General features: G+C 39.2%; 2 protein-coding genes, 1 long non-coding RNA gene and 1 other non-coding gene across 5 annotated transcripts; 2 read left to right on the top strand and 2 right to left on the bottom strand.

Annotated features, from left to right (window-relative positions):
• Nucleotides 1-1,154: 1,154 nt before the first annotated feature.
• On the top strand, nt 1,155-12,312 carry SYT4 (synaptotagmin 4). Of its 2 annotated transcripts, none has more exons than XM_062613393.1 (4): nt 1,155-1,646; nt 4,385-5,193; nt 6,746-6,866; nt 8,909-12,312. In XM_062613393.1, the coding sequence occupies exons 1-4, from the start codon at nt 1,613-1,615 to the stop codon at nt 9,214-9,216; spliced, it is 1,272 nt and encodes a 423-aa protein (XP_062469377.1). In that variant the 5' UTR covers nt 1,155-1,612; the 3' UTR covers nt 9,217-12,312. The 2 variants fall into 2 exon arrangements, with proteins under 2 accessions (XP_062469377.1, XP_062469375.1); XM_062613391.1 differs by having other exon boundaries at nt 1,156-1,646; nt 4,385-5,199.
• A 62,245-nt stretch (nt 12,313-74,557) lies between these two features.
• RIT2 (Ras like without CAAX 2) lies at nt 74,558-220,375 on the top strand. Its single transcript, XM_062613411.1, has 5 exons — nt 74,558-74,930; nt 121,256-121,312; nt 123,014-123,063; nt 130,115-130,306; nt 218,868-220,375. Exons 1-5 carry the CDS (start codon nt 74,828-74,830, stop codon nt 219,087-219,089), a joined length of 624 nt encoding a protein of 207 aa, XP_062469395.1. The 5' UTR covers nt 74,558-74,827; the 3' UTR covers nt 219,090-220,375.
• On the bottom strand, nt 163,298-163,379 carry LOC134160941 (U4 spliceosomal RNA). Its single transcript, XR_009963749.1, has one exon. It is a non-coding gene; the product is annotated as a U4 spliceosomal RNA (small nuclear RNA).
• Nucleotides 220,376-227,795: 7,420 nt separating the features above from the next.
• On the bottom strand, nt 227,796-269,415 carry LOC134160932 (uncharacterized). The gene is made up of 3 exons (XR_009963746.1): nt 269,269-269,415; nt 254,173-254,322; nt 227,796-227,994 (listed from the first exon to the last, which is right to left on the bottom strand). It is a non-coding gene; the product is annotated as an uncharacterized LOC134160932 (long non-coding RNA).
• Between the last annotated feature and the right edge of the window lie 18,943 nt (nt 269,416-288,358).

Genomic DNA, 288,358 nt, shown 5'->3' with positions numbered 1-288,358 from the left:
TTGTTCAGGTGCACAAGCTGTTGAAGTTGTAATAGGAACAGATAAGCAGAAACAATATTAACCAATAGGTTTTCAATCTCGGGATAAGCCAGGCACTTCATTCAGCTGTGTTTTGACACTAGCCTGCTGTGACTCTATTGCTTTGCTATTTTAATTTTTCTAAAAGCAAGGAGCTTCACTGACTTAACTGTGAAGCACAAACATTCTTTAAATGGGCCAAGACACACTAGTTTCCTAGTGGCTAATTGTGGAGCAGGGTCATGCCAGCCTATGCCTGCATCTGGATTTTGTTATTTAGAAAAGCAAGAACACCTGTTTCCCATTTATGCAGCAGAATTAACAATTGGGCTTCAAACTTGGCTGCTATGATTCCTTCTGAATCCAGGAGAAGTCAGATGCCAGATGCTGGCTTTTGCAGTTCTGCTGCACCAGGAGTTAGCTCGGGTTACTATACACTCTAGCAGTTCTAGTTACATGCAGCCCTGCATTCTTGCCCTGCTTTCCTTATTCCTGCTGCAGCCAGGCTCCCCCTGCCTCTCCACCGTGTTCTCGGTCCAGACTGGGAGACAGACATCTAAACCTGGCAAAATCTAGAAGTATTTAGATAGATTCAGTTACTTCCCTTGGCATACAGGAAGGTCAAGGGGATTTCCAAAGTGGGGTCTGAATCTTTATGTGGGGGTGGATGGTGGGAAGAAGCAGCGAAGAGGGACAGGGAGAGGGCACATTAGAGTTTTTATGACTCAAATCTAGTAAGTGGATAACATCAGTCATAGGAAAAATGTGTGCCTTGCAGTTGGAGCCAAGGTGTCTGGACATCTGAGTTGGCATCTTCTTCACACTGTTGTGGCTGTCCAGCTGATAGATAAATAAGCAAATAAATAATCTTACCCCAGCAAAACAGACACACCCGTGTATTACACAAGGTGCACTGAATCACAGACATTAGCATTTCACTGCCTGTGTCCGATGGAGGGTGGGAGCTCATATCCTGCAGCAGGGCAGTTAAAATAATCGATGAGTGTACGTTCAGTCCCCAGAAAGGGGAAGGAGGGGGGAATGCGGGTGCGGGGTGGGCGGGAGGGAGAAAGGAGGAAGGAAGGGAGGGAGGGAGGAAGGGAGGGAGGGTGTGGTGGTTGGGGAGGGGGGATGGGAGGTGGGAAAGGTGCTGATTTCAGCCCTGTAGCGTCAGGATTGCGTCAATTTGGGTTTCAACCACGTCTTCAGTCTCCGAGCTGAGCTACTCAGAAGAGCCAAAACAGGAAGGGGGCTGCAAATCAGTGAGCAAAGGGGAGGACCGGAGCTTCCCCTCCCCCGTCTCCTCTAGTCCCCTCGCAACCTCCTCTTTCACCTTCCCCACTAGCTCTTGTCTCCGGGTCTTGTTTGTTGTTGTTGTTGTTGTTTTCTTTTTCTTTTTTTTTTTTTTTTTTTAAATAAAAGCCCTACAAAAACACGCTGGAAGAGGCGATTGCCCGGGTGCTGTGAGAGCGCAGAGCAGGGGAGCAGCAGGGCAGCGCATTCAGCGCTCCGGGTAGGTCGCCTGTCACTCTGGGAGGAGGCTCCCGCGCTCCGGACGGAGGCTTCAGCACCGCGGACAGCGCACGCCGCCAACATGGCTCCGATCGCGGCCAGCCGCCAGCAGTTCGGTAAGCGCGTCCCGGCCCCAACTCTCGCCCTCGGCGCTGGGGACTGCTCCCCTTCCAGGGAGAACTGCATGCAAGCAGCCTCTGCTGAGCCACCCAGAGCCTCCCAGCACGCATCTTGCTGGGAGGAACCCGTTTTCCCTCAGTTCTCCTTGGTCTCAGAAGTTGTGTGAATTTTCTTTCTGTCTCCCTTTCTTCCTATCCGTTCCCCAGCCAGTAGGGATGGTTTGTGGAAGTGCGTTTTCAGATGAGAGAGGTTTGGGGTTGTTTTCTCTGTCTTGGTTAAAGTAGCATGGCTTTAGAGTTAAACGATGTAAATGCATCCTGTGCCAAAACCTTTGCTCAAGACGTTCTTGGAATAACTGACATTCCTGTTTTCTTGTAGAGAAGGACTTGTCAAATGTTAAAGTGAAAGGTACTTTTGTAAAGGAGATTGCTAGGAAGATGAAAATATGGTATTCCTGTTTTTTTTTAGCTGAACAGCTGCATTTTAGTCCAGCTGAGTTCATTGAGGACTTTTCAGTTTAGTCATTTCTGGATGTAGGGTGATTAACTGATACCAGAAGTTTCAGAGACAGCCATATGTATGCACTGATAAAAGAGATACATTTTTACTCAGAAAAGTAGCAAGTAGAAATGTTTCTGAACTCTGTTTTACAAATATTGACTGTCATCTAGATTATATTTGCTTTAGCAGTGGTTTAATTCAAGGATCATTCCACTGACTTAAGTGAAGTGACTCCAGATTTTTATCATGTAAGTGAAATAAAAACTTCTCCCAGAATCAATAGGTAATGTTTTCTATTAATACACTATTTTCAGTGTTAACCCATTGATTTACATTATGGAAACTACAAGAAATGCAGGTTTCAACATACTTTGTTATAAATATAAACCCATTTCAGTTACGGAGTTACGGTTTCGTCGTTTCCTACCCCACCCATTTGATATTTCTAGCTACACTTATGACATCATGCTTATCTAATTACTTATTTAAGAAGGGAAATTAATATTTTAGCCATCAAATTGATTCTACCACTGCTTTCAGTAGCTGTAGGATTAAAGTATAGCATAATATCCATTACTGTAAAAAGTCCATCATCTCATGAAAAAGTATACAAACGTGCAAATCATTCTTAAAATCTACTAAAGTATTCTGATTACTTTTCAATTACTTCTTGCTTTCGACCTTTCTACCATGTATATTTAAATTTTTGCAGCTCAGGGAATTCTTGAAACTCAGAGCCACGTGCTTAACTTATAAAAAAATTCTTTTTGGATATGTATATAATGTTCAGGCATTTCATTAAGTTCTTGCAATTAAGCATGCAGACTGATAGAGCTTGTAGGCAAGGGGAAAGTTACATTAATATTATCAGATTAAATTAATAGACAGGCCTTATCCTTTCTGTGCTGTAACACTATGTCCTACTTTGCTCTGATAATACTGTTGTAGATTTTTTAAAATCATCCCACTAAAAAAAAAGGTATAGTGGGGGCACAACTATCTGCTCAGCTTTTACCTGGACAAAGCTGTTTTAGTAATACATAAAGGGGGATAGATTTGCTTTTCTCATCCAGAAGGTCTGATACTCATTTGCAAGAGAAGCAGAACTGTTACATAATTGCCTTTATGAACAATGTCATTCCATTAATATTCTACTGGCCTTCCTCTGTTGCAGGGAATAAAGGTTAAGCTCTGATTGTTATGTTGTGGGAGGTTTAAACTCACTTAAATAATGTTACTTATTGGTAAAACCGGATTTCCAATTAGGTGTGCTCACTTATCCTCTGATGCATGCTTTGAAGGGCTAATGATACTCTATACGTGACTAATGTATCCGTATGATAACTGAGGTTGCAACACTTGCTCAGTTTTCTCGTTATTCACTTTAAGTACAGGATTCATGCTGAGGTAGAAAAGAATTATGTTTTCATATTTTTCTTACACACCCCTAAAAAGTAGTGACCCTTCCTGTAAACACCCCATAGCCTTGATTCATGACATCTTAAATGCAAAACTTAGCGGTTATCAATTATACACTTCATAGTTTTTTCAGCTTTGAACTCACATATGACTGCCCAGTGTCACATTGGGAAAAGACACTTGGTATATAATTATTCTAAATTTTCCTGATAGACTTCCTCCTGCAAAGTACTGAAAATCCCATTGATATTGTTAAGTGTTATAACCTCCAATTAAACTCAGTTCTTTCAAGAGGTACCTCCAGGCAATTATAGGATTAGACCATAAAAAATGAGTTAATTGAGTGTACAAAGTATTCTTTGAAACAGTGTGAAAAGCAGATGATGTATCTCTAAGTAATGTGTATTTGGGAATCTGTTTTATCTAGCCAACAAAGCTCCCTAAACTCAAAGCTGAAATCTTCTGAAAATTGCTATTATTCCCAGACATGTAAACTCAGAAACTACACACAGAGAGAGGAGATAGTCAAGCAGTTACTAATGTTTATTACTATTAGGATGGGAATAGTATTTTCCTCCCAAACACCGTGTATGGAAAAGTACTAACGCAGCAAGCACGCCCTAGTACAGGACTACTACACATTTATGCCAGCAGGTGGCGAGCAATATGTACAGTGAAAAGCAGTCTGTCGATCCTGGGATTACCATCTCACGTCAGGTTTTGTTTTTCTTACTAAATTACTACCTTACTAAATATCACACAGAGTCCAAGGTATTATTGCTTATGTGCTTGTTGCTATTTATTTGATTTGCAGATGAAATTCCTACAGTGGTTGGGATCTTTAGTGCATTTGGCCTTGTCTTCTCTGTCTCCCTTTTTGCTTGGATCTGCTGCCAGCGTAAATCTTCCAAATCCAATAAGACACCTCCGTATAAGTTTGTCCATGTTCTGAAGGGGGTTGATATTTACCCTGAGAATCTCAACAGTAAGAAGAAGTTTGGAGCAGATGATAAAAGTGAATCAAAGAACAAGTCATCTATGCCAAAGAATTCTCTCCATCTTGACCTGGAGAAGAGAGATCTAAATGGCAACTTCCCCAAAGCAACCCCTAAAATCCAGAGCTCTTCAGATCTTGAAAATTTGTCTCCTGAGCACTTTGCAGAAAGGAAGAAAGATTCGGTATCCCCTGACAGTTTAAAATCAATCACTTCCCTGTCTTCTGAAGATAAACAAGACAAGCTAGGAACCCTGTTTTTCTCCTTAGAGTACAACTTCGAGAAAAAGGCATTTGTAGTGAACATCAAAGAAGCACGTGGGCTGCCAGCAATGGATGAGCAGTCAATGACTTCTGATCCCTACATTAAAATGACCATCCTGCCTGAGAAAAAGCACAAAGTAAAAACCAGAGTGCTGAGAAAAACTTTAGATCCAGCTTTTGATGAAACTTTCACATTTTATGGGATCCCCTATAGCCAAATTCAAGACTTAACACTTCACTTTATGATCTTGAGCTTTGACAGGTTTTCCAGAGATGATGTCATTGGAGAAGTCTTCATTCCCCTTGCAGGAATTGAACTGTCAGAAGGAAGACTGCTAATGGACAGAGAGATCATCAAAAGAAATGTTAGGGTAACATATTTCTTATTTAAACATTAAAAGCTTTGTGCTAGTGTTAGCTATGATTCCTATGTAATGCTGCTGCCATTTTGGAAAGAAAAGGGACCAAAGCAATCATGCAAGTCACTGAGACGCTTTCATAATGACAATATGAGGAAGCAATTACACAAATCTAATGAAAGAACATTACAATGAGCATGTTGCAAGAAATTGCTAAGATCCTAAACTCTACATGCTTATTCAGCTGGTTCCAGCAGGTTTGAGTGGACACATTTACATTAGGTCAAAAGGCCTCAATCCACATTAATTTGCTTTAAGAGAAAAGAATGCAAACATATATGCATTATTCCACTTCTCCTCCCTCTCCTTTTCTGTTTGAAACCATTCTTTCTTACAAGTTATTGAAGTCAGTGTAAATCTTTCATTTCAGGGTTTTATAGCAGATTCTTAGTGAATGAAGTCTTCATTTAAGGAATTGGAACCTGTTAGAGACCAGTGTTGATGCAGTAGTATGTTCTTGCACTTCAGTGCTATTATTACCTTCTCTCTTAGGAACAGTGACACAAGCTGCAAGTCTGTTAAGGATAGTAAGACACAAACGAGAAGCCAAAGACTTACTGAAGGCAATGGCAAAACATACTGACTTCACTGGGATAAAAAAGTTTTGTATTATATAGTATTAGTTCAGAATGTAAAGATCATTTACAACCACCACAGCTGAATCACAGAAATCCACATGCATCACACCCTTGTCTCCTAATCTCTGCTAAGGAAGTGGAATGTGTATTGACTTTCAATTTGGTTGTTTTCAGAGAGCAAGCGTACTGCCAAATCAAATAAATGTCTACCAGACAACATACCTATAACTAATGCTGTTATTTTGCAATACTGTCACAACACTAGAACTATAACTATGTCAGTGATATTTTGTTGATAACTTATTAGGTTTTCTGGTATATAAGGTATTATTTTTGTTTGTTTCCTTTGCTTTCCTTTATTTTGTGAAGTAAAATACTCCTACAAATTAAAATATAATAATCATAGAGGAAGTCTTCAATCTCATCTTTATTTCTTGTATACGAGGCTACTTCAGAAAGTGTCAAGGATAAAAATTCACTAACCATTTGAAACCTTCCTGTTTACAAAACTTCAGTGAAGATTATTTTACCTTTGCTAGATTTTTTTTTCAATATATCCTTATGGAATTTTGATTTGCTTAGTATCTTTTACATTCACTAAGACTTTCTTATGATATAGTGTTTCATTTCTCATCTTTGAAGACAATGATGTCATGTCAACCTATATTTTCATTTATTTGCTAATTTATTTTTGTTCAGTCTAATAACCAATCATAAGAAGAGTTATATAAGTACAGTTGAGGGAAATTATATTTGCTATGTAAAGCAGCATACCTCCACAGATTTTATCCTTTTACACCATTTTCAAGAATACAGTGATGTGACATTTCATAAATCTTCTTAATTCTGTTTTAAAGCTTGGTGAATATAAATTGCTTATAGATAGTTTTTTTTCTTTTTTTTTTTTTTAATTTCTTCAGAAATCATCTGGGCGTGGAGAATTACTGATCTCTCTCTGTTATCAGTCTACAACAAACACGCTTACTGTGGTTGTTTTAAAAGCCAGGCATCTACCTAAATCTGATGTGTCAGGATTATCAGGTAATGGTTTTACTCATGAATATGCCCCAAGAACATAAACCAAACAGACAGAAGTGAGCTGAAATGTGGCATTTCAAAGACAAAAAATGTCCCATGAATTCAGAAATATTCTCTATTATTTGCAGTCTATTAATTTTGTTATATCTGGGTCAATGCTTTATTTTTCAGGGTATGTATTTTACAAATTTGTTCTTCAATCACATTAAAAAAACATGACATCTGTTCACAGTGGAAACGGATGAGTTTTGTGATTGTCTTAAACGAAACCCATCTGCCAGAACTATGGGATGGTGCTTTCAGATACAAGAGGCTTTTATTTATGAAAAAGAAAAAAGAAAAAAAAAAGTTTATTTGTAGAAGATCAGTGTTGAGTGAGATCATCATATGGGTTATTTCAGTTTAGCACCAAGAAAAGCAACCAGTTAGATCTGTGCTGAATCTGGCCCACAGAGCACTAACACTTATTTGCATCACAAAAAGGTGAACTATGCCAGTACTGGCAGTAGGTTGTAACTTAACATCGGTGCTTTATCTTGAGCTGTACTTGGGGTTCACTAATGAGCAGTTTCTGCATTGCCTTCTCCTGGTCCTGTGCCATTCCATGGAACCTCCTTTGAGGTTAATGCTAGAATTGTACTTAGATGCACATTAATTCCAGATAACATAATAACAGAATAAAATTTAATGTAAAATATACTAAAGGAAAAGAAAACCACACAAAACAAGCAGTACATCACAAAAGACTATACAAGTAGTAGAACATTGCCTGTTAATTTTGTATGGGACCAATTTCACTGCAGAGTGGTTTTTTTTTGAAAGAAGCTGAATAGGAAGTAATTTTGGGAACCACTGAATCATAATTACTACAGTACAGTACTTCTCATACCAAGAAATCCTGCCATTTACTTAGAATGTTAACACATCCTGGTTCCAATACAACAAATCTATAGACAACTCCCTTTTTTACATGGGAAAGTCCTCCTGATGTGATTTCATTCACATACTGTAAAGTAAAAGGATATAAATGGAGCCCAACAGTTCAGTCCACTATAAGATAGTATACATACTTTCAATAACCAACCCCAAAACAGCAGATAGTGGAGGTTTTATGAACACAGCATGACAGCAAGCTGGCCTCAACGGAGTCTGGCTGAGGTTCACCCAGGTGGGAAAATAACCTGACAAGAAAAGCCCTTCTAGTCTCAGCAGCCCCTGGATCCTACAGCACATGCAAATTTTTGTTTACTGTATCTCTTCTTAGAAAAGCTATAAATTTTGTTTGCTTTTTCTTCTTCCCTCAATGCAACCTTGCTAACTCTAATAGGAATATAATACTTCTAAGAGATACAGGCAGACACGCTACACCTAGACAGTGTATATAGTTAATTCAGACAGTTCTTCACAATTTGCTGTTCATCAGCAAGGGTAGGTTCAATAGATATTTGGGTGTCAGTAATATTCTGCACTCATGAAAGTCCTTACTTCCTCTGTGACTTTCCCCTCAGCCCAACAAAAATCATGCACAGGGAAGAATGCGAAGCAGTATTTCTATGGAGTAAGCTAACAATTTACCTCACAGAACAACTGCATAACTCAGTCTCCTTAGGAAGATGGGAACTTTTTACTCAGAAGCTGACAACCTCCTTGGTTCCTTGATCACTGGTTTTGAGGTCTCCTAATGAACCTAATCAAATGAATCACCAATGTGTCTGATCAAACATCATAGGTGTCTCCTTCATGAGATAAATCCTGCCCTGTAGTACATTAACCATAATAACATCTCTACTACATGCAAAGGTAATCAAACGAATCATGCCCTAAACTTGACTATCATGATTACTTCTTTGGTGACCATAAAGGGAGCTAAAATTCAGATGTAAACACAGCTATTAGATGAGATGAATCATCTTTAATAACTTGAAACATCTCCTCACTGTTATGTAATTATGTTGGCATGTTATGAAATTTACCACTAACTAGATCAAGGAATTTCTAAGCAACACTGTTCAATAGCTGATCTGTGCTGTTTCTTTTCATTGCAGACCCTTATGTCAAAGTGAACCTGTACCATGCTAAGAAGAGGATTTCTAAAAAGAAAACCCACGTGAAGAAATGCACCCCTAATGCAGTGTTCAATGAATTGTTTGTGTTTGACATTCCTTGTGAGGGCCTTGATGATATCAGCATTGAATTTTTGGTCTTAGATTCAGATAGGGGGTCAAGGAATGAGGTTATTGGCCGGTTAACCTTGGGATGCTCAGCTGAAGGAACAGGTGGAGAGCACTGGAAAGAAATTTGTGAATATCCTAGGAGACAAATTGCCAAATGGCATATGTTGTGTGATGGTTAGCAGTTTAGAGAGGGGTTGGAACTTGAAGAACTACATATATCCATAGGCAAGGAACAGTTTTATTTCTTTATTATGTATAATTACAAGACTTTTTTTAGGGAGGAGTGGGGGAGTAAAAACTGGATTGAATTTTCAGAGCAGAAGGTAACTAAATTTTCACAGCAAATAAAGGAATTTCTATTTCTTTGTTTTTTAATGTAATTGGATCAGATTTGTATTATTCTAGAGTTTAAATAGCCTGAAACTTTTGAAGCACTACAAACTCATTAAAATCAGACTATGTTTTATGAAAAAGTCACTGAAAACCTTATTAATACTGCTATACAGAAGATAACCTCATTGAAACATTAGATCTTAAAACACCACCTGTGGCTTACTGGGGAAGTGGCTGAGTCTGCAAAAGCCATGGGGAATAAGGGTGAGCAGGAGGGGAATTCCTTCTGCCTCTCCATCAAAAACCTTCTTTTATGAAAATTCAATCATTATTAGTAAGGTTTTGTTACTTATACTTTGATCATCCCAAAGACTTAAGAGATTTTCAGCAATTTGCTTTACATATCACATTATGTGCAACTAGTTGTTTTACATGTAGAAATACTCTATAATTACTGGATTTTTTAACACACATATATATAACTTGTTTTATTACAGTGAATGGAATAGGCACATTCTACAAATCACTGAGTAAGTTAACACACATTGTTTTGCTAAAAGGGCTCCTTTACGGGTGACTGTACATGTTACAGTATAGCTAGAATTTGAGTTTATATATGGCTTGCTTTTTTTTCCTCTAGCAAGGATTACACTTTAAGCATTTCAAGCCATGGGAAAGCATTTCAGTTTAGATGAGGTAACATACAGGTTATTACAGTCAATGACTTTTCATCAATCATATTTTAAGAAATTCAGTAGTACTTAAAAGAGAAGTTGTTTCTTCTTTTGCTTCATTAAAGAACAAACAAAACAGTAAGACAGAGAATGAAACCTGACTCTGCTGTTTAACTTCCTGAACTGTGACTAATACTATTACAGTGAGTAAGACTACTCCCAACATACAAAGTTTAATATATTTTTAAAGTTTTTCAGGGTAGAAAACCAAGCCCACATCATAATTTATCCAATATTATGTTAGACAAAAGACTTGAAAAGTGTGTTTCACTTAGATTTTATGCATTAATGTCCATTTCCAATTGTACTGAAAACTGATGGTGGTAAGGGAAAACAACATGCTGATTTCATGTTAGTGTGACATAATATATATATTTAAACTTAAACTGCATCAGGCTGGGGGAGTATCAAGTCTAACATAAGTATATAAATAAAGTGTTTAGACCTGTGAAATTTATTCTTGGCCCCATCAGATAGATTTTTAGGCTATCAGAACTACAGCACAAGTATAAGCAGATTATTTCCTAAAGTTTGTACACTGATTTCTGATACAGAATTGTTTGCAGATATTACTCTTACATAATTTCAGTTACAATATACATAAGGAAGAATATAATGATGCTAATTGTTGACATCAGAAGGATTTAAAAAGTGGGAAACCAATTTTTGCATACATCATTTTATCGTATGAATGGGTTAACCCACTGAAGTGAATGGGACTATCTGGAAATTAAGGTACTGCTCAATGACAGTAAAAGTAACAGAACGGACATGCCAGGTAAAAAAACATACATCGGATGTCCAATTACTTCCATTAAACAGCAGATACATGTCCTATTCAGAACTATTGGGGATTTGTTGTCGACTTTACCTGTTCACATATGGCTAAATTATGTTTGCAGGAAAGGACACTGAAATATGAAATATGCAAGTAGACAAATAGTACTGGAAGAATTCCATTGAGGATCTTCCAGGTTTTGTGTCGGTATTTTCTCCAGTTTTTGAGAATGTGTTTGATATAACAGTGTTTATAAATTTCTGTAAAAATACATTTTCAAAATAACATAAACATGCTTTTTACAATAATGCTCAATGTAAAAAAACCCTGCGTATTGTATGTATAAAAGAGAGGAATCTTTTTTGATTATTTCTTTAGAAAGCTGACTAACTGCTTAAGGGCTAGAGTTTACAGCCACGTTCAAGCAGAGCTAATCCAAAGCCACCAAATCAAAGGAAAGATGCCCACAGGCTTCAGTAGGGTTTGAAGTGCAATCACAGAGCAAAACTCTTCTTGTTAGTCAACCCACCAATGTCAATAAGGGAATTGACACTATTTGATCTAATGGAGACTGGGAAAGCTTAAGTCAGTAACACACAACTAGAGTAGTTACAATTTCTAGTAAGGAAAGAACTTTCTACTGAAAGTGATTTCATGAAAGAGTGGGTGAGCTTGTAATTAAAAACCTGAGGTTTTGTATGTTAGCCCGTATGTAGTATGTTATCCTAAAAAACGGATGAAAGGAGTCATATGCCTCCAATGGACATTCTAACATTAGGAGAAAAAAAACCTCCACCTTTTTGAATTAATGATGGGCTGTGACCACCTTTCATTTTGCATCCAAAAATTTGTCACCAATTTTTCTTTCCAAGTTTCTATAGCAGTTTAAGGGTCAATATTTCTACCAGCTAAACGGCAGTTGTTGTTGGGGATAGGGGATAGGAACTGAGAAGAGAAGAAAATACAATTTTAATTAAATCTAAAAGAACCCTGTAAATAGAGCTTCATTTAAAGCAATGCTTAGCTTGGAAAGTTGACTAAAGACGACTTGAAACACATCTGTAAAGCAGAAAAGGCAGGAGTGAATGTGGACCTGTACTGAGATGAGGAATTCTGATGTTTTATAAAGTACTCAATTCTCATTGTGAATATCTTGAATTCTGTTAAGGATACTGTACTGTATTAAACATGTAAAAAATGATGTTTGTCTAAGTAGCTTACAAAAATAATAACTCCTTGAATGGGAGACTATCCATGTCTGGAGATCTGTCGTAACTAAATACCTGATTTGTTATGGTGTTGTAACTTAATAGAAGCTATTCAAGAGGAAGCATGGTGTATGAGATTTTGTAAGTAAGTTATTTGTGCTGGTTCTGTATGTTGTGCCATGTGTGTAAGACAAGAATAAACTGCTGCTTTTGTTCATCCCATCCCAAAACAATTATCCCATCAATGTATCTTTTCAGAAGATTCCTGCTGGTGCTTATATTCATGACTTACTCTCTCTTGTTTCTGCCCAAAAACATTTGACTTGCAAACACTTTGTCTTCTCACAGAGGTGGATTAGACTTGCACTGCCAAATACTACCCAGGCATATCAGAAGTTCCTTATTCCTAGTTTCTTGATGCATACTTACCTTTCTCTTGAAAGCTACTGTATGCTCAGGCTAAAACCTGAGACATGGCCCATGACAAAATCTGAGCGCTATAGAGGCCCTGTGGGGACTGATAGATAGATGTAAACAAGAAGCAGTTCTAGCATATTGCATGGAAGAAGTAAAATGTAAGTCATACTGCAACCAGAATCCTGGTGACATTCCATTTGTTATCCAGAAGTAAAAAATATCTCTTGGACTATCACACTGTACCACACTTACTTCCTTTGATGTAAGGAAGTCACGTTAGGCACTGGCTTGTCAGGTGAGTCTGGAAGATAAGGTAGAGAAATCATGCTTTTAATGCTATACACCAGTATAAACTTTGCTGCTGTGGTCTCTGACTTTATCAGAGTATTTTACCAGCACAGAACCAAAAGATGGGGAAAGAAGAAGGTAGTTGTAACCGGGGTACAGATTGCCATTTACTGACTGCCATTGCGAGACTACAAACAATTATGTGGAAGGGATCCCTGACCCTTGTCACAAAAATAAGTGAAAGGATCCACTAGCCAAAGGCATGAAATGGATCATCTTTTAGGGTATAAGCTGGTATATTCTGTCTGGTGAATGTCCTGTCCCAAACAGGCAGGTATCAAGTGTGAGACTGCTCTTTTCCATCCTATGCAGTCACTTCTTTTTTCTTCCTTGCATTTTATGGTTCTCCTCCAACAATACTGACTCATATGGGTTATACATCAGACCCTCTTCTTCAGGGCAGCGACCAAGAATATCTTTAGATTCTTCAACCATGCAGCTGAGCCCCAGGGGAAGTCTCAAGGCTCCTGTCATGATTGCTTTTTGTACTTCAAATTGCTGCAACAGATAATTCCTCCTCAAGAGAGTCTTTGCAGATGTCCTTCTCTTTGCAGGAGATGTGATTCCTGAGGTGTAACACTATTCAGTAAGCCCCTTGTATTTATACAGCATCACGGATAGCAACACGCTGCACACACAGTAATAATACATAACCACAGATGACCATGAAGGACACTTCTTTTCCTCAAACAAGATCCAAATATGTTCTATATAAGCTGCTACCTTCTTATCTGTGCTCTCTTACTCATGAGGTCTCATGAAGCTGCTCATGGTAGTCATACAGCTGCTGTGACTGGCACTGGCACTCATTTGCATTGCTCTGCTGATGACTCCTGAATGATTACCTTCATTCAAAAAGTTCTACCCCGTTCTCATGGGTTTTTCCATAATATCTTTAACCTTCCATCACTAAAGAGCTGTTGTAGTATGACTTTGGGTCTGAAGGCAGCTTTGGAGCACTGATTGGAGTTGCAGCATAGCACCAATTTCCATTTCAGAATAAAGAATCAAAGTTGGTAAGAAGAGAAAAGGGAGAAGTTAAAGTCTTTACTGTGTTGCTGTTATGTCAGCACTGGTATGCCAGTTTTGCTATTGTGCATTTGAAGTACTTTGTACTTGACTAGAGTGTCCTGCAGTGACAGATGTGAATGCTGTAATTATACCACCAGCAACACAATCAGGTGTTGTCCTGACAGATGAATTGGCTGCTGCTCAACCCCTAAAACCTCAGTAACAGGTCCCAGGAGACACCAGTTAGGCTTCTATGCCTTACCCCTGCCCCAGAGCTCTTCAGTTAACCTTGAAATGTTCTGGATTACCTATAGCAGTACTGTTGGCACCCAGGTAGAAGAGGTGTAATTGTCTGACAGCTAGACAAGCTCTGGCAAGATCCTAGATCCTAACGTTATGACAAGCACCAGCAGATTAGGCCTCCAATCCCAGGGGGAGCGTATCTCCAGTAAATACCATGCTCCTTTTCTCCTCTGTGAAGGAACAAAGTTGGGGCTCAGCTGACTCTGATAATAAATCCCTGATTGTTATTCTCAGGACAAGGTACTTGTGCCAAAAGCTGACATGGATGGTGGGGTCACTTGCTCTTGCGGCTGCTGCCAGAAGTTACAGGCTTCTAACTTTCCCCTCTCCAAAAGCCACTCTCCAACAAAGGCCAGACTCCTCCCCAGCTCTGTTTGGATCTAGACAGAGACAATGAGCACCATGCTTATAAGCCATTAAAGAAGGGGTTGGGCCTAACTGGGAAATGCACAGCTTCCTCTGGTTCTGACAAAGGAGGTTTCATTCATTATTGAGTCTTATTCTTCCTCTTTGGGCAGTCTCTTACAGGGGAATTTTTTAGAGGTGACTGATCTGTAAGAAGACGTGATTTTGCATTTTTCTAAGTTGGTGATGCAGCATAGAGTTTGAGTTTAAGAGAAATACGAAGGAATTTAAAGTCCCACTGGGTGTGAGTAATGCTGGGTTATTGCAAGCAGCTTTACTAGGGCTGTAGTAGGATATAAGGATGATGTAGTAGTAGTAATGTGTAGCACTTCTGAGTCATACCATTCTGGATAATGAGTTAATCGGCAAATATAGATTAGAACAGAGTGTTTGCAATATAAGTTAATGTTGCAAAAACATCCCTGTCATTCCACTACATCAGAAATAATGCATTATGAAAGGCTCCAGTTCTAACAAAAAAAAAAAATTGAATACCGGAAGAAAGCATAGAATCCAAGGTGGAGAAGGTTAAAATGCACAAAGAATCATGTTAAAGCTATTTTCTTTTGAAATCACTAGAGAAGAAACATAATTTTAAAATAATACTATTGTTTTTACAGTTCTTTTTTCTAACCAGACAATGGTGCTATATCGTGACTGAAAGATATAATTTAGTCTTGAAGACAGTAACACTTGCTGTAAATATTTTACATGGCTCTGAAAACAGAACTGGGTTACTGAAACAACTAAGAAGCATTTCACAGTATCACTAGTGATATTGATTATATTTCAGTAATACCCACCAAATGAGATTGCCTTCAGGACTGTGAATGAAAGTTTGTAGTTGGACACTAACAGATTCACAGGGAAACCTCTGTATGTTTGCATCTGAGGTGCCTATGTGCATTGATTTGTAGGGCAAATAAACAGTATTCTAGCCTCTCTTTAAGTACCATGGGATAAAGCTTAACAACATCAATAGTAGCTACTCACTTTTGTTATGAATTATTATTTTCATTATTCTCCAGGGTTCAAAAGCTGCTCTGGGGACTGCATTCTCCTGAAATAAATTCCTCAGAGCTGTATTTTGCAATGGATATACATAGAGAACAAAACAGCTCTGAATCACAAATAGGCATATAACAATAGAGAATTATCCCAGGTTAAAATCAGAAGTTATATTAGGCAGCAGTATGGCAGCAATATTACTTGGATAAGTAAATCAGTATGAAGAAAGTGCAGGACTAAAATGTCAACAGAGGAAAGCAGGTAGAAGTCTGATGCTTCTTTATAACATGCAAAAACCAGGTGTATTTGACCTCTGACACACATAGTTGTTTTCCCCTTTATTCGCTCAATGAAAGCAATACATCCTTATTTTAGCCTGCTTTGATTCACATCAGTTAATGGACACTTGTTCTAAATAAGTTCACTGTGTGTGTTTGGTGTTGAATTTGCTTTAAACAAAGGCTGCAAGGGTTGAGTGTTGCATTTCTTTGCTTATACAAAAATTGCCTATAGAGCTGCCAAGGCTTTACTTTTAGGAAGGGCTTGGGACAAGGCTAATACTGTTGAGTTGGGACTGATATGGTGATACCAGGAATCTCTGTTTGTCCCAGGAATTTCTCTGCTATCAGGGAAAGCACTTTACTTTCATTCCTGGTCAGGAGAACAAAAGAGAGGAGTTCTGACCCTGGGTATGGTCAGAACAAGAATTGGTTTATTGGTCTGTTCCAGGCTTTGTGGATTTGTACTTGCATTAGTTACTTTTTTATTTTTTTTCTTGTCAACCCTTGTTTTTGCTGTCCTGGTATGTCCTTTGACTAAGTCTTCACCCAAACAGACAACCTGCCTCTGCTACTCCCTCCATCCCCATTTCCAGTAGTCCCAGCTGTGCTGCATCCACAGCAAAATTTGGAATTTCCGACACAGTTACCCAGGTAACATCATCCTTACATGCTTTTATTTATACCTTTTCTTGGACACAGCTGACACTACACAACTTGACTCCCACAAAGTTATCCAGTGCTTCCCTCCAATGCTTAGTGAAATGTAGCTATTTCTGACTCTAACTTCTCCTTAATCACTTCTGATTTCCAGCCCTCCCTTATAATGCTATCTGCAGCTTTTCTCAGCTTCTTACATTACTGTTGGTTGCGTTCAGCAATTTATTAAGTTATGTTCTGTAGTTTTCCTGTGGAGTTGACCAAACCTCAGGGCAAGAACTAGTTCCTGGCTAACTATTTGACTGTAGTCCTACCATTAATTGCTATGTTCCTCCTGTGTTCATAAGTTTTTGTAGGATAGAAACGAAGGTTCAAGAGTTAGACCAGGATTCTTGGTGTCCAAGATATTGGTATTAAAAGACTAGCTAGTTTGTCTTGCCTTTTGGAAAAAAGGAGAAAGTTAGGCACCATCAGATGACATTTTAGCTCTGATCCAAATTAGTAAGATCACCCCAGAGTCTTCTCCAGGAGGAAGAATAATGCTTATTATGTTATTCTTAATTTAGATCAATGTTGTTACCTCACAGTTAACACATAAATTCTGAAAAAAAATACATTACTTACTGTAACTTATTCAACAGGAAGCTTCTGTTTTCTCCCTGTCTCCCTAAAGCTAACATTACAAAGTCAGAGAAGGAGATAAAAATGACCTTTCAATACTCAGTGGAAAATCCTGGTACACAAGGCTGGAGAAGCTCTGAGATTTCACAAATGAAAGTTCATCTATTTCTGATTAAAACTATAAAAATGCAATTAAGGTGAAAGCAAACTTGTGCCTAATCTCACAGTAAGGTATCTTGGAGTAATCATATGACTGTCTCTTGAATAATGATATAGGAATATTTGTAGCTGAGAGGCATTATCTTGCCCACCAGTTTTGTTGTAAGCAGAATGCTTTAATTGATAGATTTAATATTCACATTCAGGCAGGATAAAAAATCTTGCTGCATAGCATCATATTGCTGGACATGTCTCTGTCTCAAGGGGTTGTGCTCCTTGCCCAAGGCAAGCTTCACACAGCATTCTCTGGAGCCAATCTTCTGAGTGAAAGAGGATAGTTACCAAAATTATATAAAGCTCTAAAATATATTCTAGGGATGGAAATTTTACACTGCATAAGCAATAATATGGCCTTGGAGTTTCTACTATATAAAATTGAATACCCAATCTTCTAAAGCTAGCAGTGGCATAAAGAAGTTATACATGTCTAAGTGTAAATTAACAGGTTTTCTGTCTCCAGACTCAAGAACAGTATTGACCCCATGTATCCTAGTATTTTATTCTTGGCTACATTTGGTTGTGTACAGAATTCTCAGGGAAAAGAATTCAAAGAAATGATGGGGACTCATCCCAAGCATTCATACATGCACAGTATGGCTGTATCTGGTGATGTTTGTTTTATTCTGACAGTATAGACAAGTGTTTTCATAAAGAAGTATTGGTCAATCTGCTCTCAGTGAAGAGAATGTGTCAATGCTATATAGTTCTCAGTGTGATTGTGAAGCTCAATGAAAGAACACTTTCAAAACGTATGTAGGTGGGGATTGCGAAGAATTGCTATGAAAGTGGTCAGGTTAGAACTTTTGCTTGCTTCACATTTTTTGCCATCTCAATGATAATTTGCAATGTAGAAATGTGAGGGAGTTATGATACCCAGAATTAAAAAGCACCTGCAAAAAAAAAAAAAAAAAAAAGATTATAATTTCAGGCAGCATCAAAAATTGTGGTTAAAAACTGATGCAAAAATAACGCTTGTCCTGGAATCCCCTTGTTGATATCTCTGCTATAGATACATGGCACTGAAAAATTGCATTCATCCACAGGCACTTAACTGTACTTTCCCCTTTGCCTAAATCTGCAATATATAGTACCCATATGAAGCAGACAGTGCTTGATATGAATCCTCTCTGAAATATGGTCCATAAAATTGATATGCAACATGAACAAAGTCAATGCAAATAAAAAATTTACAGTAAGTCATTTATGCTGATAACATTAATTTCCTAATATTTTTTTTTCCTGGTACTGTTGTGTTTAATACCAAAACTGTCCTATAATACTGAGTGAATGAGAGAATTATGATATGGTAAATAGCATTCATGTCACTTTTATTCTGTGCAATAAATTTAAATGAAATACATGTTATCTGAATTTGTATCTGCTCTCTGAGCTGAAAACAGACGTTCTCCTACAATATTCATGTCATATTACCCCATTTGTGCTTCATACTTGTAGTTTTTTCCACCCTTGTGATTAAAAGCACCTAAAAATGGTATCTTGCACAGCCACTAACGGAACCACATTGATCAGCCTGAATTTCTGATTCCTGATTTCATCAGGGTACAGGAATTACTCTAAACCCGAGAGAACTTGGTGGGAGACAATTGTCTCTCAATCAGCCATGTAAATATCAGACTGTGAAAAGGACATTTTTCTTGTGCCCATTGCAACCTGCCCACTACAGTGCCTGATCTGATATCTTTGCCTGGCTGGGCAGATATGCTGCTATGCTGCTACTCAGGTTCACTTGCTGAACATGCATAGAAGCAGTCATGCTCAGTAAACTACACAATCAGCTAGTTTAAGAGATGGCAGAAGGTGAAGGGCATGGGGCACAAGTCTTCTGAGAAGCAGCTGAGGGAAGTGGGGTTGTTTGGAGAAAAGGAGGGCAAGAGAGACCTCCTCCTTCTCTACAGCTACCTGAAAGGATGTTGTACCAATTTGAGGGTCTGTCTTTTCTCCCAGATATCAAGCAATAGGACCAGAAGAAATGAGCATCAAGTTGCTCCAGGGGAGGTTTACATTGGATATCAGGAAAATATCTTCACTGAGAGGATTGTCAAGCATTGGCACAGGTTGCCTAGGGAATCAGTGGAGAAATCACCCCTGGAGGTATTTAAAAGATGTGTGGACATGGAATGAAGGAACATGTTTTAGTGATGAACTTGGCCGTGAAAGGTTGGACTTGTTCATAAAGGTCTTTTCCAACCTAAATGATTCTGTGATTCTAAGGAAATGGGTGTTCAGGAAAAAAACAGATCTGGGTTTTGAGAGCAGACTCTTTCAGTGGTATAAATATACAGGTATTATTGATGAGGTAGATGTACTTCATGCTATCTGAAAATTTTCTTTAAGAAAATTTGTAACACATGGTTCTCACATATGTATCAGAAAAGTACATGAATCCACCATTTAGAACTGGAAAGCCAGGGTGTTGTTGTGATGATAAGGATTACGTATATCCTCTGATTAATGCAACAATACAGTAATACAAGTAACAGGGAACATGGCCAGCACACATGCCAGAGCAGGTCCTGTGGTGTGGTGTATGGTCCATACATTCTACAGTCGTTTGGAGGTGATCTCTATTCAGAGATTTGCTGAGCAGCTCTGAATAACAGAAGGGAAGAGATCTCTACTTAGCATTGCGCTGCGTGAGACAGTAAGAGGGAATTAGGAACCTCCTAAAAGGGCTTTGCTTGGAAGGCTGAGTTACGTTAGAATCCATATAAAGAGCAAGGCAAAATAGATAGTGATAAATTCTGTCTAAAAAAGAATAATGAAAAAGAATAGGTTTTGAGAAACATAATTCATGCCACTGACATTTCAGAAGTGGTGTGGGTTTTTTTTTTATTTTGTTTTTAAAATAATGTTGAAACTATTTGATTTGCCAAGATGTAAATCATTTGTTTGAGGAAGTATTGGTGTTTGACTCCAACTTCATTCTTTTGATTCATTTAGTAAGGTTTTAAAGTATTTTTAATATTGTATTTGTATATATAGTAAGTAGGAAATATACTTTGTCATTTTGACAACATATAAATATTGCTTCAGTGTTTCTGAAAAAAAAAATTACTTACTTGTCTTTATGATGCACATAAGAAGCTTTGAAAATTTAGATTGTTATATCGAATGAAAAGTTTTTGAATACTTTTTCTGTTCTTGCATAACAGAAGTTACACTTTCTGCACATCTTAGTTGCTAGGAATTTGATTTTGCAAATTTAACCTGATTAAAGCAAGAGAGAATAATCCCAGTCTATAGATGTGAATGAACCTGAAGGAACTTCTTAGTTTTCAGGGATTTTTGAAACTAATTTGCTCTTCAAATTAGTTTACTACAGTCCAGAAGGGAAGAGAACAGTGTTCACAGCCTTCTTACTTATTGCCCTGTACGTAGTAAAAACAGCAATAGAAGAATTCTGGGTAAGCTCAATCTTTTTAGGTGATTATAGCCCTGTCTTTTATAGACCACTCTTCTGATGGGTGTGTCTCCTAGGGACAACACAGAGATCTCTTGCAGATTTCTGGGCTGGAACACTGCAATTATTTATTACTTTGAACTCAAGCTTGATTTGCTGTTGTTAAGAAACCTAACTGTTCCCTTATCTTCTTCTTAGGGCAACGGGACTAAAGAGTTAAATATTTTGCAAAATCTTCAGGGATTCCTGAACATGGCTCCTGACTACTTGAAGCCCAGTGGCTTAACAAGATGTTATGCTATCATTGTGTTCAGCTCTGCAACACTGCGACAAAATAGAACTCAGAGCCTCAGGGGATGCAAGACAGGAGTTAATATGAAATTGTTACGTGTGACTTTCCTCCACATAATAGACAAGTAATGCACATATATTTCTAGAAGTGTATCATGAAGTAGATTAATAGAAGCCAGCAGAGCTATACCAGATGGGTATCTGAAAATATTTCAGGTAGTGCTTTTCAATTGTCAGTAATTTTCTACATTTTAAGAGTTCAAAATGTAGGAATACAGTTTGTTTTCACAGGCATTACATTTTAGCAATTTGTGTATGCTATCAACATATTGCCAGAAAGAAACACTGCTACATAGGGTTATACTGTTAATTCTGATAAAACACTGGACTCCCAAATTGCTGCATCAATGTGTTTATTTTGATACTATATAGAAAACTTTATACAGGGAGAAAAGTGCAGACATTCTTCATAGCCACATTTACAGATTTGATAACATGAGCTGAATAGAAGAAAGGAAGTGTGCTTCGAATTGTGCTGCAGAACAAACAAAGCAACAAAATGTTTTTTCTTGGTCTTTCTGTCTGACAATTTAAAATTTATCAGCCCTCATTTATTAAAAGGCAGCATCTCTGAAATTTACCACAAATATATGCACACTGCTCTCCTTTAATATCAGAACAGATCCTTAAAAGAATAATGCATTAGGCAAATGTGAGCCTGACAGTTATTGCACATCAGACGCAAAGAGTGTAGGAAACCTTCAATTTTTAAGAAGCATTCGTAATCCTAACACACTTACTCACTTTCTGTAGCTTGTTATCACTTAAACACAAGTACAGTATTAAAACGAAATTACAACTTGTCAACTTCCTCTGCTGGCTTTCTGCCTGAATTTATAGGAGTCAGTACATTTGAAGTGCTCCCAGGAATCACAGGGGACTAAGCCAATGCCAGTTGGAAAATGAAGGTCTCTTACAAGCTCATTCATTCTTCATCCCCTGCCTAGAGAAGGAATTTGACTATACCCCAGTCACCGACTTCAGACAGAATAGTTACGATAGTTGTCTACATAATGTATCAGGAAAGTAACACAAAATCTTTTCGCTTTTGCATCTCGGACAAAACTTCTTTTTCATTTGCTAGACAGAGAGAGGATACACTGGGTGCCATTCAGTATGAGAAATTACACTTATTTTAATCAAATAGAAACCCATATTTTTGTGGCTTTACAAAATAGCCATTGATAATATTTAACATAAACACTACCTTTATTTTCCAAAATTATGTATTTTGAAGGGAATTAGGGACCAGATTAAAAAAGACACATAAAACCAATAAAGGTATTATATGGCAAGTTATCACTGTTTTCAAGAAGAGTTCCATATTTTTTTTTTCACCCACAAATTAATGATCTAGAAAAATAGCTCTCTTTAGAGTGAAATTTTGACTGAAGAGATAGCTAAAAAGATGAAAATGTTATTTGAGATTATTGTCATCATGGCTACATGAATTTTTCACAAAAACAACCAAACCACAAAATTGTTACTTTACTGGAAACAGGCACCATAGCAGCTATTTTTGTAAAAAAGTGTAAGTACAATATAGAATATTATAGAATAGTATAGACTGAGAATTTATATCTTAAAATGAATACACTAATTATATTTAAACAGTTAAATATTTCATTGCAACAGCCGTATATGGAATATATTTTGATCCAATCTGTAGCAGAATAATGTGACCTTATTTAGTGTTTTTCAATGGTCTTTAATAAGTATGTGATCTGCATCCTCTTAAAGGATTTTCTTTATGTAGATTACATTTTTATAGAAGAGTTATGTGAGATTTGTGAACTCATGCTTAACCAGGGGAGGTGACATTACAGCAGTGTATGAAATAGAGACTTCAGTTTCTCTGGGTATTTCTTTCGGTGGGATTGTGGAGTGAATGAATATCTAATACTGAAAGACAAAAATACCAAGGATAATCTAATGAAGAAATCTTGGTGGTTTTTGGTTTTGTATTTTTTTTTAATGTTATTAAGTAATCTTTTAGTGAGAGAGGCATGTATTTCCCTGGTTTTATGACTTCCTGTGGAGTAGTTAAGATGCTACTTTTTCAGGTCAGATGTGTTTAAAATTCATGCAATTGCTTGGATGAACTTGAGAAGCAATGTTAAAAAGTACCTCATTTTGCACTCTAGTTGTCTCCACAAGGAAAAAGGATACTGCAGCAAGTACAGTTGAGAGGTATGAAGCAGCCTTCCTTTTATTAAAAAATAAGTTGCTATAGAACAGTCTGCACTATCCTAAAGATGAATAGATCCTCTTTCTGTAACTGGGGTAACAAAAGACTTCTTTCTTGTAGTTCAAACTTTCCCCTCATAGAAGTGTCTGTTATGTTTTCCAACTGGATGGGACTAGATAGGTTTCTACCTCTAGGCTGCTGTTGCAACCCTCCAACACTGCACAAGCTAGATGAAATAACAGTGAAGAATTCAGCAGAGGTTGAAGATTTACAGGTTTATAAGGAAAGGTATTTAGAAACGCCTCAAGAAGAAAAGTTTTCAAAATGTTCTCCCAGAGATTGACATGTAAATGCTAATATAAAATTATATTAGGCTGTTCTGCTATGAACAGTCATTGAACTTCCAATGTGCACTATTTAGTTGGGATAAACAAAATAAAAGGCAACCAGCTGAAGAAGCAGGAGAAACCATATCCATACATATATCCCGTTCCATTACGGGATGCCTTTGATGAGAAGTGACATTCAATGACTCAAGAAGGGCCTTCCAGCCCTTAGATCCAAAGAAGATCAAAGGAGATGTAATTAAAGTATAATTTGACTGGAGAAATTATTCTCAAAAATTACACTGAAACATTATTAGTGCTTGAAATTTCTGTTGATTTTCCCAATATATTGGCTCTGAAAAGACATGTCAGTAATAAAATAATGAAATTTCAATTTGCTGAGCTTATACAGATTCATTAAAAGCAGGCTGGAGTTGGCTTTGAGCAACCTGATGTAGTGGAGGGTGTCCCTGCCTGTGGCAGGGGGCTGGAACTAGGTGAACTTTAAGGTACCTTCCAACTCAAACCATTCTGTGATTCTGCAATAACAGGTTCATAGTGGCTTCACTGTAGCAGAAACATGATATGCAGGAAGCTTATTACAGAAGGTGATCGCCAAGATGGATTTCTATAACTAAGTGAGGATTCTAATTCCTGACTTTACTTACTTACCACCATCTCCCCTCCAAAACCCCATCCCTTTACTTGTAATTATCAGACTACAACAGAAGACTTGAGGGTAATCTGAAAGAAAGCTCAGAAGTCTCTGGACAGAAACAAAACTGGTGCTAGTATGACCTTTAACAGGAAATCTGGAAGGCTGTATAACCCAATTGTCAGATTTTACTGCAGTATCAGAGGCTCATATTTATATGCTCAGGCAGGTATTCATGTAATGATCTGATTTATTCATCCATGCCAATACTGAGAATAATTTGTAAAAATAAAAAGCTGGAAATGTGCAAAAGGAAAATACAGAACACTGCATTGTTCAAAACCCCATTCTAACATGCAGAGAGAAAACATTACAATAACTTTATGGATCAGTCCTAATATTTTAGCGATTTTAAACTGGGTACTATTATTTTATGTTCCAAGGTTAAAAAGCCACACCAATAACAAAAAGTTCATTCTGGCTTGCTATCTGAAACAAACATAACAACTTTGCGTCTTAAGGGCTGAGGTGAGTATCAAAATTGTAAAGAGAAATATTTTATCTTTTAATTAATTATGTAAAGACTTTTTTTTTTTTGTTTTGAGGCTCATGGAGCTATAATGCTCCTCTGCACTACAGCCAAGCATACCATTTGACTGGCAAAGAGCAGCTATGTTTGTGTTGCATTCAGATGGAACCAAACTAAAATGGCTTAAATTATGCCTGGCATTAAACTAACACATTAAGGATTATGTGTTTGGCCTAATGCCATTCTCTGTACTTGAATAAATGAACAAACACAAAAGGAGTTTCAGCAGAGGATGTTTTTGAACGGTTTTAATGTCTGTAAATAAAGAACTCTGGAAGCTACAGTCCTACATAACTGATTGGAGGAAAGGATACACGAACGTGTCTCTAGCTAGGTAGACACTGTGCTGTTGCCGTATGGATTCTCAAAAATTCCACTGTAACTTTCTGAATAAGTAAACAGCCACAAAAACAGTGTTGTGTCTGAGACATTCCTTCTTTGTTGCTCTTCTCACCTAGACTGCTTGCTGAATCAACAAAGACCTCAGAAAAGTCTACAGAGGTTCTCTGTGCTCTGGTTCAGATATTGGCTAAGAAAAGTAACATAGTATACACTTTGCAATTTCTGAGATTTTTTTCCATAGCATATATACACCTATCCATCATTGTTAAAATGGGTTATCCAACGTGATTACCACTTTGAAGAGGTATATTGACACTTTCTTACAGAACTGGAAAAGAATAATTTCACAGAAGCATTTTTTCCCACCTACGTGAGGATTCATAAGGTGTATACGTCTACTGAACCAGAAATTCTTTACTGTAAGAGTAACAGCTTACAGTAGTAACAACAGGTAATCTGCTGACACACCTTATAACCTGTTAATACATATATTAGTGTATTCATGTACAGTGGTTAGAAATAACTTTTACATTTTAATAGTAAGTTATTATTAGTGATTATTTTTATACCAGAATGTTTACAAGACTAGTCAAGTACAGGAAGGATAGTCCAAGCCAAGAAATTTTAAGTACAGAATGCAAGACCTACTAAATGTTGTCCAATCAAATGAACTAAATGGCATAATACTGGTCTTTCATTGAAATAAAGACTTGATAGCTATACATCTCTCTTTCCAAGGGGCTAATCCCATCAGGAAATATGGAATACAATGTCCCTACAATGTTAGGACATATAATCTTTGTCTATTCACCTAAATACTGTTAGAAATTAAACAAAATTCTAATTTGTTAAGCTGAGCTCACACTTTCTTTCTGCAGAAAATTAGCTGAACAGCCTAACAGTCACCAGGATGCCATGAAAGTCAGAAATGGATCTCTGAGTCTTCTGTAATGATAGAGCTTAAGTATGTGGAATACCTAGTGGCAGCTGCTGTAGGAAAATAATCAGGCTTCAATCAGTGGGAATGATCTCACAGCAGGTTTGTATTGTTTAATAGCAAATGTTTAGAACACAGTTTTTATTGGTGCTGAAAGGAAAGAGAGTTAGGCAATAAATAGCTTGTCAGAAGCCCCATAGCAAGTTTGATTAGGGTTACACTGTTACAAAAACACTTGAGAGACAGAATAATATTTGGGATTTTTTCATCCAAGACCTGACCACACTGCCATCCTTCCCTGTTGATTTCATTTTTCTTCCTTTTTTCATAAATGCTCAATAACAGGACATGAATGTTTTATGAAAATAGAGACTTTTAAGTGCTGACCTGCAACTTCAGTGTAATATTACAAATCAGTGATTTTACTACCCATAACTAACAAGCTCTTGTGTTTTCCTTGAAAGTCACGGACTTTTTCTACTGAGAGCTGTTGACGCGTCTGTATCAACCCTTAGCTTCTGCAACAGGTTCAGCAAAGGCCATAATAATAAGCACAACAAAACAACTGACAATATAGATGTGGACACTTACAACACATGCTTTTGAAATAGGAATATAGGATAGTCTTGCTAAACTAAAATAATTCTAATAACGCATTTTAAATGCCTGAAAAAAGCAGACAATAAGTTAGATTCTCTGGTACTGCTCTATGAGCTTGAAGCTTCTTCTTAGATGAATAACCTTTTTACAATTAGAAGGATAAAATGAGCCCTGATTGAAAGAACATAACAAAATTATTATCTTGTATGAGATATAGAGTATTTTTTATTGCTCAGTTGTCCAAGTAACTAGAGTGATAAAAGCGAGTGTGTAGGGATAAACCCATTGCATCCCTTACTACTATTTGACAATGTCATTGGGTTAAAAACAGTGGCAAATAATGACTCAATTAATTATGTTTTTTTTTCCCATCTTCAGTTTTCTTTTAGCAACCCTTTCATGTTAATTTAGACAAACCTTCCTAATTATTGTGATCTCAGAACATATGGAGGCCTCCTTTCTGTGCACTGAAGAGATTTACCACTCATAAAGACTAAGATACCTCTTGTAGAAACAAGTCATTGATTGAAATATCCTGTCTGGGGAACATCACTGAACTCTTTGGTAGAAATAAGACTAGGTGTGACTGAACAGATTTTTCTAGAACATATACTATATTCTTATGACAGAAGTATTTTCAGATATTACTGGACTAAAGAAACAGTGGCCTTGTTGTTTTGGTTTGGGTAGATTTGTTTTTTTATTCAGAAAGAAAGTGAATTCTTCACAAAGAAACATTTTTTACGGTACATGCTATTTAAATTTACTCTTTGTTTTATTAAATTTGTCTTATGTCAGCCAAAAAACTGTGTGTTGTGAAAAACTGCATGGGAAGGTTTTGTCAGGTTACTGTCTGATCACTTGACTCTAGGCAAGAACAACTGTAGTTATGCTCAAACCCAGGGAATGCTTTTGAAGTGAGGCGGTGTTTACTGAACAGTTGTCGTTGCTATGAAATTAAACAAAGAGAACTATAGAATCATAGAATGGTTTGGGTTGTAAAGGAACCTTAAGACTATCCAATTCCAAGCCTCTGCCATGGGCAGGGACACTTTCCACTAGACCAGGTTTCTCCAAGCTCCATCCAACCTGCCAGGGTTGGGGCACTGCCAGATATGGGGCAGCCACAGCTTCTCTGGGCAGCCTGCGCCAGTACCTCAGCACTTGCAGAATAGAGTGGAAAAAGACAGCTGGCTCCCTCACAATTTCTATAAATTCCCTTTCATAAAAAATACCCAAACCTAGCTTTGTTTCAGGTGAGATTACAATTGCTCTTACTGTAACTGCATTACTGTTCAAACTGCTTAACCATTTTTTTTTATTTAACTCTATTTTTTCTGTAGCTATTGTGTTCTAAGTCCAAAATACATCACTGTATAAGCTACTGAGAAAAAATCAACTGTATGCTAGCAAAACCAGGATATGATGGTGTTTGGATACCACTCAGGAAAGACATATCCCAGAGCATTTGGTTACAAAACACATTAGTACATTGTTCTGTTCCTAATTTCAGATGATGAGTTGCCTGAAGGAGGATAAATGGCTCATAAAGTTCTCAATGGTGGAAAAGCAGGACCATCTGTTTAAGTCATCAGTGACTTTGTGGTTGAGCTTAGCATCTGGGAAGTCTTCAATTCATCAGGTCTTCTCTAAGCAGGTAGGCAGCTCTGAAGTTAGTGGGAATTATAGCAATAGATTCCCAAAATGCTTAGACCATCCTAAGAGTTTCCCTCCTTTGACATGATATTCATGTTTCAACTTCTATACACAGATTTCTAGTTATTCAGGTACCTGGCACTCTCATGGTAAAACTGCTCCTCACCTGTCCTTTTTGCTCAGAGAGATTTTTCAGAATACTAGAAAGTGATAAAGATCCACTGGGCCCTTCGTTCTAATACTGCTGGTAAATCTGAATACTCATGAGTCACATATTTTCTTTTAATGAATTATTCCTTGTGAATTTCATCATCCTTGGAAAGGCAAAGAAGGGGGCTAAGGTCTCTCTTAAAGAAAAGAAGAATGTGGTTTCATGGCTCCTGAACATCAAAAAGTTGTTTTCCATTTCTACTTGAGCCATAGAAATGTTTTCATATACAGATTAATAATTTAAAAAATTAATTTAGAGACCTGAAGTCCTATTTAAACTCTTCAGGCACTACACAGGGAAAGTTCTGTGAATCAGAGTGAAATGCAAAATAATGGATGCTGAGTGTAGGCTGTTTTAGCTATTTACTAAGGAAACAATACGAATAGGAGTGTGCCTTAAATCTGCCTTCTGTGGGAAGTGGATTGTTTTGAATTATTACGTTGCATATTCTCAATGAAACTCTTCTCAAAAAGTAGGAAACTGTTCCATTACCTTTGAAACTTATTTCAGGAAAGTGGGGGGAAAAGGGAGGCTGATCATTCCTGCAGAAGGTCTCAGCTGCTCTTTTCCCCAGCTTCACAGAGTAAATTACTCATTTTTAAAGTTACTTAAAAATAGTAGCAAAATACAAAATTCCCTTCTTTTTTGACAGGATATAAACATAGAATTCTTATATTTTAAACCTGTGTGTTGGATAAAAGTGTAAATGACAACAGCTGTTGAATAATACATTTTGTCTCTTCATATATGTGTCACAATTGTTTATTATATGGCAAATCAGTTAGAGTTTGTAGTTCACCTCTGTGTCTTCTTTGCCTGGCAGCTACACTATACAAATCCTCATCAAAGTATTAGCACCGAAGTTTCAAAGAAGTTCTTAAGAGATAAAATTATAACACCTCATGTGCTGATAACATAATTCTGTTCACCTAAGTGAAAGATTCTGACATAAATTTGTTTGAATGCTAATTGCTACTAAAACTGAAAATTAGTTCGATTTTCATAACATTCAAAGTCAAAATGTATTAATGGCAAATGTCAAATCTGATGTGTAGGAAGAGGGGATCCTGCAAAAAAAAAAAAAATATATTAGAAAAATTAGATCACAGTTGTCTTCCAAGGCCCACCTCAAAGCCTACCAAACTCAGAAAGCAGAAATCCATTAGCTGTGAAGAATTTCAATTGAAGGCTTGTGGTTCGTTTTGCTGGTTTGTTGTTTTTTTTAATAGTTTGCTTGTTCAGACTTTGGTTTGGTTTGTCTGGGTTTTATTGTTTGCTCTCTCTTTTTCTCATTTCTCTGATTATGCACCAGTTCAGTAAAGAAAAAGTAAAAAAATCATGAGAAATAAGCACATCTGTCTTGTGTTTTAACACATGCATTTCTAATGCATTAATCTTAGGGAATGATAAAAAAATATACAACAGTTTTGCACTACCTGCTATTTTCTTCCTGAAGTTCCACAGGTTGAGGATGAAAGGTTTCTCATGGAACACAAGAACATTCTTTTTTGTGTTATTTGAGGAAAAATTTTAACCTCTCATTTTACAGAGAAGAACTTGAGATACTGCAAATGATCTCTCCCATGATTAACACTTGATAGGGAAAATTTAATTTTAATTTATCTCAAGATTTTAAGTAGGTTGGAATTACAGCTTCTGCATTCTTCGTCAATACTAGATAAATATCTTAAAGACCACAACAGGTTAGTAACTGTCTTCTGGACTAGGAGGAAGACTTGGTATTTGAGTCTCTTGTTGTGCTTTGTATATTAAAATGTGTTATCCCATTAAGAAGATTTGTGTAATTTTTCTTTGAAGGAATACAGATAACCTTTTTTACCTTCTCCATGAAACTAACTAAATGTAACTAATGTCTGCTGGTGAGCAAATGTATGTGATCTGTTCAGCAGCAGCTGCATGCTACGGACCTGTCTTGTGTGATTTCTTGGTTTGAAATAGCTGTCCTTCACAGAGTGAGACAAAAAAGTCACAAAGCAACTTATAGATAGTTAACAGATCTCACGGCCCAACTGGTAGGAACAACCTGGGAAATAAAATGAGTTATAGAGAATCTGAAAGATCAGTTTTGTTTTATGGAGTTTTTTCCCCCTTTTTAATATGTATTTCTTTCCTGCTGAGAAACTTACAAACTACGGGTCAGCTTCTTTTCAGTTGCTGGTTTTGTGATTGTTTGCTGGAAACAAGCCTTGAGACAAAAAGCCCTTGAAGAATTAGAAACTCATTCCCTTGCAATCAGCCATTACCACACATAAACCTCATTGGGAGAGTTAACTGCTGCGTGCTGCATCTATCAGGGGTAAGTGTAGCACACAAACGGGTGAGTCACTGACAGTTTCAGCTTTCTTTTCTCACTCCACAAGAGCCTGGAATACTGAAGCACTAATTCACAATACTCTATATCTCCCGTGTGGAAGTATTTTCCTTCCATGTGGAGCAGCTTGTATTCAAGATTAGATAAGAATTTCTTTTAGCCGTATGATGCATAATGCAGGGCACCTGGGGGAAGATTCTGGTTCCCTAATTGTCCAGGCAATCTCCTGTTAAGTATATCACACACTGTGGTTTGTGAAGAAGAAAAATGATGGAGACAGGGGAAAAAGGACTGGGAGAGTCAGTTCACAGGGATTCAGAGGCACACACCCAGTCCTTGCAATAGGGAAAGCATTCCACACTGTATTGTTGAAGAGGCCATATGAAAGTCACAGCCTATTGCACCTTCGAAGGGTACAAGTTCCTGCCTGTCACTGAGTTTTGAGCAGCATAAGGACGAGATATCCCTTTGTCACAGTTTAAGTGTAGTCAGTAACTCAGACCCACGCAGCCCGCTCTCTCACTCCCCTCCCTTCCCCCCCTCATCCTGCTCCCGGAGGATGGGGAGGAGAATTGAAAGAATGTAACTCCCACGGGTTGAGATAAGAATAGCCCAGTAACTAAGGTATAAGACAAATCACTGCTGCTACCACCAAGAAATAACAAGGGAAGAGAATGCAACTGCTCACCACCCACTGATACCCAGCCCAACCAAGCAGTGAACTAGCCCTTCTGGGTAACTCTCAGTTTACATCCTGGGCATGACATGCTGTGGGTACCTCTTCGGCTATTTTGGGTCAGGTGTCGTGTCTCTGCTTCCTCCCAGCTTCCCCTGCTCCCTGACAGAGCATGAGACTGAGAAAGTCCTTGGTCAGACTAAACATTTGAGCAGTAACTAAAACCATCAGTGTTATCAGCACTGTTTCCAGGCCGAAAGTCAGGAACACAGCGCTGCACCAGCTACTAAGAAGGAGAAAAAATGATTGCTGCTGCTGAACCCAGGACACCCTCAGAGATAAGTCAACCTACTTAAACCTATACAGCAACAGCAAAGCAGCTGAACAGAAGTGACTTGTTTGTCTGACATACATCATTGGCTCCCCAGCTCTGTTGTAGGACTCCTGTATTATAACTCTAGCAAAAGAATGGTGAGGATTAGTCAAAAGAATCCTGTTTAATACCCTCCTCTCTCCTTAAAGTTTTCTTGACATCAATATTCCTCTGCTTCTTATTTAGCACTTTCCACACTATCTGGCAGACCTCCAAATCACCCCTTCTGTTTTATTATACAGTATGACTTCCTCCCTAAGACGTATTTCCTCTTCTGACTGCAGTAACTAAGCTTTCTCCTTTGCACTTTCAAACCTTAAATGATACCCATGAATCACTCCATATAGTTTGCCAATCAAGTGGAGAGTCAAAATGTCAGGCTTTCCTGTTACTCAGTGCTGTATGGTCCTATTCCCTGCTGAATGACTGTGCAACTACTAGTCCTGGTAGCTGTAACCCTTGGCTGCTAAATGTTTGACCAAGTTGTAGGAGCAGGGGTACATTTGAGAGCTGCACAGTCTGGCATGGCGGATGTGTTACTTGGTAGAAGTTAAGACTGCATTATTAAACTGGCCTGTTAATGTCATTCTCCATATAGATGGCTTTGAATCATTGAAGTGATCTCACTGGATTGCCTGTAAGACAGCTAGCACATCAGGGACCAGCAGATTATGATGACCTTGGTAAAGAAAACTGTGATCCTGGCTTATACTTAAAAAAAAACAAAAAGCAAAAAACAATTCAGAAGCATTTTCGATGACCTTGCAATTGAAAGATAGTTTCTGCAGAGAAAATATTGCAAATCTGAGGCAATCAATGTGCCTGAGGCAAAGCCTTGCAGGGGAACTCTAGATTGAGCAAGCACTTTCCAGAAACTTAACTTTCTGTTACTAAGTCCATGCATAAACACTGTGTGAGTGCTTCTGGAGAAACAAAAGAAATATCCTATGGAGCTTTTTGAAGTCACATCTCTGTGTGAAGGAATTTTATTTCACATGAAATAAAAAGTGATTACCAGGCAGTTGTACCAGGGCAGTTACAAGTGCCTGGGTGAGAGCTGGGACATGAAGCTTTTCAGTAGTTTTCCTAAAAGCAGAAGTAAAGAAGAAAAAAGTAACACTCCTAGTAGTACAGTTTAGAGGAAAAGGTAGAAGGATGCTTTAAATTAGATGTGTTGGGGGAGGGGGGCATCATTCCATCCCAACACACACGCTCAGTTGTCAGCACCTATAATAAATGCTTGGAGCAATGTAGAGACATTCCAGCTGCTCCAGCCTTCATTTGGAGCTTGGTTCAGTTGCCTCTACACAAACACCCGTAGCATGGGGAACAAAGAAGAGGAATTAGAGATGTGTGCACATCTACGGGTGTATGATATAATAGGCATCACAGAAACATAGGGGGATGGCTCCTATGACTGGAGTGTCGGAATGGAAGGTTACAGGCTCTTCAGAAAGGACAGGCGTGGCAGGCGGGGAGGGAGAGTTGCTATTTACGTTAGGGATAGGCTGGAGAGTATGGAACTCTGTCTGGGGACAGGTGAGCAGTCTCCAAAGAGTTTGTGGGTCAGGCTTATAGGGAGAACAGCTATGGGGGACATTACTGCGGGGATCTGTTCCAGACCGCCTGATCAAGAGGACTCTGTGGATGAACCAATCTACAGAGAGATAGGAACAGCCTCACACTTGCAGGCCCTTGTTCTCATGGGGGACTTCAACCACCCTGATACCTGTTACAGAGACCGTACTGCCTGGCACAAGCAATCCAGGAGGTTCCTCGATTGCATGGAAGACAACTTCCTTCTGCAAGTAACAGAGGTGCTGACAAAGAGAGGTGCCGTGCTTGACCTCGTGCTCACCAACAGGGAAGGGCTCATCGGAAATGTGACACTCCAGGGCAGCCTTGGTTGCAGCAAGCATGAGATGCTGGAGAGGGACTCTTCACTAGGGACTGTAGTGCTAGGACAAGGGGTAATGAGTTAAACTTAAACAGGGGAGGTTTAGATTGTATATAAGAAAGAAGTTATTTACTATAAGGGTGGTGAGGCACTGGAATGATTTGCCCAGGGAAGTTGTGAATGCTTAATCCCTGGCGGTGTTCAAGGCGAAGTTGGACAGAGCCTTGGGTGGCATGGTTTATTGGGAGGTGTCCCTGCCCATGGCAGGAGGGTTGGAACTAGATTATCTTAAGGTCTTTTCCGACCCTAACTATTATATTATTCTATGATTCTAAGCTATACAGATTGAATAACACAGATAATTGTTGAAGGATCTATTTTTTTTGTCTATCTTTTTTTTTTTATCTCAAGTTGTTCCAGAACTGCTTGATTTTTAGGTAAATAAGCTGAATTTTTTCATACGATTTTGGTTTTTTTTGAAATGATTATATTCTGTAGCTCGTTCAGAAGAGTGATATTGTATGTTGCTATATTTTTGAAGAGCCAGCTTCCCATTAAAAAAAAAAAAAAAGGAAAAAAAAAATCAATACTATTACATGGATTGGAAAAGACATTGTTTTTTCTTTATTGCAGAAGTGGACGTCAGTGTAATTTCATAAAGCGAGATGATATCTTGAGTTACCAAGCTGCGTGCTTGCTTACTTGTTTATGATACCATTTTTCTTCCCTCTTCCTAGCCACCAAGGAACACATTAATATCACACTAAGTGAAGTAGTCTCTACTCAATAAGAATTAATCACCCTCCACAATACACAATACAAATTTTCTGAAATATTTGTCCCTCTTAGGTCCAGTTATACCTACATAGCCCCCTATAAGGCTCAGGGCACAAAAAAAAGCATGGACAAGGCTGTTTTAAGTATTCCACTTTAAAATCAAGCTCTTGGGTATGATTATTATTGGGTATGATACCATAACGCTTGAGTAAGTCAAAAATAAAGTTGGTGAAAAATGGGAACACATTCTCATTACTTTTTAGAATCCTGTGTTTTTCCCCCCCCAAGCAGTACACCTTTCTTTCTCCCTGATATTTTATTATTTTTCCTGCTTTCTTAAATTCAGCATCATTTTCTTTTGAAGTAAGAAATTACTTCAGAAATTACTAGCTTGCTGTGTTAAACTCCAGGAGGCTGTGACAGCAAATGCTGTTTCTGAATTTGCTTTCCTAATACCCATATAAAATACCACTGAACATAATAATAACACAGTCATGTTCTCAGATAATGCGCTAGGATGGAGTTTTCTTAGCTGTATTCTTAAACTAGGGATTTATCTTTCCTAGATAAATTGAATCTTACCTATTATTCTGAAGATATGATTTACAATGGAAATCATGTTCACTCTGCATTAATATCAAAGGGCATATTTGCTCTTACATCTTCACATACATGGTATCACACCAGGAATTGTTTGTTGTTTTGAGTAACTTTTATATGTGTTATTGTTTCCAAGTAAGTATTAATCATTTTGCAAAGTAAAGGACAGACTCATGGTGTCTCTTCAGGTGAGGTAAATTGTCACATTATACGTTGTATTCCTATCAATCTGAAAAAAAAACCCCAAATAAAAATCAGGCCACATATTACTGTGTAGGTGATTCCCACTGTCGACTTTTGATGAGTCTTATTACCAAGATATGTGGACAAGACTTTACTTATCTATGCTGATTGGATTGTGGGGCTCAGTTGCCCTTCAAAAGACTTCCAGCAGATGATCAGCCATTGCTCAGCAGATATACTAAAATTTGTTTTCTTTCTGCCTCTGTCACTGCAAGAAGTATCACCAGGAGAAGATCTAATTTCAGCCATGCAAGAGCAGAAGACTGAAAATATAACTTTTAGTCCCTTCTATTCAGTGCAGAAAAATAAGACTACAAATGTTCCCAGCTTTCACCTGTATTTAAAGATCCTTAAAATCTGAAGATGGAAGAACTGTTCATACTGAGATTGTCCAAAAGCTAAAAAGTACTTCAGCCATATAAAATAAGGAAGAAAACAAGCCCCACTGTCTGTCTCTCTCACAAAATTTTCTACCCTATTGCCACTGATACACTGAATATATTCGTCCTACATTGCTCAATTATCAGTAATCTGAGATACATATGGGGAACTGTATTTCACTTAAAAAGGGAATGTCAAGTAGGAATACATCCAGAAAAATAGTTTTTAAAATCAAAAGGAAGAAGGTGTGTTTCTAAGATCAGAAAGCACCTACAAGTCTTATTTTACAGATGATATATTACTTTGGACATGTCACTTCATATTGTGTTAAACATGCTTCTCCATGTGAGAAGTGATGATGTGACTAATGCCAAAAGATGTGTAATATCATAACATGATGTGTCAGAAGAAACATTTCCAAAATACATCCCCCAAAACCTTTAACCCATTCCTTGCCTTGCAACAATTCAAGGTACATCTTTTCAGAAATTTTTCTGTTTTGAGTCAGTTGTTATGGGTAAATTCCAAGGAATTATTTGTATATTACCACAGGCTGATAAGCTCCTTCTGCCAAGAATATATGGCATAGTTTTCTGCTTTGACACCAGGCTTCTAGTGCAGCAATGCCACTGACAGGATTCATATTTGTGTCTTCTGCCCATGAGTAGCAGCTTCAAGGCTGGAAAGACTAGAGTAAGACATACAAAGCAAAGCATTCAGAGTGTCAAGAGCGAAGAAATTGAGTTTTTGCTTATCTTACCAATAGGGTTCGAATTTCAAAATTGCTTCTTTTGACATAACACAGAGTGAACCAAGCTGAAAAGATTTGAAAGGCTGAGAGAGTTGGGGTTGTTCAGCCTGGAGAAGAGAAGACTCTGGTAAAACCTTATTTCACCCTTTTATGCTTAAAGGAGGCTTAAAAAAATATATGGGGACACACTTTTTAGGAGGGCTTGTTGTAAAAGGACAAGAGGTAATGGTTTCAAACTAAAAAGGGGGAGATTTAGACCAGATATAAGGAAGAAACCTTTCACAATGAGGGTGGTGAGGCACTGGAACAGGTTGTCCATGGAGGTACTAGATGCCACATCCCTGGAAACAAGGTTAGGCTGGACAGGGCTCTTAGCAATTTGATCTAGTCTCCTCATTGGAAGGGCTTGGACTAGGTCACTTTTGATGGTCTTTTCCAACCCTTCTCCAACTATGCTAGGCTTCTATGATACCAAGACCATCTTTTTTAATAGGCTTAGAAACCTAGAGACAATATTTTTAAACTATGTTTACTGGGGGATGAAGACAAAATTACACAGAAAAGTAGAACAAAAGATAAGGCAGAACTGTGTGCAGGACAAGCAACAGGAACCTTATACATTTCCATTGACAAGCAGGGTGACAGATGCCTATCTTATGTGCCTGTCACAAATAAATACAGTTGGCAAAACACAAATCAAAAGAAGTAAACAAAAATGTATGTAAAGAAAAGGTTTTGTGTAGTTACTGAGCTGTGGAAATACAGATATGTTGTGGGATAGCTTACGCTATGGAACTGCTACTGAAGTGATGGATATAGGCTCTGTTAGAAAAGACAGGTAGGGAACATGAGCCAAGAGGGATGTACTCTGACCGCCAAGAAACACCTCTGAGACCATTAGGCTGTATTGTGGAAGGGATGATAGGTACATTACAGAGATAATGAGTTAGGATCTGACATGAGGTCAACCAAGGGGCAATGGACTCTGCTCAAGAAGCTCCTTGAAGGTTTCTTCCTACAGGTGGCAGAAGTTTCCTGTTTGCAGTTCCTGATTCTCATGAGTGAATTCAACTACCACAGCCTCTGCTGGAAGGGTCACATGATGGGGACACTAGATGATGCAGAGATTTATGAATAGTCGGGACATTGACAGTAATGCAGAACCTGGAATGGATGACAAGAGAATGTGCTCTGCTGGATTTTCTATTCATAAATAAGGACCAAGTGACAAAGGGTCAATTGTGAGCTGAGTAGCTCGAGAGAGGACGCCTTCAGCACCGGAGCTGGGGGGGAGATCAGCGTCTAGGAGCCCCAACTCAGAGCGGCGAGAGCCACCGAGGGAGCCTCAAGTCCTCGACAGGACCTGCCCAGGAGCCGGCAGCTCAGCTGAGGCGAGCAGGGACTCACAGGGGGCGGAGCCAGGAGGAGCGGCACCAGCCCTGAGGGGGTAAAAACCTGCCCCAGGGAGTGCGAGTGTTCAGGAGCCCGGCAAACAGAACGGGTCGAGGCTGTTGGCGCGGGCTGGCGAGCGGGCTGGTGAGCACTGTCGTATGAGCAGGGCCCGGTCTGGGAGCTCTGCGCTGGCTGCCCCGGCGGTGGCAGCGTAGGCACCCAGACAGAGCCGATGAGAGGGGAGGCTGCAGTGCAGAGCTCGGGGTGTAGAGAGTGCCTGCACTGGTCTGGTGAGGGGAGGGTGCACAATGGGCAGGGCTGCACTCGGTGCTCCCTGGTGGAGGTGCTCCTGCAGCAGGGGCTGAGCTGCGGGACGCTGTCAATAGGCTGCAGGATGTCAGGGAAGCTGAGAGGAAGCAGGAATGCTTGCTCCAGGCCCAAACTGAGTAGGGGCCTCGAGCTTCACCTCTACCTCATGAAGGAAAGAAGGAGGCCGTTAACCTGGGAAGCTGGGAATTAGTGACAAAAAAAAAAAAAACAACGAAAAAAAGAAGGAAAAGGACAACCAAAAGCGAGGGGCTTCCGCCTAAATCCCGTCTCCACGCAGAACAGTTTTGCTGTCCTGCAGGGGGCTAATGAGGAAACGCACTCGAGCCAGAAACAGCCGACTGATGCACTGCTAAAGAAGATCTCTACTGGTGCCGCTAGGAAAAAGCGGCGGGTCGTAGTAGTAGGGGACTCTACACTGAAAGGGACAGAAGCACTTGTCTGCCGGCCAGACCCCGTCTCAAGGGAGGTGTGTTGCCTACCGGGGGCACGGATCAGGGATGTTGCAGAGAGGCTGCCTGCTCTAGTAAGTCCCACGGACTATTACCCACTCCTGGTGATACATGTGGGTGCTAGGGACATAGATAGTAGTAGCCTGGGGGACATAAAGAAGGACAACAGAGCCCTGGGGGAGGTGGTTAGGGGCTCTGGAGCTCAGACAGTCTTTTCATCAATTCTCCAGGGTACAGGGGAGGACCTAAAAAAAGCTAGGGGGATTAGCCAGGTTAATAACTGGTTTAAAGGGTGGTGTCATAGTCAGGGGTTTGGGTGTCTTGAACGTGGGACCCAAGCTTGTAGGCCAGGTCTACTGGGGGCTGGTGGAGCTGCTTTGGTAGGAGGCTTGCAAGGCTGGTCAAGGAGGCTTTAAACTAGATATGTTAGGGAAGGGGAGCATCATTCCATCCCAAAACACCCAGTCAGTTGCCAGAACCTATAATAAATGCTTGGAGCAATGTAGAGATATCCCAGCTGCTCCAACCAATGAGCCGGCTTCAGTTGGAGCTCGGCTCAGATGCCTCTATACAAACGCCTGTAGCATGGGGAACAAAGAAGAGGAATTAGAGATGTGTGCACGTCTATGGGGGTATGATATAATAGGCATCACAGAAACATGGTGGGATGGCTCCCATGACTGGAGTGTTGGAATGGAAGGTTACAGGCTCTTTAGGAAAGACAGGCCTGGCAGGCGGGGAGGGCGAGTTGCCCTTCATGTTAGGGATAGGCTGGAGAGTATGGAACTCTGTCTGGGAACAGGTGAGCAGTCTAAAGAGAGTTTGTGGGTCAGGGTTAAAGGGAATATAGCTATGGGAGACATTACTGTGGGCATCTGTTACAGATCCCCTGATCAAGGAGCACCTGCGGATGAAGCACTCTATAGACAGATAGGAAAAGCCACACACTTGCAGGCCCTAGTCCTCATGGGTGACTTCAACCACCCGGACATCTGTTGTTGGAAGGACGGTATAGCCTGGCACAAGCAATCCAGGAGGTTCCTCGATTGTGTAGAAGACAACTTCCTTCTGCAAGTAACAGAGGAGCCGACAAGGGGAGGTGCCATGCTTGACCTCGTGCTCACCAACAGGGAAGGGCTCGTTGGAAATATAACGCTCCAGGGCAGCCTTGGATGCAGCGACCATGAGATGCTAGAATTTGAGATCCTCAGGACAATGAGAAGAGCGTGCAGCAAGCTCACTGCCCTGGATTTCAAAAGAGCAGACTTTGGCCTCTTCAGGAACCTGCTTCAGAAGGTTCCATGGGATACAGCCCTAGAGGGCAGAGGGGCCCAAGACTGTTGGTTGATATTCAAGGGTTACCTGCTGCAAGCTCAGGAGTGTTGCATCCCAACCAGAAGGAAGTGCAGCAGGAGGGCCAGGAGACCTCCTTGGATGGATAAGGAGCTCCTGAGGAAAATTCAATTGAAAAAAGAGGCTTACAATAAGTGAAAGCAAGGACAGGTGGCATGGGAAGAGTACAGGGATGTTGTCCGAGAAGCTAGGGACCAGGTTAGGAAACCTAAGGCTCAGTTAGAATTAAACTTAGCTAGAGGTATTAAAGATAACAGGAAGGGATTCTACAGGTACATAGCAAATAAAAAACAGACTAGGGAGAATGTAGGCCCCCTCAGGAAGCTCTTGGGAGAACTGGCTACACAGGATTTGGAGAAGGCTGAGGTTCTAAATGACTTCTTTGCCTCAGTCTTCACTGCCAAAGGCTCTGACTGCACCACCCAAGTCTTGGAAGGCAGATGCACGGACTGTGAGAATGAAGACCTTGCGCCCACTGTAGGAGAGGAACTGGTTCAAGACCATCTTAAAAATCTGAATGTGCACAAGTCCATGGGTCCTGATGAGATCCATCCGTGGGTCCTGAAGGAGCTGGCAAATGAAGTTGCGAAGCCGCTAGCCATCATATTTGAGAAATCGTGGCAGTCAGGTGAAGTTCACAATGACTGGAAAAGGGGAAATATAACCCCCATTTTCAAGAAAGGGAAAATGGATGACCCGGGGAATTACAGACCAGTCAGTCTCACCTCTGTGCCTGGCAAAATCTTGGAGCAGATTCTCCTCGAAGGCATGCTAAGGCACATGAAAAACAGGAAGGTGGTTGGTGACAGCCAGCATGGCTTCACTAAGGGGAAATCCTGCCTGACCAATTTGGTGGCCTTCTATGATGGGGCTACAGAACTGATGGACGGGGTAGAGCAATTGATGTCATCTACCTGGACTTGTGCAAACCGTTCAACAGTGTCCCACACGACATCCTTGTCTCTAAATTGGAGCAACATCAATTTGATGGATGGACCACTCGGTGGATAAAGAACTGGCTGGATGGCCGCACGCAAAGAGTTGTGGTCAATGGCTCAATGTCCAGCTGGAGACCAGTAACGAGTGGTGTTCCTCAGGGATTGGTGTTGGGACCGGTCTTGTTCAACATCTTCATCGCTGGCATGGACAGTGGGATTGATTGTGCCCTCAGCAAGTTTGCAGATGACACCAAGCTGTGTGGTTCCGTTGATACGCTGGAGGGAAGGAATGCCATCCAGAGGGACCTTGACACACTTGTGAGGTGGGCTGATGCCAACCTCATGAGGTTTAACCATGCCAAGTGCAAGGTCCTACAACTGGGTCAGGGCAATCCCAGGCACAGCTACAGGTTGGGCAGAGAAGAGATTCAGAGCAGCCCTGCAGAGAAGACTTGGGGGTGCTGGTCGATGAGAAAATGAACATGAGCAGGCAGTGTGCGCTTGCAGCCCAGAAAGCCAACTGTATCCTGGACTGCAATAAAAGGAGCGTGACCAGCAGGTCAAAGGAGGTGATCCTGCGCCTCTACTCTGCTCTTGTGAGACCTCACCTGGAGTATTGTGTACAGTTCTGGTGTCCTCAACATAAAAAGGACATGGAACTGTTGGACCAAGTCCAGAGACGGGCCACGAGGATGATCAGGGGACTGGAGCACCTCCCGTATGAAGACAGGCTGAGAAAGTTGGAGCTGTTCAGCCTGGAGAAGAGAAGGCTGCGTGGAGACCTCATAGCAGCCTTCCAGTATCTGAAGGGGGCCTATACGGATGCTGGAGAGGGACTCTTCATTAGAGACTGTAGTGATAGGACAAGGGGTAACAGGTTCAAACTTAAACAGGGGAAGTTTAGTTTGGATATAAGAAGGAAATTCTTTCCTGTTAGGATGGTGAGGCACTGGAATAGGTTGCCCAGGGAGGTTGTGAATGCTCCATCCCTGGCAGTGTTCAAGGCCAGGTTGGACAAGGCCTTGGGTGATATGATTTAGCATTAGGTATCCCTGCCCATGGCAGAGGGGTTGGAGCTAGATGATCTTAAGGTCCTTTCCAACCCTAACAATTCTATGATTCTAAGAATTTCAGAACAAGTAAGACAAGTAGTTGACTAAAGACCTGGCAACCGAGAGAAGTAAACTTTGTCTTGCTAAGTGAACGGGTAGACAGATTCCTTAGGATTCCTTAGGATTCCTAGGACAGCAGAATCCTTCAGAGCATCTTAAGTAGAGTCCAGAAGACTCCTGATTGTCAGGGACAACTATTTCCAAGCCCAAGATTTTTATCTTTATTTGCTGGCAAAGAGGCATGACACGAAACCAGCTTGTTCAAACAAGGTATTCCAGGTTGCTATCAAGCACAAAAAAAAAGTGAGCATAATGAAGTGGAAATGGGGAAACACAACCAAAGGGAAATACAGAATTGTGACTTGACATGTTGGGGTAGAATTACGGAATATCAAAGCTATGTGGGAGTTGACATGGGAGAAGGGTATGGAGGAAAAAAATTAGAGGACTTCTACGTGTAAAATACATGGTTGAGGCAGTCAGTGACTTCTTTGCCTCTTTATTAGACCAGGCCTGCTTCTGGGGCTACCTTTACTTTAATTGCAAATCTTGAGGGAAAGACATACTACCCACAGTAGAGGAGAATCAAGTAAGCAATGACTTAGTTAACCTGGATATACAGAAGTCCTTGAAATCAGACAGAATGGGTTGAAGGAGCTGCATTGTGAGGCTTTCTGTCATTTGAAGAGTTAAGGTAACCCTGGTGATAGAAAGTCACCAGATCTTTTTCTCAGCAACATCTCAAAAAGGCAAAGAATGATTCAGGGAACTAGAGGCTGGGCAGTTTCATCTCTGTCCCTGAGAACAAATTTCCAGGCACATGAAGGACAGGAAAGTGACTGAGCACAGCCAGGATAGATTTACCAATATTAGATTATGCTAGACCGAGATGATTGCCTTTTTATTTTGAAGTTACTAGCTTTGTGGACAAGAGGAAAGCAGAGAAAGTGGCTTACCTTGACACTAGCAAGGCTTCTGACAGCCTGACATAGTAACTTTCCAAATCAAAGTGACGAGATATAGACTGCGCTGGCGAATTAGGAAGCGGGTGAAAAACTGGCAGGACTGTAGAGCTTAAAGTACAGGTGTCACTGATTGAAAGTCTAACTGGCTGCCAAATGTGAGTAACATTCCTCAGGGTTGCTGGTCAGAGAGAGTTCAACAGACTGGAGGAGTGGGCTGATAGCGAACAGGAGTTTCAGCAGTCAGATATGAAGTCCTGTGCTGGGGACAGAAATAGCTCCATGTCTTAAGACATGCTAGGGACAGACTTGGTCCTTATATCTTGATGCAGGTTTTGACAAGATGTTCTTGTTAAGAGAGGTGAGGAGGAGAGAAGAAACAATCTGTCTGTAATATTAAAATTAAAGAAAACAGAAAAAAAAGCAAAGCAGAGAAACAATATTTCTCTGAAAAAAACAGGGTGATTTTTCTTTTGTTCACTGATGTTTGTAAGGCTGCAGAGTATTGGGTGGCAGGGTACTCCAAAATCCCCAGCTCTCAGCTACTGCTATACTAAGGAAAAATAAAATTAATTTCCAAGTCATTTGTCATCCACAAGCGTATAGGTGACAAAGTGACTCCTGTAAAATCTGCAGGTCTAGAGAGTTCGACAAATTTGAGGTTATTTGCTGCTCTAGTGGTTGATGTCAGAAGTGCTTTAGTACAACAGTCAGAATGTTGTGATCCTTAGCAGTGTTGTTACTCATGCGAGGGATGAATAGTCCATTCATGGGCTTTAAAGCCTAGAAAAGGATTGTCTCTAGGGTTTAAATTACTGGCAAGAACCTTTGGCTGTTAGAACTCTAATTGTGCTATCAATGTGAAGCATATTTTACTTCAGAATATAAATAAAACAGAAAGTCATTCTAATCCATTGCAAGAAAGCATTACAAGACTCCATGGAAGTGAAACACTGGTCTGTCAAATGTGCTGTTGTATTAACAGTTACAGTAAGAATGTTGCCTCTATCACTAAAGCAGTAAAGTTATATAAATATTTTAACAGGTATTCCTGTTTCAGTGCTTGGAGAAATTACTTGTTGAAATGCTTAAAATGTGGGGAGTCCATCAAACTGTATGCAATGCATAGCAGTTTGAATCGCAAGAACAAGAAACAGTTTGGTGGAGCTTTTCTGAGAGGTGGTAATACCGCTTTAAACAGCTTTTCACTCTGTTTTGCTGCAGATCTACTCAGCAAAGAAATTCTTACCAGAATTTTATGCATAGGACTATAATGGGAAGGCACTAGAAGGCTCTAAGGGTCTTATGGGAACTGTATGGAACTTAGAGTGTCATGTAACTAAGTGCACCCTAATAGTATATTTGGATATGGGGAATTACTTCCATGCAGAGTGTTTTTGACAAATTTTCTTTTTTTTTTTTTGAGCATGTTTTTAATCTTATTTTTACTTAACAACTGGAAATTAGCAGATTCTCTCCCTCCTTGTTGCATTTTCTTATGGTTTAGAACATAAGATTTTAGGTGGTTTTGTTTTGTTTTGTTTTGTTTTTCTGGTTGCCAGGAAGAAAACAAAAAAAAAATCAACTGACATCTTTTGGCTTGGTAAGCATAAAGAAAATCAGAAAGTGTTAATGCTTATAATTCTTTAAGCTCTGTAGTTTTCAACCATGTCCTCTCAAATCAAATTCTCGATTGTACAATTAATAGAATACGTAACTTAACATTAGATAGAACAGGTAATCATTATCACATGGTTTTCTATTATTCCACTTTTTTCCCTGTTATTTTCAAATATTCTTCAAATCTCTGGTGCATTTCTGGTTCTTTTGTTCACATTAACTATACTGTAGGAATATAATTCTACATAAATGCTTTTAAGGTACTCAGTTTGACTATTCAATAGCATTAATGATTTCAAAGAGCATGATTATAGTATCATGTCCAATAGAGCATGATTACACTATCATCTCAAAATATAGTTGTGATACTGGGACTTAAAGCCTCAGGTAGTCGTGTAACAAATGCCAAATGGTTCTGGGCTTGATTAAAGTCAAATCAACATTTGAAAAAGGCCATACTTTTAGTTTTGCAATGTGATTTATCATAGTGCTACACTTAACTGTTAGAGAAAACAAGCAGGGATATTAAGAAGCTATGCAAGAATTTTGTGACAGAATCACAGACTCTTCCTGTCAGATCAGTGCTTTAAACATTCTTAAGTAAGTACCATAAATACAGTTCAATTGTGCTGTTATTGAAGGTTACCATGTCTCTCAGTCTTAATTGGACATTTCAGATTTTAAATACAAGGACTGCAAGAGTGCAAAACATTTCATCTCCTTTTAATATAATTTAATTGTGTTTTCTGCTTAAGTTATCAATAGTATTGCTATGATAATTGTCCTTAAGGCATGATATAAAATAGAAGAGTTAAACTGTAAAAAAAGACAAAATTATCATGCATGATAGAACTTTGTATGGAAAAGATGATCTTTCTTAGAAATGCCTAAAGCAGGTGGTCAGAAAAGAAAAAAATAGTGGAAAAGCAATGACACAATTACTCTATTCATCTATATTGTCACAGAAACTCTACTTCACCTTTGAAACTAAAAGGAAAATAGGGAAAATCCTTCAGGATGCTGACTAACAAACTGGGAAGCCAGTATGGAAAACTGATTTATGTCATTTTTTTTTAAAATTCCTCCTTTTACTTTCCTGTTTTTCTTTTTGCTATGGATTTGTCACCTCAGAGTTAGGACTGTTCAGTTTTTGAAATAGCTTCTTTAAATATTCAAGTCTATTTGGGAGAGAGATATCTTTCCCCCTTAAAAACAAAACAAATCAAAACAGCACAAAATAAAACAAAACACTTGTTTAAAAGCCAACTTTCATTTGAAAAAGAAAAAAACAAAACTAATAAAAAAAAAAAACCCAAACCAAAGCAAAAACTTTGTATGTTTTGAAGGAAGGTTAAACCTCAATTTGCTTTTCTTACTCAGGATGTAACTTGCAATGAACGTCAATGTTTGCTAAGGCAAATCCTTCCTCAGGTATGAAAATATGCACCTTCCCAAATGATTGTATTGCTTAGGCTCAAATAATTTTTAAGTTACAAACAGATCAGTGTTGCAGTAGATACATGAAACTTGTTAAATATATAGGGAACATTCTCTGAATTAGGCTTGCAGTAAGGAAGGAACCATGTAAAAAAACATTGCTGGGTGTCAGTAGACGACAAAAAGCATTAGAACATGAGTTTACTTTCATCTTGCACCTTGGCAAGTGTAGTTCATTAGTGTTTCCACAGTGTTATGTTGCATGCATACAACATAGTCTGGTCAGTACAAGTAGAGGGCTAATAAGGTACATATAAACATAAGACTAAAATAAGCCAAATAAAATTTGGCTAGTTTAAATTTAATTTTTAGAAAAGTTATATGAGAATGAAACAATGTGGAAGTATCTCACGGCTCCAGGCTTAATTGCCAGTAGAAAATCTATGAATCCCCTGCAGAAATTCAAACTCCAAATGGACAGTATTGTACAGAACCTAAGATGAACTGATAAATGGCAGTTTGAAAGCTTCAGTTACATTCTGGGACTTAAATGTAAAGTATAAGCTTTTTTATGGTTATGTTTAAAACTTGTGTTCAGGGTCTGATTGACATGTGACATAGAAGATGTAGGTTGAAGAGTTAAATGAAGAGAAGGTATTTTGAAAAGGTGACTACATGAATTTTTTTCTGAAAATGTAATTGCCACTGCTGTAATTGCCAAAATCCAGTAAGAGCCCTGCTTTCCTAACTTAATGTATTTAAAATAAATAGCAGAACAATCCACCAACATTCAATTTGGGATAACTTTTTTAGTGCAAAATACAGTAGAATAAAATTCAGAGGTAGTTATTAGAGTCCAGCAAAGTTAGACTGAGTTTATGACCACAGGAAGGAAAGGATTAATCTGTGTTTTAGAGAAAAAACTGACAAGTAAAGGGAGTAGCATTTTCAGTATAAAGAAAGGCAGACATTCCATGATTTGCTACAAACTACTGAACAACAGATTAATCTATGTCCATATAGCAGGAAGACTGACAGTGCTCTGCTGCTCATTAATACCCGGTCCTTTTTCATCCAGAGAGTTGTCTTTGTGATGTGCATTTTATGGCTCTACAACTTTCCAAGGTTACTGTATTTATGATAGATAATAATTTGCCAATTCTGCTTATGTTACTTGAAGTAACAGTCATTCTACCCTAAAATTGCAAATTAATAGTTATCAGTATCTCCTAGGGATACTTCTAACTCATAGAAATAGACTGGGAACAGGGGATTCTTCCAAAGGTAAACCTAATTCGCTAATTTGGTAACAGTGGACTAATCCAGCTGGCAAATACAAATGTGAAAAAACGCTTGAGAAACAATTTCTAAATTATTGCAAAGGTTAAACAGAAAAATGAAAGCAAAAATACCCCCAAACAACAAATAACAAGCCTTGCTTCCTCCTGTCATTTTATTCAGTCTGTTGTAACAATATGGTATTTTTGTTATTGGCCAGCTGTATCGTATGTTCTAGCTAATGATGGTTATGACAGCAGCATGATCACGAACCACTTAAGTCTGTAAAAAATTGTTCATTAACCTCATCGGTTTTCCCAGGTATCACTGATCACTGAATAAAATGTCTTGATAGCAATGTTGGTCAAAGTTTATAGTTGTTTCTTCGTTTCTATGGCTCAATTTTACATAATCCATAGACGATCAGGTGCTTTGAAGAGTGGAAGTTTTCATGAGTTGTCAAAAACTTTTTCCTCTACAGAGACTAGTTAGACTTGTTTTCCCCAAGATTCTTTATAGAATCATTTAGGTTGGCAAAGACCTTTAAGATCATCAAGTCCATCCACTAACCCAGCACTGCCAACTCCACCAGTAGATTATGTCCCTAAGTGCTCATCTACACATAGATCTAAATACTGCCAGTATTTATCAATAGTGATAGTCACCCAACAGGCAGCGAGCCAAAGCACAGAGGCCTTTCCAAAAGGCACAGTACCTTTCCAAACAGTGTAGAGGGCATCTCATGTTGCGTGTCAGCACCCCGCCTGTGATGGTCAGGAGACTTTTTTTTATGCGTGTGTCTAAACCCCCAAACTCGAAGGAAAAGAAGGAGGCTGAGTGCCTGCTGGTGACGAGCAGCTTGGTTTTGGTAGGGGGGCACAAGGAGGAGGGGTGGGGGTGGAATGCGCTTCCTGTGCTGTCTGCCTTGAGGCCGTGAACATCAATTGCCCCGGCAACAAATTGCTCAGAGACATCGCTGCAGACACTGCGGCGCCCGTCAGAGCACGAGGTGACTGGGTGTGAGGATTTGCCTGATAGCCCTGCGGATGCTTGTCACCCGTGAGAAGACTCGAAGATACCCTGACCCTATAAAGGCAACCGGCCTGTGTCTAGACTCTCTCTGACTCGCCGGCTCCAAGGACTGCAAACAGAAGGGCTACAATTGAAGGGATTTAAACTCTCTGACAGAGAAGACGTCGCTGGATCCACGGGGTGGCAAGCCTATCTGTATGTTTTCTGTCTTTCTCCTTTTCCCCTCTCTACTTAGGATCTTTGTGAGAATAAGAAGTTGCAAAGCCTTTTGTTCCACCTTTATAATTTGATTTGTTTCCAGTGATGCTTTGCCAGAAACCATCGCGCAGTTTTCCAGTTGCAGTGTAAAATGCTGTAAAGGAATTCTGTAAACTTTTAATTTATTTATTTTTACTTTTAGCCGAATGACAATAATTGTACTTCGAGTTCAAGTAGTGCCAGTGGCTTTTTTGCATTTTACTACCAATCTCAATGTCCTTTGAGTCTAGGACAAACTGATTCTAATGTTAGAGCTCTTATTTACAAAACTTAGATCCAGTGACTGCTTTCGCCAACTTAAACACAGTAGTTATTTAGGGAAAAAAAAATCTTACTAATTTCTTGTAGGATATTAAGAAAATATGTTCTGTAAATATTCCATTTGCCGGAATAATATATTTTTATATGAACAGATTGCAAGTACTATCTGGCTTTTGAACCATAATTTATTTATTTTTTTTTTAAGGAGAGGATTTTGATTATCTGTGTTAAATCAATAGAACATATTATCCAGTTCTGAAATATTTCACAAAAAAGTGCTAGGTGCTTGAATTAATGTTACAAAAAAAGCTTTTTATCACTGATCTTGTAAAATAGGGCCCTTTTTTACCAATTTGTAGCAGCAGTATCATTAAGGTTTTGTTGCTCAGTTCAGTTTGAATTGATGATTTAAGTCCTTTTTTAAAAAAATCATTTGAAACTTAAAAAAAAACCGCTGAAGTTTGGAATAAACATATACTTGTTAGAATTTGCTGTTTTTTTTTTGTTTTGTTTTTTTTTTTTTTTTTTTTTTTTTTAGGTGGCTTGATGCAAAATAGATCAAGACAGGTAAAAAAACCCAGAAGGCTAAAATAACTGCTTTTGGCTAATAATCTTCCTTTTTCAGGGAATTTTTGTATACTTTTTAAGAAGTTGAAAACATTTCACAACCTGTGATATGTCCACTCCCTTATGCTTAGAATATCTTTATACATAGACCATGTTTATCAATGTTAGCAGTGATTCACTTCACCATTATGTAAGGATTTTGCTTCCATCTTCAGTAAATACTAAGAACAGGCCATACTTCAGCTTCGCAAAATGTGTATTTTAAAGCAAAGCCAAATGAGGGCCCCTATAAAAAAAATTCCAAAGACCAGCTAAATAAAATAAATAAATAAATAAATAATATCAGATGCGCTGATTATAAAATGAAATCGTATAAGGTTATGAAGGTGTTAAGCTGAATACATGGCTTTGAGACATATTTTGCTTCTGGTCGGCTAATAATGTTCATGGCTATGTCATTTATTGAAAAATTAGTTTCAGCCAGTCTAAATATATTTACGGTTTAAAAAAAAAAAAAAAATCAACTATTCTCACACTAGTATTTGGATTTTTTTAACTGCTACCTTTTGCATGATTTGTAGATTTGGCCTCCGAACTAAAAAAAAAATCAATTATGTAGATCTGTGTTATGGCATTGCTGAGATGTAGGTATGTTAGCACATAAGGAAGCACTAGAATCCTGTATAGTCCCTGCCAAATTTGTTTTTTGGTTGTGAGTATCATTGTATTTAATATAAATTTTCTGTGATTGAGCACAACTTCCCTTTGGTGTCACAATTTTTAGTGTTATAATATTTGGGATGGATGGACTACATTTCCTTTGCAGCAGTCTCTGCAAAGCTGAATAAGCAGTCTCTTGCAGCTAGAGTGAGATGCTTTGTTACTCAAGTCCAGGATTACTTGTCAGTTGACATTATTAGCATCTCTGTGTATAACACATCTGTGCAATAAGGATCCTTCCCCAGAATACCAGACTCAAATCTGTAAATCATTCAAAACCTCCCAGATTTCAGAGTTTTTAATGAACTGAACATAGATAAGATTGGGACTTTTTTGTCACACCACAGATCATTTAGAGAAACAGTTAAAAACCCCCAAACCAAATGCAAAACCTATTGCTCATTTCAAAATATAATAATTCTTACATAGCTGGGAGGAAACAGAACAGTTTCTTTCTGTTGTCCAGAACAAACTGAAAACACTTGGGGTTTCCCAAGTGCAGTTTACAGATTATCCTGGGCTGAGGTTCAGCAAATATAGATGATTTGTCTGTGCAAAGGTTATCTTATCTTGCTTAAGATCTTCCCTTCAGAGCAAAAGTGGTTGTCAGCATAGCAAGCTAAAGTCTGTGAGGGAATCGTAGCTTTAATTTAAAACAGCTGGGTAGCCTAAAAAGTCTATTTGATTTAACAAAGGACAGAAAAATATGCTAATACTAAAGCATCATAAGGCTTGACATGGAGTGTTGAAACCCTACAGCAGTTTATAAACCAAGCCTGCAAAAAAACAAAATTGATGACCTAGTCCTAATTTTTCAAATCAGTATATATGGGTCTTATTCATATGAATCCTAACAGTCAATCAGATTGCTATATATCTACAAACCATGCTTTAAAAATACACTTCTTATCTAGAGCTGTCTGAAGCTGACGGAAAAAAATTCCTCTTGATTTCACTGTGAAGTGAGTAGGCCACTTATGACGAGCATATGTTTTCCAGGCAGCATCCCCCAAAAATCCGTTATAGGAAAGCCTCACAGAGATTTCAGTAAGGAAGAGAAGAATAGAGAGTTTAAAAGCAGAAGTGACAAGTGCTTTTCCTTGACATATGAGGAAGGATTTTGTTATTGAAAGGGTGTTTTGAGAACAGGTACAGTACATATGAAAACTAAATCATAATTTCTAGGTTATAAGAAACTTTTCCATTAGACAGCAACAAAGTGATGATACTTGATACGCGGATTGACTCCACAACTCGTTAAAGTTGTAAAATAGGTATGCATTTTATTCAGCGCTGAGACGCATGGGGATAAGCCCTCAAAGTCATGTGTACTTCAGTGTTGTTTCCCTCTACATTCCCTCTAAAGTTATATATATTCATAAGGTTGCACAATACGGCTATACATATTCATGTCCTATCCCAGAGCTAGAAGGTCCTTTGCGCCTGCGCAGTGCCCCGTATGGTCATGGGCAGGGGTCTCAAGATGAAGTAAATGAGTCTTCCTCTTCTTGAATTTTTCACCTTTTAGTCTTCACGTATGGCCTTAGGGTTTGGTCCCAGCCATAAACCATTTGCTTCTCTTGCTTCAGGTGCCTGCTTTTCCTTATCAATAGGTGCTTATCAGTAGAATCAGGCATCTGCTTTTCCTTATCAATAGTTAGTGCCTTTGTTCTGCTTAGTAGGCATGATAGGTACAGACAATACTTTTGTTTAAGCAAGGGATTCCTCTAACCCCCTTGTACAAACCTCTTTTACATTGGTTAACCCTGTATCAATACCCACTTATGAAGATGCAGAATTCCTTTATGAAAGTGGGAAATTCTGTTAATCTGTTCTCCAATCTGTTCTGCCAATTTTTTTTTTTTATTATTGCTGTTATTGTAGGGAAAAAAAATTAAAATCTTACATGGAAAGGTTCTGTTCTTGCAGATGTTTAGTGGGTTTTGATTCTATATTGTGCCAGTTCTTCCAGAGTTCATGGGAGGATTCCATGGGAGAGTTAATATGAAAGTAATGGGAAGTATGTCTCTGTAAGCATTGTTCAGAGAAGCTCACATGGCAAAAGACTTCTCATGCTTCTGTGCTTGTCCTGTATGTCATGGATGCATCTAACCCCAATTCTGTAGCTCCATAATTTGTAAATCAGAGTTAAAAAAAAAAAAATTAGCTATGCCACAAGTAAACACCTGAACATGTAATTTAGCACATCTGGCTGATACATTTTTCATTGATTAGTTATTGCCTTGCTAAATGTCACCAGATTTGTTTGACAAATTGAATGTAGCATCACCGCTATATGGTTTATAACAGTTTTTTCTCCAGCATTTATAGCCTTTTCAGATTTATTCCTTCTGACTAAAAGAGCTACAGGCTGAAATATAATAACAGACTCACAGCATCAGGCTGGAAGGGACTTCTAGAGGTCATCCAGTCCAACCCCGCTACCAAGGCAGGGCCATTCAGAGCAGGTTAATAAGAATGTATCCCGGCAGGTTTTGAATGTCTCCAGGGAAGGAGACTCCATAATCCCTGTGAGCAGCCTGTTCCAGTGCTCTGCCACCAAATAAAATAGTAAAAGCAAGTTGAGGGTTAGGGTCATTCCCAGTGAGTGCCTGCAGTTAACATTGAATGGATTCTCAGGTAAGATTAAGAACAAACCACTACAGATGTATTTGGCCCCATCTGAAAAAGTTGCATTCAGAGTCACTGGGAAAACAAGATCGACTGAGAATCTTAAAATAAGGCATATGGGCATGTTTTATTAATTGCAAATATCTGCAGAAGTTAGTCTCCTGATCTCCTTTTGTAACCTAAAACTAAGTAAGAGGAATCCTGCCTTATGTTCCTGTTTCTAAAATGGTGCTTCAGAACACCACCATCCATGTGACAACCAACCATGTCACAACTGAAAACACAAGATGCCACCTTAAAACCAGCTCTGGGACTGGAAGAGAGCACAGCCCTCTTTCCGTTGATGTGTCTTAACTGCAGATAAATAACTCCTTTCTCTTTCCACCAGATAAATAACTCCTTTCTCTTTCCACCCATAGTGTATATTGCAAAATTGCCCACGTGTGTGGCAGAGGGTGCTCCTTCTTCCCAGCTCTTCTGTACTAGCCTGTATATTGGGGGATCATATTCCAACTGCAGCTTTCTGATTCCTACAGCAGTTTTAGACTGCTGTTGTAGAACAGAATACCAGAATATAAGTAGCTGCAGTGTCTGGTACTTCTCACCCTCGCTTCATCTGCTTCATCTCTCAGGGAGAAAAGGCTATGAAACTGTCTCACCTCCAAATGAAATTAGGCCTCTAAATCTGTGCAGTTATTGTTTATAATGGAAGCTGCTATAAAGAAAATAAGCGTGTTTGTCAGGGACTAAAAGATCTTTCTACAATGGTTTACATGATCAAAGTCAAGTTTCTGCTAGGCTTTTAGTTTGTGTTAATTAGGGATACAGATTTACAGGAGAAAGAAAATATCATTTCCACTAACATTTAGTAATTTAGTAACATTTAGTAAGGTGACTGGTAAGTCACCTCTCTTGGGCAACAACAGTCATTACTTGATTTACGTACATGTTGTTATGCGTTATACTAATGTTTTCCTTCATCTGTACATTTTAAATCTAATTCTTTCTGATTCTCATAGCAAGCTCTCAGCTTTCCACCTATACAAGGAACAGTATTTTATTCGTTTCTTTTACACAGCTGTATTCTGTATACATTCCACATTTCCTGTAGGTGTATGTCCAAGAAAATTAGTCAAGTGTGTGTTGTGAGTAACAGTGAGTACCCTCTTACAGATCCTGTAAAACATTTTGACTTCCATTTCTGTTGTTTGATTTTTGGGTGGGTAATCTCAAGATACAGGAGTACTGTGTATGGCATTGAACTGAGTATTTTGTAGTTATCGTTTCGCTGCGTGCAGGGAAACATTATGTGGACACCCAGATAGGAATCTTCTAAAAGGAAATACTTACTAGCAGTGTGCATATGCATCTGAGTAGGAGATGGGAGAACACCACTTCATAGTGTTGATTCTGTTATTTGCTCAGAGCTGTAGTAAGAATTTACTGCCTAAGTATCTGCTGAACTGCATGTTATCTTGTTGTCCTGTTGTTGTTTCATGCTATTAAAAATTATATACAGGGAGAACTGGAAGTCACAAGGATGAATGCTGACCCAGACTTCTGTGGCTACTGATAATTTGGGATGTCATGATTTTCAATAGTTTTAGACTGTGCCTGAGACCTGGCTTCTGAAAATCTTTCTGTACCAAACCCATAAACTATTAGATGAGGAATAGTTAGGCCCTGCATATTCACTTCATATTTGTCATTATGCTTAATGAAAGGAAGGAAGGAAGGAATGCAGCTTTCTGGGAACTCGTTTTTTTTTTTATATGACTGCAGACTCAAGAGTCATTTGATGTCTGTTTCTTTTGTGATGGGGGGAATGCTTGCTTTCAGCTGGTTAAGTGAAATCCCTTGAATGCCAGTCACTGAAGGATTTTTGCTGCAAGTGTACATCACATTTTGCACCTTCTATCATCGTGATATTTAATGCACATACTCTACATGAGGAAATGATGCTGAACGTGATGTCCAGCTTATCAAATCAGTACCATTCATATCCATGTCACCAGTGATAATGAAAATCTAGACTTTCTGACAGCTCTATGCTATCTCAGGAAAATGGGGAATGAGAAAGGGGAGCCTAGAACACAGAATGTTTAAGAAGTGCAGTATCATTATGATTATCTAAAATGGTTATAGCGAGTGTAAATGTGCTTTTCAGTGCAATGCAGGTGGAAAGGCATGAGTAGCTATGTAAACCCAGTAAAATACTGTGTCAGGAGTGGTGATTACTTCTACAGAAGTTAAGGAAATATGCTGTGTAAATGGAGTATAATTGCTGGGTGAAGTTTTGGAGGTTGCTGAGTTGATGAAATGCGCATTTACATGCTGGCAGGGTTAGGTGGCAGCTGCCTGAAGTATTCACCCATTCTGAAAGCAGGCACTTTCTGGCTCTGACAGGTCTCAGTAAGATGCTGCTGCTTCTGATATTGCTAACATTAATTCTTCAAAAACCATCAGCTGGAATCCAGGGCTTATCCTTAGCTGAGTGACCCAATGAGTAGGTCAGAGCTGTGTTCTTACAGCACTTCCCAATCAATCCTATTTGTCTGCATGGTAGAAAAGTTGCAGATAGGAATGCAAATGGAATCTGTCCTAACAGCCAATATTTGCTGGTTTAGTATGTTCCCCTCCAATGTCTGAGTTATGTGATTGAGTTCCTAAATTCTTTAAATAGAGCTGTGAACCTGGAATGACAGTTCTGGTTCTTTTTCTCTTGCATTTTGATGGTGTTGAGTGTTGGCACCATAAGTGAAAATGACCTCTGTCTCTTTTCCCTGAATTGCTTATGGACTGAAAGTAAAGGGCTTCTTCTCTGGTATAGGAAATATGATTTCAAAAAGGTGCAGCACTGTAATGGAATAAAGGCTCTTTGAACAAAATGAGTTGTAGCCATAATGAAATTTTTAAAAGAAATAACTTCTTTCGGTGTGTTAGGTACCTGCATTAAGCATGCTGATTGGATGAAGAAACTGAACAGAAAGAGCTGGAGTGAAACAAAACTGTGGAATTTTCAGATTACCCTGTTGTGCAGGTCACAGTGTTTCCGGGCATGATAAGCACCATGGGAAATTGTTGAACAGGCCACAGAAGCAATTACTTTTATGTTGCCCTGGGCATAGGTAGTGTTTGGTACAGATTTTCTGGCATATGTGTAACTGTGGCATCTAGACAATCTGAATTTTTAGCTATAAAGGATTCAAATCAACCCTCTCTTCTTCCTTATCCATCTTTTTCTGGTTTTCTGTCTTCCTTTCTTTATCTTTTTATTCCTTTCTACTTTGCTCCCTTTTTCTCCCTCTCTTACTATCTTATTTTCCTGGGTTCAGCAGTAGCAGTCATTTTTCTCCTTCTTAATAGCTGGTGCAGTGCTGTGGTTTTGACTTTCAGCCTGGGAACAGGGCTGATAACAGTGATGGTTTTAGTTGTTGCTAAGAAATGTTTAGTCTGACCAACAACTTTCTGGGTTTCATGCTTTGCCAGAGAGGAGAGGAAGCTGGGAGGAAGCAGAGACAGGACACCTGACCCAAACTAGCCAAAGAGGTATTCCATACCACAGCACGTCACTCTCACTACATAAACTGGGAGCAGTTACCCGGAAGGGTGAGATCTCTGCTGGGGTCGGGCGGGGTACCGGTCGGTGAGTGGTGAGCGGTTGTATTCTCTTCCCTTATTATTTCCCTTATCATTATTATTATTGGTGGTAGCAGTAGTGGTTTGTGTTATACCTTAGTTACTGGACTGTTCTTATCTCAACCCATGGGAGTCACATTCTTTTGATTCTCCTCCTCCTCCTCCCTCTGGGAGCGGGGGTGGGGGGAAGAAAAGGGATGGGAGTGATAGAGTGGGCTGCGTGCCTGAGTTGCAGACTGGGCTTAAACCACGAGACTTGTCTCCACCCATGTATTTTCTTTAGTAAGCCAAACTGCTTTTTCCTTCAGGTAAAGCTGGGTTATTTGGAGGGTTTGTTGCCATTCACACTGCAGCAAGCTGAGAAACACAGTGCTAACTCTACTATTACTTTACCATAATGCTTGTTCTGAAGTTGTTCCCAAATTCCTTTGCAAATTCTAGTTATTATCGCCCCTACTGTTGCGTTGATTAATAGATATAAACATAGACTTGTATGACCAAGAAGAGTGGCATTGAAACATTATAGGAGTGTTGCTATAGGGCACACTTTTCAGCCCTCGAGGGATGTTATTTAAAATCAGGGCTTGTCATACATTATGTTAGGCCATATGCTCTGACTGCTCTGTGGGTACTTTACAGCACCAGTGCATAGCCTCTAGTGTCAGACATAAAATGAGACGCCACTTTGAAATCTATACCTGTCATGTTCTCATGTTTTTGGGTCCCTGAGCACTTCAGGTTAATTCCAGAGACACCTGTTTGCTAGAAATCCTTAAAACCAGTTTCAGACTTTGAAAGTGCTGTACAGGTTTATGATTTATGGATGTGTCTGACTCTCATCTTTATCAGGAGTTTTTAGGTACTTGAAGTAAACATGCTGTAAATTCGGAGCTAATTGTTTATGGGTACTGAGATATTTTCTTATGAAGGACATGACTCTGAATTCTTAGTAGTTTCCTCTTGTAATAAGCAGTGGCTTGTACTGTTCTGGCTGGTAAAGGAAACAAGATTAAAGGAAAATGAGGGTAAAAGGAGTTTCATGCTAGGTTAAGAGTCATACAGATTTCGAAAAGCTTTTCTGACTGGCTTCCTGAAGTAGATGTCTCCAGTTTGGGGGTTTTACTAAAACAAAATACTTCTTAAATACAACTGACACAATGTCAAGCAGCTATGGGGAGAGTTAAGAAAAAACTATTTGATTTTTCTTTTTCTAGAGACCAAAATACAGTAGATATTACTACAGGACTCACTGCTAGCTTATTTGTATTGGTAAAAGATTTTCCATGGCAGGGTGGTTGGAACTAGATGATCTAGAGGTCCTTTCCAACCCTAACTATTCTGTGGTTCTATGATTCTATGATTTACTGGTGTATAGGCAGATTTGGATGAGCTATCCAGACCTAAAATCTGAATGACAGGTAGCACATCACAAATGCAGCTGTCGATCCCATGCGATATTTAAGTGGAAAGGGTCTCTCCCTTTGCCGTCAACAAGTAATATGGGAAACCTGGTACAAAAGCTTCAGCTGGATACAAGTTGTACACAAAAATATTTTTTATTGGGTTGAGGATTTGAACCTCTTACTGATCTCTTCATTCCAGTAAGAGTGCCAAAGGGGAACGAGAGGGAAATCCAGGGCAGTGTGATGCTTGTATTAAGGTCTCATTAAAACCTGACTGCTGTAAATTCAGACTTCAGTTTGAATAAAAATAAACATTCTGCAAAATTATTATTGTCAGATATATGATGCCCTCTCAGAAAACCTTTGTATAGCTTACGGAAATAACTTGAGGACCTGCTATTATCTTTTTCCATACCAGGGATAAGTGCATATATGCACATGCACAAGCACACACACATCTCATAATTCTGTTGAAGAGCACATTGGGAAAACATCAGTGCAAAAGTCTCCAGTGATTGTGAATGTTTCTGAGGAAGAAATGTGATGCCAGTGATTGTTCTGGAGGGTATTAATTAATCAGACAGATCTCTGTGACTCTTCATCAATTTGAAGAGAAGTACATAGACAGGAGAAGCTCAGACTTCCAGTTTTCCCAGTTTATTATTATTCTTGCCTCCGAACCAAACCCAAAGTATGGGGAAAAAAGAAAACCTGGATTTTTTGTTACAAAAATTTAAGTGACTGAGTAATTCTGCCCAAAGACTGGGCAAGTAACAAGCAACAGGCAAATTAGATAATCCTTCTACTGCATGCTTCAGTGAATCCTGTGCAAACAAATAGCAGAGCAGTAGATGAAATGAAGATGTAAATTCAGTCATAAACTGGATAAAGTTCTGTGGATAGAACATTAGGCATGTTTGTGTAATAAATTTTAAAATTATTACATATGATATCTACATAAAATATACTAAGAAAAAGAAAATATGAATAGATGAAGCTTTGCATATGAGTGAAAAAGAATAGCAAGTCATAAGGAACTACTTAACATTGCCAGTGGTTTAGGAAAGAAAATGAAAGCCCATCTGAAAGATAAAACGTGGTAAGAAAACATCTGTTTGACATTATTTTCTTCAGTACAAGATGTGGGGCAATCACGGTCTTGTAAAATGCATTCGTAAACAAATTGTGATTAATTGGACAGTCTTTGACAGTATCAGTCTTAATTGTCTGTCTTTAATTTGAGGTTTCCAAAGATTCAGGACTCTAGAAAATCAAATTTCCTTAAATTCCAGTGGGCTGTCAATTAAATTTGACTGATTACATTCACCGTTACCCTATAAAGATAATCCACAATTAATTGCTATACTGTGCAAATTGTAGCAGGACAAGAATAGTTTACAGGCTTGCAAAATGTATGGTAATGTGCACCCATGCTCTCCAGACACCTGAATCTCAATTTTAATATTCCCAATGTCCTCCCAATGTCAGATTTGGTGATTTTTATGGGACTCATTAAACTACATTTCTGCTGCAATTGGAAGATTCTTTAGTGTGCTTCATGGCCCATACCTGCCAGATGAATCACTACTGCATATACATGAGAAGATAAAGAAATGCAGGCTGGCATATTCTGTATTCGACATTTGCTTTGGGAATGTTTTCTTTGGGATTCTGAGGGTGCAGGGAAGGAACTTTCTCCAGAGGGCTTTCTTGATTGTCTGCATGAGTTTGGCCATTAAAACTTCTGTTAGTTATAATAAAGTTGTGTAGCACCTGTTTATATGAATAGGAGTTATAAGAATATTTAAATGAGACAATCCTGTCACTCCATCATACAAATGAATGTTGACATTGAGCATAAATGGAAGAAAATGGCTGGAAAGGCAAACATAGCAGTGATAATTCTGTTTTGCAAAATAAAAAGTTTGAGAAAATTTTAGTGATGCTTATGCATTACTGTGAGTGGAGACAAATATAAGAGTTGTAATTAAATTTATTTTGACTCATTTATGTAATAGGTGTATTGTTAGCTATGCTTTCTATATGATCAAATAAATTTATGTTACATATAGCCAAATGTCAAAGATAATTAAGGAATTACTAAACTAATTCATGTAGCTAAGTTGTGTAGCATTTACTATAACTGCAAATGAACAATATCTTTCTTACTTACCTGTAAGTGTAGTTACAATATCTCAAATCCACCTTCACAGTCAGTGAATCCTTATCATGGTATTTTGCTCTTCCTTGTTTATTTCCTAACTCGTAACATTTTTCCAAGTCAGTATTTCACAGAGAAATAACACTTAATTCATGAAAGAATTTAACTTTATTTAATGAGGTGCTTAATAAATCTAGATACTATTCACTTCAGGCAAACTTGGAACTAGACCACCTTCTAAAACAGCCGAACATCTATTCCTATATAAAAAAAGTAAGACACAGCAATGGTCTTTATCTTAGAAGCTGATTTAATAAAAATGTAAGAATGTGCTCTTCAGAGTAGAAGATAATCTGATTTCAGGATAATCAGAGTGGTGTGTCATGAAAGAGGTTGCCTTTTCCAGTTCTCTGAGAAAAAAGTAAACCATCCATTTTAAATTTACATACAGATTCTCCCATTAAAGCCCATGTGTCTCATAATCTTCTGAAGCATGAGTGGCTTAAAATGCTGTAAAGAATATTGATAGATGACAGACAATAGTTACATCAAAGCCATAGTCTGCTTCTCATCCGGTGGTGAAGATGCTGAAAGAGATTTTCTAACAATACCTATCTGAGAGTAGTCCTTTAGACAATAACATGAGTTGCTGTACTGTTATTGAGATGTGTATGGTTTATTAAAAAATTGAATAGTGTGATTAAAAAATAATTGTTGCCTTAGGAAAAAGAAAGTATGAGTATGTCATTGAGGAACTTAATGAAAAATGGAAGGCAAGAAAGAAGCGTTTTCCAGGTGTGGTAGGAGAAACAAGGCAGTACATCCTAGTACCACTGGAATGTGCAAGTCATTTAAGTATGAATGGAAATGCAAGTGTGAGCTGAAAGAAAAAAAAAAGTGTTTGGGTTGATTTGAAATATACTTGAAATTCTCCTTAAGACTGCATGGAAGTAAAGGATGCCTTGAAAAACAGCCTATATAAAAATTAGGGTTTGATTTTCCAATTAAGTTTTGTAAACTTCCTGTCCCAAAGATTGAAGGATATGCATAAATAATAGAAATGCAACATTGAGCAGCCTACTCAATGTGTGTAAAATGAGGATGTTACAAGGGATAACCTGAGATGCTACTCAGGTAATACAGGATTCCTGAAATCCACTCAGGGGTCTGGAAGAGCTGTGTTTTTCACCTGACATGTATCAGGGCCTAGGGTGGTTGTCAGTGTTCAAGAATCATTTATGGTCTGTAGTTAATAGGAAGAACATAAGTTCCTTCAAGCAATTTGTTAGCCTCTGTCTAACATGGTATTTGTGTACTCCTTCCCATTAAAGACCCATTATTGTCTCACCCTTTTCCTTTTGTTATATTAGCAAGATCCCTTTACTGCAGCTACAGCAAAACTAATAGATTTTGCAGTCTAGCCCTTTTCATGAATAACCATAACTATACTAATGTGTCTTCCAGGCACATTAGTATCCACAGACAGCAAGAAATGCTGAAAACTGTCTCATGGGTACATATAAAATTCTGTTTGTCTCCAAAATTGAATCTAACACAGGTGTTCTGATCCTCAGGGCTTTTGTGTCAGAACTCTAAACCTGATCTTATGAAAGGAAAAAGTACTTGAAACTTAAGAGCTGACCAGATGTGGCTCCCATTCAGGTTTTTCTCATGAGAAATTTGGGTAAGACATTTGTATTAGCTACTGTGTTCTTGCAGGCAGAAAGTTAAAGGGCTTCTCTGTATCATACTCATCTCTTGGAGCATGGAACAACATGGCCAGCAAGAAAATGGTAAAATTCCACATCAGTTGAATGCATGCTTGGAAATAATGTTGTTGAGTAGTGTTTTAGGTCTTGTTTTAAAATACCCTCTTTAAGTTATACTGTACATATATGTGTTATTATGAGTTTGTACATATATATATACACACACACATATTTGATTCCAAATAAAGAAAAAACAGAAGGAAAATGCATTAGTAGAATTTTTTGGACATAATAGGATAGAATATGGGAGGTGGATGTATTTGTTAGCATTTTAATTTTAGTTGCCATCAAGATTAATGCATAAAATAGATTTATTTTGGATGGAGACATATGGTTCTTCATCTCAAAACTCTGAGCTCAGTTGCTTAAAAGAATTTGGTTATGGAGCAAGCCATGGGATGCTTCTCCATCCCTAATTACAGATTAATCATAGATTCACAGAATCATAGAATAGTTAGGGTTAGAAAGGACCTTAAGATCATCTAGTTCCAATCCTTCTGCCATGGGTAGGGGCACCTCCCAATAAACCATGCCACCCAAGGCTCTGTCCAACCTGGCCTTGAACACCACCAGGGATGGAGCATTCACAGCTTCCCTGGGCAACCCATTCCAGTACCTCACCATCCTTAAAGTAAAGAACTTTGTCCTTATATCCAACCTAAACTTCCTCTGTTTCAATTTTAACCCATTACCCCTTGTCCTACCACTACAGTCCCTAATAAAGAGTCCCTCTCCAGCACCCCTAGAGGCACCCTTCAGATACTGGAAAGATGCTATGAGGTCTCCACACAGCTTCTGTTCTCCAGGCTGGACAGCCCCAACTCTCTCAGCCTGTCTTCATATGGGAGGTGCTCCAGTCCCCTGATCATCCTTGTGGCCTCCTCTGGACTTGTTCCAATACTTCCATGTCCCTTTTATGTTGAGGAAACCAGAACTGCACACAATACTCCAAGTGAGGTCTCACAAGAGCAGAGGGGCAGGATCACCTCCTTTGACCTGCTGGTCACACTCCTTTTGATGCAGCCCAGGATATGGTTGGCTTTCTGGGCTGTGAGCACACACTGAAGCTGGCTTATGTTCATTTTGTCATCAACCAACACCCCCAAGTCCTTCTCCACAGGCCTGCTCTGAATCTCTTCTCTGCCCAACCTGTAGCCATGTCTGGGATTGCTCTGACCCAGGTGTAGGACCTTGCACTTGACTTCGTTAAACTTCATAAGTTTGGCATTGTCCGAGCTCACATGTGTGTCAGGGTCCCTCTGGGTGACATTCCTTCCCCTGTGATTCAGCCAAATCACTATCAAGCACTACCTACCACCAAGTCTTTTTTTGATTTGTTCAAGTGATTGCATTTCAGGATGGCTTTAGCTGAAAGTACCAATAGCTTCTGTGAAGTTCCAGACTGTTTAAAGTCAAACTGATCTCTTTTGGAGGAGAAACACCGATTAACTCGGTAAGCTGAGAAACAGTGGGACTTTATTTGTATGTAAAATCAGCTTCTGTCTGCAGTGTGCCCAGTTGGAGAAGTTCTGCTTGTATGGTTTCAGAACGCAATTTAGTTAACTTCTTAATTTCACAGGACTTCGCCCATTTATGAGTTTTCTCAGTTGAGTGAAACAAATATAAGGGGATTTAGTTTTCGTTACATACATCGCCACACCCCTCCGCTCCGACAAGTCCCATTTACTGGCTTTATTGACTCTGGCCTTTTGAGGTGATCTCCAATACAGAATCTGAAAAAATACAGTGTCCTGGGTTCAGCAGTAGCAGTCATTTTTCTCCTCCTTGGTAGCTGGTGCAGTGCAGTGTTTTGTCTTTAGGCTTGGGAACAGAGCTGATAACAAGGATGTGTTGGTTTGGCCAAGGACTTTGTGAGCCTCATGCTCTGCCAGGGAGGAGGGGAAGCCAGGAGGAAGCAGAGACAGGACACCTGACCCAAACTGACCAAAGAGGTATTCCATACCACAGCACGTCATGCCCGGGATGTAACTGGGAGTGAGCCGGAAGGGCTGGGAGACTGCAGGGTTGGAGGAGTTATGGGTTGGTGCTTGTTCGGGCTGGGGGGAGCGAGTTATCGGTTGCCTGGTGGTGAGGTGATGTATTCTCTTCCCTTGTTATTTCCTTTATCATTGTTATTATTGGTGGTAGCAGTAGTGATTTGTGTTACACCTTAGTTACTAAACTGTTCTTATCTCAACCCATGGGAGTTGCATTCTTTTCGATTCTCCTCTCTGTCCCTCCGGGAGTAGGGGGGGGTGAGTGAACGAATTGCCTGACTGGGTTTAAACCACGACAGTTCTTTTTGGCGCCCAACGTGGGGCAGGAAGGGTTGAGATAACAGCAGATCTGACTAGATTAATAGTCACTTGTCACAATGCTGATTTATTGGCTCTCAGAGTTGTTCTTGTTGATCTCACAGCTTCAGAATGTTGTAACTTACTTAGAGCCGGTATTTGCTGTGTTAGTGTTTATCAAGTGTGGGGCTTGGGCTAAGGTTGTTGTCTCACTGTGCTTTATGGCAATGGCTTGTAATACGGGTGGGCTCCAGCAGCAGGGCGGGACGGACGTGGCCGTGGACTTGCACCTGGCCGTCCGGCTGCTCTTCACCGTCCTGGCCCTCACCCTACTCTCCATCTTCGTGAGGCTGTGGGGAGCCGAGGGGGAGCGGCCCGGGGAGCAGAGGGGGAGCGGCCCCGGAGCCGGCGGCAGCCGAACCGGCCCGGGAAAGCGGCCCCGGGGAGCAACCGGCGGCGGGAGCGGGGCCGGAGGCCGTGAGGGGACGGCTGCCGGTGGAGGAGGTCGGGGCGGTCGAGGAGCCGAAGGAGGCGGCTGCTGAGCAGCGGGAGAAGGCGGCGGAGGAGCCGAGCCCCGCGGCCGAGCCGAGCCCCGCGACGGCCGAGAGCATTCCCCGGAAGCCGCCCGCCGAGCCCCAGGAGGATGCAGGAGACCACGCAGCATTTCCCAGCAAGGCAGAGGGGGAAGAGCTGGACTCAGGAAAAGAGAAGCTGGTGGTGGGAGAGCCGGCAAGCACAGCAGCTACACCAGCCCCAGTGACAAGCACAGCAGCTACACCAGCCCCAGTGACAAGTACAGCAGCATCAACTGAGAGTTCTAAGGGTTTTGAATGGCCTTTGGGTATCCTTGGGACCTGCCTGATGATTGTGATGGGGATCAGCATGCTGGCACACATACAGTGTTCTACCCACCACCATTTTGTCTTATCTCAAAAGTTAAGCAGAGTCAGGTTTGGGTCTTGTCTGGGGTTAGATGACAATATAGGGGGACCAAGAGGTTTTCTCCAAGGCTGGACAGTCATGGGTGGCAGGGCATGTGGGACAGAATGGGCAAGTATCTAGTCCACTGGGCCGCTCCAGTGCTTTGGAAGCATCGGAGATGGAAGGCAGCTGTATGGAGTCCCCAGCAACAAGCTGCAGAAACTGCTGAAGGGGACAGTGAATTATTTTAAGCCTGGTGGGCCCATGGCACTTCAGGCCATCAGAGCAGAGATGCAACATAGAGATGGACTCATGATCAAGGGGTAGACTTAGCAATGGACACTATTGCCCAGGTTATTCACAAGTGTGAACACTGCACACAGTCTCTCCTGCTCTGGAAGACTGGTACAAGAGATGGAGCCTGACATCATTTACCAGATGGATGCAGCAGCTTTATAGGGACTGGTCCATGCACTAAAATAAGAGTGATGGTATATTGAAAATGTGGGATCTGAGCATGACACGAATGGCATGGAATAAGGGGTGTATAATGTCCTGGGTTCAGCAGTAGCAGTCATGTTTCTCCTCCTTGGTAGCTGGTGCAGTGCAGTGTTTTGACTTTCAGCTCGGGAACAGAGCTGATAACAAGGATGTTTTGGTTTGGCCAAGGACTTTGTGAGCCTCATGCTCTGCCAGGGAGGAAGGGAAGCCAGGAGGAAGCAGAGACAGGACACCTGACCCAAACTGACCAAAGAGGTATTCCATACCACAGCACGTCATGCCCGGGATGCAACTGGGAGTTAGCCGGAAGGGCTGGGAGACTGCGGGGTTGGAGGAGGTATGGGTCGGTGCTTGGTTGGGCTGGGGGGGGGCGAGTTTTCGGTTGGCTGGCGGTGAGGTGATGTATTCTCTTCCCTTGTTATTTCCTTTATCATTGTTATTACTGGTGGTAGCAGTAGTGATTTGTGTTATACCTTAGTTACTAAACTGTTCTTATCTCAACCCGTGGGAGCTGCATTCTTTTCGATTCTCCTCTCTGTCCCTCCAGGAGTAGGTGGAGGGAAAGAAGGGGGGGGGGTGTGTGAGTGAATGAGTTACCTGACTGGGTTTAAACCACGACATACAGGTACCTTGTCAAGAGAAATCTGTAATCATAAGGTAATAAAATATTTGATTATGCAATCATTGTTGAAAGCACTTCACAGAAATACAAGAAATTTTAACTACTCTTTATTTTTTTTTTTAAACTTTGAATAACGTAGCCAGAATATCTGAGCTTCTCTTTGTCATTTCTCAAGAGTTCTTGTGATGATATATCACTGAAGAATGGCTCATTTGTTTTTTTTTTTTTCATCCCTTCAGGCGGTATTTTTACTAATCTCATAGGAATACCAGTGAAGACTTAATTGAAATATGCTTTGCTGACCAGACAGAAGGTTCTCCATTTGTGGGTATCTAAAGAGACTGCTTTTGGTGATCTTGGCATGCTGCTGCTAGCTGCAAGAAAGTCATCACTTGGTGAATTTAACCCCTCAGTCAGTTCAGTATTTTAGTTTCCAGAGCTGTCCACGTCTTCATCCTTCTTCCTCCTAAAAAGAAGTTTTCTCCATAGAACAAAGAAAAAACCTTTCAAACACTGGATGGAACAGGCTGCCCAGGAAAGTGGTGGAGTTACCATCCCCGGAGGTGTTTGAAAGACATGTAGAAGTGCTCAGGGACATGGTTTCATAGTGCTGGATTAAGAGTTGGACTCAGTGATCTCCACGGTCTTTTCCAACCTAAATTCTATCAGTCTGTGGTATGAAAACAGACATTAAATCATGGAAGATCAGCCTAATACACAATATTGTCTTTGATGATTCTTTAACAAATTTGACTTTAACAAATTAGCAAAGAACTGGGGTTTTGATTTTTCACCAGTTTTCTGATTTTGTTTGTTTGTTTGCTAAAGCTGAGCTTTATAGATTTAAACAGTGATACAATGAAGCCTACAGTGATGTATCTTTTCACTTATGATTCATTAACATTATAAAATTACTACACTGTTTTGCTTTTTGTGTTATGCAGAGGTTAGATTAGCTCGTTTCCTAGCATGTAATCCTATTGATCTTACAATATTTTGTAAGAATAGCATCTTTAAACTGATTAACAGACTTAACTAGTGAGAGACTGCAGGGTCTAGTGTCTTTAGGAGAAGCAGATCTTGAATTGATTGCAGTGGAAATCACAAGGGGGGTATTTTTAATCTTCTACAAACACAACTCTGTAGGAACTTCCCAAATAAATGCATTTACATACTTACCTGGCTCATAATCCTCTTGACAAGAGCTTAAATGAAAGAGTTTATGTCAGATTTGCAAAATGTAGTGGAATCTTTCATGCAGGATTACTAATGATTTCAGTGCTATTTTTTCATACAAAACTGGTCTCTTTAAACAGAATGCAAGTTATCAAAACAAGTAGATTCATCAGAATTCAAGCACAGGTATATATAAAGAGACATCAGAAATCTTTAGTTAAGAAGAGATTGAACTCCTACTGCTGAAGAAAAAACCCTACCACAGTATGTATATAGAATCATAGAATAGTTAGGGTTGGAAAGGACCTTAAGATCATCTAGTTCCAAGCCCCCTGCCATGGGCAGGGACACCTCCTTTTTGTATCATTTCTTGTAATCCATTGTTCACCCCATGAGATAGCTGAATCCAAGCTTTTGTTACTCTAAACTTGATAAATATTCCTCTGTTCAATATAGGAAACAATATGTCCAGTGGGAGATTTAGCTAACTAAAAGTCTGAATTTTCTGGAAGAAAAAGGAATTGACTTTGTTTTTCTTGTTAATGTTACAGTCATTCATCTTAATTATGCACTTAGAAAATTATTGCTAATTGCAACAGATAAAAACTGCAGAAGTCCTCACTTCTGTTCAACTAACAGAATACCAATAAACAAATGGATTTCTAGCATAAAATTATCTCAACATGAAAAATAATCTCTGATAGTAGGAAAGTCCAGGGTAATATGAAATCTGAAAAGGTAAATCTGAAAAATTCAGATTTATCATGTTTGGTGTTTCCATGATGAAGCTGAAGCTAGTCTGTAGGTTTACCTGATATGGACAGCAAACTGAAAAGTGAATGACTGATACCAGATCAAATTCGAGAGTCTGTCTACTGCTTTTTTTTTTTTTCCCTAGTGATCCACCATTTGACATGGTTCAGTGTTAAAATTCACATGCTTGAAGTGAAGTTTAGAAAGCTGTTTTCAAGTGCAAGGGCTTCTGGGATGTGGGCATTATCATCATCTATAAATGCTTTCAGGGTAACAGTCAAAATGAGAGAATCTTCTTTTTTGTAGCAATCAAAACTGAAATAATCTTCTTTTTTTTTTTTTTCCAGAAATAAATATGATTAAGATGACTTGAAAAACAAGAGAGTAACAAAAAGCTGAAAGTCAGAAACTGATACAATCCCAGTAGATTACGATTTGTCACTGATACCATTCAAACACAGGCTAATAAATAAATAAGCAAACTTCACAACTTTTATTATTGATTTCCTGTGTTTGTTGTAACTGTGCTAAGCTGAATATGCACCGGCAGTAGTTGTAAATCCATATTGTATGAAGTCTTGAAACAATAGTGTGGCCAGATTTGGGAAGCACACTTCAAAACAGGCAGTGGAGAGTCTTTGGGAAAAAAGCAGCATAAAAGGCTAATAAATGACCTGTGAAGGAGAATTGATAGTTATTTTTTTCTGGTGAAAAAGAGAAAGCATGAAAGAAAAAGAAAGGCTGAGAACAGTGTTCTCTATATTTACCGTGTTAATTTGATTCACTAACTATTTAAGTATTTGTTCAGTATATTCACTATGACTTTTCACAATATCTGTAGCAGGTAGGATGAAAAGTGATATATCTTACTGTGTAATGAAAGACATTTGGGTTTCAAATACATTTCTAACAGGATAGTGAGGAAATTTATTTCAGCATTTGGAAAACTGGATTAATTTCTGTCTTGGAAGACTTTAAGGTAAAGTTAAGAAAATATTGTTCAATTTACTGAAATGGATTTATGGAGTGAGACAGGATGAAAAAGATGACTTCTTCAGAGCTCTTCTAAAGCTATTTTTATAGTATTTCATAATATATTTGTGCTTATAATTTTCTTTCCTAGCAAAAGCACTGAAAGATGAATGATTTAGAATAAACATATATTCATGATCACAGAGAACATGTTTATGTGCAGTTAAGGCTTTGAGGTCTTTTAAGTTTTTCACATTTTGAATATCAGTGTTGCATTTGAATGTATAAAAGTGTTATCTAGGAATGTAATTAAGGTTCAACAAAAATCCATAAACGACCTGTGATCATTAGTGCTTCTTGACAGTAAGATCATAAATCATTTGTGAAACCTTATTGGAAACCCAGAGAAAATAGCTTTTCCCTTTGACAAAGTGCTTCTGTTCTATAAGAAGTTTGAGTAGATGCTTGTAAAAAAAATTAAAGTTAATACTATTTGGGTGTTCTCAAAAATGTGGTAAACTGCCCCTGTATCTCAAACCTCTACACAGCAGGTACATTAGTTGCGTTGTTTGACTGGGGATAATCAAAAGGTAGATGCTGTTCATGGTAAACCTCCCTTCTTTGACTAGAGCGAAACCACAATGTTTGTTTGCTCTGTGGACTCCGAAGTTGTTTCACATTTTCTGTTAATAGTTGTTGTGGTTTAAGCCTAGCTGTAACTCAGAGCCACACAGTCTCTCTTTCACTCTCTGCCTTCCTCTCCCCGCTCCCGGAGGGATGGGGAGGAGAATCAAAAGAATGTAACTTCCATGGGTTGAGATAATAACAGTCCAGTAACTAAGGTATAACACAAACCACTACTGCTACCACCAATAGTAATAATGATAAGGGAAATAACAAGGGAAGAGAATACAACCGCTCACCACCTGCAGACTGATACCCAGCCCGACCCCGGCAGTGATCTCACCCTTCTGGGTAACTGCCCCCAGTTTATGTACTGAGCATGACGTGCTGTGGTATGGAATAACTCTTTGGCTAGTTTGGGTCACGTGTTCTGTCTCTACTTCCTTCCATCTTCCCCTCCTTCTTGGCAGAGCATGAGACTCAGAAAGTCCTGGTCAGAGTAAACATTACTAAGCAGCAACTAAAACCATCGTTGTTATCAGTGCTGTTCCCAGGCTGAAAGTCAAAAACACAGCAATGCACCAGCTACTAAGAAGGAGAATGACTGCTGCTGCTGAACCCAGGACAATAGTCAGTCTTGCATCTTTTCTCCTTTCTTTCTTTTTTTTTTTTTTTTTTTTTTTTTGCCACTTGACATACTAATAAGGCTTAGATTAAAATTCATTGCAGCAGAGGCCGGGGACAGTATGTCGACTGACACTAGGGACAGAAATACGAACTTCAGAACAAAAGGCATATGCCTCAACAGTTCAAGCTGAAGTGCCAGCTTCAAGGTGGTAGGTTGTCAAGTTACCCATCAAGTATACCGTATGTGACACAGTGAGACATCATACAGGTGAGTAATTTGAAGAATAAAAAAAGGATGGGGATTACCTAAGGAAGCCAAGGTGCTGGTGGCAAATGGGTGATTGAACTACTGGGTATTTGTAGTAGGAATCTAAATTCCACAAATGCTCAGCTGCTTCTGTGGTGTGCTGGAGGTCCCTTAACAATATAATTCAGAGGTATTCAGCATATTTAAGAGTGAATATGTTAGATCTTTTAATGTAAAATTTAAATTTTTTTTACAAGTCCCCTAGCAATTACTTTATTATGCTGCTCAGAAATGATCAAGTTAAGATAGTGTGCCAAATGCATTTTTTTATCAGGTGCAATGATTTCTGTATTAACACTCTTGCCATAGCAGCACTTCAGCAATTCAACAAGGTGGGTTTATATCCCTTTTTATAAAGAATGCTTTTCAAATTTCCTTTCTGTGTTGTGCCTAATACGTAAACATGAGGGGCAAAAGAGTGGTCAGTGTTTCCATAATGGCATAGACCCTAGTAGGCTCATGCATATTTGCTTATTATTAAATGGTTCACATGCCTTTAACCCATCACTTAATGGAGCACAGATACGTCAAGATTTGCATTTTGCTTGCTCTTCTAGTTTTTAAACTCATAAGCTCCCTGCCTAATGACAAGAATATTTACCCAGGTTAATTGATAAAATCTCCTCAACATAAAGTGCCCTAGGAAACAATTCAGAACATTTACATATTGTATTAATGTCTCATTATTTTATTCAACACCCCCAGAGCAAATGGGGATGTAGGATGAATGGAATGTGTTTTCTAATGGCATTTTCTCTAGAAAAAACCTCATCTACTCCTAATATACCTATCTGTATGTTGTCTTTTGCTTAAGACCTTAACTATCTGAGCACACAGCTATTTCAATATTAAATGACAAAATACGACTTCAAAGTTTCAATTATTTAAATGAAAAAGCACAGGGAAGCAGATAAAATAGATTGGAATTTGTTGTGGAATAGTAACTCTATGAAAATGTTAGTATCTCAGGTTCAGTTGTTGCATCTTTTACTCTTTCTTCCTCTTGTCCATAATGCATTTATATGGGTGATTTTTCGCCCTGTATTATGTGTTTCAAGGAGAGTCATTTCAAATCATCTCAGTATTAATTTTCTTGGCAGCAGACTGAAAGCAAAATCTTGTACTTTTCTGCTCAGGTGGGAGCAGGAAGACTAATTGATGTTGTTGTACATAGGAATGAAGAGAAATACTTGTTCTCAGCTACTGAACTGAATGAAATTTGGGCAGAGTAGGCTGTTTGTCAATAGGGAGTTACAATGAAAAGCAATTAGAACAAGTCCTGCATTATAAATGGGAATGAAGTATTACCTCATAAGGCTATGGACACATCTGTGTGAAAATTAGGAGGATATGTTTGTCCAAGTATTTATATAATGTCATGATACTTACTAAACTGTTTAATAAACATGTACCTGTCTTTAAAGAGATTTTAAATGGTTAATCCTCATTCAACTGATAAAATATGTTTTAATTCCACTCTTTCCACCATAAAAATACTGTCCTTGTTTTTCTAGATGAGGAAGTGCCTTTCCATTTAGTTCTGTCTTACTTTGCACTTTGCTTCCTGTTCTAACATAATTCCTGTCTGTAGCCTCTTCCATTTCTTGTATCCCTTCCCCATGTTCCAGCTCTAAACCAAAGGAAAAAAAATGTCTTGCCACTTTTCTCTACTAAACACCAACAGCTGGAAAAAAACCAAAAAAAATCTGACTATTTCTTATCTGTTCTCTATACATTATAATAGCTTTTTTTTTTTTTTTTTAATTGTTTTGCTTTGGAATATTTTGCACAGCCACTCACTTTCCTGATGTTTTAATTTTAGCCAAATGCACCTGTTATGAGGTCACACTCGCCTAAGAAGCAGGTTGCTGTGTTGATGGGAGATTACCAGGAAAACCCAGTTACTCTTAAGCAGTCATTTTGGTGTCATTATTAGTTTTATCTAATATATCAATACTGAGCACTTGAAAATGATTTTAATGAAAATGGAATTTCAGTCACAACAGGGATTTACTGATCTACAACAGGGATTTACTGACCTACCTGTCTCTTTCTGCTGAAATTCAATATTTAGACATCACTTTATTATATTCAGAAGTTCCTGCTTAAGTCCTGTTTTATGCTTTGATGACCAAGTCATTCTGAATTATGAAGTCTGCATCCAGGCATCTGTACAGCCATACAAGCCACCCAGTCCTGACAGGACAAAGCTGCTCACAGCATGGTTATTACAGAAACCATGTAGGACAACAGTAGCGCATCCTGATTCTGGAGGTTCTCAGAATACTCCCCCTCTGCTCTCTTTTGCTCTCAATCTGAAAACAGACTATTTTACTGATTCTTCAGTATTTTCCCAGCATCTGTTGGTGTAAATTGAGTACTTCTTAAGCAAGAGATGGTGATTTTAATAGCCCCTAGTGGATTTTGTATTTCCTTGCATTTAAATTCTTTTTCATTAAAAGTTCATTTTTACTGCCCAAAACATTAAGTGGCAAGTTCCTTAAGTTAGGGATGACTCTTCACAAGTTTTGATCCCAGGTACTTTGCGTTTCGTTGGTGTTTCCTAATTTTTTCTTATGAGGGAAAATGAGTATTCATGTTCTGTTTACTTTCTCCATTCTAAACAGAATTCTCTCTCTTCTGTTTACTCATTCTTTTTTTTTAGTCCATTAAGCTCTCTTTCATACGTATGCCTTTCTATATCTTTTCCTCTTCCTAATTTTTCTTTAACATCCTTCATCATGCTATGATTTTTTTGGCTTTTTTTTCTTTGCCTTTCAACTTTTAATTTTGTATTCCTATGTAATGGCACACATTTACTCTCTGTGAAGTAACTGGAGAAGTAGACAGATGAAGGCTTCCAAGATACTTTACTAGTTGCTTCTCCTGCTTCCTATCTTAATAGTTCCACCTGTCATGAAAGCCCCACATTACTCAGAGGGAGCACAAGTTTTTGCTTCCTACCCCTTTTTCAATAGATGCTTTTTAGCCCTCAAAAACACTGCATAATGCTTAAAGCTGGGCAAGTATTTTGTTAGTCTTTAAATGTATCAGATCTAGTAAGGACATTAGAAATCAATGAAGCGCTGCAGTCTTCTGTGGTTAAGTTTTCGCTGAATATTTCTACTGGGGGTTTTTCACACTGGATGTCATTCACAAACTTTTAGTTTTATTCTATTCTTACTTGTTAGTGCTGACCAAGTTAGTTAGCTAAATTGCTTGATATTAGTATTAAATACTTAGAACAATTTGGTTTTCAGTTTTCTTCTTTGCCTACATGGATGTTTTCTGGATAAATCTATTTATCTTTTCCCCTCCCTGAAATCTCAATCTCCTGAAGTCCTGTGTGGGGAAAATGAAAAAGAATAAACAAGCCTTGTTTAAAAAATACCTGGCTTATTTCTGCAAGTAATGGTTGCAAACTGAACTAAAACAGAATTGATGTGGGGGCAAAACTAACCTTAAAAAACTTCTGTGCTTTAAAGTAAGCTTCATGAGGAACAAAGACTCTTGAAAGCTACTGCTTATTTCATATCTAATGTAAATCTAGCAAACTTGATGAATATAGCATGAATATTAAACTCCAAGGTGACAAGAAGGTTGCCTGCTCTGTTTTGTTATTAAGATTTGAACAAGTGCTACATGGAATAACAAGCATCATAATTAAGTAATTTGATCCAGTTTCTTTTCCTGGAGGGTCTGCTCAATTTGATTCCAATGACACAGCAACACCCCGAGGTACCAGGGCTCTTGAGCCTCACAAAACTGCTTCTGTCCAGGAAGAGAAACAGAGAGAATGATACGGAGCTGGGAGGGGGCAGAGAGAGATTTTTATTGGAAGCTGTTAAAGTGGTTGCTATGAGACCTTCTCCAGCTACACAGGCACAGCAGCGAGTGCGAGACTGATAAATCGTACCTCTTGCATTATACCTTTCCTTTCTGCTGCCTTTTTTTTTTCCTCTAACGCAGCTTTTATAGTTGTTTAAGATCAGAGAAAGCACCTGCCAGTTGCTTTTTCTTCCCTTTTGCTCCCTTCTTCTGCCTCGTGCAAGATGGAGCTAGAAAACGAAATGATCAGCTCCTCCAGCAATTCTTCATCAGGCTCCAGAGAGTACAAGGTGGTGATGCTAGGAGCGGGGGGAGTTGGCAAAAGCGGTAAGTTTCACCAACAGCATATTTGGGGAGGAGGGGTAAATTGGGAGTCTAAAGTTCACAGAAAAAGAAAATTGTTTAATGAGGGGTTTCATTCCTCTTTCTCTTGTACCTGGCTTGGATAAAAGACTTGTTTTATAACAGTTCATGACTGGGACAGTGAGTCAGCTTAATCTGCTGCAGACTGAAATGTTATAAGCCTTTTTAATCGGATGGTTGTGTAAAACTAACCTTGGCTCCACTGAGGAGCTTGCTGCTGTTAGTTTAGCAGCAAGCAGTAATATCCCTCTGACACTTGGTGAGGGGTGATGGTGTGATGAACACTGTGGATGTAACTTGTTGGCCTGCCTGTCCTTGTGCTCAGGCAGGAATGGAACTAACTGCGAAGTAAGTCAGCTGTATAGTGCAGAGTTGGGGGATGCACCCAGTGACTCTCTTCCCTTCCCCGTATCTCCTTTTGAGTTTTTTGCTGAGTGTCATTGTGGCTTAGCTGGTGTTAGTCTCCTCTCCTTCCCAGACAGTTACAGAATGCCTGTCAGAGTCTCACTCCAGGTGATAAGGTAGATTTGCAGCATATTTTAATAACACCGTACAGCGCTGGTAAGATATGCTAGTGTCTGACAATGGTATCTCTTCAGAGGAGTCATTATTTTCTCCAGACAATGTTTTCTTTTTCCCAGATATTATCACCTTTGATTTATTCTCACTGACAGTAGCATTCTCTGTTCTTGAAAAGACTTTGCTGAACGCGCAGTGTTTGTCTTAAAAGCCAGTGTATTGAGCTGTCCACGCAAGAAGCATTTGATTACATCTTGTGTAAATTCAAAAGAAAAAGGGAAGAAGAAAACAGACAACAGAAAAAGGATAATACAGTATATCGAGGCTAGATTTAAAAGAAATTGCAGGATAAGTAAGCTGTGAAACTAAACTGTAATAATTATGTAGCTCAAACAAGTTTATTTCCCATTCAAACAGCAAGACAAGGTATATATACAGAAAAAAACTAATTACTTGGAGTGGATATAATTTCCTTTCTGTATCTGTTTTCTTGTTATGTTTGGCTTCAACTTCAGTGGCACATCTATCAATAAAGGCTATTTCCCATTAGTATTGCTTAACCAAGCAAACAAATCTTGGCCAGATGTTATGCTATGATGACTGTATAAAATGGGAAAGAAGAAAACACTGGTTTTCTCTGAGTAACTTTCTTCAATTTTCAATGGTAAAGCAGGTATCCAGGATGTATCAGCTGGAATTTTCAGTAAAATGTCTCCTTTTTTTTCTAATTTTCCTTCCCCTGAGTGCTTCCAAAAGATGACAGCAATTTTTCCTAAGGATATCATTGTGAGAACGGTGTAATTTTGAATACTCACTGACCAAAACAAAGGATACTACAAACTATACCATAATCATAGTAAAACTTAATCATAAAAGCCAAATTCTACATATACACTGAGAAATGTTTAGAGTTCCCATTTATTGTTAGAGTTTTAAAGCACAAATGATGCTTATTCAAATCTTACCATTCAGAAAACATTAGCTGTTGATTTCATGAGAATAAAGCCTTCAAATCTGTAATACAAGGTAGTGATACACCTCCAAGCCTGAGGACCACATGAGTATTCAAGAACTGGGGGTCTGTGTGGTCTAGAGAAATGAAAACAGGACAAAGTGGGTAGTTAGGACATTTAATGGGAGTGTGAAAACCTGTTCTTTTCACAAAAGTGAAGTTTCTGGGGGAAAAAATGGCAACTGGGAATTAAAAATACAGAAGAAGGGAGATGAGCCATTCATAATTTACTGGATATGAACTTCCAGCATGGAAAGGACACAGAATATTTCAGTAGAATCATGAGAGATGGTCCAACTGATAGAATTCTGTTAGAGATAAGGAAAAAGTGATGTCAGTCCATAAATCATGCATACTGTTGTGTAGGCAGGATTAATTTACACTGGATTAAAAGCAGAAAAAGGCCTGAGTGACTACTTTCATTCTCCAAGATGAGCTCTGCTTTCCCCTAATGACCTAGATTCACTCTGTTGAGTAAGTCATGATTTTAACCATCAAAGAAGTTTCAGAATTGAAAGTATTCTGTAGAATAAAGATCAGAGATTAAAAAATCCCAGAAGTTCAATTACCAGTTTATACTTCGGCAGATAAGTGATATATGGAATGATATATTGATAATATCTTGGCTTCTTTCCCCTTCTTTTCTCACTTTCTTTGCTTTTTGTCATGATAAAAGCTTTAGCATCTGTGGTGAGTTGCTGAGTGGGAAACCTCTCTCTGATGAAAGCCTCATTTTGTTCAATACTAAATAATTCAGATTTGGAGTTTTTCTTAGGAAACAGGCTGCAGAAATGTTAAAATATTTCTTTTGCCCTGGACATAGTTCACTTTTAGAGATCACGTGGGCAATTTGATCCTTTGTTTCCCACCCTCTTGTGCTTTTCTCACTGTTCAACTTCAGACTCTACGTATGGAGGTCTTTGCACTCAAAATTATGTGCTCATTACAAGGGGCTAAGTGTTGTGACCATATGTGTGAGGAGGAACGAGGAAGAGGACAGCAAAGGTGGATGTTCTTTTGATGTTGCTGCTTATAGAATATTTGCTCTCTTTTGTCTCTTGAGTTCTATTCTCTGAGATGGCAAGAGGACAGCCAACCTCCTGTTATTTGGACTATTTGGTGTAGTAGAAATTTCGTAAGAATTGGTAATAGAAGATAGTCACCATATCCAAGCGTGATACCCACCACATTCAGAGTAATGATGTTTAAACTGCAAATAGTTTAGGGGACTTTAGGGTCCCCACATTTCATAATCAGTGGCAAAAAAATAAATCTCGGCCATTATTTGATAAGGGGAAAAAGCACCACCCCAAAAACAGAGTTCAGTTTAACTGAATGTGCAAAGCTGTATGCGTTTCTAGCAGTTGATTTCTGTATTGTAATCACAGAATCATAGAATAGTTAGAGTTGGAAAGGACCTTAAGATCATCAAGTTCCAACATTCCTGCCATGGGCAGGGACACCTCATGCTAAACCATCTCACCCAAGGCTCTGTACAACCTGGCCTTGAACACCTCCAGGGATGAAGCATTCACAGCTTCCTTGGGCAACCCATTCCAGTGCCTCACAACCCTCACAGTAAAGAATTTCTTCCTTATATCCAATTTAAACTTCCCCTGTTTAAGTTTTAACCCATTATCCCTGGTCCTGTCACTACAGTCCCTAATGAATAGTCCATCTCCAGCATCCCTATATCCCCCCTTCAGATACTGGAAGGCTGCTATGAGGTCTCCACACAGCCTTCTCTTCTCCAGGCTGAACAGCCCCAACTTAGATTCCTTAAAATGAGTTATCCCTTCTAAGGCTTCTGAAAATAAACTATTTTTGCTTGCAGAGCAATATGCTAATTTATTACTTTGTGTAGATTGTGTCAGACATCAAGAAGAGCTATACACTCTCCTGCAAGTACAGGCCAAAACTAGGCTAGAACCAGGAATTAAACTGACATGACTTAAAAGGAAATTTTTACTGACTCTCATTTGAATATAATCCTAACTGGAATTACACATTTCTAAGATTTTGACATTCAGTCTTTGGTTCAATCAGAGGTTTCAGGTAGGCTCAGAAGTTCCAGGAACTCAGTACTGTTCACACCTACTTCAGGTTGCCTTATGTAGGTTTTAAGCCCTAAGAGTCTTACTGGTTTTGAAAGACTTTTTGCATATATACCTTATAAATACCTTCAGAGATCTGCATCAGGACAGTTAACCAAGCACTTTCATGGTCTCAAATATGTTGCAGCTCAGACCTCTGGGTTTAGCTTTATTTTTCAGTGTTACAAAAATACATGCAAAAGACCCTCTAAACCCTGAGAGCATGCGATGCTGGCATATATTTAGCAAACTAATTACACTAATAACAATAATTAACTGCTGCATATTCTTGAAACATTAGCAATAATTAGCTGAGGGGTTGTGCAGTAGCTACCAAAAAGAAAAAATTGATGTATCTGTACAGGTGAATAAAAACAGACACTATCTGTTTAATAAAAAATTGTTACTACCTAGACATCCTTCAAATGCTGAACAGATTGCACTGTAATCTAACTTTTCTTAGCCAAATGAAAATGCTGTTCTTGTTTTGTTGTTTGTTTTTTTTTTCCCCTAATGCTAGTTCAATTAGATTTGTTTATGGGCAAAGATATCTACTCTTCTTGGTAAATGGAATTACATGGTTAACTGTAGAATGAGTATATCATAGATGCAAAGTAAATTTAATGCCACCTGTTGCATTTCAGATAAGAAGAGGGATTACTAAAATGTAAAAAATTAATAAGTATTTGTTGCTAGTAAGTTTGGTTTTGTCTTAGAGGAAATGTGCATTTTTCAAGATTTATTTCTCAGACTGATTTGATTGCCAGTTTATTTGTTGCAACCCTAAAAATATTGAAGGGATTGTCAAATCAAGAACAGATTCTCTTAGGGTTGTTAGAGGAGGAGTATTGTAGAGAAGTGAACTGTATTTCTCAGTCTGGTTTGGTCATTGATTGACTTTTTTTTTTATTTTTTCCTTTTTTTTGATCAATGTTGAATAAAAGCCATATTTCTACAGAAGTGCATCTTTGGACATGGGCAGCTTCTGTCTTTTCCCATAAATCAGATTAAGCACCAAAGACTTTATAAGTGCAGAGTTCTGATGTTTAGGTTGGAAGGGACCTTCACAGGTAATTTAGTCCAATCCCTTTGCAATGATCAGGGACACCTTCAGCTACATCAGGTTACTCAGAACCACATCAGCTTGTCCTTGAATGTCTCCAGGGATGGGGCATCCACCATGTCTCTGGGCAACCTCTGCAGTGTTCTGCCACCCTCATTCTAAAGAACTTTTTCCTCACATCCAGCCTGAATCTCCCGTTTTTTAGTTTGAAGCCATCACCTCTTGTCCTGTTGCAACAGGCCCTGATAAAAAGTCTTTTCCCATCTTTCTTAAAGGCCCCTTTTAGGAACTGGAAGGCCACAATAAGGTCTCCCTGAAGCCTTCTGTTCTCCAGGCTGAACAATGTATTTTTAATATATTTGTGATCTTTGATAATAAAACTGTTGTTACTTTTCAGTTATCTTCACAGCTAGGTTACTGAATTTGTTTCAAGCTCGACTGTGTGTAGTTACAACTTCTAGCAATTTTATCTTATCTCTTCTTTATTAACAACTTCGAAAAGCTCTATTCTCTTAGTTTCCCATAAGTTAATACCTATAGACAGTCTTTAGTTCACACCTTGACCTTATTTCTGTTCAATACATTGAGCATCTGAAACCTCACTTGTAGAAGTTTATCTTCTTGCTGAGAATATTTTGCATCCTTAATTTGAATGCCCTGGTATTTCCATATCATTTTCTGAATATGATTTTCAAAAATTTGCATGCTATTCTATCAGTGGTCTTACTAAAAGCAATACTGCTTACTGATTTCCTCTTGACAGTCTTTTTTTGCTCCTCTGAGAATAATGAATTCTTTTGTTCAGGTATAGTTCACAGAGGTCACAAAGAGAGAAATATCCACACTAACCCTTAAGGTACTTGCACATTCCCTTAGCACTGTCACCCGTGCTATCGTATATCTAGTGATGACCTGAATTCTGCATTTCCATAGGTGTTATCCTATTTTGGAAGTATTTTGCTGGGTTGTGACCACTGAAGCTGATGATTCAAATAATTCTGGACCTGTATTCAATATTTCTCATTTATCTTCAAGTGTGTTTGCTATCCACTTGAAAGGATTAAACACATTGCTTATTCATTAATTTTCTTGACTATGGGCAGACTGTGGGGCCAGAATTATTTGCCTTGGGCAAATGAGTTAAAGATGTTTTCATTATTTTGCTAGATCACATAATTCAATGGCTGGAGGGGCGGGGGATTCAATTAGAGCTCCTGCATTTAATAGGATGGTTTCTCTATGTGAGATACCAGTTGGCCACTGAGAAAGCTGCCTGCAGTTCTGGTTTCTTCAACACCAGAAGCCATCTAATAAATAGGAGAGAGTTCAGAAAAGATCAACAGAGATGATAAAAGGGCTGACTCAATATGATTTATGATGGCAAATAACCACAGCTATATTCAAATAGCTCTGTCACCCAGTAGTAGTCTGTGATTCTTTATTGTGAAACTTAGTGATTTAATGTAAAAGGGTTTGGATGCAGCTGTAATGTGAATAGGTTGATCTGTCCAGCTTCTTTCATCATAACACCCAGATGATGATCACCCACTTGGAAAAGGCTAGTAAGTGGGATGTTGACAGTCTGTGCCACTTCAGCAAATTCACCATATTTGAAGGTAATGAATATCAGGAAAAGAAAGCATGTTTTCCGAAATTTGAGGAGAAAAGGGGTCAGAATTCTTAACGGAGAGTAATCAGTGAATTAAAGTGTATGAGATCTTCAGACCTTTGGTCAATAAGAGCAGTACATATCCTTAACCATTTGTCCAGAAGAAAGAGAAGATTGTAGAATAGTCTTTGAAAGGAACAGGTTGGTGAAAGTTTTATTAATCTAATTGGCTTCAAGATAGAAAACTACATTATAGAGATGGAGCATTAATGAGCAAATATTCCTGAACAGAAAAAGCAGTTACAGTCTTCCAGCTCGCTAATAGTAAAGTAATATTGTCATCTTCAAAACTGAGAAATGTGCTAAAAGTCACCAGGACTTGTGGCTGATATGCCATTAATAATGTGTGTAGCCAATATCTTTCTTTTTGTTCAGACTACTTAAAAGAGATCCTAAGGCATGTCTCAAGAATGCACTTATCTGTTGTGTACCAGAAAGTCTTTTATGTCATTTAAAAAAGTCAATTTAGCCCCATGCTAAACTGCATCCTTAAGAGAGTAAAGGCTCCTGTATAACTGGAAACATGCTGAGGTGGCACCCTAGCAGTAATGGACACCTAATGTATGTGTTGGGTAGTGGTGCAGATGGAAGGTCAGTAGATCTATTGGCTCACCACTTGCAAAAAAACTGTTCTCTGTTCTGCTGATGGAAACGGGAGTCACTGGTTTGGGACCTCCCTCGAAACGTCTTCTGAATGAACAATGATGTGTAGAGATCAGAACTCATGGAAGATTATATCAGTGAACATGATTTTCATGGTGTGACTTACTGCAGGGGGGCTTCACTTACACAGTGTAGTTTTCACTGATGTATACGGCTCAACTTTTCCCATTCATACTGCTTGCTATTAAGAGTCAAGACACTGTCTAGGCTGTTCCTTAATGACAGGAATTCAACTATCAAGGACCCTCCTATTTTCAACCACACACAAATCTGTCATTTGAAATGCCCAGATTGAAGTCTCAAATAAGGGAACAAGCACTGTTTCATGACAATGACTGGACACTCTCGGTATCTTTGCTGTAAACAATCTGTTGAGGCAGCCGTAGGAACTGTTTGCTTTCCAAGCCATCCCTGCTGCTAAGCTAAGACATCTGCAGCATTTGCGGCACATGCTATCTACTAGAATTTGGATGAGATTAAATCCATTAGGGTCATTCTTGAAAGCACAATTAGGAAAGACTTCCCCCCCCCCCTCTGCTGTTGCTTTCATCTCCTTCCATACTTTCCATTTTGCTTCCTTCCATTTCTTTTCCACTTGATTTGTTCATTGGCTTTAGCTATTCTCCCTTTATGCTTGTAAGCCTTTCTAATTTGCTTTCCTAGAGGCTAGAAGACTCATGATGCTCACACAGCTCCACTGACAGGTACCGAGTGTTACCAAAGCATTGGACAGGGTCACTGTTTCAGAGGTCTTGCTTTCTTCAAAAGACACTGTGCTGCAAGTTACAGTGATTTGCTAATGCATTACCTGCCACTGACTGAATCCCAGTGGAGACACAGGCTAGAACCAGCTTTGTTTCAAGTTGTGTGGAAAACATCCAGAAGAAACGGTGTCTGGGTCTCTGTGTGTACACAAAAAGACTATGTCAGGGGTTGCCAAGTTGGGCAATTGTTGTTATTCTGGCCTCCGAAAGACATATGTTCTCAAGTCATTTACCTGTTGTAAAGCAGTGGTTTAGCTTTTCATTCAGATAAAAAACAAGAACTAAACTAGTTATTTCAGAGTCTCAAGGATGGACCCACAAATTGTTGCAAGTTTTAAAAGTTAATTTCATAAGATCTTACAAAGTAAAAGCTGTAATATGCTGAGAGACGGATGCATGTATTTCTTTAGCTCACACTGACTACAGTCATGAGAAGAGCTGTTGTTCAATTTCTTTCCTTGCAGTCTCACTGAAGTGTTATGCATTTTCTAATTTTGAAGTTCTTGTGCATTTTCACATGCACAAAATTAAGGAGCCCTCGCTGAAATTCATATGCCAGACCCTGTGATTTCTTTACTGACTTTGCTAGCCTGCGACCTGCATGACAGTTTTTTGTGTTAAACTGAACTGTTGCTTTCTGAACAGGATCTGCAGTGTCTTTACAGAAATGTCTCTTTAGCAGCTTGCAAAATACATACCATTGTTTCAGATTTTCACTCAGATTGTTCAAAACCAAACCCAAGTGTTGTAAAATTCTCGATTGTTTCAAATCAGCAGACCTCTGCCTTCCTAAATATGCCAGAATGCCATGCAGGCTGTAAAGTTTGCCTTTCTCTAAAATCTTGTCTGGAACTTTCTTAAATAGAAATCATGTTCCTTTCTCAATTTAAATACAAAGTAACCATTACACATTTTCTACACAGTGAATAATTTTACTTGGTGACAGGGTCATTTGTTCACTCATAGCACGCACTATACCAGAGGTCTGCTACATATGCTATATGCCACTGCATACAGCCAGAGAATGCATTTCTGGGCCTCAGGAGGTCTCCTTATGTTTGTAGATATGCTCTAGAAACACTTTGTTTCTCTACTGGGAATAGAGGAGAAGAAAGAGCAATGTATTATAGTCATCAAGGAGCCCTGTCATGAGCTACAGAAACCTGGTTTCCTATGCTTTTCTTTCACTTACAGCAGTTTCAATGGATTTTCCAGTGTCTTAATAATAGCTGTGAATTTTCATCGTAGTCTCTTGTCTCAGTGTTTATCTGTTAACTGATCTGTTTTTACAGTGGAAGCTGAAAGACCCATTTAAAAAAATCTTCCCTCCATGAAAATTGACGAAGATATTTGAAATGTCTGACACAACAGGAAGAAGCAAATCATAGGCTTCCACTTTTTTTCAGGTTAAATGCTCAAAATAACAATTGCGATATTTGAGGGTGGACAAGTGTTTCAGGAAAAAACAAGCCAGAAGATACAGAAGGAACAAACAGAGCAGTGAGAGGGGGAAATCTAACAGAGGTGGACAACTAGGAACAGCGAACAAGAAATCAGAAGAAAAAAGAGGCATAGGAAAAAGACTGAGAAAACATAAAACCTTGGCAAAGATGGGTAAAAGCAATGGAAAAGGATTGAGAGGATGCGTAGCAGTTCCTGTGCTCAAAGAACATTGGTTTCAGACTGCCTTTTTATTATGCTTATCCTACTAGATGCTCCTGGGCCATGGTTATACCCCAAAATCTTTTGCAGGTGCTGGTGGCCAAAAAGTACGCAGAAGTCGTGCGACTGCATCTTTCTGCTGCCTCCGTGACTTACTGTCCCATGATTCTCTCTCACTGGCTTTCTAGAAAAGGAAGCTGGAGAGGCAGCAGCACAAATCTTCTTGGCTCTTTTTCCCCAGCACTTCATGTGCTGTAAAAGCTTGTTCAGCCATATAGACAAGGCTGTGTAAATCTAACATTAATATAAATTTATGGGGTGCTAGCAAAGCGGTGCTTCTCCTTTGTGAAGTTCTGACAGTCTTCCAGGACTCAGAGGAGTTTGTGGGCCCCTGCTATAGCAATATCTAGCACCTACTGAAATCAGTGGGAGGCCCAGCTTTTGTCAAAATGTAAAGAATTAGATCCATCCACACACCAAAATCTCAAACAAAATAATGAATTGCAGTGGTACTAGAGATATATTTCACTCAGTAGCAGGAGGGGAAAAAAAAAAAAGTTCTGTTTTTGCTCCATCTGGGAAAAATGTCAAGATGCAAAACAAAAATTTATTTGTTTCTATGTGTTTTCTCTTATTCTTTGTGATTCAGCTGTTACCTTCACTCTCATTCCCTAACTTCTACTGCTCATCACACTTGCCTGTAAACAGCTACCTTCCTATAATCAAATGCGGACAAATGGCAGTAGGAGGAAAAACCAAAACAAAATGTCAGTGACTATAAACAGATTTAAATACACATGTCATTGAAACATGGTCATGTAAGACTTATTTAAATGTAAAGTATCACACACTTAACAGAAAATAGTTGCTAGTGCCAACATATTATTCAAAGAATTATAGAAAGCGCTGCAAAACCCAGTTGAGATAACCACTTCTACTGATTGACAGTGACAGTGCCTTTAAAGAACAGAAGTATTTGGTGATTGAAAGCCAAAGAGCTATGGATCAAACTGATTTGCAAAGCTGCATCATATATTTCTAAAGCATCACTGTACCTACTGGATGAGTATTAGTATGTTAAGTTCCAGATATTGGTTAGGTCAGTTTTGTGTGTTGGGATAATTTAGAGTGGTGTAATTCAAAGACATGAATAAGCTTGTGAATTAAGTATATTTCTGCTTGTCTGTAAGCAGGAAAAATGTAGAAGTTGAAATTTTTGTTCCAAGACATTTTTAACAGTTCCCTTCCTGACTCTGAGTATCTCAAATGAAGTTGTTAAAAATTGCAGGCAGTGAATACTTCACAGGGTTGGAACTCATGGGAATATCTTTGGCACTGTTGATGTTAATTTAGTCACAACAAATAGCAGGACGTGGATTGGGAACAGATTAGATAGGCTGTAGTAGACATGATTGCTCAGGAAATGACCTAGGTAGACAGAATACCAGCTTGCACCCTGATGAAATTCCTGAGGGAACCAAAGGTTTCCCTGGCTCACAGTTCAAGTTCAATGCAGGAGATAAATACAATGAATAGTTCTTTTCAGGTTTAGTGGATCACAGGTTGCTAAAAAGTCATTAGCAGTTTGGTGATAGAGTTACTTGCTTCTGAGTTGTATCTCCTTCCTCCTACTTTTTTTCTCTTTTTTTCTTGCAGGCTCTCTCTTCAAGCATATGGTAGAATTTGTGAGGGATGTGTGCAATGTAAAATACCAGCTGTTTATGTTAGTACTGTGTGTGGAGCCCGTGCTATCTTTCAGAATTCTTTTTATCTTTCTCATACTCACTTTAAGTGTATTTCCCACTAATGAAATATTTTACCAGGAATATGGCAGTGCTGAAGGGCTTAAATTAATAATCTATTGTGAAATAGTTTTTTCTGTTTCCATTTGATTTTTTTTTAATATATTTTTTCTCATTTATTTCTTGATTTACATTAATTTCAGGATGTTTAACGTGATGAGTTTCCCACAGTGGCACAGTGTTAAAAACTCACCTATTTTCAGAACCATATCTAGCTAAACTGGTAACTAAATATATCTATGGTTCGATGATTCTATGTTTGTTTACTTTAGCACTGGAAAACCAAGATAGGATGGGCCTTATTTGTTCCCTCAGTGCCTTCTGTGTCGTATCTGTTCAGCTCAGTGATTACTGTCAGCATTGTGGTGTTTAAAAGAAGAGCTGAAGAGATAATAGAAATGCAATTTGTGTTCTGTGCTGCCTCATATCACAAAGAGAACTGGCAGCTTAACGCAGACTCTTTGCTTGACCTTAGCAGTAGAGCAGAAGGAACACAGCACTTTTTTTCTTGTACTGAGAGTTCCATCCAATGAATGATTCTTAATGGAGAAGCCACTCACACTGGAATATGTGGAGAGGGGAAAAACGGGGAAAAATTATGCAGCTGAGAAAATAAATATGCATTTCTTCCTCACTATCTCATTGAAATGACCATAGAACGCCTTGATTCTTCTTTTCTGCTCTACCCTCTCGAATATCTGCATTAAAATGGTTAAAGTGTGTGTGTCGTGGTTTAAACCCAGTCAGGTAGCTTGTTCACTCACTCCCAGTGAGTGGTGCCGAGCTGACAACAATCGAGGTCCGTGTCCGTCTCCCCCCCTGCCTCCCCGCACCGGGGCTCTCCCCTTCCCCGCTCCCGGAGGAACGGGGAGGAGGATCGAGAGAGTGCAACTCCTACGGGTTGAGACAAAAACAGTCCAGCAACAAATCACCACCGCTACTATCAGCTACAACAATGATAAGGGAAAATAACAAGGGAAGAGAATACGATACCACCGGCCAAGAGAAACGAGCTCCACCCCTCCACCCGGAAACCCCTGTCCTTCCGGGTAACTCCCAGTTACCCCTCACCCCGGGCATGACGTGCTGTGGTATGGAATACCTCCCCGGCTAGCCCGGGTCAGGCGCCCCGTCTCTGCTTCCTCACAGCCTCCCCTCCTCCCTGGCAGAGCATGAGCCTCACAGAGTCCTTGGTCAGGGTAAACATCACTTAGCAACAACCGAGAACATCGGCTTCACCAACACTGTTCTCAAACTGGAAGTCAAAACACAGCACTGTACCAGTTAACACAAAGGAAAAACATGACTGCTACTGCGGAACCCAGGACAGTGTGATTAAATGGGATGGAACACAGAGGAAGAAATACATAGGAATTACTTGGGTAATTTATGTAGGTTTCATAATATCAAATAGTCATGTGTCCAGGAAATACTATAGCAATTTATAATTCAAAGGGCAAAGAACGTCTGGCGTGTTTCAGGTTTGATATTTTATGGAGGAGAATAGCTAACAGGATCAATGTTGCTGGGTTGCACAAAAGTTTCTGAAGTTTAAGACATAAGTCTTTGTGTAAGCAATTATGGTGGACTGACTCCAGCCAACAGCTAAACACCCAGCCAGCCACTTGCTGACTCCCTTCTCCTAAGGGAAAAAGTAGCACTTACTCTGATCAAGGACTGTCCAGTCTCTCACGCTCTTCCAGTGAGGAGGGGCACAAGAAGCCAGAAGGAAGCAGAGACAGGACACCTGACCCAGACTAGCCAAAGGGGTATTCAGTACCACAGCACATCATACCCAGGACAGAAACTGGCAGGAGTTATCCAGAAGGGCTAGATCACTGCTTGAGTCAGTCTGGGTATCGGTTGGCGGGTGGTGAGCAATTGCACTGTGCATCACTTCTGTTTATGTATACCCCCCCGGGGGGGTGGGGGTTGGGGTGGGCAACATTTCTGCTTTTCTCTCTATTTCCTTTTATCGTTGTTGTTGTTGTCCTTCCCTGTGAGGGTGCTGAGGCGCTGGCACAGGGTGCCCAGGGAAGCTGTGGCTGCCCCATCCCTGGCAGTGTTCAAGGCCAGGCTGGACAGGGCTTGGAACAACTTGGTCTAGTCGAAGGTGTCTGCCCATTGCAGGGATTGGAACTGGGTGAGATTTAAGGTCCCTTCCAACCCAAACCAGTCTCGGATTCTATGAATACATTATTATTGTTACTGTTAGATTTAATTGTAATTTCCTTTATTAAACTGGTCTTATATCACACCATGGAAATCTACATTTTTCCTGATCCTCCCTACCATACACCTGGGGAGTGGAGTGAGAGTGAATAATCCACCAGCATTGTACTTAAAACTGCCAGCTACGTTTAAAACAAGACATCCGCATGGTACGGTATTTGAAAGTCAGTCTGGGGAGCCAAGCTGCTTTTAAAGTCTAAGACCATTTCATTCAGCTAATCTATTGCAGCTCAGTGACTCTGAGCCAGTAGCACCCACAGGCAGAACGCAGACACACTGCAGCACAATTGAGGTGGTGGAATGGGTCAGCATTGGTCTCCCAGGCAATTTTGGTCCATGCAGGACAGACGTTAGAGCAGGACAGCAGTTCTGCCTTCATACTGCAGCTCTGGTCATCTCATAGAATCATAGAATCATAGAATAGTTAGGGGTGGAAAGGAACTTAAGATCATCTGGTTCCAAACCCCTGCCATGGGCACGGACACCTCGCACTGAAGCATGCCACCTAAGGTTGTGTCCAACGTGGCCTTGAACATCGCCAGGGGTGGAGCATTCACACCCTGCTTTGTAATAACAAAGGATAACTTAAATGACCCTATGCTTATGATACACTTGTTTAGGGGAGGGAATCTGAGAGATCTTCATATAGAATCACAGAATCATAGAATCATAGAATGGTTAGGGTTGCAAAGGACCTTAAGATCATGTAGTTCCAACCCCCTGCCATGGGCAGGGACACCTCACGCTAAACCATCTCACCCAAGGCTCTGTACAACCTGGCCTTGAACACTGCCAGTCATGGAGCATGCACAGCTTCCCTGGGCAACCCATTCCAGTGCCTCACCACCCTCACAGTAAAGAATTTCCTCCTTATATCCAATCTAAACTTACCCTGGTTAAGTTTTAACCTGTTACCCCTTGTCCTATCACTACAGTCCCTAATGAATAGTCCATCTCCAGCATACTTACAGGCCCTCTTCAGATATTGGAATGCTGCTCTGAAGGTCTCCACTCCCTCCAGGCTGAACAGCCCCAACTGTCTTAGCCTGTCTTCATAGGGGAGGTGCTCCAGTCCCCTGATCATCCTTGTGGCCTTCCTTTGGACTTGTTACAATACTTCTGTGTCCTTTTTAGGACCATAACTGTACACAATACTCCAAGTGAGGTCACTTGAGAGCAAAGGGGCAGGATCACCTCCTTCGACCTGCTGGTCACGCTCTTTTTGATGAAGCCCAGGATATGGTTGGCTTTCTGGGCTGCAAGCGCACGCTGAAGCCGGCTCATGTTCATTTTCTCCTCAACCAACACCCCCGAGTCCTTCTCCGCAGGGCTGCTCTGAATCTCTTCTCTGGCCAGCCTGTAGCTGTGCCTGGGATTGCCCTGACCCAGTTGTAGGACCTTGCACTTGGCATGGTTAAACTTTATGAGGTTGGTGTCAGCCCACCTCACAAGCGTGCCAAGGTCCCTCTGGATGGCATTCCTTCCCTCCAGCGTATCAACTGAACCACACAGCTTGGTGTCATCGGCAAACTTGCTGAGGGCGCACTCAATCCCAGTGTCTATGCCAGCGACGAAGATGTTGAACAAGACCGGTCCCAACACCAATCCCTGAGGGACACCACTCGTTACTGGTCTCCAGCTGGACATTGAGCCATTGACAACAACATTTTGTGTTAGGCGATCCAGCCAGTTCTTTATCCACTGAGTGGTCCATCCATCAAATTCATGCTTTTCCAATTTAGAGACAAGGATGCCATGTGGTAAAATGTTGACCGCTTTGTACAAGTCCAGGTAGATGATGTCAGCTGCTCCACCCCGCTCCATCAGTTCTGTAGCCCCATCATAGAAGGCCACCAAATTGGTCAGGCAGGATTTCCCCTTAGTGAAGCCATACTGGCTGTCACCAAACACCTTGTTGATTTTCATGTGCCTTAGCATGCCATTCAGGAGAATCTGCTCCAAGATTTTGCCAGGCACAGAGGTGAGACTGACTTGTCTGTAATTCCCTGGGTCATCCATTTTCCCCTTCTTGAAAATGGGGGTTATATTTCCCCTTTTCCAGTCATTGGGAACTTCACCTGACTGCCATGATTTTTCAAATATGATGGACAGTGGCTTAGCAATTTCATTTGCCAGCTCCTTCAGGACTCAGGGATGTATTTCGTCAGGTGCAATGGAGCTGTGTACGTTCAGGTTCTTAAGATGGTCTCAGACCAGATCCTCTCCTACAGTGGGCACAAGGTCTTCATTCTCACTCTCCCTGTGTCTGCCTTCCAGGACTTTGGTGTTGTGGTCAGAGCATTTGCCAGTGAAGATTGGGGCAAGGAAGTCATTTAGAACCTTAGCCTTCTCCAAATCCTGTGTAGCCAGTTATCCTGATAGCTTCTGGAGAGGGCTGTCTTTTATTTGCAGTGTGCCAATAGAATCCTTTCCTGTTATCCTTAACATCCCTAGGGAAGTTTACTTCTAAGTGGGCCTTAGCTTTCCTAACCTGGTCCCTAGCTTCTCAGATAACATCCCTGTATTCTTCCCAGGCCTCCTGTCCTTGTTTCCACCTTTTATAAGCCTCTTTTTTCAATTGAATTTTCCTCAGGAGCTCCTTATCCATCCAAGGAGGTCTCCTGGCCCTCCTGCTGCACTTCCTTCTAGGTGGGATGCAACACTCCTGAGCTTGTAGCAGGTGATCCTTAAATATCAACCAACAGCCTTGGGCCCCCCTGCCCTCTAGGGCTATATCCCATGGAACCTTACTAAGCAGGTTCCTGAAGAGGCCAATGTCTGCTCTTTTGAAGTCCAGAGCAGTGAGCTTGCTGCACACTCTTCTCATTGTCCTGCGGATCTCGAATTTGACTATCTCATGACTGCTGCAACCAAAGCTGCCCTGGAGCGTCACATTTCCAATAAGCCCTTCCCTGTTGGTGAGCATGAAGTCAAGCATGGCCCCTCTCCTTTTTTGCTCAATTCTGTAAAGATGTTACAACTAGACATAATGATTCAACAAAAGAGAATCTGTAATACATGTTGGTAAACTAAGCAATCAGTAAAATTAATGTCTATCTCATCAAACGGAAGGGAAACTGTGAATGCTTACCTCATCACAATCTACATCACTGTAGGGAACATTTTTAATCACAAGGTAGCTAAGTTTTCCAGAAATGTAGGATTGTAGCTAGGTGATAGTGGGACTTTGCTTGCATTCAGGTAGAGGATTCTTACCAGACAGGTACTTGATATTCATAGGTTCACTGGAGCAAGTTAACAGTTTCAAAATGGTATCGCCATGTTAGAGAGTTTGGTGAAAGATGAGTCAGTGCTTCATGGAGCAGACAGATCTTCTGACATCGATATTACTTCGTCTGCTGTGCTTCTCACTTCCACTGGCACTTATTAGTGATTGATCTCTTGTTCCCTGCACTAGATTCATCATGGTCAGTGATACAAGGGCATGAAAAATTCATACCAAGACAACAAATACTTTGTAGTTTATGATACTTCTTTTCTTCTGGAGTCAAGAAAATTAATTCCTCCAGAGAGCAGAAAACTTACCGTTTATTGCTATTCTGGCATTTCTGTGGTGAGAACAAGTACAATTGTGTGTGTCCATTCTCCCATGCAAGAATAAATATAATGCGTTACAATGCTGAATTATCTAAATAATGGCAAAAAGTAATTCATCTAAGGAAATGATTTGTGCAAAGGAACTTATTTCTGCCCTGACAATAAATACTACTTAGTATTATGAACTAAATTTCCAGAAAGATATAGGCCTGTATCAACACCAGTATTGTTTTTAAGAACATTCCCATCTTAAACTACTTATCTTACCTAGGTAAGTAAATTCCAGCCTGTTGTGGTGTCGCTGCACCTTTATTATGATACCTACTCATCTACATTAAAATTTGATCTTCCACAAGCTAAATGGGTATGTAATGTGTATGTCTCTTTAATCTTGCAGTTGAGATTCTTTTGCTTTTCATCAGTTTTCAACTAAAAGAACTGAGGTAGCATTACGGCCTTAGATACTTCGGAGAACCTGAAATGCAAACTATAAAATCAGCCATTATTAAGGTCCAAGAAATGAATGTCGAGCTCCCAAGTCACAGGGCAGTCTTGTCTCCAAGATTACTTTTCCTCTCTCAGAATGGGAGTCCAATTTGTACATCATCAGACCTAAAAATTGTGGTGTTTGATAAATGCTGTCTGATGTCTTTTATGTTCTCTTCTGTAAGACGAATTGGCATCTGAAACAATCAGAGACAAATGAAGTGAGAACTTTGCATAAGAGACAGATGATACATAATTTAAACTATCTAGTGGCTGACTACAGTAATTGAGTTGAACAAATTACTTTCATGAAAACAAGTGGTGGAGTCATCTGGTGCAATATCAGTAAACAGCTAGTGCACGTGTCAGAGCTGAACATGTTGTGCATAACTGAGGTGGAGGAGCCCAAATCACACACCTGCTTGTTCACAGACTCTCATTACTTCACCTCTTTGTCGATGCTTTTCTCTGTCTCAGTATATTCAGGTTAAACAGATAAATCTTGTCAGGATTTTCTTTTTTTTCCTTATGCAAAGAAGAGGCATTTTTTCTTTACATCTCAAAAGCTGTGTCATATTACACTGCCTATGTCACTGAAGTATAGGACAGGTCTTGTCATGTTATTTTGCCTACTACTTTTTGCCTCATACTGTATCTCTAATGCTTTGTATATTTCTATATTCCTGTATAAAGCCATATTTAGTCAGATGTAAATGGGAACTTCACCAGGTGACTAGATTTTCAAAAGCAGAATGGTATAATGACAATGCCTGTTACTTTGTTTCCTATGAAAGCCTCCAAAAAGGAATATCCTTAGCCATACCAGTAAAATGAGTCATACAGATTCAGGTTTCTATATGAAGACCTGTATCTGAAGGTCTACCCTGTATCTGAAGATAGATACATTTTCTCTGTTTAAATTCTCAAAGACAGGTCAGTACTGTAAATGAATTTCTTGACTGTGTTGGACCCATCACAGGATGCAGTTTGTCCTCTTTGCTTGAATTGAGCTTATTGTCAACCAGCACCTCAGATTCCTTTCTGCAGAGCTGCTCTCCAGCCATTCCTCTCCCATACTTGTGTCCAGGATTACTTTGCCCCAGGTGCAGAACCTGGTATTTGTGGTTAACATTCACGCCACTGATGATTGCCCAATACTCCAGTCTATCCATTCTGCAGGGCTTCTCATCGCATGAGAGAGTCAGCCAAAAGGGATCATCTTATAGTGTCAAGAATTCAATCTGTATTCCTCCACTACATCCCATCTTATAAATAATAAAAAAGAATTTAAGTAGCAATTTGCTGAATTTCTTGCTCTACAGCAACTATTGGACCAATCATAGGGAATTCCCTGGTTTGTTTTCTGTATCTATTCCTGGCCAACCATATTAGACCCTGACATTCAGTGCATAGCCGGAGCTCATGAAAAAACATGGAAAAACTGAAGCCCTCTAAAATGGGAGTAGTATTAAGAAAGTACCAAAATTTCTTGTTGACCCTTGTCACCAGCTAAAGTTACCTAGGAAAAAATAGCCTAAATGAGATCAGATGTGTGTACTGTTGAACAAAGTGACTACGTGGTTTTCCAGAAGGCTCCAGAGAAGAGAAATGCAAACCAACTAGCCTTGAAAGCATCCAGTCTCACAGCTGCTGTAAATCCCATTTAATAGCATGTTGATACAGCTAAAAAACTTATGAACGACATTATGGTCAAGAAGATTCCATTGTGAGGTAGAGATTACTACTGTCCAGTGTCTTGAAATGTATAAAAATAAACTATATCAGGATCTCTGATAAATACTCTACATTTCAAAACTGGTGCACAGTTGCTCCCAAACCAGCTCTTTACAAAAATCAATTCAGTAATGGCAAAATGCATAAAAATACACCGTGCACATGTATTACCATTACCCACTTGGGAATATCAGACTTTCAAAGGAAGGCAAAAAGAAACAAACTCTTAGAGTAATTCTTCTAAAGGAATAATCTAAAGGATCAATAATATGACACTCCATGTTAACTAAATAGAAAAGATGTCTGTCTTCTCCTGAGTATTATGTGAGTGGCTGGATGAGTCTGACTGAATGTCTAAGAAGCTATTTGATTAGTTTTCCTTTCCACTACCTGAACCTGTGGCTAACCTGTCAGTCTTCCAAAGCCAGCTGAAGATAGTGACAAGATTTATGTTGACTTCCCTGGGCTGTGAACAAAGATGTAACACTTACCTTCTCTCTATTTAAATGCACTGTAAGTTTTACTAATCTCTTTATATGTGTAATTACTCTTAATCTTTCCTCAGTTCTCAAGAGTTTTTCTCATGCAGTGATAAATACACAGCAGAAAAGTACAGGATTTTGTTACTGTCCTTTGCACAGCGACAACAGATAGGAAATTAGTTTCAGGTTTATGTGAAATTTGGTGATATTCAAAAAGACTCATTTATCTTTTCTTTCTTTACGGGTGGTGCAAAAATGTTGAAGAATCCCAGCTTGGTATAAGTTTTTGGAACTAAAAGTAGTAAAATTTTCCAGTGTGAGAATACAACAGTGCAGCAAAATGACAACTCAGTCACTGAGAATTCATTTTGAAACAACATGATGAAGTCCACTTAATACTTTCAAAAGGTTTTAGGTTCAGATTAAGAAGTCTTTCCCTGATAGAAAAGGACTGATCTCTATTCAGGTATATTTTATGCTGGCTAGAGTCCATTTAAATTAAGGACTTAAGGGACCTCTATGCAGGTGCTGCCCTGGGTGGAAGAGATGACCCATGTCCAATACCTAAATCAATGGTTATCCTTGTATCTGAATAAAAACCTGGACAGGCATCTCTGTTCTTAACATAAGAAAGAAAAAACAGCAATTACATGGTGAAGAAAAAAAGGAGGAAAAAAAAATAATATTATTTGCAGTGGACAAATTGAATTTCTAATATTTGCTCTTTTTTAATCTTTCTAAAGACTAACTAGTCTAATGTGTCTGTAACAGCATTTAAACATTTCAGCTACAAATAGCTTGATGAACTACTCTTCCCTGAAAAGGTTATTTAATATTTAGTATTTTTTCTCTTTTGTCTTTATACACAGATTTGTTTACCAAAGTGCTGGGAAAATGTTTCACCTTATTGGCATATAAATATAGCAATCATCCATGTTAATTCTGATTTTGGCATCCTGCTAATTCTCATACAATAAGAAAAATGTAAATCAGGATGAGTATTAGAAGGAAAAAGCTGAATAAAAAGCATAAGTTACTTAAAAGAAACGAGCTAGGCCATTTTTCTGAAAGATCTGGTCTTTTATATGAACAGACTTTTCTAACAACTTGCATTTAAAAAAAGAGGGCCAGAGAGAAGAAAGACAAATGAAAAATGGCAGTGATAAGGAAGAGCTAATAGAGGATTCACTCCCTTTTCTATTTAAGGTACATTTAAATTTATTTTTTCATAACACTTAATTATTGATATTTATACAGTTCGTATGTAGGTAAACCCAGTAGGGAGTGAGGAAGAAAGGAATTAATTTACCTAAGGTTTTTGCTGAAAAGAAGTAATTAACATCTATCTCCTAAGTCTAAGTGTAGTCCTCTCTGTGTGGGACCATTCTTCATGAGGCAGTTTAAAATGTCTAGGTTCTAACATATAAAAGACATGAAGCTACAGTGATAATACTTGAAGAGTCTGCTCTGTGACATACCAAAGTTATCAGGAGTATCAGGACTGTCCTACCTGAAAATAATCAAGCTAACTAGATTTTGTGCTTTTCAGTCCCTCCCTGAACATTGCTTGAGTGTACACAGTGTAAACTGTGCCTCTCTCCCATTTGGAAGTATTGGAGATGCACCCTGATGAAGAATCTCAAGAGACATTTTTCTGAGGCAGAAACAGTGCCTCTCTTGACTCTTCCACCCAAGAGATCTGATTCAAATAATTTGAAATCAGCTGAAAGATTGTTTCGATTTCAGGGAGGTTCACAACTAAGTAGTTAAAAGAGCCCTGCTCTTTTATGTCTTTATTTATGTTAAGAGTTGGTAAAGTATGAGTTCTGAAATCCTCCCAAGCATGTCCTTTGCTAAGGTAGTCCTGAATTTATCAGTCACCAAAGGACTAAGATGAGAACAAGTATCAGATCCAGTCACGTCTGAGAAACAGCTGTGTTTGAACAGCTACATTAAAAGGGAAATTGAATGAAAAAGAAAATCGGGTACTGTGAATGGGTTTCTCAGGGCAGCTGAGACAGGGTTTGGAAAACTGGAATTTTGGGCACAACCACTTAAAGTGGCTTTAAGGCCTAAATTCTCTGCAAGTCAAGGTGATGATTCCTACTTAAGTTTGTTCTCAGTGAGTGCTTTATGGGAATAACATATGCACTTTTAAACATATGCTGTATGCTCTGTGTATGAATGTTCATGCACAGCTGTTCATGCACACCTTGTGCTCTACCAAGAACTAATCATCAGATCAAGAACTCAAGAAGTCCAACAACTAAAATAAGAAATTATTTATAGTACTTTTGATCTGCTGCTCAGTGAAAAAAAATCTATAGACTTTAATGAATATGGAGGAGATCCTAAATTAGGGAAGAGCTTTGGACAGGGAACCCATTAGTTAAAATAATGGGACAGCTGAAACCTTCTCTGTTAAATCAGCTCAGGATCTAAACTGAGAAAAAATGCAACTCTGCATTTAAAGAAAGTGATAGTTGCCCATGTACATATGACAGAAAACAGAAAGGTACCTACTGTAAGGTACTCAACACAATAAATGGAAATAAAGTAATGCAAAATAAACTTCAGGTTTCCTAGGTGATTTTCTCTGTTTTTTTTACAGTATTATACAAAGGAGTAGTTGGCTGGTGATTTTGGAAGGCATGCTTTGTCTTAATGTGGCAAGATAAGGGACACATTAGCTAATCACTGATATATTTAATAAGTAATGATTAACAAAAATGGACTCATCTTTCTATAAATAAGATAGTCAGTGATAGCTATTACTGTACTCTCAGGACCAGCTCATCCTTCTTAAATATAAATCTGCTCTGTGTGAGCCAGGAGCAGTCATTATTTTCAGCTGATTTCAAGCGCCCCTTGGAGAGAAAGCCTCTTTAACACTCTATAGAGAGTTAGAGAAGGATTTGATTAACAAGCAAACCCACAGCTAGACTGATACTACATTAATTGACAGTGACCAACCCTTGAAACCAAGAAAAAACAATAATTTCCTTTCTTATGGCTTACTCACGCTTTTGTTCCTAGCCAGATATGTCATGGTCACATTCTCTTTTTTTGATTCAGGTTTATCAGAGATGAAAATGACTCCTGTAAAAATCAAGGATTTGCTAATTGCTTTTCCACAAAGCCTTTGTCTTTTTTGATAAACTTTTTAATAGTGTGGCAGAAGCTCTAGACCATCTCTTGATCAGACCCACTTTAAAACTTAATTTTTTTATTATGGAAGTGAAAACATTTTTTTTTTTTTTTTTTTTTTTACGAGGGAAAGGGTGATGTTGTGTTTTCCACTTGTTTTATCTTCTCATTGATAATTTAGCTTGCTGACGGGAACGTATTAGTTTCTGGCATGGATAAACACACAGGGCTCATTAATGTTGTGACTAATATCTGGGACTTTTTTGCCCATAGCATACCTGTGGACAGCTGTAAGGTCCTGGTGTTTAAAAGCAGACTTACAGACTGTTGCTTGGTGCTTGAATACTTCAGTGATCTGCCTTCAGTACACAGATCTATTGAAACAGTGACTGAGCTGCTTGTGTTGTCCTCAAATGCCTACATTATTTATATGTATTTTTAATTACACTTTTCTTCTGAAATGTCCTGACTTTGTATATTGGGGTGAAAAGTATACAGTAGTGTCTGTCTTTAACTGTCAACATTTAAGTGATGTTTCTACTTCTCCAGAGTCGTCATTTCTGAAACTTTGTTTTCGATCAAACTCTGTGTAACTAGAAATTAGTTATAGCAGGAATTATCACAATAATTGTTAAAGGGACACACCTATAATACTCAAGAACAGTGCTTGGGAAATAGACTGCATTATTTATAATTAATTGTCTATAAAATCTATACAATTATACAATGCTACTCTTTAAGCAGAATGGTTGAACTGGAATTCTTCCTGAGACATCTCTAAACTGAATGATTATAGAGGTTTATAATTCTAAATATATCCTATGTAAGGAAAACGGAGCCATGTGTCTAATATACTATATTCAAAGACTATCAAGAAACTTAGGAATCTAGTTTGTCCTACCCGATATGTTTTGTTGCTAGATGGTTTTCTCTTTGGATGTACCTCTTACAGTGAAGATGCATCATGTACGCTGTCGTGGTTTAAACCCAGTCAGGTAACTCGTTAACTCCCCCCCCGCCCTTCTTTCCCTCCCCCTACTCCCGGAGGGATGGAGAGGAGAATCGAAAAGAATGCAACTCCCACGGGTTGAGATAAGAACAGTTTAGTAACTAAGGTATAACACAAATCACTACTGCTACCACCAATGATAATAATGATAAAGGAAATAACAAGGGAAGAGAATACAACACCTCACCACCAGCTGACCGATAACTCGCCCTCCAAGCCCGACCAAGCTCCGACCGATACCTCCTCCAACCCTGCAGTCTCTCAGCCCTTCCGGCTAACTCCCAGTTACATCCTGGGCATGACGTGCTGTGGTATGGAATACCTCTTTGGTCAGTTTGGGTCAGGTGTCCTGTTTCTGCTTCCTCCCGGCTTCCCCTCCTCCCTGGCAGAGCATGAGGCTCACAAAGTCCTTAGCCAAACCAAAACATCGCTATCAGTTCTGTTCCCGAGCTGAAAGTCAAAACACTGCACTGCACCAGCTACCAAGAAGGAGAAAAATGACTGCTACTGCTGAACCCAGGACATACGCTAAAATACTCCGTTATCTCATGGGAAAGAAAATAAAATGAAGGTGTGATCTTCCAGCTGTCAAGAGAAGTGTGCTGTGTATGTTCATAGTAGATTGTTAAGAAGAAACTAGTAAGGCTTTATTAATTTAATTTATTAATTTTAGGAAGTCTTAATTTTTTAAATAAAATGGGACTTTTATAAATATGGTTGACTCATTTGTGGAAGGTATGTACATGGTTATAATTTCCTGATATTGCAAATGAATCAAAATGTCTCCCTTTTCTGACACTTTCATAATTGGCAATTTCTTTGTGTTTCAGCAACTGATCTTTCTTAGGTATCTTATGATGTCTTTAGCTATCTTATGATATAAATCCTAAAGTTGAGGTATCTATCTCACATTTTCAAGTCTTGGCCATCTACAACTCCAATTATCCTCATCTTGTTTAGCTCAGTGGGCCTGAAGCTTTTAAGTCTTTGATGTTGCATAGCTTGCCTTCTAATGAAAATGGGCACGTAATTTTTAATAACAAGATCAAAACCTAGATGGATCAGACAGGAATAGTTTTGTAAAATTGTTGTTGTTCTATAGGCTCATGAATTTTTCACACCATTTTGTTCTTTCTGAGATATTCTGAAGAGGCATCACTAACCCAGATTAATAATGTGCTAAGATAGGGACAAACTATAATTACACAGTGAGGCATACCTGAGCAGAAAATGTAAAGTAGACCAGTGTACAGAGACCTGAGTTCCTCTCCAAGCATGGAAGGAATGTGCTAGTTTCGTTCACTCAGAAAGGGGAAATTCATCGATTCTTGCAGGAGAGGGAAGGAAGGTATCCCAGTTATGTACAGCACGCAGATTATTTCAGCAATTCCTAGTAACCTTTCCCAAACAGATAGCTGATTGTTAGGAAGAGTCCAGGAACAGTAACTATTATATATGCTGGTGTGCGTTTAGACTGTAACTCTTATTTCTTAATTTACTTCTTGCACTTCGCTGCTTATACTGCTGGAACTCCAGAATGACATATTTTTAGTTTGGGCACTTACCTAAGACACGTGCCATCTACCTTTGCATATGCTGAACTGCTAATACACAGGGAAAATATTTTCTTATTTTGTCTTTTCATTGCTTTGTTTTTCAATTTTGTCTTCTCATAGTATAGCACACTATGCTCACTGTAATTCAGATAACCCTGGAATTCAATCACATCAATAGCATACACAATAAAACTGACAGGCAGGCAAATGCTGATCCACCAGGCATAACATGGTCAACAATTCTGTGTATGCCAATCAATTGGATCAATTGGATCATCCGTAAAATGGTCTTACGTATTTTTTTTTTCCCTTGTCTGATGTGCTACATCATGACAGAGTAATGACAGAGGATAAAGTGAATCAGCATTGGCATATGTCATCTTGTATTGCTACTTTAAATATTGAGGATATTCATCAAAAGACTTGCCATGTTTTCATATATTTTGGCATTTATTTATCACTTTGTTCTTAAAGACAAAGTTGAAATTGGAACATAATTTTCACTATCAGGTTTATGGCCACAAGATCTTGCATATATAAAACTGAGACATACCTGGTTCCTGGTGTATGATGAAATATTGTTGGCATTAACACCCTGTTATTTCCTCATTGCTTCCACCTGAAATTCAACTTACTGTGCACTCTGTGCTATCCTGTTATTGGGTAGTAGGCTCCTTGAAGGAGAAAGCAGGATTTTTGCTCTTTGTTTTGTAAACTCTAGTCAAAGTAGTCATCTTACAGATTAAGAGTCATCTCATTTCTTTCCTGGGCAGAAAAAGCTATTAATGAAGAAAGGCTACATCAAAAACACACACATATTCACATATACACAGTTGTGAAACTAACAGGCAGAGAGAAATACTTGTCTCACTATACTGCTCATGGAGCTTACTGCAAAGCTATCACTGGTACCTGTATGAACACAGTCATATGACCTGCATATGACCTGAATCATCTGCCTCGCAGCATTAGAAGATCCTCAGATGGATATTGAATTGTCAGCAAACATGAGTCCAGCCATTCCATTGAAATACTGAGCTACTAGATTGTATGGAATGGCTAAATTGTCAGATTTGCAGAGATCCATGTACTCTGGAAGCTATTTCCTACTAATATTAGGCTAACCATCCAAATTTACTATCTGATCACGTGACCACAAACCAAGAACATGCCTGGTTTTTCTTTACTGTGAGTTTATGCGTCATCATCTCTAACATTTCTGGAGATATTTTAGTATGAAAATTGCTATATGCATGTGAAATATCAGTTTTATAACACCCATGATATGATTATGTTAGAAGTAAAAACAAAATACCATGCAGATGTACAATTTTCTTAATTCAGTGAGTTCTTTATTTTGAAATCTGTTTCAGCACTGAAGTGAGCACTGAAGCAGGAAAAGCAATTTCCCCAAGGATCAGGTACCTATATTCTTTAAATGCTTAAAGAGGTGCAGTGCTATCAGATTTGATGATGCCAAGTATTCTTTCTGAAATTATGTCTTGCTATTTAATTCACATGTTACACTGAGTAAAATGGCACTATTTAGCAATGGGAGCTAAGAAAAGATTGTTATCTACAAAATAAGTGTACATTATCTGGAATTATCTGGAAATGCTGCAGCAATGGAAAGAATAATAATGTTTTCCAGAAAGACCTTTTTGAACAATTAATTCACCCTGAAAAGTCTGGATTCTAATTTTCAGTATATATGCCTTCAAATTTTATCTAGTTCAGTATTTAATGATTGAAAATAATGACCTTAAAATGAAAAGTCTGTTGTGATCCTGGTTTTGGTTTAAAACTGTCTTACAAACTTTCTTATGGGATGAATTCTCCTTGCTTCAGAGCACACTCTCTAAAACACTTAAACATACAGTTAGCTACAAGTGTATGCCTAAATGCTACTGAAAACAATTTCTTAAGTACTTAAGGAATACTTGTACAATTTAATTTTTAGATGTTTTGCTGAATAATCTAAATGGCAAAGACTCTTTTAAGACTTACGTCTTGCCAAGATCCGCAATTCAGGCAGTTTTTACATTTATACCACAGGTTTACGACAATGTTGCTTATGTTTGATGTCTGAAGGACAAATAATTAAATACTTTCAGTGAGAATGTGGCAGAAAATCACCTAAAACATGTTTTTCTTTAAAGCTTCAGTTTTGTGTTGGCAGCTTTTAACTCATCTACCTCACCAATGTTCTTTTCAGTTCTAACTCTTGTTCTTTCTGGCTTAAGCAATTTCACCAGCACTTGGCAACAGCTGTATCTCTTATTTTCAACAAATAATTTGATAGAAATAAAAGGAACTCTTTTTACCCTCACTAAACTTGTGGTAACACCTTAGTCTCCATCACAGCATAAGAACCTGATAATTCTTCTAAATTCATACCAGTGACACTCAGGAAACTGAAACTGCGAGGTAAGGGAAAAGCACTACATCTTTGCCAGCTTTGCTAGGAGAACCCAACTACAGAAGTATGTCCAAAAGATACTGAAAATATACTGTGAAAATTATAGCTCCTGTATGGTAAGTCCCCTTACAAGTATTCCTTAGGAATAGGTTTCCTTTACGTTTTTCCTTAGGAGGAGAAACCTGTCCAGTGTCTACCACCTACTCCTCCTTTAAAAGGAAAGGTGGCACTTGTAGTTTGTGCTTTTTTGTTCAGATGATCAGCATCCTACTGTTAAAGTGTGACTTCAGCCTTGCTTGTACATGGGAATTAAAGTACAGTATCCTCTATTTTGTGACATACACAAAAAATATCAGTATTTTCCTTATATGTCACTGCAGCAGTATTTCATAGACATTCACACACTCAATTCATTAAAAGCAGGAAATAAGTGTATTTAGTAACAGGCATTTTGTAGCTATCAACTCCAGCATTAGTGTTTATTTGCCAAGCGAGTAGTGTGAGAAAATGAACAGGAACCAAACTGGGTACTATATTCTAGAAAGAATACAACAAAAACTTGCAGCTAGTATATCCTCTTCCAGATAATGTTTTGATACAATGATGTATATGGCGAGTCAGAAAGTTTTCTTTTTCTCTTCTGAGTTTATGAAAATCTCTTTTGCTCATCAGTCATCTTGTAAACTCATCAGAGATTGCCAGACCACTTCCTAGGAAAACAGAAAGTAAAAAAAGAGTAACAGTTTTAAACTGAAAGGGTATATTTAGATCTGATCATGAGGACAGTCATGAGGCAATAACACAGATAGCCCAGAGAGCTGTGGCTGCCCAATCCCTGGAAGTGTTTGGACAAAACTTTGAGAAACCTCATCTAGAGAAAGATGTCCCTGCTCATGGCAGGGATCTGGACTCGATCTGTGAAAGTCCCTACCAACTCAGACCCGTTTATGATGCTATGGTTCTATGAAACTTACTGGTACACAAACTATGAAATCATTGCACGTCCATCATTGTTTATAGCAGTTAGTACCTTGACACAGCACTCCAAGAAAATAAATCATGTTGGCTTAGAAGGCCTGTATTATTAACTAGTAGGAAGCTACTCTGACAAGTTCTGTAATTTCAGACTGCAAAAATGTACCTTATTCTTCAGTTGCTGATCTTTATAACTGTGTTGATATGACTGTAATTACCATTAAAACCAGACAGAATTAGAGACAATGTACCTGCACTGTGGCTGGGCCTGAAATGTAAGCAGTACACCACTGTTCCAAGGCCACTAAAATGCTAAAAATGTCTAATTCAAATACAAAATGTAGTTATCTTGAGGCCGTGGTTTTTTTTTTTTTTCCATTTATTTCATGAGTCCATGATTTCAATGTGTCTCTGAAATGAACAAATGGCAGCTTGTGGACTATGCAGATTGTATTTGGTATCAGTAGATCATTTTTTAACTCTCATGTGTTGCATGAAATTTTGGTTTGGTCACATCAACTGTAATGTAAGAGATTCTGAATGCCACACTTACTGTCTTTGAATTTTTAATTGCTCTGTGCAACCAGACCTCAAAAATCAGCTGAGATTTCCCCCTTACTAAATCAAATGCTTCAAAATGCTATACTGTCCATATTAGACTCTACCATATGCTTTGGTTCTTTAATTTTGGTGTTATTTATAGCTGGTAAACTGGATTCAAACTGTAATTTAAAAACAAAGTAGTGTGGCAGCTGAGATACACCCATCTAGAACAATCCCCAGTAGTAGCTTGGAATACAATTGCTTCAGCATCCTAATGACCGAAAAGTATAAAGACTTTAGTCAGGTCCTCCCCAGATCCCCAGAATTCAATATTATCTTTAGCACTCAGGAGTGCAGAATCAGACTCTCTTTTTTTGGCAGAAATAACCCTGGCAGCTATTGTCTACACTGTTGTTTATTGAGGAAACATGCCTTTGGTTGGTGCCCCTAAATGATTTTGTATCTGGTTAATAGCAGTTTCAGCATTTTAGAAAAAAATTACTGTGGATGGTAACAAGAAAGTGTGTAGGTCTATTAGGAAGGAAAATCCTGGAGGTAAAGGTGACAGCTTTACAACACTAGGCCTTGCCTTATTTACAATAACTCATTTTGTATATAGTGTTTCATATTGGCGAAGCCAAGGGCTAGAGCTGTTTGTTATTTACATCAACCTATAAGGGGGATGGTAGTATCCGAAAGAGCAGAAAATAGGTCTGTTGATTAGAACGGTAAATTAGGGCAAGACAGAAAGACAAGAGAAGAATAACTGTGTTCCATAGACATGCATAAACATTTCATGTTGTTTGCTACTTGTTACTTGGCTTCCCCATAAACTGTGTTCCAGAAGTCTTTAAACTAATAATAAAGCTTTCCTCCTCATCCCACTCCCTGGGTTATTTATCTCTGTTTGATTAGTCAGACCTTCTGTTTGTCTGACCTCTGTTGTGGTAAGGAAAAAAAAGTTGTTTTGCTCAGAGCACTCAAACTGCCAAGAAGGCAAAACCATCTCCTATACAGCTGTGCAGGCATTTGCTTTTGACACAGCTGAAAAGGAGCCCTGTATGTGGGGAGGTACATTTGGGTTTTTTTGTGTACCATAGTAGATTTAGCTCTTCAGCTAACACCCTGCAGGCCCGCTGGCCTCCATACACCAATAGAGAGACCATTCAGACACCACATAGAAGTCTTCCTGAGATGTAAATTCTTATCTTGACTGTGGATTTTACAAGATTCTGTTTTGCTTCATGACATATTTTATCCAGTCTGTTCCAGGTACAGTAAGTAAAAAACCTCACACTTTAGTTGTGGCACCATGTTAACCATTTATCAAAACACTATATGAGGCTGGTAGTATATTACAGTATTTAGTTTCATTAAAAGTTTAATTTCTGTAAAAAGAAAAATATTGAATATATAAATATTTTAATACAGAATTAAATAGATTTTACTCTTTATTTTCTCTTTTTTTTTTTTTTGGTAACAGTTTCTCTAAGTATCTTCTCTATCAGGAATAGTCTCTGGTTTGATTTGATTCCATTTTCAACAGTGTACCTTTTCATTAATTCAAAATGGTAAGAAAAGAACTCACTGAAGGTTGTTGAATTTTGCAGATTAACAATTTTGACAATTGACATGAGCAAAATTTTATCTTTAAATATTGTCCTGGGTTCAGCAGTAGCAGTCATGTTTCTCCTTCTTGGTAGCTGGTGCAGTGCAGTGTTTTGACTTTCAGCTCGGGAACAGAGCTGATAACAATGATGTTTTGGTTTGGCCAAGGACTTTGTGAGCCTCATGCTCTGCCAGGTAGGAGGGGAAGCCAGGAGGAAGCAGAGACAGGACACCTGACCCAAACTGACCAAAGAGGTATTCCATACCACAGCACGTCATGCCCAGGAGGTAACTGGGAGTTAGCCAGAAGGGCTGGGAGACTGCAGGGTTGGAGGAGGTATCGGTCGGTGCTTGGTCGGGCTTGGAGGGCGAGTTATCGGTCAGCTGGTGCTGAGGTGTTGTATTCTCTTCCCTTGTTATTTCCTTTATCATTATTATCATTGGTGGTAGCAGTAGTGATTTGTGTTATAGCTTAGTTACTAAACTGTTCTTATCTCAACCCGTGGGAGTTGCATTTTTTTTTTCCGATTCTCCTCTCTGTCCCTCCGGGAGCAGGGGAGGGCAAGAAGGGGGGAAGTGAGCGAACGAGTTACCTGACTGGGTTTAAACCACGACAAATATACAAATAGTCTCACTGCCTTTAAAGTAAAGTAAGTGTTCCAGTTTTGACTTCAAAAGCATATATGCTTGAAGGTAGCAATGAGCATGCATTATAAAATATATACATTTTGAAATACACAGATGATAACTAGAATTTTGTTTCATTCACTCTGATTCAGGAGCAGACAGAAATACATAAAGTGTGTTGCATAGTGGGTTGTACTTGGACAGATATTAGCATTAAAATGGTGTTTGGGGTTACGGATGTAATGAACTCGTAGTTGGATATTACAAAACAGGCTTAACATCCAGATTTTTTTTTGCTTACTTTATTTTGACTTCATCCTTTTATTTTCCAGTTATAAATACTTAACATTGAGCCAAAGACTTTGCTGACTAAAACACTGATGACAGATGAGTCATTCTGTCACAGCTACATCACTTCACGTACCTTTGAAAAAGACCTGATTCTCCTCTTTTCTGGAAACTGAGCTGACTCATTTCAGAATCAGCATAGCACCGTGTCATCACACTCTTGGGATATGGAGTACTTCAGTGTAGTCTTCTTCACTGTGCCCCTAAAAGTACTCCGAAATCCTTTTTAGTGTACATGAGAAAAGATTTCCAGTTGTTAAGTCTGACTGATGCATGTTGCTGTGTATTTTAGGTAGTTACAAGCTTATCAGGGTCTTCAAAAAGTTCCTCTAGTGTTTTCTAGTCAGATCTCAAGTCCTTATTGTCAGAAAACTGGATTATGATGCCACTACATCACCAAGACAGAATTTCAGTGTTATAGGTACAGCTCCTAAACATGGGGAAAAATGTTTTTGTTAAGGAGATCTAATTATAGAACAACTTTCTGCAGTAATCAGGAAAATCTATAAATGGCTAAGTATATCCATGACTTTTGTGGCTTTTTATGAACAAGATAATTTTGGGTTTAAGGATTTATTTAAGGACTGTTTTTACTCATCAGTCCTACTCCAATATATTGTGTTTCCAATTAAATTTCAGAAATCCCAAGGAGAATTTTGCCTCTAATATGATGGAAGTTTTTGTGACTCCTGGACAACCTGTGGTGTTTGTTGTCTTGTTTGGGGGGTGGTGTATGCCTTTTTGGGGGTGGGAGGTTTGGTTTGGTTAGGTTTGATTTGTTTTATAGGCTGTTGGTTTTGCTAGATATGGCTTCTATCAGCCATCAAGCCTAAGGTGATACATAGCACCATAAACCCCTGAGACAGCTAAGTTCACACCAGAATAAATGACAAGTACACAAAGGGCAGAAAGTGCATTATGAACTACACGAACGTTTACCCCAGAAGGAGGAAAGACTGAGGTTTAATTTATACTGGGGGCCTAAGTATTCTGGAGCTCATTCCCAGGTCATGAGCCATCCCCTTCCAGCTGTAAGAAAAAAAAAAGCCACTGTAAACTCTTTCCATGTTGCTACCATTGATACCTTTAACATGTCTTCACACTGATGGTACAAACCTTGATAAGCTGATGTGGATTTTCTCTGTGAAAATACAGTCAGCCCTGTAGAACATCTGTATGTGTTTTGTATCTTTCTGACCTTTTCGGCATCATGCTAATGCTATAATAAGTCACCTCTTTTAGAGCCTGAAGTGTTACCTTTCACCCCCAAACAAGTCTGGCAACTGTGCCCACTGCAGATATATCAGGACAATGTAGCATGTAAATGTGTCGAGCAATATGAATGTGCTTTCGGCAGATGTGAACTTGCAGTTAGGTTTGTACCGTGAGAGGGGGAAGAGGATAAGAGCGTATTTAGCTATTTTACTTTTTTTGTCCTTGCACTGTGAGGGTGGAGAAACCCTGGTACAGGTTGCCTGGAGAAGCTGTGGCTGCCATATCCCTTTCAGTGTTCAAGGCCAGGTTGGACGGGGCTTGGAGCAATCTGGTCTAGTGGATTATTAAGTCTTTGTAAAATAAAAGTAACAGAAAGCCTAAGGCCAGTACTGTCCTCTCTGTTAGCTCATTATTTCCTGTTGTTTTGTCTCCAAATTATATGTTGTTTTCTAGATCTAGAAGCTCCCTTCGCAGTCAGCTTAAACATCTGAAGCCTCTAGGTATTTATTCCTTTCAGTATCCTTAAAATGTTAAAGCCAATGTTTAGAACTGTAGAATGTCTACTCTAGGGTGTCTAAAATTTGCAGAGGCCAGATCATAACAGCTGAACATTTAGGGCCTTTCAGGTGTCTTGCTTTTGAGAAATATTGAGAATCCTGTGATAAACGGATGCATCTGCTGTCAGCACGAAGGGTTTTATTTCTCACAGAGGGATTAGAAAGGCAGCTCTCGTGGTTGGGAGCCACCTGGAGTCAGCACACAAAACCTGCAGCCCTTCATAGTCTGCCAGTGCAAACTGACAGCTTTTCTCATGCATGCATTTATGATATCTCAGCTGGCATGTGCATTTTAATGCTGAAACAGTACTGAATGACAGTGATAAATCTAGGAGTTAATTTGCAACAGAATAGACTTGCCCCAGAAATTGAGTCTTTGTTCAACAGTTTCTTTTCAGTACTGTTACCCTTGTGAGTTTCATTTTACCTGTGTAGCCAAGTTCAAAGTGGCGGTGGTAGCAAAAACAGCTACTTCTTCCCCATCCAGATATACCTTATTATCCTCAGTTCAAGGATTTCTCAACAGTTTGATTTGCTTTTTGGGTAGCAGCTCATAATTAAAAGGCTTTTTGATTTGTGAGTATGCAGAGGGAATACACAACTGAAAAGCCTCACTCTTTCCTGACCTTATGGAAATCCTTTTAATACAGTAGAAAAGACATTAGGAACTCATGTTGGTATAAGCAATAATGTGTCAGATTTGACTTCACTGCAGTGTTGCCTAATTAGCTGAGAAACATCTCTGAGATTTGACAAGGAAAATATGTTTAGTTCAAAATCATGTTGGTGGTGAAGAACACTTTTCAACTCATATAATGCAAATTAAGTGGTATTTAGCTCTACTAAGATAAATAACTCCACTAAGATAAATATAAATTTAAATATGTGAATAGGAAATAAATTGTTGAGGACAGCATTCTGGGGAAAAACAAATGTCTTTGATTTATTATATTTTTATTAGGATTTTTAGCGATGTCCTGGTGTCAGTTTTCTAGGTATAGATCTATCTTCAGAAACACTTCAATTTTTCTGGTCTATTTCTTTTAAATATGACCTGAACATCATTATTATTTCTGGAAAAAAAAATATGTCATGTATCAAAATCATGAGTAAAAGAATTTCTGAGGAAAAGGCAATATTTTAGATTTCTGTTATGTTTTTGCATTGAAAGAGAGAGCTAACATATTAGCTACCCTAATAAATAGAAATTTTGAAAAAGATCGTGGATGTGATGAAAAATTATCTACAAATCATAAAATTCATAGTAGAATTGTAAATATAGGTCATACGCTATGAAATATCTAACAGTAAAATTAACACATCAGTTCTATACTTTGGATAATGTTTATACCATCAATTCAAAGCTGGAAATTTATCATTATTTGGTTTATATTCCTTTCTTGAATATCATCCAAATGAATTTTCTCTCCATTAAGAATTTAATTTCAATAAAAGGTCATTCAGCAATAGGAAAGAAGTTCATTATTTTAATCATCAACCAACACCCCCAAGTCTTCTCCGCAGGGCTGCTCTGAATCTCTTCTCTGTCCAACCTGTAGCTGTGCCTGGGATTGGCCTGACCAAGGTGTAGGACCTTGCAGTTGGCATGGCTAAACTTCATAAGGTTGGCGTCAGCTCACCTCACAAGTGTGCCAAGGTCCCTCTGGATGGCATTCCTTTCCTCCAGCATATCAATCAAACCACACAGCTTGGTATCGTCAGCAAACTTGCTGAGGGTGCAATCAATCCCACTGTCCATGTCAGCGACAAAGATGTTGAACAAGACCGGTCCCAACACCAATCCCTGAGGGATACCACTTGTTACTCATCTCCAGCCGGACATTGAGCCATTGACCACAACTCTTTGCATGCAGCCATCCAGCCAGGTCTTTATCCACTGAGTGTTACATCTGTCAAATTGATGTCTCTCCAATTTAGAGACAAGGGTCGGACAAGGTGGGAAGGTGTCGACCACTTTGTACAAGTCCAGGCAGATGATGTCAACTACTCTACCCCTGTCCATCAGTTCTGTAGCCCTATCATAGAAGGCCACCAAATTGGTCAGGCAGGATTTCCCCTTAGTGAAGCCATACTGGCTGTCACCAAACACCTTGCTGTTTTTCATGTGCCTTAGCATGCCTTCCAGGGGAACCTGTTCCAACATTTTGCCAGGCACAGAGGTGAGACTGACTGGTCTGTAATTCCCCAGGTCATCCATTTTCCCCTTCTTGAAAATGGGGGTTATATTTCCCCTTTTCCAGTCATTGGGAACTTCACCTGACTGCCATGATTTTTCAAATATGATGGACAGTGGCTTAGCAATTTCATTTGCCAGCTCCTTCAGGACTCATGGATGTATTTCCTCAGGTGCAATGGAGTTGTGTATGTTCAGGTTCTTAAGATGGTCTCAGACCAGATCCTCTCCTACAGTGGGCACAAGGTCTTCATTCTCACAGTCCCTGCGTCTGCCTTCCAGGACTTTGGTGGTGTGGTCAGAGCATTTGCCAGTGAAGATTGAGGCAAAGAAGTTATTAAGAACCTCAGCCTTCTCCAAATCGAGGGTAGCCAGGTCTCCTGATAGCTTCAGGAGAGGGCCCACATTGTCCCTAGTCTGTCTTTTACTTGCAATTTACGTATAGAATCCCTGCCTCTTTCACATCCCTTGAGAAGTTTAATTCTAACTTGTCCTTAGCTTTCCTAACCTGGTCCATAGCTTCCCACAGAACATCCCTCTGTTTTTCCGAGGCTGCCTGTCCTTGCTTTCACCTTTTATAAGCCTCTTTTTCCTTTGAATTTTCCTCAGCAGCATCTTATCCATCCAAGGAGGTCTTCTGGCCATCCTGCTGCACTTCCTTCTAGGTGGGATGCAACACTCCTGAGCTTGCAGTAGGTGATCCTTGAATATCAGCCAACAGCCTTGGGCCCCCCTGCCCTCTAGGGTTATATCGCATGGAACCTTACTAAGCAGGTTCCTGAAGAGGCAAAAGTCTGCTCTCTTGAAGTCCAGAGCAGTGAGCTTGCTGCACTCTCTTCTCATTGTCCTGCGGATCTCGAATTTGACCATTTCATGATCGCTGCAACCAAGGCTGCCCTGGAGCATCACATTTCCAACCAGCCCTTCCCTGTTGGTGAACACGAAGTCAAGCATGGCCTCCTCTATTGCTTGCAGAAGGAAGTTGTCTTCCACACAATCGAGGAACCTCCTGGATTGGTTGTGTCAGGCTGTGCCATCCCTCCAACATGTAGCAGCATGTCTGAAATCCCCATGAGAACAAGGGCCTGTGAGCATGAGGCTGTTCCTATCTGTCTATAGAGTGCTTCATCCAAAGAGTCCTCTTGGTCAGGCAGTCTGTAAAAGATCCCCACAACAATGTCTCCCATAGCTATATTCCTTTTAAGTCTGACCCACAAAGTCTCTGTGGACTGCTCACCTGTTCCCAGACAGAGTTCCATGCTCTCCGGCCTGTCCCTAACATAAAGGGCAACTCCCCCTCCCCGCCTGCCAGGCCTGTCTTTTCTAAAGAGCCTGTAACCTTCCATTCCAACACTGCAGTCATAGGAGCCATCCCACCATTTTTCTGTGATGCCTATTATATCATATCCCTGTAAACTTCCACACATCTGTAATTCCTCTTCTTTGTTCCCCATGCTACAGGTGTTTGTATAGAGGCATCTGAACCAAGCTTCAAATGAAGCCGGCTCACTGGCTGGAGCGGCTGGAATATCTCTACATTGCTCCGAGCATTTATTATAGGTTCTGGCAACTGACTGGGTGTGTTGGGATGGAATGATGCTCCCCTCCCCCAACACATCTAGTTTAAAGCATCCCTGACTAACCTGGTAAGCCTCCTACATAAACCACTCTTCCCCTTAGACCAGCTCCACCAGCCCCCAGTAGACCTGGCCTACTAACTTGGGTTCCGTATTCAAGACACCCAAACCCCTGACTATGGCACCACTGTTCTAACCATTTATTAACCTGGCCAATCCTCCTAGCCTTTTTGGTGGCCTCTCCTTTATCCTGGAGAATCAACAAAAAGACTGTCTGACCTCCAGAGCCCCTAACCTCCTCTCCCAGGGCTCTCTAGTCCTTCTTTATGTTCTCCAGGCTACTGCTGTCTGTATCACTAGCCCCCATATGGATCACTAGAAGTGGGTAATAATAAGTGGGGCAAAAAATTTTACTTCCTTTGGATAGTCAGGTTTGACCATGTTTTTGACACTCTGGCAGGGCCATGGCTGACCCCACCGGGGCCGATCTGAGGGCCTCACTAAACCATCCAACCTGTAGTAGTGACAGACGGTGTGTACAAAGGGCAGGGACTAAATCAACATGAGCTTATGACCCGCACTTCCTGGGAATTCCTTGCTCATGGGGAAGAATTGCAATCCCTTATCCCCATCACAAACGGGGTTCAGTGGGTTACCCGCACCTGCTGCTGGCGGAAGGTAGGCACAAGCTGAACCAGTCAGTGTGGCCCTGGACATCTAAGGGCATCATAGACTTGTTATTGCTCAATCTCGGGTGGCTGAATGCCACTTGTCCCTCTTAAGAAGTTGGACGCTGACCACTCGGGGGTCACGTAACTAGTTAGCATGCCAGAGTCTCGTTTGTCATTGGAATTAACCTGACAAATTGCTCCACCAACTAAGAACGGCCATACACCACCACCCACGGAATCAAGAAGGAGGTCTCAATCTGTCAATCCTGTCCGTGTCTGGGCTGGGTGAGGTTTCCTGTGCTGTAACATAGACCATTATTGTTCAGATTAGCAGGGACAGATAGGCACATAAACCCTGCTAAATTGAAGGGACTTGGATGCCTTCAATGTCTGTGAACCTGGATGTTATCCTCTGCTTCACTGTAACGTATATTGAAAAATCCTTACATTTGTAATAGCAACAGCAACAAAAAGCTAGTCTGTTTCTTAACCCTTAATAAGATTTATGTGAGGGATTAAATGGAAGAGTTGTATTATCCTCTTTGATGTGCCATCAGTTTTCCAGACCATAGGTTTAAAGTACAGAAAAGTTGGTGCCACATTACAGAACAACTATTCTCCCACTCTCAAGAAAATGCAGTTGCTGTCACTGCCAGTTCATCACTGCTTAATGTATGGGATATAATTTTGCATGGAAGGTATCACAGGAACTAACCGCTAGTTTATGTTAGGAAACCAACAAACAATGTCAATTTACCACTTCCTGAAACATCAGCAAACCAAGTCAGAGCATCTAAAGTTATCATTACATGGAAACATGTCAGCAGCTAAAAAAAAACAAAGGGAGACATAAATGGTGGTTGCTGAGAGGTTTCTTTCCATGGATTTAAATGACTTTATCCTTTCTTTAAAGTCTTTTTCACAGTGAGCTAAATATGTTTGAGACTGGTAGCTGCAACGGCTCACTTATAAAAATCCTACTGTGTATTTTTCTCATTTGCTGTAGTTCCTTTGTAAAATTAGGATGTTTATCCACTGACTTTAATTGAAACATGTCTATTTATAATGGTTCAAGGTAGACTGTATTGTTCACAGAAATAATACGTGAAGATTGACTCCTTCTAGCTTTATTTAAAATATTCTGTTTTAAAAATCACATTATATTAGAGTCTGGTTTAGAACCTTTTTATGTCATTACATTTTGTATTGCTCACTAATGGTAGGCTTACGTTACCATTGGATTTTCTTGCTGAACTACAGTAGAAGACGCATTATTTTATCTCACCGATTTTAACTTGATGGAAGAAACACAGTGGGAAAATTTGCTAATAGCAGCATTTACCAGAAGTAATTTCTGTTTATTAATGCACTTGGCAAGTCATATAAGCTAAGTGGGGTATGGACTGTTCAGTATTTTCATGGGAGATCTTTCTGGTAGAGGTTGGGGATACACTATGGGGGAAATGGTGCATAAGTGGTAGCAATATACCTTGTCATTATAGTTAATTTATATCACATTATGATGATGTCTCTTATATGGGGAATAAATACAATTCTTGTCTGCTTCCTTGATTCCTTAAACACTGAACAGAGTTTTAGCATGAATTTTACAATGCAGTGCCTTCTGCTTTCCTATATTACACCAGGACCTGAGTCTGAATGTAAGTTTGAATGTTAGTCAGAAATTTTTAGTACAACCATTTCACACTAGTTATACTGATTCAGAAAACACGGAACCTTTTGGCAGTGAGAACATGTTTGCTGGAGGTTCACTGGAAGTTTTTCAAGTCCAGGATGAATTTTTCTGAAGTTTCTCTTTTTGTCTTTTAGTCCCTGCTGGAAAGCTGTTACTAGTACCTAGTAATTGTCTTTGTTCTGCTGATCACACTTTAAAAAGAAATAGTGGTAACTTATATCTTTGTATCTAATGCTTGTGAGAAAAAGCAGCTGAGAGATACTCTGAGAGTAGTGATTTTTAATTATTAATTCAAGTTGGTTTCAAAACCAAAGCAGGTACAAAACTGTATGAACAAGTCTTGTCCTTGTTCTGCAGTCTGAACAACATGACTAGCTCTCCTACTTCAATCACTATAAATGTTAATTTTGTTTTGTTTTTACCTTAAAACTTACTTCAGCCTGCTTCCTGTGTAGTTTTGTATGTTACGCTTTTTTTAAAAAAAAGGAAATGCAGTTTGACAACTGTTTCAGTGAAGAAATTGCTCCTAATATCCAGTCTAAACCTCCCCTGTCACAGCTCGAGGCCATTACCCCTTGTCTTTTCTGTTTTCACTTAGGAGAAGAGACCAGCCACCTCCTGGTTCCATGTTCCTTTCAGGCAGTTGTAGAGAGCAATAAGGTCCCCCCCTGAGCCTTCTGTTCTCCAGACTAAACCCCCCAGGTCCCTCAGCTGTTCCCCATCACACTTGTGCTCCAGGCCCAGCACCAGCTCCATTGCTCCTCTCTGTCCCCACTCCAGCACCTCAATGTCTCTCTTGTAGTGCAGGACCCAGAACTGAACACAGGATTTGAGGTGCAGCCTCACCAGTGCCCAGTGCAGAGGGATGATCACTGCCCTGGCCCTGCTGCCACACTATTGCTGGTACAGGCCAGGATGCTGATGGCATCCTTGGCCACCTGGGCGCAAGCTGCTCATGTTCAGCTGCATCAATCAGCACCCCCACATCCTTTTCCATGAGCAGTTTTCAGCCACTCTTCCCCAGGCCTTGGCATCCCCTCCAACTTTTCCTTCCCCTCTCCTTAAGATATTCTGGTATTACTGGTGTTTCCAGCTACTCAAAGTTGCTGTGAGTATTAATGCAAGTCAGAGAGTGGATAAGATTTTGGAACAGAACTACTGTCTTCACCTCTTGCTGTTCATCATGTGTATGTTTGCACATTGGTCGTAAAAAGTCTATTTGGTAAGATTCAGTGGGCAGAAGAATGATTGCAGATTACTTTTTACTTGACAAGTCAATCTAAAAATTCAGGAATGAGCTCCAAAAGAGTTGCTTACAAGGATGTTTTGTCATTTTTCCAAGACAGTGCAACAGAAGTCAACATTCCAATTTTTGGGCATGAACATTTGAAAAGATCATACATTTTAGATAATACCTAGGGTCTTGGGGGTTTGAAACCATCAGAACGACCATAACTGTTAAAACTATCCAGTATTTCAGAGATAAAATAGTAGTGATAAAATGCCTGTCTGGTTGCTGAAATAGTCTGACTTTGGTATTGTAACATTTTTACATATTCATATATACATAAACACTTTATTAAAAGAATAAAATCAGGTATGTTTAGTATGCCCTGGGCATGTTCTTAGAAAGATATTTGATTTTACAGATTGATAGAGACAAGGATGTCACTTAAACTTTTAATTTATTTATTGCTTTTTCTCTTTTGTGCCAGTTTTTTCCTATGAACATGTTATACTGTTCTTAGACTCCGTAACTTCGTTGCTACCTTCTCTATGCTAATGACATGTTTGTGCTTTCTTCTTTTCTCATGAACCTCATCAGCTGATCTGTAAAACCACTGACTTTATTATACTGTATTATTTTTAAGTCCATCTTCTGTGCTGGTACATTTAAAACCTCAATGTTTATAAGAACAGAAGTTAAAGATCCACTGAAATAGTGAATCTAAACTAAATTGAATCAGCAATATGGAATCACAGATCCCTGAGTTGCAACTACTGTGTTCATTTTCCTAGACTATTTAACTGTAGGATTTTGTTATGAGGGTAAAGATTCTTTTGGAAACAGGAGAGTATGAATATGCAGAAGTTTTTGGTAGAATAAAGAGGGATAGGAAGTTCAGGACAAGATATTCATATCGTGGATACTATTACCATAAAGAGCATTGTGTTAGCTCACAATGTACTCTCTGGCCTTGAGAAATGGTTATAGGATTATTTTCAAAGTTGTTGGTATAAATCAAATTCAGAACAAATTAGAAGGACAGTAGGATTCTACTCTAACTTTTCTCAAAACTGCATGGGTGTCTAAGCATTTTCTCTGTGGGCCTGTGAGCCTGTACAAACACATAAATTGTAAAAAGTTGATACCTTCTATACATGAAAGTTAATATTGTTGCACTGATCAAAAGTGTGTTTCAGAACCGAAATACAACCTCAGCCTTTTCCTAAGCAAGTACTGGGAGGCAAAAAAAAAAGTATCAGAAAGGGAATAGAAATTATATTGAAAATAGCAGACAAGACTTAAGTTTATTATTCAAAGAAAACATACATTTCAGTGCCAGCATAGGTATCATGTATGCCTTTAAGAATTAATGAACATTGGATAAGCATGATTGGAAACAACTAAAAAATAAATGCAAGGACTGAAATAATTTTTTATTTTTAAAACACAAGAGAACTTTAAAGTTATGTAGTTGCTCATGTATATTAGGTCTACATTTATTCAACTGAGGCAATCTGCATTTGCTTAGCCACAGATGAATATAAAGAAGATACTATTCATCTGAAACAATGATCCTTTTACTTATCATAGTTGCCATGTGATGTACATGTCCCATGGAAACGGAATGTTCATTGTGTTCTAAAATATTCATTAAAAATTTCCAGGCAACTTGCAATTCAAAATGTTTCACAATATATGGTATGGATCAAAAGGTTTTGTTTTGATTTTATTTTTTACAATTTTTTTACTGATTCTGCTTTTACATGTACTTACTCAAATACCTTTTTTATCCATTTATTCTGTTTTAATACCCTCCTTTAAAGCCACATTTTGATGAAGTGCTTTGTGTGTGGCATAAATTAAAGTTTAAATTCTCTGATTTATACATCTATAAAAATTTGAAGCAGTATTATTTGCATTTCCAAAGGAAAATGGTAACAATAAAAGCTGATGATGGTTTGCATTTGTTAGTTGGGAGTGTTAATTTACACAGAAGAAAGGATAATGGGTAAGGAAAAGAGGAGGAAGCAGGAAGAATATTTTTATAAAGCAGCATGGAATACCCATACCATTTTGGTATTAGTTTCCAAAATTAATTTTCTCTGGAAAATTACTGCTGATGAAGAAGACATTATATTCCACTGAGGCTTCTGTCCTGCTGGGGAGCCCAGACAAAGCTTGTTATAAACAGGTCTAATTCTCAAGGCTTCAGCTGTGTGGTTTCATGCCATAGCTCCTTCTTTTGCACTGTGAGGTGTTCCACCAGCTTCCAACTATCATTCAGAACTAGTTTCTGTATGTCAAGGAGCCAAGACTGCAATATCTGGTAAATCCAGACACAATTGCTGTTATACCTCAGATCTCATGTTTTGAGACTTCATTGTTCTCCATTTTCATGGAATAAGGGGTCTGTTATTTGAAGCCCAAAGCTAATTGTTCTGTTCCCTGAGAGGAGGTGGCCTGTTTGCCCCCTGTGAAAATGCTTGCTGCAGTGATGTGCAATAGGATTTAACAGAAAATGGAAATTCTTGTTTCAAAGCACACACAGAGAAAGATGGGTTGCAATTCCCACCTCTTATACACCAGTTTTATGTTGTAATTCAGTGATTAAAAAGATCAGTGTAGATCAATTCCTTCTGTCTGAGGGAAAAAAAAACATAACCTGTTTTGGTTATGTTGCTAATTTAATTAGATGGTGCATGTGGTGATAAGCACCAAACAGGTTCCCTATGCTGGTGATTAGGAGGAGCACTTAACAAAGTTGGAACAAAATGCATGCAAAAAGAAGGTTTTATTCACCATTTCCCATCTGACTGCAAGGTATTTTCAGTCATTACATAGAAGTACTTCTCTGAACACTGTTCACAGATTCTGTACCTCTCCAGATTAACTTTATGTATAACCAAGTCAGCTCATGTAGAGCTGTGGACTGAGACTACGATCAGTCCGTATTGCTTTACTCAACATTACAAGATAAGTTCCTCTTCTGATCTTCCTCTAAAGCACTGTTTGCAGCCTTGTTAAAGTTTTGATGCTGCATGTTCACACACATGGTGTAATTCGTAAGAAAATAATTTTACATGTCCTAGTGGCTAACATTTGCCCCTTACAGTAGAAAGTCAGTATGATGCTTCCAAATAATTTTAGTCCTCTTAGATCCTGTGGATTTGATGAGGGTATGAATGATGTTTTGACCTATGATTTGGAGCTGTCTTAGGAGACAGGAAAAATATACCTACTATGAGTTCTGGGTGTCCTCTGAGAATTTCTGTTTCAGTTGTGACAACAGATTTTGTGATGCAGGCATCTCTCCAAAAGGAAACAGAATTAGATCAGAAACAGAGTAGCTTGCTTTTTAAAAAAACAAAACGCTTGGCAAGAAAAAGCAGCAGGTAGTGAAACAAATCAAACTCATTTGTGGTACAGGCCCTCAGAAAGCTCAGAATCTGTGGGCATAAACCATATGAACAGCAGCTCTGCTAGCTGCCTCTGCTTAGAGGAAACTAGGCAGATCACATTAGACATCAAATTATTCTTCATAAACGACTAGCAGTTATCAGATGGAGGTGCCTAAAAATCTGTTGTGATTAAAAAATTAGGTGTCCTGAAAATGAAAGTATCCAAACATGCACAGTACTTGAAAGCAGTGCAACTGATAACAGATAACAGACACAGAAGAGTGTCACTACATGTAGATTTATTCCTCTATAGTATGTATGGACTGAATGAGCTTCTTTTACACAGTTACCCCCTCTTGAGTTACTATGAATTTATAATGCTGCTTCTTAACATTTATATTTGTCTGCACTAAAGATGTAATAATTTATTAACATGGTAGTAAATGTTTAATACTCCTTGCCTGTACTGTTTTGTAAAACTATCACCTTAACCCTTTGATTATGGAAAATATAAGAAGGACAAACATTAAACTAAAACAGTGCTGGTTTAAATATGGGTATATTTGTACGCAGAATTTTTAGAAGTCGCACTTCTTGTTCATAACTTCTGCTACTGAAGATAACTGAGATGTTCAAGACATGGGGCAGAATCTCATGTTTGATTTAAGGTGTTGTGACTGGTAGTTATCATTCAGGTGGGATACTTCTTAACCATCCACATAGCAGCTAAAGGGGCATTTTAATGCAGGCATAAGAAAAAAACAAACAACAAACCACAACAAAACCATAAAAAATTAAAATAGAGAATTGGCTTAAAAAGCAAGCAATATTAAAAAAAAAAAAAAAGGTCCATTCCCGCCCCCCCCCCCCCCCCCTTTTTTCCCTTACTGTTCAATTGGAATTCACTTATTTCACTTCTGAAGGACTTTTCACAGATCTCAGTCTTAGGCAGAAAACTTTCTTTTCAAATGAGATGAGATGTAAATTCCTGAAGAAAAACAACAAAGGTAGCATAACTTCCCATGTTGTTCTGATAATGTGATATTACTGAGGCCGCTGAATACCTCAGCCTGTTTTCATGCTTATTCAGAATCCGTGCACTTTAGATGTCATATTGGAAACTTGGGGTCGGACAGGGTATGAATGCTTCTGGTTCTCTGTATAAACTGGGATGTAATTTCCAGAATAACAGCTGTTCTAAATTATGCAAAACAATTTTCTGCAGACTTGTGTAACTTCCCTAAAAATTTGGACAATAGGTACTACCAGTCTGTTCAGAAGAAACCACGTTCTAGATAGTTAACAAATTATTTGTCTGACACATCAAATTTTATGAGTAGGGTATTCCTAAAATGCACTAGACGTCAAATCAGATTCTGCAGTTAGTGGCATTTTGCAACATCATGAAAACATTTACAAATAACCTTTGTAAATTGTTTTCTATGTTTTCTTTGTGGTAATTTTAATCTGTGTACAAAATCAGCTTAAAAGCATTTATCAAGTTTTTAAAAGATGAACCATTTTAATTACAAAATTGATAAATGCATTTTAAAAAGAAACTAAAATAAATAAAAAAAATTATTAGTATTTTTCCATTCATCCGTTCTCAGTTACCAATGTAATACCAATGTGTTCTTGCAGCTGTAGACCTAAAAAAGGCTTTTGACTCAATTTCTAAGCTGGTGTTTGGATGAGTGAATTCTCAGCTTGTTATTCTCCCTGTTGTATTTTAAAGACAGTAATAGAATTTTTTTTATTTCCCTCTCTCTTTCTCTTTCCCAGCAATGACAATGCAGTTCATAAGTCATCAGTTCCCTGACTATCATGATCCAACTATAGGTGAGTAGAGATTATTCTCTTCTTCATCCCTTTCAGTCTCTTTGCCTATTTGAGATTGCCATAGAAGTTCCTCGTAAATAACATTAAATAGAAACAAGATTTGTAAACTTTAATCCTTAATTTTGTGAACAAAAAGCTAACAACATACACAGTATGATGAAATTTGGGACCAGTCTCCCAAGGATCAGTATGGAAGTATTTCTTGGGCATGAGTGGATTGGACTGTGAAAGCCAAAGTGCTGCTTGAGTTGAAACTTCTGAGAGATATAAAAGACAAGGAGAGGTTTCTGCAGGCACACTGGTAACTAACTGAAGGCAAGGAAAAATGTAGGGCTGCTGGTGAGTGGCATAATGATGAGGAACATGGAAAGGATTAACACTCTTAGGACTTTATCCCAGCCTTTACAGAGAAGTTGTGTTTAGTAGAGGGGGATCAGCAAGGGACAAGTAAGTTAAACTGGGTGTAAACAAGTTAACGATACTTAAGCTTGGGTCAATTGCTGACCTGAGTAGCTCGAGAGAGGACGCCTTCAGCACCTGAGCGAGGGAAGCTCAGCGTCCAGGAGCCTCAACTCAGAGCGGCGAGAGCCACCGAGGGAGCTTCAAGTCCTCGACAGGACCTGCCCAGGAGCCGGCAGCTCAGCTGAGGCGAGCAGGGACTCACAGGGGGCGGAGCCAGGAGGAGCGGCACCAGCCCTGAGGGGGTAAAAACCTGCCCAGGGAGCGCGAGTGATCGGGGGGTGCAAACAGGGCGGGTCGAGGCCGTTGGCGCGGGCTGGCGAGCGGGCTGGTGAGCACTGTCGTATCACAGTATCACAGTATGCTGGAGATTGGAAGGGACCTCAAAAGATCATCTAGTCCAATACCCCTGCCAGAGCAGGAACACCTAGATAATGTTACACAGGAATGTGTCCAGGCGGGCTTTGAATGTCTCCAGGGAAGGAGACTCCACAACCTCCCTGGGCAGCCTGTTCCAGTGTTCCGTCACCCTCACTGAGAGGAGTTTCTTCTCAAGTTTAAGTGGAACCTCTTGTGTTCCAGTTTGTACCCATTACCCCTTGTCCTATCATTGTTTGCCACTGAGTAGAGCCTGGCTCCATCCTCGTGACACTCCCCCTTTATATATTTATAGACACCTATAAGGTCACCCCTCAGTCTCCTCTTCTCTAAACTATAAAGACCCAGCTCCCTCAGTCTTTCTTCATAAGGGAGATGCTCTACTCCCTTAATCATCTTGGTTGCCCTGTCCGGGAGCTCTGCTCTGGCTGCCCCGGCGGTGGCAGCGTAGGCACCCAGACAGAGCCGATGAGAGGGGAGGCTGCAGTGCAGTGCTCGGGGTGTAGAGAGTGCCTGCACTGGTCTGGTGAGGGGAGGGTGCACAATGGGCAGGGCTGCACTCGGTGCTCCCTGGTGGAGGTGCTCCTGCAGCAGGGGCTGAGCTGCGGAATGCTGTTAATAGGCTGCAAGATGTCAGGGAAGCTGAGGGGAAGCAGGACTGCTTGCTCCAGGCCCAAACTGTGCAGGGGCCTCATGTGTCCACTGTAGCTCACGGAGGAAAGGAGGCCGTTAACCCAGGAAGCTTTGAAATAGTAACAAAACAAAACAAACAAAAAAAAAAAAAGAGGCAGAGGACAATTAAAAGCAAGGGGCTTCCTCGTAAATCTGTTGTTCCCACCCAGAACCGCTTTGCTGTTGTGAAAGGTGCTAATGAGGAAACATACTCGCACCATGAAAAACCGGCTGATGCACTGGTAAAGAAGATCACTACTGGTGCTGCCAGGAAAAAGCAGCGGGTCGTAGTAGTAAGGGACATTACTTTGAAAGGCACAGAGGCACCCATCTTTCACCCTGAGCTAGTAATGTAGATAGCAGTAGTCTGGAGAACATAAAGAAGGACTAGAGAGCCCTGGGAGACGTTGTTTGGGTCTCTGGAGCTCAGATAGTCTTTTAGTCAATTCGCCAGGATAAAGGGGAGGACCTTAGAAAGGCTGGAGGATTGGTCAGGTTAATAAATGGTTAGAACAGTGGTGCCATAATCAGGGGTTTGGTTATCTAGAACATGGGACTCAATTTAGTAGGCCGTGTCTACTGGGGGTTGCTGGAGCTGGTCTGATAAAGACGGGGAAGAGCAGTTTTGGTAGGAGGCTTGCCAAGCTAGTCAAGGATGCTTTAAACTAGATGTGTTGGGGGAGGGGAGCATCATTCCATCCCAACACACCCAGTCAGTTGCCAGCACCTATAATAAATGCTTGGAGCAATGCAGATATATTCCAGCTGCTCCAGCCAATGAGCTGGCTTCATTTGGAGCTTGGCTCGGATGCCTCTATACAAACACCCATAGCATGGGGAACAAAGAAGAGGAATTAGAGATGTGTGGATGTCTACAAAGGTATGATATAATAGGCATCACAGAAACATGGTGGGATGGCTCCTATGACTGCAGTGTTAAAATGGAAGGTTACAGGCTCTTTAGAAAAGACAGGCCTGGCAGACAGGGAGGGGGAGTTCCTATTTACGTTAGGGATACGCTGGAGAGAATGGAACTCTGTCTGGGGACAGGTGAGCAGTCAACAGCGTTTGTGGGTCAGGCTTATAGGGAGAACGGCTATGGGAGACATTATTGTGGGGATCTGTTGCAGACTGCCTGATCAAGAGGACTCTGTGGATGAAGCACTCTATAGACAGATAGGAGCAGCCTAACGCTCGCAGGCCCTTGTCATCATGGGGGACTTCAACCACCTGGATATCTGTTGAAGGGATGGTACAGACTGGCACAAGAAATCCAGGAGGTTCCTGGATTCCATGGAAGACAACTTCCTTCTGCAAGTAATAAAGGAGCCAAGAAGGAGACGTACCATGCTTGACCTCATGCTCAGCAACAGGGAAGGGCTCATTTGAAATGTGATGCTCCAGGGCAGCCTTGGTTGCAGTGATCATGAGATGGTCAAATTTGAGATCCTCAGGACAGTGAGAAGAGTGTGCAGCAAGGTCAGTGCCCTAGACTTCAAGAGAGCAGACTTTGGCCTCTTCAGGAACCTCCTTAGTAAGGTTCCATGGGACAAAGCCCTAGAGGGCAGGGGGGCCCAAGACTGTGATATTCAAGGATCACCTACTACAAGCTCAGGAGTGTTGCATCCCACCTAGAAGGCCAGGAGACCTCCTTGGATGGATAAGGAGCTGCTGAGGAAAATTCAAAGGAAAAAGAGGCTTATAAAATGTGGAAGCAAGGGCAGGAGGCCTGGGAAGAATAGAGGTATGTTTTCCGAGAAGCTAGGGACCAGGTTAGGAAAGCTAAGGCCCACTTAGAAATAAACTTCTCTAGGGATGTGAAAGGTAACAGGAAAGGATTCTATAGGTACATTGCAAATAAAAGACAGACTAGGGACAACATGGGCCCCCTCTGGAAGCTATCAGGAGAACTGGCTACCCTTTGGAGAAGGCTGAAATTCTTGATGACTTCTTTGCCTCAGTCTTCCCTGGCAAATGCTCTGACCACACCACCCAAGTCTTGGAAGGCAGATGCAGGGACTGTGAGAATGAAGACCTTGGGGCCACTGTAGGAGAGGATCTGGTTTGAGACCATCTTAAGAACCTGAACGTACACAACTCCATTGCACCTGATGAAATACATCCGTGAGTCCTGAAGGAGTTGGCAAATGAAGTTGCTAAGCCACTGTCCATCATATTTGAAAAATCATGGCAGTCAGGTGAAGTTCACAATGACTGGAAAAGGGGAAATATAACCCCCATTTTCAAGAAGGGAAAAATGGATGACCCAGAGAATTACAGACCAGTCAGTCTCACCTCTGTGCCTGGCAAAATCTTGGAGGAGATACTCCTGGAAGGCATGCTAAGGCACATGAAAAACAAGAAGGTGGTTGGTGACAGCCAGCATGGCTTCACTAAGGGGAAATCCTGCCTGACCAATTTGGTGGCCTTCTATGATGGGGCTAAGGAACTGATGGACAGGGGTAGAGCAGTTGATGTCATCTACCTGGACTTGTGTAAAGTATTCGATGCTGTCCTGCATGACATCTTGGTCTCTAAATTGGAGAGACATCAATTTGATAGGTGGACCACTCAGTGGATAAAGAACTGTCTGGATGGCCGCACAGAAAGAGTTGTCAATGGCTCAATGTCTGGCTGGAGACCAGTAACGAGTGGTGTCCCTCAGGGACCAGTGTTGGAACTGGTCTTGTTCAGCGTCTTTGTTGCTGACGTGGACAGTGGGATTGAGTGCACCCTCAGCAAGTTTCCCGATGACACCAAGCTATGTGGTGCAGTTGATACACTGGAGGGAAGGAATGCCATCCAGAGGGACCTTGACATGCTTGTGAAGTTTAACCATGCCAAGTGCAAGGACCTTCACCTGGGTGGGAGCAATCCCAGGCACAGCTACAGGTATGACAGAGAAGAGATTCAGAGCAGCCCTGCGGAGAAGGACTTGGGGGTGTTGGTTGATAAGAAACTTAACATGAGCCAGCTTCAGTGTGCGCTCGCAGCCCAGAAAGCCAACCATATCCTGGGCTGCATCAAAAGGAGCGTGACCAGCAGGCTGAAGGAGGTGATCCTGCCCCTTTGCTCTTGGGAGACCTCACTTGGAGCATTGTGTACAGTTCTGGTGTCCTCAACATAAAAAGGACCTGGAACTGTTGGAACAAGTCCAGAGGAGGGCCACAGGGATGATCAGGGGACTGGAGTACCTTTCATATGAAGACAGGCTGAGAAAGTTGATGCATCCTTGGCAGTGTTCAAGGCGAGGTTGGACAGGTCCTTGGGTGGCATGTTTTAGTGTGAGGTGTCCCTGCATATGGCAAGGGGGTTGGAACTGGATGATCTTAAGGTCCTTTTCAACCCTAACTCTTCTGTGATTCTGTAAGTTTGATACAACAGGATGTGATGCATTTGAGCATGTTGAGGGAGCTGCTTTATGTCATTGTAAGGCCATTCTGTCACTGAGAAATCATGGCAGATTCCTGATAACTACTAAAAGGCAAATGTGGCATCTGTTTAGGAGCAACTGGTATTGAGTGATTTTCTTGCTAACTTTCTTCAACAACAGGTAGACATGTATAAGCACATGAGGATTAGTATTAGGTTTTTTGCTGCACTCATTTATAATGGAAAAAGAAAATGAAAAAGTTATTCTGAATTCTTTCAACTTTTAGAAAAGTTTTATTTTGTTTCTATCTAGACTTGATGCTTATTGTCAAGTATAACATGTCTCCCAAGATGAATGGTGATTTTCTTTTGGAAGATTTCTTACCACAGTTTTCAGTTAAAGTCTTAGTCATAATACACAAGAGAGTATTAGAGACTGATGTCAAGCTGCAAAGTGCTATAAGCATGACAAATCTTCACTTTAAGTCTCAGGATTGATTTCCTTTTGAGGAGGTGTGATCTCCTTCTGTCTCTTCCCCTTGGCACTTGCTGACTTGGGAACATTTCATATTTTCCCCTTACTGAGTAGCAAATGGCATCAAGTACTATTCATGAATAATTTTAAAAAAAGCCACTTTTACAGCAGGAAACAATTAGTGTGCCAGCTGCACAGATGTACTGTTGCGTATTTTATAAGAGAACCAACCCAAATATAAAAAAAAACACTGAAAAGTTTGTGAAACTTTTGGGCCTATCTTCGTATACCTCTGAACATCAAAAAAACCCAGGTCAACTTGGATTTTTGTTCTGCTTGCTGTAGAGATACATGGAAGACTGTGAAATTGGGGTAAGACTCAAAAAAAGAACAAAGAACAAAGAATTTAATTACATGTTAGTCCTTCATCATCTATATTTAACACCCATACATTATTGGAAGGGGTATAGTATGTTTATTGAAAAGGGTTCTAATCTTTGTCTTGGTGTATATTATTATTATATTGGGTTTCTTGGTAAACAGTGAAGTAAACACATTTTTGTTGAAATCCAGGAAGAGGCTTTTTCATGTTTGACCTTGGAGTCCTTGACTCTGTAATGAGCAATTATGCCAAGGGGAAAAAGCTGAGAAGTGAAAGTCAACATCAGAAAAATAAGATTGGAAATGACTGAGTTAACAACAGAAAACCAAGTGGATGTGCCCAGTCTAGTTTACACAGAATAATTAATGCCTCTGAAGATGGATCACTGCAAACTTGACACAAGGTGTTTTGGCTGTTTAGTCCAATATATCAGCAGCAATAATACATCATAATAAAATATTGCAGAAGTAAATTCATTCATATCCTTAAAGTCATGTCTATGCCCAGGCATGAACCACAATGCATAGGTAAATGACTCAGCCTCAAGAATGGCAGTGCCTAAAAGCTGAATACTTCATCCCTTTGGAATGATTTAATGTAAAATTAGAAACCCAGAGTATCCTGGCAGTCAAGAAAAGCCGTTAAGCATTCCAGGGGACTGGTCCTGGGGGTCCCCACATTGAAGACTGTCACTTACTGTGAGTAACTTAAACAGGGCTATGTGACCTAATTCCTTCTTAGTTTGCCATAAATGGCTGTAAGAGAATGTTCTGAGCACTTCCTGGAGGTGAACCAACTTACTTAAGCAGAGCTCATTCTTTGTAAAAGTCTGTGTAGAATAATCATACAGTGTTACAATACCTGATTTATGAAATCTCTAACCCAGGAAGACAGGTTGTCTGGGCTGGGTTTTAAGTTCCATACCAAAGCATCTACTTTTGGGAGTTTGAATAGGAGCTAGCAGGTTCGTTCAGTTGTGTAAATATTCAGCTGGCTCTAGAACAGATAAAAAATAGGTAATTAGGGACCTAAGGGAATAACTGTTTTTCATGAACAGACGCAATCTGTAGTCCATTAATTGCATTGACTAGCTTACTATTATCTGTAATAGGGGCTTAGATAGTGACCTGCAGCTGCAGAGGCAGCTAAATTCAGTTTAGTTCTGCATAAGGTTTACATTTTCTGCTCAGTCTGAAGGGATGAAGGCCTTGTTCAGCTCCTACTACAAAGGAGGCTACTCCACTAATCATGGTAGTTCTAGGTGAACGATGCAAAGAGAAGAAAAGCAGGGGCACAGAGGATGAGGGGCTTGGAAAGATTGTTGTTCTGTCAGGAAAGCCTGGGATCTGAGGGTCAGTAAGGGAGAGGGATTATGTCTGTGTGTTTAGTTATTAACACTCCCTGCTCACAACTTGGAGACCTTGGTATTGCACTGGTTATTAATCCAGTGACTCTCTTACACAGATTGCAGGCAAAGACCTGGGAGCAGAGACAGAACTCCCCTCACTGTCTTGCCCAAACCAGGGGAGTGTAGAATCCCTTTTGTTTGACATCTTCTGTGTTTCTCCCTACCACTGCCCTACTTCTTACACATCCAGTTGAGATGGGCTGGGATAGAATATAGCTTGATCCACTCTGTGCTGCAGTTTGGTAGTTAATAAACTCCTGGGATGCCAGTGGTGATAGTTTAGAGATTACAAAATTTTGAGTAAGTCTCATAGTAGAATCCTACCCTTAAATTGCCTATTAGTCTGCTATTTTGGAGCTTAGTCTATGAACTTTTTCCTGTAGTAGGTGAAATATTTTGAGTGATCTATAAGGAAGCCCTTGGGTAAAAGATACATCATGAATAAATGATAATGGTCAACACGAAAATCTATTCACAGGAAGTATGATCAATCAATATGAGTGACTACTGAGAGAGATTTAAGGCTGAGACTTTTAAAGAGCATAAGCAATCCATTTCCCTTGAATTTTCAGCAAGAACTGAGGATATATATATATAGTCTAATCTGTTTTAAAATCCTAGCCTAAATTCTCAGCAGACTAAAAAATAGAAGACTTGATATTGCATCCTGCTGCTATTAGAAATGGTCCAATGTTGATATGTGTATTCCTTACTTTATCAGACCTTCCTGAATCTTAATATCTCTGGAGAACTGACTCTGTCTGGAGGATTCTGATCCTGACCGACTGTTGCCATGGTATTGGGTTATTCTGGGCTGTGATCAAGAAGAGCAAACAAACTTGAAAAAGAAACTGACTTTAAAGCATATTCTCAAGCCACAGTACCTGAGATTAGTTTTTTAAAACTAAATATTTTTTTTTTAATACAGTGTGGCAGTTGTTAAATACTTCTAAAAAAAACTCATACCTATGACCAGAAGTGTTACTGCTTCAATACATGTATACATAAACAGAGAAAAATGCAGGAGGAGAAGATCGGACCAATTCTCTCACTATTTGAAATTGTCCATTTTCATTTAATGGTGTTATCACACACTGAACTGAAACCCCTGATTTCTCTCAGAACATTTGAAAGAGCAGAACTTTTTGCAGATTATATTCCTGTTTTACTAGGCATATTCCAAAGCTGGTGGGAGACAATAAATGTCTTTTTGATATTACTGAGCTTTTGAATTGAGTGCATAATAAGGATTTGTACCTGTCTTCAATCTCTAGATCACAATAAAGCTCTTCTCTTACACCTGTTAGTATTCATTCAATGGCAAGTATGTACCAAAAGTGCTACAGAAGGTTTTAGAAATATGTGGGACAGTATTTTCTGTATGCAGGTACTGGCATAGTAAATTCACATTCTTCAAGGACAAAGTTCCCTTGATGAGTAAAGGAGAGAAAAGGGTCCTAAGAGACATCCTGGTGGTGTGTTATCCATGATGATGACCCCAGAAGGATGTACAAGGTTCAGCAAGCAGTATTTAAAACAGTAAAACAAACAATGTGAAATTATGTGGGGAATGAGGGAAGTTCTCAGCAAGTTTGTTATTTCCAAATGGGTAATTTTGTCTGCTGAATTACTGGGTATCTTCTTCCTATTCTACAGGCAGAATTCACAGCCATGAGGGACCAGTACATGCGAGGTGGAGAAGGCTTCATTATCTGCTATTCCATCACAGACCGCCAATCCTTTCAAGAAGCTGCTGAGTTTAAGGAACTCATTTATCGTGTCCGGCACACCTATGACATCCCCTTGGTGCTGGTGGGAAACAAAATAGATCTTGAAGAATTCAGGCAGGTAAGCAACTTCGCTGTTGCTTTTGGCTTGGTTTTCCTCGGCTACCTCAGAGATTTCTGTAGCATATGTTGTATAGTACAACTGAGAATTATTAGTGCAAGATGAGGCTTAATTAAGAGCAACACACTAGGATTGGTAATAAATTAAGAACTTATCAGAACTTTTCAATTATATGTTATGGATGTTAAAGTAGATTTCATAGCATTCAGATGTTCTTTTTTTTTACTTTGAAAAGAATCCTGTTATTTTTGTTGGAAGTAATATGTATGTTCAAAATGGAAAAAGATTCAGTCAGGATCTTTGTGGCAAAAAAAGAATAATTGTTTTCTTTGGAAATTACTAGTTTTATTTAAAGCTTTTTCAAACTCAGACTGAAAAGAATTCTAGCTAAAACAGAATTATCTTTGGAATTATCTTTGCATGAAAAAAAGTCAGGATTTTCAGATAAGGTAGAAAAACATGAGCCTTGAATTCACTTTGATTTGTATACAAGATTTGAGCTAGTACCACCCATACAGCAGTAGATTTCTTTCACCATGAGAGCACTGACTGTGGCTCTCTCACAGTCTTTAGCAATCTTTACTCATTTCGTTTTGCTTGCTTCTTCCTTGCTGTTTGTACTTACGTGTATGTGTGTGCAAAGGAATGACTTGGAGAGACACCATCTTTGAATGGGTTGGTTTGTGAGCCAGCACTGAATGGAAAATATCCTTAATCTTAAACTTTATAAAGGTGAAAGACCCGATTTTCCTATATGGATCCTTTAAGAGGCTCTTTATACACACTATGATTCCTTTCAAATGACTGACTTCTGTGCAGACATATGTAATAATTAAAGCAAATGATGTTTTTCAGTTCATTAGCATCTGTGCTCACATGATTCTGTCAACTCTTTTCCACTTATTCTGTCACTCTTCTCACCATTTCTTTGTCTTCTTTCTTCTACCTGAAGAAAATCCATTGCAATGGTAAGACTGAAATTAGCCCAGAAGATATGATGACATACATTTAAAACATCACATCTATTTCCAGATCATTGACTTTCTCACTAAATCACTGTGACAAAACCATAATAGTAACAATCCAGCTGCAGTTTAACATGCAGCTTGAGCCTTCAGACAACACCGTGTGTATCGTGCAGTACAGTCTGTGCAGTTTCTGGGATACTTGTATACCAGAGAGGGAGGAATGTGGATTCAGTTGTTCTGCTGAGAGAACAGGACATTTCACCTAATCCCAACAGAAACAGGATATGATTACCTGCAGTTACCTATAGATGAGTTTTCCAGGAATATTCTATTCAGTAAGTGACATTTGGCACTACCTCTTTCTGATTTTATGTTTTGTCAGGCTTTTCTATTTTAATCACTGTCAGTGCATATGAAAATGTATGCCTGATTTAAATATTTTACATGCTCCTTGATGATCTTGTCTGGTCTCCCAAGCAGGATAATTAGTGTGCGCCAGTGTGTGAATGGGATACCACAAGCAGTACTCAAGATCGAAGGGCATGGTGAGGCTCTGGAAATGATACTAGAAATTATGTCTTTGAGATGTCACAGACACACGAAAAAATGTTAAACAAGGTTGTCACTGAAGATTCTGCCTTGAATGTGTATCAAGGCAGTTCCAGATTATGATTCTATCGTTTTTTAGAAGCTTTCCATGAGCCAGGATTTAGGTCTTCAGAATTTTTTCCTCCATTAACCCTTTACAACTGTCAACAGGTGTAGCAATGTCAGAAGGGCTTTCTCAAACATTCTTCAATCCAGACACTGAGATACACAAGTATAACCAATTTAGACAACTGAGAAAGAATAGGTGTCAGAATGCAATTATCTAGATTGGAATTTGGTCACGGCAGCAGGGCTAATATTTTTGCTCTGTTTAACAACATTTTTCCCCTATGAAATTCATTAAAGCTACTGTAATGTTATTCATGGTATTTAGAAACATAACATTTAGTTCAACATTCCTGAGCATCATTTCCATTTAATGACAATTCTGCAACAATCAGACAGGCTATAGTAGCTCGGTCAGACAAAGCTGTTGTTTGAAATGTGGTCCCCTACACAATACAATTAATGATGTATGTGGCTTGCCTCAAATTTATCAAGAGGACTACAAAAATAAAACTAATCTGCAATTAAAATTTTGTGCTAGGAGACACATTACTAAAAAACAAAACCAACAATCTTATTATTTTTTAAATAATGGTTATATTTTCTGATGGCTTCAGTAAAATTATTGTTGTCTTTAAATATTCCTCTCATTTTTAATGTCTTAAGAAATGGGTTTGTCTGCTGTCCTTAAAGCAAATTTTAATTACATTCATCAGCCTAAAGAATAAAACACTTTCAATTTTCTCTGAAACAATGTGCGGAAACAACTGTGTAAAAACTGAACGGAAAAAAGTACAATAACTCATTATCTGAATGTGCATATCCACTCTGGTGACAAGGCTTCCTATATCCTCCATTCCCTTCTACCCATTTTTACTGCAGCTGTGCCCAATCCTTTGTGGCATTGTTCTGTTTTGTGTTCAAAGATATACTGTGAAAGTGAGTGGGCATGAATGGTTTACACATTCATCTGTGTCCACTCCTTGATTTTTAGCCATTGGCCTAAAGAAATGTTCAAGTATTACATGGATTTTATCACATAACTGTTTGATGTGAAAAACAGATCCCTGTATGTTTGATTAGATACCTTTTTAATTTCAGTATTTTTGAACATTAAAGTCATTAGATTAATAAAGCTATCATGCCATTTTAATGTAATTTTCAATGTAATTAAAGTTTCAGAAACTTCTAGAACCAGATGGCATGAAGTATAGTAGATACTTTTACTTCAGGTAAGCTTTGCAACTTTACCCCAGATGAACATCTGGTTCTTACTGAAGTTTAAAATCTGTATAAAAGATAAATATCTGATTAAAACATATTAATCTTTAAAAAATACAATAAAAAACTAATTCTAATTGAGCCTGTATCGTGCTAAATGCAGCTTTAAATTAAGGTTTTTCATACTAAAGGCATGTGGCACTGCTGAAGTCTTGTTTGAAAAAAATATCCATAAGACTTTGCCTATTGATCATTACAATATATTACTTTCAGCGATTCAGAGGTGAACTGGCTATGTGAGTTCCTTTGAACAATGCGCTGAGTTGGAAAGAATGGACTTTCTAGCAGGTTTTTTCAAACTTTTAATTCACATGTGAGAACCCCACTGGAAATTCTACCTATCTAGCATGAGGCAGTTTTTCCTATACACTTTTGTTTGACCCCAGAGGAATAAGCTACAGGCTTGGTTGAGTCCATGGATAGCATGTTGATGTCCATTGAGTCCAAGGTTATGAGGTCAGCTCACGCTTCATTCAGCTCTTGGCCTCTCTGGGAAGCCTGTCATCAAAGTTGTTGGTTTTCCAGTACAGTTTTGGTCCTGAAAAGAATTGTGCAGTTGTTTACCCTTCCACACATGAGTTGTCTTATTGGCTTCAAGCAGAAATCTGAATATGAGCAAGGCTTTTGAAAACATTTCCTTGCTTTTCTCTCCCTATAGAGCCTTCCTCCTTCAGTAGGAAATGCAAAATCAATATGAAATTTGTGTTTAACATGGGATAGTATCTTACTTGGAGTGCAAATTAATGACAGGGGCTTCATTATATTTGCTTTCTAAAGTCTTATTATGCCATAAGATAATTCTCAAACCAAGATTACAGTGGTTTAATGCTTTTTCATGGTCTGAACCAGCTGCCCACTTAACATTCTCACTTTGATGAGATTTTTCTGTTTTTTTTTTCTCTGGAATTCATTCAAGATGGGCTTATTGGTTATCAGATATTGTGAGCATCAACTTTTATATTTCTCATTTTGACAGTTGCACTATATTCATTCCAGCTTCTAAAACCCTGAAATGTCTGTTGAGTTTGAGAAAGTTAATGTTTTTTTGTTTGATCTTTTTTTTTTCTTCTTCATTAAAAAAAAACCAACAAACACAAAAACCAGCAGCCCTTGTTTTGGTTTCTTTTGTATGAATAACTGTTTAGTATATTTCAAACGTTGTCAGTCTATACCTTCTGGTGCCTGTCTGAGGCAAGAAAAAACTTAAAGAATATGATGTTATTTTCATTTTCCAGTGCATGACTATGAAGTGCTATTTACTAGATGCTCCAGTTCCATTTTCTTTTAAAGATATTTGGGTGGAAGAATTTGTCTACTGAAGACCCTTGTTCCCCACTTATCAGGACAGTGCCCTACACACAGAATGAAAGATTTCATTGTTCTGAACTTTCTAATGCCATCTCAAGGAAAATGCTTTTTCTGCCATTTAATGACAAAGAGTAGTATACATTTGAGTTAACTGTAGACCTGGTAAAGTGATTAAACACAATTTGTTGGAGAGATTCTCTATAAAATCCATCCAGAGAAACAGAATATATCACATATCATTGAGGTGTATCATAAAATGAGATGTACCTGCCCATAAGGATATCTGGCTTTTTGTTGACTGTAGAGGAGGACACAGACAACTAAGTTCCCAGCCTTTATGTGGCAATACTCGAGTGAGATGAATACTAGTAAAACTGTTTAGGAAGTCCTTTCAGTTGAGAATCTATACTTACTGATTCATTCTGTTATTGTTGCTGCTAACTACAGACAGCTTCTGAAAAATGCTCAGCTTGTCTTTGGGTTTTGAATTAATAAAATCTAATAAATAGTCATTCCTAGGTGGTGATTCCTTCCAAGTATTAGTGTGAGCTGTGATCTTAAAATATTTCTGATGCATTAAGGCAGGCTTAACCTAAATAATGACTACAAAAAGCATAACGGTATCCATAATGAATAAAAGCCAAAGGAGAGCATGGCGCAGAAGAACAAATTCCTTAAAACTGTTGATTTGAGTGTTGCACTGAATTTTTACATTGATTCATTCACCCATCTTGATGTCAACTCAGCTGTTCATTTTCCATGGACATCCATGCAGTTCCACTTTGCTAGCATGAATGCCTGCTGAAAATGAATTATACTTGCAAGGAGTTGCCATCATCATTTATATTTTCTTGCCTGCATATTGCCTATCCCACATCATACTCTTTGTTAGCTCTTCAAATTCTGAATAATATAAGCCATTTTTGCTTTTCTGATTGAGCTGTGACAGTTGCCTGAATATTTGGAACAGAATCTAGTGAAAGTTGTCATGATGTTTTATTATCTTAGAAAACTGTCAAACCTTTTATAATCACTTTCCTACATTACTAAAATATGTGTCTGGATTCTGTCATGTTCCTCTATACCTCTAATTTCTATTTATTTTTAATTGCTTCTGATTCTTCAACCTTTCTTTCAGACTGTTCACCATACTCAGAATTCTTCTTACTATATTTTAAATAAAATAAATATTTGCTTAGTATTTAGTATATTAGTATTTGCTTTCCTGATCCCCCCCCAGAAGTGTGTGCTATTCTATGCCAGTGGAATCATAGCAGTCAATTTGGCAGTTGTAGTCTCTTGAAAGGAAATTCTATTAACTTTCTCTAGCAAACTTACATATTTATCTAGTTGACTTCTTTGTTTTTACAAAGCTTTTATATTTCCACAAAACTGCACACACCACAAGTTCGTATTACTCAGGCTCTGTAAATGTAATCAGACACACAGACAAATGTAATGAAATTGTTGGTGTATTTTTTGTTTTATAATTGTGTTAACCTGCAGTGAACCATCCAGTAAACCCTGTAATCCCTTCAACAGAGAGCAGAAGACTTTTGAAGGGGACTAAGGTGCAGATAACAGGCTGTTCTGTAAGAGAAGAAACAATAGAGAAACAGTAGCTGAAGTGCAGATCAAAAATGTTTCTAACAGAAAAGCTGGATACTCAGATATAAATAAAGACAACTAATTGCATATAATTAAAGCAGGACAATGCAGCAAGGGGTATACACTAGGAACGGTTCTACAAGGTCATTTCATACCTAGGGAAATTAACCAGCAACATGCTTCATATTGTTTTAAAAGGTTCCCGATGTCTACCTGCTTTACCTTCACCCTCTACCTCAAAGGCTTTTTCCTCCCCATGTACCAGGGTCCTGATTTGGTGTGGCCAACCATATCCTGGGCTGCATCAAAAGGAGCGTGACCAGCAGGTCGGAAGAGTTGATCCTGTCCCTTTGCTCTGCTCTCGGGAGACCTCACTTGGAGTATTCCATACAGTTCTGGTGTCCTCAACATAAAAAGGACATGGAAATGTTGGAACAAGTCCAGAGGAGGGACATGAGGATGATCAGGGAACTGGAGACCTCCATATGAAGATAGGCTGAAAAAGTTGAGGCTGTTCAGCCTGGAGAAGAGAAGGCTGCGTGGAGACCTCAGAGCAACCTTCCAGAGGATGCTGAGGAGGGACTCATCATTAGGGACTGTAGCGATAGGACGAGGGGTAATGGGTTAAAGCTTAAGCAGGGGAAGTTTAGATTTGATACAAGGAAGAAGTTCTTTATTGTGAGGGTGGTGAGGCACTGGAATGGGTTGCCCAGGGAGGTTGTGAATGCTCCATCTCTGGTGGTGTTCAAGGCCAAGTTGGACAGAGCCTTGGGTGGCATGGTTTAGTGTGATTTGTCCCTGCCCATGGCAGGGGGGTTGGAACTAGATAGTTTTAAGGCCCTTTCCAACCCTAACTATTCTATGATTCAATGATTCTGTGTTTGACTTCATCAGGAGAATGCCTTGGAGAAGAGGTGTGAAGAGATACTTTCTTCAGTGCTTTGGAGAAGGGGCAGAGATACTCTCTCACTCTTTTCTTGATCTAGATTTCTCCTCAAGTTGAACTTGGACTCTGAGATTTGTCTGTTTGGTCTGCAAACTGGGAGATTAGACACTATGAAGACTTTAATGCACTTCTTATTTGTCAGCCATGCCAGCAGGATCTTTCTTCTTAATTAAAGCAAGCAAGTTCTGTAGCAAAACTACCCACACACACTGTCTGCAAAATAACCTCGTGTAGGACTTGTTTGTAAGTTCAGTGCTGTTGCTTTCATTGAAGATTCTCAGAGGGAAAGCCATTGGTTACACAGTGACCACACAGAGAAGTACAGTTTGCTAGGAAAAGCACAATGGTATAATTCATTGAGTGACTAGGGCTTAGTCAGCAGCCCGATTCCTGTACTGGAAAGCAAAATTTGCAAGAAAGCTAATTATCCCTGAAGGACTTCCATAGTTCACTTTTTTGCCAGCAGAGAAAGGTGTAAGGAAGGATCTGTGTGTGACTTCCACCACGGTTCCTGCCCTTCTCAAGATGAATTGCTCCAAAAATCTGGTTGCAATATTCCATTTTATCATTTTTGAGCTTATTTGCTGAAATCTTCATTGTCCTGTCTGTGAATCTTTTACGTTACCCACCATGCACAAGCCAGGCAGAGAGGAGAGAGGCATGAAAGTACCACATCAGGCAGTACTAAGTGGGGCACAGTTCTGCCTCTCCACCATCCATGCCCGAAGCAATATGACCTCACATCTCTCAAGATTTATTCTCTCATTTTCTCCACTGGGGCACATATATGTGAAATAGAATAGTGTGCAATGGGGAGGTATTTTCTTATATACATGCAGCTATTTTTGTATCAGCATAATCAAAGTTTCAGGCTAACTCTTATATATTATTTACCACAGTTCAAGCTCCAGAAACTGTGTAAGTATATGCTTAATTAGAGCAGAACTAATGCACGTTCTTCACATTAATCTGCGCTTGAGCAAAAATGCTGTCCTGAAAGTGAGGCAGTAATGATAAACTTTGTAAAAACAAAAGTACCTTTGCAAAGTAGCAGATTAGTATTGGAGGCAACATATAATGTTTATATAAACTGTGAGTATAAAAGAACTGTTTATGTAAAATGTGAGTTCCTGGTAGAAAGGATAGTTTCTGTGTGTTTTTTTAGTAGCAGCTCAAAGTGAAAGACATGTTGCCAGAATTTAATTACAACTCATCGTGTCACAAACAATAAGAGCAGCACCTAGCATTTAAAGAAAAGACGATTAATCAGTTTAGTCATTTTTGGCTTTTGAAGATTTGATTGTGTTCTTGTTTTGATTACTTTATTTTTCTCCCCTTCCAGGTGAATTAGGAAGTTACAGAGTTTCCTTTCATCCAGATCTAACTTGGCTAAGGGTAGCAGCATATCAGCTTCACACACTGCAGTGTTGTTTAAGCAGTGCAGTGATGACAAGAAGAAAAGAATCCCAAAAAAGCCTTTACCCAAACAACCCAATCTGAAAATCTGAAAAATAAATTGAAGGAAGAAATATCTCTGTGTTATGTCCATTCTGGAAACGTCCTATCTGTCATCCATAGTGTCCAAATTTTACACTATAAAATCTATCTATACTGGCAGCTTTTAAATCTCTGAGTAAATTGTTTAATATAGCATAGTTAATTCAAGAATATCCTGAAAATTACCTGTGATAAAGCAACATCAAAGCACATTGCCACAGCTGAAAATATGTTAAATGTCTATAAAGTCACAATTCGGCCTTCAGTGCTAGTCATTTACAGTATTAATCACGCAGATTTGCTGATCAGAAACTCAGAGCCAGTCTTGGAGTCAGGGTATGGTATGTTGTTTATTTGAAATTTGTCAGTGTTGGAGTTAATACAGGTTAGTATAGTCATCTGCCTTGTCCTGATGCCTACTATTTCAAAAAGAAAAAAGGATGGGCTTCCCCTTTGTTATTGCTGCATTTATTTCCTGTGTTGCTCAAGGAATGTTCTTTCCCTTTTTTTCCATCTATGTCATTTTTACCACCTACTACAATCCAGAAAGGTTAATATGGAGAAAAACAATCTGTCTTGTCGTCTTTTTTAAAGTGTTTGGTACAAACACTTTCCTTGTTTGGCTCACAAATGCACGGGGGCTTGTGCGTGCTTGTGTCTACCTGCATGCTTTAACAGTGTAATCGAACACCAGCAATGTGCTCAGTGTAGGATATTTATTAGCACCACGGGCCACCTTTTGGGTATTCCTGTCAAATACAGTCACCCACTGAAATTTTGAATTGGCGTTATACCTCCTCTGAGGTAGTGGGGGAGACAATATCTTTACATCTTTTACATCTTTATATCCAATGACATTTATCATTACCAAAACCATGGATAATTCATTATTTTCCTAGCTAGGAATCATACACTCTCTCATTATTAAAGCAGTAGAACTTGCTTTTGTTTCTGTGACTCCATTTCTGCAGCACACAATTATTTTATATTTTTAAACCTGAGGAATGCATGAGATGAGAGAGAGATTTTGTTTGTTGTTGCCCACCTTTGGAATCTGGGTGATATTACCCTAGATGTGCTTAGTCCTATCCCACTGATGCCAAGCCTAGTCACCTTCCTATCATTGTGTCAAACCTTAGAAACTGCTTCAAGCTACACATGAGCTATTGTCACATAGGCTTATTTCCACCTAAGTCAAACACGAGGTTTATGCTGGCTGCAGGTGATCAGGCTAGGAGGTATAGCCAGAGTCTCAGAATTATCTATGTGTTTTTGCTAAATTCTGAATTGATGTAGTAATGTAGGCTTGAGGTGGTATTCCTGATCTCTTTTGCTCTATTTCTTAACATATAGTAAGAAAAAAATTGTAGGGATTTTCCCCATTTAATTAAAAATTGAGATTTTTCTTTTTTTTTTTTGTAGTTTTTATTAATAGTTTATTTGTTATAAGTTGGGAAGGGATTCCAGGTGGCTGTGTGTTTGCTGGAGTCAGAGGAGAAGGTGGGAGAGCTGGAGGTAGGAAGAGGGAGAAGATGATCTATAGATTCATTCGAGTAAAATAGCATTGAGCACTTATCAGGCCTAGTTGCATCTGAGTTCATTTGGGCTACAGACCTATGTAGCTTATTTCCCAGTGTACCGCACTAAAGAAATGTTGCTTATGAAGAAGTTGTACTCCTTTTTAATCCCATTTCTTTCCAATGAGAAGTGAATGAGATGATTTCATTCATGATTGTCTGCAACCATGGGATGACTGGTGATGCCAGTTAACCTTTTCAGGATTATAATGCTCTCAAAACCAGGAGGGGATTAGAACTTGAGAATTAGTTTGATTTGATAGTGAGGATCTGCAATTGTGAGAATCCTTGACATCTCTCAGGAAAAAAGGAAGAACAGGAGAGTTACAGAGATCAAGGATGAGTGTGCAACGCTTTGTCATCAGTGAGACTGACGCCCAAAAGTCCTTTGGAAAACATCAGGCAGGACTTCAGATGCGTTGGTGGCTCAAAAAAAAAAAAAAAAAAAAAGACAAAAACCAAAAACTTGAGTTCCTGAAAATTGCAGCATAAAACTTTAAAAATATATAAGGTTACTATACTTGTGAGTTTTGAGATGAGTATCATACTGCTTCATCTGATGTATTTGCTCTTCCTAGGTTTTATACCTCATTTGATAAACATTTGAGCCTGTGAGAAGGAAACAGTGAAATGTGGGGAAAACTCAGATGTCTCAGTTAATTACTGACTTCTTCTCCTTGCTGACAGCATATGCTTCAGTCCTCTGTGTTTTACTGCGTGGGAACCAGTCCCAGAGAATGATGTGTAGGGATAATTCCCAGATGAAGAGTGTCCATATAGGTAATCAAAAATCCAGGGGAGTCAGTTGTATTTTGTTCTTCAAACTCTGTGGGATCTGGAGTATGAAACTGTGTTTAGATGGCACAATAGTAAAAAAAACCTTGCAGTCTCTTCTGAAAATCTGTCTTGTCATTTTCATAGTAACAGGGGTGAAAAGCTTAAAGGTAATAATTAAATCATCTGTGCCCATGCTTGGTCCATCTGAGATGCATTTAGTTTTTTCAGAATCTGCTGGAGAAAATCCCACTGCTAAAGAAACCACTGTTTTGTGGAAAGAAAAAGTGGACAGAAAGAGTGCTTCATTCTCCAGGGCTGTCATCATAGCATCATGTCATTTAAATTTTAATTTAAAAAAAATAAAAGTACTGCTTTTAACAGTTTTGGAACTATAGCACATAAAAATAATTTTGTATTTGTCCTGATTACATGACATTTCCAATAATTATTGTCTGTAAAAGAGAAATTGCTTTTTTTATGGAACACAAGTTAAAAAGGCCATAAGGGAAAGAGAAGATAATTAATAAAAAAAAATTCATTTGAAAATGATAGAATAGTTCTGATAGGAATTTTGTAATTCCTATTCTGTGCACATAAATTAAAAGCATACTGTTATGCCAAACTTAAACAGTAGTATAAAAATCTTTACTTTTGAAATTAGCAATTTCCTTAACCTTGTGACTAGAAAGTCTGCTCTTCTTTGGAAGACTCATCAAAGAAAAATAGGATTGGAATGACTATTTTCCTTCAAAAAGTAAAACCAGAAACAAGCAGCAGAAAGCTTCATAGTTTTGACATTTCTGTCAGAAAATAGTTTTGTTAAAAAAACAGTGATATTCAGAGAGAAAATTAACACAATGCAGTAATGAAAAAAAGTCCCATGTCACCTGAAATTAAGTAATAAGCTGTTTTTCAGAAACTCCATAATGCCATTATCTATTTAAATATATAAAGCCTTCTACTTCTTCAGTGTATGCTTTTATTTGTCTAGTATTTGTCATAGTATTTATTATATTTGTTTAGTATTGAAAATAGATAATTTAGGATATCTCAAATTTTCTATATTGATGAGACTATCAATGGTGCCTGTATCATTTTTTTTGTTGTTTTTTTTTTTTCCCCCTCTTCATGATCCTTACGGAAATTCTAAGCTCCAAAAAAAGTAAGTTATGTTCTGCCTTTTCATTTCTCCATATCTGTAGTTTTATCTTGATAAATAGTGTACCTAAATGAAAGGGTTTTGTGATACTTTGAACAATTACGGGAAAAATGGAGAATGCTGAATGATAGAAATACGGGTACCTACAACTGAAAAAAGACATGATGACATTTTCTTTCATTCATTATTTATATCAGACTGATGGTTATAGAGGATCTGCAGTTTGAACATAAGCTTCACAAAGTTTAAGAATGAGGACTTCAGGCTAGAGGGTTTCTCAGATGACTGTCTGAATTCAGTGCTTGGGCTGTTTATAAAATGCTAGAAATGAAAGGTTATAGAACTTACTGATAATATTAATGGTAACAAACCTTCAGGAACAGTTGGTATTCACCCAAGAATTCTGAAGAGTTCAGGTATAAAATCGCTGAAATATTAACTGTGCTTAAAATGTAATCAGCACCAGGGAAATGGAAGATGACAAGTTCATAACAGACTAGGGAGATACAGACCAGTAAATTTGAGTTTTGCTGAGCAAATTGGTAGTTACCTTAAGGAAGAACAGAAATAACAGGTACATGAATAATTATGTTTTTACAGGAAAAGTCATCATAGTTTTCACAGAGGTTACTCATGCCTAGGAGGTTTTTTAGAGTTCTTTGAGGAAGTCAACAAACATACAAGGAACAGTTTCCAGTTGATACATTTCCTTTAAATTTCCAAAGTGGTTATGTGCCTAAAAAAAAAAAAAAAATGGAAACAAGGTTTGCCAATTGTTAATAAGTGTCAAAAGTAGAAGCAAAGGCGGGAATACATGGTAAATGATGAACAGATACTATCATTGAAACTCCATGTAGATATTGATTTTCTTGTTTTAAATATATCCACCTGCAACTGGACAATAAGATGAAACATTTTCAATGCTGTTTAAGTATTTGGGTAGTAAAAATGACAGCTGACCATGGTGAGGTTTAAGATTAATTCTTAATACATTTAAAATCTGGATCACAAATTAAATTCAGTGCAGATCGTAAAGTAGTAAAGGGACAGCCATGACAATAAGTACATGGCAAAGGTCTGTAGAAAAATCACCGCTGAAAATTGCCAGCTGAGAATTACAGTTGACTGATTCTGTCAGCTCAGTGCTTTGTAGGAACAAAAAACCAAACTGGAATGTTATCAAGGGAATATAGAGCAGAGCAGAACAGAGCAAATGCTATATGTCATTAAGCATTGCTTAAATACCATAAAAAGTGGGACTGTCATCCATTCTTCTGAAAAGTGGTGCAGTACAATTTGAAAATATAAAAGTTGATAGCCAGAGATAATTGGGGCACTAAACAGCTTCCGTATGTGGCTGTATCAAACAAATGTTGATGTTTTAGTCAGGAAACTGGGCGAATTTTAACATGGAGAGAAAAAGTCATGGAAAAGATGAAAAAAATAAAGAATATTCATTGATTTCAACAATACAAGAATTGGAAAGAATTAAATTAAACTTGTTTAACCATATTATATGGTAAACAATTGAAAATGCTTTACCACACAGTGCATAAGTGAATTGTGGAACTCACTGCTGCAGGGTTTTAAATATAAAAGCTTTGTTCTTATGTATTAAAATAGTAATTCAACCACCCGTCCAATGACTGTTAAAATAAAACATGACATTTCTAGCTTAGGAAGTGCCTGAGCCTTAGATTTCTAAAAGTTGTGAGGATATAGCAGAAGATTCTCTATGCTTGGACTACTTTGATGTCTTGTCCCTAAGCAAGTTGCTGCTGTTGGAGATAGCATGGGGGACAAGACAGACTATGGGCTGGTTTACTTAATGTCACGGCCCTTCAGCTGTAATGTATATAAAAAATGGACCATAATAATAAAATTTGATAGGGCAAACACACAAAGGTCTCATGAAAACGTTCATTTACATAAATATTTGCATTTGCATACACTCAAATATTATGCATTAATGTGTACAGCAATATTAGCATAGTGTTAATATAGAGTAATCACTGTACTTATGATCATTATTATGTAAGCATTGATGTGATGTGGTGATTACTGATAATGATGGTTGGCACTTGGTTTCCACTGGGACTCTTTGGTTTTAGTTTGTTTCTTTTTTTAAGGTACTCTATTTTCCAAGGAAATGTTAGCCTAAAGCAGAAATCACTGGATAAAGATGTCTGTATTATAAAACAGTCCAGAACAATAGTCTCATGAGTCCTTTTTTTTTCTTTTTTATCTTTTTTTTTTTTTTCCCAGAAGTTGATGCCTCTTCTAATATTCTTTTATCTTTAAATGTAGGGAGATTCTGAACAGTAGTCACATTTACTAGAATAGCTTCTGGAAAGGAAAATAAAAGAATGATCACATGATGATGGGAAATTCAATTCAAACTAAAGTTTTCCATAAATTATTCTTACATGTGTGGACATGTCATCTGTTTTAATGTACGTATTAAGTATGCACCTAAGACAAGAGTCACAAGAGAATCAGGAATGGTGTCCGAGACAGAGCCCAGGAATCCTGACTTCTATTCCTCAGCTCAAACACCAGAAAATGGTGTCTCCCTTGTTCAAGCTTTGTGTAATTTCACAGCAGAAAGTAACAAGTAGTAAGGGGTGGAGAGATTTACTGATGCATCTGAGGAGGCAAGCTCCAAAGCCTAAGGCTTACATTGCCTTTCAAAACAATTTTGGCTATGAGTGCTTGCAAACAGATGTCAAGCTGGGGAAAAAACTGATCAGCAGTGCCACTAATTTGATGTCCTCCATGCTTCAGTAGCTGGATGATTTCCCATCCTGGATTACTGGCCCATTAAACCTGTCTTTTATTGCATAGTCATAAACCTGAATGACAGAAAATAAATAATTAAGACTAGTCAAATAGAAGGCAAAGAATCTGCATGACCCCATTTGTCTAAGAAAGTGAGGGACAAATTGGAATCCAAGGGCTAATATAAGGAAACATAAAAAGTGTTTGTTTTCTATAGCACAGACCTGAGACGTTTATAGCAATGTGGGGAAAGCAGTAGGTCCGTGGGCTGAGCTGTTATCCCAATTATCTGGTGTGCCAGGAAGGAGAAATCAAACATACTTTCTATGCTCTTAGTATTACTTTCACCTTTCTCCCAGGAAGAAGAACCTTAATAAAACTGCCTTTGAAACTGGACTTTTAGGGATGGGACATTCTTAAAAGATAAGGCTTGTGTTTACTTTAAGGAAAAAAATCACAGAATCACCAGATTGGAAAGGACCTCAAGGATCATCTGGTCCAAACTAAATAACTTTAAATCCTTAATTACTGTTGGGTATGAAGAGGTGATCGGAACTTTCAGAGCGAACATTCTTGAACTGAAAACCTTACAAGTTCAAGCTTGTACTACCCTTAATGTGGAGTACTTGACCATTATGCACAGCTAAAAATAAGTGAAGAACAGTGTCCTACTATGCTCGGTTTTTCTTTCTAATAAACTCTATACTCTTAGTCTGTATAGTATTTTTAATATTGCTACTTTCTGGAGAGCCTTCTTCAAAGACAATGAAATTCATGCAGGGCTTTCCTTTAGCTTCAGTATACTTAAAGACGGAGCTTTATCAAGTCAGAAGTGGTTTGAGTTGCTTGCTACAGCACCAGCTGTTTGGTCCTTCAATCTGGAGGAATAATTCAAAATCAGAACTGAATCTTCAGTATTGTAATGCATAGCCGTCTATACCTAGTCACCAGATTAAAAGACATAAATGTTCTATTGCCTTTAAGCTGCACCTTCAACTACAGAGACGTTGCCACTTTGTTCTCGTTTCCCAAAGCTGCAAACAACACCACTGAATCTGATTGTTCACGAAGAGTCTGTATGATTTGAGTCATTAATCTGGTGTGAAATACTGCATTTTTAAAAGCAGAGTAGTTTTGCTGAATCAATACTAATATTTCAGGCAAAGCTGAGACGGTTATTCTACTATGGCTACCTATTTTTCTACATAATTTCTGTTCCTAATACTTATCATCCCATAAACTTTTTATCAGATAAAATCCAGATATATATTACAGCATTTATTTGGTTATAGAAATCCAACACAAATTTTGGAAGTTGCTAGTTATGCTAAATAATTGCAGGTGTTCACAAGATGTACCGTCATATATATATAATATATTCTATCTCACAATTTTTGCTTTATCTGTCCAAAATAAAGACTGGAAATCTAGATTAAAAATGATGATTTAGGCCTAAAAAAGTAAGTCTAATCTAGTTTCATTGAATTTTAATGACCTATGAATTTAATGCTGTTTCTGAATCTCTGTGTTCTGAGATCAGTCTTTCATAAAGTGCTTCTGTGATACCTATATCAGAATGGTCTTCTGGTCAATACAAATGAGGTGCCTATGAACTGACAATATAACTGTTTGTAACGTTGCCTTCTCCTCCACATATCTCAGGAGTGAACCGGTTTTCTTTGAATTCACTCATATTTTGGATCCCATGTGAGAATTGCACCTATAACCCCATTTTCTGGGTCTCACATGTTTTGGAAAAAGTAGGAATCTGTACAACTTGGTTCAAAAGAAATCATGAGGTACACCATTCATACAACTCCGGAAAGCCTTCCTTCCTAAGAAGGTGTTTCTTTCAAGTATTAGGTGTCACTCCAGATTAGTCCAGGCTTTTTTGGAGGGTTATTTTATTTTAGTCTCTTAATTCTTGCCAAAATGATGAACTGGAAACTGTCAGATGTCAGTAATAACTAATGCATGCTCTTTTACATTGGTTGTGTTGGAGTCTCTTGCTTGGCTGTTGCCCAAGTCCTGGTTTACTCAGACATGTGGGTAGTGTGGATTTTTCCATGACTTAGCCACAGATTTTGGTTTTGTGGCCTGTGTTCTAATAAATTCTGTTAAGAGTCAATAAATAACTGTGGGCATTTCACTTGAAAAGATACACTTAAAAAAGCCTTCAGCAACAATAAACCGTTTATGTGGAAACTGATAAAACTTGTCTGTAATTTCTGTTAACAAGTTTCTAGTTCTTCCTGTCTTTTCTTTTCATTTAATTCTTCTACTTTGAGTTTTCTCTTATGTTTGCTTCACAGAAGCATCATTAACAAGCAAAGCCTGGAAAAAATCTGATTATTTATCTTCAATAGCAAAGATTAATTTGTTGTGCTGAAGACAAAATAACATTTTAATGATAATCAGGGGTATTTAAATAGTTTTCAGTAAGAAAGATTAATGCAGTTTTGATAACTATTATAGCAGTCTATTGAGGGCAAACGGCTAATACACTGGCATCACTGATTTTATGAACTCATTTTATTTTAATTCCTGCTGTCATACAATGCAGTATCTTTGCATGTTGCAGAAGCATATATAAATATAATTTTCTACACCAGATAGCATGGTTAGGAATATGCAGTGAAAAATGTCTGAACAATTATGTAAAGTTGTTGTGATTCTTGGAAAGCAGAGTCTAGCAAGCATTTGAGTTCTAATGTGATATTTTTATTATTATTATTTCACATTTAACAAAAGCTATTTTGTGTGTGGGTGAACAAGAAGATTATATTGTACCTAGCAAGAATGTTAATATATTATTTTTTATACACTGCATTAATAAAACAAGTGTAATGAGCCATAGTGGTGTGCAATATCAGGTCAATGTGAGAATTAAGCTGCAAGTAATTATACTAAGATTGGTTGTATTCTAATTATCCTATAGCTAATAATACAGAGATGATTGGCTGAAACCAAAATTATTTGTTCTGGTAGACTTTTAGTATAGTCTATAACTGTTACATTGTCATTGTGCTTCCATGAAACAGTATGTTCATTTGTATTTCAGTAAAAGACCGTACCCCTCAAAGAGGCAGTTAGTAAACTAACTTCGAAATTGAAATAAAAAAATGTTGCTAGATTGTCAAAAGCAATGACACAGAGTCCCTGCATTTATTCTAGGTTTTATAGTGTGAGTGATGTTAAGCAAATTTGGATTCCGCGTATCTCATAATGCAAGAATGACTGAAAAAATGATCCCTATGAAACTAGTTATTACCAGGGAGAAACAGTGGATGGATACAGTTATAGTCTGAGTGCAAACTGGACACTAGTCTTCAGTGCAAACTTACTTCGTGTGCAAGCTGTTTGAATGCAAGCTTATTCTCAGCTGTGAAGTTTAGGAAAAATTCCAGGTACACACAAGAAACAACGGGGAAAGATCTGGGGTTTGTTACATTAGCACATCAACACCAATATAAAAGGCACTGTTATGAGTATACCCTTGTTGGGTAGGATTCTCCTCATCTTGTTGTTCAAGAGAAGAAACAAATGTTCTGTGCAATCAGTTAATCATCTTTCTGTGGGATGTGGTAAATGCCTATCTGGTACTAATAATTTCATTCTGATGATTCTAAACCATTTATGACTGGTTTTGTCTCAAAGGCCTTTAAACACTTTATATAATACATCTTCCTGTATGGAATATCACATGTTTAAGATGAGGCAGAAAGGTTACCCACTCGGCTCATCACTGGTATATGACAAAATCATGGGTTATAAGAGTCAAAAGAATTAGTAAGAAGACTCCTTCATATGGTTCTTTAGATGAGAATATCCAGATTACACCAAGCTGTAATGAGCCTGCATTTGGCATCCAAATATAAAAAAAACAGGCTGGCAAATCATACTGGACTTCAATTTTCTTTCTGGCTTATGATGTTGGAAATAGAATCATAGAATAGTTAGGGTTGGAAAGGACCTTAAGATCATCTAGTTCCAACCCCCCTGACGTGGGCAGGTGACAAATCACACTAAACCATGCCACCCAAGGCTTTGCCCAACCTGGCCTTGAGCACCACCACGGATGGAGCATTCACAACTTCCCTGGGCAACCCATTCCAGTGCCTCACCACCCTAACAGGAAAGAATTTCCTCCTTATATCCAATCATAACTTCCCCTGTTTAAGTTTTAACCCGTTACCCCTTGTCCTTTCACTACAGTCCCTAATGAATAGTCCATCCCCAGCTTCCCTACAGCCCCCCTTCAGATACTGGAAGGCTGCTATGAGGTCTCCACACAGCCTTCTCCAGGCTGAACAGCCCCAACTTTCTCAGCCTGTCTTCATAGGGGAGGTGCTCCAGTCCCCTGATCATCCTTGTGGCCCTCCTCTGGGCTTGTTCCAACATTTCCATGTTCTTTTTATGTTGAGGACACCAGAACTGCACACAATACTCCAAGTGAGGTCTCACAAGAGCAGAGTAGAAGGGCAGGATCACCTCCTTCAACCTGCTTGTCACCTCCTTTTGATGCAGCCCAGGATACGGTTGGCTTTCTGGGCTTCCAGCGCACACTGAAGTTGGCTCATGTTAAGTTTCTTATCAACCAACACCCCCAAGTCCTTCTCCACAGAGCTGCTCTGAATCTAACATTACCAATGCAGGAGAAATTATATCAAACTAAAAATATTTATGGAACACAAGTCTGTTCTATCTGTTATTAGCTATGGAGGGGTTCCGATATTTGAGAGCATTGTGTGTTCTGCAAATTATATAGGTTTAGTGGACAAAACAGTTTGTTTTGGGGGAAATTTTGCCCAAAGGAAATGGTTCCTAAAGGGACCATTCTGCAGAGATCCCTGCCCCATCCACAAGCAGAAACTAACAGAGACTGTCTTTGTAGTTAATTGTGATTTTGACTCAGAATGTAAATTTATTTAATATATAAATTTTACAACAAAAAATATTCTCAAGCAGTTTTTATCAACAGTGTAGTTTTCAGCAAATTTATCCCTCTTTCTCGTTGTTTACCAGTGAACATGCTTTTCCTTGCATGAATCTGTTTATTATTCAAAATCTTCATAAAGATAAGAATACTGTTTATCTTAAAGATTGTCCATCAATTTTGCTCCAATACTATTACAATGAATACTGGCTCATCATAATTTTCAATGCATGCTGCTTAATGGATTGCATCATTCACAAGTTTCTGGGTTTGCTTCTTGTTTATTTCTCTATTAAGAGACCTATAAGCATGAGCTGAAGCAGAATCAGACATACATGTCCTCACTTCTGGGACCTAGGGAGATACTGTCCTTCTGGGCTCCTATCTCATTTTGAGAAGCCTCACAGTGGAGATTACCAGCAAATTCTCCTCATTTTCCTAAGCTGATGAGGATCCAGGTAATAAGTTTTCTACAAGCAAGGAAACTATTCAACCATGCAGAAATTCTTGTTACTGAAGTAAATGAAAGATCATTATGTGCATCGCTGAGTTCAGTGTAAAAAACAGCACTGTGCTAGTTAACTGGTGTAACTGCTGGAGAGCAGGATGGGCTGGTGTCGTGGTTTAAACCCAGTCAGATAATTCGTTCGCTCACTTCCCCCCCCTTTTCTTGCCCTCCCCCTGCTCTCGGAGGGACGGAGAGGAGAATCTAAAAGAATGCAACTCCCACGGGTTGAGATAAGAACAGTTTAGTAACTAAGGTACAACACAAATCACTGCTGCTACCACCAATGATAATAATGATAAAGGAAATAACAAGGGAAGAGAACACATCATCTCACCACCAGCTGACCGATAACTCACCCCCCAAAGCCCGACCAAGCTCTGCAGTCTCCCAGCCCTTCCGGCTAACTCCCAGTTACCTCCTGGGCGTGACGTGCTGTGGTATGGAATACCTCTTTGGTCAGTTTGGGTCAGGTGTCCTGTCTCTGCTTCCTCCTGGCCTCCCCTCCTCCCTGGCAGAGCATGAGGCTCACAAAGTCCTTGGCCAAACCAAAACATCGCTATCAGTTCTGTTCCCAGGCCGAAAGTCAAAACACTGCACTGCACCAGCTACCAAGAAGGAGAAACATGACTGCTACTGCTGAACCCAGGACATTATCCACCCCTTATTCCATACCATTCACGTCATGCTCAGATCCCACATTTTCAATATACTCTTATCTTAGTGCATAGACAGTCCCTATAAAGCTGCTGAGTCCATCTGGTCCATGATGTCAGGCTCCATCTCTTGTAACAGAACAGGAGAGACTGTGTGCAGTGTTCACACTCGTGAATAACCTGGGCTATAGTGTCCATTATTAAGTCCACCCCTCGATCATAAGTCCATCTCTATGTTGCATCTCTGCTCTGATGGCCTGAAGTGCCATGGGCCCACCAGGCTTAAAATAATTCACTGTCCCCTTAAACAGTTTCTGCAGCTTGTTGCTGGGGACTCCATACAGCTGCCTTCCATCTCCGATGCTTCCAAAGCACTGGAGGGGCCCAGTGGACTAGATCCTTGCCCATACTGTCCCACACACCCTGCCACTCATGACTGTCCAGCCTTGGAGAAAACCTTTTGGTCCCCCTATATCCTCGTCTAACCCCAGACAAGACCCAAACCTGACTCTGCTTAACTTTTGAGATCAGACAAGATGATTGTGGGTAGAACACAGTCTGTGTGTGTGCCAACATGCTGATCCCCATCACAATCATCAGGCAGGTCCCAAGGATACCCAAAGGCCATTCAAAACCTTCAGAACTCTCAGTTGATGCTGCTGTACTTGTCACTGGGGCTGGTGTAGCTGCTGTACTTGTCACTGGGGCTGGTGTAGCTGCTGTGCTTGCCGGCTCTCCCACAACCAGCTTCTCTTTTCCCGAGTCCAGCTCTTCCTCCTCTGCCTTGCTGGGAAATGCTGCGTGGTCTCCTGCATCCTCCTGGGGCTCGGCGGGTGGCTTCCAGGGGATGCTCTCGGCCGTCGCGGGGCTCGGCTCGGCCACGGGGCTGGGCTCCTCCGCGGGGCTGGGCTCCTCCGCGGGGCTCGGCTCTTCCGCGGGGCTCGGCTCTTCCGCGGGGCTCGGCTCTTCCGCGGGGCTCGGCTCCTCCGCCGCCTTCTCCCGCTGCTCGGCAGCCGCCTCCTTCCTCTCCTCGACCGCCCCGACCTCCTCCACCCGCAGCCGTCCCCTCGCGGCCTCCGGCCCCGCTGCCGCCGCCGCTTGGTCCCCGGGGCCGCTCTCCCGGGCCGGTTCGGCTGCCGCCGGCTCCTGGGGCCGCTCCCCCTTGGCTCCCCGCGGCCTCACGAAGATGGAGAGTAGGGTGAGGGCCAGGACGGTGAAGAGCAGCCGGACGGCCAGGTGCAAGTCCACGGCCACGTCCGTCCCGCCCTGCTGCTGGAGCCCGCCCGTATTACAAGCCATTGCCATAAAGCACAGTGAGACAAGAACCTTAGCCCAAGCCCCACATTTGATAAACACTAACACAGCAAATACCGGCTCTAAGTAAGTTACAACATTCTGAAGCTGTGAGATCAACAAGAACAGCTCTGAGAGCCAATAAATCAGCATTGTGACGAATGACTATTAATCCAGTCAAATCTGTCGTTATTTCAACCCTTCGTGCCCCACGTTGGGCGCCAAAAAGAACTGTCGTGGTTTAAACACAGTCAGGTAATTCGTTCGCTCACTTCCCCCCTCTTTTCTTGCCCTCCCCCTGCTCTCGGAGGGACGGAGAGGAGAATTGAAAAGAATGCAACTCCCACGGGTTGAGATAAGAACAGTTTAGTAACTAAGGTATAACACAGATCACTACTGCTACCACCAATGATAATAATGATAAAGGAAATAACAAGGGAAGAGAATACATCATCTCACCACCAGCCGACCGATAACTCGCCCCCCCCAGCCCGACCAAGCTCTGCAGTCTCCCAGCCCTTCCGGCTAACTCCCAATTACCTCCTGGGCATGACGTGCTGTGGTATGGAATACCTCTTTGGTCAGTTTGGGTCAGGTGTCCTGTCTCTGCTTCCTCCTGGCCTCCCCTCCTCCCTGGCAGAGCATGAGGCTCACAAAGTCCTTGGCCAAACCAAAACATCGCTATCAGTTCTGTTCCCAGGCCGAAAGTCAAAACACTGCACTGCACCAGCTACCAAGAAGGAGAAACATGACTGCTACTGCTGAACCCAGGACAGCTGGCTGCTCTGTAAGTGCAGGGGAACCAGGAGTTAGGAATTGGGAGCATTGTAAACATGGCATCTGGCTTTGTCAACCCATACACAGCACCTGGGTGAAGTGAGCAGAGTATATCCAGGTATGGGCATCAGGGTTGGCTGAATACAGATCCTCAAATGAGTTGTGGTGAAGAGGCAAAGCCAAGGAGAAGAAGCCAGGAATAGGAACTGCAAAATCAGGGTCAGGATGAGGTCTGGTGACGACAGTCAGCATCAGCCACAGCCCTGGGATCATCAGATGAGGTATGGGATATAAATCGGATATATTAGATATGCTATCTATATTAGATATAGATATATAGATTAGATATTAGGGAGAAATTCTTCCCTGTGAAGGTGCTGAGGCACTGGCACAGGGTGCCCAGAGAAGCTGTGGCTGCCTCATCCCTGCAGTGTTCAAGCCCAGGTTGGACGGGGCTTAGAGCAACCTGCTCTAGTGGAAGGTGTCCCTGCCTGTGGCAGGGGTTGAAACTGGATGAGGTTTAAGGTCCCTTCCAACCCAAACCAGTCTGGGATTCTGTGATCAGGCAAGTCCATAAAGATGAAGCCTTTTCATATATGAAATTATCTAGCAAAACTTGCATCAACAACTGATGGTTAAGTTATAGGGAAAACCGTGTTCAGAGGATAAATAATTTCAACCCTTTCATTCTGATCAATCCCTTAAATTCTCGAGGTCTTTGAAGAATCTGAACTTTGTGGTAGATCTTAGAACCTTAACATACCTGCATTCAATTTATGAAAGTTTCTAATGTGTAGGTGGTGTGAGTAAGGAAACTTCTCAGAGCCCTTTGTAACCAGCAGGGTTGCAGTCAGATTTCATAAAAGGTTATAGAAACTGGGAAAAGGATCTTAGACATGTGAAGTTAAATCATCTTTCTCTCCTCTGTTTTCAAAACTATTTGATATACTAGAATGTGAATGATACAAGTTATTACATTACATTACAATAAACTGCCATCTAGACTGTGCCTGTGGGGCACTGGGTTGAATACTAAGCAAGTCTGTGGAAGACAGACATTTGTTTAGGGTTATGCTTTGCACATTTGTAGTGGGTTTGATTGTTTCCATTTTTAATGGCACTTAATACCTACATCTGAATCAAAATCTGTGCAAAGAAGCTGTAGCTTCTGTTACATATATCATGATCTTAATTTAATTCTGCTATATACTGTGAGAGTGATAGTGTAACTTTGCTGGACCTGTGAAAAAACATTCAGAGGGATTTTTTCCTCTTTTTCTCCTCAAGTTTCCTTCACAGTTCTGTCCTGTTGATTAACACAATACAAACATAATATTTATATTTTAAAGACAGCTATTGAGATCTATGTGTCTGTGGCTCAATAATATGTAGATTGGGGGGGGGGGTAGGACAGTAGAAATGGAATTTAGAAACAGATCTGAATTAATAATTATTAACACTGTCTATGCAATTTCATTGCTTTGCAATTACCTTAGAAGGGAGTCCATTAGACTTGTAGGTACATCCTGTATAACATAGGCTCAGAGGAATACAGTTTTTTTTCCACAGGAAAGTCACTTTTCGTATCATTTAAGGATTAAAACGAAGGACAAAAATTATGAAGAAAATCCTGCAGTCTGTATTGCAGATTTAGGGTTTTTCACCCCAGTAGAACTAGTAGTTTGTTCCATAAAATTCAATTCAGGTTTGTGAAATTAGTATTACAGATCTTCCACCAGGAAATTAGTAACAAGGAGCCATTTACTTTTATTAAAGACACAGAAGATCTTTGCTTTTTCAACAGGAAAAGGATTTCAAGGATTTTCAAGGATTGCTTTTCCCGAGCTCAAGATCGGAGCATTTCGACACGTAGGAAGTCAAGGAAGAGGGCCAGGAGACCTGCGTGGCTAAATAGGGAATTGCTGGGTATGCTCAAGTGGAAGAGGAGAGTTTACAGGTCATGGAAGGAGGGGCTGGCCACTTGGGAGGAATATAAGGCTGCTGCTAGAGGATGTAGGAAGGCAGCTAGGATGACTAAGGCCTCCTTAGAATTAAACCTGGCGAGAAGGGTCAAGGACAGCAAAAAGAGCTTTTTCAAATACATGGCAGATAAAACTAACACCAGAGGCAATGTAGGCCCACTGATGAACGGGATGGGTGCCCTGGTGACAGAAGATACAGAGATGGCAGAGTTACTGAATGCCTTCTTTGTCTCTGTCTACTCTGCTGCAGGCAGTCCTGAAGAGCCCTCTACCCCTGAGACCTTAGATGAAGCCAGGTCAACGGAGCGGTTTGCCTTAGTCGATAAGGAATGGGTTAGAGACCAGTTGAGCAATCTGGACATCCATAAAGCCATGGGTCCAGGTGGGATGCGCCCGCGGGTGCTGAGGGAACTGGCGGAAGTCATTGCTAGACCACTCTCCATCATCTTTGCCAAGTCTTGGGAAACGGGAGAGGTGCCTGAGGACTGGAGGAAAGCAAATATCACTCCAGTCTTCAAAAAGGGCAAGAAGGAGGACCCGGGTAACTATAGACCGGTCAGCCTCACCTCCATCCCTGGGAAAGTGATGGAACACCTTATCCTTGGTGCCATCTTAAGGCATATCAAGGATAAGAGGGTTATGAGGGGCAGTCAACATGGCTTCACCAAGGGGAAGTCATGCTTGACCAATCTCTTAGCCTTTTATGAGGAAATAACACGGTGGATGGATGATGGCAGAGCGGTGGATGTGGTCTACCTTGACTTCAGCAAAGCATTTGACACAGTCTCCCACAGCATCCTCACAGCTAAATTGAGGAAGTGTGGTCTGGATGATCAGGTAGTGAGGTGGACTGCGAACTGGCTGAAGGAGAGAAGCCAGAGAGTTGTAGTCTATGGGGCAGAGTCTAGTTGGAGGCCTGTAACTAGTGGAGTGCCTCAAGGGTCAGTGCTGGGACCAGTATTATTTAGTATATTCATCAATGATTTAGATGAGGGAATTGAGTGTACTATCGGCAAGTTTGCTGATGACACTAAGCTGGGAGGAGTGGCTGACACGCCAGAAGGCTGTGCTGCCATTCAGCGAGACCTGGACAGGCTGGAGAGTTGGGCATGGAATAACTTGATGAAATATAACAAGGGAAAGTGTAGAGTCCTGCATCTGGGCAGGAACAACCCCAGGTTCCACTATAGTTGGGGAACGACCTGTTAGAGAGCAGTGTAGGGGAGAAGGACCTGGGAGTCCTAGTGAACGACAGGATGACCATGAGCCAACACTGTGCCCTTGTGGCCAAGAAGGCCAGTGGCATCCTGGGGTGTATTAGAAGGGGGGTGGTTAGTAGGTTGAGAGAGGTCCTCCTTCCCCTCTACTCTGCCCTGGTGAGACCGCATCTGGAATATTGCGTCCAGTTCTGGGCCCCTCAGTTCAAGAAGGACAGGGACCTGCTGGAGAGAGTCCAGCGCAGGGCAACTAAGATGATTAAGGGAGTGGAGCATCTCCCTTATGAGGAAAGACTGAGGGAGCCAGGTCTCTATAGTTTAGAGAAGAGGAGACTGAGGAGTGACCTTATTAGTGTATATAAATATATAAAGGGGGAGTGTCACGAGGATGGAGCCAGGCTCTACTCAGTGGCAAACAATGATAGGACAAGGGGTAATGGGTACAAACTGGAACACAAGAGGTTCCACTTAAACTTGAGAAGGAACTTCTTCTCAGTGAGGGTGGCGGAACACTGGAACAGGCTGCCCAGGGAGGTTGTGGAGTCTCCTTCCCTGGAGACATTCAAAACCCACCTGGACACATTCCTGTGTAACATTATCTAGGTGTTCCTGCTCCGGCAGGGGTATTGGACTAGATGATTTTTCGAGGTCCCTTCCAATCTCTAGCATACTGTGATACTGTGATACTGTGAAAGGTCTGGGTCTGCTGTATAGTCTTCTCTCTTTTTTATATATCTTCTATAGAAGTGATAATCTGTAAGGCTACAATCAGCTAGAGTAATGTAATTATGTATGCATGCATATAACAAGTGTTTTTACCATTTATTGAATTATTATTAGCGATGGTTTCCCCTCTCTTCTTTTGAATGCTAATAAATTAACAGAACATGTCTAACTGTGTGGTTTCAAAGAAACTTAGCTGACTTTGCCTATTTGCAAGCTCTTGTGTGGGAATTGTATAGTTTCATCTATATGACACTGTGTCCTGCTTTGTTAACACCTATATTTAGATTCCAGGTGAATATTATTCCCTGACTACATGCATCTGGCAGCACACAGAAAGAAGCTGATGCCTACCCAAGTAGCCACATCTCCTATATTGTGCTCACAATTAAATCTTAAATTCACATCCAGTAACCTCATAAGGGTTTGGACTAAACATAATATCATATGGAATCATGGATTGGAAGGGACTTTACAGATGGTCCTTGCTGTCCTAAGGATCTCTTGAACTCCACCATTACATGGTCACTGCAGCCAAGCTGCCTTTGAGCTTCACAGCAAGACCGAGTGGATGAGGCCCTCTAGAGACAGGAGTAGCCTTGCATTCACAAGCCTTGGTCCTCATGGGGGACTTCAGCCACCCCAATATCTGTTGGAGGGACAACACAATAGGGCACAAGCAATCTGGAATGAGTTGATGATAACTTGTTTCTGCAAGGAAAGACCCATAAGGAGAGGTGCTGTGCTGTATCTTGTTTTCAACATCCCAGTGAAAATGAAATTCACAGCAGCCTATCTGTCAGAGTGTACAGGTAGAAACTGCTCTGTTATTCCTCGTGGGGTTTTGTGTTTGTTGTCCATATACACCATTTTTGGATAGTGTGTATGGAGTGTTTAAACAAAACAATTGTAAGAACACAGCACAATAACTGTTTAATCAGGAGCATCTGTAATAGAGATAAATTAGGGAGAGTCTGAGTGGTATACAGAAGCAATCTGTTAAATGTGATCAGAAACAATAAAACGATAAAGTGGAAATCCTTTGTGGTTCATTTTCTGCCAGGTGCACCTATGGTTAAAGAAGGACAGTGATGAAAATTAATTGTTTCCTACAGAACTTTCTTGAAGAGTCAATCACCATCTGGAGACGCAACTAGCTTTCAGGAAAAGTTCCACAGATGTGGATAATATTAATTGTTGGGTTATGCAGGGAGAAAATTAGAAAGGTAAAGGCACATCTGGAACTTAACCTGGCCACTGCCATAACGTACAATGAATAATATTTTTACAAACATATTAGCAGTAAAAGGAGGGCCAAGGGGAGCCTCCATCCTTTACTGGGTACTACAGAAAACTTAGTAAGCAAGGATGAAGAAAAGGCTGAGCTACTTAATGCTGCCTTTGCCTCAGTCTCTGATAGTCACACCAGCCATCCTTAGCTGTACACTCAGGGTACTCAGCTCCCTGAGTTGGATTGGAGAGATGGGGAGATGATTGAAGTAACTATAATTCAGGAAGAAATAGCAAACGGGATCCTGCTCCACTTAGACATACACAGGTTTATGGAGCTGGATGGGTTCCACCCAAAAGTGCTGAAGGAGCTGGCAGAGAGGAGCTTGCCAAGCCACTCTCCATCATCTATCAGCAGTCCTGGTCTAGTGGGCAACCAGACAAGCGATCTCTGTCACATTCTCCTTTCAGGTAGTTGTAGAGAGTGATAAGGTCCCCCTTGAGAAGGATGGAGCAAGGAGGCGTCTGGTCCCTTCTCCCATGTAGCGAGTACATGTGCAGGTGAAATGGCCTGACGTTGTGACAGGTGAGGTTTAGACTGGATAGCAGGAAAAATTTCTTCACTGAAAGGGTGGTCAGGCATTTGAACAGGCTGCCCAGGGCTCTGGTGGAGTCACCATCCCTGGAAGTATTATAAGAAACATGTAGATGAGGCCCTCAGTGATGTGGTTTAGTGGTGGAATTGGCAGTGCTGGGGTAACAATTGGGTAATTGGCAGTCCTGGGGTAACTGATGGTCTTAAAGATCTTTTCCAACCTAGCTGATTCAATGATTCCATGATTCTATTAATAAGAACATTGCGTACTTACACTGAGTCTAATATTTGGAACTCAGGAGCAGTTCATAAATACAGTGAAGATTCTCAAAATCAAAACTATAGTAAGGTAGTTGTCTAATAGAACTAGGAAATCCTGTGGGACAAGCAGAAAAAACATTATGCTTCTCTCTTTTATTTAAAGTGACCCTTGAACTGTCTTGAGTTTTCCATGGGATTCTGATCAGATGGGTCTAGTGAGAGAGAACCTTGATCCAGTTTTCTCTTCTCTGAACTGCTTTTGGTGTTGTGCAAGATAGCCTTTTATTCAGTGTCCAAAGCGAAGGTGAATGAATTATTTAGAATGACTCAAAATCAATGCATTTATTAAAGATTATATCAAACTGAAAGTGTACATGAAATGACACATTCTGACCAAAGTGAAAAGTGTTTTACGGCACTTCCAAAAACTTTGAAGGTACAGAGATATCAGAGTTGTATGAACCTCCTGTTTACCCCTTTGTTGCTAGTAGTCCTTGTAGGATTACTATATGAAATACGGATGATCTATATGCAGGTTCTTTTTCTTTTCTCTCAATTCAGAAGAAGACCTCAAAATTTCAGTTTTCACAGGGCAAAATGGTTACAGGGTTTGATCTACTACCAAGATATATTGTGAGCCTTGAGATGAGTCTCAGAGTAATTATTGTAGGAATCTGAAGCTGCATGTACTCTTTAATAATCATAGGAAATGGGTTATTCCATAGTAATTTATTGATTTAATATATTAAGTTATTTCATTTTCCTCCTTTCCAAGTACATATTTATATGAGTTACTGATGTATTGTCTGAGTGGTTTCCTGTAGTACAATAAGCAAAATGTTCACCATCTGTCGTACATGGCTCACCCTTAGCATAGGAGGAGTGATATATGATCAGCTAAGTGTTTTGTTTTGTCAATGTTCTGCTTTGTTTGATTTTTTAAATACATTCTGCTGTATATTTATCTTAGAAAAAGTAGTTTAAAGAAAAATAATCTTGGACTTGAATGAAACGAGATTTCACTTTTAGATCCTTAAGAAAAAGTTATTTCTATAGTTGGTTTTAAGAAAGCTTTGGATAAAGATTCATTGTTGCTAGAGAGGATCTTAATGGTGGTTTAAAAATCCTTATTGCATTTGAAAAGTAAAGTTATCAACTATAGTCTTTATTCAGGCACTTCAAGTAATGCTGAAGATATTATACCCAAGGTGTTTAATTTATTATATTTAATTTAGATATTATTCCAATGTGTTTAATGTGGGTCATTAAACACTTTGAATATAATATCAGAGATTGTGAGTATCTCTGACAAGGTGATGTCATGTGCTAGGAACCAGATCTAATGTAATCCTTGAGCAAGATGCATACCTATCAGAACATGATGTTTGATGTCTTCATGCCAGAGTTTACTGCACCATAAGCAGGAAGTGGGAGCATGAGTTTCAGCTATAAAAACCCATCCCTGATTTTCTCAATGAGTACTGTGCATGGTCCATCAGAAATTGCACAGGTTTGTATAACAGGTAGTCTGATCTTTTAAATTTAGCATACAAGATGGGCTGTGAAGCCTTTGAAGGGCAGCTGTTACAGACGACTCTACACTTAGTGGGTCATCACGTAAGTCTTGAATAGACAAGTCCCTTAGATTTTAGCTGTAGATAGTTATTCTTGAACATCTGGTTAGGTGAGTGTTAAAAAATGAGCTGCATGCATTCATCAGTAGGAAGCTAAATAAGCATAATGCTTCTGCAGCCGTACTGTCCCTGGCATCCATACTGTCCCTGTGAGGCTTTGACATCAGCCATACGTATTTACCAGGTTTCTCAGAAAAATCTCAATACTGAGAGAGCCAAACATCAAACCTAGCTGCCTAAAAGACACAGGGAAAGCTTGGGATTCCTTCAGGCTCAAAAAGGAGCCACAGAGATTGCTCGGAGGGAGAGAGAAACATTCCTAATTAAAAAAATAATACAGAAATGAGAATCTATTCTGGAATCAGTGAGAAGAGGCCAAGAAGCAAATAGCGGGATAATCACCAAAAGCTGTATTTGTTAGATCTTAAAAAAAGAAATAAAAGTAAATAGGAAAAAAATACAAACCCAAGATAAATGACAGGAGAATGTGAAAGGATGAAGGGGATCAACTATTCACAGAGGCTGTGTTGGACACAATATGCTGTTGAATTGTGGTCCTGAAGTTAAACTTGTGTCTTGTTTATGTTTTAAAGGAGATTGTGTTGAAAATGAGCAATAGCAAGGTTTTTGCAGGAGGTAATGGAGTAGAAGTGAAAGTTGTTATAGTCTTAAATCTTAAAAAAATAAAATATCCTTAAATCAGAAGAATTGGACAATGTACATCCTAGAATTCATAATGAAATGGAAGATAGAATTACAGGTTTGGTGCAAAGGGGGTTATAGTAAATATCTTGAAAAAGATAAACATGGTGTCTATGCTTAAGAAAAAAGACAAAGGAGAAGGTTCTGTACGCTTGAAGAATAACAGTATATAACGGAAAACAATAATTTGAACAAGTTCTGTAAGTGAATTAACTGAAGCAATACTATTTGACTATCTGGAAAACACAGTTGGCTTCAATTCTTTTTCTGTTTTGTAAAACAAAGTATCTTAGCTGTTTTACATACCAAAGAAGCAAGGTGCCTTTTTTGTTTTCCTTTTTTTTTTTTTTTTTTTTTATTCTTTACATAAAACTCCCTCCAGGACCACTGGGAGATCAAGATCATGTCATGTAGTTCTGGCAATGAGATTTCCTTATTCTTTCACTAAGGTTTTAATTTTCACAAATTAATAGAATCTTACAATGTTTTAAGTGGTATTAATTCACCATCATTTAATCATAGAATCATAGAACAGTTAGGGTTGGAAAAGACTTTAAGATCATCAAGTTCCAAGCCCCCTGACATGGCCAGGGCCACCTCACATTAAACCATGCCACCCAAGACTCCATCCAACTTGGCCATGAACACTGCACAGGTTCCCTGGGCAACCCATTCCAGTGCCTCACCACCCTCACAGTAAAGAACTTCCTCCTTATATCCATTCTAACTTCCCATGTTTAAGTTTGAACCTGTTACCCCTTGTCCTACCACTACAGTCCCTAGTTTAATATCCACCCTCATCCGGATACTCTTTCTTTATTTAAAATGTAAAGTATTTCAGGTTTTATCAGTCAGTCCTATAGACAGAGTTTAATTTTAAAGCTTTCCCCCCCCTCAACCAGCTCATGAAGTTAATATTTCTCACAAAAGAACTAATTTCTCAAAACCCCACTCACATTCAGTTAGCTAGTCATAATAAAATTATCTGCTGTGTGTGGCCACTGTGAATATTGTTTGTTGCAACTACAGAATGATGCTTCCAGAACATGCTGTCTATGTCCACTGTACAAGTACATGTCAGAGATCACTTATAAGTGCATGAGTTTAAGCTAGCATAACCATGGACTCAGTGCAACATGGAACCAAGATAATCACCTGGGTTTTGCAAGGCATGTTGCTTAGTTTTCAGGGAATGGGATGACTAAATCAGGCAGAGACCATGGACATGTAACCCCACTTTTTTTTGGTTTTGTGACAAATGGTAAACACATTCTGGGCTCTATTGCACATGGCAGATGTTTTCACACCAACAGTCAGTGCCACTAGTATTACTACGTAACAATAATCAAATTGGCACAATATCATCTTTTGCTTGTATATAGCCTTTCCGTGTCTTGCTCATTTTACAATCAACTTTTGCTTCATTGATCACTGTGCTACAGGACTCCCATATAAATGGAAGATGACTATGTGTAAATACAAATGGCTAATTAAGATGCCAGTTCAGGGAGCTCAGTAGCACAGTATGCATCTAGTGTTTTACAGAAAAATAAAACTTTTCACATTCCAAATGTGCTTTTTGAATTCCTTTTTCATCTGTAGTTGTTTAGATATTCCAGACCTCCTATGGAGTCAAGTGAAAGGGTAATGCATCGCTGGAAAGATAGAATCATAGAATCATAGAATCACAGAATAGGTAGGGTTGGAAACGACTTTAAGATCATCTGGTTCCAACCCCTCTACCATGGGCAGGGGACACCTCACACTAAACCATGTCACCCAAGACTGTCCAGCCTGGTCTTGAACACTGCCAGGGATGGAGCATTCACAACTTCCTTGGGCAGCGCATTCCAGTACCTCACCACCCTTACAGTAAAGAACTTCTTCCTTATATCCAATCTAAACTTCCCCAGTTTACGTTTGAACCCCAAATGGGATAAGTTTTCAATTAGCAATAATCAAATCTCAGATTAACCTCATTGGCTATGATGCTACCACTGAGCAAAGCTGTGATGTGACAAAGATGTGAAAAAACACTCTCCTAAGAAGTACCAACATATCCTCTGACTCAGAGGATGCGTTTTACCCTTCGTTGTCACTTTTTGCCATATGTAGACAACATTTGTCAACTCCACCCTGTGACACTCTGTTCCCTGATCCTCATAAAGCAGGCACTAACAGCACCGTTAACTGCCACATTTCTAAATAACTGAACTTTGATGAATAGGCTTAGCTTTCTGGATAATGATACGGGTTCACTCTCCTAAAATCTTTAGGAAGATTCTAACTACTCTTCTGTTTGAAAGAAAAATAATAGAAAAGTGCAGAAAAATGTGAAAAAAAAGATTTTCCTTCTCTTAGGAATATAATCAGTATACACAGCGCAAAATAAATTCCAACTACTCCATTAATGATAACAGTAGAAAGGCTTAAATAATTAAATGATTATTGTATACAGGGATTTCAATGGTATTTGTAATTCACAAAAGTTTTTCAATTATTTAGATTCCTAAAGTGGAAAAAGAAAAAATGAAAAGGAAATTGAAAATCCCATTAACCGTTTCTACTAGCTGTGCACCTACACAGACACGTCTGGTTCCCTTTGCAACTCCAGGTGGTTTAAGACAAAGGGTGTCTTTAGGGAGTGACAGCCAGAAAAACACAATTGGTTTAGAAAGAAGGAATATCTATTCACATAGTATAGGCCAGAGAATAAGTGAAAAGCTCAGAGATCATTTTAAAAGCTATCTAACCCCATAACAAATGTTCTCTTGGATATTAATAGTTCATTTGGGACCATGTCCTGCCAATATGCTTATTTGATAGTTTGCTGCCTGTCACAATGAGCAAGTATCATTGATACATTTCTGCTTGAGCTGGATTTTTTTACTTTCACCGAGGTTTCAACTAGCTTCTTTTAAACTGTTCATTTCCTTTCACAATATTGTTACTTACAAAATTGTACATCAAAATGTGAAAAAAAATCTATTTATATTATTTTGATAAATTGGATTTTCTACAAACAGCTTTTACCAAAAAACATTGCTCTTGAAACTTATTTGGAAACAAAGTCATATTTTCTGATTGACTGTAGCTATGTCTAAGTTATGTAATTTCAAACACTGTAAATATTATGAACTTGACAGAAAGCTCATGAAAGTAAATGAAAGGAATTCCACTGACTTTCGTCATACCCTGTGTCTTGTAGTAAACAGCTTCACAGTCAAGCTCAAATATGTTACAACAATTAGTTAATTGTACCATGGTCATGTTTGCTGTTTCCATGTCTGTCGAGCTATGATACTCGTTGTGATTAGCTGGATTTTTTTTAAACCATCCCAGGTTTAGACTGAAATCTATAATGATGTCCTTTCAAAGTACTTCAATATATGTAGGCTTTTCTAATCAACACATTTTTGCTCATCTGTTGCTGCAGTAGCAGTGAACATTTCCTCTGTGTACTGTGGACATCAGATGAGATCTCACACATTTTGGTATGCTGTTAGCTGTATATACTTTAACAGGTGCAATGCCTGTGTCTGTGTGTAACTACGGCAAAAAACAAAAGTGAAAACAAAAAACCAAACAAAAAAAAGGCCCTAAAAACCCCCAAAATAGCATTTAAAAATTTGAAATTATATCCCACTTAATAAAAAAAAAAAGAATTAAAAGAAAATAGCATAGGATGCTTAGAGATCACTGAAATCTGTAATCCCACAGAAAAGAATTTGATGGTGCATCATTAACTAATATGAAATGGGATGATAGTACCATCAAAGTTTTAAGGGAGAGTCCCTTTTAACAGGTTGGCTGTATAGAAATCATTCTTGCAAGCTCACTTGTCTTCAGAGAATCCAAAAGGCCAGATAAACAAAGAGGGAAGTAAACAGCAAGGTCAGGGCAGCCATTCACTACCTTATAGCTCTGAAACAGTGATGTAAGGCAGCAAGAGGAAATTTTCCCTGGATATGCTATAATGGCATAAAAAATGAAGGGCCTGATTCTTCCTCTGGAAAGTCTTGGGAGCACTTCCATTGCCTTCAATGGAAGAACTGCTGATGGGGGGCAGTTACAGAAAAAGGAAAATCAGATTCCAGTCTTGTCAACCTGACAGCCTTCATTGTCACTTTAACTTTGAAAAAGTGCAAAAACAAGAGGCTCCTTTAAAAAGAGTAAAATGAGCTGCTCAAAGAACCTAAAGGCTGTTACTGAAGTTTCATCTGAAACCATCATATAGAAGAAAAACAACCATCTGTTTTGTAGCTTTACAAAAATGGTATCTTGGATGATTGAGTTTTATGATGACTTGAGTTTGCTTCTTTCAGTTATAACACTAATTACAATTTGGAGAGGGACATTGATTAGATGATGCCACCCAAGTGCTAGTTCTTAATGATGCAAAACGGGAGCTTCAAAACTAAATTGTGTTTTTAAAAATTGTTGTGCTCATAGGGCCTGTATATATCCCTGTCTTTTGCAGCTTGAGGCCAGCAATAATGTTGCTTCATTATTGTAATATGAAGGAAAGAAGGGAGAGAAAAACAAGAAACTATTCTGGCTGTATTTAGAAAAAGAGACTGTACAGGCAATTCAGTGAAGATAAGCACAAGAGGAAAATATTAAATTTAAAACCGTAATATTTTGATTACATGATTAGGGAGCATTATTTATTCTCATTTCTACCACTTAACCTGTTCATCAGCCATAGATAATTTGTTTTTCTCCATCATACAACTTTGAAAGTATGTATAATAATTCTTTGTTTCACTGCATGTTAAACAATAGGAATTGAAATAGCATACACAGCTTGGCATACTATATGTGCTTAAAGGGCCCAAGGTAAAAAAAAACTTTTGCTTCGGTTGGGCCCAGAAGATGCTATCGCACTGCTGTTTCCTTATTAGAATAGACTGGCTGTTCTCCAGTTCTTTCATTCAGTGTGGGTTTATTTTCTTCAGGGTGCTTTTAACTCAGTGTATTTGGTAGAAACATAATTCTCACTCATTGGAGAGGATTTGTACATGCTAAGAAAGAGCTACCAATGCTTTGGTTTGAAAACTACAGCTTCAGGGAAAGTCTGACTTCTTAGAGAAAGGAGTAGAGATCTACCACACTGCTCAGGATACCTTTTAAACATTAGAGAAGCAGAACTCACAAGAATAAATATGTTCTTTCTTCTTCTTCAGTTCAGAACCATTTCTTTTTTTCTTCAGAGTGAGAAGTTACAATAGTCCGTATCATCTTGCTTTGAAATGCAAAATAAAGGAGCCTTCCTCTAAGGAAATGTTGCAGCAAAGTATGCTCTACTTCTCCATAGTATTTTTTCAGTAACTGATATATTTTGGTCACCTTCACTTCTTGTTCATCTAGAGTCACAAAACAAAAAATGAAACTACAGAATTACAGTTACAGCTTGTCACAAGATATTGCCAAATTCATTATTAAGTGTCCTATTATAAACATCTTTGTTTCCTTTATGAAGAATTAAAGAATCCAGAAAGTAAAAGTGAGTGTACTTCCAAATCATAACTAGCTCCTTAATTGGAAGAGAGGTGATTTTTAGATCATGCCTGCCTAGGTCAAATGAATTATTAAATAAATATTAATTGATTGATAAAAAGAAATCTTTCAACAAAGGAAACAAAAAACTATCACATGAATAAATCTATTGCCTGAAACTGAAGCTTAGTAGAAAACAATTTACAGAAAATCCATTTCCTAAAAAATTATTACTTTGGTTGCTCAGCCAGTCTGTTAAAAAGAAATGAATGCCAATTTCATTGACATGAAAGGGATCCATTCTTGGTTTGATAAATAGTTTGACTGATGCTGCAAATATGAAAGAACTTCAGAAAAATGTTTTATATATAAAGATGACAGTTTTACTTAATGCAGTTTGGAAAGTTGCCTGAAGAGGAATAAATGCAAGATAATGTTAAGTGCACATATAAAGTAAAATACAGAGAAATGCAATTTTAAATTTATTCCTTCTTCATTTTTTTCAATCAGTGATAGAAAAATACAAAAAATAGAAGTCATAAGAAGGATACTGTATGTATCTCTACATATCGTAATATAGAGATCTCAGACCTGACACAAAATAAACAAAATTGTGCAGATGAGAAATACAGAGATAATTTGTAGGCCAGAAAAGGTTTAGCCTCTCCTCTAAGACTAAGCAGTTCAAAGCACTGAGTAGTCTTGCTTATTTAGACTTCATTCTTAACTGCATTGGTACAGCCATGTTGTTTCCAGTTCTGGAGCTAGCTTCTAGGGTCTGTGATGGGTGTTTTCATTGCAAGGCACATGTCTTATTTTTAAACAGTGTCAGCTGTTTCTCTTTGTGACAAAGCGCCAGTGATGTGGCTTTGTGAAGCAGATCACGTTCCTCCAGCCTTTGGTCCTTGACCGTGCCCACCAGGACAGCCAAGGGAGGTCAGGAAAACAGATAATGACCTTTTCTTTAGGACACAGTCTAAGCCCCAAGCAGCTTCTGGCCTAAAAGCTTCTTGAGCCAGAGGTGAAATTTTTGTGCTTACTAGTCCTGAGTGAATTTTTCTCCTAGGAACATACTCAGTGTCTTTGTAGGCTAAAGTAAGCTTTTTAACATTTGATGTTCAGTTGTACCACATAGTAAGAATCTTTGTTTATTTTGTAATATAAAGTTAGGAATAAAAGTTAGATAACCATATCTAGAAGAGAAGTTATATAAAGTAAAAAATAAACCAAACACTCCCCACCCCAAAAAAACAAACAAACCCCCAAGTTTTCTGGTGAACTGTGTCAGGAAAATCTAGAAAAAAATTCTGGTAATAAATGTAGTATTTAATGACAGAATACTCTGTCCCAGTGTTCTGTTTCATAGTCAAGAAACAGAGTAATTAAAAATCATGTATTCCTTGCTGTTACAGAGATGAGATGAATTTTACAATCTGAAATAGTAACTACTGGGCTGTATGTCACCAGAGTCCTTTTTTATCTTCTGAATATTCCATCTTTCCAGTTCCTCTTTGCTTTCCGGCTTTTTTTTTTTTTTTTTTTAATTCATAAGTGCTTTTGTGTGAACTCTGCTCCAACCACATTTTCCCATGGTTTCCCACCTCCATCATATATTTTCATTATTATTTATCATTTTTACTAGTAAATCTTAATCTCTTTTCATTCTTCTTATTGCTGCTTTACTGTCCACCTTTTCCTTCCCTTTTTTTATGTACTGCTTCCTCTGCCATCTACTTTTCTTCTTTTTTTTTATTCTTATGTCCATACTCTTTCCCAGCTAAGGACTCCTGTTAAACTGGATGTGAAAGCGGTTTGCTTTGCTCCTCTGAGAACTTCAGCTCTCCAGAGAATGGGAGACTTTTTCCTGTGGTTTTCCTTCAGAAGTTTCTTATACATATCACAATAGATACCAAATCACTTTCATTCTCTCCTGACAAGTGACTAGCCAGGGAATAGATCTCATTACTGACACCATACAAGAGAACAGAATGACATACATTGTGAGAGAAAATGATCCTCAATGTAAGATTATCTCACTTTCATTCAGAATAATGGGATACTGGTCCATTTACTTGAAAACGCATTTTAACTCAAATCTGTAAACACATGTTTCTGTGTAACAATGTAAGGCATTCATTCTAGCATTCCATGGAGATCAAAATGTTATTGGTTACTTGTATTATTAACATTTTAATGTACTACATGTCACAAAAGGTTCCCTTTTCGTTTCATATTGTCCTTCATATTATGTAGTACTTCATCACACAATGTGCTGTCAACAGACACAGTAACAAAGAAAAGCTGATGTGGTGTGACAAGATGGGCAGAGGTCACTTTGATACTACATGATGTAGTTTTCCAGAACATGTCAGCAATGTCATATTCTTAATATTTTTATTAAGGTTTTTATTAAAAGCTGTCTGCGTTTATATATTTTTTATGTAGTTGAGCCACCATTCTACTCTATTCTCCTGAGATTTCTAAGATATTTAGGCTTCTTATTTATAAAAATCAAGGTGCATAAGCCCCTCCATTCACTTGAGACTCCCCAAGAGAGTCTTGAAATACTGGAAACAGCAAAGGTTTCAGAATCAGCCTTCTTTCAACAGTATCCTGCATGGCTTCTTGCAAATATGCAGAGAATTTGCATTACTCATATCTGTTGATTTCCAGCTTTCTTTCCCATCATCTGCCCAAGAATTAAAACTGCATTAATCTTTGGATGTGGCTATAGGCACGTGGATCACGGCACCGTCTCTTTGAAAATGGGATTAATTAATTCCTTTCATTTTCTTATTACTTTGCAGTTCATCATTAAATATGTCATGTTTTGTACCTATAGTGTTTCCATAATGGGGAGGAGTTATCTGTTTGTGACAGCTAAGCAGGTTTCTTTAAAGGAGAAATAGCTATTAGGCAGTGGTTCAGTTATGCATCCAAATTCAATGGAAGTGTGGATTATTATTCTTCTGTTCCACGGAAATAGGTATGAGCTGAGTAGACACTTTCAAAAGTTTCTTTTTGTTCGTTTGTAGCTGCTGCTTTCTAGTCATGCTGCTGGAGAGGTACTTGAGAGAAAAGAAGATAAACAAAATCAAGAACCACTACCAAGAATAATGCCAAGGAGAAGCATCTGTTTTCAGCTGCGTGATCATTACTTGAATGGGTTAATTCTCAGATAGTTTTTCTTCTTCTAGTTGCAATCTATGTCAAACGAATAGATGAATTTGTCCCATTTTCACTTCTCATTACAAGGCTTGTCATGAAAAGTGAGTTATCACAGGATTTTATTGCCTGATGTATTTGGTGAATTATGACAGTGTGCAGAGGACATTTACCCTCTTTTAGTATTGTATGGCTTGATTGACTGACTGTTCCTGGGCATCGAAAGTAGTACATGGAAATTCAGTGCCTTATTCTTTGCATGCAAAGTCAAAGATGACTCTTTTCAACAAAGCAAGGAATAAAATTGGATCACATTTAAGTGCACATCAGGATCAGGCAATGTTATCCCTGTGCAGCAATCCTGTAAAATTAAAGAAAAACTAAGGCCACAAGCCATGGTAGCAGAAGGGCTTAGCATAGTTAAAACTTTTGGCCTGTAAAATCATTTGCTTTTATGTTGCCTGAGTTCTGAGCTCCAGGATGTTGTTTCTCTGCAGTGCATTTGGTCCTTTATCTCTGTGTTGAAAATAGTAACAAGTATTATTCTTGGTGAGAAACACTGTCATTTGATGGTTTTCTAATGAGATCACATGTCAAGAGGACCATTACATTCTATTTTTCTGATACTACCAGGATACATCCCAGAGCCTTACCCAATTACAATAACTAGGAAAGAAGGTCAACAGAAAGCAGAACATTTTAAGAGCCTGTATATTATGATTTTCTCCTATCATTCGCCTGCAGCTAGGATTACTATATTTAATACATGAGGAGTGGGGAAAGAAGGATAGATTTTAAGTTATAGATATTCAGGGAACACACAGTTCTTTATGTCACACATTACATATACAGTCATATTACAGGAAATTCCTTCCTATGATATTACCACTAATGATAATAATGGCCATTACATTAAGATTCTCTACTTAATATACATGTAAGTCATAGATACATATTGCTCATAACCAAGCTACAGGACAGATGGGAAGCAAGCTGTCCTGATACAAATGAAGACACTGTAAAGTTGCAGTCTTAGAAGTGTAATAGAAGTGCACTATACCAGTCAGGGCTAACAGCAGAAGTTGAAGCCGTGTTGGCTCCTCAGCAAACCCACATAGAATCATGGAATGGCTTGTGTTAGGAGGGACTTTAAAGCTCATCCAGTTCCAACCCCTTGCCACAGGCAGGGACACGTCCTGCTAGACAGGTTGCTCCAAGCCCCGTCCAACCTGGCCTTGAGGGTCAGGGGTGGAGCATTCACAGCTTCCTAGGGCAACCTGTAATAGGAAGGTGTGGAACTTTGTTATTTATGCAGAATCTACCAATGCTTGGAGGATAGCAGGTAATATCACCTTAACGTGGCTTTGCAAGTCCATATGAAAGACAATGCATAAGCTCCCTGTCTGTCTGAGGAACTGCTAGAGGTTTCAGCTGCTATTCAAACATAACACACATATGTGAAATTCAAGGTGAAGTAAGTATATAGTGGAATGCATATACATACATATATACATATGTAATTTTAATTAATAAATTTAGTGGAGGCCATGATCTGATCCCTGGCTTTGAGGCCAACTGGCATGCAAACTTGTTTTACTCAAGAAGGGCTTCATCTGAAGAATTGATCGGTTCTGACTGAGCTAATGCACTGGAGAATCTTGCAGGCACTGTGAGGACTGTTTAACTTCATGAGGAGTAGCAAACAAAGAGGATTTTTTCCTTAAAGAGTTGCAGATCCTTTGTTGAAGTATATAAAGGATGTCAAATGCGTATATTGCTCAGACACAAAACTTTGTCAGTTTTTGACTGCAGAGAGTAAATTGATGGATAAGCTACCAGAAGCTGTTCATGGGAATAGTTCTGTAGGCTTTGTGGGGCTAAGTTCTGCTTTACTGAGTAAAAGTTGAAGGACTGAACTCCATAAACTTGTCAGTCAGTTTCATGAATATGGCTGTTCCAAAGAGAACCACCAGCAACTAGTCATGCAGCCCTACCCAAGAAAGCACATCATAATCTCTTTAATCAATCCCCAACAAGGAAATAGCATAGGCAGAAAGTTTAATGCATTTTAATCAAGCGCCACAATCATCTGAATCTAATGTTATGAAGATACTATCATTTACCAACAATACTGCCTGCCACTGTGTGCTGTGTAGAGGTACAAACAAATCATGCATAAAGTCTATTAACATATTTATCATTAAATGAGGTCTAATACCAGATTTATGTCTAGCCAAAACATTATTCCTTACAATACAATCCATTAGCTGTGCATAAACATGTTGAAGCAATTTAGGTAATGTGGGTAATGGTGGAACAGACGATAGCACTACCCCAGGGTAAAATGATTCAGATTGGTGTCACTCCAAGCTTCGTGTCCAGAAGTAAACTGACTATTCATAATAGCAGATTAATCATGGGAAAGCAAAAGGATGGGAGAGACAGCAATCAAAGGTGTTGTCATACTCTGAAGTCCAGATTCATGCATTCTGACCAGTCTTCAACAATCCTGATTAGTGAAAAATACGCCCAAAAAGATGGGAGGAGGGAGATAATGTTTTTTGCCTTTTTTGATATTAGACATTGTAACCCTTAGTTCATAACACTTATACAGGCAACTGATCTTGATTAAGTTTTTCAAACCACAATGGGTTATAAGCACCAACTTGAACAAGGAATATGCGATTGGTATACACCTAAAGAATCAGGGTACTATGCTCTTGGCATCCAGAAGAATGAGCTTTAAGCAGTATTAGCGGTAGAATTGTAACTTGATTAATTCTACTGTTTGTGGTTAATATTAGAATAGGTAAAAGTCTAAAAATTAATTTTTGAGGGAATGAAGAAGTTGCACATTCTTTTAATTTAGACTTTGAAATCATCTAAGCACCTTTCAAGACAGTGTACATGAATTGATTTTAGGAAGGTCTGCCACACGTGTTGCCATATTCCTACAACAGTAAGTCTGTTGTCTTTCTCTTTGTAGGGAAGAGATTCTTAATCCAATTTTATATTACCAAAATCATAGTACTTTTGCATGATTACTTTTGGATTCTATTTTTTTATTCTGACCATCCACACACTTAGGAGTGGATCCTACTCAGGTTCACAAGGACTAGTTAAATTTTGCCTTTATAAAAACCCATGTGCTGCCTGTAGAAACCATGTCCCAGGGATAATTTTCACCAACATTCTTTGACTGCCAGAGGAGTGATGTGTACGTGTGAAAATGCAGTAAATGCAGTTTGTATTATACAGCTGACTGACTGCTGCCTCAGTGAATGTAAATTAAACTGCAAAAATTAGAAATCAGGAACAGTTTCTGTAATACAAAGTACAACTCTGAAAGCCTGCTCATGACTGATATGCTAGCAGTGATCAGAGAATGAAACTAAGTTATTTTTTGCAGTTGGGTCTTCATTAAGGGACAGATTCAAGACTGCTTGGATTCAGTAGAAGAATTCCTTTCTTACCTTCATCAGATATTTCATTGTACTCTTGTTTAGGCCTCAAGAATTGTATATCCATCATCAGGAGGTACAGCATCTCAGCAAAAGCTCTCAAGCTTAGTGCCTTGCTTTCCTCTTTTCAGTTCAATGGCACAGAAACAAAACTGTGATTTGATTCTGATCCGAAATAGCTCAGTGGAGCACGTTTATTTTCTCAAGCACCATGCAAGTATCATAGGGGTTCTTCAGGAATGGTGGCAATCCATATACCAACAAAAAAAAAAAGAGGAGCCAACAAGGAGAGGTGCCATGCTTGACCTCGTGCTCACCAACAGGGAAGGACTTGTTGGAAATGTGACGCTCCGGGGCAGCCTTAGATGCAGCGATCATGAGATGGTGGAATTTGAGATCCTCAGGACAGTGAGAAGAGCGTGCAGCAAGCTCACTGCCCTGGACTTCAAAAGAGCAGACTTTGGCCTCTTCAGGAACCTGCTTAGTAAGGTTCCATGGGATATAGCCCTAGAGGGCAGGAGGACCCAAGACTCTTGGTTGATATTGAAAGATCACCTACTACAAGCTCAGGAGTGTTGCATCCCAACTAGAAGGAAGTGCAGCAGGAGGGCCAGGAGACCTCCTTGGATGGATAAGGAGCTCCTGAGGAAGCTTAGAGGGAAAAAAGGCTTATAAAAGGTGGGAGCAAGGACAGGCGGCATAGGAAGAGTACAGGGATGTTGTCCGGGAAGCTAGGGACCAGGTTAGGAAAGCTAAGGCCCAGTTAGAATTAAACTTAGCTAGAGGTATTAAAGATAACAGGAAGGGATTCTACAGGTACATAGCAAATAAAAAACAGACTAGGGAGAATGTAGGCCCCCTCAGGAAGCTATCAGGAGAACTAGCTACACAGAATTTGAAGAAGGCTGAGGTTCTGAATGACTTCTTTGCCTCGGTCTTCACTGGCAAAGGCTCTGACCAAACCACCCAAGTCTTGGAAGGCAGATGCAGGGACTGTGAGAATGAAGAGCTTGCGCCCACTGTAGGAGAGGATCTGGTTCGAGACCATCTTAAAAATCTGAACGTGCACAAGTCCATGGGTCCTGATGAAATCCATTTGTGGATCCTGAAGGAGCTGGCGAATGAAGTTGCTAAGCCACTATCCATCATATTTGAAAAATCCTCGCAGTCAGGTGAAGTTGCTGACGACTGGAAAAAGGGAAATTTTGGCTTCAATTTTGGCATGACTTCACTAAGGGGAAATCCTGCCTGACCAATTTGGTGGCCTTCTATGATGGGGCTACGGAACTGATGGACAGGGGCGAAGCAGTTGATGTCATCTGCCTGGACTTGTGCAAACCGTTCGACACTGTCCCAGAGAACATCCTTGTCTCTAAATTGGAGAGACATCAATTTGATGGATGGACCAGTCGGTGGATAAAGAACTGGCTGGATGGCTGCACACAAAGATTTGTGGTCAATACTCAATGTCCAGCTGGAGACCATTAACAAGCTGTGTCCCTCAGGGGCCGGTGTTGGGACCAGTCTTGTGTAACATCTTTGTCGCTGGCATGGACAGTGGGATTGAATGTGCCCTCAGCAAGTTTGCCGATGACACCAAGCTGTGTGGTTTGGTTGATACACTGGAGGGAAGGAATGCCATCCAGAGGACCTCGACACGCTTGTGAGGTTAACCATGAAGTTTAACCATGCCGAGTGCAAGGTCCTGCACCTAATTCGGAGGAATCCCAGGCACAGATACAGGATGGGCAAAGAAGAGATTCAGAACAGCCCTGCAGAGAAAGACTTGGGGGTGTTGGTTGATGAGAAAATGAACATGAGCCAGCAGTGTGCACTTGCAGCCAAGAAAGCCAACCGTATCCAGGCGGCATCAAAAGGAGCGTGACCATCAGGTCAAAGGAGGTGATCCTGCTCTTTTACTCTGCTGTTGTGAGACCTCACCTGGATTATTGTGTGCAGTTCTGGTGTCCTCAACATAAAAAGGACATGGAACTGTTGGAACAAGTCCAGAGGATGGCCATGAGGATGATCAGGGGACTGGAGCACTTCCCGTATGAAGACAGGCTGAGAAAGTTGGGGCTGTTCAGGCTGGAGGAGAGAAGGCTGTGTGGAGACCTCAGAGCAGTCTTCAAGTATCTGAAGGGGAACTATAGGATTGCTGGGGAGGGACTCTTCATTAGGGACTGTAGTGATAGGACCAGGGGTAACAGGTTAAAACTTAACCAGGGGAAGTTTAGATTGGATATAAGGAGGAAGTTCTTTACTGTGAGGGTTGTGAGGCACTGGAATGGGTTGCCCAGGGAAGCTGTGAATGCTCCATCCCTGGCAGTGTTCAAGACCGGGTTGGACAAGGCCTTGAGTGATATGGTTTAGTTTGAGGTGTCCCCTGGCCATGGCAGGGGGGTTGGTACTTGATGATCTTAAGGTCCTTTCCAACCCTAACTATTCTATGATTCTATAAAACGGAATTATACTGAAGCTGATCATTAAGCAGACACATTATGTCCAGGTCATTAAACTCAGTTGTATACAAAGGATTTAAAATAGAATAGCGATGTAGTATATTGTGGAAACTACTTAAATCCCAAACTTGTGTGAATCACGGTTTGTGTATTGTTTTTTTAAAATCAAAAAGTAGCTTATTTACCCCTGCTTCTCAGACAATTGTATGCTAGACCATACTGTTTATTGATCACCATTCTTTTATCACTTTCCATTGACCATTTGTGTCTGTAGTTATTCATAAGGACTATTGATTGGGTAGTAATTACCCTCTAATGTAGGTCACCTAAGGTCACTGGTACAAACTTGCCCTTCTTGATTTTTGTTAATTTAGTTTATTGGGATTTTGTTTTTTCTCATTTTCAGTTTTGGAATCGATTTCCTTTTTTTGTGCCTTTTTACAGGCCATGCAATATTTAGGTTGTTTGCGAGCTGCGAAGAACCTTCAACTTTATCAGTTGTCTAAGGAATATTTATTTCTGCTGCTACTATATGCTAGTCTTTAAGAATATGATGTGCATTTTCTGCATAAAATATAAAGTGGGAATAATTAGTGTGAAAAAATGCAACATACTCAGAAAGATTTTTTTTATTTTTTTTTCCTTTGGGACACTGGTGGACTGTTACTTGGATTGCATCTCCTCTTCAGGATGCATAATGAATTTACCTTGTAGAAGTTGCTGGCATGTGAGTAGTGTGGAAGTATGTTTGAAGACATGGCGCAGAACTTTAATTCTGGTCTTACAGTCACAGTAGCTGAGACAGCACAGGGAGTGGGAGTATTAATTTACTACTGAAGTCTGGGTCCACAAGGAATTATTGCACTCTGCTAGCAGATAATTAGAGATAAATCTGTGAGATGGGGCTGTTGTTTGATATACTTGTCTGCTATGTCTGAAATCAAATCTTGAGTTGTTCCATGGAGAGGTCATATCTCCAAATCCCCTTTCACAGAGCCTAGCACACCAAGGGTCTGATCATCACAGAGTCTGTCTTTGATATGACACAGTCTCAGAAGTTATGATAATTTAGCATAAGGTGTCCCTGCCCACGGCAGGGGTGTTGGAACTAGATGATCTTAAGGTCCTTTCCAGCCCTAACTATTCTATGATTCTATAAGCAGTAATAGGGTTTATTCGGTCATCAAATTGCAACAAATGTGGGTGACATTCAAGCAGACAGTTTTGGAGGCAGTAAAGCTAATCAGCTAGTATTTTGTTTTTTTTATAGACTTCTGTGTTTAAATCTATTTTCATGCTTGCACTTACAAAAGACATTAGCATTTCATGGCACATACATATCTGAAAATTCACCCAAACCTGCTTGCATCACCCCAAACTGTTTGGGTTTTATTTTTTTTTTTTTCTTTTTTCTTCTCTGGGTTGCCTTTTATCTAGATGCATGCTCTGAATCTGTTCACATAAGTTTTGAAACAAATGGAATTTTAATTGTCTCCTTCCCCAGGCAGTTCATAGCAATAATATTGATGGCTTAATGAGTGACTAAGCAGTTAGGACATGTTTGTGGGAACATTGAATCCATCTCTGTAAATTAGGAGATACACTTCTATAATTATCCATTGTAAAAGATATCTGCCTGCCACATAGAGGAAAATAAAACATATAATTTTGTTAGTAAGTATGCTTTGATCTAAAATGCTGTTAGTGATGCAAACTCAGAAGGTTTGGAGAAAATGTGTTGAAACATATTAGACACCCGATTCTTTGCTAAGTATAAAATGAGTTTCAGAAAGTGTTTTGTTCATTTCAGGCTTTACAGACTTCACAGCTACTGGCCATGCCTCTTTGTCTTTGGAATTCTGAAATTCCCCATGGCTGTTGTTCACACTGACCTTTACACTGACTTGTTGTCCATACTTGACATGGATCAGGCAGACAAAAGCTGCTTTCCTCTTGTCCATCAAACTGAGCTCTTTCTAATTTGTCCTTTAAGGCCATGTCATGCCTTCTGTGCATCTTTTGGACATGACAAATCACAGGAGAAGCCATTTCCTCGGGAAGGCCAGAATGTCTTAGTCTGTTACCAAAGCTATGAAAGTGACTTCAAGTATTTACTGCTGCTACTATGTACAAAACAAAGAAAAACAAATCATGATGCATTAGAGGTTCATACAGACGAGTTATTCTAGTCCTAAGAAGAAACTGTGCTATTTGATCTGCCTGTGATTTACTTATCTACAAATAGTTGTGCCATGAAGCAGCTATGCATGAGGAGACACTTTCCTGATCCTCTGGGACGTAGCTACAGTACCAGAGAGAGGCAGATGATTTTAGCTGGTAAAGAACAAGCCAGCTCCTCTTCAAAGAGCACATTAACTTGAAATATTGCCCACAGCTACATGTTTTCCAGACCAGAACTGATGAGAACCTTGGTATTTCAAAGAAAGGGCATGACTCCTTTCATTAACTGCCTATCTGAATATGCTGCTGTCATGTAATATTCTCCTGTGAAGAAAATCCCAAAATGCCTATGGAATGTTTTGCAGAAAATGAAATTATTTCTGGTGTTAAATACATGAGCCAGAGCTAACACATGGTTTAGTGTGACATGGCAGGATGACACTTTTCCATTTTGCCCAATAGTCAGATGCCACTACTTGAGTTTTAGTTTAAGGTCTTGATGAGCTCTAATGAAAGCGATATGAATCCTCAAAAGAAAGGAAGAAAGCAGAAATTTCAGAAACGTAGGTAAAAAAGTGTAAAAATTTGGCATAGATGAACAAGTGCATTCTAACAGGGCCACTCAAGAGAAGAAAATGTCTAAAGTAAAAGAGGTTTTATTACACTGAAAATGTCTTTCAGTTACTGTGCTTGTATATGATGTCAGCTGACACCCTGACTGTAGAAATTTTTGAAAAGTGCTGCGAATCAGCCAATGTGGCTGAGGTCAGCAGTCAGTAACTTCTCTTAGGATTAGGGCTGAGCTACAAAGTGGAATGTGTCTCAGGTCTTTAAGTGGTTTTGAAAAAAAAACAACAAACCAGCTTACAGTGGTGACCAGCTCTTTGGGTATTTGCAAAATGCAGTTTCACCACATGGTTTTTCATTAGTTAAATTAGTTTATACTTCTGTCATATCAAGAAAGCAATTTTAAAATGCTCTAGGTGGGATTCATCCTGCTACACATAAGAATGTTAAAAATAAGTTTTTAAACAAATGTTGTTTTCAGACTTTTTCTGTAATCAATAAAAATATTCAGAGAACAGCCCAACCATTCCCAAAATAGAAATCCAAGGCAGGTGGTAGCCCAGCAGTATTTACTTCTTTTCTTGAGTATAAAAAAAGGCTAGAGAATGAGCTGAGAATTGATTCCTAACTTGCAGGTGGTTAGACTTAAGAGACATTATTCAATCTGTGATGTATTTTTTAAATACTCACCCCTTTTTGCCCCTTTTGTCCCCAGCTGAACTGATTTCATGCTATCTCTTATTGCAGTTGTGAAATAGAGTCCTGTTCCTTTAAGGATTTTCTATCAGACTGCAATAATCACACTTCTGAAAATCAAGATTTTGATTAGTAAATATATCTGTTCAGTCTAACTGTGAATTTCATACATTTAAGTACTAAAGAGTCTGATAAAACTGCCATTGATTTTAAGCATTCTTAAAAATGAAGCATCAGACCCTACATTAGGGCTACTAAGTTCTGCTTAGCTGAAAGGCATTTTGCCTGATCTCTCCCTATAATTCTTCTTCTAGTTGTGTTTACTGATGGAATAAGGACAGCTAGAGGACTCTTACCTGATCAGCTCATTCAGCAATATTAAGTGAACTTTGTTTTATGTTCAGACAGTTTAGCAATGATGCCTTTTATATGACTAATTTATGTCACACATGTCAAGAGTGTTTTTTCAGATGTACTGCATCCAATATAGCATCAGATAGCTGCTGTTCAATACATAGCTGCATACCTAAGTGAGCAAAGTAGTAAACATATCTATCAGGCCTAAGGCATTCTTACTAAGAAAATCCACTAGAAGGAAAGACATGCAGGACCTCAATGTACAAAGTGGATTTTCTTGAGAACTTGCTATAATTTCCTGTTTTTCAGCATCCCTTATCGCAGTTTTATTTTATGGGCAAAGGCATATAATTTAATTTTTTGTCCCATTCCAGTAGGGAAAAGACAAAACCCAGTGAGAATTTGTAATGTAGCATGAAAAGAATGTGTGGCATTTATAGGGTAATTCATGAGGCATTTATAATATTGTGATCATTGTCAAGAAGTTTGGTGTTGTATCCCAATAAGGTATTAATTACTCAGGTGTGAATTATTTCACTATTATTTCACTAGGGCTGTCCCTGGGTTTTTAGACATTGTTAATATTTGCAAGAACACTGAAGGGACCTAAATGCTTCAGCACTATTTGTAAAAACTTACCATACAGCAAGATTCAGGCTCCCAGCTCAGGTTTTTGCAAAGGGTAGCAGTTATTTAAAAGTATCAAAAAATGCATATTTTTTAAAATATCAGATTGTGTTAGGTGCTAAATTTGCACCAAGATGCCTGTCTACCCCTCATTGACAATGGAAGGATCATTTCCATAATACAGGGGATGAAGAAGTTTATCTTTTTAGCTATCCTGATACCTTTATAAAACAATGGAAGAATTTATTGTCAGTGTAGTCTTAGGTACCAAAGCACGTAATAAAACCATGCCATTGAAAACAGTTTGAGGAATACTAGGTCAGTTTGTAGTGCAATGCCTCTGAGACTTCCCTTATGTTTGAAGCACCACATCATTCTCCAAAATCATATTCTCTTCTAGATACTTCTCTAATGAATAGATGGGTATCTTCAACACTGGCTTCAGGTTGTGTGTTTGCTACTGTACTCTTTAGGTCATATTCAATAAATACAACATTAAAATAAGCTACCTCTCTTCAAAATTGAATAAAATATTTCTCTGCAATGTGGCTTTAGCTGTTATGATATTGAACAAAACACATAAGTGTAGGTTATGTATTAGCCCTATCATGATTCCTCAAGATTGGAAAGGTTTCAGATTCAAAAAGATTGAAACAAGACAGACATTTTCATGTTCATCAGCCTTGATAAGTACTATTGATCCTAATTACCTACCTCAGATTCAGACACTAAATTAGGAACCTGATATTCTGAAACTAGTAATTTTTCATCTTAGTGTATCGGGGAAAAAAAAAATGCTTTTGAAGGGAATTCCAGCTCCTTTTGAATCAGATTCCGTACCAAAATTAGCTGTAGGGATGCTAACCTGGCTGTTTTCAGCAATAACAGTTTGAAGAAAACAACACTAAGAAATTTAACGTGAGCGCTTAAACCCAAAGTTTGATTAGAAATACTGTTATCTTCTATCCTTTCTCTATACCTGTAAAACATATCAGGATAAAAGAAAAAAGTCGGAAAAAGAGCCTGAGTGAAAAATTTCAGCAAAAAATAAACGGCAAAATATTTTCACTTTCAAGTCATACTATTCGTTTTATGGTTGAAGGAGACTGATCAAGCTCCATGTCCTATCAAGGCAGTCACTGAGAAACAGTAGGAATTTCTTTTATGTCTCTACAGCACAAAGCAAGTAGAGCTCAATTACTCCTTTTCCAGATAGCACAAAGACTTGTATAAGGAATAGGCTAGAAATAAGTTTAAAACTAATCTATGTCTCTGCAATTCGAAGTAAAGAACTGGAGTTGCAGTGCATGTGTGGGAAACGTAAAGCAATTTAATATTGTTGTAGATGACCATCAAATTACCGCCCCTGAAAGCAAAGAAGAAATAGAAAAGGCGATATGATTTAGGTGTGGTATGGTACTTCCTGGGGCTACTACTAGCTAACTTCCACTCATACATCAACCCTTGCTTTTGGCTGTATATGAAGGGAGAACAACAAGATACTGAAAGCTGAATTCATAGGGAGAAATCCTAGCCTCACTGAAGTCAGTGAAGAGTCCCACTGACTCAAGTTGAACCTATATTTCACACCTGGCATTTGAACAGTGTGACACGAAGTATCTGTTCCAAATATTTCATGGCTTAAAATAACACTGACAGCCTATCAAAGCAAAGATGTACCTTATTCATAAAAATGGCAACATTGTAATTATGTGATGTTCTTAAAGAGGTTATTTTAGAGGAAAAAAAAAAAAAGTCCTGTGTAGCTTTTTCATTTACTAAAAAAAAATAAAAAAGATGAAGAGTAGACTTAGCAAGAGGTTAGCCTCAGAAAGTAATTTAACATGAATGTAATTATTAAAATTCCACTGCTTCAAACCATATTTTTTCAGATTAATAAATCTGCTGAGATATAAAATTATCTGATTTATATCTGTGTATTAGTAGATCTGAAATGTCAGTTATTATCTGCCTACTTCATGCTTAGATTATTATATAATTTTATGCAGCTTCTATAATAGGAGCGAAAGGAACAGAGATAAAGATTTTCTGGACGCCATTTCAATTACATTACCAGACCAGAGAATAGCACTCAAGGTTAACTTTTCTCTGATTAACATAATCTAAAATAAGATATCATAGTGTTAGTTAGTAATTGGTATGGTAAATAGTTTCATTTACAAGAGTAATTTCTTGTTTAATGGAAATCCAGGAACTGGGTACATCAGAAATAATTTATAATACAAATACTTTGTTTCAGCAGGAGTTTTAGTCATTGTAGTGCATACTCTTCTAATAAATGAACTGAAAACTGCCCATATAAGAGCACAAAGATGCTAATCCTAAAGGCTATACAGTAAGTAAAAATACTTTGTGGATAACAGCAAAATCTTGACCTGATGCTAGGCAATGAGAACAAAATCACTGGCAGTGCTTTTTTTGTAGTGATGGATGATGGGGTTAGTAATTACTGGAGCATACAGCATGAGAATCTTCATACAGCATGAAAGTCAGGAAGCCTGCCTCTTATTCCTAGAGATTCTTTGATACTGAGAATGAGCAGAAAAAGCTCTGCTCTGCTGGTTAATACATAATTTACAAAATTTGGCAACTGACTTCATTGGAGCTCTGAATTTATCCTGTTCTTGACATAACACTTTCTTTTAGACCTCATTTCCTTTAGTGAAAATATTCTCATTCAATACCTGTCCTGCTTTGCTCTAAAATATAGTGTGCTGGGAATACAGCTCGTGTGCAGAAAATGCATTAATTCCTAATGGGATTTCTATGTGTAAATTTATTAGATAAGCAGAAAATGATTCTGCTAACCATGTTCACTGCTGAAGACTATTTTCTCCCATATCAACACCACTGTTTTTTTTTAAATCCAGTTCAAGATACAGAGGGTATGTGGCTTCTTTATCCTATAGTCCTTAAGGACACAGGGCATAACCTGATGGAAAACACCCTGAAATATGTTTTTTAAAACCCTTCCCACCTTACACACAAAGAAGTAAAGTTTCCTTTAAATAAGGATTTTAATTTTGAAGAAAAAGCTTATTATCAAAATAAGCCTATCTCTAGAAGAATAGCACGTCCATACTGCTGTTGCAGTTAGCAAAATCAGCTGTGGAGCTAGCAGGAACTTGCATTTAGCTGAGAAGCCAGCATCTGGCAATGACTGATAAAAAAAGCCTAGTGCTCACTTTACATTGTGTCAGTTGCTTTTGCTTTTTTTAGTAGCTGCATGGTATTAACACAGTTAGGAAAACATAAATCGCAGTGCTTAATGTTGCATTACCTCCCTCACTCCATGTGCATCAGTAGAGTCAAACTACATAGAAGCTTCTCTGTAGCTGTTAAACCCAGGGACAATAACTAACTTTGCTCCTAATTCAGGCTCCATTTTAGATCACTGAGTCATCAAACAGAGAATCCACTAGTTTGGGGTTCAAGCTCAACATAAGGTATGTAATTGGAAATGTTCTGCTCATACATAGTTCATTTTACATCTTCAACAATAACGCTAGTGAAAAACTTTTCAATTGCTGCTACTACTGTTTTCTCAGGTACGGCTAGAGCTATTTTTGTTCTATTTAGAATCATAGAATCATACAGTCACAGAATGGTTAGGGTTGGAAAGGACCTTAAGATCATCGTTAAAGCCCCCCTGCCATTGGTGGCGATGCCTCACATTAGACCATGTCACCCAAGGCTCTGATTTATATCACATCCTTTTTATATTAATATTCTGCTGGAAAGTATCTTCTATTGCCTCCCAAAATATCGTTACTCTGTCTGCATCAGGCACAGGGTGCCACATCTGAACCCCCAAGTCTTGGAGCTGAGCCATAAAAAACTGTTTGGATGTCCAAGCCAAAAGAGTGGTAGTGAATGGAATTAAATCCTTTTGGCAGCTGGTCACAAGTGGTGTTCCCCAGGGCACAGTACTAGGGCCGGTTCTGTTCATCAGTAATCTGGATGACGGGATTGAGTGCACCTTCAGACTGCAGACAACACCAATTTGAGCAGTGGGAGTGCTGATCTTCTTGCTTTGGAGTAGTAAGAATCTACAGAGGGATCTGGACAGGCTGGATTGATGGCCTGAGGCTGATTGCATGAAGTTCAAACAAGGCAAAGTACCAGGTCCTTTAACTTAGATCACAACAACCCTGATGAACACTGAAGGCTTGGGGAAGAGCGGATAGAAAGCTGCTCATGGAAAATGACCTGGGGGTGCTGACTGATGCAGCTGAACATGAGCAGTTTGTGCCCAGGCAGCCAAGAAGCCAAAAGTATCCTGGCCTGTATCAGCACCAGTGTGACAGCAGGGCCAGGGCAGTGATCATCCCCCCTGCACTGGCCACTGTTGAAGCTGCACCTCAAATCCTGTGTTCAGCACTGGGCCTCTCACTACAAGAGAGACATTGAGGTGCTGGAGCAGGTCCAGAGAAGGGCAATGGAACTGGTGAAGGGCTTGGAGCCCAACTGTGATGATGAGCAGCTGAGGGACCTGGGGGGTTCAGTCTGGGGAAGAGAAGGCTCAGGGGGGACCTTATTGCTCTCTACAACTGCCTGACAGGAGGAAGGAGCCAGGAGATGGCTGGTCTATTCTGCATAACAAGTGATAGAAGAAGAAGAAATGTGGTGGGGGGCAGGGGTTAGATTGGATATTGTGAAAAATTTCTTCACCAAAATGGTACGCAGGCTTGGAACAGGCTGCCCAGGGCAGTGGTGGAGTCACCATCCCTGGAATCATTTAAAAGTTGTGTAGATGTGGTGCTTCAGTGGTGGACTGAGCAGTGCTTGATTATCGGTTGGACTCACTGATCTTAAAGGTTTTTCCAACCTGGCTGTTTCTATGATTCTGTGATTTTCTTTATACTGGAACTTTTCTGGGGTTTAGGTTGCTTCATTGCTGAATGAAGTCTACAAAAAAATTATTTAAATTCATCTTTCGAATGTTTTAATATAAGAGTTTCATATCTGTAAAATAATTTGGACTAGGACATAAAAAAATCCCTCAGAACTTTCACTCATTCATCCTCATATGTAACAGTCTTCAGAATACTCAAGTCTTCTGTCCACATAAGGATGCTGCTTACTAAAGAAAGAGCCACTTTTGGAACTGCAAATTAAAAATAATCTAAAAAATCTGGGTTTTGGTATCTTAGGACTTGCTTGTTAGTTGCACTTCTGGAAAATGCACAAGAAAACCAGTTATGACTATGATTTCACCTAGTTTTTCAATGCAGCAAAAGTTGTGTCATTTGGCTAAAGCATTCCCCTTCTCAACAGGGATTTAGAATAACTTGCAGCAAAATCAGAAGCCATATTAAACGGGTACTAATATTGCAATTGGACAACAGGCTCCAGTTAATCTTCCCTAAAAAGTAGATGACACATAATTCCTCACATAAAGCTAATTCTGTGGTTTCTTGGTTCCTGTGGGCTGTACTAGCAGATGGTATCAGCAGCATCCCTTCAGCTTTGGCTAAGAGTCAGCTTTTCATTTCAATTTTTCTCTTTTTAATTTCAACCCTGGGCACTATACACAGTAACTGCTCAAGTTAGTCAAATAATTATTGCAAAATACCATTTGTGGTGGAAATTAATGTCTACCTACTAAACAACAACTTGCAGATAACAGTTTTTTTCTCAGCAACCAGCTACAGAGACAATTCAAATGAACTTTCTTTAAAAACTGCTCAAGGCAGATCCATGTACTGTCACAGAGTGTTCATCCTTCCTAAAATTTTGGGTGTCTTTTGCTGTGATATCTTTCAAGTGCTTTTCCATTTTAGTCATGGGTTCAAAGGGCAATGCAAAGATCCTTCAATCCTCTTCCAAGTCAGGGACTGAAGAAGTAAAGTTTAAAGATGGCCTTTTATGTCCTCACTGATAGAAATGATTCCCAAGGAGATATGTCTCCCTCCAACAACCTAACTTCACACAGCCATGGCCCTATTTTCCTCTACCCTGGAGACCAATCTGGCTGTCCTCAAAAACAGAAACCATACCTCTGTCAATTGTGATGAGTCTCCTGGGCACATTCCCTTTCCTAGCTTGCTCACTGTTGAAAGCAAGTAGAGGAGTCAAAATAAATGGCATAACATTCCTGGGCAGGTTTCCTTTCTTCATACAGAATAAGGATCATTGTCAGTAGCCACCCTCTCTGTTTTTTATGGATGATGCAAGAGAGGATCAGACAAGTAAGGATGACAGAGGAGATCTTCTGTCTTGACTGTTAGATGGAGAACCCTAGAATTCAATGCCACAAGTGGTGGGAATGTAAAGCTAAAAAAAGAGTGATTGAACACAAGTACAGGCATCATTAAAGCAAAGTCAAGTATGCTTAGTAAAAGTTTAGATGGTCTAGCTAAGAAAATACTACTGATTTCTATAGTAAGATTGCACAGATGATCAGAATTAAGATTGCATGGAGAATATGATACATATAAATATAATCAAAAGTGAACGTATGAGAGCAAGCTTTTTATCAGTGGTGATTTTTTACGTAAGAATATTCTTTGTAATTTCTTTGTATTAGATACATAAAATCAAATGTAATTCATGGTCAGAGATGGTGTGAAAGGGGACTGTTAAACCTGGTGGGATATATGAATATATGTTGTAATGTAAGGATAACAATTTGTATCTTTTATTTTATTGAGCCTTAACTTTATCTGGATTTTACTGTATCCACTCTTTTTTATTATTATTTTACTGATTTATTGTAATCTTATAGTTATTTTAAAAATTATTTTTATCTACAAATAATGATTGTTGCTAGCAAGTGAAAAGATCCATTATTTACATATCAGAGCCATAATTTGCTGCAGAGGAAAAAGGTTATTTCTAGATGACAAAAAAAAATCTAAATTTTTTGGCTATTGCTGTTTTTCACCAGGACAGTAACATTCTGTTAGTATAATTCTGCCTCTACACTTCTGAAAAACATAATGCCATGCAAACCTTTTATCCTGAAATTATGAAGAGTATCTATTACCTCAGCCATTTTAAATTGCATAAAGTGTCCAGTGAGATAAAAATAACAGCATTTTCCTTCCTAAAGTAACAGCATGAATTTAGTTGTGTGTGACTGTCTCTGAAAACATTCTCTAGGGTACTCCTAAGGACATTTTAAGAAATAGAAGCTTGGTGCTTAGGAAAGCAAAAAAAAATCCTACAAGTTTCTTTTATTAATTTTAAAGTTCTTAGAGATGTAACTCTGCCGTTATCTTGATGACATTCATGAAATATTTACCAAATGTGTTCTTCTGCATCATCTTAGTATGTAACTGATCAAACATTTAAAAGCTGTCAACAGTGGTATATTTACAAGTTTGATTGCAAAGTCCTTACATTGTGTACAAATCTTGCCATTGAGCAAAAACCATTCCTATGCAAGAGAAAAAGAGGCAAAGGTCCTTCTGGCATTTTCTGGACAGTATTCTGGGTTGTTGAAATAAAATTTCAACAATTTCACACGTATCAGGTCTCTTCTCCACCCACTATTGGGTATTGGGGTGTTGCTGGGGAATACTGGTTGGGAGGCTTGTTTGCATTGTGTGATTCCTGACACTTGCTTTAGTACTCTAATGGTGATGGTATGATGTCCTGGGTTCAGCAGTAGCAGTCATGTTTCTCCTTCGTGGTAGCTGGTGCAGTGCTGTGGTTTGACTTCCAGCCTGGGTCAGGCGCCCTGTCTCTGCTTCCTCACGGCTTCCGCTCCTCCCTGGCAGAGCTTGAGCCTCACAAAGTCCTTGGTCAGGGTAAACATCACTGACAAAAGTATGTCCTTAATATTAAAGTGAACATCACAATACTTAACGTCTCTTAATATTAAGGAATATAAAGAGTATTCCTTAATATTCAGCACTGTTTATCTGCTTTACTGAAGCAGAACTATAGTTGTCATCTATGCACACATTAGAAGCATAAGGAAGGAGAATTGGTTAGGTCAGTAGGAGGACAATTATGGGGCAGTGATCAGCTGTGAACATGGATGATGCATTTAAAGCAGGCAGATAGAAAAGAATAAAAAGAGTTAATAAGTTGGAGGATGAAACAGATAAAAAGCAAGACTCAACAGCAAGAATAAAGTTCCTAGAACTAAAGTCTATTAGTATATGAAATTATCTGCTGTAGTGAATGACAGATATTCTGGTTTTTGACTCACTGCACAGTAGATGGGATAAGGTATTCACAAGCAGACAATAGGAGGAGAAAAAAATCCTGTTCTCACAAGCAGCAACACGACAAAGTAACCTTAACACAGCATTCAATTTTGTAATTTCCTTGGTACTGTTTACATGACTTAGTGGCAGATACTGCAGATCAGTAAGTCTGTCTGAGATTTTTAATAGGTTGTTTTAATAAGCCTTTCTTGTGATTTGTGTTTCTGATACGAACAGCAATTACCCAGGCAAGTAATGAGACTCTAATGAACGTGTCTTTCCTAGATTACTTTAGAAGTTCATCAGAGAAGCCTGATAGCATTGTAAAACTAAAATCTCTCTTTTTTTCCCTGTCAGGACACATCTGATTGTTCTACTAAGTACTGTCTACATGAGTAATTGAGAGATAAAAAGTAAATATATATGGGGTGTGTGTTTATATGGGTGTGAACATGAAATATATGCTTTTTATTTACCACTATTTTTATTACAGTATGATATAGAACAATAACAAAAAAAAAACCAAAATCAGTTTCTGCATTAAGTCTGATCTAGATCTGTTCATTAATATATTTGTTTTCACCACAGGTTTTGTGCCAAATTGTGTCAGAACCCCTTTTTGCAGGAGGGAGCTTCAGAAATTTTAGTTACTTGGCATTTCTTAAGGAACCCCAACCAATCAATAAAACCTTCCAAAAACCAAAACAAAACCCAAAATTAGAGGACTGAAACAAGTCTAAAAACTTCAGTTCAATGTAGTGCTATAACAAATAGTACTATACAACAAAGAAAGGAAAAGTGAGATGATGACTTTACCTCTGCTTGCAATAGGAATGAACAATAATCTTGACTTATTTGACTACATATCAAAATTGCTGTACAATCAAGCATTGCCAATTACATAACCCAGATAACTTAGGGGGTTAAAAAGTTAGGGGGAATTTTTAAAGTAGTTTATTGGCAAAAAAAGGACAGTATTGCGCATCCTTTTACTTAACTGTTTTAGACATTTCTCTTATGATGGGTTAAAACCCATCCTAGAAGGGCGTATTTCTCTCTTCTAATAGACAAGGAGTCCTAGAAGACACATTTTGATGTTGAGGTCCTCGTTAGAGAGATTAACTTTGATCAAAATAATCCCACCACAAACTGTAGTTCACGAGTGATGTGACTCAAAAAATTTCATGGTAACAAGTCTTTGAGCTTTGAGACAAGACTTTCTTTTATAGCACAATTAATGTATGCTTTGGGTATGCAGCATACATACCTCATGACTTTTAACTGCTCAAGGTTGACCTTTAGTCATGTAACAAAATAATACTGTGAATTGTTTTACTGGAACAAAAATGAAAAACAATTTAAATCATTTTGATAAGGTTTTATTTTTTGCCAGATGATTTATTTACTTACAAATTTGGTTGTTTGGGGTTTTTGGTGTATCTTTTCCTCTGACAATGTGGCCAAAAAAAAGGGGGAAGAAAACAGAATAGAATCATCGAATCATAGAATATTTAGGGTTGGAAAGAGAAAGTTGATGCCATTTTCATCATATCTACATGCTCTTCAAACAGGTCTTCTGTACAGAAAATTACTTGATAGCAGTATGGTCAGAATTTAACACTGTTTCAGTCACATGAGCTGCTCATATTAAATGATGGTCTGAACTCCAGGTATATGAATCCCTGGCTTAGGAATTTCAATTCCAGTTTTAGGCTTTAAAAGTTTTTAAGTTCAAAACCAAAAGCATTAATGTTCAAAACCCAATTTTTAGAGGTTTTTTTTCTGCAGATATAGAAAACCAGGTACTGTTAATTCACCTGACACTGCTCAAATAAAAATCACTGATACCTTGTCTCAAACAATATTCAGTATAACAGATGTTCAGCCAAGGTGATTTGACTAAGGAGAAAGGTAAATAGCAGCAGCAAACTCTCTCCTTATCCCAGAAAGGGACCTGAGAACTAGATTCCTAGGCCAAGGCCCCACAACTTTTCTTCCTGGAACTCAATTACTTTCCTTTGAGTTAGAAATTACACTCCTTGAATTCAAAGTATGTAACTGCTGAGATAAACAATTCAGGAGCAAACCTTACCTTGCAAATTGACGGCTGCAGATTGCTGGTGTACAATGACAAATGATGACTCTGCTCGGCATGTGCTTGCAAGCAGAGGACAGACTACGTGCCTCAAACACTTAAATTGCATTGAATAATGTGACTGGTTGTAGTCAATAGTAAGTAGAAAACATTAGAAAAAGGAGCCAGTGGTTTCACAGAATGAATAGTACAGTATAAGAGAAAAACAGACTGTAAGGCTTGGGAGTGTATGTGCAGAGAGAAAAGTTTGAAGCATTTGCAGAACAAAAAGAACAGCAAGAAATGTACAACATAGGAGATGGAAGAGTGTAATAACTGTTAATGCGATGTTACTTGAATTCTATCTTCACAGCATGAAAATGATGCTCACCAAAATAGCATAGGCCAAAGCATCTTATTTCAGAAAATGGGGCTCATTCGCAAAGATGTGCTGCCAGCCAGTTAAATCTTGCAAGAAAAGCACATGTTGGACTTGAAATTTGAGCTTGGAATCAGATAACTTAAATTAGTATCCTCCATCACTTAGCATCTCCACTTATGATTGTGCAACTTCAAATGCCCACATAGAGCCAGACTCACCAGTGATATCAGCTACTCACAACTTTTAGGGGAACAGCGAGGGGAATCATAAATAAAAATACATTTTTTACAGCTAAATAAGTGTATCTTTTCATAAATGCTTTTTGACCAAAGTATTTTTTTTCATAAAGGAGATACTCTCCTGTTTTGATTTATTATATTTGATAACTAAATGTACTTTTCAGATAGTTCTAAAAAATAGTTGACAGACTTATTTATCTTTCTCTTCTACATGTAGCTCGTGTAGGACCAGCTACTTTGTAAGTACTTAAAAACACTAAACAATGGTAATTTTACAAAATAAGGCTTGAAACCATTCTTGTAATATCCTGACATTTCTGTTTTGCTTCACAAAAAACAAATGACAAGAAAATTGGGGTTACTAGCAAACAGTGCTGAAGACTGCTGAGCTAATATAAACCCCTCATTTACATAAAATAAAGGGTGAAGAGAGATTTAGTAAGTGAACTCAGAACCAATACATAAGAGAAAACAGGTTTCAGAATTGACCTGAATGAGATAAACTGTGGCATTACTCACACAGGGAAATGGATTATCTAAGAGAAAATCAATAACAAAGATATTCTTATTGAATAAAATTTCCATGTTCACCTCTGTATTTTTCTACTCAATGACAATAACAAGAACAGGAAAGCTTATGCAGTAGACCTTTGCAAAAGTCACTTAGTAGAGCATTTCCCTAATCTCATTTCTTTACTTACTTTCATTCCTGCATTTGCTCTGTGTAAATTCTCTGTGTGGCCCACACAGGGTAGAAAACTCAGTCAAATAGTGCATCTGCACAACTGCTAACTGCTGTGTTATACACTGTCAATTATCATAGCCATTTGAAAGATTTGAAAGACAAACCTTTTCATTTCAGAGACATTTTTTGGTATATTCTTGTTCTGTTACTTGAATTGAGGTCACTAGGCTTTTTCTGCAATGTTGCACATATGTTGCTGGAAACAAGGACATAGCTCTTCAGGTCTTGTATAATTTGACTTGTCTGTAATTTGTGTACTTGCATGACTGCCATGTTTAACTCACTGTTTATATCTGAACTACTTTTTTGTTTTATACAGGCAAATTAAATTGGATATGTCAAAGCCGTACATCCCTATAATCTCTGTAGAAATGAATCGAGGTGCATGATGCTTGCTACTGCAGTAAATTAACAAGATTAGCAGGAGATTTCTTCTTACCTTGTTGTCCTGGGTTCAGCAGTAGCAGTCATTTTTCCTCTTCTTGGTAGCTGGTGCAGTGCAGTCTTTTGACTTTCAGCTCTGGAACAGAGCTGATAACAAGGATGTTTTGGTTTGGCCAAGGACTTTGTGAGCCTCATGCTCTGCCAGGGAGGAGGGGAAGCCGGGAGGAAGCAGAGACAGGACACCTGACCCAAACTGACCAAAGAGGTATTCCATACCACAGCACGTCATGCCCAGGAGGTAACTGGGAGTTAGCCGGAAGGGCTGGGAGACTGCAGGGTTGGAGGAGGTATCGGTCGGAGCTTGGTCGGGCTGGGGGGGCGAGTTATTGGTCGGCTGGTGCTGAGGTGTTGTATTCTCTTCCCTTGTTATTTCCTTTATCATTATTATCATTGGTGGTAGCAGTAGTGATTTGTGTTATACCTTAGTTACTAAACTGTTCTTATCTCAACCTGTGGGAGTTGCATTCTTTTCGATTCTCCTCTCCGTCCCTCCGGGAGCAGGGGGAGGGCAAGAAAGCGGGGGGAAGTGAGCGAACGAATTACCTGATTGGGTTTAAACCACGACACCTGTGAACCCAAGAAATCCATCTCTTTGTTCACACCAGATTAATTTTACTCTTTGCAAGTAGCCCATTCCTAACTTTACATTCTTTGAAGATTATGAATGATACCAGACTGTAAATTTCCAATGCAGCAGATCAGTGGGATGCCCTCTGGGATTTTGTTTTCAAGTCTACCTTCAGACTTGAAGAGCTGTTTTCATCCAGATACGTACTGGTCTCTTGTTCTGTCTATACTTAACTTTTGTCTTCAGATGCAAAGCAGATTTACATGGTGCAAAAAATCCCCACACAGATAAACTCAGAACATGGGAACCACTGTAATCCAGGAGGTTTGAGTCTTGTTATGGTGAAAAAAACATTTGACTTCTCTGTGTCCAGATACAACTTAAACAAATTGTTCTCAGCTGAAATTGTTATGGAGAAGTTTGTCTTTTTGCAAATTAGCCTTGCAATGATTTACCATTATGACTTATGACTTATTACCATTATGACTTAGGCATGTGAAATTTTATTGCAGCACTATGAGCTGCTATAAAATATATTTTTCTAAACAACTGACCAATTTAATTAAATTTTAGTCGTAGAATCATAAAATCACAGATAAAGACTACTTGAGGCTTGGTGGCACCTCTGGAAACGGCCAAGTCCAACATCTTCAAAGCAGAGTCAAGCAGAGCAGTTTGCATGGGGTTGTGTCCAGTTTTGAATGTCTCTGAGGACAGAGTCCACAGTTTATTGGCAATTTACTCCACTGGAACATAGGAATTCCCCTTTTCAGATACTGATCTGAGAAATGTATAGCCACTTATGACCTAAATGAAGACATTTTATTTTGGCTTATGACTCAAGCTTTCTATTTCTCGTTGCTGATTACCTCATTTGTAAAAAAACTCCAAATACCTGGTCACAATGTTTCAAGCAATTTTAGAAAAGAATTAGAGGAATACTTTAGAAGGTGACTTTTTCACACACCATGAAAGTAAAGAAATTCATCTGAAATCTCTTTAAAACCATCATAATTCATTCTCCAAAATCTATAGAAAACCATCTGTATGTATCATCTGATATTCAGGATTTATGATAGCAATTCAGAGGCTGTGTGTCCAAATTTTGTAATATAATCTCATGACAGTAGCTATTTTCATGAGTATTCAGAAAGATGTAAATAAAGATGAGCTTCAGTCTAGAATAGATCATTTTTTAGGTAATTAAAATATTAAGGATGAAGTCATTGTGGCTTCCTCACCACTAGAGGGAAAGCTTATGTTCTTTGAAGAGCTGCTCAGATGTTAGGAGAACTGTTACCTGTTTTTAGCTGTACAGGCAGCAAGAGGTGATTATGCCATTAACCTAATTAAGGACTTAAAGGTCATAGAATGAGAACAGCTTTTTGTATTCAGGATGTATTCTGAATCAAGTATATTCTCAGTTTTGTGTCCCCAGCTAAGACATAATATATTCTCTTTTTCAGAAGATCTCTGAGGTTCAATTTGTGATGAACTCTAAATCATAGAAAAAAACCTCACATACTCTAAGACAGAAATACAGAAGTTCAAACATAAAATGAAAATGACATCTTATGCAAAAAAACAGAGGAAAACAAAGCAATTGCATCAATTAAAATTAAAATTTAAATACAAGGCTAAGGATTCAGATATTGGAATTGTTTTTTTTTTCTTTACCATCTAAGCATTTTTTACTCTATATGTTAAATTACATGTAGTCAGAGCTACCTGAGCTCTTACTTTCTAGCAAAGCTCTAGCCATATTTTTTTGCTATTTTTTTTCTCCTTTCTGCTGTACTGCAGTCTTGAAGACAATAGATAATATGTTCTTAGATCACTTTTATCCTGCAGAGAAGAGAATTGGTATAATAGCATTACACCCCAAACTGGTCCCAAGCCTGTAATAAGATTCTAATTTTGTTGTTGTGCTTTCAGGTCATAGAGTTTTCTGGTAAGGGTAAATTGTCAGCATCATCTTGTACTTTGGGAAACCCAATTTTTCTTCAGTGTGGTTTGGAAATTACCACTAAACAAGATAGAAGAAAAGCTATTTTTTATATGCTACTTAGATACTATGGAACTAATCAAGAGATACAAACTTCCAACAATAATTCCAACTTCCGACATTAGCAAGGTCCAAATTGCTTTCTTTTTGGTTACTTTTTCACAGATTTAGTTTTTTTCCTTGCCTTGCTTTTCATCTTTTTATTCTCCTTCCTTCCCTCTCTCTCTCTCTCCAGAAAAGAAGTGAAATCCTTATAAAATTGTGTGTTTGTGTATAAACATGTTTGAAAAACACCAGCGGATTGCATTTTTGTACTAAAGATATTTGAAGAATTCTTAGAGAATGCTGCAGGTTATATTTAAATGACCTATTTAAGAATTTTAATATTTGAATTATTGTCTATGTAATCCAAAACAGAGCCTAAATTTACATCTTTCTTGACATTCTTCATGTAATTTAGTTATTTTAATCATTTTCCTCACTATTATTTAGCTAATAAAAACTATACAGTTTGATTAGGTGTCTGGAAAAAGATTCTTGCTCTGGCTTACTATAGCTTTTAGGGGTAAAAGTATTTATGGACATGTTAAAGAAAAGAAAAAACGCAAAAAATTTGTGTGAACCAAATAATTTTTTTTCTGATCTTGAGGAAAATGTTTAATATTGCTTCCCAAGCACTGTGCAAACCCAAAGGGAATGGGCAAGCATCAGTCACCCAGTGGGAATACATTGAAATGGGGGCAGTTTCATGGCGCACAGAAGAGTCTGAGGTGGCTTCTGCATATTGAAGCATTCAGATATCTTTAGGCTACACAGGTGCTCACTTTATCCAGCTCAACGCTGCCAGCAGTCATCTGCTGACTCATCTCTACATAACTTTTTGTGGCTATATAGCATAAGATTTTAATACCACTTTTGACATTAGACACATTCACCTTGAACTTGAACTTTAAGCTGATATTTGTCCATCCACATTAATTTTATCCCTAACAAGCAAAGCACATTCTGAATCATGGTATTGCTGCAGCATATGTTTTCCTAGGAGAAAACATCAAGGTACTGTATTTTCACAACATATAATTTGTAAAGTGCTTGACAGTTATTTCTCCCATTATTATTTATCATGTTTTATACCTCATAAAGTGGAAAAAAAGGTTTATTTTCTGGTTAACAAGGTCTAATAAGAAGATGTCTCTAGATAAATGACAGGATATGAATCAGGGTATATCACACATTGTGAAAGATTTTCCCGTAGTAAAGGAGCAACAAATAATAATTCTATCAGCTTTATTGGATATTGGTTGTTACTAGAGTTGCTCAGACTCATATGTTAAATGGATATCTTACAGCACCCATCAAATCCAGTATAGCTGTAAAATACACATCCCTAAGCCTTCAGCACCTGTTTTTATATGAGATGGTAAGAATAAGACAGAATTGCATTGTAAGAAGGCCAAGCAGGGTAAACAGCTGATACAGCAGAGAGGAATGAGGAAAAATGCTCTAGACCTAAAGCAAGGATACGCTTTAGAATTGCAAATACCAGGAAAAAAAACTTCCTTTGCAGAAACAAAAGTCCATGGTAGTGTCCACACTTAAGTCCACAAAAGCGATTGCCTCTCTGCTTTTAGCTAGAGTAATGCTTTTAACTAGAGTAAATGAGTAGCAATAATGACAGTAATAGCAATAATAGCAACGAATACTAGGTCTCTAGAGTGGAAGACACTCTTGGGAAATGCTCAGAGATCTCTGCATGGACTAACAAGTGAGTTTGCACATTATGATGTGTCGTCCCTGTGTCTGCATCTCTCCTTTGCCCTCTCTCCCCTGGTAGCAGTCCTGAACAGCAAGTATAGTAGCTAAAGAAAGTCCACCCAGACATCTGCCACAACAATCCAAGGTGTTCCATGGGACACATCACACTTGGTCATTCATCCTATGTGTAGTGCGATAACCAAAGCAGCCTCAGACTCTTCACACTTGGGGAAGGCATCTCCAGGGGGTGGTTTAACACTGTGTCTACTAATTGTAGCACAATCCTGGAGTAATTAAGTCCATATTTCAGGTGTCTCTGGATACAAGTTTGTGTGAACCCACTTTATTAAACAAAGTGTGTCTCAGATAAGCCTAATGATGCAGAGATTGGTCTAAGACCTCTTCTGACTACAGTTAGGCCCAAGGAGTGGGCTCAAGCACTGATCTGTACTTATTTGTGCTGTTTAATAGTCAGGATACTCACTCAGAGGTATTGGTTTATGGGAAGTAGCAGCTCCCTGTATGGTGTCTCCAGGTGATTTGGAGGGCGGTAAAGCTACAAGCTATTTTTGCTAGGCAGTATAGGCAAGGGGACTTTTCCTTGGGATACGGAGTTTAGCTGTATAGATTTGCTTGCTAATCACCCTTAGAAAGAGTATGTTGACAGGTAGCTTACAAAACAAATATTACTCTTAATTATGTTTGCTGGGAAAAAGTGAATTACTTTTTTACCTTCCAGCTGTTTTTCCATACCCATATAGTAGAGCACAATTTGGGGAGGAGATTAAAGGCAGTAAAGAACCAGTATAGGTGTCAAGAGCAATTTGTATATTACATAGTACATAGAAAAAAATAACAAAAAAAAAGCCCCTCCAACAGCATGATTTAATTCATCAAGCCTGTTCAATGTAGGGATTCCAAGCCCTCTTCTGATAGTGGCTGGCTACACTGCAGAGAAGATACTGACCTTTTTGAGAAAGGAGAGTCAATCACCACTGCTCTTTCTGTGCTGTCCTTATTTGTGCTTCAGAAACATATCAGGAGTGTGTTCAAAACCAGTCAAAGGGTGCAGCTATCAGGGTAAAATCAGATATATTCACCAGAAAAAGCCAAAGGGCTATACACCAACAGACTGACTGAGCAGAAGAGATCTTTTTCTCAGGCATCAGTGTTTATAGAACACATAAATTTATTTAAAGCAAAAGGGAAGCAAGAGAGACAATCCACAAGGAGTCAGGAGTCAGCCCTCTTTTAGACCTTTCATGTGAGTAAGCAAGATCACACAAAAGACTTTTATGTATTATTACAGCTCACCTCTCTTTTCATGGATCTCTGTAGACTAAGCTCACCAATCCCTAGGCTGTGTCTGATTGTGGAGTATGTAATCTAGCTCAACACTGTCTACAGTCTCTAGATACTGCTATAATAAAAAAACCACCCATTTTCACATTGTGCTTTACTTTAGAATCAAGCTGTCTTTAGTCCAGTTTTCCTGTACTACTCCGTCCCTGTTTTTCTGACTGTTAGAACAACTTCTGTATCACACTGCTATTGAACCAGAGTGGATAAAAAAAAAAACAACTCTTTTTCATTTCATAAAATATATATTATTGCAGGGATGAGGCCTTTTAGGACAGTCATTACTGTGAAAGACTTAAAGAGCTCAGTCTGTTTGCCTTAGTAACAGGCGGTTGAGAGGCGACTTGATTGTAGAGTTTAAATACCCCAGAGGGGATAGAGATGGGGGCAAAATTCATTCTAATGTTTACTGTGAAACAAGCAGCCATGGCTGGGAGCTAAATTCAATTTCAGTTAAAGCCTGTTTATATTTTCAGCAATGCTTCACCATTACAGCATGCCATCCCAAAAGCTTCTCCTTCTCGTCTCCCTCCTAGCAAGGTTAGATACCTCCCTTTTCAGATGATTTTTAACACAAGGTACTAATACAAGTGAAACTCTATAGCCTTTGTTACTGTTGAGGAGGTCTGATTAGTTAATCCTACCATGAAGTCTATAAATATTGCATATTATGTCTACGTATGATATGCATTTTAGACTGTGGTAATGAGAAAAATACAGAAGCAGATTATATGCTTCTTGGCGCCTCTATCCTTAATCTTTGAATAGAGGCACCCACAATAAATAAATAGCTACAATATGAGGTTTAATGAGGCCAAAACTTTGTGAAGTGTGGCAGTGGAAGAGTCTGCTTACTGGTATCATTAGAGCTATTGATGCAAGTACAGTCCTAGAAGTCAAAATTCACCACATTTGCTTTGTGGGAAAGAGGCTTTTGCTTTGAGGGAGCTATCTGCAAGTCTTAGAAAGCAGATCTACAGGCTGTGAAGACACTTATTATAACTAGTTTTGTAAAATGGGTGATTGTCAATTTCTTCCAGTGACAAAGCAGCAGCTTGCTTTGTAAAAGCAGAATGGTTCATAAAACACCTTTTGATGACTGTGTTATGTGTTATCCTAAAACCACAATTACTTATAATGGGAAATGGAGGGGAACATGTTTTTATGTTAAGACAGCTCACCAGATCCGGAGATGATTTGCATTACCTCTAAAATACTTTACTTTTCTTTCTTTTCTTGTGCTACATGCTTCTATCTGAAAAGATGGGGGGGGGGGGGGGGGGGGGCAGGGAGGGAGAATAAGCAACTGAAAACACTTCTGCAGAATGCATTACAAAGAATGCACAAAATGAAAAGAAAATATGGCAAAGGTGAAATCTGATAAAAGATTTAATTGGGCTACCTAATTGCCTCTGTCAGGTTTTGGGTTGGGGTTTTTTTAACAATATGGATGACACCACATGGAAATGGCCAGATACAAGTGAGTGTCTTTTTGACCTTTGTTTGGTTGATTAGGTTTTCTTTGGGTGACTGATGACTGTCATTGATTTTAAAGTGACTCTGATGATGATGTATGAGTGATATGTGGGCTTGATTTTCAAAAGCACTTCTTCTGGGCCTCACTCTAAGTATCATAGGTCAGTAATATAATTGTAGTGAAAGCAAAGTTAAGCTATTGATGAGTAAATGAAAGAAAAAAAGTATATGTACAGTAGATTTTGGGATTTTTTTTCAGGGAATATTTAGAAAGCATCTCTTATTTAGAAAAGACTGTATAACCTGACCTTTGAAAATTAGGACAAATTTGCAGTTCTCTAACCATAAACTAAACAAAAGCTTCCTCAAAATAGATAGCTACTTTTGAAAGCATTGACAAGACATGGAGATCAAAGAAAAAGGAAGATAACACTCTCAAAATATATGTTAAATTTTGCTTCAGTAATGAATGGGCATTGCAGCTATATGCTCACAGATCTGAATTCACCTTTCATAAACGTGAGTGAAAGTAGGTTATGGTATTCTCAAGGATGGCTAGACTTGCTAAGTATTTCAACAACCTGCTACTTTCTAGTACAAAATTAAAGAAATTATATTAATGAGACTGTATTAGGCAGACTGGTCAGTCAGTACATTTACGAATCCCTGAGCACTGTGGAAGAGCGCTGCATAGTGAGGACTGCCAAAGAAATTATATTGCCTGGGTAATTACTTAATTGTTTTTAAACTTATCTTTCAAAAGATGTGAGCACATTTAGGCATCATGGAGGTACTGAAACTCACTGGAATGTCTGTACTGAAGAATTGTTTGGAGAAATGCTGTGAAAACATCCCAACATAGAACCTTGCCAGTTTAATTCAGATCCATCCTCATTATAACGTCTAGGTTTTTTCCAGCAAAAACTGTCCAAGTCTGCCAGATTCTGACAATACATGGGTTTTTCACTGTACAGACTCAGACAAGATGCCAAGCTTATTTCTGTGTGGCACCCATATGAAATGAAGTTTGAATGAAAAGACAATACTCCAACAACCCCCTTAGTACATGGTATGGTAGATAAACTATCCACCCCATAGACTAAATAAAAATAATGAGAAATCTATTCACTCTACAGGTAAACAAGTGTGACATTATACTGTGCTTTATATTCAATTCAATGCAGCTTATTAATTATTTTAAGGATGACAGTACAGATCGAAAAATATTTTATTTCCTTCCATCTATTCCTCATTATCCAAATCTGCTTTGGATACCTATCACTGGATTTGACAGGTATTGTAAGATTATATCATATAGCAGATTGATATAAAATTTAATTGGATATCTGAAGAGTGCTTTGAACTTGAAAGAAGATATGCTATATACATATACTAGGTGGTATATAGAAGTATTATGGAATTATAGAAAAGGTACAGATTTGCTCACAAATTCTTGTCTCTTCATCCAAAAGCAGTCTGTGCATACTTAATTTTACCTTTTTAATACAAAAAAAAAGTGAGCACTTAGTTTAAAAAAACACAAAATCACACACCATTTATGTGTCTCATCTCTTAGAAAAAAAAGTATAGCCCAGTAGTGGATTCAATAGGGCTGATACAGATGATAAATAGAAATAGAATATTTTAAAATGACTTAATTATTTTTAGTTATATCTGCTTTTTTTTCTTCTGCCATTTTTTGTTTTGTCTGTTGTATAATGGAATTCAACATACTCTCTTGAGAATGACGTTACAACTGTGTTGCCAGAGGCTAACAAACAAGGTACAGATGCTTAAGGGAGATTAAAAAAATAAAATAATATTTTACTGATGATAAAAAACCACCAGTAATGTCAGGGCAGCATCCATGTTCAGTGCTTTTTTTTCTGTGTTAAAAGAAGAGCTCTCCCATATATGGGGCAGTTGCAGTTTTAAACACATAGATTTTTGTTCTGCAGGTTTTAGTATTGGGGAATGTGATAAAGCAGTTTCTGACAGATTGCCCTGAGCATATATATGATCTTTCCAACTGCTGCCTCCACGGTTCACTGAGAGGAGATCAGAAGGCCTGAGGTTGGCAGGTGGCAATGCAAAGCACACAAACGAAAGGGTTGTCTTTCGCGGCTTTTCTCTTTTTTTTTTTTTTTTTTGTTTTCCTCTTTTTCCCCCTCCTTATCACTGGATTTTAACAGTTTGGCCTGTACAAATCCCCATCTGCTCTATCACTGTCTCCAAAATATGGCACTTAGAAGCAAGCCTGTGCAGTTAATTCATACAGAAGCCTCGAGGCATTGGATTATTGGAATTAGAACTGTGCCGCTGACCATCGTGGGTCATGAACCAAGCTCCCCCATTGCACTTGGAGCTGTACAAAGGACTATTCGTAGAGTGGGGTGTCTGGAGCAGCACAGCTTCATGGCTCCTTGCCATGGAGTGTTTAGTGTCTGTCAGCCCAGTATTTCCACATGGAAATTGACAGTTTTCACCCAATATAGCTGAGAAGTCATAATCACACATTAATAAAAATAGGGACAATCATCCAGCATTTCATAAATCAGCCTTTTCTCCACTGTGTTCTGTATACCCTCAACAGATGGGTTCATTGAGATGGGCCAACAGAGATGGGTGATTTACTGGCAAAAAAATTATGACAGCTGGATTCCACACACATACAACCACACACACACTTAAATTTAAGTAATTTTTTAGAAAAGAAGGGTTTGGTTCTGACCCCACCAGGCAACAGCAGTTGGAACAGCATCAACTTCCTAAGAATATTAGGTATTACCTTTCCATGTGCTGATCTTTAACATTTTCATTAATGACCTAGGCATAAAAATGCAGGAGTATACTAACACAGTTTGCTGATAACACAAAGTGGGAACATTTTCTACCTACAAGAAACAGGATTATTGTGGAGGAAAACCCTATGACCCAGAGGAGTGATAGAAGTGAAATTAAATGAAATTGTAAAAAGTGCAAGGCCATGCCCTTAAGGACTAATACCAAGGCAGTTTACTATAACACATCAGCTGGACGACAGGAGAGAAAATCCTGGATATATCAGCCACTTGTAGGGTGATTATAAGCCACAAATGTCATGCAACTGTGCATAAAATAAATGTGACTTCAAGAGGTATTCAGAGTAATATGTTTATCAATGTCATGGAAACATCGAAGATATTATAAAAGTGTAAGTAAATCTTTGTAAAGATTACCTGTAGTTGTTTATTGATGATGATGACAAATTCAAATTCGGATAGGTGCAGAAAATGTGTATCAATTTGGTCCTATCAGAGGAAATTAAAGGCAGCTTAATTGCTCTAGCCTGAGTAAATGAAAGTAGATAAGTACCAGGCTATGTTGATAAGGAGCAAATGGACATTGTGAGAAATTTTGAGGAAGGGCCATTTAAAGTAAAGAAAAATGATGGGAGAACATCTAATGGGTATTATTAAGTGTCAAGGAACGCATTCTGCCTATAAGTTAGGTGATTGTTACTGATCATTTCTTGACAGTGCAAAAGCTCCCTCCCCTCCCTTCCCCTCCATTTCCTTTTCTTCCTCTCCCTTCTCCTCCCCTCCCTCTTTTGAATGGGGTACACAGTGTCATTGCCAGAAACGCTGAGAACTGAAATAATCACAAGGATCACTTAAAGGTCTGTGTCAGTCTCCTGAGTATCCTCCGCAGGTGCTATGGTACTTATTTATCTGTAGAGTGTGAATAATTGATTTTGTTAAGTTAAAATTAGAGCAGTTGCCCTTAATCAGCTTCAGACCCACAACCCAGATTGTACAGCTTAATGTTTCCTTGTACAGCTTAATGTTTCCCTATGTTTTCCCTTTTTTTCTTTTTTTCTCAGTTATATCAATTGATTTGACAGATAAAATCCTACATCTCGATTTGTTCTTGGACTGTACCAGGGGGTGTTAAAATAGAGTTCTAAATATAGCTTTTCATATACCCATAACTACCAGCCCTTGTAGGGTTATCTTCAAAAGATAATTCTCTTCAGTAAGTATATTTGGGGTTTATTCATGTTATTTTCTAATAGGTTTGTCTTTATTCATGTTATTTTCTAATAGGTTTGTCTTCTAATTTTTTTTGGCAAACTTTCAGAAAAACTTCTAAAACACTTGAAATTGTTGCTCTAGAATGATTAAGCTACAAACTTATGTAACGAAGAGAAAGGTAGGAAGAGATGCTATATTTCGTATACTTCACTTGAATACTTTAATTTGGTATTGAAAATACCTATAAATTCGGGGTTGTTAATGTTTTATCTGTAACTATGTGCTACTCCAACTGTAATCTCTCAAGTCCATCTCTTTGCTCACACAAGAGCCCAGTACTTTCAGGCAGGTGGAATGCCACTGGGATACATCTTATGGTCTCCTGTTAGTAATGCACTCAACCTGCTGACACCCAGCTCAGCAAACTTTTGTTTTGGTTGTACCCAAGAAATATGGAGGAACAAACATCCTTACGCAAGCCAAGAGAACTGTTACAACTCATGGACAGTTAAATAATTGTATTTTCTAAGAGTAACCCTGTAGATTTCACAGGATTACATGATTTACCAATGCACCAAACACTAGTAACAGAAATGAAAGTGAGTCAATATTGTACACTTTATCCCTAAAAGACCAAAGAAATTGAAAACTGTTAAACCCTATTGTGGATGAGCTATAGTGTAATTTTCATTTAAGCTATTTACTCATCCCATCGGTACGGTTTTTATGCAGTCTGAAGTGTGCCTCACCATCAGATTATGAAGTGCAAAGTTCAGCATGTGTTCCAGATTGAAAGCAGTATTGAATAGCAGATATAGATCAAAACAGCTCATCTGTCACTAGAGACATCATAGAAAAATAACCATTGCCATAAATATCAAGTCTATATAAGAAAACAACACAAACCATCTTTTTCATGGATAGGTCTCGGTGTCCAGAGCTGTATATGAAAAGATGCAGCAATTCTGGATTAAAAACAATATTCTCTTGGATCATTTTAAGCCATCTGTGGTTTAAGCTGTTCCCTTCTTTCACTGCCCTCTTTTCCCCAGTTTTTATTTTGTGTAGTCAGGTGTACCACCTGGTCAGAGATGGATGACTGCTTTTTTCCAGACTGTTTCATTAAGGCCTGAAACGAGGTGTAATAGGAATTTTTTTCATTTACTTCAGTAATTCTGTTTCATTTGCTCAACCCTCTTGCCCATATGGCATGAGAATTGAATACTTCTACTCCATTTTTCACTGCGTAGCCTGTAAGGCTGTATGCTGCTGTCTTTGATAATATGTGGTGTACTTTCATTTTGCACTTTTTTTGAGTATCAGTAAAAGAAAGAAAAATTGTCAGAAGTATCTAATCGAGCTTTTCAAACATGAAACAAAAACCAAAAACAGGCAAAGGCAGAAAAAACGTTGCGACCCCAAATCTGTAATTATCAAAAATCTCCACCTGTCTATACTTACGTGGTACAGAGTTATATTTTATTATGTTTATCTCAACTCAGAAATTACATTTTCATTTAGATTCTTTGAATAGCTTCGGAAGAAGCTTCAGTGAGGCTGAAATAAAAGGGGGCTCAGTTGCTGAGCGTACACTCCAGTTCCTGGATCGGACTGTAGAGCCTTTGCTGATGTCTTTATTTGTAAGTATCAACACCTGAGATAAGAAATTCAAAGCTAAATCAATTGTGTCACTAAATTTTTTAAATCTCAGCCATTTTAAAAAATGGATGATTAGTTTATGAAGCAAATCATCCTAAAAAGCCATGCCCTGGCACATGGAAGATAAGAATGTGCCCAGGAACAGCTAGCATAGATTTACCAATAGCATATAATGAATCACAAGATGACTGAGTTCTGTAGTGGCTTTCAGAAGACTGAATTCTGTGGAAAATTACATTTACCTTGACTCTTAAAAAGCTTTCAGCTCAGTCTCCTGTACTGTACTTGTAGCCAAACAACTGAGACACGGTTTGGATAAATAGATTACAAAGTGGAGGGGAATTAGCTGGACCACCAAGGTCAAAGGTCTGTGATGAGAAGTACAAAGTCCCCCTAACAGCAAATTACTAGTAACATTCCTCAGATGTTGATTGCAAGGCAGTATTCTGAATATCCACTAACAAGTAGATTCTCGGATGGAAGGTATCTTCATGAGAGGTACTTACTTGAATGGTGTGGTTGATACACCGTCAGGGAGGACATTGCCAGACTGGGGAAATGGTCTAGCAGGAACTGCATGAAGCTCATCAAAAGCAAATGCTAAGCATGCACCTGGGATGGACAACATCATGCAGCAGTACCACTTGAGAGAAAGGAAGAAGACAGGGAAGTTGTGGATGAGTTGACATGAACCAGCAAAGTGCCTTTACAGTGAAGGTGGCCAGACACGTTCTGAGTTGTATTAGTAAAAGTGTAGCTAGCAGGTCCAAGAAAGTGATCCTTGGACTTTTATTCAGCACTTTTGGGAATTTATCTAGAATTTTGAGTCTATTTTGGGCTTCACATTTCAAGAAATAACTTGCTGTGCTGAAGGGAATTCAGCAGAAATCCCCAAAGAAGTCTTGGGGATAGAGGACAAAAAGTAACAGGAGAGGTTGAGAGACCTGAAATTGTGATTTTTTTTCAGCCTGATGAATCATCTCGCTGTCTTCAGCCACCTAATAATCAATAGATTGAAGAGAAAAACAGATTTTTCTTGGAGGTGTACAATGAAAAGATGAGGAGAAAAGAAAAAAGTATTGCAGCACAAGAAAATCATATTAACAATGAGGGATTTTTCTACAACATAAGAGTGGTTTAACAGTGGAACAAATGCCTAGAGATGCTGTGAGATTTCTTTCCTTGGAAGTGGTCAAAACTCTACTGAACATATTAGTAATCTGCTCTAGGTGGAACCACTCTTCCATCCTGAAGCATGCTATGAATATTCGATTTTTATTTATCTCTTAGTAGAATATATTGAATTCCAGGCTGAAAATAATTGTCAGCCATAGCAATTCCCTCTTCTCTCTGAAATGTGATATACATTTATTTTTCCAAATCCTTTTCTCAAAGGTACCATACTTACCCTCTTGTTAATATTCCTTCCATGGAGTACAACAAAACTTTACCACAGGCAGCTGTAATTTTCTAAACCATTTAATAACACTCATTTTATTTCCGAGGGTAAAAAAATAATGGGGTGATAACATGTCCTGAATTGCTAGTGACAGTAACTGTTAAGGCTTCAAGCACTTACTGCTTTTCACCAGATGTTGCTTTTAGTACCAGCAATTTTATTCCTCAAACCTAGGCTTAGTTATATATTTAAGAAATGCACATTCACACATGCCCTAGGTAAAATGAGCCACAGCTTTATCAGTGGTGGACTGAAAAGTTTATTACCCTGGATTAGAATATAAATTTATGGCCATAGTTATGATTTGGGATCCCAAGGTGTATTAATACAGCATGTTTTACACATCAAAAGAGTATCTGCATAATTGGATGGATACATGATGGACAGAGGAGGTTAAACAGATGCTTCAAGCAAGGAGTTTCTGCCATTCTGTTAAAAGTCTGTTGTCTCGTTCTGTCCCCAAGATAGCACAATAAAGATCTAATCTATCTTCCTCCCCTCCTCTACCCTTCCACCTTCACCCTTCTGCTTCTACTTCCTTTCTCTTCACTATATCCTTTCCTTTGTGGCAATAGACAAGAATGAGCATCCCAGCTAACCTCACTGTCCTCAGTCAAAAATTCAGGTTCTGTTAAAAAGCCTACTAATTAATCCTTGAGCATCATCATTGCTTAAGTTTATCAGGGGACTGGAGCACCTCCTGTATGAAGACAGGCTGAGGAAGTTGGAGCTGTTCAGCCTGGAGAAGAGAAGGCTGCGTGGAGACCTCATAGCAGCCTTCCAGTATCTGAAGGGGGCCTATAGGGATGCTGGAGAGGGACTCTTCATTAGAGACTGTAGTAACAGGACAAGGGGTAACAGGTTCAAACTTAAACAGGGGAAGTTTAGGGTGTTTATAAGAAGGAAATTCTTTCCTGTTAGGGTGGTGAGGCACTGGAATGGGTTGCCCAGGGAGGTTGGGAATGCTCCATGCCTGGCAGTGTTCAAGGCCAGGTCGGACGAGGCCTTGGATGATATGATTTAGCGTAGGGTGTCCCTGCCCATGGCAGGGGGTTGGAACTAGATGATCTTAAGGTCCTTTCCAACCCTAACGATTCTATGATTCTAAGTTTCTGTTAGCAAAGTATCCAAAATGTCCTGGAGATGTATGCAAGAAAGTTTGGGGCTATATTCAACAAAGTTAAGATTCTGTCAGCTGTTAGCTATTGCTTTTGTTTACTTTAAGGTGCTCAGTCTTCTGAGTAAAAATCAAAGCCCACAGGCAGCAAATGCAGAAGGGTTATCCAAAGATACTGCCTGCCGAACAGGGAGCTTTGCCAGCAGGGCCTGCTAACCACATATGTATGAGCAAGTTACCACGGAAACTATCCAAGTGCATGTTCTTAGCCTGCAGCAAAAGTGAGGTAATTTGAGTGAGGTTAGCAGGCAATAAGAGAGCTTGTTATGTCTAATTAGCTAAATGCATTCTTACAGCTCTTCCTACCCACTGGCCATTTAAAATTTTTAATTTTTCTCCCTCAGCACATTCATTTCTCGTTGTTATCCCCTTCACATGCAGTTCTTCAGACTCAGTATTTTATTATGCACTGTCCACACTGGTGGATGACAACACACGATGGAGCTAAGTAGATGCTCCTTATGCAGCTGTCATTCCTGTTTTAATGTTCCTATGTCATGGGCCTCTCTCTTTCAGTGCTCCTCTGACAAAGAAAAGACTCTTTGCTCACCCATGAGCTCTCCTTTCAGCACGTTAGAGAGGAGCTGAAAAAGAAAACTTCAGTGAAGATCCCATGATTTTTTCAGTCAATTCATATTCTATAAAAGTGTAACATTTTGCCTGATTGATAATGATTGCCTAATATTGATATGGGGAAGATCAATGCCTTTAGTTTAATAAAGATACTATGTAAGTATTTCCCATAATAAGATTGTTTGACAAACTTTCCCAATAAACTTCAAAATTATTAAACCCTCAAAATTAATTACGTTTTCCAGGAAAAAAAACGCACAACCCAGCTCACCACTCCCATTTCCTGATATAACATCCCTGTCTCATTGCATTGAGAAACTTTTTGTTTGAAAAGCAACCCAAGTAGTGAGTGGAAAAGTGAAACATTCTGTAAATTGTGCAAAAAGCGCTTTAGTACGTCATACACTTCAACATGTGCTTGCTTCAGTAAACTTCCAAAAAAACCCCAAAACCCTAAATTATTCTGTTGCAGTCCAAATCTCTATAAATCCATTATATATTCTCCCTCTGCCTCACTCCTTTTGAATACCCAGTTCAGCAGCATGGACAGAATCCCTGAATCCCTGCAGATGACAAATGCTTGGAGATGAAAGGAGGAGGGAGAGATTTGTTGCAATTTTCTTTTTACTGCCAGGAGTCTAGCATGACGTTCTCTGTCTGCCTGCAAGCTTTGTCTGGAAATATGTTTAAATGTGAAAACAGTATGCTAGAATATATGTGTATTGCACTCCTCATGGTGTGAAGCAGTGTGTGGTGTCAGGACACACAGGACTGTTGAATTTGGAACAGACATTTTTTGTGACATTTTTATTCCAGTGTTGGAAACTCGCATTCAGGTTAAGCAAAGGGGGAACTTCCAGAGCTTAATTCCAGTAGTGTATTATATGGATAAAAATGAGACATTTAACTGAACACAAACTTAGGCTCAAAAGGCTATTTCAGTTCTGTGAATCACCAGTATTTTTATTTGGTTGTGTGTGGGTTTTTTACTTACATTTGCAGTTCTTTGTGGCTATACATAAAAACATATACAAATAAATGTACAGCTGGTTTTGCCTCTTTCTTGTTTCTATTTTGATCTTTGGATTTCCTTCTGTTTTCCTTCAGATTTCTTGAATGACATTTCCCAGTGTACAGCAGACAACTAGAAAATAGGACACTGGAAACAGAGACTGACTTCTACCCTCTTTTCTTATCTCCTCATGTCAGTGGAGTGTTTTCAGGACAAAATATTGCTGTTAAGAGGCTGTGTTACATCTTCAAAGTAATATAATGACACAGACAATTGCACAGGTTACCAGGTATCAAGTGGATTTACTTAGTACCCAGTCTGCATAATGCCTGAGTCTAATGAAGATCTTAATTCAATTGACGAGTGGAATTTTAATTTCTAACACGTAAATCAAAATAGGCTACATCAGTCTACATATAGATAAAAGATATGGGGGGTGGCTGTCCTGATAGTTAACTTGTGCTCACAAAACCATAGAAATCACTTGCGTTGTTAAGAGTTCAACCTACTAACTTTCTATCTGCTTAAAAAAAAAAGGCTGAAAGGCACATTTGCAGCTTCTTTCACATGGAAACCTTTTAATAAGCATCTGTTGTTAGCAGATTATAATTGTTTTTTTTGTTGATGTTGTTGCTTATGAAAAATTGAAAAGATTTTTCTTTCTTGTGAACCTAAAATTGTAATTCTTATTTTTTTTTTCCATAAAAAAGTCCGTATTCTTCATTTAGGTATTCCAAGCTGAACTGACGTAGAAACTGCTTTTTGCAACTATCTTATAGCCATCTATAGCAGAGCGTTGCAATCAAAGTACCTTTAAAGATGATGGACAATTTAGAAAATTGTCAGATCTCTGAAAAATGCTTTGAGCAATTGACCCATACTTGTTCATCTTGAAGACTGATGCTAAGGATTTAACACTTCCACATTCTCTTCAAATTAGACCCAGAGCTATTGCTGACTGATGCAAGATCATGTGGCTCTGAGTATCCAATTCAGTCAGATCCTGAGGCCATCACTCTAGGAGCATTTCCTGGTATAAAGATGCTTTTACCCACTCATCAGTCTTGCTTTTGACAAAGTAAAGCCAAGAGTGCAGTCTGTAGCAGAGAACAAGTTCAGAGTCTAACCTGCAGACAGCACCCTGACTCCATGGTGTTTTTTGCATGAAATGAGACATTGTTTTAAGTATTTGGCATTACATCTGTGAAATAATGAAGTAACATTAGCAGACGTTGGAAACAATAGATCTAGGAGCATCGTGTTTTGCTTGCTTTGCAATTAGCAGCTGCATGGAGAATGTTTCTCTTTACTCAAAACATTTCCCCCAAGCAGAAATGAAATTTCCTGGAGGCATAGATCGTGTGTTACAAGGATATTGTGGATCCAAAGTTTGAAGAAAATAAAAAGATCCAAAAGGGAGAGAAAGACTAGGCAGAAATCAGTGCTGAGCAGTAATATCTATCTCAAAAGATGCTAAAAACCTCCAGTAATTATTATTCAGTATGAATCAGCCTTGCATTAAGATTTTTTCACAAGAAAAAGAGTGAGACAAATGTATTTCACAGAATAGCTAGTAATAGAGTTTTCATATAAGAATATAGCAATGACCTTAGCAGGTCAGAGAAAATGTCACTCTAATCTAACAGTGGTCAATGGTGAAAAGCATAAGAACAAGTGTTTGTTGATGCTTCATGAGATTACTTTCCCAGCCCCTAACGATTTGCAGTTCCCTAGGATCAAATGAGAGTATCATTCTTCCTGGCTCAGAACAGAAAGTTTAAGCTGTGTTTTGTATCCTGCCTCACTGATTAACCAGGCAAGAACTGCATAATCTGGGACAGAAAAATCATTTTTATTTTCCTAGATTTTTTTTTTCTTAAGACTATTGTATAGTTTCCTTTAAAAATAGCAAATTAGTTTTATAATTCCACAATCTCCATTCTCCATCCCCTAAAAATAATACACAAAGCTCATCATAGAAACTCCAGGCAAGCCTATTATTTTCTGCATTGCTGAAACTGCATTTTCCTTCCTGTCCAAATACAAAGGCCAGGTTATGAGGGGAAGGGAAAGAATATCTTAGCCTCTGTAATGTAGAGGTTGGAACAGCTTTGAGGTGTGTAGTACTGGGCCATGACATTTTCATGACAACCAGTTTGTCAGGGTGTAAATTCACACAGCAAAACCACATCTTCTCCATGGCCCAGTCTGCTAATCCTATCTATACCCACGGCTAGACTCCATTCTGCTCACCAACAATTCTTAAGAGTGAAACCAGCAAAAAGTATCACAGAGTGGCAAGGCAGGAAGGAAAACATGGAAAACCCTTATAATACCCCCAAAACAGTGATTAGTTGTATGGCAGCTTTTACCTCATCTAGCCTTGTAATTTGGAAAGCCAGCAAAGCTGAGCCTGCAAAATTGCTTGCCATGAAGTCACAGTAAGGTTTGTTCAACTAATTACTTCTGAAGACTTCCAAATGGTTTTAAGAGTAATGGTGCTGACATGAAATTATCTTCTCACATTTCTGCAGCACATTGCTCATTTACTGCTCAGGCTGCTGAAAAGAGGTGTCTGCTTCTCCAGGGCTGAGATAAAACATAAGGTGCACATGTTTGGTTGAATGAAAAATGCTGGTTTATGTCAGCAGAAACCAGTTGTGAATTCTAGTGGAATCTTGGCCAGATTGAGTTGGTAGCTATAATGTGTACATTTGAGAATGGGATCATACATAATGGCTAAAATATTTATGTTTGCAGAAAGAAAAGTTTCAACATTATGTTTTTAAGAAATAATTTACTTCAAAATTAGTTTAAAATTCTGAAACAAAGCAGAATATTTGTGTTGAAAGAGATGGAAATGAGGTTTTAACACCAAGGATTTTTGTTTTACTTTGGCATTTACTATGCATTTGTTTAGACTTAAAGCATAGTCATATTGAATGTCTGGCCATAGAGGAAACACTGGCTCCTCTCAAAGTCTAGTATTCAACATTTCTTTCCACCTGAATTGATTTCCACTTGATCTTGTTTTTTCTCCTCCTTTCAGGGATGTCATTGCTTAGTGGCAAGACTATGATGGGCAGTTTATAAATGTAAATATCTGGGGAAAGAGAGAAAGGGTAGATGGACTTAGAACATTTTTCTCTTTTAAAAACATATTCCATGACAAATATAATGTGAACAAATAAGAACAGTGGTGCTTGTCTTAAAAAGACAGAAAGATTGATTTTTCTGTTTTATCTGGTTCTGCTCAGGTTTTTAACCCCAGCCACTGCCGTAATATCCAAGTATTTGAGCCGTAATATCCAAGTATTTGAGCTTTGACCTGAACAATAGCATTTCACACTTGGAAAGATCGTTATACCAGCCTCTAGAAAGTCTCTGCCAACATGCCTGTTGATACAACACTTGCCCAAGGAAAAAATTAATAACTGTCAAAAATGACATAGGTATAATAGACCTGTTTTCAGTTTAGTGGATTGGATTGCATATTTCTCAACATGGGAATCAAATGCTTACAGTGAAAGCCTTTGGCTCTAAGAAAGGCAGGTGGCAATATAGGAACACAGCTCAGTGTTCAGTAGCCCTAGTCCCATCTATCAAATTACAGAGCTTGTCCTTGTCCAGATTACTGTATAGGTCCCTGATGCTTGTCAGTGCTGGGTGGCCAGGGACCACCTAATTTATTTCTGCTACCTTAGACATGGAGTGGTGAACTAAGACTAGTGACAGTTGGCCAGTCCAGGTTGTTATTCATGAATAAGAAAACCCTCAGGTGCTGTGAGGAAATGCATTCAGCAGAAATCCAGTGGTCAGTGCTGGGATTTAAAAAGAAATATCTTTCATGTCATACAGGCAATAGCCACTTTTGGCTATTTTCCAGAATGGCATTCACTTTCTTGACCTATGAGATGACTTTTCTGTTTTTCACTTGGGAGGTTTGATTATAAGAGAATGAGGAAGTTGTGAATACCTTTGATCTCTTTAGTTTTTTCCTGTAGCATATTATAGGTTTGCATCTGTACCAAGAGCTTATTATGTTTGTTGTGATACCCTGCAGGAATGGACTGTGATGGGAAGAGACCCAAACACTTGTGTGTATTCTTATGGATTGCCTGCATGTCTCTAAACTGATATCCAGGTGTTAATACACAACGTGGCATCTGGTTCTTGTTTTCTGAATGGGGCCTGTTGGGAAACATCAAAAACCCAGAAGAGTTGGAGGGAAAGGACATGGAACTTTCCGACACATTATTCAGAGTACACATGGCTTTTCCTACTCCTTTTATTATTTACTGTGGTGCTGGTCAAACAAGGCTGCTCAAAGTACTGCTTCCCTCCCCATGTTCTTAAACAGCTATCTTTTGTTTACAGCTGACATAAATTATTGCCTGTCAAAAATACAAAACTTGATTAGAAACCCCTGGAATTCCTCCTGTTAGCCTCAGTAGGTTTTAGATGAGCACTCTGCAGAACGATATGTGTCCCCTTCTGTCTCTGATTAGTGATCAAGATCTGTCTTCAACAAAGATAATTCACAAAATGAAGCTTTTGGATCTATAATTATCACTCTGTTTGCCATTTCAAAATTAATGACGAAAGGGTAGACATCTCTATCAAAAATTTAGGAGGATCCTTGCAACCTTGCACTCTACCTGCAGGCTCCAGGCCTCTTCATGGCAAACTGCAGTTCCCAATCACAGGGGAGAAACTACAAAAAGCCATCTCAAATAGACCATGCTGTTGCAGGGAGGAGTGGCACAAGAGGAAATGCATTGCTTTTCTGCATGGGGACTACCATACTCACCTTGGATAATGCTGTTGAGTCAGAATCATAGAATCGTAGAATAAACTAGTTTGGAGGATACCTTTTAAGATCATCAAGTCCAATCATTACCCAGCTCTGCCAAGACCACCATTAACCCATGTCACTAAGGGCCCCAACTACACTGTTAGTGAACACTTCCAGGGACAGTAACTCCACCACTGCCCTGGGCAGCCTGTTCCAATGCCCGAGCACCCTTTGTGGAAGGAATTGTTCCAGTGTAAATCTCCCTGGCATTCTCTTTTTTATCACTTGTTACTTGGGAAAAGAGTCTGACCCCGCCTCAGTACAGCCTCCTGTCAGGCAGTTGTAGAGAGTGATAAGGTCCTCAGCCTTCTCTTCTCCAGACGAACCCCCCCAGGTCCCTCAGCCGCTCTTCATCACACTTGTGCTCCAGGCCCTTCACCAGCTCTGTTGCCCTTCTGTGGACCCTCTCAAGCACTTCAATGTCTCTCTTGTAGTGAGGGCACCAGAACTACCCAGTCGGCTAGTATCATCTCTGTAGATGAAGTCTACTTTGGGATGCTTCTGTTGCTGCCTAGACCAAAGGAGAGACAAAGCTGTACAGAAAATAGTCTGATCTTGATGGAGATTTTTCAGCTAATGACAATCCAAGGAGGTAGACTATTGATCTGTTTACTTTATTTGCACTTTGTTTCTCAGATACAGATATTTTCATGTTCTGCCCATAGGGTCCAGTGATTGCCAGTGCCTCCCCACCCACCATCCAGCACAACTGGTTTTGTGCTCTCCTTTTGGTTGTACAGGAACTGACCTTAGTGGAGAACTGGCTGTCTTAAAGGTGGCAGCTCATTCATCACAGCTTTCACAGGCTGTCAGCATTGCATTTAATCTCAGCTGTAATTTTCCAAGGGAGGTTTGCAAAAGCCACAAACAGAATCTTAATGCTATAAAATGCGGTTTGTAGACAGTGAATACTTCCTGTCTGTATGAAGCTTTGCTGCATTCCAACTGCCCTGAACTATCCTGACATGAAAAACTCCCAAATTCAGCCTGAAGTCCCATGGTCCACATACTGCTGTAACTGGTATGTCTTTCCTCTCAACATGTATGTGCTTAAATGGGCCTTCAGAACCATGCACTTTGCAACGAAGATGTCAAGAGACTGTTTTCCTGGTGCTCACATATCATGTCCATGATGTTTCTTTGCCCATTTTATGGACTTTTCTTGCTCTTTTGTTGTACAGCAAACTTCACGCCCTGCTTCTATAAGACCTGATCCAAACTCTGCTGAGACAATCAGAGTTTTTAAAGCTTGGATCAAACTCAGGAAGCTTCTGCCAGCTCTCAAATTTTCATTTTTCATTATCTTCACTGCACCAGTCTTCTACCTTCATTCCCTTCTTAAGCTTTACCTGCAAAGGAACGATCTAAATTGGAATCAATATATCCAGAATTATACTCTGGGAAACAATGCCAGATTCAATCATGGAGAGTTACTCTGAATATGAGATATAAAGCTCTGCTTCCTAGATATATATTCAATAGAATGACTTCGCTGCCTGACCTGTCTGTCCATGTCATGCTGACAGACAGATCATATCTTCTGCTGATACAGACCCATGGAAGCTGCAATTTGTCAGCACGTCACTGAGCTGTGCGGATCTGGGATGGATTTCTGTGATAGAGTTTCTCTTCTGGCAATAAGATGGGAACAAGGTAAATCCCCGGAATTATGTGGGTGTCAGCGACCTCATCAAGGGTTTTATCCCTTGTTTTTCATTCCATAGGTGTCTAGCCTTTTGACTGGATTATGAGTAAAAAGCAAAATGTGTATTTTTCCTCAAGACATTCCTCTATATTTAGAGTTCCTTCAGCATGAAGATTAATTAAATTACCATAGCTATATTTTCATTGGTGCTGGAAGCAGTAATGGTAATTATGACAACATTAGATTTCAGAGAAGCCTGTTTTCAGCCTTGAAGCTGAAACGCTTCAGCTAAACATCCTGAAATTGTTTGTGCCAGGTGTCTTCCACATGCTGAATTAGTTAAGAAAATTTCCCCAAAGCAGTTAATCAGTTCCTTAGGGTAAGATTTAAGAACAATACCATCCTTTGAAACAAGCTATTGCCATTAATAACTTTAATGTTGTCTCCGTAATATGGAAGGAATCCAGAGTCCAAAACCAAACTTTTTGCTGCTTTTTATAGAAATCCAGCCAAGTTACAAGCCTCCAGCCACACAGAGGCTGGGAGGAAGTTTTCCTGCACAATTTATTTCCCCTGAGTATTCTCCACTTCTTACAGCTCTTCGCAGTCTTGTTTCATTACGAAGTGCAGCATGTCTTCCCTGCAGTTGTTCTTCCTTGCAGGTGGAATAAAACAGTTTTGATCCTAAAAAAGACAAAAAATAAAATAAAAAGTTGAATAAAGGAGGAATTACATGGCCATAGACTAGATAGTCACTGAGCAAAAGGAATGGCAATATTTTATATTTGGGTATTGCTGTGCTTGCACCCTAATTGCATTTATGAACTTAAAATTCGTTAACATAAGGATATTTCAATTTATGTGTTTTGTTTTTTTTTTTTCCTTTAGGTAATGAATGTATGAAATCTTCGCTGAAACTGCAGCTCTGTGTAATCATTTGCACAGAACTGCAGTGTCTTTAGCAAAATAAAATAAAAAAAAAATCATCCTTCAACTCAAACAAGGCATAGCAAGGAAAAACTGATTATAAAGTCCAAAATAGACCAAAATAGTCTTCTATCCAGACAATCAATTTTTCAATGGTGCCCAACAGACATTGAATCACACATTTTGCTTACACAGCTGCCCAGAGAAAAACATGGACCATATTGCTACCCTTCTCCTTTTTGCTAAAGGTTGGCAATTATAGCAGTTGTAAAGTAGTAATTTTTCATTGTGTCAGAGAGTACTGTTCAGGATGCCATACAACCTCCCTGCTTACCCTTACAATATTCTTAATTAAGATTATACCTGTAACATAGAGGAATAATCCTAGTAATGTTACAACATTTGTGATTCAATGCAAAGGGTGATGGGGAGGGATTTTGTGGTCTGTGTTACGCAGGTACTTGTTTGGTTCAGATTTATCTCCAGGCTGGAATGAACTGACTTTCTGTTTCATCCCAAGTCCTGTTTATCAGTGTGTCCAGCTTTACAGATAGATGCCAAAAGTGCAGTGAGGTGATGTCACAACTTTAACATAAAGGGCATTTTGCTCATGTTTGTATTTTAACACCAGCGTTTGCTTCCCTAATAAATATAAATGGCACTTTGTATGCATGCCGGTTGGGTGCATGCCGGTTGAAATATGAAAAACAACCAAGATCAGTCTTGTGGTAGTAGAAATTAAGACTTTTCATAGCTGATTTTGCTGATTCTGCTGATTTTGTAGCCTTTCACAAGGCTGTCTAAAAGTAACTTTTTGCCTTTTTGCCCAATGGTTGGAAAGTTACTTGAATAAATCATGATATCCAAATACAAATAAAAAGAAAAGCTGGAATTTCTGATCTAGAATTTGAATATACACCATGCCTGTCATTCATACGGTTCATTCACTTAGTTTGTTGTTCAAATACTGAAAACAAATGATAGTCTATTAGCTGGAAAACTAGCTTAACATTTAGAAGCGCATAGGGTTTGCTCATTGTTTTCCTGCTGACTTGTTACATTACTGGAAGAGCTCTCAAAGTGAAAGAGTACTTGAAGTTGTAGCCAGTGGCAGTCCTTACGGTAAACATTTAATGTCTGTTTGAACCACACATTGGTCAGTATGCTGAACAGCCTTCCATTTAGCAGGTAGGTCAAATGCCAAGAGGTAACCAGTATAGAAATTTTAGGAGGAAGATGCCTGTTTCAAAATCCAAGCAAATTAGAAAAAGATTTACTTTGGTCCCCTCTAGATTGATAATGATTCCACCCCTTACAGTTTGTCAAAATACAGACACATTTCTTCATGTTCTCTGAGAACAGTAAGTACCTGAGGTCACTTAAAGAAGATGAACTGAAAAACAAATAGGCTTTGGATCTTTACAGCCCAGGCATTAGCTCTGTGACAGGATTACAGGCCTACCAAGACCAAAACACTTAAAGGCACTCTCAGAAATTAATGTGACTGAGAAATCTGGAGGTATGAAAGCTGATGTGCTTGAGTCAACTTGCCTTCAGGATTAGGTTAATACTGAATAGGGATTTTCTATGTAAGTCTTTCTGGCCATCTGTTCCAGTCTGTGCAATTAAGGTACCAGCATTATCAAACTACAGGATTACTGCACTAAAAAGAGGAAATACATGGAAAAAAGTGATGCATTAGAATTAGGGGAATAACATACCTGAGCACATGAATACTGTCAATATATTCTGTTCAAACATCTTATGTCATTCTGATCCTTTCGCTCTTGAATCTTCTCTCTTGGAATATTTTTCCTTTAAAATTAAAAGTTTGTGATTTTTAAGATCCAGAAAGTCAGACTATGTCTACTGTAATGTTCTCATGTTGCTTCATGCTCTGTGCATTAGGCAGTACTTATGGACTTTTCTCTCTAGGTCTCGACTGAAGAAGGAATGAGCTTAGCCAGAGAGTACTCCTGCTCCTTTTTCGAGACTTCAGCTGCCCTCCGCTTCTACATCGATGATGTCTTTCATGGACTAGTGAGGGAAATACGAAGGAAAGAGTTCTCACTGGTGGAGAAGAGGATAAGGAGGAAGGATAGTCTGTGGCGGAAACTGAAAGGATCCCTGAAGAAAAAAAAGGGAAGTACAACCTGATGGCAGTTCCCTGTGAGCCACCCATCGGGAGCTGACCACAGTGACCCAGAACAGTTCAAAAAGGCATCATTGACATAGCATCTTCCAAAGTAGGTCCTGGAGCATTTTCCCTTCAGCCTTCATGCAGATGTAGCTCCTTGAAGGCCCAATTCATGGTTGCCTGTGGCTCCTCTGTATTATAAAGTCACTTAGCATACCCTTTCATCTCTTCTCTGCAAAACTGAGTGAAGAAAATGTGGTTTTTTACTTGTGATCCCTGGCTGGTCTTCACATGGTAGGAGTTAAGCTAGTGTACAAGGCAGGACCAGCTTCCACCAGCTCTAGGAGAAGGGGTTGCACTTACTGCCTCCTCTCTACATGCTTTTCACTCTCCCAAAAATTAATAACATTGATTTCAGTGGACTTTTTGAGTATTTAAGGACTTTAAGAGTTGACCTCCAGCTTTGCATTCTAATATAGGTTTAGGGTTAGACTGTGCTCAGCCCATGTCTTTGTGAATGTGTATGTGTAAAGCAGGCCCAGGGGAATGCTAATGGCTTCAGATTTTTGCCCAGTAGATCCCTATGCTCATTGTGTCCTTATCATTTAGCATGAAGGGTTGGCAAGCATAGCACAAGTAACACACACCAGCTGTCCAGAGGCTGCGGGGCTACTGCTCTGTCTCCTCTGCACATTACTCACCAGGACTGGCTAGCAGATGTGAAGATGTCCTGGAGACATGCAGTGCATTAGAACCATAGAATAGTTTGGGTTGGAAGGGACTTTTAAAGGTCATCTGGTCCAAACCTGTGCAGTCAGCAAGGACATCATTAACTAGATCAGGTTGTCAGAGCTCTGTCCAGCCTGACCTTGAATGTTCCCAGGGATGGGCCATCCACTGCCTCTCTGGGCATCCTGTGCCAGTCCCTCACCATTGGACACACTCCTACATCCCACCAGGAGCACAAAAAAGCACTGTCTGATTTTTCTCACAGCCTTTCCTAGAGCAATGCAGCTTTGTCACAGAGTGTAAAAACATTTGCGATGTACCATTCAGCCCTTGACTTACTCGAGAACTCCGTAAGGTCAGTTGCCATCTTTCACAGCCCTTGACCGTCCAAGTGAATCATTTGGTTGATCAGTTGGATAGGTCTTTTAAATATTCCTTTTTTAAAGCTAGCATGAAGTATAGTCTCATTGACCCATTCTCTTCCCAAACTTATTTTACTATTCACTTTATTTATAGATTTTACAATTAAAACATGCATACATTTTGTCAAGAAATAAAGATTGTGATTTCCATGAAACGATACTAGTAATGTCATTTGTACTGGAGTAATAAATGGTATCATTAGAAAAATACATATAAGTAAATGTTATTTTTTCACATATGTCCTGGGTTCAGCAGTAGCAGTCATTTTTCTCCTTCTTGGTAGCTGGTGCAGTGCAGTGTTTTGACTTTTGGCCTGGGAACAGAGCTGATAACAATGATGTTTTGGTTTGGCCAAAGACTTTGTGAGCCTCATGCTCTGCCAGGGAGGAGGGGAAGCCGGGAGGAAGCAGAGACAGGACACCTGACCCAGGCTAGCCAAAGAGGTATTCCATACCACAGCACACCATGCCCAGGATGTAACTGGGAGTTAACCAGAGGGCTGGTAGACTGCAGGGTTGGAGGAGGTATCGGTCAGAGCTTGGTCGGGCTGGGGGGGGTGGCGAGTTATCGGTCGGCTGGTGGTGAGATGTATTCTCTTCCCTTGTTATTCCTTTATCATTGTTATTATTGGTGGTAGCAGCAGTGATTTGCGTTATACCTTAGTTACTAAACTGTTCTTATCTCAACCCGTGGGAGTTGCATTCTTTTCAATTCTCCTCTCCGTCCCTCCGGGAATAGGGGGAGTGCAAGAAGGGGGGGAAGTGAGTGAAAGAGTTGTCTGACTGGGTTTAAACCACGACAACATTTGTTTTTGACTATTTTATGGGGTTTCAGTTATATTTTGGATGATATGGGGGAGCAGTTAATTTGCTTTGCTCTGTTAAGCTTGAGAAGGTTATGGTTTTATGAAGAATTTTGAAGAATTTTGGTTCATTCAAGCCATTCATCTGATGATTTGTTCTCTGCTTTTCCTTCCTTTCAAGAAAAACCTCTAATATGTTTTGACTTGTCAAAAATTCTCCATCAAAAGTACTATTTTGCTGTATATAGTTAGGTAATATGTAGCTATATGCTATGTATTTTATATAATACAATATTGCATACTGTATTGCACACAAACACATTCATGCATTTAAGATGCATTTTCTGCTTCGTGCCTCCAACAGCTGAAGTCTGCATTTATACTATTGCAATTACTATTATTATTTTACCTGTATTGCCACAGAGGCTTTAGGCTGAACATCCTAGAGAAAAAGAGATGTGCTTGTTCAAAGAGTTCATGTGCTAAGTATTGGTGGAGAGACAACAGGAGGCTGCACTGAACCGACGGCAGCTGTGAGACAATAAATAACAATGGGAAACATCTGTGACTGTTCCAGTACTGCACACGGCAAAGGGGGGAATGAAACAGTTGTTCATGTGTAAGAGGCCATAGTAATTACTATCCTGAGAAACCTTGGGGGATGTTCATTGGTCTTTTTCAGGCAGATGCCTAAGCTTTGAGTCAATTGAAAACCATTTAGTATTGCCTATTATGTCATTTAACCCACCCTAATGAGGGACATACTATATCAAGACTGGCTTGGCTTTTAGGGGTACCTTGTTCAAGTCTTGTTTGCAATACAGCAGATGTTGCAGAAGAGGACACAGGCAAAGTCTAAGATTCATCCTTGAATGGATTCATATTTTAAACACGCCCATCCTCTGACATTAAAGTCATCTGGCATGGAGCAACATCTTCCCATACCATTAAGCTCTCTTAGTCTTCACAGCAGGGTTACCACACACTAACTGCTGTTGAAAGTGGTCCCCGGACTATGCTAGGTTCTGCATCATGCGCAGCAACTGATTACAAAAGTGCAGGCCTGCCATGGTCAGAAACAAAGGGATCATTTAAAAAAATTAACAGTATGGGTGACTCCCTTGGTATGTTCAAACTGCTAGTGCAGACACAGATACATAGCCATATTTTTAGATTTACCAAGCCGATGAAATCTCCAGGTTCTGATTTGTGTCTATACTCCGCACCTACATGACACATTTTGAAAGATATTTGGTGCTAGGTTAGTGCCTTCAAGAAGAATGAGGCATCATACCCTCTGTAGGTCTTCTGCTACATCTTCCATGAGCAGTTTCAGGTATCTGAATATGTACTGGACATAGGGCTCTCTCCACTTTGATCATATACAGCTTGATCATGACACCTAGTCATTCATTCCTTCTTTGACTAATGAGGAGGGAGAGGTTCCTCTGCTTGATTATTTGTCCTGTCTGGCTTGTATGGTGTCCTAGTTTCAGCTCGGATAGAGTTAATTTTCTTCCTAGCAGCTGGTGCAATCCTGTGTTCTGGCTTGAGTTTGAGAACAATGCTGGTAACACACTGACGTTTTAGTTGTTGCTCAGTAGCATTTACCCTGGTCAAGGATTTTTCAGTCTCATGCTCTGCCAATGAGTAGGGGCATGGGAAGCAGGGAGGAAACAGAGACAGAACACCTGACCCAAACTAGCCAAAGGGGTATTCCATACCACAGCACATCATGCCCAGTATATAAACTGGGGGGAGTTACCCAGAAGGGACCGACTGCTGCTTGGGAATGAGCTGGATATCGGTCAATACGTGATGAGCTATTGTACTAGTTTGGTTTTTTTTAATATTTTCCTTGGGGTCTATTTGACTCTCTCTCTTGCTCCTTTTAATTACTATTATTATTATTATTATTATTATTATTATTAAATTGACATATGCTAAACACCATCTTTAATAATTGTTGCATCCAATATCTATAGCAGAGAATTGTGTTTTAAATACTTGGCATTGGATCTCATCTCTAAAACACCTGGCCATCCTTTATTTTTAAATTGGAAAAGTCATTCAGATTTATCATCAGCCAATCCTTCAATAATCTGTAATGCTTAACCTCAGTTAATTGAGCAGAGCTGATGGAGGTTATAGTCTGTGAGGATAACGTAAGTCATAACTGCGCAAAAAGCTGGGTGCAGCTGCTTTACTTAATTAATCATTATGATTCCATCGCAGAGTATTGTATTTAGCTGTCAAACCTAACTGACAGAATTAAAAACCAGCAGATCTGTGTCTAAAGACTTTTCCATCTCTAACTAGTCTCTCACCTAATCAAGTCTGGAAGATTTGAGGGAAGAAACTGATCACCTTATTTTGCTGTGTTGCCTATAGTCCATGAAGATGGCAGCTATAACTTACTCCACTGTCAGACTGTGTTGCAGCTGGGCCATAATTCAGTTTCCTCCAGGATTATAATTAAAGACAGCTAATAAATAAAATAATAGAACTTTGAAAATGTATCCATGGTGTTTCTCCCAAATTTATAATATATGGCAGTTAATTACCTTTCTTCCCTGTTATGGCAGATCACATGTTTTATCCAGTTGAAAAGTAATCAGGGGAAGGCTGTAAGTCTAAATGGAATACTACAGTTCTTCAGTTTTCCTTTTTCATGCGTTTTGCATACAGGCTTTAGAACTTAAACTCAGAAAACTAAGGTCATGAACTAAGTTAACAGTCTGATGTTTTCACAAATGGTTGAAAATAATTTCTTTAAACACACAAAAAATGTATCTGCTGAGACTGAATTGTAAGAAGCCATAGCTGGAATGAAAAAGACTCCTAATTTTGTCCATTACATATATTATATACACACAATATATATAAATAACACACATAAAACAATAACATATGTAGTTTCTATATGTTTCCCATTCTTAGCCTAAGTTATTTGAGCCCTCCCTATATCATGACAGATAGAAAAGAACATACTCAACAAGCAAAAGATGGGTTTTTCAACAGTTTAGTGTCTGATAGTGATGATTTGCACCCTATAACTGTGTCAAAATCTTCTCCCAAGGTGAACGTTACTGTCTGAGGGCCAGAGTGTGGTATTTGTGATAAGCAAAATAACTGTCAGTGGGCCTTCTTGTAGAGACAGCAAGTGAAGTTGAAGGTAGCTGCTGCAGCCACCTCCGAAGGAAACACTGTGACCATGAGTTTGACTGTTAAAAATTAAACTGAAAACCATCAATTCATTTTATACAAAACACACAATGTTTACAGTTAGCTACGGGAATGCACCGGTGTTTGCCTGAATTTGTACTAGCAATGGAAAGATGTATGTCTAACATAGACAATTATGTTAATATAATTCAATTAAGTATACTTAGAGTAGTTAGCCATATTTAGACATCCCCCTCAGGGACTCCATTCAAGTGTGCATCATGCACACTGCTTATTGTTTATAACCCTGAAAAAAATCACTGTAAGTTAGCAGTGGAAAGACAAAATTACATAAAGTGACTTTAATACAGTATTGGAATCTCTGTTCTCAGAAAATCGTATGTCAATTGAATAGAATAGTGAGTTGCACCAGTTCTGATCAGCATCCTTTTTAGCACTGCTTCCAGCTTCATCCGTCCCTTCAAGTACTTGGAGCTCCTTAGGATGCCTGCCTGGCGAAATGATTTGTAAAGGGGTTGGCATTGTCTCACAGATGCTGTGAAAGTCACCCCAAGCAGCATTGCCCTGCACCTCTAGCCTGATTTATCACTCCCTGATGCTCCTGGTTCTAAGCCTTCTCAATTTGAGCTCTCCAATTTTTGTTACATCGTGCTGAATTATGAGGCTGTTTTGTGATGAGGACAAATGTCCACTCAAGAGCACCAAACTCATTTCATGATCTGAACTTTCCCCCCAAGAGGTAATAAAGACAAGAACATCCAAAGCCATTGCATCACCTACTGTATATCTTCTGTCAATAGATAATTAATGTGACAATGAGACTTTCCCATTTTCACACTTCGTCATGCATCATTTTTTTACAGTGCTTTTAGACTTAACAACTGTTTCACAACTATACAGCCAAGTGAAAAAGCCATTATTTTTCATGGCAGCAGTTGGAACAGAATTCCAGTTAAATAATGATTTTAGTAGGGTAAAGTAAAGCAAGATTTTTATATTATTAGTATTATTATATTACTTTTATCTGTTTTAAAGAAAACAATACCCTTTTACATTTATGGTTTAAGTATAACTAGTAGAAGAAGAAGGCAGTCTATTTCACACCTACGAAATTCAGTGGACAAAAGTTTTATATTTGTCTGCTCTTGCCTCATTCTGCAAATGATATAGTTTAGAATTCCTGGTCCTGGAAAGAATAAATCTGGATTGAAGTAGTAGATTCAAGTTTTGTTTCGTAAATAGTGGTCTAGACTTCATTCAGCCTCTTCCAGCACCGTAGCCTGACAAAGATTCCTTGGCAGCTCCTTCCGTTAGTTTCTGTGCCATCCCCAAATATCCAGGCTAACCTCTTCATCTAGATAAACTCACTCTTTTTAATTTTTTGTTTCACTTTTTCTATTGCATTACTCTCAACAATGTAAAAGATGCCCCTGGGTGCTTTTCACAAACTAAAAACACTGCATCTTCTGCCTTCTTCATAAATTTAATTGAATGTTCATACTGAGTAGAATGAGTAATATCTTTAACGATAAAGTTTTGCAGAGTCACTCAGTTTTCTGAATAAGAAGCTGACAGTTCCTGCAAATTGACTTTGCCTCCACTGCTAGGCACTGCTGACTAATCACAGATGCCTCCTTATCTAGGACATTGAATGAATAAGCTTGAACAATTAAGTTATTCAGTTGGTTTAAGTGGGCAGCTTTTCTGAAAGCAATGGAAAATCTTCCAGTTGATTCACATCCGTCTCCAAAAAAGAATTACATACTATCGCATGATGATGAATATACTTTATCACACAGAAGAAGATGAGGTTTCTGTCCCTGAAAAATTACGAAAACCATAACCCAAAGTAAAAGACTATTTAAGGAAAACAGAATAAAGACTACTAGTAATGGCAAGGATAGGCATGAAGAAGTGGTAATGAGCAAATGTATGAAAAGCAAGTGAACTTGGAATGTCTTACACCATTCTCACTTTAGATGTGTCTTCATGCCTTCTAGAAAGGGAAAAAGAGCAGATATAATGACAAAAAATATAATATAATATAAAAAAAGCCCAGAGATTTGGTTCAAGTGCACACACCATAGGCATTTGATGGAGGCTATTAAGACAAGACAGGTGATGCTAAGAGCAATAGAAGTTGATGATGGTTCGTTTCACTCTGTGGATGATACAATTTGGTTGGCCTAGAAAATAAATGGAAGAGGTCAGAGTGAACATGCAATGTGTTTTAATGAAGAAAATATGGAAGCACAGAGTGGAAAAATAAAAAGAAACACCATCAAAACTTAGTTAAGTCAATGGGAAGTTTGGATTTTCTTCCCTGCAGAATGGAGCAGGTTTCTAATGAGACTTTGAGGTTAGGTGACTGTGGAATAAGTTGCCCCTTCACTGAAGTTTCTTTGGATGCTTGTGAGAACAAATCTCTCTGTGGTGGCTGCTGGCTCCCTACACTGCGTAGGTTTCAGAAAATAACAGCAGCTGGTTTCAGCTGAACAGTTGGGGAAAAAGTAGGATGTTCAGCTCTGTCGTTTTGGAAGGATAGTAGCAAAACTCTCATTTACATGCCTCAGAACTAACATAAAAGATGGTATGATAGCTCCCTGCTGAAGATTTTAAATGGTACTTCAACTAGGTGGTTTCATCTGGGAGTGCAGCTACCAGTTTGCAACCAGTGCACGCAGATCATTTGCTGCTGGCTTTTTCCCTCCCACTGTTCCGAAAACAGATGTTAGTGAAAAATGTAGGAATCTTTTTCTGCTCTCCTGTTTAGTTAACAAGGTGCTCACCAAATACTCCTAAGTCTTCATCTAGCAAAACTGGATGAAATCCAAGTTATCAGAGAATACGGCAGGGATATCTTTAAGGAGGCAGATGTTCAAAGGCGTACTTTTCAGAGTTCTTTGACCTGTGTGGAGTTGATTACCATGATGTGAGAAGAAGATGAGAAGAAAAAGAGATGAAACCACAAAGCCTATGAGAATATGCTATACCTGCCAACAATAAACTTCAGAAAGACCCAAGTTATAGAAGCTGTAAAATATTTCTGTGATAAAACTTCTGAGCCAGGACAGACCTCCAGGGACTGCTGAGAAATTTGAGGTCAGTTCTTTCACCTGACAGAGACTTTTCAGCCCACTTGCTGCTGAGTAGTAAAAATCCTTACAGGGAATCACAGTGACTCAAACAGATAGAAGAGGAAAAGACATATTATGACACAAAAGGTCCTTCACTTTAAATGGATAATAAGGCCTGACAGGTTTGCACACTGCCCACCTTGTGTGAAATTTTGTAAATTAAGAATCCGTTATATGGATGTAAATCAGCATCAGTAATTTCACTAATACACAAGTGTCTGTGCTGATCTTCAGGCTGAAACTGAAGTAGACTGTTCTCCTTGGGCAACACCTTCCTGATACCATATAGAAACTGCAGTGCCAGATATTTGTTTACTGCCATATGCATCACCAGAAACATTGCGTAGATGCTGAGTGCTGAACATCAGGCTGTGCCTTACAAACCTGCTGTTGCACCCACAGTCACCTGCGGGTCTCAGGGGGCTGAGCCTATCAGGGCTGGAGCCTGGAGGAAGAATTTGTTTAATCCATCGCAGCCCTCTGGGCTGCAGCTGGTCCTTTCCCCTGGGGTGATTTTGAGATATGAGCAGGAGCAGGATCATCATCCTCTGGGAAGGCATTTGAAGGCAGATGCACTTTCCCAACCATTCTTCAGCTGTGCTGATCAAACAGTAGGAAAATGACAGCTCCTCTTGACACACTTTTTTCCTGAAAAATAAAATGTCAAAATACTAGAGTTAAATAAAATATTTTTTTTTTTCCATTTTGGAGTTATGCACAGTCTTTTCGTTGTGAACAGCAGGGCAGGCAGTATGTGACTGCTTTGTCACTGGAAAATATATACTCTATACATGCTAAATAATCTCAGAGACACACATGTATAATCATACAAACACACACTGTGTTCAAACTCCAGAATGTCACCTGTACCCACCTTGCCGCCTGTATCTGAAGTAATGCTAGGGTGCTAAAAAAAAAAACAACTCTTTTCTCCACATCTTTCTGCCACAAGAGGAGAGTGAGAGACTTTGTAGTGTTTCTGATAATACCCACGGCATGTATTTTCTATGTGTATGGCTCATGAGTCAGTTACTGTTCTCCTAAGCATACAAACCAATATACTCTAACTGTAAAGAAAGCCAGGAAAATTAGGTTAAATAAAATATATAATTTTATACACCCATATTTACATAAAAGAAGCATTGAACATATGCAAATGCATCAGATCGTAATAATTCAGTGAGGATGAGTGGGCTTTTTGGCACTTGGTGGAGTACTTGCATATGATTTATATAGAGTTCTAATGTCTAATAAAAGTTGGCCAAAAAGAGAGAGAGAGGAATCTGCTGGGATGAGTTTGTGCATGTATATTAATCAGTAGTAATAGAAAAATGTAAATACAAGTTCAGTGTTTGGCTAAATTCAAACTGGTGAGATGCATTTGATGATAAGCAAGGCTTCCAAGGGAACGAATAAAGGCTTTTACATTTAGGTCACCTACTTTTTCACCAGACAAGATAAAGCACTGTGTCTTGTCCTGCTAAGAACTGCCCCATCTTAATAGATCATTTTTCTCTCCATCTTTCACATTTCTACAGGGGGTTGCTGTGCTGCAACTACAAAACAACGCCTGGATTTGAAAGAAGTATGAGTATTATTTACCTAAAAAGAAAATTAATTTATCTCTAGAAAATTATATGCTGAAAGGGATAGGGATCTACTTCATTCTGATAGATTCAAAATATTTTCTTCTAGGTTATTACTTGGTTAGGTTTGTGAATTGTTTCTTCTTGCACTAGGAAATGTTCTCAGTAGATTGTTGTTTTGGTATACTTCCTATTGTTTTGTTTTAATTAAAGTTTTACAACACAGAAAATTGTATGTTTTATACTGCAGAAAACAAAATACCTGTTTCCAGCTGAGGCAGAAGCAGAATCCCAGGAAAAAAGATTAAAACATATTCACATATGTTGTGTATGCTCTCTCAAAAAATGTTAATCAGAAACTTGCTGAGTCTGAAGTTCTTTCTGTAAATACAGTGATCCTCAATCAGACCTCTTTCATAAATTTGTTCTGGAAACCTTTTCTGGGTCTGTAGGTTTTGAATCCAAAACATTGAGGCCAAGTTGCACGACACCTCCCTGAGAAACCTGGAGAAGCATAAATTATTTTCCTTTTCCACTGATAGAAAGGGTTTTCTGTAAGTATAAAAATTAACAGAATTTCTCTGGATATTATCTGTAGAAAACAACATTAGGACTGGTAGGTTTTGATTTCATTAGGTAAATACATGCTTTTCCCGCCTCTTGAGTGACCCAAAAGCATTTGCAGCACCCACAGAGCTGGCAAACATCAGATGAAAAAGAGACCCAGTCTTTCTGTAGCAGTGGGTAGAAATCCTGCAGTACACCCTGGAACATCCCAGTGGCATGAGAGGACTCCTTGTTTAGGTAGGTATTAATGAGAATACAGAAGGCAAACACAACTTCACTATAAGATTGTGTTTTATTGGGAGTTACTTGAATAGGATGATTCCTGACCCATGCCAATGTCCAAATGGAGCCAAGACATTGTTTCTGAGGAGCTGGGTTTGCCCTGAAGGAAAACTGGGCCAGGTAACACCCTCATTAGTCTGAGATATATTAAATACATACATTCTACAGATAGGTTCGTATGTATTTGCTTCAGTCTGTGACTCTGAGCCACATACACAAAATTACAAGATTTCCCTCTGAAGTAATCACTATAGAAAGATCTGTAATTCTCCACTACAAGAAGAGCAATCACTATAGAAAGGCCTGTAATTCTTCACTGCAAGAAGAGCAAGTACTATAGAAAGACTGTAATTCTCTCCTGCAAGAAGAGCAAGCTACTTCATGTTTTGCACAGCATCTCCTTGAATGAACTTTGAGTGCCATGAGTGACACAGCAAAGTGGCACAGGACCACCACAGCCAACAAAATTATTATTGGTTTATTTTCAAGTTGCTAGACTATGTTATAGATGTTTATGTGTGTGTTGTTGTCTGTAAATGTAAAAACAAGTTCAGAACAACTGTGCCAGCTGCTCTGCCACATGTGATAGAAATCCAGGTTCTATGAGCCATGAGGAAGAAATATGAGTAACCGCTGAGTTTGCAGTGAAAACAAGTGCTATAGAGCCTAGAAGCAGCAATGCATTGAGCAAGCTCATTGTTTTGAAAAACAAAAAAAAGCCATCTGCCAATAAACCAAAAATGTTTAAAGCAGTTATTAATTTACTTGAATGGATCTTGAGCTTTTAAGAAGGATGTCCTTTTGTTCCACACTGATATCTGTGTCACTCTGCGTGCTTTTCTCCACTTACATTTATTTTACTTTATTTTCCTCATGTGGATGTGAGCATAGAAATTAAAAATGAAGCATTGCCTGTGTGAGTTGTGTAAACTAAGCTTATAGAGTATTTCTGAAATCTTCTCTAAACCATACTTTCTAGGGATTTCTTGAAGTAATTTAAAAATTATCAGGAAATTCATTGAACCAATCACTTAGAGGTAAAGCTGATAGTCTAGTAAGGTTACCTACTAAGTAATTTTGATAAGGATACTTTATGCTATGGCCCCCACACTCCCCCCAAAATCCCACAAACATGTACACAAACCAAACACAAAACAGTATTATAACACAGCAAGAAGCTGTTTTTCACAGAATGAGAATTAATCTGGAATATTCAGGTTTAAACTATTTTTGATGAATTATGAACCATTTCATTAAGGAAACCCTTTGTGAAAAGAAAAAGGAGGATTTTTAAAAGCAGTAAAATGGTTTCTTAAAGGCTTCCCATAGCTATGCGATTTTCAGAGAGGCTCTTTGTCTGTTTAAACATAGCCCTAGAGTGCCTTATTTCTGCTATCTGATGTATATAAATTTAAGAATATAAATATTTTTGCAGCTCGTATATAAAAATGACAAACATGTCAGGCTATTTACATACAAAATTGATACAGTAACTAAAAATCTGTAAGATCTTGACAGAAAATATTAGCTTTTATTATTAAAAGACGTTTCACTTCTTTTCCTTATTTCCAGTTTAAGTTTTATGTAGTAAACCCTGATGAATTGTTTTTTTTGTTTTCTTGTTTACCCTTGAAGGTAGCCTTAATGGAAAGCTTTAAAAAAAAAAATCAAAACCAACATACCAGAATTTAAGGGTTTTGAAAAAAATTTTTTTTTTTTATTTTCCTTTCTTCTTTCTTCTTTCTTCTTTTTTTCTTTTTTTTTTTCTTCTAGTTCTTAAAATCTGAGCCCGTTGGTGGTTGCCAGGGGTTCAGCAAAATCTGTCTTCATATTTTGTCCAGACAATCTTTCTTTATCCAAGTGACATTCCCCATGTTCCTACATGACCAGGTAGGGTTTAAAGGAATGACATTGCTTCTTGCTTTGTGCAGAGCTAATACTCAGTAACCCTCTTTGTGAAGTAGTCCACATCAGCTAAACCTGTGGAGCAGAAATGTCACTCAGCAAAACAAGAGCAAGAAAATGATGAATTTTCTGCCAGTTTAGCACTTGAAACGTGGCAGCACAAGGAGGAGGGCAGGGCTATGGCAGTTTTAACTTGATTGCCTCCAACTGTTTTAGAAGTGCAGCCTTAGGCCCTAAGTAATTCTGTTCTTGGCAAATGTGTTTAAACATTGTAAAAAAATGAAGATATTATAAAGGGGTTTTTAACAGAAATAATTTCCTTTAATTAAGCTGATCAAAAATTTGGCTTAAAATATTGTTCGATGGCAATTGAAATGCAAAAGACTGGCAGAAAAATATTATGAAACTCTTTTTCCATCCTTGATGTTATGTATCTTACATTTTTATGCCACTTTCCATGAGGAGAGCGCCACTCCTGTTCCACAGAAACAGAGAATCACAAAACGGTCCTTTAGAAAGGACCTTCAAAGGTCCAACCCCTCTGCAATGAGCAGGGACATCTTCAGCTAGATAAGATTGCATGTCCAGGCTGGCCCTGAATGTGTCCAGGGATGGCTTATCCACCACCTCTCTGGGCAACTCATGAAAATGTTTTACTGCCCTCTTTGTAAAAAAATTTTTCCCCATATTCAGCCTGAATCCCCCTCTTTTAGTTTAAACCCATCACGCCTTGTCCTATCACAACAGCCCCTGATAAAAAAATCTCTCCCTGTCCTTCTTATAGGTATTATGTCGCTGTTTTTTCCCACCAAGTTTCAGCTATCAAATATGGAGTATAACTGAATTTATAAGGGCTCTTCCAGTGACATAGGTACAATGTGAGACTCTTAACATTGAAAGTAAAAACAGATAATAAAGCTAAAGTTGTCCAAAATGCATTCATCTTTACATAACTTTAGTTCAAAACTTGTATGGAGGCATTCAAATGACTTTTTGTAGGAGAAACCTGCAAAAAGATGAGTGTAGACAGCTACAATGAGAAGGGTATCATAAAATCCATGGAACTCCTACTATTTCCAGAAAGACAGTTGCACTTCTGTACCAAGTAAGACAACGTCCCCCCCCATCCCACAATGCTGTCTCTAAGAACACAAGATATTTTCTTAAGCACTAACAGAAAGAGTATATCTATAGAAAGTTTGCTTGCCCCTGCTTGAAAATGCCTGTAGGAGCCTTCTGCTTACACCAGATAACACTTTTGTGTCTTGTTTGTTGTTTTAGGTTGTTTTTTTTTGTTAAGTACACAAATATATTTCTATATTATTTGATCATAGAATCATAGAATCATAGAATAGTTAGGGTTGGAAATGACCTTAAGATCATCAAGTTCCAGCCCCCGTGCCATGCGCATGGACACCTCACACTAAACCATCTCACCCAAGGCTCTGTACAACCTGGCCTTGAACACTGCCAGGCATGGAGCATTCACTACTTCCCTGGGCAACCCATTCCAGTGCTTCGCCACCCTAACAGGAAAGAGCTTCCTTCTTATATCCAATCTAAACTTCCCCTGTTTAAGTTTTAACCCATTACCCCTTGTCCTATCACTACAGTCCCTAATGAAGAGTCCCGCCCTAGCACCCTAAAGGCCCCCTTCAGATACTGGAAGGCTGCTATGAGGTTTCCACGCAGCCTTCTCTTCTCCAGGCTGAACAGCCCCAACTTTCTCAGCCTGTCTTCATAGGGGAGGTGCTCCAGTCCCCTGATCATCCTCATGGTCTCCTCAGGACTTGTTCCAACAGTTCCATGTCCTTTTTATGTTGAGGACACCAGAACTGCACACAATACTCCAAGTGAGGTCTCATGAGAGCAGAGTAGAGGGGCAGGTTCACCTCCTTGGACCTGCTGGTCACGCTTCTTTTGATGCAGCCCAGGCTTTCTGGGCTGTGAGCGCACACATATCAAGTTTCTTATCAACCAACACCCCCAAGTTCTTCTCCGCAGGGCTGCTCTGAATCTCTTCTCTGCCCAACCTGTAGCTGTGCCTGGGATTGCACCGACCCAGGTGTAGGACCTTGGTTAAAATTCATCAGGTTGGCATCAGTCCACGTCACAGGCATGTCGAGGTCCCTCTGGATGGCATTCCTTCCCTCCAGGGTATCAACCAAACCACACAGCTTGGTGTCATCGGCAGCCTTGTTGAGGGTGCACTCAGTCCCAGAGATATTGAACAAAGATGTTGAACAAGACTGGTCCCAACACTGATCCCTGAGGGACAACACTCATTGCTGGTCTCTAGCTGAACAATGAGCCATTGACCACAACTCTTTGCATGCAGCCATCCAGCCAGTTCTTTATCCACTGAGTGGTTCATCTATCAAATTGATTTCTTTCCAATTTAGAGACAAGGATGTCATGCAGGACAGTGTCGAACACACTGTTAAAGAATGTGGCATCTGTTAAAGAAAATTACAACCCAGATTTTATGCAATTTATGAAATATTTTCATTTTATCACAAAAAATAAATTTGTTATAGAAAAGGCCGCTTAAATTATCTTTGTTTTTACTTATTTTCCACAATATCTCATACATCCTAGTTAAAAAGAAGTGAACTAAAAAAATGCATTTGTAGGCATACAATTTCTACAAGTCCAGATAGCTCATGGAGGTGAGCAACTTTAGAAAAAATACATATGCATATCCCTGAACACTTCACATCTGCTCTCAGGGCATATAATCAAAGGCTTAAGAGCAAACTAGACTTCATGTGAGAACTTCTTCCTCCCAGTCTGCTAAATCAGGTGCCCAAAGTGGGTTTCTAAATTCTTTAATTAAAGTATAAGCAGTGATCAGAGATGAACAATGGGATTTAAAGACCGGCATTGATAAATAATTGAGCTAGTCAGCAGGAAGCGGTATGCAAGGGGAGTGTATGAGATCTGCTGATTTCGCGATTTAGTGGCCTGCCAAAAACTCTTGAGTTCAACTCCTGTTGCAGAGGGTGTCTTTTCCTGCATTGGAGCACCTGTTTATTCTTTCTTGAAAGTTACTGAGAAAAACAGATTAGGATAGTAAATGAACATCACTCTGAATTCTGGATTCAGGTCTGTGAGGCAGAGAATTCACCCATCCATAGGCTAGAATTTACACGTCTGAGATGTGTCTAGGTGTTTGTTGTCCTAGAACATACACTGGGTGTACGCTGCATTAAGACAGATATGAAAATCGTCAACATGTAGAATGGAACAAAGGTGTTTGGGAGATATTTTAGTATGTGAGTTCAGATTTCTAAATTTCATATTAGAAGCAGAATATTGTTACCCTCCATGCCACATGTCTTGATTTGGGTGTGTTATTTCTGTTGCACAGTTTCTGTCAGGGTCTCAAAATGCATTATCTGGATGAGAAACTTCCTAAAGACGGCACCATGAACAATTAGATGTGCAGAGGAAGATTAGGAGTTCTTTGTACAGACGCTGCTGTCAGCTCTAAAAATGTGCTTCATTTTTATCACGTCTCTGCTGCAATTAAGGGGCTGACCAGTACCAGCAGTTACATAAAACCATTATCTTACTGGAGCAGTAGAAATTGTGTTGCCAAGGTAATTCTGCTTTTTTGTGATATTCTAAACATATGGTGAGACAAAACCCGTATAACTCAAAAGCTTAAATCTTGCTGGGCATAAAGGCTACACTTCAGCTCTCAACTGAGAAACTGGGACTTTCATTACTATGATAATTTCAGGTAAAAGGGCCAAAAAGGGCTGCTTTTTCTATAGACTCTAAACCAAAAATGCTTGTACAGCCTGGAATATCTTAGCACAGCAGCAGTCTTTTATGAAGATAGTGCTAGTTAACGCATTTGCATTACTGTATGTTTCAGTTTTTTAAAAAAATATTCTAAGTTGTGTTGGATCCAGATCAAATCATCCAGGCAAGCTTCCAGAGAGTGGGCTGTTTCCCAAATGACAATAATTTCATTAGTATACTTCCTGCAGCTCAGCCAACATGCTAAACCAAGCGCTTGGTAAGTAGATGATGTTGACTAAATATTTTGTGCTCCTATTATGAGGGTTTGATAAGTGGTTTAACTCAGTTTTCACTAAACTAAATAGGTGATTTGCTATTGACATCAGTATAAAAGGAAGCAAGCTAAATGCCTTAGGCAACTGCACTTTATAAAGTTCTCTTTTGACTTGGTATATTTTGTCTAATTATCACCTGCCTTTGAAGTGGCAGAGATCGGCCACAAGTGGACCCTGGACAGAGATGACGCAGTTTAAATTAGTAAAAACTTTTTCTAAGAATCACAGTTTTCATTTAGGGACCACAGAAAATATTGACTATATTAAGGAAATTATGTGGGGAAGATTCACTGGAGTCTTGACATGTTTCCCATACCTCTGCATTGTGTGCAGCTCCTTACAGGTGTGTTACATCTAAACTTTGTGCCTGTAAAGTCTCCAGCATAGAAAATCCTTAGTTTTCTTCTCTATTTCAGCCTCAAATCTTTATCACAAGTTCAGTCTTTCTTTCTAAATTTACCAGTTCTGTCCTCAAGTCATTTTTCCTCTTCCTTTTTTACACGAGTAAATCCTAAGGAAGCACATCAGGACTTCACTGTTAGAAGTGATTATTATTTCCTTTACATTTTCATGTGCCTATAATTATTTCTTTATCTGTTTTGGTTTTTTTTGGCGGGGGGGAGACGAGTTGTTGGTGGTAATAAACCATTATTTACAAATCCTGTCTCTAGCCTGCTCAGATGGCTATGGAACTGTTCCACTGTCTGTCCGTCCGTTCATCCGAATTACGGTAAGTGCTTAAATGTGAGAATACATGAAAGTTTTAACAGGAAAAAAAATGAGTTTCAGAACTGTGGTTTGTTTTGGTTATTTTCTTTTTTTTTTCCCCCATGGAGAGCAACCTTTCACAAATGATCTATGTGGCTTATAAACCTTAATTCTTAAATATACACTGCTAAATCTGTCCTCACATATTGTCAGATCTGGGAGCAAGAAGGCAAAATACTAATGATCTTAAGTCATAGATGCTACAGTATGAGCAGTGCAATAAATCTTTTCTAAATAGTTTTATCATTTTGCTCCACGCAGCGGTTCTGCACATTTTCTGATCAATTATTAGAGAAAATCGACATCCATTTGAAAATTCTGAGTGTCAATATGATTTATTAGAGCAAAACACCATACTAACTAACAATAAATCCAAAAATGCAGAGAAAATTCAACTTTCTCATCACTTGTCCATGCAAGCTATGATGTTATAATCCAAACCACCTTAACATATTTCATCCTCTTCCATGCTGTTACAAATAATTATACTGAGTCAGATCTCTTAGGACTTCCAAATTTCAGTTTAATTTTATTGGGTCTAAAATGTTCAATAACCTTGATTAAATGCCAGCAAGGGATCCAAGTCTGAGACATCACATAATAAAGCTGAGTCAAATATTAGTTCTGCACAATCCGGGCTCATTTTACACCACCTTTGGGAATGCTATATTACCCAGTGATTTCAACAGCATTACTAAGACCACTCTGCTAACATATTTCTAACACTGGATTCACAGGATTGCGGAGAACGTGCAAAAGTTCCCGATTTACATTTTATTTTCAGGAGGACAGTCCAGCTTCATTTACACAGAGTTTATATTCTGAGTATGTCTGGTCATAATCCGTGATAGTTATTTTTTTCCCATCAGCAAACCCAGACTTCAAAAGAGGGAAAGAAAAAGCAATCACCCTTTCCATGAAGGATTGTCATGGTAGTGGTAGGAATGTAAACATCTTTCTTGATTTTCTAACAGCTGTTGTTTTTTTCTCCATCTTTCTATTTTGCTCTTTTTCATTGAGTCTAACAAAACCAGTCAAAAGCAAGCAAATCACCATTAGCATAAATAAATGTTAGATTAATTTTAAAGTAGTTTAATATGCTGTGTCTTTGTGAGTAACAAAAATTGAGATGAGCTAGGAAATGTTAATAGCCACTGGAATTTTACATGTTATACTGCTAATTTACTAGCTTGTTCCAAGAAGCACTTTCCCTAAATAATTCTTGGACATTATTTGGTAAATGGAATAGTTGAAGGACCTTTCCCTCTGATCAATTAATATGCAGACTCCCTGCTGTTAAAGTTTGATCCATTTCCTGACATAGGCATAGAGTATTTTATTCATGTCCTAAAATATTCCCACACGTTCACTTAGTTTATTGGCATTGAATTCACCTCAAATTCCCTTATTCTGGATCCTTCTTGACTTCAATTCTTCATGTCAATTTACAGAGCAAAACAAAACAACTATGAGTAAGGATTAGAGCTAAGTGATCTTCCTTTCTTGTAGGTTTTACTTTCTGGCATTTTTAGTGTTGGCAATTAATTTCTTCATTTCTTCCATTCCAAAAATGAATGAATGAATTAAAAATTTTCTTGCATACAGATAATGTTTTAGGACTTTTCTGGTGCCAATAAAAATGTAAAACTCACAGTGTAGCCTGAACCTCAGCTGGGATACTGGCAGGTTTTCTCTTTTGTCCCTGCACACCTTTTCTGATGAACCTTGTTAAAACTTTATGTATCTAAGGTGCCCACTAGTTTGTCAAAAATTGTTAAGATTTGTCAAAGTAATTTATAAGTTATTAAAGTGGGTCGTAAACCAACAAACACGTGCGCAGTTGTGCAGAGCTGTACCACACAAGCCCTGTTTCTTTAGGAAATCCAAACAATGACAGCTCTTACTATTTTTACTATCTAGAGGCAGCTAGCTTATTCAGTCTTTTATTCCAAGATGATAAAACTAAGGATTTCATAAAATATTTAAAAAAAATATCATGTTACTGGTGAATTATGAGGTCCATTAGTAGTCTGTGGTACATGAAGCAAAAATAATAATAAAAAAAACTATTAAAATACCTCACACTCATATATTTTCCATTTCCATATATTTCCTCCTTTATTTTCCATATATTTTACGTGAAATCATATGGAAAGTTTTCCATTTTCTGTTGGTCCACAATTGAAGCTCATAAACATCTTTGACTTCAGGTCCTGGATAGTGTCAGTTATGAAGTTTAACGAGGTATAGAATATAGTGTAGTGAAACAAATAATTTCATTACACCATCATATTATTAACATCCTATTAAAGCTCTGTATTTGTTATGCTTTGGGACTGCACTGTTAGCATGAGTAATTTCAGCTTTTTGAAATCACTTCTTCTGGTACCCTCTTAACTGGGATGAAATCATATGTAAAGATGCCAAAATCAGATGATGCACCAGCATTTCTGTTCCAGATTAAAATTTTAGAAGTTTCCTGAGATTATGCACAAAGAGCAGCAGTGGTAAATTAATAAGAGTAATCCCCATCATCACTTGGATTTATAGCTGGTATAACTCTGGAAACCCAAGGATTGTAAAGTATTTTATAAACATTTATTAATCATATCTCACTGCAATAGCTCTGTGGAGCAAGTATGAATTATTAACCTTAGGTTTACACGTGGGTGAACATGCACTGTAATTTTTCCCTCCATAACTATACATATACTTGTGTTCTGAGTTTATTCTGATCTACCCGAAAGGCTGCAAACTATTTAATGTGTTTTCTTTTTGTTTGGTTGTTTTTTTCACAATAAGAAGCAACCACCCCCCCCCCACCCCGCACCCCCCCCCCCCCCCCCCCCAGTAGCTCTTTATGAACTGTCAAAGGGAGCTTTAGCCAAGTCTTTCAAGGTCACTGTCAGGTATGTCCTTTCTGGGGACTGTGCATGTGGCTTCCAAATATCTCTTGACTCAAAGTGCCATTTTTAATCCCAGAAAGAAATGTGTGCTCAGTCATGGGATGCTCAGTGAGTCCAGTGGTTTTCAGCTGTGATACACTTACTGCCTGCATCTTCTCCTTCTGTTCAGTCAACCCAACACACCCATGATGCACAGATCGTTTGTTCTGTAAGTCTGACATTGCCCAGATGTGTCAGGCTAACTGTGAATGTGCAGAGCTGTTTTTCACACATGCTGTTCATATGTCCCAGATTTCTGTGTATCTGGCAGATTCAGTGAATAATTTTTTCCCTCCCAGGGATTTTTCCTCCCAGGGAAAAATCTAGCCAAGCAGTAGAATATGTCCAATCATGATTTTCAGGTAGAGAATTAAAAATAGCTCAGGCATAAGATTGTGCTAATAAGAAATTCCCATCCCTACTCCCTACCTGATACTCCCAGAGATCCTAAAAGCTTCTGGAGCCCATTGGTCAACACTGCTGTTTAGGAAAACATGGTCCTGTGCTCCTTCCTCCTCAGTCTTAAACTTTGCAGAGTGGATAAACAAATGCCTCCTTTTAAAATTTTTATTTGAACATTTTACAAAAAGGAGAGTCTTAGAAAGGAGTGTAATGAATGTCACTCTGTCCTTTATCCCAGGTGTGGATGAACTGAGATGTTCTGGGACTAATCATTAATATGCCCTGGAAAACAAACTACGTGATGCCAAACTGTGAGCAAAACCCAAGCAGATCTGCTCATATCACCCAGTATGCTGCCAGTATGTATTAATCATTGAAATGGTCCACAAAATCTTGACCAAGGCACCTCAGGGGGACTTGTGACAATAACTGATATTTATGTCTGACCTCTATCTGTTCTTTTAAACTTGAAATTTTAAAGACTTTCAGCCTTGCTTACTAGGAGTTGATGTGATCGACATGCAATGGTGACTTTCTGCACCAGTGGATCAAAAGCGTTCTGACATAGCAGTATACTTACAGCTTTCTGCTAGGTAACTTCTATCCAAAGTCCTAACGTGTCTCCACTTTGTCATTTTCTATGATGAGGTTGAATCTGAGCAATTTTCAAACCCCGATGGAACGGCCATAATGAAGAGCACTGCCTGTTTGATTACGCTTTTTTTGGCACACATGCTGTGCCAGCATTAAACAATTCTGAAAAATATGCACTATAGACTTGACAATTATTGTATCTCAGCATGCGGCTGTCTGTGGTTTTGATGGTTTTCAAACAATGGTATATGAGCCAGATTGCATGAACAGGCTTGTATTGTTGAACAGCAGTCATGAGGATGTCAGATGAGAATTTTAAATGAGCTTTCCTTAGTCATTTAAAGGATTTATGGATGTATCTGGTCATTTGTCAATTTCATATTACATGAGAAGAGCAACCCATATTTTTCTACTCATGGATATACTTGCATGTTTAAACAGAGGTGGAAGGAGAAAGTCCTGCAGAGTCTCAGCTATGCTCTCCTTAAAGCTAGTGTCGTAAACAAAAATAACAAAATAACATCGATTCACTTATGGATAAGGGAATAACTGTACCTAAAATGACTTGGTTCCCATCCACAATTATCTAAATTTCGTGTACTCTGTGCTCCACTACTGCTGCTGCAGTAACTATAAAGCAATAAAACTCCCAGTGTAGCATCTAATCATATATACCACAAGCCACGGTAGTGCGTATTTACAAGTGCAGTAAGTGCTGAGTCCAAAACACGAGTAGCGCTTTGCTTTGGAAAAGATGTTTGTTTAGAGGTTTTTATTTATTCAGCCAAATGAGATGTTGCTGAGTGCAAAATACTCCATACAGTCACAAGCCAAAGGCATGTTCTTTAAAGGTTTCATACAACTCACACCTGCAGTTAACAAAACTGAGTCAGAACCCAGGGACCAGAAAAATATAGGATTAGAAAAGGGGGAAACAGCAATAAGGGAGAGGTATAGAGGAAATTAAATTGCTGTCTTTAACAATTTGATTCTCTGAACACGCTATAGCACTAAACAGGCTTCAGCGAACCACTTTTTGGTTAGCCACAGGGGAATAAAAAGTATTCCAAAATGTATTATTTAACTTTTTTTTTTTTTTTTTTTGCTTGTAAAGGTAGTTTTAAAGCAAGTAATTTGTTTGTCCTCTACACAGTTTCCACAGTCAGATACCATGTCTTCCTCTCATAGAGACTAGAAAGGATGTGAGGAGTTGGTCTATGTTCCCCACCAGGAAGTTTGTGAGGATACAGTTTGAGCATTTGCATACTCAATGGAGCAAGTTCTGCTCTATGACTTTGGAGTCTTTTGTATGGATGGTAACAAATCTCTGAAACTTTCATTTCTTACTCTAATGCCTGTGATTTCACCATGACCAAATAAAAGGTATATACAGAGAGTTACAGTGAAAACCCATGAGAGAAAGACAAGTGAACACCAAAAAGCACCATTGCACATAAAATATTATCTTTGTTTTCTTTCTTCTCTTTTCAAGGTAAGAAGTAGGAAAGGGAGTTTTTCTGAATAAAAAGATGTATTTCAAAATTTCTTCAAAGTTAATCCAGAACAGGTAATTTCTAAAAACATTTCTTGTTTTCTTCTTGTTCTAAAAAATATAAATAGATTCCCGTTTCCTAACTATGATATAGTTATTATCACCAACTTCTGATGCAAAACCGAAGCACAGAGACATTATATTTGTAGGCCAATGTCATGAAGAGGATTTCTTTCTTAGCAGATGCTCTCTCAGAAAAAGATTGTAAAGACCTTCACTGTGGCCATGAGAATAGATCAGACAACCTTCTGATGGCTTTGTCCTTGTGTCTCTCTCTTTCTTGGTATAAAAAATGGGGTCAGCCTGACATGCAGATCTTTAAAATGCCTCCAGTATATTTCCCCACCTGCAGGCATTATGAGGTCAGGGGACTGAGGTTATATTTATCACTATTTCTGGATACTGGCATTACACACTTTAAATATTTTAGGAATGATCTCACAGGAATCTGAATAACATAATGAAGTGATTTTCTCTTTAAATATTGATGAAAAAAGAAAGCTGAAGGAAACAATGCTGCATAAAAATCATAGGCTATGTAAAAGGGACTCTATTAATATGCACCTGTGCTCCTGTGGCTGGTATAGACATAATCCCATGTTTAGAAAACATTAAAACATGACCCATAGGAGCAATCTATCCAGCAAGAAGCCTGGCTTCAAAAAGACTGATTCTGTAGCCACATCACAAACTTGGCTTTGATTGGCTTTAATCTCACTTAAAACGGGGATTTTATTTCATTTCTTTATAGCAAACATTGCTTTTATTATAGTGTCTTTTTTGTTTGGTTTTGTTTTCTCCCTCCACTTGGTGTAAGTTAGAGTCAGTCCCTGTAAGTAAAGTTTTCTGTTGTGTTCTGAGTTCAATATGTGGAAATTAATGAGTTGGATATAAATAAAGCAAGTATTAAAAATATATTTGAGAAAAAATGTGTTAATTTACTTGAAAGGCTTTCTGCTCTGCGATAGGAAGTACAGAACACCATTTGGAAGAGTTATGTGGAAATGCATTTCCCATCCAGTGATTCCCCCCCCCCCCCCCCCAGTCTGGCTCAGGACTGTTTGAAGAGCTGTCAAATTTGCCATAAAAAATAAGGGTGAAAGACCTGAATCTACCCGTAGCAGCTAATAGCTGAACCGTCATCTGCCATGTCAGAGAGCTATTTTGCATTTCTTTTCTGCTTTTTACAGATCAAAGCCTTGAACCTTCTGAAGTGTGGTATCAACACCTAAATATGCACTTCAGAAGAAAGAGGTTTTTGACTCTCTCATATGAAATGTTCCCAGTTTGTACAAACAGTTAAATACTAATTAAAAATGGAAATTAATCCCAGATCTCCATGTGAGTTGAGTTTTTAAAGCAATTTCGAGGCAATCTTTGGCATATTTTAGCTCGATTCCATTCTGGACTCCAAATTACAGACTGGAAAATATATTCCCCCAAAGTACTTGGTGTTTTACAGCCCATAGTTCTGACATTTTTATGTGTGTGTGCCTGTATGAATATGAGTAAACATCCTTAGAATGTGTTCTGACAAGGTAGATATGCATGCTTTGCCCATTTTGAGCCAGTTAAAAATAACCCTTGTTCTGTTTCAAATGTCCCAAGGTGAAGTACCCTCCTGGAGATTCAGCTTCAATAATGTTCAGCTGAAGAGGGCCATCTGCCTCAACTCTATGATGCGCAGCACCAGAAGGAAAAAGGATGTCAGGAACCAATAAACTTACTATTTTCAGAATGCAATGAAAAATATTACTGAATTTTCCACCTCCAGTCTTGAGACAGATTATTGGGTGTTTATTTCGAAAAAAGAAACTTGGGTCAGCAAAACTATATTTTTTGTTGAATTTTTCCATGAGCCTTTTCATAGGCAGAGGTTAGAAAACATACTGTGTACTGAGAGGTTTTTATGGGGTCACATTTCCATCTGGAGCCATAAAAATGCCCTCTTAATCTAACACAAGGGCTACAGCACAGAACAAACTGTGCCTTAGTGTATTTTTTTAGTGGGAATCAACCTGGCTCTTTTATTCTGCTTTTTGTTTTCCTAGGCCTAAAAGCACCAGCAGTGGAAAAAGAAGCATTTCCCAGCACACGGGGGCTGCAAATCTTAAACTCCTTCTGGCAAAAAATGACTTAAATTGACTTAATTATTTAACATCCCCTTGCTGACACGGGATAGTAAAAAGATCAGCATGCTAATGCTCCTTTCTAGCACTTTCTTTCCCAAAGCCTTTAAGAAACTCATGAATATTTAATGCCCCTCAGTCAGTGCCGAGGAGATGGTACCATTAAGGGTGAAACCAAACGCCAGTAGCTGTGTGTGCATCCCAGAGCTGCCCGGAACCTTGCAGTGAAATCTACTCAAATGGCTCTGCCCTTGCAGCTAAGCCTTTACAACCAAGCACGAACAGGTTTTCTTTGCCTTCTCTTTTCCTTTTTCACCCTTGTTTTTTCCCTGTTGAAGAAGAAAATGGATCACTTGATGGAAGAACCAACCTGCGGCCTTGTGTATTTATTTTATCTGTTCAAAACTGCATAAATGGGCCCATGTTAATGTATAAGAAGTACAAGAAGTACTTGGACTTAAACACAGAGAAATTTTGTTCAGTCACCAGGGAACAGCAAATCTATCTGATTTTTTTGCACGTACATTAGAAAAAAATCCACCACCATCTTTTTGCTTGGCACTGCATGAATTTGCTAAAGTGGGAGTGTTTGACTTTTGATATGTCTGTGGTTAATGCACACTGTAATGTATGAGTTTTAAATTTTGCTTTTCTTGTCTGTCACTTAAAATGAAATAAGCAGAATAATCCACCATACCCATATGCTTAAGAGGATCAACGTTTGCTGTAAAGTAATAAGTGTTCATGTAAGGTTCTGTAACAAAACGCCTATCGCTATGTTTTTTTATGGAAAACGATTTTTTTCATGAAGCTGGTTTTTCTGTTAAAAATATTCATGATGAAAAAATATAATTTTACGAAGTCAACTTATTTAAAATAAACATCTAATGATCTGTCTGAAGGCTGAAGGTGTCAAATTTAATCAGATTTTGCACTGCATTCTGGAAATGATGGTTTTGTTGTTTCCTGTCCTCCCACGTCATCTTGAGAGTTCAGTCTGTACTGTGCTCAAGGAAACACAATCTCTAATCTACTGTTGCTTTCCTCACTTTTCTAAGGGTGTAAAATAATGAAAATCATTATTTCTTAAGACAGCCTGGCACATAAATGTGATACAAGCATAAAAAATCCAAACTACATTAGGTTGTACAGAACACTTAAGAAAATTAAGATAACAGCATTTTTAAATACCTGACAAAATCTACTTTTTTTTTTTTTTTTTAAGGTTAATCCAAACAGGTTAATCCAAAACTTATTTGAAGATGAATCAACATTATTGTGTGTTTCCTTATTTTTTCATTAAAATATTAAGGGGCTTTTAATCTGTAAATCCAGATGTTAATTGAGAAATGTTGTCAAAAAGATGATTGATAGATTGTCTTTTTAATCTTTCCTTTCAATTCTAACTAATTCTTACAGAGGGTAGAACCCAGGTGAGTTATTTTTTCTCAAGAAAATGTGAAAGACTGACGTTTGCAAAAGACGCTGCTGTAAGAATACAAAAAGACAAGCTGCCTTCTAGTGACGTTCCCATGAAAACACTTTTTCTGGCTCTGCTTTTGAATTTATCAGACAAACAATATCTTGACAGACAACTACTAGTATTCCATAGGCAATATGGAATACTATTTGCTAGACAACTAATATTATAAACAATAATCTCCAAAGTTCAGTACTTGTGAAAGACAGGATGGCAGCACAGTTAGGTCCCCAAGCCACAATGCTGGAAAGTGGACACTGCTGCAATTTATGAAACAACACTCAAGTTACTTGATGTATTGCATGACAGTTTTCTACTTGAAATATTCACAGTACCATCAAATTTTATGGTAAGATTAAATAAATTGAAGGCTGTCAGGAGTTTAGATACAGCAAAGTAGATGAAGTACCTATTTTCTTCTTTTCAACAAAAAGTAAAATGCAATAAAATAAATGTGCAACAAATAAAAGCAGGATGCAATTCAAGAATGTCTGCTGTGGAAAGAATGCCAGCTACAAAAGAATGTGATCATAGAATCATAGATCATAGAATGGTTTGGGTTGGAAGAGACCTTAAAGCTCATCCAGTCCCAAACCCCCTAGAAGAATATTCTTCATTTCCAACAGCTTAGTGCATCTTCCCACAGTGCCTTCATAACCCATGTGAACAGGACCACTGGCACTGCCTCCTGGATCCTGGGGGATGCTTTTGATCTAACAAGGCATTCCCATTAGTAGGAAGGCTGTAGTTTAACTACAACATCATTGCTTTCTGTCAATTTAGTTTTGCATGAACCACTTGGCTCGTGACACTCTAAATTTAATATTGTGCTACAGATAAACTAGAAAGAGAATAAATACTGTTAGAACAAAGCTGTCACAGAAACACACTCTGTGTTTTGACCCCATTCAAAGGCCCTTCACTGTAACTGTCTCTGACAGAAGGCTCCTGTACAGTAAGTACTTTAGTTGCCAGTGACCTTAAGCATGATTATCATTAGCCGCCTTGTAATATTGCCTCTCCCTTGAACTCAAATTACTGTGCTTCTCAGACAGTTTTGTAAGGAGAGTTCAGTGTTGTAGTTAGCATAATTCAAGCTGCTTTAATCAATGCTGCGTCCTTTGTAAATAAAGCTGAGTTCTGAAATACATGTTGTAATAATTACATCCATAATCTGTTATATTTGAGATAATTTTGACTACAGTGATTTGAATTGCTGTCACAAAAAAGCAATAAGGAAATAAGCAGGTAATAATTAGTACATATATTAGTTCCAAGGCTAAAGTTGGGTTTTAAGCCAAACATCTGAGTACTTAAACCATGTTTCAGAGGCAGTAAACTTACCTTAACTTGAGAGCAAAACTCACGCAGAGCCACTAAACCTTTCTAACATGAGTCTTTTTCTTGCCTTCACTAAAAGTACCCAAAGCTGATGGCTTGTGCTGACCAGCACACAGTGAAAGTGTACAGAGCCCATCAGCCATCGGATGGGTTCATGGACATTCATTTCCAGCAGTGGCTGAGGCAGGTTGGTTGCTATGGGGAAGCTCTTGTGGTGTAAATCAGTGAGTAAAAGTCTTCGAGAAATAGGCTTCTTTAGACACATTTTAGAATTTAGTAATTGCAAGACACAGAAGCATTAAGAATAATGAGAGAGAAGAAAGGATTGTTATAAATCAGTTTTTCAGCAGCCATCTCATATAATCCTTTTTATAATCCAGCCCCCTCTTAAATGGGATTATCTTCTGTTCTTTGATCCTAAAATGAACAACCGTGTCCTGAATCTCACTGGTTTTCTTCCTAGAAACATTTTCATTTTCAGCCTAAATATGTTATTTATTATTATTTATTTTCAGCTTATCATTGTCCTTTTACATGAACCTTTCTCCCTTCCTGGTATATCTTAAAGTACAGTTTTCATGACCCTGATCCAGAGGTGATAAAAGTTAAATTTAAGATCAGCAGGAACTTTATTAAACAATTTCCTTAGAGAATGAATTCTTATTAACACATTAATTAGTGCTTATTGCAAAAGTAATTTTACTCTTAAAAAAAGATTTCTATAGGTTACACTTCTCTGTTACTAGAAAATAATTGCAAAATATGTTTACCTCTATTTAACTAAACTTAGTCATATATTGTTAATTTGACTTATTTTATACCAAAGTCATTTATAAAAATAAAAATCCACAGCAATCCCTGTCCTGATTGGTCTTGGAGAAACACCATTAATAACTCTTCTCCAGTAATGCAGTTCGGTTTTCAAAAAGCTAATGGATGCCTAGGTAGCCAGCTCCTTATTCATCATGCAATTATCATATTCATCCTTTCTTCTCAAATACCACTGGCTTTTCCTATGTGCACCATAAAAAATGTTTTACTGAAGCCCAAACAAATGAGATCTAACATATTCCCCATAGGAAATCAATTAATCTTCTCAGTGACAGATACCCAGTTAGTTCAACTTCGTTCAAATCTAATGTTAAATACAATAACAAGGTTTCTTTCTGTGCTCCTATTTGTAAAATCTCTGAGGGTGAATTACCAGCCCTATAGCCTGTTTTAAGAAATTGAACTCTTTCTTTTTTCTTAGATATGGTACTGTGTATTCTGTGCAAGGAATGAAGCATCTTTATATTAGTAAGGCATTTCACTTCTCTTTCACATTTATACAGAGAAATATATGCAAAAGATTGACCTTTGCTACTGCTAGCCTCACTTGCATGGTGATTTAGTTCCTTAGATGCCATCAGCAATAGTTTTAATGGAGATAGAAAGTGGTTTTGTTTCATATTAACAGGCTAGGCATGGATTTCATGGGTGGACCACCAGGAGGACAAAGAATCGGCTGGATGGTTGCACTCAAAGAGTTGCAGTTAATGGCTCGATGCCCAAGTAGGGATCACAAATGAGTGGTATCCCACAGGGGCTGCTGCTGGGACCGATCCTGTTCAACATCTTTGCCAATGACATATGCAGTTGGATTGAGTGCGCTTTCAGCAAGCTTGCTTGCAACACAAAGCTGTGTGGGGTGGTTGACATGCTGGAGAGAAGGGATGAGATCCAGAGGGACCTTGACATGCTTGAGGCTCCCATGTGAACCTCATGAAGTTCAATCAGGCCAAGTGCAAGGTGGTGCACCTGGGTCAGGGCAATACCAAGCACAAACACAGGCTAGACAGTGAATGGATTGAGAGCAGCCCTGAGGAGAAGGACTTGTGAGTGCTGATTGACAAGGAGCTCAACACAGACCAGCAGTGTGTGCTTTCAGCCTAGAACTCCCCCATATGCTGGGCTGCATCCCCAGAGTGTGAGCAGCAGGTTGAGGAAGGGGATCTTGCCCCTCTGCTGTGCTCTGGGGAGAACCCCCTGCAGTCCTGATCCAGCTCTGGGGCAACAGCACAGGAGGGACCTAGAGCTGTTGTAGCGACTCCAGAGGAGGCCACAGAGATGCTGCGAGGGCTGGAGCAGCTCTGCTCTGGAGCCAGGCTGAGAGAGCTGGGCTGGTTCAGCCTGGAAAAGAGAAGGCTCCTTAATGGAAGACTTTAGAGCAGCTCCAGTGCCTAAAGGGGCTACAGGAAACCTGGACAGGGGCTTTGGCCAAGGGATGTAGGGACAGGACAAGGGAAAATGGCATTAACCTGCCAGAGGGGAGACTGAGATGAGCTCTTAGGCAGAAGTTATTCCCTGTGAGGGTGTTGAGACGTTGGCACAGGATCCCCAGATGTCGTGGTTTAAGCCCAGCCAGCAACCCAGAACCATGCAGCCGCTCGCTCACTTCCCCATTTTCCTCCCCCTGCTCCCAGAGGGATGGGGAGAAGAATCAAAAGAATGTAACTCACACAGGTTGGGATAGGAACAACCCAGTAAGTAAGGTATAACACAAACCACTACTGCTATCACCAATAATAATAATTATAAGGGAAATAAAAAGGGAAGAGAATACAACTGCTCACCATCTGCTGACTGATACCCAGCCAGACCTGAGCAGTGATCTAACCCTTCTGGGTAACTGCCCCCAGTTTTTATCGTGGGCATGGCGTGTTGTGGTATGGAATACCTCTTCGGCTAGCCTGGGTCAGGTGTCCTGTCTCTGCTTCCCCTCCTCCTTGGCAGAGCACGAGACTCAGAAAGTCCTTGGTCAGAGTAAACATTACTGAGCAACAACTAAAAACATTCGGGTTATCAGCGCTGTTCCCAGGCTGGAAGTCAAAACACAATGCTGCACCAGCTACTAAGAAGGAGAAAAATGACTGTTACTGATGAACCCAGGACACGAGAGAAGCTGTGGCTGCCCCATCCGTGGCAGTGTTCAAGGCGAGGTTGGATGGGGCTTGGAACAATCTGCTCTAGTGGAAGAGGTCCCTGCACATGGCAGGGGGTTGGAAGTAGATGGTCTTTAAAGATAAGTTTCAGCTCTAACAATTCTGGGATTATATGATTTTTCTCACTAAAAATTAAGTTATAATTTACATGGGAGTTAATTCAGGGGATGTCTATAGTCCCTGTTAGTACAAGAGGGTTAAAACAAATGATTATAATTTTCTGTATCTATAAATTGTTAATCTGGCTTTTTAGTTTTTCCTGTAGCTATTAAGGTTTTGACTGTATCAGAATGCAGGCAGGAACATCCAATATTAAAAAAAAAAAAGATACCTGATAATGTTTCAAGTAAGACATCCAAAACCTGTAGTTTCTTTGGTTGGGTTTTTGGTTTTGTTTCTGGGATAAAGAACTCCCTGATTACTTACCTGCATGGTCTTTATATTTAAAATATTGTGGAAACACAATTTCCATACTTTATTCTCAGTGCTACAAAATCACAAAAGCCAAAATCCACCAGTGGGACCTATAATAAATGCCTGGAGCAATGTATAGATACCCCAGCTGCTCCAGCCAATGAGCAGGCTTCAGTTGGAGCTAGGCTCAGATGCCGCTATAAAAACTTCCGCAGCATGGGGAACAAACAAGAGGAATTACAGATGTGTGCACGTCTATGGGGATATGATATAATAGGCATCACAGAAACATGTTGGGATGGCTCCTATGACTGGAGTGTTGGAATGGAAGGTTACAGGCTCTCTCAGGAAAGACAGGCCTGGCAGGTGGGGAGGGAGAGTTGCCCTTTACGTTAGGGACAGGCAGGAGAGTATACAACTCTGTCTGGGGACAGGTGAGCAGTCCACAGAGAGTTTGTGGGTCAGGGTTAAAGGGAATATAGCTATGGGAGACATTACTGTGGGGATCTGTTACAGACCACCTGATCAAGGAGAACCTGATGAAGCACTCTATAGACAGATAGGTAAAGCCTCACACTCGCAGACCCTTGTTCTCATGGGTGACTTCAACCACCCTGACATCTGTTGGAAGGACGGTACGGCCCGGCACAAGCAATCCAGGAAGTTCCTCGATTGCGTAGAAGACAACTTCCTTCTGCAAGTAATAGAGGAGCCGACAAGGAGAGGTGCCATGCTCACCAGCAGGGAATGACTCATTGGAAATGTGACTCTCCAGGGCAGCCTTGGATGCAGCGATCATGAGATGGTGGAATTTGAGATCCTCAGGACAGTGAGAAGAGCATGCAGCAAGCTCACTGCCCTGGACTTCAAAAGAGCAGACTTTGGCCTCTTCAGGAACCTGCTTCAGAAGGTTCCATGGGATACAGCCCTAGAGGGCAGAGGGGCCCAAGACTGTTGGTTGATATTCAAGGATCACCTACTACAAGCTCAGGAGTGTTGCATGGCAACCAGAAGGAAGTGCAGCAGGAGGGCCAGGAGACCTCCTTGGATGGATAAGGAGCTCCTGAGGAAAACACAAATGAAAAAAAGAGGCTTATAATAAGTGGAAGCAAGGACAGGTGGCATGGGAAGAGTACAGGGATGTTGTCCGAGAAGCTAGGGACCAGGTTAGGAACGCTAAGGCCCAGTTAGGATTAAACTTAGCTAGAGGTATTAAAGATAACAGGAAGGGATTCTACAGGTACATAGCAAATAAAAAACAGACTAGAGAGAATGTAGGCCCCCTCAGGAAGCTCTCAGGAGAACTGGCTACACAGGATTTGGAGAAGGCTGAGGTTCTGAATGACTTCTTTGCTTCAGTCTTCACTGGCAAAGGCTCTGACCAAACCACCCAAGTCTTGGAAGGCAGATGCAGGGACTGTGAGAATGAAGACCTTGCGTCCACTGAAGGAGAGGAACTGGTTCGAGACCATCTTAAAAATCTGAATGTGCACAAGTCCATGGGTCCTGATGAAATTCATCTGCAGGTCCTGAAGGAGGTGGCAAATGAAGTTGCGAAGCCGCTGGCCATCATATTTGAAAAATCGTGGCAGTCAGGTGAAGTTCCCCATGACTGGCAAAAGGGAAATATAACCCCCATTTCCAAGACGGGGAAAACGGATGACCTGGGGAATTACAGACCAGTCAGTCTCACCTCTGTGCCTGGCAAAATCTTGGAGCAGATTCTCCTGGATGGCATGCTAAGGCACATGAAAATCAAAAAGGTGGTTGGTGACAGCCAGCATGGCTTCACTAAGGGGAAATCCTGCCTGACCAATTTGGTGGCCTTCTATGATGAGGCTACGGAACTGATGGACAGGGGTAGAGCAGTTGATGTCATCTACCTGGACTTGTGCAAAGTGTTCGACACTGTCCTGCACAACATCCTTGGGTCTAAATTGGAGAGGCATCAATTTGATGGATGGAACTTGGTGGATAAGGAACTGGCTAGATGGCCGCACACAAAGAGTTGTGGTCAATGGCTCAATGTCCAGCTGGAGACCAGTAACGAGTGGTGTCCCTCAGGGTTCGGTGTTGGGACCGGTCTTGTTTAACATCTTCGTCGCTGACATGGACAGTGGGATTGAGTGCGCCCTCAGCAAGTTTACCAGTGACACCAAGCTGTGTGGTTCAGTTGGTACGCTGGAGGGAAGGAATGCCATCCAGAGGGACCTTGACACGCTTGTGAGGTGGGCTGATGCCAACCTCATGAAGTTTAACCATGCCAAGTCCAAGGTCCTACACCTGGGTTGGAGCAATCCCAGGCACAGCTACAGGCTGGGCAGAGAAGAGATTCAGAGCAGCCCAAGGAGAAGGACTTGGGGGTGCTGGTCAATGAGAAAATATGAGCTGGCTTCAGTGTGTGCTTGCAGCCCCAAAAGCCAACCGTATCCTGAGCTGCATCAAAAGGAGCATGACCAGCAGGTTGAAGGAGGTGATCCTGCCCCTCTACTCTGCTCTTGTGAGACCTCACCTGGTGTATTGTGTGCAGTTCTGGTGTCCTCAATGTAAAAAGGACATGGAACTGTTGGTACAAGTCCAGAGAAATGCCACAAGGATGATCAGGGGACTGGAGCACTTCCCGTATGAAGACAGGCTGAGGAAGTTGGGGCTGTTCGGCCTGGAGAAGAGAAGGCTGCATGGAGACCTCATAGCAGCCTTCCAGTATCTGAAGGGGGCCTATAGGGATGCTGGAGAGGGACTCTTCATTAGTGACCATAGTGATAGGACAAGGGGTAATGGGTTAAAACTTAAACAGGGGAAGTTTAGATTGGATGTAAGAAGGAAATTCTTTCCTGTTAGGATGGTGAGGCTCTGGAACAGGTTGCCCAGGGATGTTGTGAATGCTCCATCCCTGGCAGTGTTCAAGACCAGGCTGGACAAGGCCTTGGGTGATATGATTTAGCATAAGGTCTCCCTGCCCACGGCAGGGGGGTTGGAGCTAGATGATCTTAAGGTCCTTTCCAGCCCTAACGATTCTATGATTCTATGATTCTATGTTCTCTAAGGAGAAGGCTCACCAAACTTCTAAATGGAGAGTAGTGCAGCATTACTTACTGTCTTATTTTTTAATTCATCTCCTTTTCCACCACTTAATAAATTTAGAAGCAGACTTGATTGAAGCATTTCCAGACAAAAAAAATATCCAAATGTTACTTGTGGAGGGCAAACTTCAGATCTCAGGCCTTTGCCATCTAAGCATGAGGCAATCTAATGATAAAAGTCCCCTTCTATCATTTACCTGAACATGGGTAATGCCATGTAGCCTACTGAAGCATTCAGTTTGCATCGAGACAGCCAAAAAGCCTGAGAAATGAAACGGTTGAGCAGTAATTTTGTTTTATTAGGCAGCTTTGTTCTCCTCCCAGGTCTCACTGGTGTGACTTAATGTCTTCTCACCATGAAGCTGATAGGTGGTACTTAGCTCGTAAAGGGAGCAGAAAGGGGAATTTGCTTATAATGAGGCTTGTGATCCAAACAACAACAACAACAAAAGAAAATCACCAATAGCTGTAAAACAGCAGGCACTAAAATTTAGAATGTCTGGACTTGTAATTTTACTCACTTCCCTACAGTGAAAGTTCCTTCCTTCCTACCACTTTCTCAGAGGTTCAGTGTCCTGGGTTTGCTCCCTGGAGTAAGAGAAAGGCCATGAGGTTTCTTAGCAATGCACGAGTCTATATCAGCTTTCTTTACAGAGAAAAAAAAGCCCCAAACAACCCAAAACCAACAAAAAACAAATACAAAGCTTACCAGAACAGGGGATGATGCAGTCTTTCATTGCATCTTCCTCAAACTGAAGAATATCACGGAGAAGCAGAAAAAGCCTAAAGCGTTGTCATTGCATATGATCCTCCTACAGTAATTCTATGCCTTTCCAGCAGTGATTTAAGACCACACTGCCTGACAAAAATGCAAGAAGAGAAAATAATTTCTTTTTTAAAAGCGTAATATACGTATGCTTTCTATCGTAAGGGGGGATAAAAACTTTTCTGCCTACAGATAGTGGGAAATTCCTCGCATGGAAACAGCAGGCTCTTCTGTTTTCCTAGCTTTGGAGTCATGGGGACTTCAGGATATATTACAAGACTTCCATGTTTCCCTATTCCACCATTAGGTCATACTGTTAGTTACAGCCTCAGGTGGCCTCATCTGTACACATTAAAATGTAAATGTTAGGGTTGTCATGCTTTCAGACTTTAATCATCTGACTTCCCGTCCTGTGGAGCAACGAGCGATCACTAACAACCTTTCCTCTGGTGTATTCTATATGGAGACCAGGAGTCAGTGTCTTTTTCTAAGACTAAGGCACCCTTTCCTTCCTAGCCTTTAAATGTAGAGTGATAACATGGACACATCTCCCAAGAATCTTTAATTAAACAGAACAGATCAGGGGAAACAAGCATTTTTACCTCTCATGCTACAGCCCAAAATCACTTCTAACCTTGAAGACACTGCTTTAACTTGACATCAGAAAACCTCCACAAATTGTGTCTCTGACAATTACAGGAACCCCCAGGAGCTAAGGAGGGAGAAAAGAGCACCAGAAGGAAACTGTGTTGCAAATATGCCACTGCCCAGCACAGGAAATAGATGCAAGAGCCTGATAACTCTAACGTGAAAAGTAGGTCTGGGGAAGCATGGTGGAGCACAGAGAGCAATTAGAGGGGGTCATTTCTACCAATATTTGCATTTTTTCTTACTCTGACCTTATTGGAAGTTAATGGGAGTGCCTTCAAATAGTATATGTAAAATGGTACAATGCCGAATTGCAGAAAATATATTATTATGCTTATTATGATGATCATCATCATAATTACTGTTGTTTAAAGTGTGGAAAAAGAGAGAGAAATCTGCCCCAAAACCTTAAACGCCATCCACTGAGCAAAAGGACACTAGTGGTTAGCTTCACTCAGCACTGTTCAAGAGTTATAGCAGTTGTCTCACTGTGCAGCTGTTAAAATCCTCTCAGATTTCTACATCAGGGTGAGTTTAAAGGTGGTTTCAAGAAGGTTAATGAAGTGTCTCAGCAAATATTCATTATGTCTAGCTTTTCCATTGCATGCAAGGCAGCATCAGAAAAAAACCAAAATTGCTTATTGAAAACATTAGAAAGTACAAATGTACCATGGAAGAGAAAATAGTTAAAAGCTGAAATATTTCCTTATTATTTTTACTTCAGGAGCAGTTTTTTCAAAGATTCACAAGATGTATCAGAAAAACTCCAATCACAAAGTATGTATTCTATCATTCTTCAACTATTCCTCTCACCTGGAAGGACTCTTATGCTCAAAGCTGCTTTTGATATTTGGAGATCTTGGGTATGAAAGTTCATAGAATCACAAAATCATAAAAAGGTTTTGACTGGAAGGGACCTTAAGCATCATCTAGTTCCAAGACCCTTCCATGTGCAGGGACAGCTTCCACTAGACCAGGTTGCTGCAAGCCCTGTCCAACATGGCCTTGAACACTGCCAGGGATGAGGCAGCCACAGCCCCTCTGTGCAGCCTCTGTCAGGGCCTCACCACCCTTACAGGGAAGAACTTCTTCCTAAGATCCACCTAAATCTACCATTGAATATCTTGGCCTTCTCCATGTCTCAAATAACCAGGTCTCCCATTTCATTAAAGAAGGGGCCTAATTTTCCCTTGTCTACCTTTTATCCCCAATGTTCCTATAGAAGTTTTTCTTGTTGCCCTTAATGTCCTTGGTCAGATTTAATTCTGTCAGGGCAATAGCTTTCCTAACTTGATCCCCGGCTGCACTGTCTCTTTATTCTTCCCAGTTTTCCTGTCTTTGCCTCCACCTTCTTTAGGCCTCTTTTTTATGCTGGAGTTTATCCAGGAGCAACTTGTTCATCCACACACACCTTCTTGCATTCCTGCCCTACTTTGTAGAGATATGTCACTCCTGAGCTTTGAAGAGGTAATCCTTGAATATCAACCAGCTTTCTTGGGCCTGTCTATGCTATGTTACTTCCCTCTATGCTTTCTTGTTTTCTTGGAAGCTCCAAAGAATCTACATCAAATTTTGTTTTCTTATGGTCCTAATGTGGCCTGAGGTTATTGGACATTGTTTACTATACAGGCACATTGATAGCTCCTGTTCAACTTGCTGCCCATGAGGACTCTCAAGCCCCTTTCTGCAGAAGACTTGGCAATTCCCTTTGTTGTACTCCACAAGATTCCACTGGGTCCATTTCTCCAGCCTATTGAGGTGTCTCTGAAAGAAGATGCAACCATATGGTATATCAGCCATTCTTCCCAGTGTTGCATCAGAACCACACCATCATGATAATTATATGCTTCATTCTCTGGAAGAATCCCTCAGCTACCCAGATGAGTCAGGCCTTGTATTTCTGAGGAGACAGGTTTTAGCTTGGTTTCCTAAAGGGAAAATGTTCCTCCAGTCATGATCTTATTCTGCCTTTCCAGCTGTCAGTAAATTTAACTTTCTCTAATAACCTTTAATCTTCTTGTCAGATGCAATGGAATTTGAAAAAGGTTGAATTTTGAAAGATATTGAGTTCCCATACAGCTGAGTGAAGGAAAGATAAAATTGAATGCTACTACTGAAGAAAAAGTAGCAAAAACTCAGCTCTCATCCAGTTAATTTGAATGGTAACAGCAGATGGCAGATCAAAAAATACATATTTGCAGGTTGCCTGCAGTATATTCCAACTCTTTCCCAAGGGTAAGCCAAAAAAAATATATAGACAGAAGAGAGGGTGAGAGCTTAGGCATTTTGTGAAGAGAAATTAATCAGCATTATGTAGAAAGATTATTCATATGGTGAAAGGTGTTAAACAGAGTCGAGGAGGTTGGGGAACAGATGTGCATAATAGCCTAGAAGACTTTGGGAACATGAGAGAAACCTGGTAGTACTCACTTAAAATGTATAGGAGTACTGAGGGAAATGGGAAACTGAGAATCATTGGAAAAAGTGGAAGGACTCAGAGTTCTTGTCAGAAAAGTGGCAAAAGAGACAAAGGTTAGCTTCAAACCCATTAGCTTCATTAGGTTCATTACTCACAGATCAACTTCTACCTGTTGTGGAGCTTGTTTGATAATAAACATTTCTGCCTCTTCTTTCCTGCAAATCAGCACAAATTATAGCATAGTATGTAATTTAATTTGATGGCAGCAGGAATGAAGGTAAACAGTAGAAATATTGAAAAAAAGAGAACAATTAACAAGTTGAAATTATGTGAGAAATTGTTAATATTTTCTGTAGACATAAACAATTGGTATAAATGAGAATATGATAAAGATAATTATTTCAGTGGGATAAGGCCACTGAACCGAAGAGTTTACCACTGTACATATTTCAATCCATCTGCATTATTTCACAGGTCAAGAATCTGTCCTTAGACTAATTATAATTGTTGAGCTGAAGCATTTTATTTGCAAATACATATTTTGTATCATATTTTTACTGTTATAATAACAAATAAGGCAACTAAACATGATGACCTGTTGGTAAAGAGATTGTGCTAGTGCAATATTGAATGCAGGAGATGGAGATAGATGCTGGCCATGAAACTGTATGTAATAGATGGGGAGAAATTCTACCACTAACTACCTGGATGATTTGTTTGCTTTCACATTTACAGGGAGAAGCTATCAGAAGTAGATTAATGCGGAAGGGTCCTCCACTAGAGTACAGATCAAAATGTTACATGTCAGCTGGAGAAACCTGAGGAACATTTGGCTATGGCAACTTCTCCTTAGGTTTAATTTTGTTTTCCGAAAGCACTTTTTGCACTTGTTGGGAGGTAGTTTCAAAACCAGTCACACCAATTATTCACTTGCTAGGATCCCCTCTGCAAGAGATAGTGAGAGATAGTGACCGTCATAAAAATAAACATTTTCCTCTCCCTTCTGTGCTGGCTCTGGATTATTATCGAGGAACAGTACTATACAGCATGTCTTTTTGCAAGGGTGTGCTCAACATTGTCATATTATTATGGAGGAACTGTACTATACAGACATGTCTTTTTGCAAGGGTGTGCTCAACATTGTCATATTATTATGGAGGAACTGTACTATACAGACATGTCTTTTTGCAAGGGTCAAACATTGTCATATTCTGGTATCCTGTACTCGGTTGTTCCTTGGTTATTCTATCACATCCCTCCCAGACACTCTACAGTGTGCATCACTCACCTTTTCTACTATTCAGTGTTTTTCTCTTGCTAGGGAATGAGATAGTTTTTATCAGTGTCCAGTCTGAGATATCTACCTTGGGCCATGAACCAGTCGTTGTTGACTAGCAAAATGCAGCTGCTGATCCTTTCTGTAAACATCCTCCTTTTTACAGCACAGACATCTCCTTTCCCATTTACAATTACCTCAAATGCAGTACCCTTTATATAGCTTTTGCTGATTGAACATCTATCATCTTTTTTCCTTACTTCTTTTACCCATTATACAAGTAGTGATGTGGGCTGCATTAAAGTGAACTCATTTTCTGAGGTCTGATCAAACTACTAATGGCACGCAGAACACAATGCTTCCCTAATGTTTCTTTCCTCTACACCTACATTTTTTATTCCTTTCAATTCTCTGATGCCCTTCTCTTGTCTCTTTCTAGCTAGTTCACTGTTTACAACATCTGCAGCATCTTTTATCTCTTTGCCACCTCTTTTTCAGCTTCTCTCTTCCTGTCAAAATCTCACTGGCATGGCTTCTTTGTCTTTTTAAGGCATTGATATGATTTTTTTTTCATATATATATATATCCATTTTTAACACATTTTTCTTGTCAATTTACAACATTTTTTCCTCTGGCTGTGTGTGGTGCCAGTACAACTGAACTGTCTTCTCTGATATGCTCCTTTTAAAAATATTTCTATAAATTTTATTTTCATATCACCATTTCTAACTTGTCTTTATTCCACTAGTAATTTTATTTAATAAATCAAAAAATGTGTGGACAAATCAGCCATCTATTTCCACTCAGACATGAGTCTGGATTGCCAACCATCTGGCTCAGGTTATAGAGAAGGAATTTTTCTTCTGCTCTCTTTTAATTCAGCTTGCATGCCTGACAGGGCCAGCTGCTGGTCCAATCCAATTTCATCTCTATTGCAAAACCTTGTTTTGTAAAAGATGAAAAACATATCCTGTAAATCTTCAGTAACTGCATAGAGGTCTTAAGGATTTGAAGGATCTTTCTTATCTCTGGGAAGTGTTCAGCAGCCAGCAGTTCTTGCAGGCCACTCTATTGCAACAAATGCTCTTCTAAGCTCAGTATCAGCCATGTAATTCCTTGCAGGTGAGCTAAACAGCAAGCCATTGACGTTAATATGCCAAAAGTTTTTCCAAAGATACGTCTTTGGAATGCATCTTTGTCTAAGTTTGAGTAGCTTACATACATGATTACCAGACACAATTTCAATCAATAATCACCCAGTGGAAAATCAAGCTCATTAATCATGTCATGAAATCACAGACAATCACCACTTTGTAATTAGTGCTGTTCTGTATTGGTGGGTCAGTGCATTCAGGAATGAGTTCCTGGCACTGTGATTTGAGTGAGTAAATTTTGCATATTCATTTATAAAACTTATACCTACATATGCTAATATTCAGCTTTGTTTTAGATCTCTCTCTGTGGCTAGGTTTATTTGTAGCAAATTAGATTTATTTGTAGCAAATAAGCCACCAACAATCAGGCTGCTCTTAGGTTTGGATCTTAGAATCTTTTACTCTTTTTCTATACTAAGGGTATTTGCTGTGTGCTCTACTCCGCGTAAGACAAGATGACTCTATCAGTCTCCTCTCTTCCTGCAAGGCCAGCAAGGATCTCTGTCTCCTGCTGACTTAAGTACAATAAGGAAGTTTTTATACAGTTTTATATAGTCTGCACAGCAATCACGTAGTTACTGTACTGCCTTTCACTACACAGGAATATGTTGGTTTTGATAAGCTCTTGGCACCTGCTGCCAAACTGAGTGCAGTGTGCTTTATTATCGATTCTAGCCAAGTACACATTTCGTCTTTCAGTTCACCCACCAGCACCTTTTCCTTCAGTTTTGGTTCAGCAGCACTGCAGTTCCCCATTGTGCTTTGTCACTTTGCATTCAGCCGTGTTTCCTGGCTAATAATTGTCAAACCACATCCTAGAGCCTGTCTTGAGAAATCGGACTCCTCCTTCCCTCACCTCCACACCCCAGCCCACCATTCTTAGGTCACTGATTTCTCATCTGAAAGGAAACCTCTCTGCAAAGGCTTTGCATTTGGTCTGTTGTCTCTCTGAATGATATTTTCATTCACTTGCTCTGTTTTATTGAGGATGATGAATGATTCCTACTTTCTCTACCAGAAGATGACTCATCTGAGGAATGCAAACAAACAGGAGAAGTAATATATACAGCAGAGTATTTGAGTCTATATTCAAATGTAGGCTTGGATTTCCTGGGAAGTCTTTGTTAACACAATAAAAGGACAGGCTCTGTTTCTCACAATTTGCCTTCTAAACCTAACACAGGAGACAGAGGGGAGGGGAAAGAAAACAAAAAAAAAGAACAGAGACAGGGTAGAGCATGAGAAAACAACAAGTAATTAAAATATCTGCATTAGCACCCCTACATCACCAGAGATGTAGTCTGTTGGTAGGTTACTTTGTGGTGAGCTGCATAAGCATGGGATTTGAGGCAGGGAAGGGAGGACATGGAGTTACTTGCCAGAAAGGTAAGAAGACCTTGTAACTCTCTTTGGGTAAATTTCAATGCTGCTAAACATGAATATTTTAAACTGACCTAAGTTCTTTACTGGTGGTGAGGAACTGAACTGGCTGCCCAAGGAATATTCCATCCCTGGCAGTTTTCAGTGCCAGGTTGGACAGGGCTTGGAGCAACCTGCTTTAGCAGAAGATGTCACTGCCCATGGCAGGGGTTTGGAACTGGATGAGCTTTAATGTCCTTTCCAACCAAACCCATTCTGTGATTCTATGATTCTTTAGGTGAGCTTCTCTTCGCAGCTAAAATATTCAGTAGGTGCAGCTGCCTAATAATTAAGGGTTTAGTTTGAAAGAGGTGCTTTGGTTCTGTCTGCAATCAGCCACACTGTCAGTTTTCTTCATTTTTAGAGAATTGAACTTACGTGAACAAACATAAGCCTGGCAAATTCTTCAGGAACCCTGAGTAAAAGAGCTGGAGTATTGCTTTCTAAATAGTAGAAAATACTGGCATTAGTTTTGACATTTTTTTAAACTTTTTCCCTATCTATTTTTGAAAAGCCTTAGGGAACTGATATATGATTAGAACTAAGATTAAAAGTTTGTCTCTGACTCCTGAAATGTAACCAAGTACATCTGGCCCTGTCTCTTTCCGCAAGTATCACAGGAGCACTATCTAGAGTTTTCGTGATCTAATCTGAAACCTACAGAAACCAGCTTGTCACTGCTGAAGCTAATGGAGATACTGCTTTGCAGCTATATATAAAGATCTGGGCCTCCAGTTATGAGCATTTATAGTAGGTTTATTGGTGGATAAAGGGAGCCTGAGGAATTCATTCCTCTCTGCATCCATGGACCTTTTGCATTTTTTCAAAGTTATTGGGGCATTAGGTTTAATTGAATGTACAACTTAATTACTGGGAGCTTCTCAGCCCAGAACACATGCCGTGTGCTCACAGTTTGATTCATCTGCAACTGCATATCTTTGCAGGGATGCTACTTATCAGGGATGAGTGCTCCTTGCTGCTGAGAGAGGCAATTCTTGCACCTCCTTCCATCATTATCCCAGTAAATCTGCTCTTAGGACCGCTGTGTGAAAACTCTCTGGGTGGGATGCTCTTATTTTTCCTACTAATATTCACATTTTTCATGCAGAACATATGTCTAATGTACACCAGGTCACCTCACCCAAGATATTTACCAAGTAGGGTATAAGAGTAGTTGCAGCTGAGCTTGGTTTTGGCACAAAGTGCCTTTAAAAAATCTTTTGCTTTATCATGTAGATATTTGCCTATAGAAGATGAAAGTGCTATTGCACCTACAAAGACCTTCCTGTACTTGCTGAATTGGAGCTGTACAGGGATAATTCTTCACCCCAAAAATATAATGAGAAAGGTGTCCATATTTTTCTCTCTTCAAAAACAGAGGAAGAATATGGCAAACCAAGGGAATAGAAAACTTGATACACATAAAATACATTTGTAGCTTGCATAGGTACACAGAACATTCATGAAGTCATACGATAATACGATACAATGACAAAGGCATTTATTAACATGTTTTCCACTGCATCTTCAAAGCATATTCAGTTCTTTCACTAGTATGACAGACATCAGTGTATCAGTGAAGGCCCAGCATTAATGCAGGGAAACGTAAGACTTTTATACATGCAGGAGACATTTAGCAGATACTGCTACAGCTGAGTTTAACATTATCAAATGTATTTTTTCTCTTGCATTTTCTGCTTCCCCCTCTCTTTTCCATGCTTCCTGCACTGCCATTTATCTTTCCAATCATGAGAAAATATGACATCCAAGCCAGAAAAACACAGTGTCTGCATTAACTTATTCTTCTCTCTGCATGGGAATTAAGCCAAGCTGAAGGGTTATGAAAAGCTTCTTTCCCTACCTTTCTTTGTTTTTTTTGTTGTTTTTTTTTTTTTCCCCTTGTTTTTCCAGACAGTGAATTTATAAAAACAGCTCAAAAAGCAATGTCTGAAAGGTTCTCAGAGCTGAACCTATTACTGCCAACTGGTCATATTCACCTGAAGAGAAACTATAATGCTGATATGTGGTGTCGGCAATAAATATGTTAAGAACAAAAAAGTGTTCAAGAAAAAGGTTTAACATGGCTTGAAAATTTTTTGCCATCTGTCCAGTGTGATAAGGTCATGTCCCCTAGAGCCAGTTGGCTCCACATTACAATGGCTGTGATTAACATTAAATGAACAATTTGAGGCTGCAGTTGCTGCACACTTGTGATTGTGGGGATTTAAAATTGTTCAAGCAAAACCTGTGTTCAACCAAAACATATTTATGTTGTGGGTCAGTCAAGTTAAAAATATGCCTAAACTTCATCCTAATTATACAATTAATTTTCAAGTCTAAACTATTGTAACAGACATGCAATTAAAAATATATTCTCCTCAGAACTGCTGTTTCTATTTTAAAATTCCATCATTGCTGAAAGCATTCCTGCCATGGTGGATGTTTTACCAAGCTTTTGCTTATTGTAAGGATCAAGAAATGCTTAAATATACTTATTTGCAATTAAAATAATGAAAACAGTTTTTAACCTTCAAGAAGTCCTGACTTGAATTTGGAGAAAATTAAATAAACACTTCTATGGTCATTTCAGTGCAATTGCCTATTCAAATTGCAAAAAAAAAAAAAAAGAAAATTTATAATCTCCTTGGCAGGGTTTAAATATTTATTTATTAGAAAAGTTTAAGCTGAAATCTCTGCATCAACAGAAGAATAGCCGATGAATGCAACTATCTTTTCAAGAAGGTAATATTCAGGAACATTAAGCATCTGGCCTTTATTTTCCAACTTGTAGGATATGTATGCTAACTGTATGTGGAGCTTGGTGCTCATCATTGTACCTGGAATTTGCCTGGCACAGTTCTGTGTATCCTATAAATTATATTATATATGTATTGTAAAGATAATAGCATGCAGGTTTTAATCTTGTTTGTGAACCTTGACTCTTAAATCTTTTCTTCTGAGTAATTTCTCTTGTCCAGTGAAGACCAGTAAAGTTACAGAAGTTTGTGCCCTTGTCCATAATAATAACAGAAATAATCATGGGACCTTTAAGAAAACATAACTTTATTCTTCTCTGTGACCAAATGTACCATAAAGGGAGATTTATTTGGATGTTAATGACATCTATTATGTGCTTTAGGAAAGGGACCAGAGAAAGCAAGCTGCTCATTCACTGAGACATTATCACTGCTGGCATTCTGACACCTTCAATAAAAATAGCAGCAGCAGCACTATAAAATCTTCTTTAAAATCGCCAAGTTTATACCAGCAGTTAGCATGAGAAAGCCATAGAAATTCATCTTGCAGGACTTTGCCAGCACTTCTGATTTCCTCTGAAAGGTTTTAATTGAGGTCATGAGGTGACATGAAACTTAGCATAAATACAGTTTAGGAGAATTCAGCTCTGTTTAAGAATTACACAGCGGAATTGACTGGGGCCCTTTTGGTCAAGCCAGACTTTTGTTTCATTGAGGGTCCTGGCAAAGTTAGATGCAGTAATGTTGCTCTGCAATTGATGGCAAACAGTGCTTCATCCTAAATCAGGTCATAAATTAAATGTGACTTGTACAGTCTTGAGGAAGGTCTCTCAGGTATGTAAGGCTTGAGCCCATGAGTCTGATGCTTCTCTCTTCTCTGTCACTACCTCTGCAGCTTTAGACATGCTCCTGAACATTTTGCTGTCCCAGTTTCCCCAGCTGTTAAACAGGAATGACCATGCTTCACTTGTGCATTTGTATCATGTGCTGGTTTTGAGTTAGAACAGGTGAATAGTGATGGCATGTAGCAGAAGAGAGGGGACATGGCAGAGACAAGCACTGTTCCTAAGGACTGTCATTCCTGGACTGTGAAAAACAGAGCAAAGTTGCCTGCTTGAAGGACTTTAAAGTGAATAAATCGCAAACAGAAGACGACTGCACTCAGGAAGAGTATAGCCTTAGATGGTTTTTGTTCATAGGTGCTAGGAGAAGTGTTAGGTCTCTGACCACAGCTACTGAAGCAAACTCTTGAACAGCCAGATCAGCACCCTTGAACATTCAGATCTTTAGCAGGGAACTCTCATTTCAGCAGAGCTCCAAACATCTTTAATTTCTATATGTTTCAGGTCAACTTTTGGAACCTGAAAGCTGTTTGTGACAAAGATGTAGATGATAGCATAGGATAAAAAGCCCATTTTTTCAAGGGAGTTTTGTTTTTTTATCCTAAAATTGAACTCCACTGAAGTGAAAATGTCAAAATATAGTCCCAAAATCATAAACTCTTCCAAAACATCTTGATAAAATGTATTATTCTAGCAATCCAGCTGCAAATCTTTGATACAGTAAGTCATAAAATCCATTTTGCTGGCAAATGACTGTGCAAGGTATTCCTGTAATTCCCTGGGCTGGGAAAGGAAAGGGGTTTGTTCTCTCTGAAGATAAGTAATTCTCAACTACAATAAAATATCTTATGCAGCCTTTATTCCTATATGGGAAATTGATAAGGGCTTTGGAGCATGAACTGAGAAACAAGTCCTTTACCTCTGTTTTTAATACACTATTTGGGCTACTTCTTGATTTTACAAATTTACTATCTATGGGGGGAAACTGAAAATGCAACCCAGCCTTGAGAATTGCATAAGTGTGGTGATAACAGAATTAGCACAGACCATTAACTGGGGATCTGAAAACAGCAAAGAAAGATTGAAGCTGCATTTTTTGCATCACAGCCAAGTAGAAACATCACAGAAATCACCATGGTTTTCACACCATGCTGGCAATTTCAGAAGTCACAGGATAGAGAGAGGTGTTGAAGTATTGCAGCCATGTAGTTTAGTTTATTTTAAAAGTGTAATTTTCTTAGAATTTCGTTCCAGGTTACTATCAAGTTGTATATATTTTGCCACTTCCTTCTCCTGTCTCTCACTGTAAACAAAATCCTAAATCATATGTTCAACACATTTCAGAGCTGTTGCTTCACTGAGCAAAGACTATTCATTCACAGCAGGCAGAGATAGTGTATGATACATGTACTACCCTGCATCTTAACTTATGATTGACATCATCAGTTTTTTCATTTCAGAGCCCAACTCTTTTGTATTAAAAGGACAAATGTTTACTTTATCAGAAATAATTTCAGCAAAAATTGGGAAGATCTGGAGAAATTTTCAGCTTGCTATGAAAAATAACAAGAATCAGGTGGTTTTTGCTTTGTCCTGCCTGGCCCATTGGTAACCCCAAATGGTGGTCTGGAAATTAGGAGCCACTCAGCAAGGTATGCAGTTCTCCAGAAAGCACAGTTCTTCGTTAGTCCTGTAATTAGCCCAGACTCAGATAGGTTTTCACATTTTGACAGGGAATATTACCACAACTTCCATTTTGTAAACACAGCTGTGGAATTTCATGAGGAATCCATCACTTGTTGTGTTCCTATAAGCCTACTGTAAGGAAATCTAATTTAACATTTTGCACACTTACTAAATTTCCAAAGACCAAGGGTGTTAGTGTCTGACTGGGTCTGATTTTATTTTGTGAAGACTCAATCTCTCAAACTCACCATGAGACAGAATAAAAAAGTCTTGCAAACATGAAAACCAGTGTGAATTCCAGATAAATGATTTCTGGCGAGCTGGCACAGAAACCTCTCAGTTCAGCAAGGAGCAAAGCAGATGTTAAACTGTATGATCTGATAGATCAAGTTTTGAAAAGTTACAGAGTTTTGAGTACTTCCCCTTTAACCAAGCCAAAACGGATGCTGTCACCCTGTCTGCTCCCTAGGACAGTAATGTCTTGACGTGGCAAGCTCTGTATGTGGTCAGATTGAGAAACCCTGGGGGAGAACTTGCAGCAGGGTTAGGTGCAGTCTTAAACCAAGGTGCAAACACAGAGCTCTGTTTCAGTGGTCCGTCTCTAAGGCATCACTCCTTCTTTTTTCTCTGTGGTTTAGCGATTTAAAGATGGCCTGGTCAGCACCCTGCATGAGGCAGCAAGGAGGAGAGATGAAGCCAAGACTTCACTTTTCTCCTTCATACCCTGTAGAAGCATGTGAACTATAATGTGTCTTCTCTCTCTTTCATGGGCAGATAATGTGACAAACCAGTCCTTAAAGAATGATTCACCCATGTGGATACTGATGCATACGGAGACTGGTTAGAGAAATTCTCTCTCCTGTCATTATATTTTCCTGGCACAGTCCTTGTTTACATGCAGACCAAACCAAGTGCACAGATTATTTTTAGTTTTTCAATCTTAAATCAACTTTATATTTCAGCTTTTGCATACTAAACTTCTTTGGGCCATTGTAACAAATGTTTTGAGAGTGGCTCTATTTTCAGCTGTATTTATAGAGTTTTTATTTCAGAACAGCAAAAAAAAAGTTTGGTTCAAAATCTGGCTCTTAAATTTTTTCACACTAAAGCTTTGAAAATTTTTTCCTCCTGTGAAAGAAATGAAAATATTCTTTATCCTGCGAAAAGACACACAGGAAAGACATGACTTCTATTGGTAGAACACCTGAAAGAATATTCGTGTGTGTCAGCAGCTTTCTCTTAAATATCCAGCCTCATATTAATATCCCAAAAATAACAACTCAACTTTTTTCAATTGCATTATTTTTTTAATTTCAAAATACTTTTTCATATTAAATTGAAGTAAAAAAAAAAAAGTCTATTTCACAACAGTGTAACCTTTAATATGTCAAAGTTTATTCATGCATCCTTCCTCCTTACTAAGGAGAACTCATTCCCAGAATATCTGTCTAGAAATATCTTCAAAATCTGCTTCTGCCCACAAAATCATCAAAGATTTGATAAAAGAATAATAATAATACATATGCACTCACAAACATCACTGAATACGTATGTATGTATGAACGTATGCATGCAGATATGTATATATATTAGATGCCTTTGGAAAAGACTTCTGGCAGAGTTTGGCTCATTTTCTTTCCAGTGCTATCAGATGTATGAAGTAATTCAAAGCTGTCTTCCATGTAGCCCTAAACAAACCTTTCTCAGTTTATAGAATATATACCCCCCCCTTCCCCCACTCCTGAGTTCAGCAGACTGAATTTGGGAACTTGAAATACACAGGAGTAGGCATAGTGTGGATATCCTTGCTCTATACCAGGTCTGAAAGGGGGAGAGAGAGCCTATCACTACAGGAGCTGTTTATTTGCCCAGGTCCAGACCCTCAGACAATACTGCAGACTTCCTCTGGAACAAACAACAGATTTATATAAAATCACCATCTTTCTGCAAGATGTCAATAAATAGAACAGGAACATACCACTGCACATCAAATACAATTCAATATGCAATGTATCAGAAGAGATAATTACACATACCCTTAAGGCAAGAAGAATTTAGCAAAAAGATTATTTGATACTATTCATAGCATTGTTTGGTGAGCCCTGTGGAATATTTCCCGTGGCAGAGGGAAATAAAGCCAAAATGATGCATCTGTTAGGCTCAGAATACGTCCACTTACATTCAGCAAAAATGTGAGATAATGACCCCAAATTCTGTATTCACCAGGGAAATTCAGTGCACTTTGTGCTTAGTTTTCAATGCTTAGTTATGTGGGCTTCCTTGTGCTATCTGTAGCCATTTTTAGTCTGACATGATAAATTGCCTCCTCAGGTCTCAGCAAGAATAATTATTCTCTGAGCAACTCACACAGCCGCCCTCATTGAACACAGAGAGAATGCAAAAGTCAGGAGAGCTTGTCAAAAAAAGAGAGAGAAAGGAAAAAAAGGGAAAAAAAAAAACAACCCAGAAACCAGAAAACGCCAGCAAGAACTTCAGACTGCTTAAGCTCAACAGGTGACTGAAGTCAAACTGAGCAGATAAACCCCTCCTTAGAGAGGTGCAAAGCCACAGATAGAATCACAGAAACAGAATGGTTGGGTTGAAACGGATCTTAAAGATTACACTCCCTGCCACAGGCAGGGACACCTTCCACTAGACCAGGGTGCTCTAAGCCCTGTCCAACCTGGCCTTGAATACTGCCAAGGACAGATGTAGATGTTGGCTGTTTCTCCTTTTCCTGGGAGGCAAGAAAATGTTCCCCCTGGTAGGACACAGACCTCCCGTACCAGCAGATATAGATTTCCCATCCACTGAATTCACCACATGCATGAAGTCAGACCTCTGCATCTCAGCGGGGTGTGTGGTGGCTGCAATAAGAAAGGATAAATTGCACTTTCACAACCTCTTGATGTCAAGTGAAATGGCTTCCCTTCTTCAGCAGAGCCAGTTAATGGGCTTCGCTATTGTTCACAGCATGGAGGTGACAAACTTGGAGCAAGTCTCAGAGAAGGAGTGAAAAGGAGAAAAGCCAGCACGGAGAGGGAGAGATAACACCACTGTTACTGATTTTTTTCTGTGAAAACTATTCAAATATTGAGATAGGATGGTAACCTAAAACCAAGACACAGATAGACAGGCAGATACGTTAGAGCAGACTGGACAGACCTAGACAGGCTGGAGAGTTGGGCAGGGAATAACTGGATGAAATATAACAAGGGAAAGTGTAGAGTCCTGCATCTGGGCAGGAACAACCCCAGGTTCCACTATAGGTTGGGAAACGACCTGTTAGAGAGCAGTGTAGGGGAGAGGGACCTGGGAGTCCTAGTGGACGACAGGATGACCATGAGCCAACACTGTGCCCTTGTGGCTAAGAAGGCCAATGGCATCCTGGGGTGTATTAGAAGGGCGGTGGTTAGTAGGTCGAGAGAGGTCCTCCTTCCCCTCTACTCTGCCCTGGTGAGACCCCATCTGGAATATTGTGTCCAGTTCTGGGCCCCTCAGTTCAAGAAGGACAGGGAGCTGCTGGAGAGAGTCCAGCGCAGGGCAGCTAAGATGATTAAGGGAGTGGAACATCTCCCTTATGAGGAAAGACTGAGGGAGCTGGGTCTCTATAGTTTGGAGAAGAGGAGACTCAGGGGTGACCTTATTAGTGTCTATAAATATATAAAGGGGGAGTGTCACGAGGATGGAGCCAGGCTCTACTCAGTGGCAAACAATGATAGGACAAGGGGTAATGGGTACAAACTGGAACACAAGAGGTTCCACTTAAACTTGAGAAGAAACTTCTTCTCAGTGAGGGTGACGGAACACTGGAACAGGCTGCCCAGGGAGGTTGTGGAGTCTCCTTCCCTGGAGACATTCAAAACCCACCTGGACACATTCCTGTGTAACATTATCTAGGTGTTCCTGCTCCGGCAGGGGGATTGGACTAGATGATCTTTTGAGGTCCCTTCCAATCTCTAGCATACTGTGATACTGATACTGTGACTGAATTTTGACTTTTATTTCCCTTAAATATATCCGTGGGTTTTAAGGGCTCAAAAGTACCTAAAATATCTCCATTTAAGCAGCTTCTGAATTTCTGAGGCCCAGTCTGTGCCAAATATTCCTGTCTACCTTCATTCTTCATCAATACGTGTACAACAGTTCACTGAGGACCTCTGACACAGGAACTGGTCCCATTTACAAATTGCATTTTATCACTGATAAGAAGCTCAGCCTAAGAACTTATATATACATGTTATAGCCAAGAAAAAGCATAGAAGTAATGACAGATTTTTATCTCCATCATCAGGGGCAAAGAGGCATAGAAAGGCTAACTGTTTTTCTCAGCCTGTGGAAGAGTTAAGACCCCAAAACATCAACATCTTCCCTCTGAAACACCAGCTATGAACGTGGGGTTCATGCCACACATTAACTAGAAGGGATGGAGATATGCACTGAGATGGATGGATATGCTAGAGATCTGGAAGGCACAGGGCTTGGCCTGTGAAAGGATTAAGTTGATTACTGTTATTTTGCCATAACTGTGGGAAAGTTGGCTTTCTGAAGCCTTTGAGAATTTGTAGCTAATAAGGTTATAAACCTGCTTCTTTCTGTAGGGTAAGTGGGAAAATGGGATTCAGTCAATAAGAACTTGTCTGCTGAAATCTTGCTTTTCAGAGTATATGATCTGCAGACATGCTCCTTTAGAAGCCTGCACAAACCTTTGATACTTAAAATGTTTTAAGCAAAAAGCAAACATACACTCTAAACCTGTCCCTTCTCACTCCTCCACTCACCACCTCCTCACACTCATTTTTGTAGGAGTCCTTCATTTACTTCAACTTTTTGATGAGTTTGTGTTCTTTATTGTGTTCTCTATATTCACATGGCAGCTGCATCATAATTGCTGGGAATAAATGCAAGCTTTTGCTATGCTTTTTCCCTGCATGCAATATGAAACTGAAACTAATGCAATATGTCTAAAATGGCTAATTCTCTCTACGGAGATGCAAAAGATAATGATGCAAAAGAAACAGTGGGTCATTGCTCTGGCCTACACATTTATGCTACCAGAAAATTCATAGCAACCATTTTACCAGAGCAAAGTCTCCAGTAATGTCTTTTAAAGTACATAAGCATGCCACGATTAAATAGTCACACTTTACACACTGAGATGGGTTATGAAGTATATAGAACAGAGTAAGCACCATAGAAAATTTACAGAATATTCAATGAGCTATTAATACTTCATATACTTCTGCCTTTTTTTTTTTTGTTTGTTTGTTTTTTGGTTTTTTTTTTTTGGTTGCTTTGGGGTTTTGTTTTTTGGTGTTTTTTTTTCTTCACTAAATCATTTTGTTTATTTCTTTCAGTTTTTAGTATTTCCAGTCTTTGTGTTGTCTGCAGGAGACCTGGCCATTCAGAGTTCTATTCATCTAACACTTGGGTTGATCTCCTGTCCTTATTTTACTCCCATCACCACTCTTCTTCTCAGTTTGCATCCACTACAGAAAATATTTTTGTCATAGGCCATGAAGAAAATGTGATGATAAGCATTTGATTACTGACATCTCTCTAGCAATAATGCATTTAGTGTGAAGTATTTATTAGAAGGAAATGAAAGATCCAGACTTTTTGAGGAGTGGTAGCCAGCTTTCAAGATTAACTGACAAGAAAATATATTGTACAGTACTAATGGGAGATGTGTCCCATATTGCTGCTATTGAAGCTGCCACGCAAAATAATGAAATATACTGCAAAACATGTCTACAAGGTAATTTATACAGAACCAACACTTGTCATACTGTTGGTAGTGAGTGACCTATGCTGTTCTGTTGCGCTCCACAATGTCATTAGTTATAGTGGCTATGGGGAGCTCTATAGACAGGTGTCCTGGGACTCTGTGATGGAGAGGGAAAAGATCATAAAGCTAGACCCATGCTGACTGCTGTCTAAGGCTATTACAGGGCACATTTTTAAAGTTCCAGTAAAAGTACCTGTAGAGAATTGTCATAGTCACCACATAACCATGGCTTCAAACACTGCCCACAGCCAGAATGCAAAGGGAAACGACCCATGTCTCATCTCACAAAACAAACAGCTCCCTGACTAGAGCTGCAGGGAAGGACAAAACCAGAGCTATGTGTGCTTGTGGGATTTGGTGGTGTATTGCTCCCCATCCCTTCCAGCTGGGAACTGAATTGGTACAGCCATGCCTTGCTTTTATCTTTATTTCAGTGTTAACACTAGCCTAAAAATGGCTCACCCCAGAAAAATATCTGAGACAAAGGACCCTGCCTCTTTTACAGAAGTATTTTTCCAGTCTTCTCCCTCTCTCTTATGTTGGATGGTAAAGGGGGGAGATGGTAAACTGAAAGTGGTAATGGGGACCTTATCTGTATGACAGGCACTATGTCACTTCAAAAGGGACAATGTTTAGCACCAGCTACTACCCACAGGAAAGAGTAGAGGAAGTTTTTTTCCCTTTTGAGGGAAACATCTGAGCACTAAAAGGAAGATTTCTAAGTTTAATTCTAAATTTTGAAGTTACCATTTATTTATCTCTCAAGGCTCATCATCTGCAAAAGCATGCTAGGTACATACCTGTGTACAATGCCATATGAGATCAAGGACATAGAAATACAGGAATTCTACCAGGAAGATAGTTTTGATGATGTGGAAATAAAATTAAGTCCAAAGTACCTTTAAATTATCATTAAAAAAAAGGATCATATTTAGAGATTATGGAAACACTCCTGAGAACATGCTTGACTGAACAATTGCCATAAATGCAACCCTCCTTTTCGTCTCTTAGCACTTTGGCAAATAACTTGAAAAAGAAAAAAGGAAATGCTGATCAAAGTATATGTGTAACTGATTACCTGATTTTCCATCCTTCCTCCCCTCTGTGCAGGCATTAATGATGAACATGAAATACAGGAGTGAGACAAGATCAAAAGAACATTACCTGAATGTGCACGAATCTTTTACAGCCCCCCTTTCCTCCCAAGACTCACTTCTTTTCTGGTTTTAGATGCTATTTCACATCTGTTATTCTTTTTTGTCTGCTTTTGGTTTGACAAGACCGCATTGCATATATTGGGTACGTGACCAATGGTTATTTCAGTGTTTCAAATTCACTTGATTTTAGCTATCCAAGCTTGCAAAATTTGATCAGTGAGTCTAAATTTGATTCAAAATGAGGACCAAGTTTTCTGTTAGACTGAAAATCAAGACTTCTATCTCAGTTTGAATCTGGCAGCCTAGTAAGATTAGGAGATATTGAAAGACTTTCTGATCCTGTGTGTCTTTTTCTTCCCTTCATGCAGGCAGAAGAACTCTCATGAGAAAATCCATCTTTATGACAAAGCCTCTATCTTTTCCTGGAACACCATGAAAGAACAGCTTTTCTTGTGAGATTTCAGCTGCTTTCAAACTGTAATCAAAGACAATTCACTTCCCCACCAAAACCCCTCCTAAAACATATAATAGGAAAAAGCATTTAGCACATATTCCCTAACTTTATGATGGAAACCACATAAAAGCATGCTGGCCAACATCAAAATGTGCTTACCTAGTTTGTTTGATTTTTTATTGGCATTTTTCCTCCCTCTGTGTCCTCAAGACACTCCCACTGTGTCCTACCACTGTAAATGAAGATCAGGTTCGTGGCCACTTGAAGAATCTGAACTTACATAAGTCTATGTAACTTGACAGGATCCATCCCAGAGTCCTAAGGGAACTGGCTAAAGTAGTTGCCAAGCCACTCTCCACGTTATTTGAGAATTTGGCCAGGCAAGGTCCCTGGTGACTGGAAAAAGGGGAATATCACCACTGTTTTAAAAAGCATAGAAAGGAGGGCCCTGGGAACTACCAACCTGTCAGCCTCACCTCTGTGCCTCGGAAGATCATGGAACAGATACTTCTAGGAGCTATGCTAAGGCACATGGAGGACACTGAGGTGATTTGAGACAGACAGCATAACTTCAGCAAGGATACGTCCTGCCTGACCAACCTAGTGGCCTTCTATGGTGGAGTTTCTACATCAGTGGACAAAGAAAGGGCTACACATCTTGTTAGTCTGGAGTTCTGTAAATCCTTTGTCATAGTTCCCCACAACATCCTTCTCTCTAAACTGGAGAGATATGGATTTGATATATGGACTGTTTGGCTGATGAGGAATTGGCTGGATGGTCGCATCCAGAGGGTATTGGTCAATGGTTCAGTGTCTGGATGGACACCAGTGAGAAGTGGTATCCATCAAGGGTGATCCATACTGGGACGAGTACTGTTTAGTATCTTCATCAAAGACATAGTGGGATTAAGTGTGCTGTCAGCAAGTTTGCAGATGCCATAGCTGAGTGGTGCAGTTGACACACCTGAGGGACAGGATGCCATTCAGTGTGACTTGGACATGCTAGAGAGGTGGGCCTATGAAAACCTCATGAGGTTCTACAGGGCCAAGTGCAGGGTCCTGCACCTGGGTCAGTGCAACTCCCAGTATCAATACAGGCTGGGGGATGAAGGGATTGAGAGTACTCCAGAAGAGGAGGACTTGGGGGTACTGATGGATGAAAGATTTGACATCAGCCAGTAATGTGTGCTTGCAGCCCAGAAGGACAAGCATATCTTGAGCTGAAATCAGAAGAGGTGATTCTGCCCCTCTTCTCTACTCTGGTAAGGCCCCACCTGGAGTATTGCATCCAGTTCTGGAGTCCTCAGTACAGGAAAGACATAGAACTCTTGGAGAGGGTCCAGAGGAGAGACAGAAATTATCAGAGGGATGGAGCACATCTCCTTCCAGTTCTTAGAAGGGGCCTACAAGAAAGATGGGGAGAGACTTTTTATCAAGGCTTGTTGCAATAGGATGAGGGGTGATGGGTTAAAACTAAAAGAAGGGAGATTCAGGTTAAATGTGAGGAAAAAGTTCTTTATGATGAGGGTAGAAGAACACTGACACAGGTTGCCCAGAGAGGTGGTGGAGGTGCCATCCCTGGAGACATTCAAGGACTGGCTGGGCATGGTTCTGGGCAACCTGATCTAATTGAAAATGCCCCTGCTCATTGCATGGGAATGGAGTAGATGAGCTTTGAAAGTCCCTTCCAACACAAACTATTTTATGATTTTATGATTCTAAAAAAATCAGATGAGAGGGTCTTTCAGGCACCATATTAAACACAGGTCACAAGCTAAGGACCTATGCATTTAAACCCCTTGGTCAGTCTCCAAGAACCTGGAAGTCCTCTCTTTCTATCCACTCTTAACCCAAGTTACCTACCCATTTTTTCAGTCCATATAACATCTTTCCCAGAATCCTTATAATACTGTCACTGTTTTGTGTATTTACCTTTTACAAATGCAAACTTGTGCTTTGGTGTTTCTGCACAGTGCCTCCTTGTTTTTGTTAATCTTAGCGCTATTGCTCTAATACATTTGTTTTAACCACTGAGGCTCCCTGTAACAGAAGACTCTGGTTGGGCTGCCTCTATTAGGTAAGAATAACTGTCAATGAAATCCTCTTTCATTAATTTCTTTTGAACTTCTGAATGCTTTCCCAGGGATTTGATTGCTTTTAGGCTGGCACTTCCTAACAAGACTTTTGATGTAAACTTTCATGCTACTGTTACTATGACAATAGTGCAGTGCTGCAGCAGCATTAATTGGAATTTTAATTATTTCTTTGGCTCAGAAGACTGTATTTCAATAAGTGGTTCAGCTATGTTTCAGATCTATGCTGCAAAACAAGGCTCAAATCTTTATTTCCAGCAAATTTTGAATTAACAGATCTGGGAGAAAGGAAGACATGGAAGATGGAAGTGGTATCCTAACCACAGTACATATTCCTCACTACTGTTTATATGGTTCACAACAATTAGTCCTTGTACAGAAAAGATGAGAATTTCCTTCCATGCTAGGAAATTCTTGCATAGCTTTCCATATGCTTCTAAGTTAATTTTGATTCAGATGGTAGAAATTATGGAAAAACTAAGACTGTACTCCTTTTAAGAAAATATAATATGTTTCTGTTTGATCTGGAACTGATGGGAGTAACATTGCAAAAGCACCAACTACCATCTCTGCCAGCCATTAACATTCTTCATTCTTCAGAATTTGAAGGTGCAACATATAACAAGGCAAGTCATAGAGTTTTGATGAGAAATAATTTTTCCTGTTCCAGCTTTGTATTAAATCCCCAATTAGATATTGTCAAGAGGCAGAAATGAATAGTTTCACAAAATTAATTAATCCCACTGTTTTTTTTTATCTAAATTAATCTCCAGCTCTAATTCTTGATAATTCATCATATTATGACTATATGTGCATGTGTGCGTAAGTATATATATATATGTACACACACACACACATCTCTACTGAAACCAACCTGGTTGTGGAATTGCAGTTTTCAATTCTTTCCTTTTTTTTTTTTCATTTATATTTCCACTTTCCAACCAATATCCTGTTAGAAAGTTTAGCTTAGACTAGAAAGAACTGATTTCCCTTAGCAGGTTTCCAGATAAAGGAGACAACCACACCTACTCACGTCATGGTCTAACAATATCAAGTACAAATATTCATAGACATTGATGAGTTGTATAGCCTGTTTATTCAAATCATCGAGTCAACCTATTTGCACTATTACAATAAAATGCTGGCCTTTGAAAGCTTCTTTTCAGCGACATAAAAACAATAATCTAAATTCTTTACCTGCAAAAGCTATAGTCACTACTCTGTTCAGTCTTTTACCCACAGTTAAAAAGCTATTAGCAATCTAGTTCTCAGAACTTACTGATGTCAATGTAACCAATAAAACAAACCTCAGTATTCACATACAATGCTATAAAGTGTTCTACCTTCTAAACAAAATTTAAAAACATGTGACTTGACTTTATTTTTTTCTGTGGGTTTTTTTTTTTTTTGTATGCAGAACACATTCTCATATTATTGTGGACATGTAGGGATGCATATCTTCAAGAAATCAATGGAAACTGTCTTGAGCAGTTTGATCAATGACCACCCCCGCCTATTTCAGCCTGGACATTCATCTCCTGTTGTTCTGCAGACAGTTTACAGATTAATAATGAAGCATGAAACCAAGTTAGTGGTAACATATGAGCAGGGAAGATGCAAAGCTGAATATCTCACATTAAGGGCACTCTACAACAGCAATCCATCAGACTGGTTTACACTGCACCATTTGTATAGTTTCCTGTGCCTCCCCACAAACACCCACAAATAAAGAAATATAGCTGCTTCTTAGGAATCCCTCTATTTTACTTATGGAAATTAAACCATTGGCCTTTTAAAGTGCAAGTGCAATTGGCCCGATTTGCCCATCAGTCACACAAAGTAAATCAGAAGTCACTGTATCAAATCAAGAATCTGCGATGATTTACATTGATTATTAAAAGTAATTATTCTATGTCAAATCCTAAAGAGCTTTCCTGTCCTTTTTTTTAATTTTTTTTTTTTTTGAGGTTTTTTTTCAAGACGCAGGAACAACATTACACCGAAGTGGATTATTCATGGTGGGAAAGTAAATTTTCTGCTGGGATCATATGCATCAGTTATATGAATTTAATATGACCTCAGACAAGACAATAAATTTAAAATTTGTCCTGTGAAGGTTCAGGTCATTTTAGCTAGATGGACATCTATTTCTCTTTATTCATAGATTGTGAATAATTTTAACATCCTTTCTTCCTCAAGTCCATCCTCATAAGAATGTCTAGAATCAATAAGAGTGGACCTATATTTTTTTCTCCTTGCAGTAAAGACAGAGATAATCTACCATTCTGTGACTCTTTAACACAGATGTTATTCCTTGTGTTCACACATCAGCTGTTCATTTTGGCTATCAACTTTATAAGTTTTTCAAGCTAAGCCTCATGTGTCAAGCCTTTCTCTACAGCAGCTGACACACTATCACTGCATAGCAGATGTTAACAAAGACAAGAATTCAGCATTTAAATATTCAACGTTTCACCTCCAATATCAAAATTAGAAATAGGAAAACAGAGAAGGTTGTTAACAATAACAACAATTTATTTTTAAAAGTTTTTCAGAAGACCTACTCAAGCAATTTAATTCTTTATTATATACATAATTTATATGAAAAATCAGTGTTAAAATCTTCAGCAAAAAAAGAAAAAAAATCAGTCCTGTGGCACATTAACATAAAATACTTAGATGTGGCCACAAATTCCGTCATCTTTTAAGACTGCATCTTTGCTGAATATAATGTGGTTGTCATAGAAAGGTTATTCCAGTTATAGGACAAAAATAGCAGGGATACATTTCCAGTTACCTCCAAATCAACCAATTATTTCAAGTCTGTTATAAATACTTCAGTTTCTGTGGGGTTCCCTAGAGATTTGCTGGAAATTTATTTTCTCCCTGGGCGGCAGGGAGAAGGGAGGAAGGAGGAGAAAAAGAAGATAGACATTTTCTTTAAAAAAACATTCATATCTGCTAGAAAGAATTTTCCTTGCATTTTCATCTTTCTGACATAGCTAATAAACTGCAGTCAGAAATCAGAAGTGAATCAGACTCTATTAAACATATGCAAACAGACAGGTAAAGCAGGCAACAAGAATCCTTTTCTCTCTCCATTTCTCTTGCACAACACTGTGCAAGTAGCCAGAAAGAGCAGACTACACCAGACCACACTGTACAACCCAAGAAAGACTTAATCCACACAAACCAGTGAATTGATATGTCTTAAAAAAACTGAAATGCAAATAGTGATTATAGGGGATTACATATGGATTTGAGTGCAGTGTTTATGTTGGCCTCCTTGCATTACCAAAATAGGGGTAATGCAGGGTGAATGTAATTAGCGAAATTAGCAGTTAAATAGAGTTCATATTAATAATTGCAAAGAAGCTCTTTGACAAGATTAGTTGCCTTGCATAAACTGTGTAGGAGATTTAACATCCCATCTGCTCACCGTATACATTGGTCTTTTGGTTTCTTGGCCCACCACTGCAACCCCACCACATTCAATAACTGCTGTGTGTCTCAGTGTCCTGTCTTGCCTGCTAGATGAAATGCTTGTAAACTGTGTGATTGCTTCCTATATAAACTGATTTTTCACTAAAGGTTTAGTAACAACTGCCAAATACAAATCCAGATTAACTGATTTCAGAAAATGTGAGAAAGGAAAACTAAATGAAAAGATGAAGTCTTTAATCTCTATGTTGCCACTGCAGCTTCTGCTAAAGGGACAAATTCAGTGATGGGTTTGGTGTGATGGACAGGAGCAGTATGGCCACTCTCTCTCCTTTTTGTTTTTGACTTTGAACCAGAAAGACAGGAAACAGGCAACTTCTGTATTGTTTGACTATAAGAGAATAATGTAACCATGAAGTGTATGAATATTTCAACTGCCTATTTAGTCCTTACAAGGCCCTTTGTTAAGTGTTTATAAGGGCTGGCAGGATAGAGTCATATCTAGCAGTGCCTGACAATTCAGTCCTGATTTGTTTTGCATTTTAACAGCAAAAGTATGTGCTGTCTCTACACTGGGACTGGATTGGAGGGCTTCAAGTTTAAAAAAGGAATCAAAATAAAGAAAAACTCCAAACACTCCATTCCAAAAGTCAGAAAGAAAAAACAGTCAAAGACAAAATGGGAAAGGACATGTCAAGGTTTTAGCTTTTTGTGAAATACACATGGTAAAAGAAAAATTGTGAATTCTTTCTCCTTTGTGAAGGTTAAATTTTTTCTATTGTTGTTATTTTTTGGTTAAACATCTTGAGTAACTGGTGTTGCACCCCATTGTACTGGATGTTTTAAATGGCTCCAGGCTTAGTGAAGACTGGTTTTGCTTAAAGCCCGGTCTTCCCAAAAAATACTGCTCAGATCATGATTCATGGCACTTCACACCAGTTTGGGGTGCTTCTGTAGCACCAAGACATCATTTTTGTTGTTACTTAACAACAACAAAGTTTAAATAATCATTATAAAAATAAGGCGTAATTAAAAACAACTATTAGTTTAGAACCTTTGATACTGTGATATGTACGTCATATCACAACACTGCAAGTGTTCTCTTCACTTATTGGCTCAGCTTCACAAGAAAGTCTCATAGGTAATTAAGCATAGTCAGACGTGTTGAGAAGTCCCAATACATCTTCCCTGGGCTTCAAAAGAGCAGACTTTGGCCTCTTCAGGAACCTGCTTCGGAAGGTTCCATGGGATATAGCCCTAGAGGGCAGAGGGGCCCAAAACTGTTGGTTGATATTCAAGGATCACCTGCTACAAGCTCAGGAGTGTTGTATCCCAACCAGAAGGAAGTGCAGCAGGAGGGCCAGGAGACCTCCTTGGATGGATAAGGAGCTGCTGAGGAAAATTCAAATGAAAAAAGAGGCTTACAATAAGTGGAAGAAAGGACAGGTGGCATGGGAAGAGTACAGGGATGTTGTCCGGGAAGCTAGGGACCAGGTTAGGAAAGCTAAGGCCAAGTTAGGATTAAACTTAGCTAGAGGTATTAACGATAACAGGAAGGGATTCTACAGGTACATAGCAAATAAAAAACAGACTAGAGAGAATGTAGGCCCCCTCAGGAAGCACTCAGGAGAACTGGCTACACAGGATTTGGAGAAGGCTGAGGTTCTGAATGACTTCTTTGCCTCGGTCTTCACTGCCAAAGGCTCTGACCACACCATCCAAGTCTTCGAAGGCAGATGCAGGGACTGGGAGAATGAAGACCTTGCGCCCACTGAAGGAGAGGATCTGGTTCGAGACCATCTTAAAAATCTGAATGTGCACAAGTCCGTGGGTCCTGATGAGGTCCATCCACGGGTCCTGAAGGAGCTGGCAAAGGAAGTTGCAAAGCTACTGACCATCACATTTGAGAAATCCTGGCAGTCAGGTGAAGTTCCCAATGACTGGAAAAAGGGAAATATAACCACCATTTTCAAGACGGGAAAAGTGGATGATCCAGGGAATTACAGACCAGTCAGTCTCACCTCTGTGCCTGGCAAAATCTTGGAGCAGATTCTCCCGGAAGGCATGCTAAGGCACATGAAAATCAACAAGGTGCTTGGTGACAGCCAGCATGGCTTCACTAAGGGGGAATTCTGCCTGACCAATTTGGTGGCCTTCTATGATGAGGCTATGGAACTGATGGACAGGGTTAGAGCAGTTGATGTCATCTACCTGGATTTGTGCAAAGTATTCGACACTGTCCCGCATGAAATCCTTGTCTTTAAATTGGAGAGACATCAATTTGATGGATGGAACTCAGTGGATAAGGAACTGGCTAGATGGCTGCACACAAAGAGTTGTGATCAATGGTTCAATGTCCAGCTGGAGACCAGTAACGAGTGGTGTCCCTCAGGGATCGGTGTTGGGACCGGTCTTGTTCAACATCTTTGTTGCTGACATGGACAGGGGAATTGAGTGTGCCCTCAGCAAGTTTGCCGATGACACCAAGCTGTGTGGTTTGGCTGATAGCCTGGAGAGAAGGAATGCCATCCAGAGGTACCTTGACATGCTTGTGAAGTGGGCTGATGCCAACCTCATGAAGTTTAACCATGCCAAGTGCAAGGTCCTACACCTGGGTCGGAGCAATCCCAGGCACAGCTACAGGTTGGGCAGAGAAGAGATTCAGAGCAGCCCTGCAGAGAAGGACTTGGGGGTGCTGGATGATGAGAAAATGAACATGAGCAGGCAGTGTGCGCTTGCAGCCCACAAAGCCAACTGTATCCTCGGGTGCCTCAAAAGGAGCATGACCAGCAGGTTGAAGGAGGTGATCCTGCCCCTCTACTCCGCTCTTGTGAGACCTCACCTGGAGTATTGTGTGCAGTTCTGGTGTCCTCAATGTAAAAAGGACATGGAACTGTTGGAACAAGTCCAGAGAAATGCCACAAGGATGATCACGGGACTGGAGCACCTTCCGTATGAAGACAGGCTGAGGAAGTTGGGGCTGTTCAGCCTGGAGAAGAGAAGGCTGCGTGGAGACCTCATAGCAGCCTTCCAGTATCTGAAGGGGGCCTATAGGGATGTTGGAGAGGGACTCTTCATTAGGACTGTAGTGACAGGACAAGGGGTAATGGGTTAAAACTTAACCAGGGAAGTTTAGATTGAATATAAGAAAGAAATTCTTTCCTGTTAGGGTGGTGAGGCACTGGAAGTGGTTGCCCAGGGAGGTTGTGAATGCTCCATGCCTGGCAGTGTTCAAGACCAGGCTGAACGAGGCCTTGGGTGATATGATTTAGCATAAGGTGTCCCTGCCCACGGCAGGAGAGTTGGAACTAGATGATCTTAAGGTCCTTTCCAACCCTAACTATTCTGTGATTCTATGATTCTATCTTGTTTTATATATCTGGTACAGTTGCAGGTTTTCTACAAAGCAGTATCTATTCTAAATGCTTAGAAAACTAGATCTCCATCTATCAATACATGGGAACAGCTCAGGAAAGAGACAGTGAAAAGCTTTGTCTGTCAAAACCAGAATTAGCTAGGCTGGTGCAATAGCAGATTTGCTCTTCTGCCAGGTGAATCAGTTAGTGCCTTGCGTACTTGTTGGTATATTGAATATATAGGTGTTGTGGTTTAAGCCCAGTCAGCAACTCAGCCACGCAGCTGCTTGCTCACTCCCCTCCCCCCCTCCTTGCTCCCCACTCCAGAAGGGATGGGGAGGAGAATTGAAAGAATGTAACTCCCACAGGTTGAGATAAGAACAGTCCAGTAACTAAGGTATAACACAAACCACTACTGCTACCATCATTAATAATAATAAGGGAAACAACAAGGGAAGAGAATATAACTGCTCACCGCCCTCCAACAGATAGCCAGCCTGACCTGAGGAGTGACCTAGCCCTTCGGCGTAACTGCCCCCAGTTCTACATCCTGGGCATGACATGCTGTGGTATGGAATGCCTCTTTGGCTAGCCTGGATCAGGTGTCCTGTCTCTGCTTCCTCCCAGCTTCCCGTCCTCCCTGGCAGAGCATGAGACTCACAAAGTCCTTGGTCAGAGTAAACATTACTGAGCAGCAACTAAAAACATTGGTGCTATCAGCACTGTTCCCAGGCTGAAAGTCAAAAACACAGCGTTGCACCAGCTACTAAGAAAGGGGAAAAATGACTGCTACTGCTGAACCCAGGACAGCAGGGTAAATACCTGGGGTGCCAACACAGAAGAAGCTTCCACAAGCTCAATGAATCACAGTCATGATTCCAGCATTCACAAGCGGTTGGCATTGGCCTCTGTTTGTATCTGGTTTAGAAACTATGTCTGAGTGTATTCTACTTCCCTCAAATTTAATGGGTGGAAAAGAAAACAAACTTTTTTATTCCCTTCTCCCTTATTTTTGGTTTATTTGTATCATAGGGAAACAGTTCTGAGAGACTGACTTCTCCAGGCTGCTACTTCTTTATCTTTTTTAAAGTAGTTATTCATTTTGCGTAATTTGCACAGGTTGAAATGTAAATCACTCTTTGGGTTGTGATGAGCTAGGAAAATGTTTTCATGTTGCTCCCTGAAAACTCAGATAAATGGTAGAGGCTGTTTCTAAGAGTTATTCCTGGCTTTCTTCTTATCTATTACCATGGTTTACAGTGTATTAGGCTATAGATTATTGAAACTATTTACTAAGGCAGATACACCTTTGACTCTAATAGCACCTGACTTACAGTACATCACATGAATTGTTTTCTATTATCTGATACTTTATATTTATGGAGGAACTAAAGGAGAAGAGATATATGATTTTCCTGTGTATATTGTACCACATCAATTTTTTTTTTTTTATGGTTTCTTGATCACAAAAAAAAAAAAAAAGCTTCATAAAAATATAAGCAAAAATTTCAACATTGAAAAGAGCTTCATTGCTCAAAGTGTGCTGGTAACATTTTACCAGTGTGAAGTTTAACACCATCTCTGGGCTTTTACACAATACAGATGGTCTTGGTCAAAAAAAGTTCCTGAATTCAGCATTAATTTACTATGAGGCCCAATAAACTTGGTTCTGCTCTTGACTAGCTGTCTGAAAATGCTAGCTTAAATTTAACCTTGTTTAAATAACACTAAATCAATGGAAGATCAATGTTGAATATAGCACTGCCTCTTGGAGAGACTTTGATCAATGGAGAATTTGGTGGGTTTTATCTGATTGAGACTTGGGCTAAGACCAGACAATTACATGAAAATAACTACTTGAAAGTTAATATATTTTCCTTTTCCTTTAATTTGTACTCTGACTACAAGAGACCCATGACAAATGCTGTGTGGCATATGTTATGAAATATGTGCAAAATATATGGTCGTTGATTGTTTCTATATGCTGCAACATATTTATTTTCCTGGCCTCACATCAGTATATCTCTGTGTCTGTGAGGATGGTAGAAGCTGGGAATGTTAAAATTATTCCTGTCACTGGGTTTTGCCATATCTTTTGACTAGGAGATCTCTGTCAGGTATTAAATTGCCCTGTGGGCCCCAAATGTCAGCACATGAAACCCAGTTTGTAATTTTAAAAAAACATATTCATAGATAATATGCCCATTTAAGCTACATTTTCAGCAAAATCTCTTCTGTCTGTGGATATTTACAAACATATTGATCTCCCTCATGTGTCTCTTGCCTACAGAACCATTTTAAGGGGACATTCAGTCGAAGAAAGAGAGGTGCTGTGAAAGACCAATGTTTTGTATTGCCAGAAAATTTCTTCTCTTCTGGAGATTCTTCCTCCCATGAGAAGATAAGCATCCAATCTACAGTCACTGCAGGAAACAGTGCAAGGAGATCTCACTTGGTAAACACAAAGAGGGTTTTTTCTAAACCATGTGTATTTTTACTTCTTTTTACATCCTGTATCCTCTGTCCTCCCAGTCCTTTGTGTAGCTGTGTTTAAGAGACAGCTGCTTACAAATTATGATGGAAAGTGTAGAAATACTTCTTCAGGCCAGTCTGTAGTTACCCAAACTACAAATTGCTCAGGATGCATAGAGAGACTCTTGTTGGACCTCAAAGAAGTAAATCCTACTAAATCCCACTTTCATATCACACTATTGCTGGTGTTGCTCAAGAGAAGTGATTGTACTTTTGTCATCACACAGTGAATCATCAACTGCCCAGATTTTCACACCACACCTTTGCAAGTTTCTACATTCTGTATTGTACACAGCACCACAGTGGTGAGTTTTTCAGCTTATTACCAGTAGAAAACCCAGAGCTCCTGTAACACCATTCAGTTCCCTTCCTGGAAATAGCTCATATTGTTACATATCTGTGAACTAAATTCTACACTTTTAGCATTGTCTTATAATTTCAGACACATTTTGCAAATTCAGTGATCATTTTACCACTTCTGAGATGATGAAGTCTGCATTATCCATTTAACATCTTCAGAAATTAACTTTGGAAGTAACTATCCCTTATACCTGCATTTTTGCAGTTCTATCTCAACAGCTATAGCATTAGGTTATTACGACGTAAACTTTTTTCTTAATATTTGTGTGCCCACTTTTAGACACATCAAGAAGGCTACTTACATTTTCCACAGAAATAAAGATAAAAGGTAGTCTTGATAGCCATTACTGTATTTAAAAAAAACAGAAATATTTTTAATTACCACAGAAAAGTCCCAGAAGGAGAAATCTGGAAACTGGTCTTCTGAGAGTAGACTTCCTGGTTTAAATGACAGCAGAAAAATTTGAGGTTCTTTAATAGGCTTCATCATTCAAGTCTTACTCAGCCCAAAAGTCAACACAGATTTCTTTGCTTACAAACATCAATACAGGGTGCACAGTTAACCCCTGGATCCTGCAATATATCACACTGTCCCAAAATGCTCCATTTTCCGGTATGACAATCTGTTACATCCCAGTGCAATTGCCAGCTGGCAGGCAATTTTCCTGTAAAAGACTTTTCCTCCAAGTAAACACCATCATAGTAATATTCAACCACAGCAATGTAGTTAAAGGAAACTGAAAGGAATAGGTACTTCTCGAGGGTGACTCAGCCCATCCAGAGACAGGCATGCAAGGTGTGATAAACCACTTCTGGAGGTACTTTCACCTCTTTGTCAATTAGAAATTAGACAACACACCAGATCTTTATGTGGATAAACATCGCTGGGATAAATCTTACTCTAAACATTTGACTTCTGTGAGAGGCAATTCTAGTAATAATAACTATCAGGTTGCTTGAAATAGAGATACATTGGAAAACAGATATTATTGCTCACAGTATTATGTGGAAAAGAAGAGAGGAACATGGTCAGATTTAACTTTACATATGATAAAATTACAGGAGGAAAGAAAAGGGATTCAGACTCTCATAGGCAAGATTAAGGAACAAAAGCGCAGCTTGAATCTCCAGGATTAGAATTAGAATTAAACTTAGTTAGAATTAAATCTACTTATAATTAAACTTAGCTAGAGGTATTAAAGAAGGGAATCTACAAGTACATAGCAAATAAAAAACAGACTAGAGAGAATGTAGGCCCCCTCAGGAAGCACTCAGGAGAACTGGCTACACAGGATTTGGAGAAGGCTGAGGTTCTGAATGACTTCTTTGCCTCGGTCTTCACTGCCAAAGGCTCTGACCACACCATCCAAGTCTTCGAAGGCAGATGCAGGGACTGGGAGAATGAAGACCTTGCGCCCACTGAAGGAGAGGATCTGGTTCGAGACCATCCTAAAAATCTGAATGTGCAAAGTCCATGGGTCCTGATGAGGTCCATCCACAGGTCCTGAAGGAGCTGGCAAAGGAAGTTGCGAAGCTACTGGCCATCACATTTGAGAAATCCTGGCAGTCAGGTGAAGTTCCCAATGACTGGAAAAAGGGAAATATAACCACCCTTTTCAAGACGGGGAAAGTGGATGACCCAGGGAATTACAGACCAGTCAGTCTCACCTCTGTGCCTGGCAAAATCTTGGAGCAGAATCTCCCGGAAGGCATGCTAAGGCACATGAAAATCAACAAGGTGCTTGGTGACAGCCAGCATGGCTTCACTAAGGGGAAATCCTGCCTGACCAATTTGGTGGCCTTCTATGATGAGGCTATGGAACTGATGGAAAGGGTTAGAGCAGTTGATGTCATCTACCTGGACTTGTGCAAAGTGTTCGACACTGTCCTGCACAACATCCTTGGGTCTAAATTGGAGAGACATCAATTTGATGGATGGAACTCAGTGGATAAGGAACTGGCTAGATGGCTGCACACAAAGAGTTGTGGTCAATGGTTCAATGTCCAGCCGGAGACCAGTAACAACTGGCGTCCCTCAGGGATTGGTGTTGGGACCGGTCTTGTTCAACATCTTTGTTGCTACCATGGACAGTGGGACTGAGTGTGCCCTCAGCAAGTTTGCTGATGACACCAAGCTGTGTGGTTCGGTTGATATCCTGGAGGGAAGGAATGTCATCCAGAGGGACCTTGACACGCTTGTGAGGTGGGCTGATGCCAACCTCATGAAGTTTAACCATGCCATGTGCAAGGTCCTACACCTGGGTCGGAGCAATCCCAGGCACAGCTACAGGTTGGGCAGAGAAGAGATTCAGAGCAGCCCTGCAGAGAAGGACTTGGGGGTGTTGGTTGATGAGAAAATGAACATGAGCCAGCAGTGCACGCTTGCAGCCCAGAAAGCCAACCGTATCCTGGGGTGCCTTAAAAGGAGCGTGTCCAGCAGGTCGAAGGAGGTGATCCTGCCCCTCTACTCTGCTCTTGTGAGACCTCACCTGGAGTATTGTGTGCAGTTCTGGTGTCCTCAATGTAAAAAGGACATGGAACTGTTGGAACAAGTCCAGAGAAATGCCACAAGGATGATCACGGGACTGGAGCACCTCCCGTATGAAGACAGGCTGAGGAAGTTGGGGCTGTTCAGCGTGGAGAAGAGAAGGCTGCGTGGAGACCTCATAGCAGCCTTCCAGTATCTGAAGGGGGCCTATAGGGATGTTGGAGAGGGACTCTTAGAGACTGCAGTGACAGGACAAGGGG

Source organism: Pezoporus occidentalis, unplaced genomic scaffold (genome assembly GCF_034315485.1).
Source record: "Pezoporus occidentalis ecotype Australia unplaced genomic scaffold, CSIRO_AGI_Poc_V1 ctg166, whole genome shotgun sequence".
In the NCBI taxonomy this organism is placed as follows: domain Eukaryota; kingdom Metazoa; phylum Chordata; class Aves; order Psittaciformes; family Psittacidae; genus Pezoporus; species Pezoporus occidentalis.
Note: the sequence above shows the minus strand (reverse complement) of the source record. Positions and strands in the feature narration are given on the sequence as shown.

Bases quoted from the DNA above. Each gene is read 5' to 3' on its own strand.
- SYT4 (XM_062613391.1), top strand. From the start codon at position 1,613: ATGGCTCCGATCGCGGCCAGCCGCCAGCAGTTCG. The intron at 1,647-4,384 runs GTAAGCGCGTCC...TTTGATTTGCAG, and splicing joins GGCCAGCCGCCAGCAGTTCG to ATGAAATTCCTACAGTGGTT. The intron at 5,200-6,745 runs GTAACATATTTC...TAATTTCTTCAG, and splicing joins TCATCAAAAGAAATGTTAGG to AAATCATCTGGGCGTGGAGA.
- RIT2 (XM_062613411.1), top strand. From the start codon at position 74,828: ATGGAGCTAGAAAACGAAATGATCAGCTCCTCCAGCAATTCTTCATCA. The intron at 74,931-121,255 runs GTAAGTTTCACC...TCTCTTTCCCAG, and splicing joins GGGGGGAGTTGGCAAAAGCG to CAATGACAATGCAGTTCATA. The intron at 123,064-130,114 runs GTAAAGAAGATC...CCTATTCTACAG, and splicing joins AAAAACCGGCTGATGCACTG to GCAGAATTCACAGCCATGAG.